Below are 278,304 nucleotides of genomic sequence, written 5' to 3'. Positions count from 1 at the left end.
TGCTTCTGTGAATGCTTCCACGTGAGTTTCGTTTGCTGAAGGAAATGCATATGATTCCTTTGCTGTATCCAGTGCTATTAAAGTGTCTACGTCCTTGGGGTTTTTGGAATTGGAATGGGCCCCCACAAAAGCCCCAATAATCCGACGACCATTGCAAGAATATTCTGTGCCGCCACTTGCTGTGCCTTCCCAGCACCTGGTTGAGTCCTTTTTTGTAGCCTGTATATCCTTTATGGAGGTGAGATTCTCCCATCGGTGGTAAATCCACAATAAAAATATAAATAATAATAAACAACATCATACGTATTTAACTATTTATGTATATTTGTAACAATGTAACAACACCAACCATTGGCATATATGTATGTACTTATTTGCCACCAAAACCTGGTGCGTGTGTGGAGAAATGCCCCTGTCGGTGCACGGTAATTCCGTGGTATGCGGGATAAAAATAGCTGATCTGGTGCAACGGATACTTTGGTATCATGTACTCCATCCGCATGTTCCGCATAATGGCGCAGTTAATGTAGTCGGACCACTCTTTCGTATCGTTGGTGTGGCACATCTCAGACAAGCCAAACGTATAGAGCTCCTTTCTGAGTGGCATAAAGATGGGTCGTTCGCCAAACGACCGATTGCGGACTCGCACCTTTAGCCAGTCGTATACTTTGGGCACGTTGTAGAGGGTGGATTTGCCCCGGCATACCTGACTAACCCCGACACGGTCTGGTATATATTTCCAGTTGGGGTTATCGGTTAGAACGGGATACCACCAATAAATAGTCGAGTAAACGCCCATGTCGCCTGGTGCCCATGTGGGAGCTTTTGTTCTGGACCTTTTTTGTTTTTGTGGGGGGCCTTTTAAAAGGTCCTTGAAATTAAGGCCGCCCCAAGGATTCACTGGCCAACTGTCGGTGGTTTCCTCAATCCTAAAAATTTTTGTGACAGCATCAGGAGCTATTTTAGCGTCAGTTTCTTTCTGACTAATACTAGTTCTCGTAATATTATTGGTACTAGTACTGGTATGACCGTCATTTTTGGGCCCAACTCTTTGGCCAGGTTTCTTAATAGTGTGGGGTTCAGGTAACCTCGTGGTCGGTGATTGATGGTCCGTCTGGAAGGCTGCACGAACTGCAGGCAACTTCGTGCCTGATTGATGGTCCTCCTGGAAAGCTGCAGGAAATAGTCGAATGATCCAATCGTCAGACTCGGTATTATTTGTTTGTCCACCATATCCAGAGATATTGGAGGCCACCACCAGATCTCTGGCTGTCCCCCCCGTGGATTTGGTTGACATCATTTCCAGTTGGATGGCGTTGGAAACCCACGACTGGGTTCGTACGTGTGATCCAGACTTGTCCAGGCTGTTGTTGGTGTTGTTTTTACCACTCAGGAGAGGGGGCATAGCATGCACAATAAAAGGCATCACCTGGAATTATAAACCGTTTTGGATACATGCGAATGGCTTTGAACGGAAAACTTACGCTAATTAGACAGCCGATGCCAGCAACCACTAGATAATTTTTCTTCATCGTGTTGTTGTGTTAGTTGTATAATTAATAAATAAAAAAACCAATTATGTTTTCGTATTTCGTTGTTCGCTCTACGGCAGATTGAACTATACTAAAAGGCATGTTATTGTTATCGAAATCTATATATTGGATGATTGGAAAGGCCTGGAGATCGAGATCCCCTTCCATCTACTGTTAACTAACAGAAAAAACATAAACCCTTCTTTACAGTTTCGTTTCCTTTTTGTCCAACCGGTCAATGGAATCAATGTATCCGCAGAACCAGAGATTAAAGAAGACGTGCATCATCGTGCACACAGTTAGGGTGACTATGCAATTTAATAACATCGAGCGAATCGAAAGACCTAATGAATTAGGATGATTTTACAACAAATACGATATGATATTTAGAAGGCATTGAAAGCAGTTTTGCGGTTGAAACCACTAATGCAAAAGCAAAAGTTTAATTTTGTTGCACAGTGTTTTTAATTAATAGAAGTGCATTGTTGCAGCTGCCGACGTCAGCTGCGCTGCCTCTGCTGCGGGTTGAGGCACGGCACTTTGGCCTGAAAGTCGTCTTTTTGTTGGTGGTTTTCTTTTTTCGTAATGGTATGTAAAATAAATGTTGCATTTTAGTGTTTTTTTTTTCGATTTGTGTGTCTTATTTTTGTTGCCCAAGTGTTGTAATGTTTGTTGTAACAAATGGCAACAGCATCGGCGGCAACAGCAGCGGCGTCAGCAGCGTTAGCGGCAGCGGCAGCGGCAACGGCACCGGCGTTTATTTACGTTGGCTCTGCTCTGCCATTCCGTCCATTCATTCACAGCTCTCGGTGATGGACGAACGTGTGCGCGGTGCTTGGCTGTTCGTAAAATAGTGTTTTTTTTTTGGTTCTTGTTTTTTTCGTGTGTGTCATTCTTGTACTCTACGGATCTCGCACTTATATATGTGCATACAATTTATTGTAGTTTTTGCATATTGCTAAGCATCGCAACTGATTTCTTGCGGGCACCGGTACCTCCCCCTCCGACGCGGCTTAGTATCTCATTTGCACAACAAACAATGTGCAAATATTTGGCCCGCCCGTTGACTACACTAAAATAATCAGAACAGCACATCGCGGAGAACGAACGGATGACGGACGCGACGGGACCTGTGCCTGTGCCTCTGCCCGTGTCTCAGTGAGGAACTATACAGAGATAAAGATGATCTCCTAATGTCAGCGGAGATAACGAAGAGACCATACCATGCATAATCAGCTCGTTCATTCCCGGTTCCGAAAAGAGTGACAAGCTCCCAGTGAAGCCAGCCAGCCAGCCAGCCAGCCAGCCAGGGCCAGTCCGCCAGTTACCTGTCTCGTCTGCTCTGCGCCGGTCGTGGGTTTTCTGTGTGTGTTTTTTTTGTTTGTTTGCTGCTCTGCTGCAGTTACAGAACTCGTAAGCTTGTTTAGAAAGTGTCGGGCTGAAGGCGGTGGCATACCCGTAGAAAGTGCATTAGCTGGAAGCCAAACAACAACCCATGTTAGCCAACTTAAGCGTATCGTTATTCTACATATCGAGCTGTAACAATAAACAATAATTTAATCAACTAAAGCTAATCAAGTTACACACTTGTGCAGATACGTACGAACACAGGTGAGATTTACAGTCATCCCATTCGGATTGCCTTTCCCTTTTCCTTTACCTTTCCAATTGAAAACACCATTCTCCAACCAGATGCACATTACATTTTCAATTCCAAGCTATTTAAAAATCCAATTGACAGTTACACTTTCGCTGGAATTCAACATATGTATGTACAATATATACAATATCCAATACAGTATCCACAACTTGTGCAAGTATTCGAAGCCAATTACAATCAATTGAAAAGGGCGCGCGTGCCATTGCCAGAACAGATCACAACAGAACAGAACAGACCATTATAGAGCCCGAGAAGAAACAGGGCCTTGATACTGTTAGTTATAGGGTGACCTTCTGACACGCCACCTTTGTACTTTTTCCTGGTATTTGCGCATTGTGTCACTGTAACTGTAATAACTGTCATTGTTCTGAAGAGAGTTCTCCTCGCTGTGGGCTCTGGTACCTTCCGTGCTGTTCCATATCGCTTGCATCACAAAATTATGGATTAGATGCAAGGGATTCTCTGGGAAAATAAAGCGAACTCAGATTGTTTCGTAATTAAACCGAATTAATTGCTAATCTCTGGATCGGAGCATGTCAAAACTTCTGCCTTCCCTTATCTAAATTTGCCTTTGATCGGGACTGGGGCTGGCCCATTAGATCTTGAACAAAGTTCTGCCTCGTGCCCAAGACGGCATTGCTATTTCTCCCCCTTTTTTTTTTTTAAGCCATTTCCTAGCAATGATACAATCCCATTGCCGCCAACTGCGATCATATTCAAACATTCATTAAAAATTCGTTACTTACTCCAACAGCAGTAGAGGATTAATTGCACAACGTTGACTCCTCCCCCACCTACCCGCCTAACCCCGTCCCTCTGATACGGAGCTTGCAAATTAACTTAGAATGCATAACAAATTAAACAAGACAAAGTTAGCCCGAAACGATGATCATGATTCATCGCTCGTGGCGTGGATTTATGGACCCGTGAAAAGTGTCTGGCCTTGGTACTCGTACTCGAACCGTACTCGTATCTGTAGACAATTTTGAAGACTTGTGTAAATTGGCTCTGCGCCTGTTTGCCAGCTGTTTGTTACACTTGGACCTTCGTCTGAGTCTTGGCCTCAAGAGAACTGTTGATAAAACCTTTTCTCAGGGGTTTCTCAGTGACGGCAGCAGGTTAAAGTATCAAAGTATCATTACTCGTCCCGCGCAACAGTATCCGCAAGTCGGCACGCTGCCGATGGTGGGGCGGATATCGAGGCAGGTATCAGTGGGTATGCATTTCTCGCATTCTCCGGAGAGGGAGAGACGAAACCCGTAAGCTCGCCTCGGCGAAAGCTGCACTCGCCATGCAATCAGCTGTGGGCAGAGCAGACGCTCGTCGAGCTTCCGCGAGAGCTTTGGCACCGTGGAACGGGTTTAAGAATTTCCCTTGTCTTGCTTGTGTTTACCTGCTGCCCGACTCTTCCGCATGCATCTGTCTGGACCGAAATCGGTCGGGGCGGGAGCCGGGCGGGGTATCAGTAAACAGGGGCAACATCAAAAGTCTCCATTGATTACACAAGTCGTCACCCTGGGCCATAAAGTTTTCCAGGTATCATCTGATCATCCGAATCTCTCGCAGCAATTAGATTAAGAGATCTTATGACCTCAATAGCTTAATGATCGGCAGTTTAAGGGCTGTCCGGAATCAGCGAGCCGTAAAAAGCATTTAATTAACCAAATACGCCGGGAACGTGCAAACAATACCAGAGATGACTTCTTATCGTGCAAGAGAAGCATAAAAAGATACAAAAAACAACAGAAGCAAGTTTAAACGAACATCCCATATCCACTATCTACTATACCTTTTCATAATTACTGTATAAATCCTTTCCTTTCAAAGTCGTCTCTATCTGGCTCCGATCGTGATGATTTTGAGGAAACAGACAGACAATAGCTTCATATAAAATCCCCTTGAAGAAACATGACTAAGAGCATTCGAATTGAAGATAAAACACCTAGACAAATATTAAGGTAAACTTTCCGCGGGCCCCATTGAAGCACATAAGAATACAAATGTTGTGCTGCTCTAATTCTAATATCTGCCATAGCATATTGCCCAGTTTTTTACTTATGCAATATACCCTACAGGTACTGTACAGGTATTGGGTATAGAAATGGGCCCATCAAGTGAGTGCACGAAGGTTTTTCCCCGACGAGCGTGAGACAAAAAGCGAGCGAGGAGAGAGAGGACGACACGGAGCCGGAGCCAGAGCCAGAGCTGGGTTAACCGCAAAGCGCTCTATTCTGTGTGCTTTTAATCAAAAGTTTAATAGATTGGCGTCGTTGACGTGCTTGAGGAAATTGCCGACTGGCCCGCAAAATAATTACAGCAACATGAAATAGAAAGAGAGAGAGAGAGAGTGGTGTGATTGGAGCTCAGGCGAGAGAGAGTGGAGCTCTCTCACCCCCTTCGGTTCTCCCTCTGTCGCACTCCGCTGCGAAAGCTCTGGCTCTGGGCTTCGGTTCGACTGGGCTGGGGCGTTCCGATGGGGAATTGTGATTTCAGTTTCATTTTTGAAGATCACTTTGTGCGAGGCGGACGCGAGATAGAGCGAGCAAGCGAGCGTGCGAGCGATCCACGAATAAACACCACACTACGGAACAGTTGACTGTATATGATTAATTTGTGTACTTAATACATAAATAAATATAATTAAATAAACCAAGCTGTGCAATCACATCGGCAGCCGCCTCCCAGTGGCACAAGGAAGAGAGTGTGTGGAGTGGAGCCAAAGTGCAGTGCAGGAGAAAAACGCATCCCATTCGAATTTCATTTTGAATTCCTACATATATTCGAGCGATCGCATCCATTCCGTTCGATTCCAATATCAATGTCAAGTGGATCGCGATCACTCGGAATCCGGGGTCAGGAGAGCGCTACGACTGATTAACACTCCATCTCCGGCTCTAATGAGCGCAAAGCAAACGCAAACAAATAAATAAGTAAACAACGAAAACGGCAAATTAACAAAAGCGAAATCGGAATCAAGAAGCAGAGGGAAAAAATACGCGGAATATAGAAAAACACGTTTCCACAAAAAGCGCATAAACGGCAACAAATAACACAAATTGTTGTCGATTTTGTGGCTGAACACGCGTACGCATTATACGTTAATCGGAGAATATCAAATCGCAGGGAGACACCAGACGTACAGCTCCAACAGATCAACAGATCAACAGATCGCGGCCCAATCTGTGTGGCTGTTTTGGGACTAACCCTGATTCTGGCTCTTACCAAATATGAGCAGGGGCTGCCTGTCGGACCAGTTGCTGTTGTAACGTAACCTGAGCAGCCGTGACCGAGACACCAAACCGCGTCAAGTGGAGACCAGACCTACATTCACCACACACTCGTACCACCAACATACTCGTACGTAGTGCGGCCATGGAACGCTCTCACAGCTGCAGCAATTTCGAGGCCAGAGTAGGGCCGGGAGCGTCACTGGCTATAGCGGCAGGAGGGGCAGCAATAGCCGGGTCCAAGGAGGTGCCTCAGCCGAAGGCCCACGCCGGCAGCAGCGACAACCTGCCGCTGAGCATCTGTCCCAGCTCCGCGGATCACTTTCCGCCCAACAAGCCGTTGCGCAAGCGCAAAAAGCTGCAGCGCCAACAGTCGGCCGTCGATGTGGACGACCTGGAGTGCGATTGCGCATATGCCGCCGATCTAGAGGAGAATGCCGACCACGACCAAGACATCGAAAACGAGCAGGACAAGACCAGCCTGGACGCCTTGCCACACTTGCCCAGCCACTTCGCGCAACAGCAGAGCCCCGCCCATGTGAGCATGGCCCTGCAGCGCCACATCTCTATTTCCTGCAAGAGCAGCGGCCGAAACGGGGCCAGCCTGCGACGCTGTCGCTGCCTGCGCCACGAGGAGTCCTTCGACTCTTGCAGCACGGCACCGGAGCTGAGTCCGCAGGCCCAGCGCCAGCACCGATTCAGCAGCCTGCTCTTGAGGGACAGCTCTGCCTCCGTGCAGTCGGACTCCAGCCGGTACTCGAGCGTGGACAGCCTGCTGGAGTCTCGCAAGCCGGATCCGGAGGCCATACTCATCAACCTGGGCTTCGGTCCCGTCGGCTCCGAGGACATGCTGTCGCGGATACCGAAGCGCTTCCTGAAACCCTCCCAGGTGCCGGGCATCGACACGGAGGCGTTTGTTCAAAGACTGACCCTGGCCAGTTCCTTGGCAGACTCCAGTGTTCTGGGGTATCGCGGACTCATCGGCAACCCGGACATGCCGCCCTCCTCGATTGTGGCCAAGATCATGGAACGCTTCGAGGTGAACCATCATCGTAAGAAGTCAATGGGTTCCATCGACCATCCAATACGATGATTCGCCTAAGCCAGAAGGACTCACCATTCCAATCTATTCCATTATAATCTTCTACTATTAGTCAGCCAAATAGGGGGCTCTACGTTTAAACTTGCAACCCAGCGGGGGGACATGTGATCATTGTGATGTCTTATCTTGTCCATAGTCCTTAGAAATGCCGCGTACTTAGCTGTGTATTATTGTACCAATCGATGAACCAATGTTTTTGTGAACTATTGTAAACTCTAGTTAAATAAGGATTAAAGAGAATTGTATTTTATTTTATTGTATCTGCAAGTCTTGTACTTCACACAGGTTTTCTTTATTGGAATTATTGTGCATTTCTAGAAGTGTTCTGTGTAAAAATATTTTACAATTTTGACTTTAAAATCATTGATTTGTTTGGTTTGATTCAGAAAACTGTTTCTTGCCGATTCCTGTAGACACCTCTTTTCCATTTCAAATCTCTGAATGGTTCGGATTCAACTCTAACAGAGCTTGGTGTCTCCAGTGGAATCCTAAAATTAGAAATCAGCGTCACTTTCCGTACGCTGTTTGTTCATTTTGTAGTTGAACAAATTCATTTGCGATACGGTTCCATGATCGCATTTCCATACGTACTCGTACAATATATCTCAGCATTTCTGTACGAGTGTATTGTTATCGACAGACAGATTTCTGAGAGAAGCTTTATTAATAGCCGATGACTATGACTTGGCGTCTTTTGGGACCTCAAGGGTCTGGAGCCGAGAGCCGAGACCCAAAAGAACGTGGACCCAGGGCGCAGGGATTATGTACATTCTGTGCAGCGATCGTTTATTGATTTCAATTGCCTCTAATTGTTTACATTCATGGTCTGACGACGAAGCAAACTGCGCCACTGGCACCCGGAATCCAGCACGGGAGCACTGCATGCCTTGGCATTAGCATTGGCATTACCTCATTCCGCACACGTTTGGGGGTTGGGTTGCTTGACTTGACCCCAAACGGCCTTTGCCGTGCGCCAAACAAACAACCGCTTCTCCACTGATAACATAACCGATAGCGTTTGCGCACATTTGTAACGCCTTGAAAGTGCCACAATAACTTATTGAGAATCGTGTGGATGTGTGTGCGAGTGGGGGAATATCCAATAGATAACTGTTCTGGGGCACATGACTCTCTATCTATGTACCTATCTACTCGTATGGGCTGTCGGGTAGGCTGTTTGCCAAATTAATTCTCAGACAAAGCAAAGCAAGGCAAAGAGAGAACACTCAAAGAGGCCGAAACCGCGAAAGCAAATCCATTGCCACCTCTACCACCATGGGGCCCAAGAGCAAACACATGGATATGCGGATGTGCGTGTCTGTAGTACAGTTGTAAAATAACACAAATGCAAGTTCAAGGCGCGCCACCAACCATAAGAAGAGATGCATTTTATTATAAGTATATATTTTGGTATATGTGCAGCAAGAGGGGCACGAAGCTATTGCTGCTGCCACTGCGCCCACACCCGGAATAATGTGAAAGAAAATTTGCAAAGCAAAACACAAGAAACAGCAAATTCGAGAAAAATTGAAATGTGTGTCACAGCTGGCGGGCAGACAGACCAACGGGCAGACGCACAGACAGCCGGACAAACAAGAATGCATTTAAATTGTGTTGAAAAACAATTTAATTAATTTATTTCTGTGTGGGCGTTGATTAATTGCTTTATCGGTCAATAAGATGCAGCCGGTTTTGGCAGAAACAAATTATGGATGGTGTGAGCATTAGAAAGAAAACAAAATGAGCCCTAAGCACTTTCAGTAGTTTAAATGCCTTACAAATCAGATCAACATTGTAGTTCAACGGGTGCTGTGCTCATAAATTAAATTTCCGTTAATTGCGAGCTTTCGCGGGCTGTTTATTGGAGCTTATCGGACAGTGCTGCCATGTGCCGCATTTGTCATAAATATTATAGAGCGCGAGATTTTGCAAATCTTCCCGAAAGAAAAAGCTCAATACTATCGCACGGAAGGACGTTCAAAAATTTGTATTTTCCACAAAATTTTTAAATTGATTTAAAATTGCATTTCAGCGACAGAATTGAGGTGAAAAAAGTCGAGAAAAAAGAGGTGAAAAAACAAGACAAAAAAGATTTGAAAATGGTGTCAAAATTTGACGTTGTATTTAAAATAAATAAAGTATGGTACCAAGAGTCACTGCCAGAAACAGCTGGTTAACGTGACCAGAGCTGCAATTGTTTTTTGTTGGTATTTTCCGGTATTTTTAAAAAATGACAAAAATGACGTCAAAATGAGAGAAAAATGAAGAAGAAGAATAGAAATGACAATGGCGCGCTTCTCAAATTCAAATTTCAATTTTGAAAATTTCAACTGGACGTGTTCCCGACGGTCTGGTGGGCAAGGCATAAAGCATCAAAACAGCTGACAAGTAGATAATAAATACACACAATACACACACCAAAAAAGCACAACAAACAAAATTTCAAAATTGCAAATGTTTAAATTTTTTTGTGATCATTAATCAGAATCCGTAGAATCTTCAGACCAGCTTCTTTAGCTTCCCTCCTTGAGCGAGTACTTCATGGCTTTTGGCTCGTTCTCCAGGAAGAGCTTCAGTATCTTCAGTACAAGGAACGAAAGTTAATGGAAACGCAGCTGTCCGAGATTTGTTCGAAGTTCTTTTGGTGCGTGTCCAGGTCAAAGATAAAAACAAACAACACGATCTGATCAGCCATCATCTCGTCAAGTACACCCTCCCGATGAAGAATCATCTCGTTGTAATCAGGACCATGTCTCTATCATCGACCGTTAGTTCGTCAATGGCATCAAAGTTCATGCCACAGTTCGACAATTCGTTCATGAGCTCCCGGAGTTTGCGGAACTTTAACAGATTTTATTTGTAAACAAACAGTAAACCAATAAAAAGGAGTACTTAAAATTATGTCTTGTAGTGCTGTACGCTGAGCAGGTAGTAATAATAAACCGAATATCAAAATCGAGGGAAATTAATAATTCGTCGTTATATTTACGGTGTATTTTTGTAATGAGACGGTATATTTCGGTATATTTCTGGGGGTCGGGCGGTATGTTTTACCCATAAATCCGTCACACTGTTTATCACGCGCTAGTGTATTTCATGCAACAAAAAAAACAGCAACAAAAAAGCAAAACAAGCCGTACAGTACTTAATTTTCTCGTGTGCATTTTTTGTTTGTTAAGTTGCTCTCTTCAAACCGACCCCCGACCGTCCCATTCGTACTTAATTTAAACATTATATTTTTTTCGTGTGTTTTTCCCGACCGGCCATTGTTACTTGCATCAACTAACATCGATTTCCTTACATTTGATTCATGCAAAATGGATTTCTCTGCGAAGACAATAGCTGAGGCCGCTGGCACTCCGTTTGGCAATATCTGCAACATCTCGACAAGATGTCAGTGTGGACCACATCCAACTCAGGTGGCCTAGAGACCCTGCCCGAGTCGCAGCAGCTGCCCAAGCACCCGGCCCAGGGACCCCAAACTTCAAAGACCTCAGCCAACACGTTTTTGCAGTCCCAGCGCCAGTCCGGCGGTCCCTTGAACTTGAATTCCGCCACGTTCACCACCGCCAACACAGCTCATCACTTCCAGCACGTTGTGGCCGCAGCAGTAGCAGCCGCCACATCCGTAGCCACCGGACACCACCAGCACCAACAGCAGCAGCACCATTACCACCACAATTCCGGCGGTGCCAGTAGTAATCACGGCAGCAGCCCCACCAGCAGCAACGGATTTAAGCGCTCCAGCCTCAGCAACTCGCTGCTGCAGTTCCCCCCACCGCCGCCCCCATCGGGCCAGAGTCATCCAAAGGTAAGTCAATAACAAATCAATCTATCCTTCACTCTCGCCTTTCCCCCATTTACATTCCCCATATTGCTATGGAAGCTATGGCCGATCTCCGACGTACTGGCAATCAATCGCGAAAAAACAGAATCGGTACGAACTGGTGGGGCGACTTGCGGGTGGCGGGTGTCTGTACATGTTTCTAAAATCCGAATCTGGCACTGGATCTCTGGAGGGGTGGGGGGTATGGCCTCTGTTTCAAGTCGAACAAGATCCCACACAAAAACACACTAATATAAACACACACACATACTACCGCGAGTGCGTGCAAACAGCGCTTACCTTTTGCCTACCTGCTGGAAAAATTATTGAACGGTGCTTAGAGCAGCCGCCATGGCGTCACAGCCCCCCCTTCTCACTAATTGACACCGCGAGAGCCGCACTCGTGCACACCCTGCCCTGCCCTTTGTCTTTTGTCATCGCTTATCGGAACTTTGTTTGCCAACGATAAAGAAAAAGCCACAAAAAGTGGGTCTGCTCCTTGGGCGGCGACTGTAAAATGGTAAATGGTGTTTGCATACGTGTTCCGTATGATACCGCATTGAAACCACAAGCGAAATGGAAAACAAAACGAGAATAAGAACAAGAATTAAACACCGAAATATCCACATCAGCATGCCGACATAAAACCTTCCGTTTCGCTGTTTTTATCGAGTTGACTTATTTTTACACGCTTTAAATTTTACATTTTGCTTCGTTTTGTGTTCCTCAGCGGAAGTCAAGTGCTCCCCCGAAACAAGGGAGTGGGCGAAGGTGATAGGAGACAGAGAGAAAGACACTCAGGCAGACAGAGTGCAGATAGAGAGAGAGAGAGGGCAGTCGTCTGCTGATAAAGACAGCATCGAATACGGGGTGACACCTCGTTCAGTTGGAATCGCAAAATATGATTAAAAATACGAACATTTATTTATTTGTGCAATCCACAAAAGGAATCAATTTTCCATCTAAAAAGTTCTCGAACGCGAGCTACGTAGTGTTCCAAGAACATCAACAGTCGAGTCTTTAATAAATTGTCCTCATTCATCAACAGTCGCGTCTAGTACAGATTCTGTTGGTAAGCATCAACAGTTGCGTCTGTGCAAACGTGTCTTGCTTGGTTTCGCGACTGAAATTCTTCTACCAGTTTTCCTTTATCAGCATCACCAGTCGCTTCTGAGAAACATGCCATCGTGTTTGCTATAGATGATCCAATACATTTCTCTTTATCCTTTCCGGAATTGATAAAAACTCTGCTTCTTGCGATTGGAAATCGAAAATGAGGGCAGTCATCCGTGTGCTACTGTCTCTGATGCTATTCGTGCCTGAGTTCTGTGAAATCCGGGTTATAGACAGGACACCATCGGTAGCTTGGCATCAAGATATTCTGGATGATTCCAAGTTCGTAGTGTCGATTCGCACTGCAAAGCCAATTCGGTTTTGGGGCGACAACCACTTTTGCGGCGGGTTCATAATCACGTCCTCTTGGGTTGTAACCACCGCTCGCTGCGTCTCCGTGATGCCTTCCAGCTCCTGCTGCTACCCCACTGAAAGAAGAAATCTGATGGTGGTGCTCGATACCTTAAACCGCCTTGACGAGCCAGTCAGTGAGAAGAAGATTGCCGTGAAGAGGATTGTCCTGCATCCCAAGTACAATGCATATTGCCATGACTTGGCCCTGCTGCAGCTGAAGAGCTTTGTCCCCAGGAACCTGCACTACAGTCAGACGATGCTGCCAGAGCATGAGATGCCAAAGAACGCAACCTGCATAACCTTGGGTTGGGGAAGGATGTACACCGTGAGTGTGCAGATCATCCTGCAAAGAATATCCGTGTGACTGCACCTCCTCCACAGGACGGACCCATTACGAACGAGATGATGATGCTGATGGTGTGGACGAATCCCGAACTTAATTGTCAGAGTAGCTGCGCCTTTCGCAACAAATCCATCTGCGCGATCCGCAGTGATGGATACGGGAACACAAGCCAGGGAGATCTGGGTACTCCGCTCCTCTGCAACCATACGCTGTACGGGGTGTTGGGACTGCGGAAAAAAAGCCAGGAATACGGAGCCATGATCTTCACCAACATATACGATCACATGAACTTTATCGGCAGTACCATAAGCGCCAGCATACCACGTCGTGGCTCTGGCCTCACCCTGACCCTAATCCTGACCTTGTCCAGTGTTGCGAGCCATTGATGAAGATGTGAATAATGATGCTGGAGTGTGGGTTGTGTTGCTGGCTGGTGGTTGGGTTAAGTGGGTGCAATCGATGTGGATTTTAATTGGATCGAATCGAATCGAATCGAATCGCTCTTTGTTCAGGGTTCAGGGTGTCAAGGGACATGTGCCCAGCAGCCCCTTCCAACCCCTTCTAACAGCCATGGAAATCACTCGAATCTATCTCTACTTCCCCCCATTCATCAATCGATCAGGTAGAAAATCGTGTGACCGCTGATGGATCGCCAAGAGAGCAGCAACCCCAGCCACCTCCCCGAGCACCTAGCAGCGCCTCCGTAGTCGTCGAGTTTTGTTTTGTTTTCACATATTATTTTGTTGTTTCTTTCTTTTCCTATTGGTAGTTGTTGCTGCTGTTTCTATAGTCTTTTTCTGTTCTATCTACAACGCTCTCTCTCTGTCCCTCTCTTTCTCTCTCACCATAAATGCTTTCATTCGAATGGCATTAGTAATTTGATTGCCATTATTGTTGTTGTTTTTTGTGTCATCGCAGGCCGCCGTTTGAATTGATTGTCGAATTTGAATACCGCGCCGCCGTCGTCGTCATCATCAGTGTACCCGCTGTCGTCGTCGTCGTCGTCGTCTCTGCTCTGCTCTGCGGCCTGCTGCCTGCTGGTTGCGCTTCGTATCAGTTAGTTAGTAACTTTTGCCGCCGTCGCTGCTGTTGTCAACGTCGTCGCACAAGCCCTGCCCCAGCCCTGCGTCCAAGGAACACGTAAGAAGAAAAGGAGGCACACCCCTGCTAAAGGCAAGCCAAAGAGCGGCCACGAATCCCACCTGAATTAAATGTATCGAAAGCAGAATTACTTTTCGATCTTTTCCCGTCAGTGGTTGCGCACTGCGCGGAAGTGCTGATGCTTCTGCTTCTGCTTGTGCCAGGTGCCATTGCCAGTTGCCCCGTCGCCTGTTGCCATTGCCGTCGCGTCGCGTCGCGTCGCGTCACATCGCCTCTTCTGCGGTGCCCTGCCTGCTGTCTGTCTCTGTGTCAGCGTTGGCCGCCGTTGCAGCTTCCCCAACATCCGTGTTTGCAGTCGGCAGTCGGGATCGGTACTTTGAACGGAAACGTACGCAAAGCAAGCGACTACGCTGCGTGATGACCTTGTCCGTGAATGTGTCTTGAGCTCGGACTCGACTCGGGGTATCCGTAATACACCTCGTACTGAATCAAGTGTCGCCTGACCTGTCAGTGTATGCGTGCCAGCAAAATTCGTTTTATTGACACACGAATTTTACATTTCATAAACCCATGAAACTTTTATAAATAAAAAGTAAATATTTTAACGCACTGCGGAGCAAGATCAGAGGGATAGAGCGAGAGAGAGAGAGCGAGAGAGAGAGAGCGAGAGCGACCGAGCGGCAGAGAGTGAGAGGCGTGAGGAGAGCATTTCGCCAAGTTTAGTGTGCCCCAGACCCCAGTCTCTGTAGGTATTCTGTCAGTGTGTGGGTAATTGCTGATCAATTGTCATGTGCCCCAAAAGATCACACACCAACACAAGCACACTCTGATGTACACTGTCGCGCAAACGAAAAACATTAACAATAGCAAAAGCAAAAGCAATAGCAAAACCAGAAGCAGCAACAACAAAAACACATTAATGGGAAGCGCAAAATCAACCAAGTGAAACGGAAATTTAGAAAATAAACCCAAAAAGATTGAAAACTTGACTGAAACAATTCCGATCCGATCGAATCGAAGCCCCAGTGCCCGTTGCCTGTCCGGAAACGAGTGACCCTCCTCCGATAGAGTCATTAGAGAACCGCCATGAGAGCAGTCTGATCCGGAGACGAACAGAGCACCAGTACGGAGACAACACAGCACATGCCGCCACGGCCCCTCGAGGAATCCTTCCCGCCCAAACCCCCTCGCCGCAAACGACAGATGCGGCCCGAACAGGAGCCGGGCCATCACCCGGAGACCCAGACCCAGGCGGATAACGAGGACGAGCAGCTGCTGCCCTCCACCAGCGTCAGCAATAGCAACAGTACCAGCCAAGCCAACACCAGCGCCAGTATCCGGAGCGACACCTACTCCAGCCTCCGCTATACCCGTTCCAATCTCAGCCGCAGCAGCCTTCTGCTGAGCCACCAGCAGAGCTCCTTCGATGGCAGCGCCGCCACCACCACGGAGCGTACGGAGAGCAGCGAGACTCTGGACATGCTTCCGCTGGGCAGAGGTCGCTCCCAGTTTCATGCAGCAGGCAGGTGTATGGGACAGATGCCGATGAATGCGCCGATGCGGGCGGGCCAGCCCTCGGCCCTGGCCAGTGCACTGCATGCAACGGCGAAGCTGGCGGCCAGCGTAGATGCATATACGGCGGCGGCGACGGCGACGACGGTTCCCTCTGGCCACCTACCGATCACCGGACCCGGCGCCGACTACAGTATGTGCGACTCGTGTCGCCCATTGCGCTTCCACAGCCAGAACCCCGGCCAGAGCTGTCACATCCACAGCAATCTCGGCAGTCGACCCGTCCACTCGGGCCCGAGTAGTTACGTTGGATCGTCGCGATATCTCTACCACAATTTTAATTCGAATTCCCCACACGCGGGCTCGGGACGCTTCAACGCGCAGAGAGACGCCTCTCTCCCACCTGCGGCAGGTCCGCCCCTGCCGTTACCGTTACCACTGCCGTTGCCGTCAGGGCTAGCAGCTTCCATATCACCTCCACCATTTCAGTTTCGCACCTTCCAACAGAATCAGTCTTACCGCTTTCAGCCGCGCCAGCACCGCACCGGCAGCAGCAGCATGTCGCAATCCGGCGAGGATCTCCACTCGCCCACCTACCTCTCCTGGCGCAAGCTCCAGCTGAGCCGCGCCAAATTGAAGGCCTCCAGCAAGACATCGGCCCTACTCTCCGGCTTCGCCATGGTAAGTCAATAATATTTATATTTCTATGATGCATTCAGTACTCGAAAGACAGGATAGTGATATTACAATAGGACTCTTGCAATGAGTTTGTGAATCCACAACATCATATAGAAAAGAAATAGCATTTTTCCCTTGTTCCGTTGTGAGAACACATCACGCGTCTGTACATAAACGTAATTAGATCATAAACCGTATGCACAGCAGGGTCAGAGATTCTGGCAGAAAAACACCAATTTCCTAGACGGTTTCTTGGGTGAAATCCCATCGAGAATAATGGCCACAACGAAGTCTGTATACACTGTGAGCGTTATGAGTATTCCAAATGTGATGAGAAACTGGTTTGCTATGCGAGTGGGAATCTAAGCTGTAATTGGTTCCATTTCAATGGTTTCCTCAAATGATGTGCTCGGCCGAGCTCAGGAATATACAAAATAATAGTAGAGCATTATGATTACATTGATGTTGTAAAGAAATATAATGGTTTTCTGTACATTCATGTGTACCTTCTAAACATAATTAACTTTGACTAGAGAAAAATTAGATCCAATTAAATTTGTGTTAAATTTATATTTGAATTTTTCAAACAATTCTGTCAGCTATAGACCATGCATTTATTTCGGTATGGTTTCGTACCCATTAATCGGGGGTATATAGGGCTACCTACAGTGATCGAAGGTCTTCCAATCGGGCAATAGATCTCGCTGACAGAAGGCGGATTCCCACCATATTCATTGATAGCCAACGTCAAATTCTATTATAAAATCGAAAGATGAACATTATAGAATTAATCTACGTTAACAATCTCTCAATTTATGGAATGTTGTTTTTGCAACAATATATTTTTTACTGTTTTCTTTAAAACATTGGGTATCCTCTGCTCCGCCACTATTTTGACTAGTTTTATTTAGTATATTTTGCATATATTTCACATGTTTGTGCACCTAGGTAGAAGGTGAGAGAGGGGCAGATCAGATAAATTAACCCAATGAGATACTTATTATATAAAAAAATCTGCTCGCGCCAGCAACACTTGCCAAAATGTTGAGAAAGATGGCTAATAATAATAATAGGAGGAGCATTGCCGCCTGAGAGCGGCGATCTTGGCAGAGTAACCCCTAACCCATCCACGACTCTCACTAATCTCCCGACCTCTGCTCTTTTGCGTCCCCCCACAGGTGGCGATGGTGGAGGTGCAGCTGGACCACGACACAAAGGTTCCGCCCGGCATGCTAGTGGCGTTCGCGATCTGCACCACTATGCTGGTGGCCGTGCATATGCTGGCTTTGATGATTAGCACCTGTATCCTGCCGAACATCGAGGTAGTGTGCAACCTGCACAGCATCTCCCTGGTGCACGAGTCGCCGCACGAGCGCCTGCACTGGTACATTGAGACGGCGTGGGCATTTTCGACGCTGCTGGGGTTGATCCTATTCCTGCTGGAGATAGCCATACTGTGCTGGGTAAAGTTCTATGATCTGAGCCCGCCGGCGGCCTGGTCGGCCTGCGTGGTGCTGATACCAGTGATGATTATCTTCCTGGCTTTCGCCATACACTTCTATCGGTCTCTGGTGACGCACAAGTACGAGGTGACGGTCTCCGGCATACGGGAGCTGGAGATCCTCAAGGAGCAGATGGAACAGGATCACCTCGAGCACCATAACAACCATAATCGCAATAACGGCATCCACTACGGTGCCGCCGGCGACATCGTTTAGCAGTATCAATCGCGCGAGGATCCCACGAAGCAATAAACCATCTCGGCGATCCTTCTCTGAAAACTTAACGAAAACGAAAAGAAAAGACACTTACGGCAGTGGGCCAGAGGCCTCGCCGTCAATCCGCAGACTAAATAAGTGAATATTTTGTAAATTTGTAGTTGATGCAAATTGTGATACGCAGAAGGCAGTAGATTTTTATTATACAAAAACAGTATGAGTACGTATATTCTAAAGGATTGTGCCCCGAGCAATGTTTCTTTAAGCTCAAGACCTTTACACATCGTAACCCCTGTGTACTCATCGCATGCAATGATGAAAGACCCAAACTAAAGCAATACTACTTTCAAGTTTAAACCACTGTGTTGACTAAATATTCCTCAATATTAGCTTGTATATTTGTTGTAACTAGTTGGCGCGTCCGCTAATATCTGTATTGTATTTTAGTGGTATGCCATCGCTCGCGATGTCAGACCCAGACCTCATCCATAGCGCAGTCTTCCCTCGCCCACGTAGTGTGTAAGAACCCAATAATTCGAACCGAACCAGATCGTGTTAGCCCAAATTTTGATATTGATAGGCGAATATGTAAGCGAAATTGCGCTGTAATTTATACACGTACGATTAAACGATTTTTTCTACCTATATTTAACCGAAGCAAGCGATTTTCTATTGCCGTTCCCCCCGCCTGACCTCCATCAGGTCGTTAGGCTTGCGTGCCAGGAGCGACTGGAAGAGCGACTAGCTAACGAAAGTTGTTGGATGGGGGCAAACGGAGCCAGGACACATGGTTGGGGTTGATTAGAAAAGGGACACCGCACGCACCCCAGGACACGAAAGAAGAGCACAGATGGCAAACCCAAAGCGGGGCTGGGGCTCAGTTGTCTGCAACATGTCGTGCCATGCTGGTGGCGGCAATGGTGTTCGAAGCCTGCGCTATCCTGCCGGAGGACATGGCCGCTATCAGGGCAAGTGGCTGAGGAACCAACACCACGGCTATGGAGTGAAATCGAGCCGTCGTGGATTGGTGTACGAGGGCCAGTGGCAGCGGGGCCAACGTCATGGCTACGGATCCATGCGGCGGGAGTCCCCTGATGGCCAGGGGCATCGCCTCTATGTGGGTCATTGGCGCCATGACAAGCGCAGCGGGGAGGGAAAACAGTACTACGACGATGGATCCGTCTACTTTGGTCAGTGGCAGATGAACAAGCGGCAAGGACGCGGCATACATTGGTATGCGGACGGACGCGTCTATGTGGGGGAATGGCTCCAGGATGCCATGCACGGACGGGGCGTCCTCTTCTCGGGTGAGTCCTCTAACAAAATGAAAGTTCAGTAGAATCCTCGTCGATCCATATGTTTCGTCTGTGTTCAGCAAACGGAAAGCGCTATGTGGGAGAGTTCCAGGAGGGCTGCAAGTCGGGCGCTGGCTTCTTCGACCACGGACAGAATCGGATTCAGGTTGGTCGGTGGGTCCAGGACATCTGCAAGAGTTCGCTGATGCCCGTGCTCAAGCAATAAGAACATTTTAGACATTCTCTGGAAGGTCGATCTCCTTGCCATAACGTTTATAAATACACAATCAAATGGAATAAGGACAAGCTACAAAAAAATATTAACTATAAACTATTATAAGCCTATGCACGTGTCAGTTCTGATCAGTTCCTTTGCCGCCGCCTAAGGCTGACTGTCTCCTGCTGGGGTGCAGGCTCCGGTACCTTCCGAAGTGGTCGTCCCCGCGCGGTCGCTGGCGTTTCCTCGAGCTGCCTGTTGCGGGCACGAGTGCTCCTTGCATCAGTGGTCGGATACCGCTTCACTGTGGCTGCCGATGAGGTGGAAGGCGTCTCTTCCATGGTATCCTTCAATTCGATGATCTCTGGTACTTTTAGTTGGCTACCAATTCTAGCGGAGCGTGTCTTTGTGGCCTTGGCTGGCACAGATTGGGATCGTTTCAGTTGAGAGGGAGCCGGAGTCGAAGCTGAAACCGAAGAAGCATCGTCATCGCTTATCTCGATCGTCTGGCAGGCATTCAGATACACATGATCCGATTGTGTCGTGTTCTCATTGCCGCTCTGGCTGCTACTGCTGCTGCTGTTGCTGCAGCCGATGGGTGGTCGCAATTCCAGCTCCTTGTATATATTGAACCTGCGCGTCTTTCTGGCAGATGATTTTGCCTTGGTAGTCCCCTCAACAACACCTTTCCTGCGTTTATCGTCTGGCGAAGTGTTGAAAGCGAGGGCTCGCCTAATGGGCTTCGCCCTCGCTTTGCCAACGGGATGCAGCTCAAACTGGGCCGTCTTCAGCTGGACCATGAAGTTGAAGCTATAGTTGATGTCCACCGATGGGTACACTGATTTGAGACCTGCCTCCGCATAGCTGAGAGCCTCCTTGTGCTTCTTTTTGAAGCGAAGATAGTTGACGTGGTAGAGTTCGTGCACGAAGAGCATGGAGCCCAGTGTGGCGGTGCGTACGGGATCCTCCTGCAGCCAATTGCCTGCCCCTACGTAGAAGTCGTCCAGCTGATCGGTCTCCCTTTTCAAGAAGTTGAGGCGGGCATGGAGAGATCCCATGATAAAGTAGATACATTGCAGCTGCATGCTGTCCCGTATATGGGGCGGCGTCCCTTGCTTGCTCACATAGCGCTGCAGCTGATGGCTGGTGGGAATTGGCTCGTGCATGGGCAGAGACTTGAGTGTGGCCACGTCCAGCTGGTTCTGCTTCCTTATCGGCTCCACGAGCTGCATGAGCAGCATGTTGCTGGTCAGCTCGCTCATGGCATTCGCCTTGAGATCTTCCTTGGCGGCTATTGCGGGGATGTATTTGGCCGATGTCTGCTCCACCAGCGTTCGACTAAGCGGCTTGATGGCGAGCAAATGGTCCAGGAGGCGCAGCTTGGACTGCGCCTGGTCCAGGTACTCCATCTGCAGGTTCATCCAGAGCCACGAGATGAGCACCTCAATGGTCCGCAGGGCCATACCCGACTGCAGCACCAGGTTAAGCATGGTGCCGTAAAAGGCGAACCGGTCGGTCAGCCGATTGGCCGCACACTCGGTGCTCTCCCTCACGAGGTCAGCCAGCAGCAGCTGCAGGGCTCCCAGGTCCACGCTGGACACTGTGCAGAAGTTGCGCACGCTGTCGACCAGCGTGTCTAGCTGTCGCAGGGGCGTCGGCCTCCTAGGCAGGCTGCTGCACCGCTTCTTCCGCAGGTAATCTATTCGAAAGCGAACTGTCTGGATTGTGATCAGCACAATGTCGCTCTTGCCAACTCGCTCATCGAACTGGGCGCGCAGGTCCTCGACGTGCAGCAACAGCAGCTGGGCGTGGCACAGACAGTCCTGCCGCGCATAGTAGCTGGCCATGTGGCAGAGGCAGAGCATCACTATAGTATGTTGGCGCTTAAAGAAGCATCCGTTTTGGAGCTGAGGCCACAGATCGTCGAGCAGCTCCTGCGCTCGATCCACCTCCTCGGAGAGTTGGAGCTGCTGGTTAGAATTCAGGTGTTCTTGTCCCAGGAAGTGGGTCAGGGCTCGCAGGTAGGTGAATCTCTCGTCCAGCATTTGCCCAATCCTGAGTATCAGCAGCCAGGCTTCATCGGCCTGCGCCATGTAGCCCATGGTGGACAGAGCCATGGCTGCAGCAACTGCATCGTCGATCAGGGCTTCCCAGTCGATTGGTGTATCGTCGCAGCCGAGGGGCTCTTGGTCTGCACGTTCGAAGAAGGCCGCGAAGCCAGCGATGGCCGATGTGGCCAACTCCACCAGGCGATGCTCCCGCTTAATGTTGAGCTCCAGCAAGTTGTTCTTGACGATTAACTCCTCCAGGCTGTTCTCGGCCGTCTCCTTGATCGAGAACTTGGTCTTCTGTGCCTCCAAAGCCTCCAGCAGCACACTGGTACTGGTATGGCCAATGGCCAGCTGTTGCATGCGGCTGAGCGGTTGCTTGAGGGCCGTGCTTTGCAGCTGGGAGCGCAGTTCCTCGCACTGACGCACCACCTCGCTGTCGGTGCGCATCTTGCGTGCCAGGAGAACCAGGTGGTAGTCATTGTGACGGCAGCGTAGTAGCGACTGCAGCAGGGGTACGGGCCGCGCACTCAGGAAGTGCAGCACGGCCAACAGATCCACATCGTATAGCTGTTTCTTTTGGGCGGGGGTTAGGGGGTTGGGCATAGGACTGGACTCGTGCCACTCGTAGACGCACTTCTCCGTATTATTGGCATTGTGGTAGTGGACGAAGAGCTGTGAACGCAACCGCGAGGGATTCGTTTGGGCCGCAAGGTAGGTGGACTGCAGACGGTTGGCCATGTCGGAGCTCTTGCAGTGGACACTGGCTTTGTAGATTCGCCGGAGCACACTAAGCATATTCTGGCTGGTGATGAGCGGTCGTAGATGTTGCAAGGGCTCCAAGAAGGCCAGCACAAGGGACATTTGTTCGGGACACGCTACCTTTTCGGCCACGAGTGCCAGTAGACGCACCAGCGTGACTAGCTCCATGGCGGAGGGCCCCAGGCACTTCATGCTCTTGGCCACGTCCAAGGTGTAGCCAAGAATGCCCAAGAGCGGCTTATAGGGTGCCTGAAGAGAAAGCTCATTAGGTAAAAGGTTTTCCAGCTGTGGCAGACGTACCTTGTCCGACTTCTGTTCGGTCGTCGGCTGCCAGTTAACGTAAGCTTCCAGGGCGCACATCCCGAAGGAGAGAAGGCAATGCCTGCGAATGCTTTTACAGGCCTCGTTGGAGCAGCTGGTCCCCAGCGGACTCCTCACTACGTTCACCGCCAGCCCAAGGCAGCCATGCAGCAGTTGAAAGTGGGCGGTGTATACCTCGGGACTGTCGTCGCCCTCGAGCTGCTGCCAAAAAATGTCTAAGGGGGGCTTGTTGCTGCTCTGATGAAGCAGCGTCTGCAGGCGCTGGAAGAACACCAGCAGGTCCATGAACCACTGCTCTTTGGCGTGCGTCGCGCCCTTGTGCTTGAAGAAGTAGACGAACTTCTTGCACAGATCGATGTAAGTCCGCTTGAAGTCCGCCGTAGCCTCGCGCACGTACAACAGCTTGACATAGTAGTAGAGGAGCTGGATGGAGTAGTTCTGCGGAGAGACGTCCTTGTACAGGTCGCGACAAATGCGCAGCAACTTCAGTGCCAGTTGTTGTTCGAGCGGCGCTTCTATGGAAAACATGTCGATCTGCATCAGTGCCAGAACCAGGCCCAGATACTCCGTGAATTGAGTAGTCAGCTCAGAGCTGGGTGTGGCCCAGCTGCAGCTCAGGAGCTTCAGAAGCGGGTCGTACATTTTCGTCGTGCTCTCGGGCGGAAGGGAGCTCAGGTACTTAAGAAAGGCTTTGCTTCGCTTGCTGAACAGGGCATCATTCAGCTGGAGCAGGAGAGCCGCATTCTTTGCCACTTTACGCTGGTGCATGGTGTCAAAGAGGACACCCATTGCCTCCAAGGCGTAACATAGTTGATCTGTGGCGGCGAGGGGCAACGTCTCCTTCTGCATTTGCAAGTGAATGCCATTGAAGTGCGTCAGATGGATGTCCAAATAAAACTTGTAGTCAGCCTCCCCTTGCAGGCGGCAGGGCTGCGATCGGATTAGGCCGTACATTTTCTGGCATTCCGTCAGGGATTTCTGCGAAGCACCCGTACAATTTGGATACCAGCTAGCAAGCATTTGGTTCTTCAACTTACCTCCTGACAAAGCCCATGATGTATGTACCGCAGGCTCGTTAGATGAGCTTCCCACAGGCTCGGCTTCTCCTCGTAGGGCTCCACGTGTGGTAGCATGGTGGCCGCAATGCCGCAGTAGAGATCGACATGCTGGTGCAGATTGTCCTTCAGGGCGAGACACAGCTGGCGCAAAACGCTCAACTCATATCTGAGCGGAAAGGAGGCGTCGTTTATCCCGATGCCCTTGCTGAATTCCTTGAATTTCAGCTCAATTGTCGTGGCGGCAGCCTCAACATCGGATCGAGTGCCTTTCAACTGTTTCACTATATCGGCAGACATTTTTTCATTCGTTCGGTTCGGAATTCTTACATTAAAATAAATTGTCACTTTTTTACCAACGCTTCGCTTCGTTTGAGTGTGTTTCAGTGTGACCTGATAAAAATCTTATGGATAAAATCTATGGCAGCCCTCAGAAATATACCAAAAAATACCGTAAGTCTACTGACGATTCTATTGTACATTTCTCGTATTTTAATATTTGGTTTAATATTACTAGCTACGACCCTCAGCTCTGAAAACGTAATTTTATCCGATTGATAAATCAATTTTCTACAACACCACACAATTTTAAATATTCCTTTTATTGGAATTGATTGTAAAATAAGTTTAAACAATTTCCACTAACTTCTCTACCAAATGTTCGCCCTGTTTTCATATAAGCCCCATGGAAGCACCAGTGTAAAAAAACCTCCGTTATTCCTTTTTTACATGCCTTTTTCCGACGTTTAGATTTTGAAGCCAACCGAGCAGGAGTTCGATGCTGATCATGAATTAGTATTCGATGTGTCCTGCGACATGGCTGTAAATGGCATTTCTACACGATTTCTACATTGGTGCATTGGAGAAGAGGGTGAGTCCATAAAGCGTCTTCAAACTACTGGAAAATACTAAAAATACCAATCAGTGTGACCGCGGACGCGTAATGCACCAATTGCAACGCGATGTATTCCCGCGCAACAATCGATCTCATCTCAATTAAACCAGTAACCCCATACAGTATATATTCGTAGATGTGCCAGTTCATACACCGAACATGTTGCAAACGAACTGTCTAGATTAGATCACAGGGTCTTCGGCTACCAGCGCCGCAGCCGAATTTTTTGTTCACGGAAATAACCCCCCCCAATTCATAAGCCGCCGAATCATAATGATTATTTTAAATGATCTCTTCCTTCACTGAGAACTTACGAGTATGTACCCTACGCTTTGCCACAAACCGAGTCGTATTCGATTTCCCCCTACCAGATGTAGGACTCCATCCAGCATTACCAAGCATTACCGAGGCGTAGTCGAGACAGACCGAGTCCTATCCCAGCAGGACAGAAGCGCACCCCTTGCAAGATCCGAACCAAACAAGCCATCGTCATCCTTCGATCCTTCGAAACCACGGGAAACCAATCTAGATAGATATCGTTGTTAGGTTTAAGGATATACATACGCGTCTATTCATTTATATAATAGATAAGATATTTTCCACTTGTTTATTTATTTATGTTAAGCTAAGTTATGATAAATAAAATTATTGGAAAACCATCCTTGCTGTATCCTCTACCGGGGAAACTATCCAGATTACAAAACAACGTGGCGCGCCCACATTGGCTCACAAATAGCGGAGAAAAATAAATATTTTTTATTGGGCAAAATGTCCTTGATCCTTGATAAGGACTCCATTGAATCAGGGATTTTTTTCCGATCAAAGGAAGCCGTCGCACGCCTATATCGGCCCACAAATAGCCTAGAAAACTAAATGTGTAATGTTGGGGTTGCTGGAGTCCTTACCGAAGGATCAAGAAGATTTTTCTGATCCCGGAGGGCCGTGGCACGCCTAGATCGGCTCACAAATAAGCGAGAAAACAAGATATATATATATGGAGCAAATATCCTTGACCCTTGGTCCTTGATACGGAATGCATTAGATTAAGGAAGCAATTCCGGCTACGGGAAGCCGTCGCACGTTTAGATCGGGCCACAAATAACGGCGAAAACAAGATATATATGTCTGTAGCAAATATCCTTGATCCTTGGTCCTTGATAAGGAATGAATTAGTTCAAGGAAGCTATTCCGAGTACGCACGCCTAGATCGGGCCACAAATAACAAAGAAAAAAACAAAAGTTGCTGTAAAAAAATTTTTTTTGTTGTACAACTTTCAACTTGTGACCGCTCAAATAGCCAAAAACGGGAATCTCAAACCTGGGATACCAGGCAAACAGAAATCAGCAGAAAGTCGCTAGTTTTTTTAAAATTTCTTTTTCAGTTTTTTCATATTTTCTTTGGCTGCTCAAAATGGTGGAAAACGAGAATTTCAAATCTGGGATACCAGGCGAACAGAAATCAGCAGAAAGTCGCTAGTTTTTTTTTAAATTTCTTTTAGTTTTATTTTTCAGTTTTTTCATATTTTCTTTGGCTGCTCAAAATGGTGGAAAACGAGAATTTCAAATCTGGGATACCAGGCGAACAGAAATCAGCAGAAAGTCGCTAGTTTTTTTTTAAATTTCTTTTAGTTTTATTTTTCAGTTTTTTCATATTTTCTTTGGCTGCTCAAAATGGTGGAAAACGAGAATTTCAAATCTGGGATACCAGGCGAACAGAAATCAGCAGAAAGTCGCTAGTTTTTTTTTAAATTTCTTTTAGTTTTATTTTTCAGTTTTTTCATATTTTCTTTGGCTGCTCAAAATGGTGGAAAACGAGAATTTCAAATCTGGGATACCAGGCGAACAGAAATCAGCAGAAAGTCGCTAGTTTTTTTTTAAATTTCTTTTAGTTTTATTTTTCAGTTTTTTCATATTTTCTTTGGCTGCTCAAAATGGTGGAAAACGAGAATTTCAAATCTGGGATACCAGGCGAACAGAAATCAGCAGAAAGTCGCTAGTTTTTTTTTAAATTTCTTTTAGTTTTATTTTTCAGTTTTTTCATATTTTCTTTGGCTGCTCAAAATGGTGGAAAACGAGAATTTCAAATCTGGGATACCAGGCGAACAGAAATCAGCAGAAAGTCGCTAGTTTTTTTTTAAATTTCTTTTAGTTTTATTTTTCAGTTTTTTCATATTTTCTTTGGCTGCTCAAAATGGTGGAAAACGAGAATTTCAAATCTGGGATACCAGGCGAACAGAAATCAGCAGAAAGTCGCTAGTTTTTTTTTTAATTTCTTTTAGTTTAATTTTTTAGTTTTTTCATATTTTCTTTGGCTGCTCAAAATGGTGGAAAACGAGAATTTCAAATCTGGGATACCAGGCGAACAGAAATCAGCAGAAAGTCGCTAGTTTTTTTTTAAATTTCTTTTAGTTTTATTTTTCAGTTTTTTCATATTTTCTTTGGCTGCTCAAAATGGTGGAAAACGAGAATTTCAAATCTGGGATACCAGGCGAACAGAAATCAGCAGAAAGTCGCTAGTTTTTTTTTAAATTTCTTTTAGTTTTATTTTTCAGTTTTTTCATATTTTCTTTGGCTGCTCAAAATGGTGGAAAACGAGAATTTCAAATCTGGGATACCAGGCGAACAGAAATCAGCAGAAGGTCGTTGGGTTTTTAAAAATTTCTTTTCCTTGAAATTCTCTCTCCACAATTTCTAGTCCGATCGGGATGTGCGACGGCTTCCTGTGATCGAAATTGCTTTCTTGATCTAATGCATTCCGTATCAAGGACCAAGGGTCAAGGATATTTGCTATAGATATTTGCGTGCCATTGCCCGCCGGGATTAAACAAATCTCCTTGATCCTTCGGTAAGGACTCCAGCAACCCCAACATTACACATTTAGTTTTCTAGGCTATTTGTGGGCCGATATAGGCGTGCGACTGCTTCCTGTGATCGGAAAAATGTCCCTGATTTAATGGAGTCCTTATCAAGGATCAAGGACACTTTCCCCCATCAAAAATATTTAGTTTTCTCCCCCATACAAGGATGATTTTTCAATAGTTTTATTCATCGAAACTTAGCTTAGTATAAAGAAATAAATAAGTGGAAAACATTTGCATATACTATCTAAATATATATATACATATATCCTTAAACCTAACAACAACTATGTATATCTATCTACCTCCTCCCTTGGTTTCCATAGTCAAAGTCCTTGTTATCGATGGCCAGATCGAAGGATGACGATGGCTTGTTGGGTTCGGATCTTGCAAGGGGTGCGCTTGTGTCCTGCTGGGATGGGCCTCGGTCTGTCTCAAATAATGCTTGGATAGGACTCCATCTGGTAGGGGGAAATCGAGTACGGCTCGATTTGGCAAAGCGTAGGGTATATACTCGTAAGTTCTCTGTGAAGGAAGATATATTTAAAAATTATCCACAATTACATATGTATACTGATTAACTTACGCGGCTCGAAGCTGAATCCCAGCGTTTGATTCGGCGGCGTATGAATGGGAGGGTTGCTGACATTATTTCCCGTGGGCGTGAATCGAAAATGGCTATGACCCGCAGCAGGACAACCAGTGGCTGCCACAGTCCAACCAAGAGCACATCCCTTGGACCTCCCGAGAGCGCGAGGAGCTACGGCGGAATCACCGGCGGTGGAGGTACCGACGGCAAGCGGACGGGAAAGGCGGAGAAAACAGCGTGGGCTCACGTCCTGTGTATGAACTGGCAACCTACGAGTATATTCTGTATGGTTAGTAATTAAACCACTAACAATCGAAATAACAAAAATGCAGATTAAAATTCTTTAGTTTATGTATTTCAATTTCAATGGGGGCGGGGGATTGTACAAAACACATCTGAGAAATGTATGTACATTTCGAATGGATTATGGCTAAATAAATGTGGGCCCTTCGTTAATTGTAATTGTTGCATACTCGTATTTGTTTATTAAAAGAAAATTCCGTTCTAAAACACATGCGTTTATGTAGTTTGATGTGCCTCAATCAATGAAAAACATTTCGTTTTACTTAACAGTATGTGTGGCGGGGGTGAAGAATAGAGAGATATATAATAATGGATACATATAGAGGGTAAGGTAAGGCTAGAGAGATGGATAACAATGAAAATGCTGTAAACTGTGGGCCGGACTTGCGTTCGTTTACCCGCGAATCGGGAGGGGAAAGTAGATTTCGCTTAACTTATCTACATTCAAAGAAGGAATGACTTAAGAGTTAGTTAAAAGTTCTTAGCAGTAATTGTGTAGACCGCAAAACATTGAAAAAGCTGAAAATTTTAAAAAAGAACGTAATTTTTTTTCTGATGATACAAGCAATTGGCTTTGTTTTGTGTTGTTTGTTGAAACGCTAGATGGGAGAGGATCGACTCGATCCGACAAATTGTACATAGTTCATAGTTATAGACTTTGTAACTTAATGCTAAGCAATTTTACAACTTTTTCAAGCAATTTTCCATATTGACATTTTTTACTTAATTGGAGTTGGATCCTGGCTTCGGATGAGGCTATAGTAATGTAATGTGTGTGTGTTTGTTGGTTTCTTTTCCTCACTTCTTAGTGTTTGCTTAAACATATCTCTTATTTTGTTTTGTTTTGTTTTTTTTTTTTGATTAGTACGTTCTCCATTTTCTTCTTCTTCTGTGTCTGTTTTCGATCTTGTTAGCTTACATTTTAAAGAAACAAATGTGGGTTCCTAATGGTTTTTAGTCATCTTGTTTCTATCAAAACATGATGTGTGTTGCCGTGTGTATATGTCAGTGTCGGTGTATATTTAAATTTAAAACGTACAAAGACGATACAGCGATAGATCAAGAGCTTAGCCATCGTGCTTTCTCTTTTTGCCCCTGGCTTGCGACTCATCTGTGAAATTCAGAATTTAAGGATAAAGAACCAGTTTGGTGCTAAAGACATTGCAGCAATTCACTCACCCGTCTTCTCGGGTTCCTTCTTGGAGGCATTCAGTGAAGCGCTCGACTCATTTGCTTCACCATCGGCGTCATCAATATCAGAGTCCTCCTCATCGTCATCGCCTCCACCCTCCCCCTCCTCCCAGTCGGAATTGTCCTCCTCCAAATCATCATTATACACCTCCGACAGGGAGACCTCGCCATTGTCGCCATCCTCATCACTGTCATCGCTGTCTCCATCCTCTTCGTCATCATCGCCGGAAACTGCAATGCAATAAGCAATACAAGGAGAATTGTAATTGAAAATAAATATAGGGAGACAATGCTTACAATATGTTGCATTGGCCAGATTTAAAATTGCTAAAAACCAATAGAGTAGGATTGCGAAATTTATGTTTGGGTTTCTATTTGGTCGTTGGATTGTTGCAGGGTCTGCCTCTATCACAGATTGTCGGTCTGTTGCTGCTTTCGATTCTCTCAGCTGCAATTCTTTTAAATATTCATCTAATTCGTCTACTTCAGTGTCCTCTGAGGGCGCAGGTGGTTTTTCCTGCAAACTCTTTTTCGCCTTTACGCGCTGCTCCAGCTCCTCGAGCTCGTCTAAATCGATTTCTAACCCATTCAAACAGAATGCATTGCGCTTATCTGAAAGGCGACAGAAGCTGAGGTTGAGATGCGTTTTGTGAAGACAGATGGAAGAACCGATTTCGAGACTAAGCACCATTTTGTATCATAATAATTTAGCGATAACTAACTGAAGTCGGACAATGAAAACAAATATGTATGACAGATCTTGATGGTAGGTCTGTAATCTCCCCACTTCTTTATCTACATAGCTATATACACACCTTCTTCCTCAGAATCGTTCCCGTTGACCTCTTCATCGTCGTCTCCCTCCGACTGCGCCTCCTCGTCATTACAATCAAAACTGGAATTAAAGTATTGAAGTTGGTTAATTAATTATCTTTGCAAAAAGGAGATGGGCCAATCCGATACTAACCCATCCAGAAAGTTTAACGATGGCAACATCTTGAATATCTTCTCACGATAGTTATCCACTTGAGTGGCATCGTTATTAAACAGATCCAGTACAGCTAGACTTTTGAACTCCTCCAAGGGCTTCAGTGTTTCTAGGTCCTTTATTTTATTCCCAGACAGATTCAGATACTGAAGTTCGGGGCTGGTGGTCAGATAGTTGAGGCCGCTTGAAATCCTATTGTCGGACAGCTCCAGCTTCTTCAGATTGGGCAATTTGGGGAAACCTTTCAGTGTGGTGAGGCCCACGTTGATCAAACTCAGTGATTCTAAGGCGGTGTACTCATCTGTAAGGCCAACAATGCTTGTACTACGGCAGTTATCCAGGTTCAGCTCTGTGATCTGTGGTCGGTCCCGGAAAAAAAATGTACAAATAACAGTTAGAAAGAAACGAATTTCATATTTGTCTATCGATAGTGCGATATACATAGATTACACGACTATTTAAATCCTGAATCGCTCATTGGCTAACGAAAGAAGCATAATACAAAAAAATATGGTTGGATTCGAAAATTCGAAATTGATTTTTACAAAACTTGGTTTGACGTTTCCTCGGGAGAAACATCCAAGTTTTCATTTTCATCGATTCGAATGAATTACAACCCTAGTATCGATAGAAAGTACATCGATAATAAACCAGCGGCACCTCTACATTTCAGTAGCGCCGCCATGTCTGTGTGAACGTGTGCAAACGCAGGAAGAAAAAAAAATGAAGAACAATACATACGCAAAAATCGATCAAACGCAGAGAATTTTTTTTTTTAAATGTAAATCTGCCGTCATTAGCATAATGCACTAAATGGCGTTACTGCGAAAAGATTTGGGAGTGCTGCGTGAATCATTTTGCAACAAATTGCGCATCAGGGCCACAACCCAGAGGCAGAAAAGTGGCAACGCGCGTTTATGTAACATATCTTGCATGCGTGTGTGTGTGTGTGTATGTCTGTACGTGCGAGTGTGTGAGTGCGAGCGTACACGCCGCCAGGCAGAATGCGCAAAGAGCAAACAAAATGCTGATATCATGACAAACAAATGGATTTAAATGTAGGGGAGGCTGGGGTACGAGAAGGCAATAGCAGCCACAACATGTTTGACAGTGACGTAGTATGTAGTTGTTGCGCCTCTGTAAGCGTTTAGTTATTTCTGCCCTATGGCTCTGATTGATAAGCAAAGAATACGCATTGCATCTGCGTACGGGAGAGCATTTGAGGCTGATCCGGTCAATTTAGATTACACAATTATCGCTTGCAACAACAACAACACAGAGGTCTATCTCTTTTATCCGTCTCTTTCCTTCTGCCGGCGAAGCAGTTATGTAGCTAAATGACCTCCCTCGCTTCAAGCCTTAATTTTGCTTCAGATTGCATGTGTGTGCGTATGCGTCGCTGCTGCTTTTTTTCATGATGCTCGTGGTGGTAGCCACTGGGCTGCAGTGTGGGTGGTTGTGGGAGGGCTGTCCACTTATTGAGTAGGCTTGCCAGAGCGCATGTTTATTAATGAGCAGCAAAAAGTCAAACGGACAGACCAGACTTTGTCTTTCTTGTGGTGCAGGCCCGAGCGAGAGAAAGCTATGCGGTATGCAGGTGTAAACAAGGAATAGAGAGCGGCGACAGCCGGATTTGTAAAGTGGACAAGAGAAGGTGGAGGCGGCGTCGAGCATAAAAGTATTATGACTGCGCAGTCAATATGTGTATGCCTCCCTGCCATCCATGTCCAATGCTAGATGTGTCGATTATTTTGTGCATACGTTTCTTGGCGTGTGTATGTACGGGATTGTGTGTCTTTTGTGCGTATTTGTGTACGTGTGTGTGCGTGGTTGATTCTTGCGTATGGATGATGCGCGCTATAATGTTGTTATAGATACATTTTGGTATCAAATAACCTGAAATTACAACATGCAGCACACGTACACACACACAAACACACTCTCCTGTTGAAGTGTTTGTCACAATTGAAGGCCGGCAGAACAATAGCAACAACACGAAAAGCCACAGACAGAGCAACAACAAGCAGCAGTAGCAGCATTGCCAGCTGTCTAGATTACCGAACTTCAGGTGCACACACGATCGGCGGCACTGATTTGCATACATACATATACATATACACATAAACATAGAGTAGATGTAGACACACATGCACACATGCTCTCTAGGTTTTCCTATTACACGAAATAATTGGTAATTGTAAAGGAAAGGTGCAGTTTTGAACAAAAGCAAAGGCGCAAAATTGCGCGCACATGGCAACACTGTCCGGCATCACATACATAAGTACCTACATACGTACGTACACACACGACAATCTCATGTGTGTAGAATTTGCTTATGGCGATCAATTTTTTCGTTCGCCTGCTCGTTGTTGACGATGGATGTCGCTTCTGCTGCTGCTTCTTCTTCCAGCAATCTTTTTTATATGGCGTCGAGTCGGGCGACATCGACACAAATTGAAACTAGATTTACATGATGGCGTAGTTGCTGTAACTGCCCCGCTGCTGCTGCACTGCTGCCATACACACATACACATAGGACAAACACAATCACAGAGACGGACACGGAAAAGGGAATTTGAATGAAAATTTTTGTGTAATCACAAAATGTAAAGGATTTTTGCGCGGTTTTCGGCTGCAAGCATATAACAAACAACTCACCTGGTTCGCCTTCCGTGCTCGCCGCTCCAACTCTATTCTCTTCTCCATTGCAGAGTGCGGCTTGGCTGTTGGGGTTTCCTGCTGGGCTTTCACGCCGCTTTACGCTGAACTTGTTTATTATTTTTTGGTAGAAGCGTACACTTTTCGCTCAGCTCGCGCTCGTGTCACTCCAACCAAGCTCTCAGAAATGCCAAAGGATACACTAATACTCGCACAGGCGTCGGTGTTCTGTGTGTGTCCCTACTAGAGCGCACGCACCAAGGCAAGACACGGTCCTCGACGTCACACAAACACTCACACACACACCTTGCAAATTTTTCTTTTTTGTGTTTCTTCGGTATTTTATTTTTGATGCCGCCACCGCTGCCGCGCGATACTGAGTGTATGTGCTGGTGTAGGTGTTTGGTGCTGCTTGGGCCTAGCGCTGGGAAAATGTATTAAAGAAAATTGGTTACTAACTTGGAATATTATTAGATTTTTCAAACCACTGCAAATTCGACTACATTTTAACGCATTTCACTCGATTTCAGAACATGACGCGCTCTTTCAAGCCGCATTTTTTTCCCGAATTCGGATGAATATTTTATTGAAAACACTTCTTCCGGCTAAAAACCTAGCCGCTAAACTGGACCCTAACTCACCTCGTGTTGTAGAATATCCCAGTAGTTAGAATAAATTTTTAATTATATTTTTCAACCAAAGAAGCAACACACGCTAGCAGTGCAGTGTGACCGTCGCTTATGGATAAGACCATCAAAAATATACCGTATCGTTTTAAAAATATACCGTAAATATACTGACGAAGTCAAGTTCTGTTATACATATTCCTCGTTTTTGATATTCCGTCGAATATTACTAGCTATATAGAACATTTAGCCATGCCATCATAATTTTATACGATTGATGAATCAATTTTCTATTTAACTGGTGTATTCTTATTACTTGCTTTTATTGCATTTTGCGTAAAAAGAGGTTTTAGCGAAATAATTCAAACAAAAAACAAGTAGCGAAATAGGTCAATCAAAACAAACGAAAAAGGAAATTGCTCAATTTTGATATTCCATTGAATAATGCTGACTAACTAAATCTCTCAGCAATGCCCACATAGTTTTGTCCCATTGATGAATAAAATTTCTACAAGATGGGATAGTTTTTAATCCTTGCTTTTATTGTATTTATTGTAAAAAAAGATTTAAACGAAAAAGTTCAACAAAAAAAGAGTCGCTATATTGCGTGTAAGCCGTAATATATGCCTTTGTATACCCTATTTTGTTAATTTTATATAAAAGTATAAATATTGATATGAAGATAAAACGTAACTAATAAACCCCTTTTCTCAAATTGACATTTTTTAGACATATTCATGTATATGATGAGTGATGAGTATATGATCTCGATCCTGATACCTATTCTTGATCTCTGCCAGAAGACAATAAGCTTTAAAACATCGTTGAAATATTGAAAATAATATTAAATAATATTGAATAATATTAAAATATATTGCAAATAAATTGTTTTTGCCTGGGATGACAAACATATTCTCAATTCTATAGCATCCATTCCCCCAGGGTATGTGTGCATGGAATGGGACTCATGGTTGTGAACCGGTTATTACAGATTCTACCCGATTCAAATAAATACCAAAATATACCGTCTCATTTAAAAAATGTACCGTAAATATACTGACGAAGTCAAGTTCTGTTATACATATTCCTCGTTTTTGATATTCCGTCAAATATTACTAGCTAGCTGGGACTCTCAGCTCTGAACTCATAATTTTATCCGATTGATAAATACATTTTCTACAAGACTGAATCATTTTAAGTACTCCCTTTTATTAGATTTTTTTTAAATTAGGGCTTAAACAAAAAAGGTCAACAACAATTTCCACTAAATTAATTTTTTTTGCATGGTAACTACACGTTAACTGCATAGTTAATACTTGCTTGCTACACTTTTATGTAGTTATTAACAGCGACACCTGAAGGTGAAATGTGTAAGCTTGAAAATTGTTGGGCCCCAAGCGCCAGTGTGAAAACCCTCCGTATCCACTTTTTGATGACATTTTTCCGTCACTTTTGAAAAAATTGAGATCAGGAATTCGATGCTGATCACGAATTTGAATTGGATGTGGTCTGGGAAATGGCTCTAAATTCTCTTCTTCTGAAATCGATAAAAGGTTTTCCTTTAGAATGATACACAAATTCAAACTTTTAACGTCTGTGTTTTACTTTGTTCTTGCCTTATTTTGTTCGCTCGCGAAATAGGCTTTAATGTTTACGTTTGGAGCGAAGTAGAAAAGAAACAGGTAATAAATTAATATATGTATTTTTAAAACAAAACAGTTTTCTTTTTTTAACTGAACAGTTATTGTTTCCACCGATTCCGACTTTATACGGCACAATTCACGAACGATCACGAGTAAAGTCCGCCAGCCCGCGAGGTACTTGAACATATCCACTTGCTACATGGGAACTACACAGAGACGTAATTATCAACAGTGCCACCTGACAAAAAGTATATAGCGGTCAGCTGTTTGGCAACTGAAGTCAAATCCAAATGTTTCGTAAATTACAAGTTAAAACCGTCAGATATGCAACAAGTGGTGCATATGGACAGGTCTTTCGTCTTGCCAGCAGCCAAAGCCAAGCTCCACAGCTGGTTCTGGTCAAGGAAGCGAACGGAGTGCGAGAGATAACACTGAATTATCCTCGCACATTGAACTCCCTCTCGATGGACATGATGTGTGCCCTACAGAATGCCCTAGTAAAGGACAAGGATGATGTGAAACTGCGCTGTGTCGTGCTCTCGGCAAATGGCAAAATCTGGTCCGCTGGCCACAATCTCAAGGAACTGCACGGCAACCCGGAGATTCAGAGGAGTGTCTTCCAGAAGCTCACCGACATCATACGCGACATACAGCTGCTTCCGGTGCCGGTGATAGGTAAGGTGAATGGTTATGCGGCTGCAGCTGGCTGTCAGCTTGCAGTCTCGTGCGACATTGTAGTCTGCTCCAAGACCAGCAAATTCTCCACGCCGGGGTAAGCGATTAAGCTATTCAACGTGCATGTAATCATTGCATCTTTGCAGAGCTGGCGTGGGCGTCTTCTGCTCGACTCCTGGTGTGGCCATTGCCCGTGTGATGTCGCGTCCCAAGTCTGCGTACATGCTGATGACTGGCTTGCCCGTTACCGGAGAAGAGGCGTTCATTTCCGGCATGGTGTCCAGGGTGGTCCAGGCGGAGGATCTGGACCGAGAGATCGATGAGATAACCTGTGCCATCAATGCGAAAAGCCGAGCCGTCATTAGCCTCGGCAAAGAGTTCTACTACAAGCAGCTGGCCATGCCCTTGAAAGAGGCCTATCCGGCTGCTGGCCAGAAAATGGAAGAGAACCTGCAATTGAGCGACTGCCAGGAAGGCATCGCTAGCTTCATAGAGAAGCGTGCACCCCACTGGAAGCACGAGTGATACCTGTATATCCTTTGAATCTCTTGTGACCCACTAACCAATTATGCATTTATGTAGTATTTAGGTTTACTTGAAATATATTTTTGAGCCGCTTGTTATGCAGTATGCAGTATGCACTTTGTGTAATGGAAATCGAGTTCCTTTATATGATAGACCGTTTCTTTGTTTATTTATTAGGCCATTGCAAATTAAATTCCCACAAAAGACACTCCTTCACAATGGAATAAAACGAGATCTCGTGCTTTCAAAGTGCTCATTCCTTTTTTTTTGGTGTTTTGTTTATTTAGGTGTTTGGTGAAAATATTTAATATTACAATTACAAAATTGCAAGAGTGCGTGTGCATTCGGTGTGCAAAAAAAAATTGTGGCAGTTGGGTGTCTTTTTACGATCTAATCTTTTAAATTGTTGGACTTGATAAATAATTTTGAGAGTATCCGGTTCTATTTGTTTGAGTCTTTTAACGATTTCATAAAGGGATCTTTACAGGATCAAGACGAAGAAAATTCCTGGGGGCTGACTAAAAGTGTGATGTGTGTACGAAACCAAAATGTTAAAGTGAATGTAACAATCGACGTGCAATTGTAATTGCTCAGCTTTCGCTGTAGTTGGTTAAATATTTTTCAATTGGCCTTGAGCTCTTCGCGTTTTTATAGAATACAATAGAATTGAATAAGTCTAAAAGATTAGTTCACGATATAGATTTAGAAATAGACTTAGAGTAGGCGTTTGTATGGATGCGCATAGAGTGTGTACTAGAAGTAGGCAAAAATATTATAGACTGTGCAATAAATATTATCATTTTCATTATGGTTAAGCGAACGAAAGTCGATCCGAGAGCGGATCCAATTAGATATAGATATAGCGTCATGCAAAGAGAATTATAACAGAAAAAATTAAGCAAATACGAATTATCCGTAGTGCCATGTGCTAAAAGAACTACGGGTCAACGAATCTATAGTCTCGAACGTAACCCCGTGTGAAGTACCGCCAGCTCCGCGGATCCCATTAGATCCCAAGCCAAAAGGAACAAAATGTGTGCAAAAGTGTGTATATGGTGTGTTGTTGTGCAATGTTTTTCCTTCCTCCGAACTTCGTTGGGTTGGGCCGCTTAGACCTCGGTGACGGGACGCTTCTCAATCCAGGCCTTGATAGGCTCCAAGGCATTGATGGCATCGACCACGCCACGCAGAGCCGGATACGGCTCCAGCAGATCGCGCTTCACCATGTAGTTCATGTAGTCGGTGATGCCGGCAAAGTAGACATCGGCCCAAGTCAACTAAACAATGGACATCATATCAAATGGGATATATGGGACATGTACTTCGAATTGCTACGAACCTTGGCCAAGGCCAAGTGGCCGTCGTTGTCCTTGACGGTCTGCTCCAACTTCTCCAGATAGAATGGAATGACCTCGGCATTCAGCGTGACCAGCTTCTTCTCCTTGATCTCGTCCTCCGGCTCGTACGAGACGACTGCAATTTCTATACATTAAAAATTCAAGAGTTAATCAAGGACACTGAACATGAAACTGGGGCACACATTGCTCGCTACTTAGACGGAAGTCGTTGATGGTGTCAACAACAATGTCGATCTGCAGATCCTCCCACGGAGTGGCGCCGCACAAGCCAACGGTCTTGGCCAAAAAGCGGGCCATCGAGATGCTCTGGTGCACACGCTTTCCATCCACCTCCAGCACGGGCATCTGGCCCATGGGCATAGCTGGGAATAGAGCATAGCAGATTAGAGTAGTTTAGATTAAGGATCACTCCTTTCAAACCATCAAATACTTACTCGGCTTCAGGGCTGGCCACTCGTCGCGGGTGACGCGCACATCCTCGTACTCCATGGCGCCATAGGCGAACAGATAGCGGAGTGGTTCTGCCAGGGCCTTCACATTGAAGTAGAACAGGGTATAGCTGTGCTTAATGGGCTCAGCGGGTTCGGCTGGTACCGCCTCGCCCTCGGCCGGTGGTGGGGCATCGCCTTCGGCAGCTGGTGGGGCCTCGCCTTCGGCTGGTGGGGCGGCCTCAGCTGGTGGGGCGCCCTCAGCAGGTGGTGCTTGTGCTTCGTCGGCCATTTCTGCGCTAACTCAATGCAATTTCCTGCAAAAAAACAACAAATGATCCGACTTCAGTTTCACTATATTGTGAAATATTTTCGAATTGAAATTTTTATCTGCAACTTTGTTTTTCTCACAAATGTGTTTGAGGAGGATCCTAATCGGTAGATAAGGGGAATACTACCTGATAAATGTTTGCGCTGCTGCTGACGTTGAAGTGGGTCAGAAATGTGTGAGTGATAAGAAAAGCATGTGATTGTAAAGTTATACGATGCTGTTTAGACAGATAAAGAATACGAGCAGAATAAGATTTTGCGCTGGGTAAATACCTCTACCTGGGGGTAACTTTACTACTGCGAGTATTTTTTATAAATAAAATTCTTATGGTCTGTTTTTGAGGAACGTAACCTGGGTACTTGCCTCCTCCATATATGGCTCTATCTCAAGACCACTGCAATAAATCAAGAAAGCTCGCTCATGGCAACAATTGTCAGAAAAGATAATTACCATAATACGGCAAAAAGTATACGAGTATAGACAGATATGTATGTGTACCAAGTATTTCCCTATAGACGCGCGAGCGGAAATGCATTGATTGTCCCACAGACATGGCAGGCACCAACACACCCACGCACATCAAAGAGACAGGCACCCCAGCCCGATGCTCCTCCCGCCACAAATTGTTGAGGCAAGCTCAAAATCTTTTGGGGCGTTGGCGCTGCTGGAAGAACGTTGCTGGCTTCGGAAGAGGAAGACGCCCCCTTTTTACATTTTAGTCGACAGTTTTTTTGTTCATGTGTCGGATAAATATATAATCAAACGTGGGCAGTCTTGAGGATGGGATGGGATGTGATAGAATGGCATGAGGGTTCCTCCTGTGGATGCCATGTGGAACGTAAACCAGTTTTCGATTGATTCGGTTTAAAGTCCCCCAAAAAGTACCAGATCTCTCTGCCTTTGCCATGCTTCGTTGGCAGATTTTGGCAGGGCGCCCAGTCAGTCACCAAGTTTATTTTCCCCTTCCGTGCGCCCCTCTCAGTAATTAATGCCCGATTGGCCGCCCTCTTCCGCTGCAATTTTCGATTCTCTGTGTCTCAAATTGCAACAATCGATTTGACTTTTCGGCGCTATCTGCGTCCGTCCCCCTCTCGCTTGATCCGTCAGTCTGGTCTGTCTCGCTGGCTCTTTCACACTGGTTGCCATGGCGGCTCTAATTGAATTTAATTTAGTCCCCGTCTATCAGGGGGAGGGGAGAAAGCAGATGAACGTGTTTCGGTGTCATGATTTAATTAAATTTCGGTTTTCTGATCTATTTTGGCTCTTTCATCTGTCACTTTAGCAATAAAATCGACGCAATTCGTGGGAAAAGGTCACAAAATGAAAAGAGAGTGGACAAGAAATTGATTCAGGGATTATCCAATTCTTGGGAAACGCCATCTTTCGGAACTTAATGGGTCAAGGACCTGAAAACCTGAGCGAAATACGTCACGTGCTGACTGAAATCCGGCTGTCCAGATGGACAATTCATTGGGAGACCGATTAGAGATTAGAGAGCACCTTATCACTAGAATGTACAAGTCTGGGACCCCAAAACGTATACATAGTATATAGTATGCATAGATTGGCGATAACGGATGGTCGTCACATTCAATTATCTGTTTAAGTATTTCGGAAATATTGTTTAGAGTTCAGCTTTTTTTTGGCTCGGCAAGGTATCAATTTGGGGTTATATAAGGGTGCACTCCGATAAGCCAGATGTTGATTGAATGAATCGAGTGGAATAGAATGGGATCTGGGGTTCACTATGGTTCAGATTGCTCCGATTCGAGTACCTCACGCTTCGAAATTCGTTCACGCACTCCACAGTCGACGGGGGACAACACTCGGTCGTTTCGATTCTATAATATGCTTTATTATGCAGTTCGAAGAGGGTTCTGGCTCTAGTCGATCTGTCGGTCCACACACGTCGTTGTCCTTCACATATTTGCTTGCGAATGATTCGAGTCGAGTGGCCGGCGAGGACTGTGAGGGTGCGAAACGAGTTCAAAACTGATTCGACTTCGAATCGATTGACCCACAAATCAATCAATCGGAGCCAAAAAGAATATACGCGATGGCATATCCTATATTTAGAACCGATCCAACACGAACACGTTTCGGCTTTCCGATTTCCGATTCGGCGGAGTTCGGAAAATGTTTTCCAATTTTTGGCAAGGGTAAACCTTTTTCGATTGTGCGTAAATTACATCACTTCGCGCATTCGGAGTGCCCGAAAACTGACCTCCTGGGCCAACACACTCTTTGGAATCCTTACCTCAAGATGCAGTCAAAAACTTCTGGCACTGGTCTGCCGTTCTGGGGCTGGCTGGCTATTTGGAAATTGGGCTGGGGTTCGGTTGCGGACTTGCTCTTGCTCTCTCGCTCTCGCTCTCACACGCTCGCTATCTCCCTCTCTCACTGGGATGCCAAGACACTGAACCGATCGATCAACTGCAACGATTGCACGCAACTGAGGGCCAGTAGGTGGCAGCGGTGCTTTTATATACACGCCTCACTGCTTCTTTTTGTCGCTCTCTCTCCCCACTGTAGGCACGCTCATTCTGTCACACGCTTTGACGTCCGCTTTGCGCTCTCTTCCACTGTTCCAGCTTTGGGATCCGATCATTCTGTCGCCTGTTTTGGTGTTCGTTCATTCTTTCGACCGCTATGGGGCTGTGTGGAGAGAGGCTTATTTCAGGTGTTCGTGTGTGTGTAAGCCGGCCGGTTCAGAAGAGAGAGAAAGCGTTCTTGCAGGTAATAGTAATAGTGTGTAAGGGCGTGGACGAGAGAAAGAGCTCGGGAGAGTAAAAAGTCTCTTCCGCGTAACACTTTGCGAGGGCGTTGAAATGCAATGTTCTTGCGAAATTAGTTAACATATTAACTAGTTGTTTAGTTTAGCATTGTATCTACCGCAGCTGGGAAGACAGCCCCCGATTTGGCATTCAATTCAGGCGACTCTCAAAAGTTCACTTAGATTGTTCTCTCTCCATTCTTTCGCTCTTCTGTTCTGGGCTTCTTCTTCTTATGAAAGCTGTGTTTCTTGGACCATCTAAACTTTTTGTTGGCCTTCAATTATGAACCAATTATGAATAGTAACCGAAAAAGGAGGCAAATATTGATTTGGGCTTTTAGTGGATGAAGTTTGCTTAGGTTACGGTTTAAACAATAGTTTAAACAACGAAAATTAAACAATAAATGCACAGAGCACAGCTTTTGAGAAATAATAAAGTACAAATGTGATCCACATCTTTCTCCTCGCACGCAGGTTATCTGCTCTCTTTCTTCCGTTTTGGGGGTCTTTTCGGGAGCCAGCTTTAGCTGTCTCAAAAAACGAATCGCTTTGTGGGCTTCTATTATGAGCCAATTATGAATATTAGCTAAAAATAGATTCCCTATTTGTATTTCACTGAAAATTTTTAGTATAGGTATTCTCTAAGAAGTTCACTTAGTTTGGTGCCTTCCATTCTGTCTCTTGCTCTTAAGATTTTTTATATGCTGGGATTTTGGATCAAAACAAACTCTAGGAAAACAAGGAAGTTCAACAGGATGTCCCACACTCACGCACATGCGATCCCTCACACTTATTGTAGCAGAAGTTTCCACAGTAGGAAAAGCTGCGCCAGCTTTTTATTAATACAAACATTTAATGAGAAATCGAAGCAATCTGATCCATCAGAAAATTTGAAACGCCAGCGGGGGTGCTGGTTGCTGGGTGCTACAGCCAGTCACTGATTGTCGCGAATCGAATGTTGGTTTTCCGACGACGGCGACCGTAAGGCGGGGAAATTCGAGTGGCTCTCAGGCGCCTGATTATGTGGGAGGCTTCTGGTTCGATTCTTGTCAGCCGATCTAGTCTGTGTGCTGCTGTGGGAGGAAAAAATAGAACCGTAAGGGCGCCCTGCAAATGAGTCAAAGTTGCCTTCTTTGCAAATTAAAATTGTTTGGCCCGAAAACAGCCCAGAAAACTTAATATGTATGGCTAAGAATGTTGGAGTCCTTTTCCAAAGATCAAGGATATTTTTCGGATCACAGGAAGCCATGGAAGCCACATGGCCCTCACAAATCTGTCTACAATTAGCACAGAAAGCAAAATTAGGTGCACATTTGAACTTCGCGCCTACAGAGATGAGATGAGATCGATAACATTAAAAGAGGCAGCGGAAACGATAACATAATATCGAACAATATCAAAATGATCGAGTGTTCATATTCGAAAATATCGAATTTAGTATTGACTATTCAAATTGTCACCCTGACACAAGCTGAAATGTCTGAAACATGTAATGTAAAAAAGTAAGTTCCAACTATGTCATCATGGAGCGCCACTGCGCCGCCAAGTAGCAGGTTCTTGTTCGCTGTCAACGTGTGGGTGATACGCCAGCCATGACCGTTTTCATAAAAAAAGACGACCGAATGGATTCAATTGTGCCGTAAGATCTTGAGCACTTTCCGGGCGCCAATGTGGAAGGAGCTGCAATCCAACTCACGCACGCCCGCGGTTTCAGCGGCTCTTAAGGGAAATGCTGCTCAACCTGCTTAAATTATATCGAATCAAATGGATTAAATTACTGAGCTATGCAAGCGGATACCGTTCCTATGGCAGTACCAACTGTTCTACCAACTGCAGCAAGGTACACTAACTTTTTTATCATAATATAACCCAAACTAAAAATGGTGTCGATGGCCAAAAGCCAGAATTTAGAAAGTTTCGTTGATCCAAAAATATTGATTGTCCATAAAAAAGATCACCAGTAAAACCATCACCTAAAATTAAATGATCAATACACAAAGAATGACATTTGGTAGAGGATTAACAGTTCATATTTATTATATATGGCCAAAATAATCTCCTAGGTGTCTCTCTCATACATTTATGTATGTATGTATATTTGGGTTGTACTTTGGGTTCTACCCGAAAATATTTAAGTGTGTGCAATCGCGTGGGACTCCCCCCAACCAAGGCAGTGTCGGGGCGGACTGACTTTTATTTGGGAACTTTTCATTGAAATACGTTCGAAAATGTGCAAAGATAAGCAGAAAATAGTAGTCGCTGAAAACTGAACCAAAAGACCAACAAAGAACCCCCCAGAAAGCGTAGACAGGGCTCAAATCGAGCTAAACTCCATGACAAATGGCCAATTGGTGCGACTTTAGTGCGACTGAGACTGTATACTGCGCCGTGTGTTGGCGTTTTCGATTGGGGTACCTGAGAGCAGCGTGAAAACCCGGCCCGATAAGATACGACAATCATTTCCGATAAGGCAGAAATTTCAAACACGTTGCCAGAGGTGCGAGCGCACAGTCGAGTGAGAAATTAAGAAGAAAGTTGGCGAAACTTAACGGCCAAGCATATGTTCTCTTTGATCGTGAATTATTTTATTGGTATGCCTCGTATTTTACAGCGCAGTGAAAACGATTCCGGGTCGAACCTATAAAGTTATAAACTCTTTCGTTATCAGGAGATAGCTCTTCCTGTCTGATTCCATTTCGATGCAATCTAGACCATCTCAGTTGTAAAGGTATCTGCCTGAAACTATCATTGGGAGTTGTCAGGGTTTGATTCATACTTTTCCTGTAAAATAATTGCAACTACGGGCTATAGGAAATGTCTCCACAGGCGCAAATCCCTTCTTTCCAATTCGGAGAGCTGCTTGGCCTAGACTAATTTGGAATTTGTGCCGCCTGCACTGCACTGACATTGCACAAATGCAGCAACAACAGAAAAGCGTGCTGCAGAGGGGCCAGGCAGTGGAACAAAGTCACATTTTATCACAATAGTTTACTGTGGAAAATGCGACACAGAATGAACGGAAAGACCGCTAGGCCCCACGAGAGGGAGCGAGAGAGCACAGAGTCTGGGCTGCAATCGCAATCTAAATAATAAAAAGCGAGCCATACAAATTATTATAACTAACTCGCAAAAGCAAACAGTTAAAACAGAGAGAGATACAGACAGAAAGAGAGAGAGTGGGGGAGCGAGACCGTGCCAACTGGCAGAGAGAGCAGTCGACGCTGATCAAAAGAGAGTCAGTGCCGCCGCTCGCACACGCTGCTCTGCTGCACTGCGAATGTCGGCGACGCGGCCACTCCACAGTGCGAATTCAAATGCACAGGTGAGCGAACGTTCCCCTGTCTGTCGTTTGTCGTTTGTCTTTTTTTTTGCGTTTACCGTTCATCGTTTATCGCTGCGTCAGAGATCGTCGCCGTCTCTGTCTCTGTCTGTCAACCGCGTCAAGAACTGTTACCAGTCGAGCGTGTCAGAGCAGCACCATTGTAAATATTGCGTATACGCCGCGTCTGCTTCGCCGAGCCCGTGACCTTAAACTAACACAAAGTATCCGAGAGCTCCCCATACATACAAGCCATAAACGGACCATAACCGCTTAGAGCCCCTCATCATGTAAGTGTCAAAAACGATTGAATGCGAATACGAAAATGCGGATCTGAGACTCGAACAACGCTATCGAAATACGGGAGCCATGCACGCGCTTACAAAAACTGTCTCATTAACACGTGCCCACAAATTATGAAATGTGCAAAATATGAAAATCAAACTGGTATACAAATTATAGTGGAAGAGCTCTCCACTTTTCGATATTACCTATTTGTTTCCCATATTTCTACAAAACTCGTATCATTTGAAATACGTTTATTTGTATTTTTCGGTGTATGTACATATATTCTCCCGTGCCATTCCGTATCAGTAGCGAGTTTTTCCCACTTTTAGCTATTATCGTGTTTGCTTTTTGTTCATTATTTGTATCATTGTTATCGGCTGACTCGCACAAAAAAACACCTGGAGAACATTTGCTCTGGTCGTTTGGTTGGCAGAGAGAAATGTACGAGTAATGGTGGGCGAAAGCCCATCATTAAATTGCAGCTCCATTCAAGGTTTCTTTACTCGTACTCTACATTTCCATATCTTTTCAATTGATAAGAATCATTTAGATATCCCACCATTTACGATTATCAAGAAGTGCACCGGATATTCCTGGAAATAGTTCTAAGACTTACGAGTATTCAGAGATTAGGCAAAACGAGATAGAGGTAGAGGTGCGCAGACGTATAGAGCAAAGGCTACTCGACCACCTTGCACTCAAAGCAATCCAATAAACCTTTGTTCAATAAATCATTTTACAGTCAATTAACTGTAGAAATGTTCTTCAAATCGGGTACACTGATATGTACGTGCTACCCCTCAAGCTACCTACCAGTTTATTCCAGTTGCCCAAATAATCAGCAATCCTATACACCTTTCCAATCAGTTGCAGGCGCTGGGTATTCAGACTCAGAACACAATGGAACTTGCATGCGACGACACGAAATGACCAATTAGGCGGCTATAACCAGTTAAGAGATCTATAAATAAGTGTTGAAAAATCCCCTCGACTGAATAAAGAAAAAAGTGAACCGATTATGAATGGGAAATAACTCTTTAACCGACTTTGACCTAGTCCTATCAAACTACGTATCCAGTTCTATAAAGTAGAGCCCTTTAGAGTGAGTCAGTGAAGATAAGAATAGTCACGGCCATAGGGCAACCGGTAGAAGTTGTATTACCTGAGGGGAACACACTCTCTGCCACCACTCTGGCACCTGGAAGTGGTTCAGTTAAACGAGAGACCGCCATGGTATAACCTCTAGATAACTATTTGCCCTCCGATTAGATTGTTGGCAAGGAGCGATAGGACTCTGATGAGCCGACTGTCACTATCTGTTTATCAAAATGGGTCATAAATGATATACATATATGTATGATTGTGGGCCTCAATCACGGCTGAATGTTATATTTAATGCTGGACACGATTACAATAAAGTGCAATAATTTTGTTTGTCCCAAGAGGGTGGAAGCCGAAAGGTCCGGATAGTAGCGGAAGAGAACTCAAGTTCAAGAGTGTGATTGGGTGACGGTTGGGTGGCGTCAACAACTTATTTTAATTTATCATCATCAGAGAAGGATCTTTTAGGCAGTTCGGTGACGAGTCCGTGTTGGTCACTCTGGGTCAAGCCAGGGCGAAGGTCGACGAGGCTACGCACTTGGGGTAATTGGTTGATTGTCAGGTTCTCGTTCTTGGCCAAGACGAGGGTAATGTCGTTACAGGAGCCAGGCCTGCCTAGAGCTTTGAGCTTTTTGTCCTCCATTATGACATATAGAAAATTATTTACTCGATACCAAAATTTTTGGTCAAAAATATCGAGGAAAATTCCGGAAAAACTAGTCTGTCTATTCACTGCGAGTTGTACGAATGGAATGGGAATAGATGGGTAGAACTGACAATTCCCAGGCAACATTGATGGGGAGAAAAGGGCTTATGTGGAGCCCATTCAAATCCGAGTCGATTCCGGAATTGAAAGATGGCATTTTAGTGACTTTCTTTTGTGGAAGGGAACGCCGTACTTCCTCCTATACGCTCGTATCAGCCCGCTCGCTCTTCATTTGCTTTTTGTCGTGCCTCAATTGCGGTTTCAGTCGCTTTGTACTTGTTTTTGCCATTCCATGGCAATAAAGCAACAAAGTCAGCGTCACACATAATTAACTACCAGCCAACAGAATGTGTGACTACGAGTGTGCATATAGCGGTCTACCTGTCTTTCTCTTTCCCACTGTCGCTCTGCCGATCTGTCTGTCCGTCTCTGCCACGAACCTCAGACAACTTGACGTCATTTGTCATCTAAATATAGATATAAGTAAATCGCTTGTATCTTATAGTTAAACTTTGAGCAAACCTATACATATGCACATGCTTAAAGGCGATTATCGTTTGGATTCAGCGGAACAGCTCTTTTTTGTACAGTTTTTTGTATAATCATAAGGTGTATACGCTTCCTGAATGCCTTGTGGGAAAGAAATGCTAGTCATAGGTCTGAAATGACTTGCTTTGAGACTGGTACCAGAAGTTCCCCTTCCTTCAGAATGACGAATGACATTTTTTACGTTTGAATGCACAGGATAATTTACACGTTGTACAACACTAATCGATAAGTCAGCGAAGTGTCGATCGTCTGGTTAACGCCTCGTTAATCCCTTCCCTTCTCATTCTTGATGCGCTCACGTACAGCCCTCGAGTGACTGTTCAGTTTCCCCCCAAGTACATGTACATGTCTAATTGCGAGTACTTCTCTAGACTCAAATTTTGTATTTATTTAAAATAATTGAGCGACAAATGGCTTTAATTACGAATTTCATTTCCCTTTTGCAGCGCAATAAAGCAACGAAATAAGAATCAAAAGCAAAGGCAAAGGCAAAATCGCGAAACAGACACACAGGAGAGATACGAATACGTATTTCAACACGAAAAAAAACAAAAATAAAAAACGCAAAAATAAGATAAAAAAATATATACGACTATATGTACTGTCGTTGCGGTGGAAACGATGACAAAAAACAAAAGTAAATAGCCCGTAATAAATGCTGAATTCCGCTGGAGAGTAGCGGGCGAATTCAAATTCACTCACCAAAAAAAACCCCCCCCCCCAAGGCTATTAAATTGTGATAATTCCAGCTAAGAGAGTAACGGACAAGTAAAGAGAGTACGTACGGAAATAAAGAAATAAAGCAATTACGATAAGTCTTATCAGAGACCCACTGCCGCGCCCGCTCCCACACCCACACCAACTAGGCACCGAAAGAAACCAAAAATGGCCGACCCCGATCTCAGTCCGCTGCCGTTCCGTCGCGAGCGCAATCTCAGCAACCGAAACTTCAACAAGCGCAACTCTCGTCGCCGCATCAGCCAGCAGGCGGCGGAGCAGGAGCGCCACCCCAGTACCAACATGGACGCCGACGGTGCCAGACAACGCGACAGTGCCGTGAGCAGCAGCTCCAGCTCATTCCAGCTCTCCTACTCGGTCAACTCCGATACGGAGAGTGCGTTCCAGCGTCGCTCTCTGCTCAAAATGCGCGAGCCCGAGGTAGAGGTGGGGGGCGAGAGCGCGCCCCAGACACCCATGACACCCACAACGCCAGATCCCGCGTGGCTCGATGTCCGCCAAAAGGTGCAGCGCTTCGAGACGCTGAAGACGACCATTGGATACCTGCGCCAGGAGAGGCATAGCCTGAAGTTGCTCGAGAATCGCCGCCATCCGTCATTCGAGGACCATGCGGGGGAGCACAGGACGCCCCCGGCCACACCACCGCGACGCATCCGCCTTCCTGGTCTGGCCGGCAGTCGGAGCAGCTCCATACCCAGCACTCCAGGCACCACGAGTAGCAGCATTAGCGAGGTGCGCTCCGAGGACGAAGTGGACCAGATATCGGACTTTGAAACGGATCCACATGCAACCAGGGAGTACGTACTCGCCGAGAGCGCCTCCGAGGTCTTGCCCAGCCATGCCGTAGATCCCGAAGATGAGTCGAGTAACCAGCAGGTGCAGCGTTCGATCAGCGTCGATCAACCAGCGGCGAGCCACACATTGCCGCTGCAAATGCGCAATGATCAGGACTTTCCAAGGTGAGTGATAAACAGAACTGCGGGGGGCAGAGATAGTTGCACCAGAGAAAGTTTTCTATGTTTCCTTGGCCCTGCCCGACACTGAGGGCCAACTGGGCAGGGCAGCCTTCCACAGTGTTGATTAAGTAGATTTCGCGGTCGTTGAGCTTCCTTTTTGGTGTCAGAATCCAATTATGCGAGTTTAGCCATATAACCGCAGGCATTCAATGCTTTCGTGCATCGCCGTTGAGGCTTAATTGGCAAAGTGTTAATTAAGTTTTGGAGCACTTTTCGCTAACCGGTTTGCCGCTCGCTGGAAATGCCCGCAAAAGGGGTGCCGCCAACTGGCCTAGCAGCTTGCTGTGGCCGAGAAGTCATTCCAGAGGGTATTTACTTTTGGGAAATGTGTAAAAATTTGTAAAATGTATCTTTGGAAATCGGTTGGCCCAAAGCAGCTGCAGCTAGAACATGAATGGTCCAAAGAAAGAGGAGGCACCACAGGAGCCGGCACGAAGCGAGCCCGACCCCACCGAGGGGCAGCATGCGACGGAGGACGGAAAAGAGGAGGTGCAGAAAGTAGAGCAGGATCAACAGCCGTTGAGGAGGAACGTGTCCATGGCAACGGGGACCAGGGACGATCCATTCCCATCGAGAAGAAAGCACAAAAAGAAAGAAGAGAAGCTGAAGGGGAAGGCGGATGAGTCAGTACCCTTGGCGAAAAGGACCTATCCCAACGCCAACGAGGACGACGAGGACGAGAACGCGAATGAGGAGCTTGTAAAGAAAGATGTGTACGAGCGGAGAAGGAGCGAGAAGGAGCTGCCAAACAGTCGGAGAAATTCGCTTGTGAGAACTTCTCAGAAGAGCAATGTGACTATGGCCGATTCTACGTCCACAGAGGATATGGAACCCACACCGAAGAGAATGACAAGTGATTCGTTTTATCAATGGCAAAGGGCGTCCTCAATCTCGATGCCGGTGATGGAGAGCTGTGCGGAGGGGGTCAGTACTTACCATCGAAAAAGTCGCCTTGAGACTATTTGCCAGCTTTCGAAAGTTTTTCATGTGTTCTAGCTGACGGGCTTCATAGTGACTGCCCTGGCCATGTCCATGCTCATCATGCTCTCGTGGTTCCTCATCATGCAGCTGGACTTCATGCTTCACTGCGTTACGGCCATTTGGCAGGCATTCGAAAGCGCTCTGGAAATCTTTGACTCTAAAAAGACGATCCTGCGGCAGATTTATAAGTCCGACTAGATCCCAGTCTGAGTCATGACTCATGTAAATATGTTCGCGTACTATCATTCGCTTCTTCAGTTGCATAAGGGTGGGAGGCCACGGGGCGCTTATCAGTGGTATCTCTGCCGGTGACTCACATAGAAGCTTTGGGGGGCTTATCTGCGTAGCTACCACACACTGCCGTTGTTGTTTTTGACTGATAAACATATGTACATGGTAGATAACGAGCACTCAAGACACACAATTCTCCACAGAAACTATCGCTCCACGCCGAGACGAAAGACTGAAATCATTGGGACAACCAATCAGCATCTCGTTGGCAAATTTCACTCGCTCTATCAGCCCAAGGACGAGTGAGTATTGATCGCGAGCCTCTCCCGCGATCTGTTCTTTATATAGCTTTCATTCATGTCTTTCAGGGAGGAGGAAGTGGAAATCGAGCTGCGGGATAAGAGCGACAAGTGCGTGCATCCCATTCTGGAGGAGCTGGTCAAGACGGAGGAGGCTTATGTGAACAATCTGTACACGGGCATCGAGAACTATGGCAACATCTTTCAGCGCAAAGATCTGCCGCAGGGTCTCCGTGGCAAGAAGTACGATCTCTTCGGCAATATCGAACAGATTGCGGAGTTCCATCGCGATGAGTTCTTGCCGATGCTGCAGCGCAACAAACGTGATCTGAAGCGGTTGTTCGACGAATTCCTGCAGCTACTGGATGTAGGTTTTGGCCACAGATCTCTCAATCACCGAACTCTCTAACGTTTTTCTGTATTTTGTTTAGCAAAACTGCTTCTACGGGTACGTGATCTTCACCATGAACAAGCAGAATTCATTGAAACTCTGTGATCTCTACAAAAACTATTTCACCGTAAGTTGACCATTACTTTCGGAGTGAGTTCGTCTTACCTAATTACCGCATCCCCCCGTTCTTTGCTTCTGCAGAACATACGCCTGGAACGCGACGATAAGCTGGGCATCAATAGCTTCCTGGTGCAGCCCATCCAGCGTATGGCCCGCTACCCCCTCCTCTTGACGCAGTTCATCAATGTGAGTGGAATTCGTGGCGTCACTCCGTGACCTAGATATATCGTTGAATCCCTCTTTTAGACCTTCTTCAAGAACCGCGACATTGTCATGAAGCCGCTCATTGAGTCCTGCTGTCGCCTGGAGAAGCGACTGCGCACCCTGCTGACCACCACAAACGAATCGGAGATCATTAACGATATTGTGGGCTGCCACGAGGTGAGGGTCGTGCTCTCCCGTTCCGCTGCCCCCATCCAATCATATCTAATTGCCGCTCTTTGATTGCAGTTCAATGTCTTCTACCAGGGCAAGTTTCGCAAGGTGAACGAGTTCCAGATCTTCGATTGCAAACAGAAGCGCAGCTACCGGGCCAAGGTCTTCATATTCGACAAGTGCATCATCTACACGGAGATCAAGGGCAAGCAGCTGCTCTTCCACGGTCGCTATCCCTGCGAGCACATTGGCATCTCGGCCAAGACCAAGTCGTTCACGCTCTATTACGAGCGCCGCAAGCAGCAGGAGTGCGAATTCACCGCGGATCCGGCCCAGATCTCGCACTGGCTGGACCTCATACGGGACATGATCAACAACTACGCCAACGAGGAGCGCCAGAAGCTGCATGAGCTATACGGCCGCGAGAACGATCACCTGCATCGGAAGCCGCCCAGTTTCTCGCTCTACCGCGACTCCAATCGCTTTAGCACCGACAGCGGCATCGGCAACATATGGATAATGCCCAAGCCGGACGAGGAGACGGCCAGCAATCGCAGCACTTGGTATGCCAACTCGTAGACCATGCCCCAAAGCCGCTGTGGGATATGGCAATTAGCAAACCGATCGGATCGATATCGGGTTATGGGAGACCGGCAGTTATAGATCGGTGCTCGTAGAGAGCACCTTCCAGTCCGGAGCTGCCGCGGGCAGGGGCCCACTGGGCAATCAGCCAAGCCAAGTTATCATTGAATGTTCTTTTAAATTCGTGTTCGTTTTTGTTGCAAGCCAAATGGAAAACAAAAATGGAAAACCGAAACAAAAAACATTTCAAGTTGAAAGCTAAATCACCAAATATTTTTTTTTTTTTAGGTTTAGTAGTTTAGTTAAATTCGTAATACTATTGATGTCGCAAGGCGACTGTCAGTTTGTTGTCGTTGTTCTCTGGTGCCTAAATAATGAAGATTTGATTTTTTTTTTTATGTGAATATCGATTATGAATTATGTTTTAGTCAAGTTATAGTGGAAAATTGTATAAATAAAGTGGAACTGAACGAACCAAACTGTGATATTGTAGATGTCGCTAATCGCTAACTAAAAACGACTTCAAAGACACTCTTCCGACTGATTATCTGTCTATCTCTTGATCAGGTACATTGCTCTTAATTGGGGGAAAATAATTTACACAATATTTTACAAAAATATCAGCAGCTTCCTTCCACTTTCTCAGAGCAGAATCACACGCCTCAGAGTCGTCAAAACAAACGAATCCATCATGGAAGGTCGGTCGGTCGGTCGCACGCCATTGGCTTTGTCATGAGAGTCAGACGTGGCACAGCTGTTGGCCCTACCCTTCCACCCCTCCACCCCTCTACCGTCCAGCTGGCACATCGGTCTTAACAAGATTGTTAATGATACGACACGCCACACGGCCAACAACTTGTTTCTGGCTGGCACTTGCACCGCCTTGTGACATCACTACGAAAATGTATATAAATAAACAAATGGCGTATATAAATAAAATAAGAATTATAAACAATTATTAGTATTGTTTGCCCCGGGGCGATCTTCATCATGGGGCATGGGGATTGCTGCTCATCAAAATCTCCCTGAAATGTTCGCCGTTTATTTATAAAATTCCTCGCTTTTTTTTTGCTGTTGCCTCATCACGGAATTCTTTTGATTTTAATTGGATGGGTAGAGAAGGGGAGTGTGTCTGTCTCGCGTATTGTCTAAAAAATCAATTGTGGCTAATAAACAATAAAAACAATATAACGTGAACAAGTTGATTTGTGAAATTCGCAAATGCAAAACGACATCAGTGACGGCAATATAATAGTCGTTTCCGAATGATCTTTGTGAGATCATCGCCACAAAACTCTCACGGGATCACGATGATGATGATATGATGGGAAACGGTCAGTGCCAGAGAGGAATGCGAAGTATAGAAGGGAAAAGCTGCTAAACCTTTGAGATAGGTCCGAAAACTATTCGAGCTTTGATTTATAGACCCACTTGGAATGTCACCAAAACCCAACCAGTTCGCTCTCTCACTCTCTGCATATCACATCGCAGACCAGCCAACAAAGTTCAAGGGGAAATCAAACTTTATGATTATATGGTATGACATGGTACGGTATGGCTGGTGGCAGTAATTACAGTTATTACGGGGCCATTAACCAAAGCTCCCTAATTGGTATGCAAATATCGAATCGCAGTGGATCAAATCGCATTATTGGGGCGGTCATAAATCCATGATGAAAGCAAAAGTGTTGCAGACCCTGATTTATTTCCATCCATTGTTGGCCGCTGAAGCACTTTTCACAGTTTCGAATGGCTTTCGATGTTTACAAACAAATTCGCGTGCAAAAGAGAACCACAAAGAAAGAGAACGATCAGTCGGTGCCAAAGAGGGAGAGTGAGCTTTCGGCCGAAGCTTTTGCCAGCCAGCTTGACGAGCGCTCAGCTTGGCACATTTGATTTTCTCGTGCGATTCGGAACGGACTGGAAACGGCGACTACAGAATCGGAATCGGAATCGGACTACGGTGTCGGTGAATCGGACAATTTTTTTTTAGTTTTTCGCGTTTTCTTATCGAAATGCATCGAATTCGATTCCTTCGAAGTGAAAGCCCATAAAGAACAGTGCCTAAAATTCTCAGTATGGAGTTGTTCAACTGGTTCGATGTGATATCCGTTTCCCTGACATTCCTCGCGATTGTGCTAGTGCAAGTGTTGAATGTCTATTTGCACATACTGGACGATAATACGGGTGCCAAGACAATCGATGTTGTTGACACAGCCGTGGCGAAGGAATGTCGGACTGAAGAGGCGCCCAGTTCACCCGTTAGTTCGATATTGACGACTCCACCCAAACCCAACAAAAATGGCAAGCTGGAGAAGCAAACAAGTTTGCTGGATAGTGATAGGTAGGTCAAAGCTTATGGTCTGTTTCGGTACCACACTTCTTTACTTCTTCAGACAGTTGTTCGTTATTTTCGACTGTCCCTACATCTGATTGTGTACATATGTTTGACCTTTGGCATGTGTCCTACTACGACTCTGTGCTTACGTGATAAGATAACGTATGCGTTATTGGGATTTATGACTTTCGGGTTTTTTTTTAAAGCATTTCATGGTAATCATTGTTCATTGTTGATCCAGACATGACTTGCATGATAAACGTTCATTTGAATCGGTTACTCCACATAGCAATCAATAAAGAATACTATAATTAACGAGGGATGTTGTTTTAAGATTGAACTTTATATCTTTATGGAGGATATGGGTGTGTGGAAAGAGGTTCCCCTAGCTAATCTACAATTCATTATCAGTCCCCATTTGAGTGTTCCCCCATTCACGGCTTCCTGTTCTTGTGCTTCCATTTCTGTTGCAGTGGCATCTCATTGAGCTCCATCTACACCTCAGCAACGACAGCGACCACGGCAGCCGCCAACTCATCTCCAACATACCGAACACACAATGGTTTCCTCTCACACACGCTCAGTTTCGAGACTCTGGGCGATGAGTAGTAAGTACAACCACAACCCTTACCCGGATCCAACCCACTCCCACTCCCACCCACTCCCACTTCCGCTCACAGTCGCCTATAAATAATTCGACCATCCACTCCGAGCAGCCACGAGGACGAGGACACACTGTCGCTGGAGAATCTGTTTCCCTGCGACCAAACCGAAATCTACGCCTCGCGGAAGATCAGCTTCATCATCGACGAGCTCATCCAGACGGAGGTCAACTATGTGAACAATCTGAAGAAGGGTCTGGCCAACTATGGAAAACTGGAGACCGTCGAGGACCTGCCCGAAGGCCTCCGCGGCGAGCAGCGCCAGCAGCTACTCCTGGGCAACGTCTCCGAGATCTTGGAGCTACACGAGAGGGAGATTCTACCGCTAATGTTGCGCAATCAGCGCGATCTGAAGGGTCTCTTTGATGAGTTTGCCGGGCACTTTGAGGTGAGTAGGAACTAAGAAGAGGCATGGGCACGGGCATGGGCACGGCACTCCCCTGCGTGGGTTGGGCTGGGTCCATTAACCATTAGACTCGTGTCGCTAGCCAAGTAGCCGTTGGACAGGTTCCGACACCCCGATTCGGGCAATCGATCAAAAATTCTTTTGTTTTCCGTAGGCCCACGAAAGCTAAAAACTCAATTTCAAATATTTATTCAAGACAAAATGTATTAATGTTTATTTTGTTCGTGCTCTTTGGTGGCGACACCTGCGATTGCCATGCCGCTGAGTGACGGTTTCTCGGCTCTACATATGAGTACCATATACCAAGTTATTTTTTGCACATTGTATTTTTAGAGAGAAACTCGTGAATTAATGCATATTAAGCAGCGTTCAGCGTTCAGCGGCCGTTGGCAGCCGTTTAGTTGTGGGTTATGCAAATTGCGGTTGCATAAACTCTCTGACAATTTCAATTAATGAAATATTTTAGTTATTTTATTCGATAATAGGGCTTTTGATTGACACCTCCGGCGTCAAGAATAGTGTGTCATGAAGTTGTCGGAGGGCCCAGCTCATTCGTATTCCGTGGTCGTGGTAAAAAGTGAATTAATGAAAAAACACAAAAGAAACACTTAAGTATAATTATTTACTGAATGACGAATGGGTGGGCTTAGTGAAGTCCCCTGATAAGATTGAAGTAATCGCAGGCACATGGTAATGATAAAGCCAAATAGTACCCAAGAACATTGTCGTTAACGAAAATCAGTTGGAAATTGTTTAAAAACACAAAACTTTTTTCCCGTCGCTCGGTTCGCCGGCAGCTGACGTCATCGGTTCGCATTCAAAGTGATAGAAAGAGAGGCAACTACACAGCTTTTTAGCGTCTGTCTGGGGCTTGGGCGAAACACATACATACATACATATGCATGTGGCAGAGCTTTAGATACTCTTGCAGAATCGTTGTCCCATCTATAAGTTCTATAACTCAGTTATCTATAGCTTGTTGACACTGATAAAGAATACATATATATAGTATATATATCGTTATTTATGGGGTTTCTATATCTATATAGTCAAAACATGATGTACCCTCTGCGAGAGTATGACAATGCCGAGATATAGCTCAAGAAATCGCAATTGAACCTGAGCTACACTTCTGTAGATCTCGTTAGGCGTATTTCTCTGGTTTTTTTTGGAAAGATTTCTACATGTTCTATGGCCTGGCGGCCATGTGGCGGCGAGGCCGAGTTAAGTGTTGACAACTCAAGCGATCAATTTAAATTGAAATTGTCTGCTGGAATACATGGCAATTCGGACGCAATTCTCTTATGTCATCTGCAAGTTCCGAGAAGCCCCCAAAAAAAAAGAGCTGAGAAAAAGCAACTGAAAATCTGCTCCCAAAGCAGGTAACATTCTTTGAGCCACGACAAGCTCCCCGAGGATTTGGCTTAATGCCGAACAGACATGCTAAGCCCCTGGGAGCTGATTTATGCTAAAGAAGACCCCCCCTTTGCACTCCACTTTGTGTTATTCGTGCCTCTCTTGCCAAACGTTTCTGAGTCACAGGACAAGAGGCAACGAAATCGTTGCTAAATATATCATAAAAATGTACCAAAATTTTGTTTATACTCGGTATAATATTGTGCATACATATTTTCTAAATGTTGCCCCTTCCTCCCGCTCTCCGCTTCCCGCTTCCTGCTTGTCTTGGCAGCATATTGGATAAACAAAAGAAGACGCGAAAGAGCTTGTTGATAAATATAAAATTTCATTTGTGAAAACCAGAAATTCCCCCTCGAGCAAATTAATGAGGCTTTTCACATATGTATAATTGCCGAATCGATTAGTTCTGACCCGATTTGATTGTGTGGCTGAAGAGGCCTTGTCCGGCCAGACCTGTTGACTCGATATTTGGACACGAGTCCCACTGATGCCAGAGGATGCCGGAGATCTCTCCGTAAATAGCTTGGCCTTCATTTATTAATCGGCTTTAAATGGTCAGAACGGAGCACCAAGTGACAAGCGTGTCGATCTGAGCGATTTCTCACCCTCAAATCGAACAAAATCGAATCGAATCCACCACCAACTCAAAATCAATTAAATGTTTTACAACATTCTGATTGCTCTCGAACCGATTTGAGGGGTCTGGCCTGAGACTGATGCAATCGATTTTGAGATCAACATTTGTTGATGTTGTGGCTCTTCTGCCATCTGCTCTATGGGAAATGCTCATCAAATCGCTTAGCATTTGTGTCAGCTTTATTAGCGTTAGTACAATCTATTTATAGTGCAGAAATTGTATATTCACGAGACAAATGACTGTGCTCGAGGGGAATGCAACCACCCATCGAAGGGGAGAGTGTTGATGCAAAGAAAATTTAGTCAAATGCAAAAATAAATTGTCACCTTGCGCCGCCAGACAATTTGTCCGACTAAGCCAGCCGCATTAGACATTCAAAACAGAGCCCCACTCCTGAGGGACGGTGAATGTGATTACCACCACATCATCTGAGCTCTGGAATCACAGCTCTGATTCGGACTGGTAGGGAGGGCGGGGACGAGGGCGAGGGCGAGGCTAATGAAATTAAAATGGAAAGGAAATCGTTGGCCAAGCAATTTTCTTTGCAGTTTGCAGTTTGCTTGCTGGCTTCGGTTTGGGCCACAGCATTTGCATGGCATTGGTCCGAGATACCGACAGGAATGCCAAATTTTGGCTCTAGCTTTGCCACGGTTTTCCCCAGTCCCCCTCCTCTTCTAGGGGTCTCGGGTTACGTGACTTAAATGCTCAAAAAATTATGATTTAGCCAGCAGGCAGGTAGGTACATACATATGTGTACGGCTACACATATACATATCTACATATATCTGAGAAACCCGAGACTCAAGCGAAATGGCAGCGCATGGCCGGCCAAAGCTCAGTAAACACATTTTTTAAAACGATCTGGTGGGGCTGGTACGGCCAAAGGTGGGGATTACTTTAGTTTAAGTTGGTTTCGCTGTTGTAAACCATTCTGTTCTGATGAATTCTTCCAGAAAAACAACTTCTACTGCTACGTGAGCTTCACCATGGGCAAGAGGTCTTCCATGCAGCTGCGTCAGGATCATCGCGAATGGCTGCAGGTAAGCCTTCGGTATAGATTAAATCCACTGACTACTATTTCTAGTATCTGATTACTATCTAGGCCTATCAAACCACGATAAAAGACAAACTGGGCATCGATAGCTTCCTTGTGCAGCCCATACAAAGACTGACCAGATATCCATTGCTGTTGCAGCAATTCATATCGGTAAGAGACTGGAAGTCTTAATCCAGATCATATAATAATGGATCTTCTTCTTTTGCAGGAATTCTACAAGAGTGGAATCAGCTGCAAGCCCGTGCTAACCGCCGTTTGCAAATTGGAGACGCGTATGCGACGTGCTCTGGATGTGGTCAATCAGGCCGAGGAGATACCCAACATAGATGAGCTGAATGAGGTAACTAATGGATTCCATGGATTCAATTGGTCTTCATCTCTAACGTTTATCTATCGTTTCATAGCTGGATCTCCTGCAACTGGGAAACTTCCGACGTGCCACAGAGTTCGATGCCCAGCACTTTCCCACGCGCAAGAAATACCGCGCCAAGATCTTCCTCTTCGACCGGTGCCTGGTGTGCACCGAGGTGCGCAAGAAGCGACTCGCCTACCGCCAGCACTACCACTGGGAGCACGTGGAGCTGCAGCGACCGCTGGAACTGACCGCGTCCAATGCCAACAAGATCATCAATCTGCTGGTCAAGCAGCAGGACAAGGACAAGCCGGGCAGCGGTTCCAGTGGCAGTGGCAAGCGGGAGGAGTACTCCTTTGTGGCCGCCGAGGCGTCTGTGGTGAAGCAGTGGCTGCACGCCACCCACAAGATCATCGAAATTGCCCGCAACGAGCACGCGAAACGGAACACCTTCAGCCTGCCCATGGATCTGGTGCTGGGAGTCGGTCTGGCCATCTGGCTGATATGGCAGTACTTGTAGAGATCATCCTGAATCCTGAATCCTGAATCCCGAATCCTCAATCCTGAATCCTATTCCCCATCCACTCACTACTCTAGATCATAGATAAACGTGTATAGGAATAAAACTAAGTTATTTCGTAGCCAATAGACTCCTTCTTTTGTGGGGGGCCGTGTGTCTTGCGTTGTTTGTCCGAGCATAAAATAAGTGTTTGCTGCAGTTCCTTGACAAATATTCATGATAAATTGCCTTTGCAGTGGCCACTCCCAGGCCCTATCAGAACCCCAGTCCCTTGTCGTGTCGTTGTCCTTGCAGCAGAATGTAAATAGCTTTTCATCTTTTTCGCCACAAAACCACACACAAGGAAGTCCATGCGGTACAAAGTGTGTGTGTGTGTGTGTGTGTGTGTGTGGCAGCCACCGAAAAATGGTTGACAAATCTATTTATTTGGAATTTATGACGGCCCCATGCATGCAAGCTCGTACATGCCAAGTCATTGCTGGGGGGAATCTAATGAACCATAGTCCAGGATCCGACTATGAGCTGCTCAAGATGGTGAAGTGTGTGTGCTAAAAAAGCAACATCATATTGCTGGAAAATTGAGTAAGCTTGCTCGTTCCACACTCAGTACATGCATTCCGGATTGTTCCTATACAAACGCCAGAAAAGCTAACAGAAATGTCAGGGATATATTTGATATGCAAATATATAAGGTATCTTTGGAAAATATTATGATTTTGTAAAGTTGAATATGTTTTTTTAACGCCCTCCTAAGAGTATGCTCTAGAAAAATATCTTTAAAGAAATTGTAGAGAATCTTAAAATTATGTTAACAAACTTTTTGAATGAGAAAGAATTCGTTCTTTCGCATGAAAGAAAAATATTCCTTAAAATATAAAAATTACTCAGGGGAAATTTATGCATCCACCGATTCGCTCGTTTCCAACCACTGTAAGCCGGTTTCCATCAAAAACCAATCATAAACTGTTTCAGGCCGGCCACTGATTATCCGGTCAGATGATTGCCAAAATTCATATTTTTGTATGTGGAAGATGCAGGTCTCAGCCTTCTTCGGAAAAGCTCAAAGGCAAAGTGCAGCAACAAAAATCCACTAATGAAGCTAAGAAGCAGTGGGGTGGTGTGGGGTTGGGTGGCTTGGTGTTGGGCCAGGGGCAGGGGGAGTCTAGCCCCATGTGTTTGTGCTTGAGATGTGACAAAATTTGCACAAAAGCAATTTGTTCCGAGGGCAACGACAAAAAAAAACACGCGACTCTCTTGACATGTGCTGCGGCGAGGGAGAGGGCGAGGGAGCCCAGGATGGGGGGCACACAGAAGAGTAATGAAGCCAAGGCAGTGGTGAAGAAGAGTGGGAGTGTAAGCCAAAATATCACAAGGTTAGGCACTCCCAGAGATCGCTCTCAGGACAGATAGCCGCGACCATGAAAGCAGGAGAGCAGGAGAGCAGGAGAGAGAGCGAGTGGCAAACAAAGAGGCAGAGCAGAGTGGGAGTGGGGAGTGGGGAGTGGGTGGCAGGAGAGTCTATCTCGTCATGATTTGCTGTCTAAGCAAATTTTTGTTGTTCTTTTCCACTTTTTCCACTTCTCCTTCCACATCCGCATCCACGGCTCCTTCTTGAAGGCTTCCTCCCCTTCGCCACGCCTGCCTTTCGCTGTTGCTTTATTATATTATGTCATTTATGCTGGCATGCCGCCATCGCCGTCGTTTGCTCTGGGGCTGACGCGCGCTACAGGGACGCTGGCTAAAGGATAATGCCGTGTTCTTGCCAGGCAGCTTAAGTGTATTAATGTCTGTCAAGTAGTTGTCACAGAAGTGACGTGTATGTAAACGATTTGACATTTTTATGAGCCAAAAAGCGCTGCTCTGAAAAATTGCACAGCTTCAAAGAGGAAAGACCAGACCCATAGCTGGCAGAGTGGGCGACAGAGTGGGTGGGGGCTCCCTCTGGTGAGTAAATATTTCAATATTTCTGGGCCATTGGCTGTCGGGCGATTCCCTCGTTTTAGCTATGCCCCTCACGTAGTTTGTTCCACATGCTCCACATGTTTTCCCCAACTAAATGCATAATTTCGAACTCGACAAAAAATAAGGAGAAAAATAAGCAAAGACAAGGCACAAACACACACACAAAATTGGGAGGAAAAAAAATAAAAAGAATAGAATTGTAAAATGCCTTGAGGCATAATTTATTTGCATTTTTTTCCCCGTTGGTTACGAGGCACGTCGCAGCGGGAGGAGAGTGGCAGAGTGGAAGTGTGGTAGTGGCACATCCCTCCACAACGAGGACGGCACAAATTTGCCAAGTAATTGCACAAATTATTGCACGTAGGCTGGCAACACATGATGGCCGGGCAGCTGGCACCACGAGATAGTCCAACCCCTACCGGCACCGCCACCGCCACCGCCACCACCACCACCGCCACGCACTGTTCATGCAACATTAAATTAACTTGACATATTCGGAAATGGAACTCACACACACACACAGAGAGACACTGGTACAACTGTTGCTAATTCTTGCTTAATATGCCCCACACACAGGGCTCATCTGAGTCCTCCTCATCTTCTCATCTTCCAATCTTCCCATCCTGCCATCCTGCTGCTCCATTGGGTTTGTGCGTATCCAATTCACGCCTCAATGCCAGTTGTTGTGCCCCCCCCCCACTACCCCCATCTCCATTCACCCAACAGCACATCCAAATTGTATTGCCATCGCATGTAAATGCAACACTTAGGCACGCATCGGGCACACATCTCACACATCTCCATCGCCATTGCCATCGCCATCGCCATTCCTATCCCTATTCCTATCCATCCAGCATCTGCAGGGCTCCTCAACGGATTTGCGAATTCGTTTACTTCTTTTCGGTTGCTCAGTGCTTGAAAAAGTTCAAACTTCAGCTGCGAAATGGTACGTGAAACAATGTGCTCTCTTTGGGGACGGTAACGGTAAGGACAAGTATTGTATGCTGTGCTGTGGCACAGTGGAGCGAAAGGCTAGAAAAAAGGTTGGGACTATGGGAAGACAGACGCACTTTATTCGTATGAATTTCACAGATAACCTTAGCGAGCATCAACCACTTCAGCAAACTCAATGGATGTGGAACTCACGTGAGGCGGTGGATCCCGGCTATAAATGTAGTACGAGTATATCACCCACAAGAAGTAGGCGTATAGAACTAAGAGGGTAATCAGATTCGAGGATATGTATAGTCATGTGATAGTCGTCTGATCTCTTACCAAAGTATACGGGCATCGCAATGTAATGGCCGGTCTCCAAGCCCTCAATCGGGGGGGTGGTGCAGGCGAAAATTACACAGTGGATAAGCAAAATTGTTAAGCACACACAAATCGTCATGAAGAAGATGGCCACGAGTGCACGTTTTTCCTGGTGAAGAGCAGGGAAAGAGTACCAACAAGGCCAAAAGTCTTAGACGTAAGGATCCTTACATTTAGGAGCCCATATAACAAGATGATGGAGTTGAAGAGCTTCGTGAAATGCAGAAAGGTCACCAGAACGTAGAGGCCACTGTATTCTGGGGAACAACAACAGCAGTAACTGTGGAACTAACAAAAATCAGGAGCAGTGCTTACCGATCAGCAAGAAGCACTTCCAGGCGAGAGCTAGGGACTCGAGCCAGATGATCCCGGAAATGATATAGCAGCCCCATACTAATTTCACCACGAAACAGCAATGTTTCAACAACAACATCTTAACCATTTCAATTTGTGAGAGTCGCAAAAGGTATTCAATGAAATTTGGCGCCAGGATTGCTCTGATCGGTTACCACTGTGGCCATTTTCTGGCACAAATCAAGCAAAACGACAAATGCCTATGCGAATGTGTGAATTTGCCGACGATGACAACTGATAATAGATCGAATTACGCCCACGCCTACGGCCAGGCCCACGCCCAGGCCCAGGCCCAGGACTATCGGAATCAGACCCGGACTCAGGACACGTTTCACAGACACGGACGCAGCCATAGAGTGGCAGAGAGTAAGAGCAGACCCTTAAGACCCCGGGTTAGGCATAATGCCGCCTGGCGTTAGATAAAAAACAAAGGCATGTAATTTTTGGGGCATGGCCGTAAGCCACAAAACGAGCCGAGCAACGGAAACGGAAACGGCAACGGCAACGCTTGATAATCGCACACAGAATGCAGTGTCATAAGGGAACGAAAGTGGAGAGTGGGTGGGCGAGTGGAGAGGTTAACACGTATGGGATGATGATGCCTGATGGCTGATAATGCGAGGGGTGCGAATCACGTAGGGTTAGGGAAATGCTCTTCCTCTCTCACTCTCCCTCTCCCGTGTGTGTATGTGTATGCGGCTGAGTGCGCGAGGCAGAGCCCATTGATAAATGCTCTCTGTTAAGTGGCATGTTTTGGGTTAAATGCGATGTAAAATGTTCTAACCCCCGGCCCCCCCCCGTATAACCTGTAACCCCTAATGGCATAATAACATTGAAAGGGAGTTGGGTGGCAGCAGCAGCAGCAGCAGCAGCTCCCATCTGAATGACAGTTCAGTTAGCAGTCAAGACAGCAGCAGAAACTCCGGGCACCTTGAAACTGTCAACCTGGCACGCTGACGCATATAAATCGCCCCTCGTTGGCGCACCTGACGCTGTCAACATATGTTCTGCACTGCGGCAAAATCGGGGAGTGGGAGGGGGATGGAGAATGACTCCTGGGCGGAGGCCGGAGCTGGCGTCTTGTACATACATCTTGCTTACAGGGGGCCAGGCGCCAAATTGAAATTTAAAACGAGAAAACCAATAAAAAACAAGTTACAGACGCCACCGTCGTAGCCGCCACCGCCACTGCCACTGCCACCGCCGCCGACAACGACAACGACTACAGCGGCGGGCGGCAATACAAATTGCAGTGACGACAGCTGAAAGGCCATTCCTATAGCCACCCGAAACCCACCCGAAGCCCAACCAATCCCAAATGCAATTCGCGCCCTGGACCAGCATACAAATGCCTTCCAGCCAAAGGATAATATAATGCACGTTGTGGAAGAATAATGGTTCTGCCAGAAGACAACGTCGCAGTCGTCCAAGGGACTAAGCCGGGATGGCAGACATCCCAAAAATGGAGGCAGAAAGGGCCATGGCAGGGCCCGAACAGGAACCAGCCAGGCCAAGGGCGGACAATAACGATGCCAGCAACGGCAATGACAGGCAATTTTAATAGAATATGGAAGGGAAAAGGTCTGGGGGTTCTGAGGCGGCTAAGACTAACGGAGTGCGTGCCTTCTGCCGCATTGTTTTGCTTGTTGTCGCATCCAGGATATCTTCAATTTACACTACCAGTCAGCCTATGAATGGAGTTCTTCGAGAAACTCAAAGCCAAAGAATTAACGAGCAAGCAATGCAGTATGGCCCCTTACCCTCAGGAAAACCCTTTAAGTCCTCTACTGACTATCCAAAAACTGTGTAGACAAGCACCAGAACTTACGCCTCCATGTGGATTTCTTAGAGATGTTTTTGAAGATTAATTTTCCGTACAACCGATGGTAGTTTATAGTCCTTAAGAGTCCATGGATTTTCATATTTCATTATAGTTTCGATATGTTTATGTAGCTCCGGTAGCCTTCTGCAGGGTATTGTCTTATCGCTGAATATGTTCTTGGATAAAGGGGCTCTCAGTCGGGGCTGGCTTCGGTGTTGTTAGTGGTTTGGCACGCTTTTTAGTCGTCATATCACCAAAGTCCCATGGAGGCTTGTGATCGAAGAGATGATAGGCCTCCGCATCCCTTGGAGTCGCCCACAGATCCATAAGGGGGATCTCAGTCGTGGCTGGCTTCGATGTTGTTGAGGGGTTGGAACGCTTCCTTGTCGTCATTTCTTCAAAGACGAATTGGGGCTTGTGATCGAAGTAATCGTAAGCCATCGCATCCCTTGGAGTCGTCCACAGATCCGCATGGTTGCCTGGCTCCATAACTGATCTTGGATCTATTTTTGTAGTCTTATTTCTTCGGTTTTTAAGATGTCTCTGCTGGCGTTGTGTGTTAATTGGTTGGTGCTGGAACTGGATACGTTTGCTCCTTCCTTTGTTGGTCGTTTGCTTGTGTATCTCCATCATGGGATACCTTCCACACTCGCTGGGAAGGACACAGGGCCCCTGGTACTTGTTAACCCGTCTGTATCCACCGATGCAGTTGCAACGGCCATAGCACAAGACGGCCAGAGATAGGGGAATATAGGGGAAGATACAGCCCAACGATCAGTGCCAGCCGGAACATGGCCAACGCCAACGACTGCCGGAGGACCATTGTCGTGGGAGCCCTATCAAATGGCTTTTGTTCTAGCTGTCAGAGCGTCGCTAAAGGTCTTATTTAGTTCAGTTTATTCAGTTCTCTCTCCAGTTGGTATTTCAAACCATGAATTCAGAGTCCATTGAGGTGCTAAGCGAGTCGATCCGCAACTCGGAGTTTCATGCCATCGGCCTGCTCGGCTTTCGCACGGTGGTGCTCCAGAGCCAGCCCGCCCTCAAGCTGGAGGTCACCGTGCGCTCCTCCAACTACGACCAGGTGGCCACTAAATATCCTCGCATTGGATGCAAGTTGCTCTTCACCTACACCGAGATGTATCCCCATCTGTTGCCCAAAATAAGTATAAAGGCGAAGACGAATTTCCCCGATATGTTCGAGATCAAAATGCAGGAGGAGTTCCGTCGCATAAGGCGGTTGAATCGAGGCACCCAGTTTATCCTTTCGATTGTTACCAGGGCCAAGGACATGATGGACCAGATGGTCAGGAAGCTGAAGCGGAAAATGGAAGCGACCATGGCTGCCGAGGAGCTGGGTAAGGCTCCCCCCTGCTAAATCCCCCTAAGTCCCTCTAAATTCCATGTGGATTGAGTGTTCTATAGAGTTCTCTCTCTCTCTCTCTCCCACCTTCACTGCCCACAGATGTGCTCTAACGACTCTCTATGGCAAGCCCCAAACAAAATTATGGTGCAAGTAAAATTGTAGATTAAGCAAATAAAATTATGTTCATTTGTGGTTGGACCAATTCATTCGCTGTGGCTACCGAATATCATTTGATTAGCCCATTGGACGGCCGTATCAGAATCCAGGTCATGTAGACCACATATAAATCCCGGCAAATTCATGCATGACCCATAAAAGCAGGGGCTGGACTCCACTCTGCCGCAGGGGCATAAACACAGACCTCACACTTCTGGAACATATCTTCTATTTATGACTGCAACGTTTTGGTGGGTCGAATGGGGCGAGTGGTATAAAATTTCAACACGCTTACACAAAAATTGCCAATTAAGCGCATTTATGACTGCAACGCAACGGAAATATGTGTGGCATGCAACTAGGCGGTCCCCTCGACTACTTCTGGACTTGGAAACACTGTCTGGGCCCCATAAACATTGTTAATGTGAAGACGTGTGCACTCGGAGGACTCGGTTCGCTCTCTGTCTCTCTCTGGATTATTAAGAAACAATGAAGCCCGGTCCAGGGTCGCAGTCGGAGATGGAGACGGAGACGGAGAAGGACGCCGCTAGAAGCCATAAAAGCGGACACATAATTCCGGGTTTATGGCGGGAACTTAAAACCGGAAACTAAATAGTTGACACCGCGCGGACACTGGCCACAACGGGGATCAGCATTAACATGTACTTTCCATCCATTCCCTGCCCCAGCACATGGCATTCGGGATTTGGGGATGGCGATGGAAATGGGGATGGGTTTCCTCGTAAAGCGCACCAATGACGAAAACATAATTTGTAATTTGAATTTGTTTCGTGTTCGAGCATAAGCAATGAGCTCCAGACAAGAGGGGGGGACGCTGAAGGACAGTCATTCGACCTCTGCCGTGGTCCTGCCATATCAGGAATTCAATTCGCGTCTGCTGTTTTGTCCTGCAAAACACGGGGATTTATGGCGGCCAGCAGTTCCTTGACCCTTGGCCATCTTGTTCCGAAATGAGCAACAATTAATTGAGAAATGAATAAACGTCCCCGTCCAGGAAAGGGGAACATATCGACCGTTATGGGGTGGGGCTTGCCAGGATATCCAGCTTTAAAGCCTTTACCAACGGAATAGAGGTTATGGGATATTGGGTATATGATTTGGGACTTGTTCCATGGCTGATTTATGCGCTTATCACGCAGGCGACGCCGCTTTTATGTCCTTGTCGTTGCTGTCTGTCGCCCATAAATGTCCTGCATGCCCTGCCCTGACTGTGTCCTATCTGTGCGTCCTGCCATTGACAGTGCACACAAATTTGCCATTTTAATGCTCCTTGGGCTCAGGCTCCCCGCTACCGGCTACCGGATAGCGCTTTTCAATTCCTTCCATATACCCGCTCGTACCTGCGATGGCTTAGGCTCATCCTGGTCGTCGCCGTCGTCGTTGTCGTCCTTCGACGTGGTCCTGTGGCGTGACAGTTTTTCATTACGCACAAATCCTTCGGGCATACACAGTCACATTAAAAAGGGATGTGGACTTAAAGTTTGCTTACCCCCCGAAAAAAAAACCGAAAAAAAGCAGAAGAGACTATCGAAAGGAGGAGGAGGACGACTCAGAAACCCTTCTCAGCTTTGGCCTGAAATTAGGAATTTCATAAGAATCCCTATGCTTATCGCACAGCTTTAACATGTCTGCCGCCTGTTCTGTGGGGTCCTGTGAGTGCATGTCCTTTGAACTGCGACACTTTGAAAGTGACATTATGCAAGTTGGAGCAACGGAGCGCCGCTGCAGCTATCTAAATTACCCAGAGACATCCGGCATGGCATGGCAGGACGTTCTTATATGCTTAAGGATCAACAGGAAACGCCCCAAGGAGTCTGACTAGCTTCCCTCCTCCCCCAGCCACTCCTCCCGTCCTCTGGCTGGCTGTTGGCGATGTGTTGCAACGTGTACTATTTTTTTTTTGGCAACAAATTTCATTTGCACTGCTCCGCAGGAAGGAAATGTGAACATGCCAAAGCCGGTATCCCAGAAAATGGCACTGCGAGCGATGGCGAGTGCTTTGGCACGCGCATAAAAGATAAGTTAATGCATCGCAGACGCCTTCTGCCTGACTGCCCAATTAATGATTCCTCTCCTGGCTGTGACTGGGGCACGTGTTAACATTCGGCCAAGTGTTGCACACACACACACACACACACTGAATTTCGGGGCACTTCAGGAGTGCCATCCGTCAGTCAAGGCCAAAAGTCACGTATTGCTGCGTGAGGTGCGAAGGCTCCTTTTATTTTTCGTGCCATTCAGCGCCAGCGGGAGTACAAATATGTTTGTGCACGTAATTGCAGGACGCCCAGAAAGGATGTGAGAGAGAGAGAGCCAGGACCAAGTTCATATATCTATAATCTATAGCCACACAGATCTACTGGCCAAGCCGGGCGTGTCCATTGGCCAGGGATGTGATCCGCCGATACCACCGTCCGTGGCACTAGCACAAAAATCCCACTTATATTTATATATTTTGCCATATGTGTGTATAGTGTGTAGATTTGGTCTTTTCTAGTTTCAATAAACCGCATTTGGATAGCCGTGTGTGTTTGGAGGGGGGCCTTCCACGTTGCACGTTGCAAGCGAACAGAAGGACTTTCTTAATTTTTCCTTTGGCATCGAACTGATTTAGGACATCGTTGCAGGCTGTCCCAATCGCTGGCTGTTGAGCAGATTCTGCAGGCGTATGGTCACCGGTGCTATCATCTGCAGGCCGATATGCTGATCGAGACACTGGACAATCTCCTCGTGCAGCGCCCATTCCAGCGAGATCGACACGTTGCGCTTCTCCACGATCTCCACGAGGGGCCGCTGCATGGGATAGTTGGACGGGCAGGTGAAGAGCAGCTGCATGGCAATGCCCGCCCACCGGCCGATCTCGTAGTTGATGGTGGACAGGGGCACCCTTACCCGGAGCCGGGGTCGCCGGGCCAGGACAACGTACGGCAGGCCCAGGTAGTGCAAGGTCTGCACCTCGTTGTCCTGCAGGTCCCTGCAAAATTTAAAAGCCTTCTCCGGGTTCCAGGTCTCCACATTGGCAGCAGTCGCTGAAGTTCCCACCGCTTCCACAGGCACAATAGCTTCAACATCCTCGACGGGCTCCCCAGGTCGCCGTGACATTCTTTTTTGGCAAATTTCGAATTTTGTTTTTCTAATTTATTTTACTGTTGACTGTTTTCAGGTCTGGTTGGCTTTGCCGCAACCAAATGTGCTCCTGAAATGTTTGTGAAATCTAATGCCAGGGCAAGTAGACACAGAATTTCATAAGCCGAGATTTGCATAGTCCCATCAAAGCAATAACAAATGAAGGCGAGTCTTATCATGTGCCTAGGAATCTCTGGGGCACCCGAGGGACCAAATCGAATGTGTCAGACGACGACTGAATGCTCTTCGATGGCGGTAGGAAACCCCTGTATTAAAATGCAGACTCCAAGACACAGAAGGACGGAAAGGAGGGCTTGAAGGAGCCAAACCCTCTGCCAAGAAAGCAATCAAATAGGGTATACGAATATATATGCAGAAGTACAAGTATTTGCACCCGCAAATTGAGTTTGTTCGTTTTGGCTGATTTGATTAGCCTAGATTTGCTGGTGGTCTCAGTGTTCTATGCAAATTAGTTGTGTGATTATCGCGAAAATTGGCAAACCCCCGACGAAACCCCCACCCCAGACAAGACCCACCCCGAGTAGTTTTTCCGAGTCGGACGTGCGTGATGGGCTTCCCTTTGGCCGCCGTGCACTTGGGAAATCTTCCACGCATATGAGTAACACTTTTATTAGCAGAGAAAAATTTGCATTTTAAAGCAGTTGCCGCCACGTGAACCTCAGCCCGGAAGGGGCAAGGGTGGGAGTGGACTGGGGCTGGGGATTCGAAATGTATATCTCTGATTAGGACGCGTGTGTGTTGCCTTTGAATTTACGCCCTGACGCCTCACCGATGAGTCCGGGGGCTGTTAATGAGGGGAAGGTGTATGACCAAGGTCTCTCCAGGACATCCTTCATGCTGTCAATCAGGTTTCAATGAACCTTCTTCGCACTATCCATCCGGACATTCCATCTTCATTAGGAGTTGTCTTCCATCGAGCAGGATGACGCAAGTGCCGCATCGAACTCACTCAAACATGTTGCATTGCCCCTACAACAGAGCCGAAGCTAGGGGCTCACCACCACCCCACTGCCGCCCACCCGTAGCCGAGAGGACTCGGATGTGGACTCTCGCTGGTTGGCTGGCTGGTCGCGTGGCTCTCTCTCTGAGCCACATTCGTGGCACCTACCCAAGGCCCTGGCAACTGGCAACGCCCCGAAACGTGACCGAATCGCATCGGAGGCGGGCACGCGCCTCAGATGGCGGAAGTTGGCCGTGGAATCAGCCACGCTGCAACGGACTACGACTCGCAGGATTTTCCCTCAATTTATCCTTTCTTTTACTTTGAATCCGTATTGACTTTTTCCCCAAAACTGCGATTGGCTGCCGACCCCTTCCCTGGCGGCGACTCTGTCTGGCGCTGATTCTTGCGGGGGCCTTGTTTTCGGGGGCAGGGATGGGATTCCTGTCGCTTGTGGAAACTTTGAAGCACTTGTTTACGATCTGAAGTGCATTTGCTTGGGCTGTCATAATTTGGGGGCTGCTGTGGCTCTGGCTGTGCCGTGCAGCCAGACCCATCGATAGGGATCTCGTCAAGTGTGAAAAGTTTTCCACTTGACGGTGTCGACGGTACTGCCGGTACTGCCGGTACTGCCGGTACTGCCGGTACGGAATCTCAGCTGTTAAGTTCCTTGGTTATGCTAATGAGGCAAACTTTTCCACTTCGATTCTAGCTCCTGTTGTTCTGTCTTTAATTGAAAGTTCTATGGCTCTTGTGATTGTCTGTTTGCCTCAAGAGTGGGGTCAAAAGTTGAAGTTCTCTGCAGATGAGAATGGCGGAGCGCCAAGGTCAGTCTTCTCCACACGCAATGAAACCCCACCCAGGGGAAAACCACACCCCCACTTCCTCTGTGTCGAACAAGAAAATCATATTTGGAGCCCAAGTCAAGCGATAAGATAGCATCACGCATCTTCTATCAAGGTTATAAGAACGTCGAAGAGCCCCACAGGCGGAGAATTAAGGTGGCTTTCCCAGAATGAAGTGCTCTACTCTCCTCATACTCAGCGTACTGCTGTGCGCTGTCCTGCTCGGCGCTGCCCAGAAGCAGTCCGGAAAGTCCAAGGCCAAGAAGCTGAAGAACAAGCAGAAGGCCCCCGCCGATCTGCCGGAGAAGCTCGTCCTGCCCATGGCGGAGAGCTGCAAGGCCGCCAACTGCAAGCTGCCCGAATGCCGTTGCTCGGACACGGTCCTGCCGCGCTCCAAGTTCCAAGGCAAAGAGAGCGAGATCCCCCAGGTAACCCCTCTAACCAACATCCAAGGTTTTTGGTGACTCTTCTCTAACTATTCGCACAGTTCGTGACGATCACCTTCGACGATGCCGTGAATGCGGTTAACTACGCCCAATACGAGCTGCTCTTCAGCGAGCTGACCAATCCCGATGGCTGTGTGGCCACCGGCACCTTCTTCCTGTCGCACGAGTACACGGACTATGTCCGCGTGAACGCCCTGTATCGCGCTGGTCACGAGATCGCCCTGCACTCGGTCACCCACGGCGACGGAACGGACTACTGGCGGGCTGCGGATGTGGCCACCATTGAGCAGGAGTTCGGCGACCAGCTGAAGATGCTCGAGTCCTTCGCCAAGGTGGACCCCAAGAGAGTGCAGGGCATGCGTCTGCCCTTCCTTCAGATTTCCGGCAACAACAGCTTCGCGGCTGCCAAGCGCCTGGGCCTGAGCTACGACAGCTCCTGGCCGACGCAGCAGTTCAAGGACCCGGCCATGTGGCCCTATACCCTTGATTATCTTTCCAAGCAGGACTGTCAGATTGGCCCCTGTCCGGATGCTTCGATTCCCGGATTCTGGGTCAATCCCATGGTGACCTGGACCGATACCGAGGGCTACAGCTGTTCGATGATCGATGCCTGCGTCTATCCGCCCGAGGACAATGTGGAAGCTCTCTTCGACTGGATGCTGGAGAACTTCAACCGCCACTACGAGGGAAACCGTGCCCCCTTCGGAATGTACCTCCATGCGGCTTGGTTCGCTCGCGGCCGCAACTACTTTGCCGCCTTCAAGAAGTACGTTATGCCTTGCGAATCCTTTTAGGAATATCCCTTTTAAATATCCGCCTCCGTTTTAAAGATTTATTCACCATTTGAACACCTATCCGGACGTCTATCTGACTGGCATTTCGCGCATGCTGGAGTACGTGAAGAAACCCGTGCTCGGAGCCCCTTTCAAAGGCTGCCCCGCCAAGCCAGAGGCCGCCTGCCATGCGGTCCAGTGCCACGTCCAGAAGGTCTCCACCGGCGAGGAGCGCTACATGAATGTCTGCGACAAGTGCCCGGCTGTCTATCCCTGGCTGGGGAATCCTTTAGGGCAGCAGCTGTAGGGAAGCAATCCTTCCGCCCAATAAAGAGCACAAAATAATGAAGCTGCCATGTCCTGGTGGGGTCTGGAGGGGTACACAGAGACAGCACATCCCACACATGATCTCTGAGGCAATTTCCATGTGATGTCATGGCGCCGACCACGGCCATCGCTGATAAATGACTCTAAATTATGTTTCCGGCCGTGAGGCGTCTAATTAACTCATTCAGGGCCCTACCCCTTGCGGTGTCTGCTATTCTCGCCTAAGTGAAGCCATATTTTGTGGCACCATCACGAATTAATACACCACCGCCACCAGCCCCACAGAGGAGCCCTCTCCTTTCGGGTCCCTGCACCTGTTACCTGTAAATGACATCGGCCCTGGGCACGTCTGCACCAGCTCCAGCTCTATTGACATGTGTCTAGCCCCCAGTTCGGTTGCATTTTTGTTAATGGACCTCTAACTAATGACAGCCCTTGGGCTGCATATCAGTCAGAGGGTGCGGTGGTGGGCGGGATGCGGCTCCAATGCCCTGCCCCACCCGGCGGTGACCGCTGGAAATTATGTATGCGGTTGGCCGAGAGCATGCGCCTCTCTGGGGTAATGTTAAATGGGGACACAGGTTAGACTTGTGGCACACCGCAACATATTGGTCGATAGAGGCAGAGTTGGGGCAGACGGCAGCCGAAGGTCCTGGTCCTGCCTTTTACCTTTATCCAGATGGCTATTCAGGGAATACCCGTAGGTAAGGTTACGGACAAGACTTTTGCCACTTTTAGCCGAAAGTTTCACTGGGACTGGCTTGGGGAGAGAGTTCACTTCTGCCCGAATTTAAATATCTCTATAAAACTAAACAATTCTACTATTCCTCATATCTTTAAAATTTATTCACTTGTTCATTCACTTGACACGCTTATGGCAATGTTTATTGGCCAGGACATAGCCGTGCGGACAGTTTGCCTCCAGGATGTTGTACGGCTGCACCTGCATCGTTCCATTTGGACTATGTTCTGGCTGCTCAATGGGGAGCCCTTCATTGAGTTGGGTTGCATTGAAGTCAATCGTTTGGGCCTCGACGACTTCGCTGTCTGTGGTCGCAGTGGTCAGCAGTCGATTATGGGCCAGAAGCAGCAGGAGCAGCAGGGGCAGACCACTGACAATGTTATACGATCCCATTGCGATTGATGGCCACGAATTGGTCTTGACGAGCGTCTAGGTTTAACTGAGGCGAAATCAATGGAACCAGTTGACCATTATGCCTACGCGGCCAAGACAATTGTGAAAGCAGTTAGTGGCTCATCGGGCAGGTGGGTACGAGGGCTCTTGAGATGATGATGAAACCGTTCCATTCGAAGGTTGCCCCGAAAGCGCATAGATCGGAACTGCTTTGATAGATTTCAATGAACATTTCTGCGACTGCCAAGAAAAATAAGTGAAATAATAAGCAAACAATGAGCAGACATCAGCCATCAGACCGCTGCTTTTCCGGATTTTATGCTTTTATGAAAATGAAGAAAATGCTTGAGAAAATCGCAACAAAAAGTGTGCAAATATTTGCTGATTACTTTTCGAAACTTGCACTGATTAACACAGAGCGGCCAGACGGTTGTCCTTTTGCCAGGAGCATCTTCAATTAGGGAGTTTTTCCACCTCTACCTTGCCGCCCAAAATCTCCCCTCACTTGTTTAGCATAAATTTTGCATTCACATCTTGTCGGAGGGGGCGGGGGAGGGGCAAAGGTTTTGTCGTAAATAAATGACTCTACGAGCCTGAGCCCTGCCCCAGCTGTCTGAGGCCCGAAGAGGCATTATTTTAATGTTTTTTTATATACTACACGGAAAGAAAAAGGTTTCCAGTATTTAACCCAAGGTTGCCCCAAAAACCCTCCCCCACACAACAAATGACATTTTTATGTTTCAATTTTCGTTTGCCTCTCTTTTTGCTTCGCGAAAATTATGCCGCCCCGACCCTGTCGCTGTGATGATGATGATGATGCTGCTTATGGGGGCGGGGGAGGTGCTCCTCGTGAGGTTTTGGTGGTTGACAATAGAATTGTCAAAATTATTGGCCCCAAATTGGTGACATTTATTAGCCAGGTTCAGGTTACTTCATAAAAAGCCACTTAGGGGATGAGATACATGCAATATGTCGAACCGGGAAGTACCATACCCTCATCTGACTGGGAAAAGCCTCTAACGAGGCCATCCAATCATAGCTGGGCTCGATTTCACATCTGTAATATATGTGCACAGATATCCACAAAGTATAACCAAGTTATTGATATTCTTTTCACACAAGTTCTCTTCCGACTTCCTTCGCTCTTACCTACATATGTATCCATCGATAATCACAACAGATCGACTGGTTCCATTATCTCATCGCGTCTTCCGCTCTGCTCACCTGAAGCCTTGATATTTATTCGCATTCGCTTTTTGAGTGCAGCTCCGAGCTTGCGGTTAATCGACCGATTCGAGACTGCTCTCCCTGTCGCGCTCATTATTATACATTTCAATTATGCAAGAGTTTTATTTACTTAGTTTCCATGTTCACCTTATCGCCAAACACACTCTTGCCAGCAGCTGTGCTTGCCAGAAGTAGAACTTACAAGCAAACAAAGCTCTCTGGGACTGCGAGTGGGACTGGGGACTGGGGACTGGGACTGAGTCTGGCTTCTCCCTGGGATGGAGACTTGGGGGAGACTCAGTCTCGAGTGCGAAACTGGCTAGCGTGAACGTGTTTGCTGGGATTTGGCAAGCGAGGCAAACTTTTTAACGATGGCAATTATACGGAAGAGGTTTCCCATGCCGCTGTTGTTGTTTGTCTTGTTGTGGCTGGCGCTGGATCCGAGTGAGGCGGCCCGAGTGCCCAGCGATCGCGTGGTGTTTCCCACTGAACGCGGATCAGATGCAACGACGACCAGCCCCAAGCCTTGGGATCTAGGGCCAGTGATGAATCTGAAAGAAATTCGAAATGCAACTAAATCGAATCAAGTGCAACCCGGAAATGAATTGAATAGCCGGGCAGGGCTACCGGTAGTGGAGCCAGTCCGTAGCGATATTAAAAGTGCAATGATTCCTGTTTCCAAGAATGCTACAGCAGAAACCCCTCCAGTATCTGAGAATGCAACTCTTTCCAGGAGTGAGGATAAGATGATAGCGTTCGAGACCGATAAAAAAATCGACGGAAATCGAACCGTACTGACAATGGCACCCAGGGGCAGTGTCTTTATTGGACCAAGGATTACCCTCGAAAGCGTACGCATCTGTCCGGAGGGATTCACCCTGAGCAACGACCACTGCCGCAAGAGTGCCTAAAATCGAGTATTTGTGTGGAATATGAACAGAAAGTTGCTTCTAAATAAAGATATTATGAAATCTAATGCCAAATTCTAAGGTAAAAAAATTATTATATCATTAGAAACACCCCCGATAAGCTAAATATGGGAATAATAAATTATTTAAATACTTTCCACTCACAATGCTTTTAGTTAATTGTTTTCGCTGGTAAAAACATGTTCGTGACCCACTGTATTTGCTGGAAGCTTTGTTGCTTTGTTTACCTTTTTCTCTGAGAGTAAAGCTTCCCTTCTCTCACTGTTGATCTTCATCTCTCTCGCTCTCTCGCCCTCGCTCTCGCAACCAACTCCGATTTCATTGTGTTTTGAGTTTACTCTACCATTCTTATCGCGATAATATATCTATAGCTGTTTCCGTGGGAAGATGATCATCATGGAACAGATTCCACACTCCGTTCAGTCTCGAAAGCTCCGTTGAAGCGACCAAACGCTATCCGCTCTCCGCTATCCTCTATACAGAATACAAAATGATGAAAACTGCAAACAGATCTCCCCTGCGGCTCTGGTATCTGCTGCCTCTGGCGGTGTTGTTGGCCTGCAGCTTGTGTGGCACAGAGGCCAGAACGCGTCCCTGCATCAATGATTCGATTGTGTTTCCGCGTGACAACGACGATTCCGGAGCCGCAAAGGTGCCTGCTTGGATAGTGACAACAGCCAAACCTGCCACAGCCTCCACACCGACACCCAACGATTCCACAGAGCAGACCACGGATCGGTCCGAAGATTCCATCAATGGCACTGCCACGACCATTACCCCCATCATAGTCAATCGGATTCTGGTGGAGACTCTGCCGCGGTGTAAATCGGGCTTTGAGCTGCGGGCGAATCGCTGTCGAAAGTCGGCCTAAAGCCGGTCACAACATAGTATCTAGGGTGTCGTCTTCCATTGTGTAGTCCCTAAGACCGATGTTAGTCAATAAAGTGATATATGAATAGCATTATTTCGCAGCTTTGTCTGACTTTTGAGCGATGAGTTTTCGCTGATTTGGCAACTGTTTTTTTAGGCGATTCCAAAAACTACCTGGAAAATCCCACTGGATGCCGGTCACGTTAGCTTTAATGGGGAGAAACTATGCGAGGGAAACCTTAGATTGTGTGAAGGTAATTACATTGTTTGAAATGCCACATCCCCCTGGCATGACTCAAACCAGCTCTGAGGCCCGACTCTCTCTCTCTCTCTCTCTCGTTCTATCTCAATCGATTAATTCCCTATCTGATGTCATGAACTCGGGGTTGGCAGCCTTCTGCCGCTTATCAGTCGTGCGAGCGGCGATCTATACAAAAATATTTATTCCAGCTTCACTAATCTTCGAGTCTCGGAAAGAGATCAGTCTCACTAGAGTGTTCCGCAGAGAAGGAGGGTACGGGTTTGTTTCGAGAATGTTTTCCAAACTCTTATCGCTGGGCCTGTGTCTGGGTCTGGGGCTCATCGCGCTATGTGCGCAGTTGGCCACCGCCCGTCCCCAGAATCCCTACTACGTGGAGAGCTCGCGCAGCGGCGAGGGCGGCTACGGACAGTCCTCAAGGTAGGTTTCCACTGCCACTCTGATCCAAGTCTAAATTCTGACGTGTTTTCCAGGCATCAGCATCATAGTCATAGGCGAAGCCATGGATCTGGCCCGGGATTCTCTGGCGGACATGGCCCTCCACAGCAGCCAGGTTTTGGTGGGAGGTTCCCACAACCTTCGGCCCACTACGATCCCTATAACCAACAGCCTGGCAGTCCCTTCCGCGGACAGCAGCCTGGGGGCTTCCGTCCCCACCCCGGACAGGGAGGCCGACATCCTGGTGGAGATTTCCACAGAGGACAAAATGGATTTCAACAGCCAGGAGGATACCAGCCAGGACAAGGTCAAGGAGGTTTCCAACGGCCAGGTGAAGGAGGTTTCCAGCAGCCAGGACAAGGTCAGGGAGGATTCCAGCAGCCAGGCCAAGGTCAGGAAGGATTCCAGCAGCCAGGACAAGGTCAAGGAGGATTCCAGCAGCCAGGCCAAGGTCAGGGAGGATTCCAGCAGCCAGGTCAAGGTCAAGGAGGATTCCAGCAGCCAGGACAAGGCCAGGGAGGTTTGCAGGAGCCAGGTCAAGGTCGAGGAGGATTCCAGCGGCCAGGTGAAGGAGGATTCCGTCAGCCGGTGGCAAAACAACCAGACAGTCCTGGAAATTCTCTTTCAGATCAAGATGAGGGCTTTCAGAAGCCGCAGCCAGGCAGTGGAGGGAATCCTATCCAGCCTCGTCCAGGACAGAGCCAGCAGCCGGGTTTCCAGCAGCCAGGAGGCGCTTCAAATCCCATCCAGCCTCGTCCAGGCACTGACGGCGAGGATTTCTCCCAGTTTCACTTCCAGACACCCAACACGGTACAGCCCCGACCAGGTCAAGGCCAAGAGCAGCCCGGGCAAGGGGGCAGCACCATCCAGCCGAGACCAGGAGGTGGCTCTTCCCCGACAGATGATGGCGATGCTTTGAAGGATATTTTCAACACCCACGACTTCCTGTCGCCCAGCCTGAATCAAGGCGGAGGCCACAGGGATCCCAAGTCGGAGACCGAGGAAGCCGTACCGTCATCCGTTAACCAGCGCAATCTCTTCAATACGGATCCCATTTGCACGGACGGAACCGTTCTCATGGCGGGACGTTGTCGCAAAGCGGCCTAGGGCTACGACAACATGGGAGCTATCATGACTGGTCGTTTCGTATGTCAACATCTATTTTCATAAATGCATCATCGTTGTCTTTTATATCAATAAAATTGGCTTAATTCTGAGTAATCGAAATTGAAGATAGACAAAATGAGAGTACACGCGATATGTCATACCCACGATAAGATCGCTATCTAATCAGAGAGAAAAACATCGAAATTTGAAGCGCTTCTGGAAATTGGCGCTTAGCCAACCACACACCAAGTGCGTCATAAGATTAGCAATGTAATCGATTACCAATACCTGGAACTCAATGGAAGCGATACAAGAAGAAAGCAATATCAATACCGTCGACAATTTAACGGGGAACACATTCGAGTGAAGGCACGTTGGCGACCAGTGTCATAATTCCCCCCGAAGATTGCACACAAGTCTTCGCTTTCCGCTGTCCGCTGTTCGCTATCTGCTGTCCGCTAAGTGATGTACTCCAGATAAGAGGTGCACCCTCAGGTCGTCTATTTAACAGAAACTACGCCTCATATGAGCAGCTAGCATTCACCGGATTCGGCCAAAGATGAAGCTGGTCAGTGGGAAATTCCTGCTGATTTCGGTGGTATTCCTGTGGCTTCTCTGCACAGTCAGCGCTGCCGCGGCCAGATGCCCGAAAGGTTATTACATCTTTGTACGGCGGTGCAGGAAGCCAGCCTGAACGGTGGGCAGCTCCCACTCACACTCAATAATTTGTGGATTAAAACTTGAATATAGTATATTTTTAAAACCCAGGAAAAAAAAACAAAGTTTAAGGCACATTATTTTTGGCTAAATAAACATCGGACCCGTATGCAGTTTGTTGCATTCCGTCAAACCTCGAGGCGACATCGCTGATTAGGACCTGTGGCCACATAGCCGGGCTTGCAGTTGGGCGGCAGGTCGAACAGGCTCACCCCACTAATGCCCGAAAAGTTTCCCGGAGTTTGCTCGCTGATAGGTGAGGGCGTAATCTGCACGCTGCTGGGTGTGGTCGTTGTTTGTCCGCGGGTCGATTTCTGCGTAAGACGTCCGAGGATGGTTTTGCGTGTAGTATGCTCGTGGATGTTCTTGGCCGTGGTATGCTCGTGGAGGTGCTTAGCCGTGGTATGCTGGTGGATGTGCCTGGCCGTGGTATGCTGGTGGATGTGCCTGGCCGTGGTATGCTGGTGGATTTGCCTGGCCGTGGTATGCTCGTGGACGGCCTTGTGTGTGGTATGCTCTTGCCTCGGCATGGTATGGCACCACTGCCAGCTCAGCATCAGCAGCCCAAAGATCAGCAGTAATCTTGATAGCATTTTTAAATGACAGCGAGCTATGGAACGAGAGTATTACCTTCCTCGGTGTTGAGATCTGCGGTACTAAACCGAGTTTAAAAAAACAGCACCTAATCAGCTTCTAAGTCTGTGAAGCTTTCCTCAAGATGAGCATGAATAAGCTTTACACGAGATCAATCTAGATCGAAAAACACCTTTTCTTGTTCTCTATTCTCTTCGCTTTATACCCTAGCAGACGGCACTTTGATTTTCCACAGATGTTTGTGGGCTCAGAAAAGACAGCATTTTCGACCTAAACAAAAGGGTTTATCACCAGCTTCCCTGAGTTTTAAAGGTGAAATGTTGATGTAGGTTTAAGATCTGATCGCAATTTTCATTGCATTATAGGAATTTTATATAGAAATGATAGAGCGGCAATAGTCTATCTTTATCACATTATTGTTAGTTTTTACGACACAGCTAAATTCAGTTCAATAGCGACTCGAAGTTGTAATATTTATGTGCACTCGTTTATTTATGAATATTTATTTATAAAACAGAGCTTAGAACACGTCTCCATCTCGCGTACATTCCACAGAGGTGGGAGACTCATACGATTCGTTAAAAGTATTGTCCAGTCCTTAGGCCTGGTGGCGACACCTTTGATGTGGCCCAGTGGCCACCTCGCCGGGCTTGCAGTTGGGCGGCAGGTCAAAGATGCTCTGCAAGACAAACCCTGAGAAGTTCTGGACGTTTTGGGCTGGTTGCTCGGTTGTAGCCGAGCGGCTGTGGCTGGGCATGGTTTGCGCCCACTGCCAGCTCATCAGCAGAAATCCAAAGATCAGAAGTAGTTTCGAAAGCATTTCGAAGTGTCAGAACCCTTTTTGTAAGAAGAATGATTACTGGTCTCGAACTCCAGAGCTGCAGAACTAAACCGAGTTTAGAAAACACACAGAGTTGGCTTTGAAGCCAAAGCTTTGTTTTGCTTTTGTATTCGAAAGCTTTAAGCAAGCATTTCATAGAGATCGAGAGCGGAAAAGCTTCTTGCACTTTGTTGATCTCTCCCTCTCTCTCTCTCTATGTTCCTTCCACACAAATTCATTTCTGTTCCATTTTTCGGTTAATTGTACTTCTTGTTTACTGTTATAGTCACATATCAATTCACATTTATCAAAACTTGCTGGCCATTACGTCACAGGCGGGTCACTTCTGTTCGATGGCCGCCCGCAAGCGTTCATGATGGGCATTGGCTGTGGCCGCCGCATTGCTGGACTCTGCTCCAGGATTCACCGCATTCCATCCCAACCAGCAGACGGTGTGCAGCACCAGGACGGCAATCCCAATGCGAACAAGCGGCTTGTATTTTAAGGTCTTGGGGGGGCCCTTCTTGGCGTTCTCCATGCTGCCAAAATAAAAACTGATCTGGAGCCAGCTGATGGCACATGAGGGAGAGCGGAAAAGCTTGCCAAAGCTTTCTCTCTCTCTCTCTCTCTGTGTCAGGGCTGGGCGAACGCTGAACCAGTGGAACTTGCTTTGAAATCGTTCAGTTCTTGGGATTTCTTTTTGGGTCCCTTTATGCAAATTTCTCTCGACTTTAACCAAGTCATAGCTAGAACAAAAAAAAGTATCTCGATTCGTTCCTGTCCTCACCTCAGACGCATGTCGGCAGCCACAAAACTTTTGCCAGAAAAACAAAAAATCACCTAACACAAAAGCAAGTGGGAGAAAATGGTTGAAGAGCGCAAAGAAAGTCAGTCGAAAGTCGAATACCCTTGCCGACCAGACCAATGGCGTTTTTATGGCATGGTAGGTTACTTATTATAGCTCCGTGCGGAAGCATTTCAAACTTGAGGTACAAAATGATAATACTCTACACTCCAAGGGTAAAACAACTTCGCCAGCAAATGGCACACAATACGCTCATATTACAAGCAGAAGGAGACGATCCAAAGGAGCAGGAGCATGTCGGAGGGTGAGTGGGTCTGGATATGTGTGGCAGGGTGTGAATGCCCCTGGCCAGGTGAAAGATTGAAGCTGCAAGCGTCAGGAATTAGCATGTTATGTTTAACGCATTTTTGCACCTTCGGCATCCCGGGGCTCCTTTCCATGACTTCCGAATGGGTCTGGGGCGTGGGGCAGCCCCCAGCAACACATGTGCAAACAAGACGTTGCCTTTAACCCGTTGTGGCTTATCCTTGCGGACCACAGAGCAGCAGCAGCAGCAGCAGCAGCAACAAACAGGAACAGAAACAGGAATAAGAGCAAGAGTCGAGAATTTTCCACACATTTAATCGCATTTTGTTGTGCTCTCCATGAGACTGTATGTGTGTGGTGTGGAGGGGTGTTGTGGTGGGGTGGGGTGGAAATTGTTGAAAAGCTCACATGAATTTTAAACTGCGGTTACTCCCAGCCGCAAAAGGAGTTTGGGGCTAGGCAGAGGAGGCTTAGCATGCGGGTCTTTGAGCCGCTTACGTGTGAGTGCCATTGAATAATGCAGCCCTGCAGTCAGCTACCGATGCCAACGAGCGAACTGGCAACAAATTAAATTGAATTTCAGCTGCGACATTTAAAAATTTCATGAGCACTTCCCAGCCCATTTCGGGGTGGTGGCCCTCCCTCTGCCGTTTCCTCCATTTGAGGACCCATTCCCGGGGAAAACCTCTTGCAGGGCTCATTAAATAGATGCCCGGTACGTGCTTCCATTTTGGGGCACATTTCATTAAGTGCACGTAAACGGCAGGCTGTCAACTAGCTGTGGGCGTGTTCTGCGCCCCCATCCCCTCTCCATCTCCACCTCCACCTCTCTCTGTTGCTCACACAGACACATGGGTAATTCTCAACGTAAACACTTTGGGAGAACATGTCGCAAAGACATCAATTACAGCATCAGCCGCACTGGCATCAGCATCAGCATCATCATCATCATCGATTGGCCCACATGATGATGATGATGTCAGTTTTTGGCCCCTAGGTGAAACTGCTGTCTCCTGCTGTGCTTGCTCTTCTCGGCCCCACCCTTCCCCGTGCTCCAGCGACCTCACTTAACCGCATTTCAAATGTATTTTTATGTAAGCACTCAAAAAATACGAGAATTGTAGGAGGACTGAGAGGAAATACAGTGCGTGGCAAAGGTATATGTTGCGAAAGAGAAAACCCCCAGTCGATCTAAAGTTTCGTTTCGTTCTGTGGCTCCTATGAAACGCACTGTACCATGGCTGTTACTCTAGTATTTGCTTTGCATTGCTGAAATAAATTTCCACTACGTGTTGTGTTGTGTTTTGTCGTGTTTGACTACAGATAGTCGGTAGCATGAGGAAGCGCCACCGAGTCAGCCCACGTGGGACAGGTGGACAAAACTAGGCACCACTTAATTGCTCTTGCGTGAAGCATTCAAGTTTCTCAAATATTTATGCTGGTGGAACCCACTTTCCCAACTACGAACATGCTAAATGTTTCTTAACGGGCATTACTCTCCTCTTTCAAAGCATTTCCAAGTAGTCATCATCTACTAATTGAGATGGTTCCAACTCTGAATTAAGCCAAAAATCACGCCCTCGCTCAAGGGTCATTCATATGCAGCGTTAAGTAATTAGTGGAAGCACTCCATTTCCTCCGCCCATTAGCAAACATTTTATTACTACATTTTCAGTATTTTTTCGTCGTCTTGAGCACGAAGCGGCCTCGAGAGAGCTGCTGCAAAAAACCAAAATCTCCTTCTCACTAAAATGTTTTATAATGCAGATAGATAGATGGTGTAAAATATGGACCACCCATTAACGCTCTGACGACGACGACGACGGTGGCTGTCAACGTGCAACGAAAACACTTCAACTGGCAACAAACAGCGCAGAAGAGCGCTTTGCCGCTCGAGGGCTCAAGGGTTGTTTTAATTGCTTTACAAAGTAGAACAACAATAACACCGGGAACCGATGTAGCAATTCCACTACTATTTCTCCCTTGGCTGCTTATTATAAGTTTTTCAAATGTATTGTTTAAAAATGGTACACCACTCAGAATTCGTTCTATCCGTTTTACCGAGCGATCATCGAAGCTCTGCGCCCCGAACGACACGGACACCGAAGTGCCGCACCAGATAGGGCGCTGGGCAAAACCTCACGCTGCCGAATAGGACGATTTAACTCATCAACGCGGGTGTGTTTGGCTTTCAATTTGTGCGAAAGTAAGTGAAGACTGACTACAGAAATGATCCTGTGAAGTATAGTCTTAACTTTTACAGCCACGACCTGTGGATCTTCACCCGTCGCGAGCTAGAACCAGTTGGGAATTACAACAGCGCAATCAACGAAAAAGCAACCAACACGTGGGGATTATTGCGCGTATATGCGGAATATGGTGTTGCTATGGGGTGGGATCACTTTTTTCCGACTTGTGCTTGTGTGTTTCTAAGATTCTTCCTTCTTCAATGCCGATCGCCGATCGGATCGCTACGTAGCTGTTGAAACAGATAGAAAATCTGGAAATACAAAAAATCATTTCACTTGGCAGCGGTGGGATTCGAACCCACGCCTCCGAGGAGACTGGTGCCTTAAACCAGCGCCTTAGACCGCTCGGCCACGCTACCATATTCTGCTGCGTTGTCAAATGCGTGGTAAGAGCTTGCGGCGCTGGTTCGTTGAGTAGATGTGAGTTCTTGCCTAGAAACAGATACTTTTGTATCTCTGTTGTGCAACTATTTTTACGAGCGCCGCGAGGCAGCAGCAGCGGCAGTGGCAACACCTTGATTTTATTTTTCCACCCACACCGTGACGCATATAAATGCGCTCATTTGGGAAAAAAGAAAATGTCAATCAATCGAAATCAATTTCTGGCGTAAGCCTTCTGCTCTTGCCTTCTCTGGCTGCTGCATTAAAATGTTTATTATATTTTGCAAAAATGTCAGCATTTTTGCTTAGACAGCGGCGTCAGCTTAGAAATGCGTTTAAAATTCAAATGAAAATGCGAATTTATGCGTGACAGGCGGTTGGACCCCCATTTCCTCCACACATGCAACCGCAGCAACAATTTGCCGACGGACGCCCTGCTGCTGCAAGCCATAAACTGAAGCCGGTGGCAGGGAACCGGAGCCGGAGCTGGCACAGGCACTGGCGCAGGAGCAAGAGTTGGGTATCTAGAAAAAGGAGAAGACTCCGACGGTACAAAACATCCGCAATGAAATTAGAAAATTGCAATAAAAATCTTTGCACGGTACGACAGGGAAAACAAAAACAAAGTCTGCGGTTGGCCAAAGGGTGCTCCAAGGACTGGGAAACCAGTCGGCAACAACAGAGCAGCATTTGCGGTTTCATTAAAATGCCACCGAAAGGGAGCAAAAAGTCAGACGCCGCGTCAGCATAGAAAATATTTGCCACACGTGAATTTATACAAATTTAAGGCGCTCGCTCGGCTCGCTCGGCCTGAAAATACGAGTAATTGTAAAATTGTTCAATCTCCATGCCAGACCGTAGCAGGTAAAAAGCAAAAAATCACGTACAGCCCAGGCGGGCCCTGACAACACCAGGTGCAAACGCTAATGGAGTTAATTGTGGGCATTATCAGGAATGCTGGGAATGGGGCTATGTCTGGCATGGCCATGTCCGAATCAAATTAAACTTCAAACAATTGACAAATTGAAATACCAAGGACTGCTGTTGAACAATAGACACATTCCAAGTGGCTTGGGTCCTAGGTAAAATGTCCACTCAATATGCCAGCCAGCAATGAGGGAAAATCTAAATGAATGTCTCGACAAATAGTTCTGTCGACACCACAAAACTGCAAAATACCTTTGAAAAACTATGCAAGGGATGTATTTAAGCATATGGAACATTGAGATATAAAGTCTCACGCCAAGGTTTTAATTAAACCCAACAGTCAGAACCGAACAAAACTCTGTTTTCTCTTAACAGCCATTTGGCGGCTATTTAGGAAATGGTAGCGTGGCCGAGCGGTCTAAGGCGCTGGTTTAAGGCACCAGTCTCCTCGGAGGCGTGGGTTCGAATCCCACCGCTGCCAAGTGAATTGATTTTTTGTATTTCCAGATTTTCTATCTGTTTCAACAGCTACGTAGCGATCCGATCGGCGATCATCGGCATTGAAGAAGAATCTTAGAACAACACACAAGTCGGAAAACAGTGATCCCACCCCATAGCAACACCATATTCCGCATATACGCGCAATAATCCCCACGTGTCGGTTGCTTTTTCGTTGATTGCGCTGTTGTAATTCCCAACTGGTTCTAGCTCGCGGCGGGTGAAGATCCACAGGTCGTGGCTGTAAAAGTTAAGACTATACTTCACAGGATCATTTCTGTAGTCAGTCTTCACTTACTTTCGCACAAATTGAAAGCCAAACACACCCGCGTTGATGAGTTAAATCGTCCTATTCGGCAGCGTGAGGTTTTGCCCAGCGCCCTATCTGGTGCGGCACCTCGGTGTCCGTGTCGTTCGGGGCGCAGAGCTTCGATGATCGCTCGGTAAAACGGATAGAACGAATTCTGAGTGGTGTACCATTTTTAACAATACATTTGACAAATTAAATCTTACTCATAGTTTCCACCCCCGAACTCTTTAGATTCTGAGTTGAGGGTTGGAATATGCTCCAAAAGTGCATTAAAAGTTTGATGGAGAAAAATGCGCTTTTCTTTGTGCGAACTTTTTCTTTTGGGAACTCAAAGCGCGACACAACATCGCGCGTTATTGGCAATATTTTAAAAGCTTGCCAAGAACCACCCTGTATCTCCCTCGGAGTACCTTTGCCCGATCCCCATGCCCATGCTTTTGAAAAATTGGCAAGTCGTTGCAACTTTTTCCCGAGCGGTATAAGAAAAAATAAAATCTCTTGGCACATAAGTTTTGTGCACTGCACGTTAAGTACTTTTTCATAACCATCCTCTCCTCCCCAGAGTCGTGGCTGTTGTGTCTGGGAGGTACGGTACTGAGGGATGGGATGTACTCCTGTGCCTCCGGGGCATAATATGCATATGCAACAACACAAGGGAGGGGCAGCAAATAATAGAGAATGGCAATAAAAAGTACGATACATATTGGACGGAAAGCAGCCAAAGGGAAACTTTAAATAGTTCCTGCCACTTTTCCGAGAGTTTTGCTCTGGGGAAGGGACAACTGCGCCAAATTACTTTTAGTGCTGGTTTTTTTTTCGCAGAGTTTTTGGCTATTTTTTATTCTGTTTTGTGCAAAAGTTTGTGGCCCTAAATTAAGCGATTACAAATGGGATTTTTTTGATAATAGAAATTATAAATTGATATCAAGAAAAGTTACGAAAAAGTCAGGACATTGTTAAATAGACGGAAAACTGAGGAAAAAAAGAGGAAATACTTTTAATTTATGTTGATCCACGCGGGATTTGAACCGTGGACCTTAAGATTCGGGGTCTGGATGCCTGGACACAAGAGAAAAATCCCCAAAAGTATGGAATGATTTTGTAAAGACTCTTAGGATGACTTTATGGAGCGATTTTTTTTAAACACTCGGTGAATTATCTAATTCTGATAAAGTTTTTGAGGGAAAAGAACTTCTCATGGGCTGAACCTTTGCCCCGACACTCGTCGGTCGGTGCTCTGAGCCAAGCTGATTTGCTTGCTCCGCACGTAGCGTCATTTTTGACATTTAATTATGGTCGGTGCTGTTGCTGCCTGCCACTGTGCCCCACTCTGTCAGAGAGCGAGAGTAAGCTGCATGCTCGATTCTCGCAAAAGGTGATTCCATATTTCGTTTCTTGCGACTCCAGCGGCGCGTGCTACGTGTGCATCTTGTACCTGTCTATTGTAGTTCCATATGCAAGCCACATGACCTGGCCCCTGGCCCCTGGCCTGTGGACCTCGTACCTCTTTGGACTCTTTGGACCTCTTTGGATGGACGTGCGTTGTCAGGACTGCCGCTTCATTTTTTCTCCATAAAAATTGGAGTTTCCTTTTCCTCCTTTTTCGGTAGTTCGGGAGGGGTATTCCGTTGGACAACTTTGTGGGGCAGGGCAATTTATGGAAGAAAAAAAAAAACACAGCAAAACGAGAAGAATGTGGCACGTGACGTGAAATAGCAAAGGATTTGCGAACGCCTGGAGTTGGGGACTGCACTGGACAATGGCGTCTAAATTAATTATCAAGGATAACAGCGTGAAAGGTTCAGCGACGCTGCATTGTCTCCTGGTTCCTAATTCAATTACGACAGCCCTCAGGACCGGGCGCTGGGAATGGGGCAAATTAAAAAAGGCTTAGGCCAGAGTTAATACGGGCTTAAGCGCGGTAATTAAAATCCGGAGCTGCAATTGCAATCAGTCGGTGAATGTCTCAACAACAGCTGCCATTCGGGTGGATACTTTTACAGCCCAATCCGACGCAATGAAGGGGGCAGCACAGCTGCTACTCCTTCCAACAACAGTGCCCGCCAAAATCACGAACTGCAAATCTCTCGAGAATAATTTGAAACATAGAACAAGTCGGAAAGAAAAGCCTGAAGACGACGCCGCCGCCGAATCCCTTCCACATTAAAATATGATGAGCTCGTGAAGGCACCGGCCCAAATGAAAATGAAGTTAATAAAAATGCCGTAAAGGGAGAGTCCCCAGTGCTCAGTTCTCAGTTCTCAGTTCTCAGGTGTCTGCGCGCGAGGCAGTGCGGGCGCGGGGTGGGGGGCTGTCCAAAAAATAATCAACATAAAAAAGAAAATTATTTGCAATATTATCAAGAGCTGCAAAAGCGAAACGGGAGTGGAAGAAAGACAGTGGAAAACAGAGAAACGAAATGAAAATTGTGAAAATAAAAATAAGACAGGAATGAAATGAAACTATGGCTGGGGGAAAGCAGGCAGATCGAAATGGTAATAGCAGCTAAGGAAATGGAGGAAAGCGGAACAGTAGCCACAGGAAATACATTTTCTGAAAAGGGGGAAATAACAGGGGAAAACCCTGACAAGGATACTATGACAGAACCTGAAGAGATCTTAAAGAATCAACTCTTGAAAGATACGCATTCAAGTGAAATATACCCTAAAACTTCATTATTCGCCCCACTGTGCCCATTCCCCTTTCGACCGACCCTTTTTCCCCAGCGGAATAACTCCAGAACTCCAATTGGCGTTCCCGTTCGAGTTTTATAATAGCTGGGGTTAGGACTGGCAATAAACAAACGGCAGAAAACAGAGCCACAAAACCGAGATGCAAATTAAATTTGGTTTTAATCAAGCAGAGCCATGGCTCTCCCACGCGGGGGCCGACCCCAAGGCCGGGCTCAACAAGCAAATCAATTAAAGGGCTGCACCCCGCCACTCCACTCCAGTCGAGTCGAAACAAAAGCCAAATGTCAAAATACAAATTTTGTGAAGCCAAAAAACATGCTCAAACTCAAACTCCAAGTGGAAGCGCATGCGATGACCTCTAGAGACCATCGATGGGCCACTCGAAGACAATGGCACGGGCAATGCGTTAGTTAAACAAAAGCCAGACCGAAACGTGATCATATTTTTGAACCCACGGTCCACGATCCACAGTTTGTGCATCAGAAAAGCTGGGACAACCGGTTCGCACCGACCACATGTGAGTCTTGTCCGGCAACGGACGCATCCATCAATCTTTGACAGAGCGATCGCAGATCAAGTTCAAAGTCATCTTCGGCTAATGGATAATGGTGCTTCCGTTGCCGCTGGCGCAGAGATCGGCCATATAAAAGCCGCTGGAGATCATCGATGCCACAGCACACATCTTCCGTTGATCGTCGCACAAACACAGCCAGCAATCATGGTAGGTCGAGGATCACTCCATTCAGATAGATATATGTTCTTATTCTTTGGTTGGACCACAGAAATTCCTGATCATCGCCGTTGCCTTCCTGGCCTGCGCCTTTGCCGATGTCTCGGAGCTGTCCGGATACGACTACCAGCAGCCGGAGCTGCCCGCCCCCGCTCCAGTGGAGACCTACATCCCCCCCGCACCGCCAGCACCGGCGCCCGTTGAGAGCTACATTCCCCCCGCACCGCCAGCACCCGAGTACATCCCACCCGCACCCGTCCAGGCCGAGCAGTCCGTGATCGAGGAGATCGAGCAGCCCGCCCAGGACGGATACCGCTACAAGACCGTGCGCCGTCGCGTCTTCCGCCACCGCGCCTAAGTCGCCGGGGGATTCTGATTCAGAGACCCTTATTGTTGGTTCTTCCTAAGATTGTTCGTTGACTTGAGTGTCGGATTCGAATGCCATCCACAATCCGCACTTTGATAGTAAAATTCGTAATTGAAAAAATGTTTGTTGTCTTGCATTTACTTTGGTAACCATCAAAGTTTATAGAACAGGAAAATAAAGTAACAATAAGTGAAATTTATGAGTGTAATATGGCTAATGCTCGTAGTTTCCATAAAACAATCGAGATCCCGAGTTAAGTGACAGTTTGCGGATATTTGTGGAGCAGAGTCCCTCTCGGTATCAGGCAGTTTCTCTTTATCAACAGGTTCCCATCGGCCAAGTTCAATTTCCAATGTCAAAGTCGTCGTTTCCACAGCCATCCAACCCTCTTCAACCCACTCTCCAATCCAATCCACTCACTCACACACACACACGGAGAGAGAATCCTAAACAAACCGCCCAAGGCCAAACACATGTCCTGGCCACACAGGCATTCCGACGGTCCCCATCCTTGATGGCAGTAAAAAGGTCAAACCAACGACTAGACCAATTTGACTTGGCCAAAAATTGCTGAAACATTCAATGAGCTTTCCAACTGGGGCCAAAGCAAACAAATCCTCGATTACAAAATCAAACAGCAGGCGGGGTGGGGGTGGGGGGCACGGAAAACAAAAGATGGCGAAATGGAAAAATGTTTGCCCATATTGCAAAATGGGAAAATATGCGAATTCAATAAACCGCACCCCGCTCTACCGCTCTACCGCTCTACTGGATGCCTTTACCCTTACAAGTCATTTGGCCAATTGATGTTGACTCTGCGCTGTAAAGCGAATTTCCGTTGTGCCTCGGAGTGGCGAGGACTCCTCGAGTCCTGGGTGGGGTTCACATATTTTGCACTCACTTTATGCTGATGACATGCAAGTGGCAAAAAGTATGTGTCCCACTCTGGAGCTGGAGCTGGAGCTGGAGCTGGACCTGGACCGGGCCAAAAGGCGAATAATGAGCTGCAAACAAGCTGTGGAAATCAGCCAGCGGGGCCCTGTTCTGCAGCATAGTCCTCTCTGCTTTCTGCTCTCTGCTCTCTCTATTTCTGTCGGGATAAAAGAAAAGGAACAACAAGAACAAAAAAATAGAAGATGTGAAAGAAAATGCCGCCCGACACCCAGACAGCATCTTCTTTGTCGTGGCATACGGGAAATTCCCCATGGAGTCTATCAACAGTTGATAAGGCAAAATGTGCGTGCAGGGGCTGGGATTGGGGATGGCATTCCTTCCTTTTTGGTATGTACATAAGTTTATTATTTTGAAGGTAATTGGATTTGTGTTGCAGCAGTCAAGAAGTCGCCAACGCCAACGCCAACGCCACTGCCACCAGCACTGACACCTCCCCCAGCACCCCATCGCGTGTCCACCACTCGCCGCATATTCTGTGGCGGAATAATAAGAAAATATATAAAGTTTTTTCTCTCCCCCACTCTACTCGACTCTGGGCAGTGGTTGTGGCTCCTTCGGCAGGACAATGAACTGGCAACGCGACAATCTCAACATATGCTCAATGCTTCTGGCTGTGCCTCCGGCCAGGGAGTCCTTCTTTCCATCCCGCGGAGCGGAGCCCGATATAGTGGACGCTGGCCATTGTTTGCACTCGTAATTGTTTTCCTAATGGATAAAGTCTATAAATTTCTGTGCCCGACGCGCAGCCAAATGCGAAATATGTCACGAATGTTAAGCGTTTTATAAACGACTGCGATCTCTGTGGCAAATGTGGAAATGTGTGGAAATTGTACTGCAAAGGAATGCGGAGCGTGTGGAGGAGGATTTATCGATGGTGGCCACTCAGCGGGACTGCACTGCACTGCTCTGCACTGCTCTGGGCTGGTGTGGTGTGGTGTGGTGGCAGATGCACTTGCTGCCAATGAATCGTAAATTAAGATATTGATGGAGCTTCCCCGGCTGATACTCGTATTAGAAATCAGAAGAACGGGCAGAACTAACGGAGCCTTCCCGTGTGGGAAAGGTGAGGCCGTCGCCGCGGCTGCTGTAGACGGGCAGTGGCCATAGGTACCATCTATCGCCGAACACCTCGCACAGGTTGGCGCAGCAGCCCAGGTTGAAGGCTTTCCTGGTGCGGCCACCAATGCAGAACATAGGAGCATGAGCCGACTCCATGGTGGTGCGGTTCAAGAGCAAAAGGTAGATGTGGAGGCCCAGCATAATCACAGTGACGCCGGTGAAAATCATGCCAAGGACGATTGGGATCATGGTCTGCAGCGAGTTCAGGTCCAAGTTGTCAAAGTCAAAATCCCAGGCATGGTGGAGCTCGAGCAGCAGGGTCACTAGGGCGTACAGGCAGTAGAGCGAGGCGTAGATCAGGAACAGCAGGAAGAACTTGTAGTTGTGGAAGTGCACACAGTTGTTCACCCAGGGACAGTGGTGGTCCATCTTGAGGATGCAGCGCTGACAGGTCCGGCAGTGGTGGGCCCGATCCGGCTTGATGATGCGGCAGTGGCCACAGTATCGCACGACACCGTTCTGATCGCACATCGTGATGGGCAATCTGAGAGCTACGTGGCTCAGAATGTGCCTCCTCTCCTCAAGGCCGTTGGCTCTGCTCAGACGCGTCCAGTCCGCGTCGGGTATGCTCCACTCAGCCGGAATTGGCATGACCTTCGCCCACATGCTGCTCCAGTAGCTCCAGAGGAACATCAGCAGCAGCAGGTGATACCAGAAGAGGAACACACCCAAGACGATAGCCGAGTGCTGCTTCATGTTCTGCACACACAAGTGCCACACATATACGTAGTACGAATAGACTATGAGGCAGACTATGAAGAACACCGGAATCCAGTTGAATATTGACTCCAAACAGCCGCAGCAGGTCCTCCTCTGGCGACGGTCATCTCCTCTGTCCTCTGTCAAACATTCTATAGCCAACTGGGCTACTACTGGCACTGTGTCAATCGGAATGGATTGGGAGCGATTGCTGATCATCCTATAGATGGGTAAGTCAATGTGTATTCCATAGCTGAACGTCGTGCTGTATCAGGCGTCGCCTACTTCTTTCAACGAATGGATATGGATTGATGCAAGAACTACCCCCACAAGAGTCCATTTTCGTCTCGCTTTTCATCGTTTATTTCTCAAAAAACATTAACAGATTCCACGGCAAAGGACCCTATGACATTATTTAACAATTGGGGGTTCTTGGGTTCTTTGGGGCCTTAGTTGCGGTGACGGAAGACGCGACGGCGCACGGTCTTGTAACGGTATCCGTCCTGGGCGGGCTGCTCGTACGCCTGGATGGGCTCCTCGGCCTGGATGGGGGCAGGGGGAATGTAGGCGGGTGCGGGGGCTGCGGGGGGAATGTAGGACTCAACGGGCGCCGGTGCTGGGGCTGCCGGGGGAGGAATGTAGGTGTTCTTGGGTGCTGGTGGCGGCGGTGGTGGTGGAGGTGGGATGTAGGCCTTGGCCGGGGCCGCCGGGGGTGGAATATAGGTGTTCTTGGGTGCCGGCGGCGGTGGTGGTGGCGGAGGAGGGACGTAGGACTTCACAGGAGCTGGCTGAGGATAATCGTAGCCAGAGGCACCAAGCTCCGAGACATCGGCGTAGGCGCAGGCCAGAAAGGCAACGGCAATGATCAGGAATTTCTAGAATAGGACACAAAAATGATGATGTATAGAGGATCCTGGCTGCGGTCCTGCGGTTTCTGGTGGACCTACCATCTTCGATTGGAACTTGGCTTGTTGCTGCTTGGATCACAGATTGTTGGTTTGTGCTGCCGAACAACATGCATGTCGCCAGTTTTTATAGCTCATTGTTTTGGCCGTTTCGGGTCAAGCGCGGCAAAATTAATTGCACGATGCCCTCACAATACCCGGGGGTCTTGGTCTTCGTCTTCGTTACCATTTCAGCCGCTCTCAGTGCCCTCAGATGCCATAGTCGGAAGATAACCAACAAATCACCAATGCCAAGGTGGTTTGACGGGTTTTCGGTTTTCGGTTTTCGGTTTTCGGTTTCGGTTTCATTTTCAGTCTCAGTTTTCGGTCTAAGACAATGCATTCCAAAATTGCTTTGACTTTGGGCCAACTCTATTCGTTTTCTTGTATCTAAAAAGACAACAAAAATCTTCTTTAATTAGATCAAACAAACCAATAGATGATTTCCATTTGAATGCTGAAAAATGGTTTTATTTCTATAAGTTTTGCGTTTCGTTTTGTTTTGTTTTCTATCTTTTCAAATTGATTAATGTTCGTGGGTCACACGCACTGTGAGCCGTATCTTTTTGTCTCTGCTTTGCTTTTGTGCTTTATTCTGGTCTCTGCTTCCCCGTCAAATTATAAGCCCGCTCGGTCAGAGCCTATGGCGTTGCGTGGTTTCGCGTCTGGGCCAAAATTAAATTCAATTTGCTCAGATTATATTATGCTGATCTTGGCAGCGTCTTGGGGCCTAATTAATTGCCTGGACCTGGCTCAGACTAGCTTCGGGGAACATCTGGCTTATAAATCAGCATATTTTGTCTGTTGAATATTGATTTTTCGATAGCCAGACACAAAATATTATTCCTGGCCATGATGTAGTCGGTGTCTCGTTGTGATGTAAGGTATTCCGATGTTTAAGAACTATTCGGTAACTATCTCATGTTTATTCATCTAATTAGATCACACAGTGAATGTTATCCATGACAAAACACAGTTTTATAGGACCCTCGAACTGATACCAAGTCTACACTATTCTACACTATCTTCAATACTTCAAAACCGTGATTTAGATTCATATTATTTTCCTAGGGATCCTCCATGCTTTCCCTTCATTCGAGTTCCATAATTCCAGTGTACTTTTGCAGCAGAAATCTTTGGGACTCCCCACAATACCCTGCCAATGCCATAGTCAAATCATTTACATCGTAATTTCTTTTCTTTTATTCAGTATTCATGTCATGGAGCCGCACTCTAGTAACGACGACGGATCACACGACGACGGACTGTCTTGTAGCGGTAGCCATCGTTGGCAATGGGCTCGATCTCCTCGAGAACGGGCTGGGGAGCCAGGACTGGGGCTGGAGCGGCAACGGGAGCGGGGGCAGCCCTGACGGGTGCAGGGGGGATGTACTGGTTGACGGGAGCGGGCACGGACACGGGAACTGGCGCCGGGGCGGGAGTCTCGATCTGGACGGGTGCTGGTGGTGCGGGGGGGATGTACTGGTTGACTGGTGCGGGGGCAACCTTCACGGGTGCCACTGGTGCGGGTGCTGGGGCTGGGGCAGGCACCTCAATCTGGATGGGGGCTGGTGCCGGTGCGGGGGGCAGGTAGGTGCTCACGGGCACCGGGGCGGGTGCAACCTTAACTGGGGCCGGGGCCGGAGCTGGGATGCTCACGGGGGCGTAGTTGTAGCCGGACAGATGGGAGACATCGGCATGGGCAACAGCCAGGACGGCGAGGACGACGGCGAGCAGTTTCTGCACGGAAAAATCACAAAAGTTACGGTCTATTCCCCTTGGCCTTGGACACCCTCCTCTCTCCTCTCTACTCACCATTTTGAGGTGTGTTACTTGGAACGGTGACGCTACTAGTATGCCTTGGACGGGCCGATGGGGCTCTATTTATATGGCGACTGGGCGCGGTGCAGAAGCGACAGCCAGACGTGAAGATAGTACGACCGAAGAAGTGCGGATGGTCTCATGGTCTCTTAATATGCCAGAAACCAGAATTTTACGAGCAAACACTACTATAAGCCCCAATAATGGTTGAAAGAGGTAACCCGGTACCCCGGTACCCTACCCGATCCGTGATGGGTTGCACTGAAGCTCCCAACGATATGACTATATTTTTCCACTGATTTCTATTGGAGATAGATGGAAGTACTTTATGGGATCGTTTTGTGCTTCTCACTTCTTCAACTCAATCCCTCTCTAAAGTACTTTGCACCTTATCTATATATATCTTTGATTATCCACATATCCAACTCGCTGCTCTTCCGCTATAGCGTCTAACAAAGTCTCTGAGACCCAACCGAAACCCAAGCGGGTCCAACGCTCTTTGTACTTGTTGGTTTTGTCATTGCTTTAATTTAAATATCATTTGCATAAAACATTTGTGCCTCAGTGTATCGAATTGAACTAACAAAAATTAAGCAAAAATAAACAAAAATCGAAAACAAACCGAAAAACTGGTCGACTTGAAGCCACTCGCCGCTTTTGGCACAACAGCCTACTGCCCACAGTCCACGGAATGGCATGTCCAAGCGGCTGTCATTAATCTGCTTGATTAGCCATGATAAGGTGGTCGAGACCACGGCCTATTGCTTAATTATATGGGCACCCAGTGGGGGGGACGAGCCACTCGTTCCGATCGGGTCAAAAGTTGAACATGACGCCAGCTAGACGGACGCCATGTGTCACGACGCGGAAAACAAATTTGCCAGACGAACACAGGGGACAGGGGACAGGGGACAGGGACACCAAGAGAGCCAGAGAGGGGTCGTGCTTCGAGTGGGTGGTAGCACAGGCTCCCTCCCAGGCACTGCACAGTGCATGTGAAGGACAACACTTGCGCTGTTCGCTCTTTTAATTACACAATTGGCTAATGGTGCAACTTTTTGGGGTGCTGCCTGGCTGGTGTTCAGCACAAAAATCAACTGGAGACACTTGGGCGTCGCTCGACGTTCGGTGATTTAATTTCTGTTGAATTTCTGTTTTTCGCAAAAGCAAAAACCATGAACAAAAATTCTTGGGATGGGGGGGGGGGGGGGGGGGGGGGGGGGGGGGGGGGGGGGGGGGGGGGGGGGGGAAATGTCAAAAAGCTATGCAAACAAGCACTTAACCTCTTTTATTTTGACAATTCCATTATTTTCGTAGCGCCAATAAACTGAAACTGCAAATGTATTTTTGAGCAAACAAACACACGCCCAAGCGGAGCCGCAAAGCCATTTTGGACATGCAACGCTGCGTATACGTAATTTAGTTGTTTGGCTGTTAATAGTTGACATGCATCCGAGCAGATCCGGGGGGCGAATAGAAATAACGGAAAATAACTGGAAAATGCCACTGCATGCCACAACAAGAATACATATATGTATATATATCCCCCCCTCCCCATGTTGGACAGTACTGACTGATGGAAATGGCTTAAAGCCAAGACTTCAATTTGTTTCAGTCTATTGTTCTCTATATTTTTCATTAAGGAACTAGTTTAGTTCTTCTTGAAACTCTAGGCAAACTCCTTTCACCAATTAGCAAGCATACGGCCGTATCTCTGATCAGCAAAGATTAGCTCAGGTTCAACGACCTCCAGCCAAGGCTGGGAGCTGACCCAGCTTAGGGCGCTGGAGATATTTGTTCAGGTTTGCGGCACACGCTTCGATCGGATCCATTTCGCACCGTCGCATTTGCATAACTATTTTGCATTATTTGTGCAAAAAGTGATTTAATAAATATTCAAAATGCATTCAACTACCCCCGAGCCACAGTCACAGTCACAACCGGAGGAGCATTGTACGATTGTACGATTGTTCGATTGTTTGGGTCGAGTGGTGTCGAGAGTCCCATGGCAGGGAGTGCTTTGACATGACCAACTTCAAGCTGTGGCTGACAAACGCTTAACAATCGATTTTCGACATTTTTCGACGCTCGATGGGCGGCGTGCACGTTCGCCCCAGCTCATAAATTCATTCGCAGCATCCGTATATATCCGAGTGTATATGCATTTCGCCAGATAAATCAACGGGCGACAAATTAATGCTGCAAATGAAGTGCAACTGCTGGCATCCAGCGACGACGAGGACGACGCGTCGGCCCGGACCCACCTGTCCAGGATAACGATTATATTCGCGCCTCTGGCTGCTCCTCCCTCTCCCTCTCGCTCTGCCGCTTGCTCTGGCGTTCGATGTCGCCCAATATGCAGTAACAGTAAAAATAAATGAAGCCAGTCAACGTTTGCATATTTCAGAGGCTGCCACTGCCACTGCCACTGCCACCCCTCTTTGGTTTTACGTTTTTCCCCCATTTCGCGTTTCGTGTTGGTTTTTTTGTTTTTGGTTTCCAACTGGCGATATAATTACGTTGATACTGTCAATTTTCCACCGATCCATGCCCCATATCCATGCGGACACTGCCTGTTTCGCAAAGTCGCTTTAAAGCCGAAAGCCGGCCGCCGAAGGGCCCTTGGTGGACCCATACGCTTTTACATCAGATTTATAGAGTAAGCCCGGCCAGAGGGTAAGATTTTGTTGGGTCTGTGGACGTGTATCTGCAACACGTCCAAAGAAATGGCAAAATATCAACCTCAATCGGCAGGGTATCGCCTAGTCTTAAGAGCAGCACAACAAACGGTCTCCATACGATGTATTTTTTGTTTTTTGCCACAGCAATTTCACTTTTTTTCCGCCTGGTCGTTTCCTTTTGCATACTTTTAGGCCGGCTGCCGGGGTGTCTGCCTCGTGATTATTTTGTAATCCAAGCGCCTAAAGCATCGATTACACATCCGACAGGTGGGCCGACGCCTTCGTTCGATTGGGGCTGGGGCGGACTCATAATGCGTGTTAATCAGGCGTCATTAACTGCTAATTAAGTGCGGTGGGAAATGCAACCAACTGTCAATTGTTCGGGCCCAGCCGAACCTGGTTCGGTGCTCTGGTTTGAGTGTGCAGAGTGTGCAATGAGGCTGATAATTGGCCAATGCAGACCATATTGCAGTTCCCACTAATCGCTGACTGGGATTAGACGAGACGAGTGACAGGATGTGAGTGGATTGCGAGAGCATTAGATGGCAAAATAGTTCCCATAATAACACCCTAATATCCAATTGAAAGATCTGCATTCTTTGACTACAGCATAGGGAAAAATTCATTAACCAAATCGAATAAATCTAATCCCAACCGATTGGCGTGCGGTCTGGGTCTGGGTCTGGGTCTGGCCTTGGGGCTGGATCGTCTGTAAATTGTAATTGCCTGTCAAATAATTTGCTTGCTGTAGGCATGTATATTTGCATTGCGGAATCATCCGTATCAAAGCAAAAATGTATTTTAATTCATTTAATTGAGCTGCCAATATTTGACCAAAATGCAATTAACAATATAAGCCAGGACCAGGACCAGGGCCAGGACCGGGGACAACCGATCCTTTGCGGTCATGGGTCCGAATAGGCTGTGGAAAAATTATTTCGTTTTAATTACGCAATTACTCGTAATTTTAGGAGCCTTGTTGTTTGCTTTTGTTGCACGCTTTTTAATTAGTATGCGCCGTGGCAAGTTTAATATGTGGCTTTGCGGCTGTCCGGGCATCCAGACAGGCAGGGGATGGGGATGGTCCCATTGGGGGCTGCCAGAGTCAGACATTTTCGTAATCAAATCGGAGAGTGGTGTGGTGTGGTGTCCGTAGTCCGTAGTCCGTTGTCGTTGCATTTCCTTGTTAATTTCCTCCACCGTCTATCGTCTATCGCCTGTCGATGTCCTTGTTCTTGTTCGTGGCTACGGTCCTTGTTAGCAGCCACAAGTGGTCACCGCTCTGATGAGGCCAATCCACTCGACTCCCATCTACGTATCCAGTTGCGTCGTCTTCGTCTTGGCCTCATCGATTGTGGGCGGCGGGTGGCTGGTGGCGGGTGGCTTCGTTGAAACTTTGAATCTAACGAGAAAAAATTTCCACATCATCAAAGCTCATTCCAGGCCATAAATTTCGTGATAAATGTGGAGTGGAGTGGAGAGGAGAGGAGTGGAGTGGAGTGGAGAGGAGTGGAGTGGACTGTAGTGGAGTGCATGGCATCGAGTAGCATGGCAGTAGGATGGACGATTCCTTGGGGAGGCTGCCACAACTTGCTTGCAACTCCCCATTATCCCCGCCCCTCTACTGCTATCTGTCTGATGGCAAGTTGATTTCCCGAGTCCTGCCATCTCGTTCGGTTTCATAAATTTGCGAATCAAACGGCCAGAGCCTGTCCAGGACTTTAAGAGTTTGCAGTTCGGTTCTGGCCACAGGAGAAACTTTTTTGTTTCTCATGTGATTTGCAATGATTGGAAAACAATTTGAAGATTCGTTTCTTTTTGTTTAACAAGTTGAAGGAGGAATTCTTTATTGCAACCCCCTGGGGGGTTCGTTAGGAAACAGTTCGATTCGATTCGATTCGATTCGGTTCGGCTTTGGCTTGGGACTGCCACCTAGCACTTAGAAGCGGTGACGGTAGACGCGACGGCGCACGGTCTTGTAGCGGTAGCCATCGGCAGACACGGGCTCGATCTCCTCGAGAACCTGCTGGCTAGTTGGCTGGTAGACGGGAGCGGGAGCTGGAGCGGATTGGTAGACGGGAGCGGGAGCTGGGATCGAGATTGGTGCGGGAGGAATGTAGGACTGCACTGGCGCGGGGGCTGGGATGCGGATGGGTGCGGGGGCCGGGGCTGGCTGGTAGACCGGAGCGGGAGCTGGCTGGTAAACTGGAGCGGGAGCTGGGATGCGGATGGGTGCTGGAGCCGGGGCTGGGATGCGGATGGGTGCTGGAGCTGGGGCTGGCTGGTAGACCGGAGCGGGTGCTGGCTGGTAGACCGGAGCGGGTGCTGGTGCTGCAGGAGGAATGTAGGTGTTCACTGGAGCGGGAGCCTGGATCTCAACGGGAGCCTGGATCTCAACTGGAGCCTGGATCTCAACGGGAGCCTGGATCTGAACTGGAGCTGGGATCGAGACTGGTGCAGGGGGAATGTAGCTCTGCACTGGGGCGGGAGCTGGGATGCGGATGGGTGCTGGGGCCGGGGCTGGCTGGTAGACCGGAGCGGGAGCTGGCTGGTAAACTGGAGCAGGAGCTGGAGCTGGCTGGTAAACTGGAGCAGGAGCTGGAGCTGGCTGGTAAACTGGAGCAGGAGCTGGAGCTGGCTGGTAAACTGGAGCAGGAGCTGGAGCTGGCTGGTAAACTGGAGCAGGTGCTGGCTGGTAAACCTGCACGGGAGCCACTGGCGCCGGGGGAGCGTAGTCGTAGCCCAGATGGGACACATCGCCATAGGCGCAGGCCACGACGGCAAAGAAAACAGTCAGGAATTTCTGCAGAAAGGAGCGGAGTGGAGGGGGGGGGGGGGGAGCGTTAGAGATAATCCTTAGGGTCCTTGACGATCGCGACGAATGCTTACCATGATGTCTACTACACAAGCTTTAGGTCGCTTCTGTCGGACTGGAGGGCGCTGCAAGCTATTTATACGATCGGCAGATCCGATCTCGGGGCATGGGTTCTTCGAGCCAAAACCTGAAGATCGCCGGCGCTGGGGCGCTGGGCAGGCCAAAAACATCTGAATATTCAATGTGGATGATGGCTGGAGATACGTTTCTTTCAGTTTCTTTCTGGTTTGTCTTTGGGGGCCGTCGAAACGAATAATGTAGTGATATTATGTTTGTGTTTAATTGGTTTATTGGCTCGCGTCTGCATATGGCATGTGGACTGAGTACTGATCGATGGCTCAGCCGGGGACACTCGGAGTCTCTATAACAAGGCACTTATCTGATGCATGAGATCGGCTGCCGAGTGCCGAGTGCTAACGGCATAATTCCGAGCAGATTGGATAGATATTTTGGCACATGCGTCAGGTGTAGCCGGAAATTCGCTTGAAACGAATGCAGATGATCGAAACTGGTCGGTTGATGGGACTTTAACGACTCTTTTATTGCCAAAGGTTAGAAGCCATTGTTCTAAAGTATTCAATTTTTTTTGTCAAAAATCTTGGACTTCCCCACCTAGCTGTTCTTGCAGACGGTTTTGTCTTTTGTGGCGCCCACAATATTTACTAATTTATTCCGGTCTATGGTAATCCCATAATTCTGTGATCTAACGAACCCTTGGCCATCAATTAGTTTGGCCAAAACCCGTTCCTTATGATTATGGTCGTATAAATGGGTCTGGCTCTGACGTCTGAACCTGAAAAAAATTGATTCGCTTGACTATTTCAAGGTTTCCTATTTATGTGGTATAACGTTTCCATAAATAAATGATGCCGCCAAGAGAAGACCCGAAAACAGTAATTATTTTATCCACACCTCAAACCTTAGATGCCAAAATTCCAAAAAATTCCAAAAATTCCATATAAAATTTGATTTATAATTATAAATTTGTACTGCTCTGCGGGGGTATAAATTATTTCCTCGTTATCTGGATTCCGGCCTTCATTAATCCTCACCATTTCAGCAGACTGTGATTCAGGGTCTCCCTGACGTCTCCTGTCGGCTCCTGTGGGTCGATATTTCAACTTTTAGCGAATTGTCAGCTTTATCGTCCACACGTGTCGAGGGACACGTCTATCCAGCTAGCCATGAATCATATTCCTACTCAAGTGCAAACAAGTTAATAGCCAAATTCATGGCCCAAACCAAGTCAAACATTAAACAAAAACTTGCTGGTTAATTTGCTGCTGTTTATTTATTTTTTATCGTTTATTTTTCTGCATTTGTTGATCTCTCGTGTATGTAAATGCCAGTTCCCCGGCTCTTGCTGGCTCTTTTGCTTAACATTTGCATGGCAAATGGCTTCCGTTATTGTCTTTGCTTGGCCCGGTTTTTTGTCATCGTGATCAGATATGATTAGGCGCATCGCAATTAAACCATTGTCTCCTCCAGGGCAGGGGGAAAACTATCATAACTGGTTTTCACCACATCTTTTCGGCCTTGACTTTGAAATCTTCTCTGGCCATTTCGGGGGGGTTTTTGTCATTTGTTAATCATCTTTCCTGTAATTATGATGCTCTTGTTAAATACCCTAAACCCTGCTGAGTATCTTGTTGTTCATTAATTAAATTTACATTGTTGAATGCCGTCCGGTTTCGAGATAGTTTGTGGCAAACTAGTTTGACCATCTCTGCAAAGATCTATCGAGTTCTGCTAATGAATTTAACCTTTGGCTGTCGGAAGAAAACGCATCTGCACGCACCTCCATATGTTCGTGTATACAGGGTGTTCTTTGGGGGCTTAAACAATAAATAATGCTTCGAATTTTGGAATTAATTTGCATGATATTATAATGAAATAAATCTTTGGAGTAGAACAGTAGATGGAATACATTATCTTGGTCGGAAATGGATTGATACGAACAGGTTATGAAGCGGCTATCAAGGGGAAATGATTCATTGCTATGACCTGCTCAGAAGTCTCGAATCTCCCCTCGCTGCTGGGCGGAGCCAAGGCAAACAGAGCCAGATTTACAGAGTACTCCAATGGCCAGCCCATCGCACTGGCCACTTACAGTTAGTCACATTTAGTCGCAGCATTGTCTTTTTATGCACTGGCATATTAATTTTTGGGTGCCAGGGGTGGTCGACGAGGGGATGGAAGTGCCAGCCGAGGGTAAGAGGGAGGAGAGGCAGAGGACTCAAGTTACGAGCAGTGCACAAAAGGCAGAAGCGGAAATGAAATCACGTACCAGGGGCGTTGTCATTCACAATGAGTGTGTGTGCCTCGCCAGTTGTGTGTGTGCATGGCTGTGTATGTGTGCTCTGTGGATGTTGTGCAAGTTGTCAGCAGTCGCGGCGACGACAGAAGCTGCCATTTTTATGTACCAGTATGTCTCTGTGTGTCTGTGTGTGTGTGTGTGGAAACGTCTAATGTCCAATTTCAATTTGGACTAGCTGTCGAGGCTGACAGAACCTCCTCGTTGCCGCCGTCCACCGCAAATGGCAAACAATGTGAAAGGTGCCACCAGTCCCCATTGAAGCACTCCCAGCCGAGGCACAGGCAGAGGCAGAGGCAGAGATCGGGGGCTAAGTTTATTTACTTTATCACGAAATAATAAAGTTTACAGAAAGGAAACGTGCCCCGTGCGGTATGCTGCACTTCTTAGTCATTCCCGTTATGCTCGTGCGCGGAGGTAGTGCGGGACTGTACACCACTTTGACAAAAGCCTTTTTTAAGAATTTAAGCGCACAAAGCGAATTTTAAACTTGAATCCAAGAGAGTGAGGAGGGGCTGTCCTGGAAACAACATTTCGGGTAGGGGGAATCGAATCGAAAGGCCTTTAAAATGGCTTAAGCCACAGGCTCAGTATTAACAGGAATTAACAGCTCCTCTGCAGCCCCCCCCCCCTGTACTCCCCGCTCCACCCGAAAATAGAAAAAAGCAACATTTTTTTCCAGCGCATTGCAGTGAAGGAAAACTTTGTGCCCGAAAGAACGAAAGAGGGGGGGGAAAAAAAAGGTAGAAAAATTAGCGACATGCTGTGTGACGTGACTCGACTGCATTACGTCCTGTCCCAGGGCCCGGTCCTTGCCGCCCTACCGTGGCTTTTCTTGCCACATGCACGCCTTTGACAGAGGCAGCTCCTGGACAGCTTTTCGCCAACGACACAACTAAATTATTTAAAAACTCTCTAAGTGCAAAGAGGCTTTGTGCAATTAAATGCGTTCTCAGCTCGCTACGCACACATGTGGCACGCTCTGGCCGAAGAAGGTTCGCCCCAACGTGGTTCCTTCTGTAATGATAATAATTACTTCGACTCTGGTCACATATGCGGAGTGGTTGCTGGATGCCGTGCGTGTGCGGCTAATTACAATAAATTTGGCTAATTATTGTCTGGCATTGTTTTGGCCCTTGCGGCTGTAAACTTTAAGTGGCTCTGGCAGCATCTCCGGAGACCAGACCAAGTTTTCTGCCATCGATAATGGAATGGGGAGAGGGCAGTGTCTGGCTAATTGTCTTCTAAATTATGATAAGGAACTTTCCCCAGCTTGAACCGAGTGGCTTAAAAGGGTCAGACAGGTCAGTTCTCATAGACTCGTAGTGGTACTCGTATGATAAATGTAGTGACAAGTTTTTGGAAGAGAAAAGGGAGTTATTATGGTTATTGAATTTCAAGTGCCTAAAGGAATTAGTGGCGAAAGCTAATGGAATGCATAAGTGCTGCAATTTGGAAGAGTTAAGTGTTAAGGATTGTTGTGGAACCCAACCCAACCCCCATTCTTTCATAGCGAACCCCCAATTCTCCAATATCTTCTCCGCAGACAGCTAATATGGATCCCATATATGTACATGTCTTTTGTGTATCCCAAATGTCTGATGTCAGGTCTCCCTCTGGGCTACGGATATTTTTAACAATCATGGAAAATCAAAACAAATGTCAAACGATTTGCTTTATAGCCTTCGCCTCAGACTCGGAGACTGCAGTGATTTGCCTGGGGAATACGGAGTACACGGGCGGAGAGTCCTTCATTTTTATTATAAGAGTACCCACACCAGCCCATCCTCGGGGGGTGCTTTTTGAAAGGGGTGCAACATATGCGCGCTTCATAAAGTGGCCTTCCCATCGAACCCTTCCCCCCGGCCGTCGTGCCTTCCTGCCCGCCCCTTGGGCGAGGTCTTCTGGTGCATGCCAAATGGCAAGGAAGATGCAGTCAAGTCGTGCGCCAGCTGAGAGCGCAATTTAGGACAACAATACGTATACGCCCTGTTGTTCCGCTCGTTTCTGCGACTGCCTGCCACCATGTCCCGATCTGCACTCTGCGGGCTGCTACTGGCATTTAGGAATGCCATTGTCTTCGCCCTGGGCCTGGGCCTGGGCCTGGGGCCTGCCTTCGTTCCTGCCAAATGCGCCATATATTCTGAAAGTTTATGTCTTCGTTTTCTAGCAAATATTTCCATGGAGTGAGCGAGTGGCGGCAGGACAATAATGCATATGTCGGACGGGGCCCGTTGTCGTTTTGTTTTATTGCATATTTATTTTTTATAGCGAAAGTAGCAAAATATAAATCGTTGTAACGCCGACTGGAGGTGGGGGCCACATTTGTTGGCCCTCCCTCATCTCATCTGTTCTCTTTCTTTGTTTTTTTTTTGGCAAGCACAGACATAAGCTCTGCCAATCGCATATGGTGCTCAGGCACATACACGGCCACACTAGGCTGCGCTCCGAATTAAGTTCTCGATGCGCTTTTTTGCCAGAGCCGGAATCGGTTTGGGGCTGGGGGGCTGGGGGGCTGGCCAACCAGCAGCAGAATTCAATCATAAAAGTTTTTCAGTAATCCGCTTTGCCTCGATTGCATTTCAATTTGCGCAAAAACTTAATTTTCCACCAATTAGTTTTTCGGGGTACATGAGTTTGCATGGAAATTGGTAATTGATGGCTGCAAGTGTGTGTGTGGGGTACTCTACCCCCAGATTCGAAGCTTTAGGGGCTTCGAACAGAGTTAAAAAGTGTGCCCAGAGTGCTAGGGATTCTATGGATTGACCTTCATGTGCCCGCTAACGGCCTTAGCTGTTATGTTAATGGCCAGCCGGCATCATGTGGCGCTCAAAAAGTCATTGAGCATATTTATTGATCCCCCGGCGCACCGATACACAGACACAGACACAGCCATAGACACCTGAAAAGAAACGAAGCGGAATGGCCGCCAAATGGAGCTCTGATAATGCTAATTTTATTCAAAGGTTATGCCATTACAATCCAGTGCAGCCGGGGCCCAGTGCTAGCCAACAGACAGGAGATATAGGGGCGACAGGAGGATGAAGGACTACGGACAGGGGGACGCGGGGACGCGGGTACGATGAAGATGGAATGCAAGTACGTGAAGAAATTCACGAAAAATTACGAGCGACGCAGTGGCAAGGCTGATGCACACAAAATTGCAAATCGTGGCCGGAACGAAGACGGCGACCACGACCACGGCTACGGCCAGCTGAGGGCCCCCCCCCCCCCCCCTAACGAGTCGGAGACGGGGGAGGGTTGACTTGCATCGAAGAGAAACCTCGCCATGCAGCATTTATTGCCAGCGAAGCGTATTTGGCACATTTGATGCGGCGCATAATGGGGAGCGCCATTAAATGTCCATTGACATGGCGGTGCAGGGCCAGGAGCCAGCACAGTGGTTTGAAATTGCCTGCCAGCGGTCCTCGACAGGACCTGGGCCAAGGCTCCGCAGTGATTCCACTGTGCACCGGGTGGACAGTGGTGCATCGTGTGGCTCTGCCAATGGCGCATCGCAAATCGAATGCGAAACGAGCGTAAATCGTGACCAGCCAGGATCTGCTTAGTTTTCTTATTAGCTGCGATTACATTTTATGTTTGTTGTTGGGTCAACATGGCGTATGCTTCACTTCACTTCGCCTCTCCTCCGCACTCCCCTCCCCACCCCTCCCAGCCACGCAGACACAGGGCGTATACGTTATATACAGTTTGTATGCTTAACCAGAGTCGCAGCTGTTGTTGTTGTTGCTTCTGCAGTGGCTGTTAGTAGTTGGTTGTTGGTTTTGCACTTTGCTTTTAGGGGTTTTCTGACACTCCGTACAGAGGAAGTGTATTCGCTTCAAAGTTGGGTAGGGAGCTGCTTGTGGGGGTCCATAAATGGTCCCGACTCAGTCCTCAGGCAGAGGGCATCTTCTAGTCGCCATTGCCCGTCTTTGCCGTTTCCTGCTTGTTTTTCCCATCTTCTTTTTTTCGACTTCGGTACGTGGCCAAGTTGCAAAATGTCGAAAGTCGTCGTCGCATCAAATATGTTGAAAAGCAATTGGCAGGCGTCGCTACCTACCCCCCTGTCCGACCGTGTCCGACCGTGTCCGCTCTGTCTGTCCGTCCCGGCTGGGTTCTGCCAACAGCTGAAGCTTCTTGTCTACTAATGCGCTGCTGTTGGAATTTCTTCATTGAGTACGTGCATTAAATATCAAATCACAAGGAAGAATTCCATCTCAAAGCTCGCCGAAAATTAAATGCATTTTCCGTTGCATACTTGCAGGCGCGCGCGTTCAAGTGTGCAGCAATTTATTGGTAGCTTCCGCCCCATACCGCACCATTGATTGCCACCATGCTGTTGATCGTTGTTGTTTTAATTGCTCGCTTCATTTGCGGTGCCAATACATGCAGTGCAGTGCAGGGCAGGGGCTGTGCTGCGACGCTCCATGATTGTGGAAATCAATTTCCTGAAGCAGCAACCAACCGCAATCGGCAGACAAAACAAAGAGACATTCAGCTGCAGCAATGCATATCAATTGCCGCTGACAATTTCAAATAGAAAACGTCTCAGCATGCCAGTACAACTCTGAATGAATAACAACAACAGAAACAGCAGCAGCAGAGCCAACCACTAACCGAACAAACGCTGCCTGTCAACGACAAGCCGGAAAACAAAGTTCTGGTTAAGAGAGGCAACAACCTAGGCTAGAAGAGGGCTCGAAGCTAGGGCCACCCAGATACCCTTTTAGGCCAACAATCTAACATTGAGTGCCTCAAAGAGAGCTCTATCTCCAGTATATCCCGGCACTCGCCCGAGTACAGGGTATTTGCATTGAAATGTAACTGCAATTGAGTTTTGGCTTCTCGGTCCTCCAACCAGTTGCTGGCGTTTTCGTTTTTCTATTATTTTTTTTCCATTGTCAACTGTCAATGAGTTTTCAATTGCCGCCAACTTGCATGTTTGAAGATGCCGCCACCCCGCCTTGCCAGCCCATTGGATGGGGTTCCACTTTTGCTTTGCTTTTGACAGTCCCTGCAACTGCCAACTCCAATGGCAGCTCCAGTTCCTCCATCCTGTCGCAGTCCCGGCGCCTGTCAACGGCAGGTACCTTGGGAAACCAGCTAATTCGCTTGTTTGCGGTTTCGATGGCAAAAAGAACTGATAAAAGATGGTCCCTGTTTTGACAGTGCGCCTCCGCCTCCCCCCCCCTGCGAGGGAGTGGCCATATTGTGTGAGGATAGACTTCTTTCTGGTTGATATCGCCTTGCCATCCGCAAGTGTCAACGAATGATAAATGGACGCGTGCTGGCAAGAATATCGCGTGATGGCAGCAACTCTTTCTCATCATCACCCAGGAGGTGGCGACACGCCCATTTCAACATTAATATGCACTGGAAACTCCTTCAATATAGTTTGGAATTGGAATTGGAAAAAGTTCCCATTGATTAAGCAGCAAACTATTCACTGAAGGAACCAAAAACGTAGCCCAACAATAAAGGGTGCCACATGAGAACAGATTCATAATTGAAAACCCGAATTTACTTGCCCCATATCGGGGCATATTGCCTAAATTTAGCATAGATATTGGGGGGAAGGCAGCTGTGCAAACTGCGGCGAACATCTGCCCCGCAAATCGAGAGGTACACGGATAGGAGGGAGATAGAAAGATGCCCATTGTAACGGCTTATTGTTTGCCCCACTCGAATTTCCAATTCTCCATTTCTCCACCACCCCCTTCCCCCGTTATTGCGGGGGAGCAAACAAATGGAGAGGAAAACCTACCCCGGGCAGATGGGCCGTGCAAAAGTTTTCAATCGAAAGCATTGATGACTCTGTCCGTCTTTCCTTGCACGTTCGTTTTTTATTTCCCATATGTTAGTGTCAGCGCACTGCCAGCGGGAGGCCTCACAATGCCGCAGGCATGCGGCATGGGGCATGCGGCACAAGGCCGAACGAGCTCCGTGCAAAGGCCTTTGTTGACATTCGCGATGCGCACACCCACGTAGAAGCAATTAATTGGAAAAAAAAACGCGCAAATAGAGTCCCCGGTGCAGGTGGCTCCTCTGTTGGCTTAACCTCCATTCTCGTGCCCAGTCCCATGGCCGGGGCCTCCTCTCCTGCCATTACCATACCAGGCCCATGGCTCAAACTCGGGCTGTGTCGTCTTTCAGCTGCTCTGTCTGACCAAGAACAAAAAAGAATGGAGACTTGTCTTCCTCAAATGTCATTTGTTGCTGCTAATAGTCGAACATTTAGCATGTTTCCCTACTAGCTGGGGGTATAGCCGAGTGTCGGTGATGTTGGAATACTCTGAATGGCAGTTTACCTCCATCTAAGGTCCCTTGTGCTCCACAGTCTAAGCTTATAAAAGTATCTATGCACTTCTAAGGGTATTCCCACTTCCGTGGTCAAATGTTCTTAGCCCTCTTCCCAATGCAGTTTGGCAAACTGGGAGGGGGGCGGACCCAACTTTTCGTCGCTGTCAATGGCTTTTGTCTCGTGGCGCGCCAAAACTTTTCTAATTAAGTGGCAACGCCGGGGCGCAGGAACATGTTGGGGGGGTGGGGGAGGTGCGGAGCGGGCTAGCCACTTGTCCAGTTGGCCTACGAGCGGTCGCATTACAATAAACTGTTATGGGTGGACTTTTAATGACCAGCTTCTGTTGTTGTTCTTCTTTTGCCACTGCCACTGTGGCACTGCATTTACCACGCGGGGGCGTGTTAATGGTTATCGCTGTTGTTGTTGCTGTTGCTGTTGCTGTTGCTGTTGCTGCTGTTGCGGTTGGCCGGCATTAGTTACAAAATGTCGTTAGCCAAATTATTTGCCATGTTGGCGGAAAAATTTTTATGGTTTTTATCAGAGGGACAGGGACAGGGGGGGGGGGGGTGACGGAAAGAGTCTTGCACGACTAATTGCAGTTGAAATTTTGTTTTATGCGCACGCGGCACATTAAGTTTAATACGTTGTCTCGCATTCAACATTCCAGAAGGACACGCAGCAGCAGCAGAGGGCAGAGGGCAAAGGGCAAAGGGCAAAGGGCAAAGAGCAGTTAAGCCTGCTAATTAACTTAAGCCTACTTACGTTCACAGGAAATATGAGATAGTCAAAGGGCTTAAAAGTGGGCGGCATTCCGTCAGACAGAAGCAGTGACCCCCCAAAGCACACATCACGGGCCACAGCCCCAATTAGTGTCACCTTTTGTTGTTTCCAATTGCTAGAAGATCTCAAAGAAAATTAAAACCCTTTCGGCGATCGTCTAGCGCGGTATCATTTAATGAATCGTTGGAGTTTTGCAGGCCGAAAGTCTTAAATATTTAACCGCTCCCTCAGCCGACGCCGAAATGCGGCTTCCCATTTCAGTTTTCTGTTTTCAGCCTGAAGCCTGCAGCCTTTTATTGCCGCCGCTCCTGGCGCAGAGCCCCGGGTCCTGAGGCAGCCAACAAACCGCATGCTGTTGTAGATTAAGCCACAAGACTTTTCCTGGAAATTCACTCCAATAACAGCACACACACACACACACATGGGGCAGAGTGCACAGGACTGCCTGACTGCCTGACTGCCTGCCTGCCTGGGTCTATTTATAGTTTGATGTTGGATTTTATTTGCTCTTCGTTTGTTTTTTTTTTTTTTTGAGTTTTTTCTGCCACTACCTCGATTAAAGCAGGGTAGGTCTGTGCTCTGTGGCTCTGTTGCCTGGAATTTATATTATTGCATGCCTGGGGCTGACTCCCTGGCCCCCACCCCCTTTGCCTTTGGGTCTGAACAAATCGCAACATTTGTAGCTCCATGTTGTATTGGTTTTTTATTGATATTTGTGGTCTGCAATTGTTGCGCTTTGAGTTTTGCTGTTTTTCGAAATTTATATTGCATACTTTTCGGGATACTTTTTTCGGTTTGTTTAAGAGCCGCTATTAATTGAGCCCCTCACCTGTCGTGAGGGCCAACACACATATACCAATTCCATTACCATGCCATGTCCCCAGCCCCCCCACCTTTCCACGTGATTCCATTCGATTTTTGCCAGCTTAAAAACTCATTCATCAATTAAATCGACACATTCATCAAAACAATTTCTCCCCTGTCGATGTCAACATGGCTTCACTGTGGTGACGTCAATCGAGTACGTGAACGTGTGGAGTTTTCCGAGGTCCTGGAGTGGAGGTGTCACGACATGACACTGACATATGTGAAACGGGGGTCTGCCTTTTGGCATTTCATTAGTCTGAATGCTGGATTATGATGGCGAGTGTCGAGGTCATATATTTGACCCATCAAAGAGGGTTCCTTGGCCAAAGAGTTCCATTATCCAGTATCTATTAGCATGCTTGGGATCATTTTTCATTTATTTCCAATGACTTTGAGGAATCGGTAATACGTTCCATCTATACATATATCCAGACAGAGACAAACTTTGTTCGCTTTTCTTGGGCGATCCTAAGGACTTCACACTTAATTGCTTTTTCACGCCTCTCTCACCCGGATGGAATACGTAATGCTCGCTCGCTGGCCGCCCCACTGACAGCTGCTGTCAGCTCTGTTTCTGCTGTTCACGGCGAAGACAGCATCCCCACCCGCACCCCCCACCATGGCCTGCAAATTGCTCATTTCAAGGCTAATTTGTTTGCATATATACTTTCAGAAAGAGACAAAGGAGCAGGAGCAGGAGCAGGACCAGGACCAGCTGGAGGCATAACTTGCCCGGCAAGGTGGCCTTTGGCGACAGGCAACAGATGCACATAGTCCTTCTGGCCCTCCTGCTTGCACTTAATTACGGGGCAATGTCAGCTAAATAAATTTATTTACATAATTTTAATTAAACAAGCAAAACGGATACGGAAACTGTCATCCAAAAGCGAATCCAGGCCCGGCCTGTCGTTCCACATCAGTCGTCCACCCCGCCGTCTGTCAGGGTCAAGAATGTGGCTTTCTGTCTGTCTGCCTGTCTGTCAAGGTGTCAACGCACAGGACTCCCAGAGCCCACACCTGAGGGGTGCTGCGACTCCCTGCGCTAAGGGTGGCTTTGCACCCTGCCAATTTCGGTGTGCTTAACGATATAATTAGATTGTTTTGTGGATGGCATTTTTGTGCGCTTTTTTTTTGTTTGGTATTTGATGCCTTGGCCCCAGCCCCATACCCAGCCCCCACTGGCTGTGATTTTCAATATGCTCTCCTCAGGACTGCTTGCCACCACTGATGTTTCCTTTCTTTCTTCTGTTTGGCTTGGCCGTGTGGTATTGTGTGGCCCGAAGTTGCGGCAAATTGGGGTGACAAACCTCATTAATTACAAATGACTTCATTTCTTTTGTTTAGCGAGCATTTGGGGGATTCCAGTCCAGCAACGAGTCTCTGAGGTGTGAAGAGTGTGTCTCAGAGCATGTTGTGACAGCTGGAGGGCAGAGGGCAGAGGGCACAGGGCACAGGGCAACGAGCCTCATGTTTCCCTGGGAATGCTAGCCCATTATCATGTTGGTAGTAAAGGAAATTGGTTAGAGTACTCCTATGAAAACATGTAGCCGCATATCGATTACTATTTGGGTAGAATAAACTTAGACCTTAAATTAAACCCCGAGAGAGTCGCACACCTCTATATCTATGCTCCTGGGGCCTCTATCTTGGAAAACGCGATATCCTTAAGTTCTCTATTGAATTTTCCTGAATTTTCCCCACAATTTTCGAAGGCTCTTCAACAATTTCAATCCCTTTTGAAAGCGGCTTTTGGTCTACCAAAAACCAAAAGGAAGTCTCTTGCTGTCTGACACTTTTGGCGGAATTTCCCCTGGCCGGGGCAGCTTTTAGCCAGGGTCCCCAGTTGCTTATAAATTGTTCTATGGCCGCCAAACACATTGCAAAATGTGACAAATATGCATTTGGCAACAATAAATTTTATGACCGCAGCCACTGGGGGGCTCCGTGCCGCCGAAAATGTTTCGGGCTCCTGTCTGGAGCTGCAGCTGAAGCCTGAAGGAGCCTGGGGGGTAGGAGCCTGGGGGGTAGGAGCCTGGAATGGGATTTCCTCCTTCTGGGCAGCCCATATTCATATATAAATATAAATTAGCATATTTTGTGGCGCCACCGCGTCGGCAATGGCAATTGCTCATTGCCCCTCCCCCCCCCACCCCTGATAGCCGCGGGCCAATTGTAATTAAATTGTCGCCAGGCCAGAAAAATATATATAATTGCACGTATTATTTATTGTATTTACCAGATTTTATTGCCCGGCATTTTTTTTTATTCAATTTTCCTGATTTATGCCGCGAGCTCAATCACAATTAAAAATGCCAAACAGTCGCTGGGCTCTGATTTGTTGGCCCTGTTTATGGCAATTTATGTTCAGAATAATCCCGATGCTTGATTATGGCCAATTATCCCCACCCATTGAGCCCCCTTGCTGCCCCTTGCTGCCCCTTGCTACCCCTTTCGACGATTATGTGTGTTCATCCCTCGTTCGGGCTACCAAAAAATAGAAGAAAACTAAACATTGAGTGAGTCTTTTTCTCGAATAAAAAAAAGAGCCCAAACAAGGCGCATGCGTTGGCAAAACTATCTCAAATGGAAGGGGCTACCCCCCCTGGATATTTGAGTGCTAAGCAAAGGGGAAAGGACACTCAAGAGCAAGACGCACTCGTTGGTGAGTCAGGATTTTCGTCAGGGATTGTGGTGTCAGGGACCCATCTTTTATTTGGGGGTATTCTGGAGATAGGCATCGAAATACTTGTGTGGCAATAAAAGCGAAAGATCAGCGATCTTTTCCTTGAGGCAGCGCCCAGAATGCCCAACCCAGAGGTTTTCCTTGGCTGCAAATCAGGGGATCTTCGATAGAACTTTTGCCTGCAGCTCTGGCTCCTCCTGGTTCCATTTGGCTGGCCCTTTCTCAGGCATAACGAAATCGTTAGGGCGCCGCGCATGCAATAAAATAAAAAGCAAAACGCAATTAAAATAATTCCAGACGACGACCAAGGCTTCCAGCCACATGCAGTGCGGCAAATGTTTTGCGTAATTGCAGTTTGGGGCTCATTAAAGTTCCTTCCGTTGCCGTTGCCTTCCTTCTGGCCGGACACAGCTGGCGTGCGAAAAGTGCCAAGCGGACTTAACAATGCGTTACATTATTGTCCACCCACTGCAGGGTCCGAGCATCCGCGTCCGCGTCCGCGTCCAAGGAAAAACATTAAAAATCCATTGCACAAAGCTAGACAAATAGACGCCGCGCTCCATTGGAAAGTGTGGGGGGGGCATGATGGAGGGCAGACAGACAGACAGACAGGCAATCGGCTACATATATCAGGCTATCCCGGACCACTCCTGCCCGGCCCGAGTGGCTTGCTTAATTAATAAATTGATTGGATTGTTTTCACAGCACGCGGCCCGGATCCTTCATCGACAATTGCTGTTGTTCGGTATTGTCCTGCCACTGCAGTTGTATGCCCTTTCCAGAGGCTATAGCGAGTCTCCAATACACAATGGGTAGGGTGTCCAAAGAGTCGCCTCTTAGAGCCCGCTTTTCCTTCATGTTGCCACTGTTTGTATTGGTTTGTTGGCCCTGTAGGCGTGAGTGTGGGTGCGCTGGTCCATTTAATCGCATTTTCTTGTTCATATTTTATGCATTTTCCAATGAAACGTTTATTTATTTCACCCCCTCATGAGTCCCTTGAGATTTCGCCAAGCCCAAGAGAGATGGGTCTTAGATTTAAGTTCCAGCGAAACTCTTTTCGAAGAACTTTGAGCTCTAAGTAACCAAATGAATCCTTCCCCTGGCCTTGCACCTTGCAGGGGCATGTTGTTAGCGGCTATTAAGCTGGCCACAAGTTGCTACGCGACTGGCCAACACACACACACACACACACACACACACTCGGCGGACAGAATGGGAAGTCGCCTGCCTTGTTATTAGAGCCAACAATTCAACAGTTATCCTTTTGGCTCCCGCTGCTCCTTGTTTTTACGAGCGCCACTTGAACCCGTTTATTTTGCATGTGTTTTGGGGGGTATGCTCGTTTTTTCTGTCCCTTTGGCGGCAAACACATTTCACATGTCGCCATCGTCCTTCTGCGCACTCATTTCCGCTTCCTGTTTTGTGGCCAAAACTTCACAGCCACAAAAAAGGTTTGTCTGTCCCCCCCTATCCAGAGGGCAGAGCGGGCTCCCTGTGTGGCCATGTTTTTAGCACAATTTTCATTTGTACGCCACGGCCTCGTAAATCATGCGCTGACATGGCTAGCAAAATTGTCGCTGCAGTTCATAATAAAAAGATAAGAAACGAGCGGCAAAAACAGCGCCAAATTCTACGCCATTGGAATTCCAGATGAGAAATGTCTCTGGTACTCGAGAAATAAAATTAATAAACTCAAGTGGGAAGACAACTCGCCAGTTGAAGAGTTATTTGGGGAATTCCATAAGTAATTGAGTGCGGAAAAACATAGGTATAGGCAGTGCATTTATTGGGCTGGAAGGCTACGAAAGGATTCCATCTTCTATGTGGTTCCAAGGACAGTGCCCTGAGGCATCTTTTAGTGGCAATATCCTAGGTTCCACTCCATATGATTCCCTTTATTATGCATCCCCTGTACATTCCACTTGGATGCGTTCCCATTAGCCGAACAATATCTCCTCACTTTTACACGAATCGTCGTTATGCGTTATGCTTTTCGCCTGCAATAACCTTGCCAAACTCTGGAGCAAGTTAGCTTAACTTTAATTATGCATAAGCCAGCCACCGGAGAGGAGCCACATGAGGCGGCCTCCGCTGGTGGAGAAGTCCGCACTAATTAATCCCTTTACGACTGAAACCTATCAAAACACAAGCTTAACTTTTCCAATAAAAATAACGACGACACCGCCACAAAAAATACGGCAAAACCGCAAAAAGCAGAAGGCGGAAGGCATAAGGCATAAGGAGGTCTGCCAGCTTCCAGTGGCAGGACCGCAAACAGGATCTAGAGCCGGGACTGGGACTGGGACTGGGACTGGGACTACGGCTAAGACTGGGTATGCCAACGACAGAGGACCACAAGTGCGGGTCCGCGTGTCCTTTCCTGGCTCAAAATGCAGCAAAAGTTGGCGCACTAATTACCAAGGATTAGTTTCATATTTGTTTGTCAACAGCAGAGCAGCCAACAAGCAGAGCAGTCGCGGGGAGTGAAATCCGAGCAGCTGCTGGCGGCTGGGACCAGCGACAGGAGACCAGAGACCAGCGACCGGAGACCAAGGACCCAGAGAGTGTCCTGTCCGACAAGTTGGAAAGAATATTTATGCGTTCAGCGAAAAAAAAAGCAAGCAGAAATCATGAAAATAAAGGCAAGCGTTTAGCTGTTTTGGTATTCATAATGAAATGAAGTCGATTGAATGCACTGATTATATTCATGACATACCTCTGGCCAACACCCAGAAGTCCTCTGGTGAGTGCTTGAAGGATTCCACAGCGAAACGATTGGCAGATACCCTGTAGACGAAAAAGATCATTATAAAACTGGAAAAGGCTTAAGAGGCTTATCGAGTAAAACAAGGAGCGATGGTAGCAGCAAGGAGTGGCCTTGAAGCCCAAATCTACCCTTTATATGAGAGTAGATTAAAGCACAGCTAAGAAGAAGAATTAACAAACAATTCAGCAAACAACAGCAGCTTAAATTATATAAAACCTAATTGGTTTTGCCTGCCAGGGCCATCGGACAGGCATCATAACCAACACATAATACCTTTGGCATATTTATTGCTAGAGAAAAAACGTATTACCCGACCCTCGGCACATAATCAGATTGCAGAATGCAGGGGCTAACAACAACCCTCTCGGCAGGACTCTACTCGAGTCGACTCGAGTCGCCTTGCATGGCCGCATGGCCGCATGGCAGGGCTCTAATGTGATTGACCCTTCCGCCTTGTTGCTGGCATAATACTTGTGTTATCCCTGCCGGGGTCGAGGACGGGGCCCTTCGCTCCCATGTTGGTCATCGGGGGCTTCAATAAATTATCACGCCATATAAAGCAATTAATTCTACTGCTGCTCGCCATGTCCTGTCCTCCTGCTCGCCATGTCCTGTCCTCCTGCTGCCCCTGTTTCTGGGGTTGTTTGTCTCAACTTTTCTCCATATTTCCATATATATATATACTGGTACTGTGTTTTTTTTTTTGGCCTGGCTAAGTAAGCTTTTAATAGCTTTTCGCTCGTGTTGTTGCTAATTGATATATCCCGGGCTGCCCTCATCGAACGACCGTCACTTTCCCCCATAATTCGATTTTCTATGTAGTGAAAATTTTTCAATTATTTCCATATTGGTTCCACGTTTTTGCAGCACTCCAAAGTTGCTGGCAAATTACTTTCGCCTTCAGTTTGTTTTGTTGTTCCTTGGCTGGGACCGGGTCCTGTCATGTGGGGTCCTGTCCGGTCCGGTCCGATCCGTCCTGTCGTGTAAGCCTGATTGGGTTTCTCCTGCGGTCTCCTGCAGCTGCAGCGCAACAATGTTCTGGTTGGAAATTAAGTTTTATGCTCTAGTTTGCAGAGTATTTTCCATTTTTTCTTATGGTTTCCGGTTGAGCGTGAAAGTGTTTTCTGTGCTCTCAATGTGACCTTTTCTTCTCCTGGGTTACATTTTCCCCCTGTTGTATAACATTTGTGTAACTGTTTCTTCTGGCCCTCCACCATCCCTGCGACCTACTGAGGCCCTCTGTCGCTATCCGGCCTAAGTTCATTGGCATTTGCCAGGCCTTCAATGTCCCCCCCCCCTACCGCTCGACTCTGTCATAATTCAGAAAACGAAGATAGCCGCCTCGCCTCGCCTCGCCTCGCCTCGCCTTTGTTTAAATTTTGGCAAGGCAAAGCGCCACCACCCACTGCTGAACAAATAAAGGCGTGTGCGCCAAATATCCTTGTTTCCCCGTCTTCCTTGAGCAATTTTCGGGAAAGAAGTGGGTCTTCTAGTTCATAAATTACGATGACAAAATGCATTCGATGGGCGTGGGCCCACGCCCCATAATTAGTGCATTAATAAAGCGCCAGTCGAGCGGCAGACGTTCGGCAGATGGATAGACAATAGATTCGGATAGTTTTATTTATGCAGTGTGCCCGGTCTGGAGTGGAGGCGATCCCATAAAGTACTCGAATCCTGGGGAACGACGGTCGTCCATTGTCGCAAACAACGCCATAATAATGTAATGAAATTTATGATGCGCATTTAATGTACTCGCAGCACAACACGGCGCGACAATAAACGCCAGTCGAGAGGACGGGGGCCCTTCGAATGTCCTTCCGAACAAAGCCAACACTTAACTGATTTCAAAATTATATTGCGTGGCGAGTGTGAGTGGATTGTATGGATATATACTACCATAATTTGGCATATAATTTTATTGCTTATTGTTCGCGCTGGTCAAGGCCCCCCCCCCCACCATCCTCGAGACGACAGGGCAAATATTTGCCCTGGACAAATGTTAGTTGCCGCAATCGGGACATACGAGTGGGTCTGCATCAATGTTTGCTTAGTTTTCATATAGTTTTATTGTTTCAACACAATGCATTTATTGGAAAAAACCTAATAGAATGGATATTAGTGGCGGGGCTCATTTCAGTCGGTGATGTGTTTATTACGGATTTAAGTCCATGGACATTTCCCGAATGGGTTTTGCCCATGACTCATCTTAGCCCCCATCCTTGCCATAAAACGACAATCCACGCAAATAGACAAGTTAATTTTGCTAACTAATTTGGCCAGAAGGCTAAGGGCTAAGGGCCGACACACGCCTAAATCGTAAAAGCATATCCAAGGAGTTTCGACTAATTCCAAGACGAGGTTTTTATGTCGCCCGGAAATCGGTTCCTTGGCCAGGAAAGGGAACTGGAACTGGAACTGGAATTGAGTGACATTGACATTTGCCTGACACGTGATATCAATTCTAGGCGATGATTCAGCCGCCCAGCTGATGATGTGGGCCGCATCGATGGGATATGCGTCAGAGAGCCCACCTCCTGTTGCTCTTTTTCCTCGCCTTGCGCACTTCCGCAATAATTTTTATCGCATTTATTTCTCTTTCTCTCTAGCTCTCCCGGTGCGTCTGTGTGTGTGCTTTTGGCCACATTTCACTTTGACGGCTCTGGCGGTGGTCGGTGGAAAACCACTCTGTGGGGCTGGCTTGGAGCGCCTGCCTAGGCGCCACTTGAACTATGAAAATTTGTCCCGCCTTGCTGGCGCCGTGCTTATCGATCGCGCATGGAAAACACTTTTGCCATTTGCTTTATCTGCCAGCAAACATTGCCCAACACGAAACACAAGGAGGTGGAGGGGCAGACAGGACTGGGCTTTGGACTTGGTTCGCTGGTTCGTTGGTTCGCTGGCTCGTTGGTCTTGGTTTCAGTCCCTGACTTGGACTCCTGCCCTGCCTCTGCCTCTGCCCTGCCTCTGCCCTGCCTCTGCCCTGCCCTGCCTCTGCCATGCCTCTGCCCTGCCTCTGCCCTGCCTTTGCCTCCCCACAACCTCGTTTGGCGCATTTTCGCTTTCCCTCGTCGCGTGGTGCGTTCATAAATATTCCGTTTTTGCGTTCTTGCTTTGCTTTCGACTCACTCACACTTTTCCGGGAATACATGGATATGTACATGTATTTTAAGTGTATTTCTGTTTTTGCAGCAATTTCAGTTTTTATTCCCGTAATTTATATGCCCCACACTTATTGGGCTAGGTTTTGGGTAAACGTTTTCGTGGAAGCGAGGCCCAAGTTGCGCCCGGACCCCAAACTTCATTCGGTGGCAATTATCTAGGCAACAGTGAAGTCAATTGCTGTAGGTGCAGGTTAAAGGTTAACCCTCGGTTCATCCGAGGGTCCTGTTTCAGGACACTCGGTCGAGTTTAGGTCCACCTTTTCACTGATTGATGCGGAGCAGTCCAGTGCCAGGACTGGTCCCATTATTCATCCGCTGAAACGACATAATCTCGAGTTACATTCAACAACCTCTCAGCAGCAGCCACCCTCATTATTTACAGGAACATTTTCATTTAAAAAAATTATGTTCCAGCATTGCCCCCAAATGGAAAATTTATTTTAATTGATGAGCGAGAACCCTTTTCTAATGGGCGGGACAGTTGTTGTGGGCAAGTGTTAACAAGGACACCCAACAAGCACACCCCCAAACCCCCCCCCCCCCCCTCTCCCTCTCTCAAAGATGATCTGCTGCTAATCAAGTGGAAGCACAGAAGGATGGAGGGATGACTGGGTGAAGGGATTGCGGGGACGCTGAGGAACTTTGTTTTTATTTCTTGGCCTTTTGGGACTTTTTTGTTTTCCTACTCTTAAATATTTAAGTGGATTTATCTGGGCAAGGGGTAGGGCAGGGCAGGGGGATATCTCTGTGCACTTCCTCTTCCATTTAGAAAATTTGCATGCAACTTTTTGTTGGCTGCTTTTTTGCGAGTGTTTGTCGCTTTCTGCGGCTTTTGGTGCTTTTATTTTTCCACCTGTCGCGTAAAATTTCACACAGCAGCATAAATTTTCCCCGACGGCAACCGCACTGTGCGGGTGTGTCGGTCCCCACCCACATCTTTGCCTCTGCAACACCCACACCACGGCCGACGCGCCACATTTGACGCCACATAATTTTCCTGTCGCTGAAACTTTTTGTTAGCCGCCTGTTGTTTTTCCCCCCTTTTGTTTATTTGTAGGTGCAGCAACGACCACACCCCCATACCTGTTCAACCGCCCCGCCCCCGCCCCCCCGCAACCGCTGCGCCCTGGCAATGGAATTGGTGAAATTTATTTGGCGACAATAACCAAAGTTTTACATACTTTCGGGCGTCATTTCATTTAGGTTTTCCTTTCATTTTGTTTGCTAATTAAAAGTAAGTGCTACTTGTCTGCCCCGGCCAGAGCTCCCCCCTCCCCCCCCACAGGATCTGCCCCACCCACTGAGACATCAGCTTAAAAAATTACCATCACTGGCTAAAAGTAATCGCAGAAAATGTGGGCAAACTTAAAGAAATATTTTGGAAAACTGCACACGTGTTCCGCACCGTGGGAGCCCACCTCCACCTCCCCCCCCCCCCCCCCCCCCCCCCGCGCTTGGGACGCCATTTTGCACGCGAACTTTGGCCGCAGTTTGACATTTTGCCGCAAGGAAGAAAAGCGCCACAAAAGGAAAAACTTGAAAATAAAAAGAACGAACGAGGCGAACATTTAAAACTTTCGCAGTTTTAAATTGTCGCCGCAAAAGAACGAAAGGAAAGGCTGCAGTTGACTTACACAATCCCACATCCCCCACCCACTCCCCCACCCACTCCCCCACTCGACCTCAGCAGTCGCCTCGATGCGACTGTCAATTGCAAGTGTCACACGGGGGAAGGCTCCAAAGGAAAAACTGCAACTAAATGTGGAGCTGGTCTTTCCGCTCGGCTGTCACTAATTCCCGGAGCTCGATTTGCATTTTTCGGTTTAGGTTTTTGCCACCCCCCACCACCCCCTACCGCCCATTGTTTTTCATGGGCCGCGGCGGTTTTTCTAAATAAATTGAACATTTTGCTAATATCTTGATCAAATGTCGCTGCTGTACGCTGCTTGATAAATGGAAATTTCTGTTGTTTAAAGTCCTTCGGGGGTTTCTTTTTTTTGCAGTTCACAGTTTTTTCGGTTTCGGTTGGCCTGATGGAGTGGGTCTTGGTCTAAAGCTTTAACTTGGAAATATTCTTAAGGGCATGGCCATGATTTCGCCTCGTAGAAGTTTTCCGGCAACATTTTTATATGGCTTCTGTGGGTAAAACAGTCTCCAACGTATATCCTGGTTGTTTCTTACCAAAAAGTTTCTGTTTTTTTCCCCGCCACCCCCCCAAAAATTTTACATGCGAAAGCAAACTAATAAGAAAGTACGTGCGAATAATTTTACAAATTAGATGTAGACGAGGACGAGGACGAGGACGAGGACGAGGAGGACAGGGACATGAGTAAGATACGGCCATGGGGAAAAGTTTGAGCCGAGGCGACACCCGCATGTTGAGGCATGTAACTAAATATGCTTGCCACACTCGCTGTTGCCTAGTTGGAAGCCCCGGCAAACACGATAGCAGCCAGACACTCATGTGGCAACCAGACACGGCTCAACCGGCAACAGGAGAGCACTCCCTGGCCCGCTGGCTGGTGGATTTTTGCTTGTGACAAGTTCTCAAAGCCAGCCGGCGAACACGTCGGCTACTTGATGTTGAAGAAGACGACCAGGCGACAAGAAATTGCAGCAATTACGAGCCAAAGAAAAAGTTTTACGGCACATGCAGATCCAATTTTTGGTCAACTATTTACACAAGGTGGAAGCTGGAATTGGATGGGAATTGTTGGGGCTCGTAAGAAAAACAAAATCGAACCGAAGTGGCTGCGCAAACAAAAAAGCAATTAGCCGGCACAAATCCAGGGGGAAAAACCAACACGGAATCAAGACGGAAAGAGGAATAGTCCAATAATAAATAAATAAAACTTAAAGCAACTCACATTAATGAGTACAGCCCGCGTGGCGCCACTTGGCATGACAAACATGTGGCGCACGTGGTCGGACTTCGGGTGGAATTTCCCTGGTTGTGTGCGAAGAACGACTCCTTTACAAATTCCCTAACATGTCACGAATCATATTGAACATGCCGCTGGCCGTGCCAAATGATGATGAGCGCAGGAGGCAGGCCAAAGACGAGAGCAAGCCACAACAACAGACAGACAGACAGACAGACAGACGGCATAGAAATTAAGCCGAGTGTTGCCAGGGCAGAGGGGCAACTCATTTTCTACATGTGCCGCATATTAAGAGTGCCCCTCGTGCCACCTCCTTTCGAGCTGCTCATTTCGGATCGCTGGCAATTTTTCACGAATTTTTATGCATCACTCCGCTCTGGCTCTGGCCCATTAATTATTATTTTGCTAGCACATTTCGCTGATTTATTGAGTGTCGGCTGTTGCAATCAGTGCAACGGCGGCCTACAAATCTCTGCACAAAAATTAAATGAAAATTAAATGCACTTCCACTTGAGAAGAGCAGACGAAAAAGTAACCAGGGAATGGAAATTATTAAACAATCAACAGCTCAAACAGAAGTAACGCACCATACCCTGGAATATATATGACCTCCCCCTGCCCCTGCCACTGCCACCCTGCCTGCCACATTAAAAGCCTGCCAAATTCCGACCGCCATTAAGTCAAATGGATGAGCTTCTGTGTAATAAAATTTTTTATTATCATCTGTCGCTTGCGCTTGAAGCATCCGAATGAAAACACAAATGAAAAACACGAAAGAAAGGCCTGGCTTTGGGTTTGGCTTGTGGAACTTTTGGATACCCTTGCAGATCAGGATATATATATATACCTGTGTGCTTTCCCCATTTAAATTTCTCTTCTGTGGGGGACCGGCGCCAAATCAATGAGCCAGCCAATGGAGCCCTTGGCTGGGCAGATCATGGTCTTGGGCTTGGTAAATTCACACAAAATGGGAAACAGGCACTGACAGACAGGCGCAGGCATTCAGGAATTATGGTCAAAAACAACAACAATTGGCCGAACATCCGCCACAAACTTTCGAAAAACAATTTTTTCACTTTGTCTGCCGCCTGGAAATATACATATATATTTTTTTGTTTTTTTTTTTAGTTTTATGGCATTTTAAAAGTAGTCAAAGGCATCCAGCGTGCACCATTTCCCCATCCCCTACCATTCGTCAGCGTCCCTGCTGCAGCGATTCCGGCATTTCACACTCCAGTGGCGTGAAAATTCATTAAAAAATTGTGTTTAACACGGGGAAAAGAAAAACAAAAACACCAACGGACATTTTTTCATTGCTGGGATGGGGGCTCGCGGATCTTTTGCGTAATGGCAGCAATTTTGGGGCATACTTTTTGACATTTATTTGACGCATGGCAATGGATGTTCATAAATTTGAACAGACGAAATGCAATTTTCAAGCCACCCCCACTTGGAGCCCGAGCTCTGGCTGTGTCTTGAGTAGGCATCACTCGGTGGGACTGGGAGGCGGCCTGTCATCGCCAGTCGTGATGCCAATCAGCATACAATGGGGGCGCCCCCAGCTCTGGGGCCCCTCAGCTATATGTGGAAAAACAATTTAGACCGAAGACCAAACGGGGGGCGGGGTGAAGGAACAAAAGGCCTTGGTGACTTGTCAGAAAGGAGCAGTCTCATTTGTTATGCAAGCTACATTTCCGTTTCCGGTTAACACAGTTAACATACATACAGTCGAGGCTACAAACGATGGAACGTCAAGTCGAGGGAAGCGATTTGCATTTGTCGACTGATTAATTACAGGAGCCCGCCCGAGGAACTGCAAGGAAAAAACAAGATGTACGAGGCCAACAGCACGACAAAGCATTTCCCTTTGGGAAATGTAAGTGCCTTTAGTACTCTCCGAGATCCAGGACTCCACGAGCTTCCCGTCAAACACACAACTTGATTCGAAGATATTTCGAGCGATACGTAAGGAAGTCCAAATCCAATATCGCATTGAATTCTGATCGTCTTTTAGGGCAAAAGTAAACGACAATGGCCGATGGCTCACAATTCACGATACCGCCGTTCCCCTCGAACGAGACGATAAATCCCCAGGCCTACCATTCGAGGAATGTGAGCAAATCTTCGTGCCCGGGCCTGAGTTCGAGCATCTGGATGGTCCTCGGTGGCATGTTTCTGGCGGCTCGTATGTTGTGGTTGACCCTGCGGCCTGCAAGGCCCGAACAGATCGACGAGCTGGGCCTGCGTACGGGCGTTGGCGAGCGGGCAGAGGAGGATCGCCGGATACACCACTTGAGGTCGAATCGGCGGCACCGGAACCGGCACTTTCTAAGGTTCAAACGACGTTTCCATATGGATTATAGACAGCCGCGATATCTGCCCAGATAACTGGCACATCAATTGGGGGGAAATTACCACAAATCCTTACACTTATGACTTGAAATAAATTCTCCTTGGAAATAGCTTGTGCAATAGGTTTTACCCCTTTTTGTGGAATTCTGGGCTAACCGCTGCGTATACGTAATGGGGGGAAAAATATGCAAATATTTCGAAAGCGAAAAATACTTGTATTTGCGGCTTATTTGCATTTTTGCAACGAGCGTCGCATTGCGGTCGGAAGAGTCGCTTAAAATGCATTTAGGTCCCATTTAGGCCCTTCCATAGGCATATCAGGGGGGCGTGGTGGGTGGGTGTCCAACACGTACCGCCAATAAATCGTCCCTGCACAAATACGTTGAGTATCTGTTTGGCAGTTTATCATTATTTTCCAGCTTGAGGCACACATTAATAATTATCGCCGGTGCTGGGCGAATGACAATGGCCGAAAGGGGGGTGGTGCAGAAAGGGTTTGGGTGGCGGGGGGGTGTGTGATGGCTTCTGTTGACTGCCTCAATGTTGCATAATTGCGATAGGGGAGCCTGTTGTAAAGAAGACAAGTGCTGCAGGGCCACATCACGGACTCTCCATCATCACAAGCATCACGGCTACCCTCACCAGAGTCGTGGCAGACAAAACGGTATACTGCAGTGACTGTCAAGTCAAGTTGGCCGCAACACGTTGCCCCTAATGATTTATCATCGTTCATGCTTGTGCTTATGAGTGCTGCAAGATGATGATGATGATGATGATGATGATGATGATGAGTGCGAGAGTCTGCCTGATGCTCCTCAAGTGGTGCATCCTCTGGCAGAGCGTTAATGCACTACGCCCGGTGCTTCAGGCATCCTCCAGCTGCATTTAAGCCAACACCAATTTGTGCCGAGTGTTTGTCTAGCTTTTGGCTCTTGTGTGTGTCAATTTGGCTTCATCTTCCAATTGAATTTGGATTTGGATTAGCATTGCTTGGCCTTCAGTTGTGGAGCAGCAAACGAAACGATATGCTTTTGCTGGGAATGGCTAATCAATTGATTAATTGGCCAATTGTTTACATCTATGCAGGTGCTTGTGGCACTCGAAGCTCTGAAGCACAGAAGATAGTAACCTATTTCCGATAACAGAAACAGTATCGATACCTTCCACTTAAATGGCTCCTAGAATTAAAAGTCCAAGGCGAGGCCCAAAGTAGTTCCTTCTTCAAATTAAAGGCAATCAAGCAGAGTCCTGTTCCCATCCCCCCCCTTTCCTGATGGGTCCGGTGGCATCTTCTGTCCGGCAATGAAGACATTTTGAATAGCACAAAAACAAACAAGCGGCAAGGCAACCAAATGCCATAGCACTTGCCACTGCCACAGGCACTGGAACTTGCCACTGCCACCGCCTTTGGTCTTGCCTTCGGTCTGTACTTCTTTGGGTCTTAGCTCAGGTAAAAATAAATTGTAAATAATTCCGTTTATGCGGCATGCGAAGACAAAACACATAAAACTGCCAACCAACCAGCCAGCCAGCCAGCCAGCCAGCCAGCCAGCCATTCTAGCCAGGCCAAGACAAGGCGAGGGCCCCAACCGGAGAAGCCAGGGCGGGTGGAAGGTAAGGCGAACCCCAAGTGCTGTTAGAATTTACTACTGCTGTGTTGGAAGGGGTATGGGGCGTGTCGGGTGGGGCACGACGACGCTGCAGGTCATTTTCATGGCTGCCGTGGCATACGTAATTGAATAGCAGACAGCAGGAATAAGGAACAGGAACAGGAACCAGGTACTGGGATCGAATGGGGTTGACGATGCGGGGTGGAATGGATGGGAATGGAAATGGGAATGGGACGGACCAAATATACCTCGCACTCGTTGGATTAATTTTTAATGAATTCTCTCTCTCCTTTTGGCCCTGTCTGCTCTACGTAAAACTGTTTGCCTCTTCTCTGACTGGCTTCTTCTTCGAGTTCTTTTCCCAATCCCACTGCTGCGACGTCTTGCATTTAGACCGTCTTTATTTGCGGCAGCCAAGACAAATACACAATAAAGAGACGTCAGAGACATGTGTGTGTTGAGTGTTTGTGTGTGAGTGTGTGTGGGGGGGATATAAAAACTTAAGTGAGCTTGAGCACTGCCAGGAGGCAGGATCGCATGGCGCACTTTAACCACTTCCGTCAGTCTGCCGCAAACTCATATGCAAATGGCAGAGCGCCAGAGCTGGCACAGGAATTATGAAGAATATGCCACGAAATGAAGGCGAACGCTGCTGCATGAAAACGCAAACAGATTAACATTTAAATTAAAAAAGCATAGGTCGCAAAAAGCAAAGACAAACAAACAAGCGACGGGCAAGAGGAGTTCAACAGAGGGAGAGAGAGAGAGAGAGTCGACGGGTAGATACCCTGCTTGCCAGCTGGTACTGTGTAAAGTGTATTGGTAGCGGGTTAATTTCAAGGGCTTTCAAGTGAAAGGCGATGGAGGTAATCATCAGGCATGAACGTCTCATGGTTCATGCAATTTGATTACCTCCATATACCATGTATTTACGTAAATTTTGCTAGCTTTTTGCTTAGCCTCACATACCCGCTCTCCGAGGGCATGCAAACTGCAGCGAACATAAGCGCCGAACAAAAAGCTCATTCTCTCTCTTGTGCTGCTGGGCCTCCTGCCCACACACTCTCTCTCTTCTGCTGCTGAGCCTCCTTCCCTCACACTCTCTCACTTCTTCTACTGGGCCTACTTCCTACACTCTCTCGCTTCTGCTGCGGCTCTTCCTTCCCACACACTCTCTCGCTTCTGCTGCTGAACCACCGTCCCACACACCCTCCCTTTTCCGCTGCTGGGCCTCCTTCCCACACACTCCCTCTCTTCAACTGCTGGTCTTCCTTCCCACACTCTCTCTCTCCCTCTCTCTCTCTCTACGCGCTGGACTCTCAGTTGCGAAACAGCTGCTCGGCCCGCGGCATATTTTCGATTTTGTTGTGCCGCCTCACAATATTATTGTTGTGGCCGCTGCCACGTTTCGGTTTATTCCAAGATTTCTGTCATGCCATTTCCCTGTTTTGATTCCCTCTAAATTCTCGGGCCCGTGCCAGGTAAAGTAAACAACAATCAATATTTTCTATTCAATTTACCATTTCATTAATTTTTTGTTCTTATTGAAACCCGAAAAAAAAGCCGCAAAGCTGCAGTCGGCCCAAAGCTTTCGCCATGCATTCGAGGAAGCTTTCGGCCGTAAGCTCTGTCGGGCCGTGCAGTTATGCGCGCAAAAGTTACGAAAATTGAAAGTCAGGCTCGTGTAAATTAAAACATCGACAATAATGTGAACGAAATGTATGTGATAGAAACTCGACAAGTCGACCAGGACATTCCGAATAAATAGAGTTCCGCCGGGGCAAACAGAAAACACTAACCGGAAGCGTGCTCTAGTCCTGTTTCCCAGGGATTAAAGACGCCATAGAAAGCGGCAAAGTCCGAGAAATGTTTGCTAATGATTGGGTAAACAATTTTAATGAAGTTTCAGCCAGTCGGAGATTATTGAAAGCCAAAAGGTTCCATTAGACCATTAATCATATATACATTAGCCCTTTTCTCGAAGGCCAGGGAAGCTGGAAGCAATCAAAATATGGCAGCATTTACAGTTTCAGCTGAAACTCCAATAAGGAGGAAAATACCGCTTTCCCGACTCCCTCCCTACCTCCCTCCCTCCCTCCCACACTGCTTCTCAGCAAACACATTCTCAGATATTGCATAAATTATTTATGTAGTTATTTTTGTCTTTTGCCCTTGCCCCCTGCCGCCCCCCCTCCATCCGCAAATAGTTTCTCGAGTGCGGATTCAATTTTCCGGGAGGGCAGGACCCGTCTTGCATATTCAAATCAAATAAAATTCTTTGCTCAAAATTAAATGTTTAAAAATTTAAAAACTTGCTTTCACCGATGCTCTCCGCTCTCCCATGGGAATCGTTAATTTTTATCACTTCTCTTCTCTCCTGTCTCTGTCTCTGTCTCTGTTTTTGGCTGCATTCTGATGCTGAGAACTGCATTGGGGGCCAGCCATGGGGCAGGTGTTTGGCCATTTCCTTGAGACGGAATTTCTTATTAAAGCCCAGCAGGGGGGCCAGGACCAAACCGGACCGGACAGGCAGGAAGGAAGCCCCTGCGACCGCAAATGGGTGAGAAATGCAGTGGAAATTTGGTGCAGAGAAGAGAACGGTGCAGGGGATGCCTTTCGTGAAGACTCTGCATTGGGACGCGACATGCATACCTAATGACCGAAACTCTCTGCCAGAAAAGTAATAAAGCGTAACCAGCCGGGCAGAGGGTCAGGTCAAAGCGGAATTCGTCAGCAAAAGTAATGGGAATTGAAGGGAAGGCAGACAGGACAGACAGGACAGACCCCCCAAACGAGAGAGAAACGGAATCCAATGAAAGAATGACACAAACCGCTGCCTGCTTTTAGGCATCTCCATCTCCATCTCCATCTCGAGCTTCGTCTCCGGCTGATTATGAATACGGAATGGTGACCGCAGGCTGCAGTCGGAGTCCCAGCCCAGAGGTCGTCGCTCGGCGGTCGCTCGTGTCGCATACGTAAACAGCGTGCCACACGTTGCAGTTCTTTGTTGTAAATTGGGAAATATGCAAATCAGCCTCAGACGATCAACAGGATGGAGCGGAGACAGCGGAGTCATCCTCAGTCCTCATCAGCATCATCATCAGCTTGCATTCATTCCGGGTTCTGGTCTGGTCCAAGGGCTCCTCTCCCACTCTCTCTCTCTCTTTCTCCCATTTTCGGGTTAGATTTGTGGCCAATTCTGGCGGCGCGCGTGACCCGGACCCCGAGGCGCTACCGAACGACCTCCTTGGCTCGCTTTAAGCCATGGAAACCGACGGCCACTTGAAGGCCACAACTTGACCATAAGCTGTCTTTCCCTCTCCGGCCGCAGGTCCCTCGGTAATCGGCAATCGGCAGGGGCCTTTGGCAAGTGGCAAAAGTCTCTGTCATAATCCTAATTGGACAAGACCGAAAAAGTTTCTAGTTGGCATATTTTTAATGATTGCAAATCTGCTTCCAGAGTGCAATAAATATGGCCCTGAGTCCTTGATTGCCTTCTACTACAGGGTTCTAGTTTATGGAGTATCAATAAAATTAGAGCTAGCCCAATCCCTGCTGTTCAGTGTAATCTTAAAAGGATAAATTAAGTCCAAACACAGGCCGCTGAAAAGTTGTAAAAAAAAATATATAAAAATTAAAAACTTTTAGCCTACAAAATTTCAGCGTCCATTGCCAGGAAACGCAGGGGGTCACCGGAGGAGCCGGAGGAGCCCAAATGAGAGCCAGAAAAGGCGAAAGGCGAAAGAGAACGAGAAACGAAACCAATAAAGCAAAACAAATCCACTTAAATGGGCCAAGTGACGATGGCCACAGCCAAATGGGATGGTCGAGAGCGACGGCAGTGGTGGCAAAAGTGACAAAGTTAAATTCGAAACTCATAAATTGGCTTATCCACTTAACTGTTAACGGGTTCTCTCTGGCCAGGACCAAGTTTCGTTGCCAAAAAAAAAAAAAAACGACATGAGAAAAAACAGCACTCTCTCGCATACACAGGAAAATGGGTATAAACCGTTGGCTAATAATGGCGACGGGCCCAAAAACTGGCGCCTGCATCGATCAGGATATGGGCAGGACAGTCTCTGGCTCTCTGGCTCTCTGAATCGTCTCCTGCCCTTTCATTTGGCAGAAAAACTTTGCTCGTGCCTCCACCTCCGTCCAGGGGCTATCTGAACTTTTCGCATCATACTTCAATCAGCGTCAGTCAGTGCCGCCGCCGCATGTCCTTCAACTCTGCTGCACCCGGCCACGAGTCCCTGCAGGAGCCGCAAGTCTGATGGCTTTCTTACGCCCCGTGAGTCATGTTGTCCTCAATTTGTTGTGTGTCTTTTGGCCAGGAGTTTTCAACACAAAGCAGTGAAGGCACCCTTTCAGAGTATTTCCAGCTTGAATCACAGATGGATGGCTTCCAGAGCTGCAGGATTTATGAATGGTTAAGGATGGAGTCGCCACCTTTTTGGTTCGCTGCGACACATGCCACACTCTTCGTGCCCGGCTGCCATTTGCAACAAATTGCAGCTCATTAGTTCGAAATATGGCAGGGCAAAATGTAGAATAAATGCCGAGACAAAAGCATAAAACAGAAATTCAACGCGGACTTGGAAAATTGCAGGGAAATTTCCAGTTTTACATTGCAAATGTCTTGCAGCGGCACTGTGGGCCGGCTAGAGCAAGCCCCAGGCATAATCCAGCCCCAAAGCCAAGGCCATTTTTGGCCACCTGCCGGCCGCATGGCTGCCACTGTGGCAAGCAGCTGCAACTGATGCGAATTTCTTGCAAAAATTCCAGCCAAACGGAAAAGAGTTGAGCCAAAAGTTGCCATAAAAATAAAATACACCTGACGCCTTTCCCAAGACATGGCTTTAATGTGGCTTCAAGGGTGGGGCGTGGGGCGTGCAATCCTGGGGGGATCCTGGCCATACAAATATTTAGATGCAAATGCAAGTGAAATGTGTGCCGCATACAGAGAGAGAGAGAGAGACTCATTTATGGCATAATTAATTCGAAATTATACGCGTTCTGCTTATGTAATTTGCATATTAGTCGGCCAGCAGGCGGCCAGCAGAGGGGGTGGTGGGGGAGGGCATGCCACAAGCTGACGCTTCATTGCTGCCACACAGAACACATCCACATCCGGTCTCCAGGGCTTCCGCCGCCCTCCTGTCGGACTTTTTTTTTAGACAATGGCCATCATCGGGTGTGGGGCTCACTTCTTGGGGCTCCACAGATGATCCAAGTAATTGCAGGAGCATCAATACATCGCCGTTTGGGGTTGGGCCTGCCCTTGGGGGCCTGTCCCGTGCAGCAGCCAATGGGAGGAAAATCCGAAATGCAATTTTCCACTTGTTCGCTCCTTCAGACCAATTCGATCTGTCGTTTCTCGCTCGACTTTAATGCCATTAAATGTTTTCGCTGATTTTGCAGAAATGCTTTCTATTATTCATAGATTACCTCCCCCTGCCCTGTGCCCCCCTCCCCACCGCAACCATTAGCCCCCAGGCAAGACTTTTGTCTTTGTTTGACAAAAAAATTGTTGTATTTGGAATCGCGAATCCCCGAACTCCCACCCGATGGAAAGGCGTAGAGGTGTGGCCGGAGCTGTTGCTTGAGTAAAGTTTATTTGATAGGCGCGTGACACCCTTGGGGACTCCTCCGCTCATCATTTATTTAAACGAAATTCCCAGAAATAACATTTGTGCCTGGCATAACCAATGGCTTTAAAGCGACCCCGGAAAGGGGTCCAACACAGATCCAAGTTACCAAAAAAAAACAACTTGTTAATGGCCTGTGGTTACAGGCCTGTCACGTCACGTAGTTGAGAACTGAAAAAGTTTGCTCTTTGAACAGCTAATAAATAGCTCTCACCTATAAATAATTAACAAATTATCATAAATTACCCTCAAAGGCAAAAGGGGGGCAAACAAATATTTGTGACAAATTTCGTAATTAAATGAAATGGAAAAAAGAAACCCGGGGAAATATTATATATTTCCCCCTGAAAACTGAATAACTTCGAGCTGTGCTAGTGATGATAAAGTGTGCCACATCCGGCTGCCAGACAAAGTTTCGAGTTATCAAAACGCGAAAACCCGCAAAAATGTATTAGCTTTGTGGGGGCGAGGGGGGGCGAGGGGGAGAGCGGTGTGTCTAGACTGCTTACTTAATAATAATTTGCCAAAGAACAAGCAAACAAATGGGAGCCGAAAGGCATCTCATTTGAAGAGTCGAATCCCGGTGTCTGCGGAAAATAATCGTACGTAATATTTGCTGAAATTTACACCAGCCAAAGGAGAGAGCAAAATAAACCAACAAACATTGTCTGCCACTGTGTGTGTGTGTGTGATCAAATGGACACCGGATGTAGATGTAGAAGAGGCGACGAGACAACCGGAAGGAAGCCACCGATACTTGGCCAGCTTTTGTCACATTTTCAGCAGATTCTCAGCACAAGCCAGATTACCAACCGGCCTTCCTTCGCCGAAACTTTAAAAGACGGATACAGCCCCCACCCCCACCCCCCACCCCCGGGCCGGTGTGTGCGTGTGTCGGCGGGACACGCTCCGGGCCAAAGCCAAGACCGGAAAAGATGATTAATTCAAAGTTATTAGAAACCTGACTGAAATTTATAATGCCCCCAGCATTGGGAGGTGCGCGGGGGGGTGCCCCCAGGGAAAGAAGTGGAAATGACACTCCGTCAAGGCTGTGGCAATGCCTTTGCAGCCATCTCTGTCATCTGTGCGAGTGCATCTATTTCTATGGCCTGTGCTGCTGCTGCCCCCAGAGGTATGCAACACTTTCCGACCGGCTTAAGGCACCTGCCAGTCCCCCCCCCCCCCCCCCCCCTCATCCTTTCGCAAGCAAGGGGTTAATCAACACGACGCTCAATTATCTTTTCCGTTCTTTTGTGAGCCACGTGGCCGCTCTTCATTATGAATATTTGTTGGGGGCTAAGAGCATTGCATTTTTCAGCTCTACACAGAAACAAATTGCTTATCAACACAAGAAGAATAAGAAGCAGCAGCAGCCACAGCATTGGAGAGAAGGAGAGACAGAGAGACAGAGAGAGAGAGAGAGGTGGAGACTCAACCGCAAAATGCGGTTGAGCTGCAGGACCATTAATTTGTTTGTTGCCCCATCCACACACCGGACCTATGCGGTGGTTCAGGAAGGGGGGGAGTGGAAATCCTTAGACAATTTGAAATTAATATTTAAATGGCTATGCAAATTCAGTGGCAGCTGAAAATGAACAAGTGCCTGTGGAAAATGCTGCGGTCGCAGCGGAAGGAAACTATTTTCAACTTCACTGAACAGCAGATACTTTCCAACCTCCCCCCCTCTCGCCATATCTGGTTTTTTCTATGAGAAGCCAAAGAAAAGAAGCCTAAAAAGCCAAAAAAGTGCAAAGGATATAAAATTAAGAAGAAAATCCTTAAAAGTTTAACTTAAAGGCAAGCTTTTCTCTGGGAAAATTCCCTTAATTAGATGATGTCTAGTTAAACATCCAATGTTTATAATAAATGTTCGTACTAAGAGAATTTCCACTCGCGTAAAAGGGCAAATGGCAGAAATACTCAACATGAGAAGAAATACTGGGAACACTGGCAGCTCTTCACGACTCAAACGACTTTCACTCAGCTCTTAACAGAGAGCAGTTCTTAACAGAGAGTAGCTCTTAACAGAGAGCAGCTCATACAGAGAGCAGCTCTTAACATAGAGCAGCTCTAAGCATACAGCAGCTCTTAACATACAGCAGCTCTTAACAGAGAGCCCCTCTTAACAGACAGAAGCTCTTAACATAGCGTCTATTTCCCTTCTAAGAGAGCGCTTTCAATGGAGAGCTTTGCCGGTGGCGAGTGGTTTCATAAGAGCTGGCTTTGAGTGCCTTGTCGTGGCTGCTTCGCCGAGGTAAACAACATATGGTAACAACATACGGCCATATCTACAGCCGGAATCGGTCAATATTGGATAAAAGCAAACAATGGAAACTATTAAAACCGTGTTAAATGTGTTGACTCTTGCAATGACACCAAAATATTGCATAAAATGTAAACGAAAGAAAGACAAAGGGAAATTAAGAGGTGGGGGCCTCCCACTCGATCTCCTGCATTCAAGAGAGCGCCTTACCACATATAAATACAACTTGAAATTGGCAGCTGAACGGCTCTAAATTCTCACTCACTAGAGCCTAGCATGCGGCTACCGCAAGAGAGCTATGTGGCATTGCCTCTCACCATAGCATTTCACTTTCAATTGCCTTTCTCATGCACCGTTTCTATCGCACTTTGAGCGCTTCTCTTTGGCTCTGGCGCTGACTGTTAACATGATCTGCTGCAGCGGCAGTTAACAGCGGCTGCTAACATTCTGGCCATAGAATGGCTTTTGTTTGTGCTCTTGTTGTCGTTCTCTTTTTACTCTGGCTGCTTTCGGGCTTTGTCTGTTCCTTTTCGCCTCATTAACTGCAGGCGAGGCCGAAGCCGATTCGGCTGCTGCAGCTTCGTGCGGTGGTGGCCGATGCAGCTTCGGCTTCTTGAGCCAGAACAAAGCGGCCCACTCGGCTCCAGCCGCCTTTGAGTGCAACTGCAGTGGCAGCGGCGGCAGCAGCGCTGCCAGCGTCGAGTGCAACTATTCCTGGCGCTGGCGCTGGCGCTGCCGCTTCCGTTCTAGGCCGTGGCAGCCTTATGCCGCAATACGCATTCGCCTTCCGCCCAAGAAGCGCACCTACTGCAACCGACTGCAAGTGCCGCAAGTGCCTCACGCCTGCCAGCCAGCGCTGCTTCTGCCGCCTGCTCCTTCAGTCACCAGCCGACTGCGTTTCCGTGCGGTTCTAGTCGTTGTCCAGCCACAACAACACGGGTCTGCCCCTAGTTTGCCGTTAGTTCTCGCCTCTGCTCGGCTTCCTGCTGCCGCCGTTATCCTTGCTCGCGTTTCAGTTGCGCGCGCGTGCCTCTCCAGCCAGTGCGATCAGTGGAAGCACCGCAGAACCTCAATCGATCCCAAAACAGTTTGTGAAAAATCCGTGAATCCAATAGCGGAAAAACTGACCTTTCCCCGTGTTGAACTTTGCTTTTTTTGTGTGCAGCGAACTCTGTGAGGCCAAAGAAAAAGCCAGAAGTGCAGAACAGAAAATAAAAAAAAACTTAACTCAAATACAAGCCAACAGAAAAAGGTATTGCCAGCATCTTGGAATGGGAGATTGAGTTTAATTTTTGTTCATTTTATTAATTAATTTATTTTATTTTCTATAAATATTTGTATTCAAAAGTCCAAACGAAATAAAGATTTTTGCGTTATTATTTGTAGATTTATTCAAGAGTTTTTTGCATTCAAAAATATTTATCAAAGTGATTGATTTGAAATGTGTTTGCCTCGAAAACCCAGTCACAGGCAGAACCCCAGAGAACTCATTAGTTTGGAGAATAAATTTGCATTGTGCCCCATCCCTCCCATTGGAAGGCCGACAGGAAAGTTCCCGTTGCGAAACAAAACTCAAAACTAAGTTGCAGGACACCCAGAAACCTCTGCCACCCAGCATCATCTTCATTGTGAGGGATTGCTGGTGGTATTTTGGTACCAAATATCCTAACCGTAACCACAACATTCGACGTCAATCAGCAAAGCAGATTGTTGCAGATTGTTGCCGCTTGTTGCCGCTTGTTGCTGCTGTTGCAGGTTGTTGTTGAACAACATTTGCAGTGCCTCCGGGCAGCAGAGCCGCCCGCATAGATCCCCAACGATGCTGCAGCCAACAGAGTTTTCCCTGCCAGATGTGCGCCCCGCAATGTTTCCGTTCACTGCCCCAATACCCTCCCCTGAAAAGAGGGTTTCGCTTTAACAATCAACACTTTCCAAGTCTTTAATTGATGGAAGTCCCTCTCTCTTTCTAATCGAAAATATATATAAATTAGTAGCAGGTTTGATAAATATCCAAGCGGTTTTTTGTGGCACTCATTGCCTGGGAAATGGCTCTGTGCCCCGCTATTTAAATTCGCACTCAAATTGCCAATTACTTTATCTTATATAAATCTAGCCTCTTTACCGATTTGTTTTTTACGGCCTTAACTCGTAAATAAAGCCAGGCAGTCGATTGGGAGACCAACCCCCCCCCCGCCTCTCGACGGCGCTGCTCGGGGGGGGGGCCCTCTGCTCGAAGAAGGAAGTGCAATGCGATCCCTACTGTTTGTTTGAAGGAAGTGAAATGTGAAGAGTGAAATGTGAAATACGATCGGGCCCACGCCTGATCTTTTCCCCTCATCTGCATAGCCAGCTTTGCAGGTTATTGCCATTAATAGGAAAACAGTTTGGGGGACTGGGGGGACTTGGGGGGACTTGGGGGGACTGAGGCGTTAACCAATACACCATTTAGGCTGAATGTATAACTGCCAATCTGTCATCGAGTGTAGACCGGCAGCATGCAACGGCTCTGGCGGTGGCAACCGCAAAATCGATGCTTCAACTAATAGGGAAATAATTAATTTCCACTTTCGGTTTGTGTCGGGCATTTTGAGTTGGTAATTAATTCGGCAGTTGCCTGACGGCTTTCTCCTCCTGCCGCAATCTTGTGTCCCGAATGTGTCCCGCTTTTAATTTGTGTCTCATTGCCGTGTTGTTCCTTTTTTCTTGCAGCTTTTCCTGGCCTTGCCTCGTCGCTCCTTCAATCTAGCAGGTAAGTTGCAGAATTGGGAGGGGGGGGGGGGGGGGGGGGGGACATTCAGTGAGCTGCCACGAAGAGTGCAGATCAAAATGGAGCAAATGGCAACGATGATGCGCTTTTATGATAAATGATTTGCGATTTGTGTGCATTCGTTTGAGTTTTATGGACGTTTCAGCTCCCCTTCTGCCCCCCCATCGTAAAAAAAAAAACCCTTCGAGAGGCAGTTGCAGAATCAAATGAAACTGCACGGAAAATTGCCATTCAATGGGGTAAGGGCAAGGGGGGGGGGGGGGGCAGCAAAGGGGGCGCCATGGCTGGGATTTGCATCGAACGATTTTGCATTTAATGCCCCGCCAAAGAACTATTCGGTTGCAATGTTGCAAGCGTAAAATCGTGCAACTTTGCAGCACGGAACTCCAAACGAAATTTCCTCAGCCATTTTGTAGTGTTTTTAAGCCCATTTTAAGCCCAATAATAAAATCAATCATCATCAATAAAACAATCAATCAATGAATCAATGAAGCACAAAATCCCCTACAAAATGGACCTTGCACTCAAATTCAAAATAAAAGTAAGTAAAACTAGATATAAAACTAAGAAAAGATAAACTTTGTAAAGTTTTTCTTGGAATCAATCCGTGAAAGCGCCTGGTGGGGTGATCGAAGGCCCCCCCGACTCGGTGTTTGAGTGCCACAACGTGCCACAACGTGCCACAACGAGCTCTAAGTACTCAAAGGTCTTTTCCACTTATTTCTTGTTGGGCACAAAACGTATACAAAGGGTTCAAAAGGTCGCACCATTCGCGTGACAAAGAAGTCACAGCAAGTATCATGTTATCCCCTTTTTGAAAGGACATGTCTGCACGGCGGGGCGCCCCAGTGTCCTTTCAATTGCTTTAAAATGCAGCAATTAAACCGCAATTTCTATAAAATACGCCTGGCAGTCCCCAAGAGAAAACAATTGAGGAGGAGTGGGAGGCGGGTGGCAGTAGACAGGAGCAATGACAGCGTCTGTGAGGCCATGACAACAATTACGAGATCCATTTAACTTTGGCAGGAAGCAAAGAATGCGACACATGTCGCCAAAACGCAGAGGAGGACACAGTCACAGTCGCAGTCGCAGTCGCATTTATGTCCTGGCCCTGTTGAAAAGTCAGCTAGCAGAAGAATTTCCCAAGAATACTCCATCGCTAAAAGCGCACAAATCTTTGGCGGAGGACAGGATGTTTTTGCGCTCATTATGCGCCAGCTGCAGGACCCTGTACATGTGTGCAGCCCTTTGTTGCACCAGCAACGGAGCCTCGAGACCCTCACCGAATGCGGGTTACCCTCACAGGCCCTGGCAGGCCCTTCGCAGCGTTATGAGCCAGGCAAAGACCAGGCCACCCACAATAAGGGTATACCCTTTGCCACCTTGCAAAGGCCAGAAATGTATACTTTATGTTTTGTTTGTGAATAAATAAAAGTGATTCAGGGCCCTCTCTTGCCGCCTGCCGCCGTCTGGCATTGACTTTATTCAGAGAAGACAAGGAGGTGCCAGGAGGGGGTTCCTTAATGCACTCAAGAATGATTTGAGGCATGACAGAGAAAGGGCAAAGGCAAAGGCAAAGGCAAAGGTCTGCTGCTTAAAGCTGAGGCAGAATCGAAACGGGTTCAGGCCATTCTTTGGCGGGGATTTGACATAAATCTGTACACTCATATTCCGTATTTGCCGCAAATGTGACTGGATTAAAACCATAAAAGGAAATTCTTGCATAATTGTCAAGTTTTGCCGAGCCCGGAAAAGTGCCACAAAATCCCACACAATACCAAACACCATGCGGCGGGGGCTGCAATCATGAAACATCGGCATTTTCAGCAACGGCAAAACACTGAATAAGTGATTCAATGAAGTGAATCGATGATTGAATGCGAACGTGAGCCACAGGAGGGGCAGGCGATTTGAGTGCGATTATGGGTGTGTTGAGCCCCCTGCTTAGCGCTCTTCGATGTATTCCCTTTGTTGGCGTTGCCCCAGGGGATGCACTGGGCGTGCAGGCACCAGACTCCTCGGGGGGGCACATAGGTACCCCCAAGACTTGAAGGCCCTTTTTGGGTATCCGCCAGTCGATCACGACTCTTTTGTCTGGTGTTTTTGCGTGTTTCGGCATTTGGGATTACTCTATTTTTGGGGTGTCGCCTGTGCCTAATTTTTGGAAAGGATTGCGCATCGCTAATGCTCCTGCCACCAGGCACATCAGTTCGCGTCAGTTGGCAACAGCAACGGCAGCAGCAGCAGCTTGGCCAACATGCCAGACCGCTATCCGTAGCCCTCTGTCCCCCCCCCCCCCCGTCCCCCGTCCCCCGTCCCCGTTCTCGGCCGGCGAGCATGAGGCTCCTTTTGCTGTCATGTAGCTGCATTCAGTCGTGCATGCATGAAAGTCAATTAAGCGTATTAAGTGTGTATGTGTGTGTGTGTGTGTGTGTGTGTGTGTGCCCCTTCGGCTCCTTGTTCCTGGTGCCACGTTGTATCGGCGCTTATCGTGACATTTCTTGGCATCGCCATCAAACAGCCAACGTTGTATGTGTGTGTGTAAGCCCCACCCCCTCGACCACCCCAATATCCCTTATCTCGCCTGCACAATCCCCTTCCTTCAGATCCAGTTGCAACCCTTTTGTGGCAGGACTCTACGCCCAGATTCCCGTCGCTTCGATTTCGGTTTCTGTGTGAATTGTTTGCGGCTGATTGCGGTTCTTAATTTGCTTAAAGATAATCCCAGGCGGGAGGGGGCTAAAAAGTAATAGATCTGTTGTTGGGATAACCGCCAACAAAGATCCTTCCACTCCTGCGATCAAGTCTTTAGCCTCCTTCTCCTTGAATGCGATGCACAAATATTTACAGATTCTCATTAGGTTGGATTGCTGCTCAAACAGCAACTCCATTAACATATCTCTCTATCCCTTTCCCCCTCTCCCTCCCCCTCCCCCTGCCTCTACTGGCTCTGCCCTCTCACATTTCAGTCTTGAACAGAAGATGGCATTACGCATACGCCACGTTGTGCCGAGGGGATGACGGCGTCTGTTGCATTTCGTGAACTGCTGCCGAGGACACATGTGAGGCAGGACCGTCTCTGCCTTTGGAGTGTTAATTGTCGTATGCAAATTTTTGCGCATGCACAAAATGTAACAAAACACGATTTTGAAAGATGCAAATTGGGTGCTGCACAGAGTTTGTGTTGCCCGGTGTGTTGCCACCCCCCCAGGGGGGGAGGCGGGGCGGCGGTGTGGAGTGTCAAAATAAGCTTTAAATTACGACACCCCCGACTGCTGCCACTGCAGACGTGCAGTGTAATTTGCAACTGACAAGAGTGAAAGTTATGCGAAGGGCAGCACAAAAAGTGTCAGAGCCAGCCGGGGGCTGGGGGCAGGGGCAAGGACAGGGGCAAGAGCAGGGGCAAGGACAGGGGCAGGACATGCAGGCGCTCCGGGTTAGGGTTCGGTCTGGTCCTGGGCCTGGTCTCCTGCCAAGGACAGCCCCATGCGTGATTGTGACATTTGATTAGGTTGCCTTTGTCGAAATGTTAATTTGTCCATTGAAGGTGAGTCGTTGGAGTCCTGCCACAGCCGCTACCAGCAGCCACCAGCCACCAGACAGCAGGACGTTTATCAAGCCAGCTGCCTCTAAATTGCGGCATATTGTTAGTGGCCGAAGGACGGGACATGCCTGTACTTGACTGCCACTTGGACAATTATCGATTCAGATCCCCCCCCCCCCCCCCCCCCCCCCCCCCCCCCCCCCCACAAAAACGACATAACTTTCCCCGTAACGGGCGGTGGAGTAAAGATTGGACCTATGAAATTTACTCAAGGCCCAGTCACTTAATCCAAATTTAACAAAAGACTGAGAGACGCATAATTGCCATATAATAATCATAATCCGCACAAAGCAAACAGAAGACCCACCGAAGGACACAAACACACACACAGAGGGCCAGAGCCAGAGCCAGGACTCAAGGAGCAAAAGCACTCGACTTCAAACTTGTCCACTAATTAAGAAGACAAACTCCGGCCGGGCTCTGTGTGCATTTTACAAGTGAACTATTTGCTCAAGAGGAGGCAACCATCCATCGCACTTCCTAATGGAGCATTTAATAATTTAATCTTCAATTACCTGATGGATTAGATTTGCCTACTTTTTTGGAGAGCAATTTAGATGGCAGCTTAATTCCATTTAAGGGTCTTGAATCTCACTTTCTTTTGGGAGCGGCTATTAAAAAACTATAAACAGCCGCGTTGCTCGGCAATTCCCCAGTTTCCCTTGGCCTTTTCTCTGTCTTGGTCTTCATCTCTTGGGCTCCTTGGCATTGGCCTGACTCCAGGCTCTAGGGGAAGGCCCTGGAATACCCTTATTCCTGCGGATAGACACTCACACCGCCCCCACCCCCACCCCTATCCCCACCCATATTCACTCGTGCGGTGGGGCACTCACATTCATATTCACACTCGCTGATGTGGTGGAGGAGAGAACTGCACTTTTCCAGCTCAATTGCGCGCCCAATGAATAATTTAGTGGAAAATTTCAGTGTACTTTTTTTGTTGTCATCAAAATTTATGCCTTTTCTTCTCGCGCCTCGTGCAACAGTTGAAAGTGGTCTGGCCTCGTCCTGCCCATTCTGCCCTTTATGCTTTTATGCTTTATTTCTACGATTGCGCCGAGTTTGTGGATGATACCTCGGTTGAAATATCATGGCCATTGCTCAGGTATGAAATGGCCAAGATCCAAGAGGGGATGGCAGTCACTGCAAGGACATGTCTCTTACCAAATGGTGGGCAGAACCCTCATGGGGGGAGAAGGGGGGGTTAAACTCACCGAACCACACGACAAAGAACCAGAGGGGCCAACAAAAGCGCAGGAAATCGTACCAAACGATCACCGAGCAGCAGATCAGCAGCAAAAGGATGGTCAGACACGAGAAGAACAGCGGCCAGGCGATTATGTAAGCCCACATCAGAGCCCTTTTGCGCTGCAAGAAACCACATATGACACTCGGGGAAACTGGCTCTGATCGAGGACTCACCTTGAAGACGCCCAAAATGAGGGGAATATGGATGAACATCCATATGACGAAGAGAATGGCATTCAGCTTGCCTCCCGGCTTAGATCTATCTGTGAAATGGACACTTTGCTAAGATCTGTTGGGTTCTTTGCGGTATTTTGTAGTTGAAACCTGCCAGGACACACAGCAGCAACAGGACGAATGCCGTCAGCATGTTGAACGCCGACGACAAGTACAGAATGCAGGCTATCATTCGGGGGCAACACATTTCACCGATAACATTTGATGGGAATCTCCAAGGTCCTGAGACACAATCAATATCGATTATGAGACCGATGTCGGATTAATTAGCCTTCGCAATGACTGATGGTGGGAAGGATTCCATTCGTCTCAGAGAAAAGCGGAAAACTCATTTATCACCCCCGGGTGGGGCCTCGGAATTGCAACAAGAGGCGAGCCGGGTAGCCACAAAAAATGCAACAAATTTTTGGTGAGTATCCAAGGCAAAAAAAAAAAGGAAGGCAGGAAGGATGAAGAAAAGTTCCGCAGGCGCAGGGCCAGGCGCCCATAAATCATAAAAATTCCATGCCCGTCGTCATCTCTATAATCTTGGCCGGCTCTTGGCTCTTGGCAGGGGCAGGGGCAGTGGCAGTGGCAGTGGCAGTGGCAGGGGCAGAGGTATCCGGGACTACTATGATGCTGCAATTTGTAGCTGGCAAAGTGTGAAATTGCGTTGGCAACGCGAATTGTTTTTCCCTTTCAAAGGGGGTCCCGTTTACAGGCTCGTCGAATGATTGCCACCTTTTGCAAATAAATCAATTAACCTGGCTGGCACTCATTTAAAAGCTGTATCCCAGATTCTGCAGCCGACAGACCCTTTGGCTAATTGATATTAACGACTGTCTCTCCTACGGTTCGTAATGTAAAATAAACAGAAACAGAAACAGAACAATGCCGGACGGAGAGAGAGAAAAATAAAATAAAATAAAACACACACACACACACCAAGGAAACGAAGGACTCGCACAGCTTTCACTGACTTTTCTGCTGTTCTTTATATTAAAATTTATGCCCGATGGCGCTTGGTTGAAAGTTGCACGCTTTTTTAGGAGTTAAGTCCTTCCTCCAGTAAGTGTTTTGCAAAAGGAATACAGGGAGCAGAAGCCTAATGCAATTCCGCACATTTATTCGCACCTCGTCGCAGGGAGCCGTGCAACGTACCAACTATGAAAACCTCTGACATGCAACAGAATTTATAATCGCATAGGACTCCCCCACCTCCACACAGCTGATGCCAGGTCTGGCGGTGGCACGAAAGGCTGTGTCGAAGTCCTCCATACCCTGGAGCACAGATTTTGTAGGGGAAGCCTCCGCGCTGACAAACACTCACTGAAATTTTGCGTGCCCCAGTTGTAGGCGGCGGGTTGTCGCTAAGTGGGCGTGTCGTGGCGCTTGGCCCGGGGCATCGTTTAATGGCGTTGGCTGCAAAAGTGCGTGTCTCGATTTCTACATAATTAAACTTTGCCAGCACTTGCCACACACCGATGGGGCTGGAGCTGGGGCTGGGGCAGGACCACCAACACCACTTCCGGTGTGCACCGGTTCAAGCGCAGCTTTGGACACGGCCACTGCTGCTGGACAACTTTGCCGCCAAAGTTTGTAGTCCACGTGCAGTCGGGGGGTGGCAGATAGAGGGTGGGCCAGGTCGGCCGCCAGGCGACAAAAGTGTCGGAGAGTTACACCGCCATGAGTTAGGATCGTAGGCAAACTTTCCACACATACTTATAATAGATGCTTCTGCTGGCACAAAACTTTTTGGCCGGGTGCACAGTTCTTAGATTAGAGTTTTGGGCTTTTGTTGCTGCCGCCTCGTTTGCACGAAAATTTGTTGGAATTATTTCGAGCAGTTCTAAATTTGGCAATAACGAGCCGCACTTGAAGGCCATACAAATTGCATTTGCCCAGAAGGAGCACAGTGGCAGGGCGGAGGGCGGAGGGCGGAGGGCTGACTGCGGCACACAAGTTGTTTCCGTTCGAGCCGCCTGCAGGCCGCAGGATGCAGGCTAAAGTTCGGCACAACTTGAGGGATACTGCCACATAATTAAATAGCCAGAGCATGTGGCCCGAACACAGCCAGATTACAGCACAGTTTAAGGCACAGATTGGGCCAGCTTGAGTGCCAAAATATTTGCCCAAAGTTTGAGCTTTCTTTTTGGTTGGCTCTTGCCTTCTTTCTTTTCGTTTTTTTTTTGATTTAGCTGCAGAGCCATTAACACGGATTGATTGCCCCAAAGGACAAAAGATGGCAAGTGGCTTAAAGGAGAAGCGACAAAGCGTTGCCCCGGGGCAAGGACACCACCAACAAAGCGGATGTGGCACGAACTGGGTGGCGAGATGGATGGTGTGCGTGCAAAGAAATTGAAAAGTTGCTGCTTGTCTACGTCTCTCTCACGCACTTGCCGCCTGCCGCCTGCCGCCTGCCTCTTGCCCCATGGCTTTTGGCGATTGATTCGAGTTTGATTTCTCCTTTCCAGCCCGGCAGTCAATAAAGATTAATCCGCGTAATCGATGCAGAGAGCGGCAAGAGTGCCGCGAATCCCCCTAAGAATAGATCGTGAATCGGTCAACAAGGAATTCCTGACAGCAGGCTGTCAAATCGTGTTGCATGTCCTGAAGGTTATCGATTAAACAGGGGGGTGGGGGGGAGGCCCAAAAAACAGGAGGAGAACTGCAAACTTGATGGCCCCAAAAACGGTCCTACAGTGCCTGCCAAATGTGCGTGCCCTGTCCACATAATTCAGCGGCTGATTGAACATAGACCGCCCCCCGCCCCCGTCCCCGCCCCCCGACTAATCCGGGGGGGCTCCTCTTTTGCTAGTTTTAAAATCAAATGCCTCATTTGTGGGGCTGCCGGAGGGAGGCGAGCCGGTGGCAGGCCGCAAAGATTAATTTGTTAGGGCTCCTGCCGAGGATATCCTGCCAGCTTGTCCTGTGTCGGCTGTGGAATTTTTAGCGCAGCACTAAAGGTGCAAAGGAATTTAATTAAATGCTCTCCTCCGTTCTGGCATTGCGAAAGTTTTACAGCATTGCAGCCGGCTACGAGGCCCGGCTCGGAGGCTTCGGTCCTTCGGCGGAGGACAATGCCGACTGTTTGTCAGGCAGGCATTTCGAACGGCCTGGCCTGGCCTGCCCCACGAGTGCAGCTCAATAAACTAAACAAAATTTGCATAGTTCCGGGCCACTAACAAGGCATGAAAAGGTCCTTGAAAAGAAGGGCCCTGCCCTGCCCTGCCCTGCCACAGAAGCAGCATTGAGAACATAATAACTTCCCCGACCTGAAGGGTATGCCGATTATCCCTTTAACAGTGGAGCAGCCCCAAACGCTTTGCCCTCGAAGAGCATCCATCATAATCGAATGGAAACCGAAACTCTTTCCATCACTGCCGCATCGATTGCCGTGCCACATCTTCCAGCCAGAGCGGAACGTTTTAAAGAGTTCATAATCCGAAATGTACACAAGCCCAGACGACGAACGAGAGCTGGGAAAGCTAGTAAAACAAACTGATCAATGGGCTATAATACGACGGACGGTGGGGCGGGGGGCGGTTGGCGGGAGGGTGACACACACGGAGGACAGATGGCATGAAAAATTATTTACTGCAAGAAAAATCGCATGCAACATGCAGACGAGATGACAGCATTGGGGCTTTTTCACCCAGTGCTGTTCGCGTGAGTGCCCGGGCTGCCCATTGCCAGTCCCCAATCCCGAAGCAACAGCTGCTGATCGTGTCACGCGGCCACCACCCACCACAGACACGGACAGAGCGGCAGGTCCTCGGGGCCAGCACGATGACCAGCCGCAGGACCCAAAGAAGACCGAAGGCCCATTCCGTTGATGTTGATGATGATGATGATGATGGTGCCTCTGCCCCTGCCCCTGCCGATGACGATGAGGATGTGGATGACTGTGCAGGCGACACAATAATGCCGCCATTAATCTTCTGGCACGACTGATTTGTTTGACTTACGGCTCACGGCGACAGGCAGCAGGAGGAGGCGGAGGAGGAAGAGCGGAGATGGAAGAGCGGAGACTGGGACCTGTATAGCAGACGGATGGGTGATGGCCGAGACAGCTTTTGGCCAGCTTAAAGCAGCCATTGGCCAACGCACATTGCAAAATAATTTGTGTAAATCATTTGTCCCCACTGTGAGTGCGTTATATAAGGCATCGCCGCTTCGGGGCCATCAACACTCAGACAGTCCGTCGGCGGTCGCCAGGCCTGTTTTGACAGTTGTCGCCAGAGTTGCCAGAGTTGCCAGAGTCGTCGGAGCGTGAGGCATTCATAATTTTGGTCTTGTTAATGAAAGGTTTTTACAAAGTCTACGGCGCTGAAAGACCAGCCTGCTGGATCATTATATCACATGTGCATTGCCTACCGCCCCTCCGCCCCTCCGCCACCCGTTGAACTATCACTCAGTGCCCACAATCATTCAGTTTCTTTTGGTCTCCGAAATGGACTTGTTCCAACTATCCGATTGGCTCCCTCCAGCAAAAGCAAAAGCAAAAGCAAAATGCGAATTGCGAAAAGTGAAGCCAAAAGCCGTAATCCCCAGTCCCCAGTCCTCAGTCCCCAGTCCTCAGTCCCCAGTCCTCAGTCCCCCCAGTTCTGTTACCAAAGACGACCGCAAATTACTCTCCACTTGAGTGCGAAAATTGCACTGGAAAAGTGCAGTCAAGTGAAAAGCATTTCTCCCTGACAGCTCTCTCCTTGGTTTCAAATGGAAATGCTAATGAGAACAAGTTAATCGTCTCGAAATCGGGTTTCAAGATGGGTCTTTGAAGAACAGAGACTACGAGTGGGTCAAGCCATTACACAAAAGAGTGATAATATTTCCTGGGTATTGTGCAAGGAGCTTTGATTGGAAAAACGCCCCCTTATTTATGGCCATAAAACAATGAAACCTGGATTGATGGTACTGACAATTTTGAGGGTAATTTTGTTAATATTTTTATTGCTTAGCGGCTTAGCTGATTGTCTTTGACCAGGAAGCAAATGTTAAAGGCCCGCGCCTCGCCTTTGGCATTTTATCAAGCCAAAAATCATACAAAATTTGACAGAAAATTACACGACTTAAGGCCGCCCACTTTCCAGAGAAGGAAATGCGAAAAGCGAAATGCGAAAAGCGAAAAGCAAGCTTCAATCCCGGGCTCGAAATTAGTCAAAATTTGACTCGGGCTTAGACAAATGGCCGGCGCGAAAGACTAGTCTCTGGCGATAATTATGAGTAATTTATTTAATGATGATTTGCATTGCGAACTGAAAAACTGAAAAACTACAAAACTGGAAAGTGTTTTCCACTTGTTGGCATCTGCTGTGGGCTGCTGGCCTGGTGGCCGCTCCTTGATAATTGCAGTTCATTTGCAGTTTTGTGGGTCGCTTGATATATGACCAAAAAATGTGTTTTTTTTTCCAACCTCCTGGCTATGTATATGTTTGTTTATGGCATTCATCAATTAAGGGTAATGCCCGACCGTAAATGACTGTAAAACATAAAACTTTTAACGATCGGAAAGTCAAAAGACCAAAAGTGCCAAGACAAGACACGCGTAGACAAAGCGCCACAGATTGTGGCACAGGGCAGGAGGAGGCAGGAGGAGGCAGGCGCTGGGGCTTGGGTAAGGGTTAATTGGCTGTTGCCAGTGCCCATAACTTGGTTAAATACCAAAACAGAGAATTGCGCAATCAATTCCCGATGGAAGGAACCCCCTAATCCGGGCACCGCCCCCAAACACACAATTGCAATCCCAAAAAAAATAGGAATATCGAAAAATGTTGGAATAAAGAATTGTTGCAATCAGCCAAGTGCAACATCGGATGTGCCTTTGTGGCAGAGAACAGATTTTCGGCCTTAACTTTTGGTTTCTGGCCATTTCGGGGGGGGGGGGGGGGGGGGGGGGGGGGGGGGGGGGGGGGGGGGGGGGGGGGGGGGGGGGGGGGGGGGGGGGGGGGGGCGTTGCTTCTTTGTTTGCAACAAATTGAACATTTTCATTCGATTTTCATCGGGGACCAGGGGGCGGGGCAACGCACACGCACATGTCTGGTGGGGCAAGGAGGACGAGGAGGCCTCGGCCTCGGCCTGTTCCTGGGCACATTCAATTGTAATGCCCAGGAGAGTGATTCAATTGAATTTGTTTGTTTTAGTGTACGGTTCATTTATTTGCCAAAGCCGAATGAATAACAGCCGTTGCCATGCCTCGGACCCGTGCCACAGATATGTGCACGTAACCCCAGCTCCAAGGATTTCTGTGTGTCATTTGAACTTTGTCGAACTTCCGGTCAAATGGCGAGGGCCTCCCACTACCCCACCTCCCCCTTTCCTGGCATCTGCCGTGTGTTGTTCAGGTGTGTGCCCCCTCCCCCCCCCCCACTCCCCTCCCTTGAATGTGCGCAGAAAGTTTTCTGCTCGCGCCACCTCCCTGGGGAACTCTTAAGATTTCATTGTGTAAATTTACTGCGGCATTCCTTGGGTCCTGAAATGCCAAAGAAATAACCTCAAGAAAGAAACCTTTGGTTACCCCCTACTAAGCGAAGCAAAAAAGGGCCAACATACCCGTACAATCAGCGATTACAGGGTATACGAAGAGCTTTGAATTCAAATCGCGAACTGCTTAAAAATTGAACAACAAATGAAATTCCCATAGGTGCCAGAAGTTTTCACTGTCTGCTGCAGGCATTTAAATGGTCCTTCGTCCTTCGTCCTTCCAACGCAACGAGGAAAATCTCTTCTTGGGAAAGTTTTCCGCGCTTTTGTGTCTGCATCTGCGAGCGGGCTACATTTAATGTCATGTTTGTAAGTTTCTAGACGATGCCAACATGTTACTGCCGCCCCCCCGCCCTGCCCCGCCCCACCTGTCTAGCCGTTGCCAGCTTTTGAGAGCCAGCTTCGAGCTGCTTTAAGACGAATTCCTGATTTAATTGTGGCTAAACACATTTCCATAGCCACTAATTAATTATAGAGAGAGATTCATAAACAATTCCACCGCACAGACACATGAGCTCCAAGGGCTCCACATGGGGCAGGAAGCTTATGACAATGACAATCGGATTAAAGTCAGGGCTGGGGAGAGGCAAAAAGGATTGCAATTGTCTTGTTATCTCCGCTAATAATGTTGATCTGATTAGCCAATCCCAGCCCGGGGACTCTACTTAACAAATCATAGAACAGCCAACCCCCCACCACTCCCCCCCACCCCACACAATGTGTGTCAAAAGTTGGCATTGGAAGTAATTAAATTCAAATTGAATTCAGAGAGAGACAAGGAGAAAGAGTGAGGGGCAGGGGGTAGGGGGAGGCACGAAACTTTTTTAATCCAACGCTCATTTGTTGTTGTTTTTTCAGCGACTGTATTGTTGGTTTTTTGTGCGTGGAGCACTGCGTGGTGGGGGGCCCCAGGGGGAGGGGGGGGGGGGAGGGGCCATTAAAACTTTAAGCGAAAAACTTTGCTGCGTAAGAGATTTTAATTTTAATTTTAATCAAACGAAATATGCTGCACGGAAACAATCCATCAGAAAAACTATTTAATTAAATAATTTACAAAAAAAATTAACTGTACACCTGTAAAGCTATGCCACCTCGTCCATAGATGGATGGATATGTAGATGTGTATCTTTGCAAATTGCTCTGCGCTATCGATGAAATACCAGAGCGGCAAATGAAGCCATAGAATGGGGTGGGGGGGGGGACAACTTTTGCCATCTCCAAACCAGATCCAGCTCTAATCGTCCGGTGCCCGTCCTCTGGCTTGCTGCACGTTGGCTTTCATGTTGCGCCCCTCGCCAAATGAGTCACAATTAAAACCAAACCGCCGCGAGGGGCGGCAGGGTGCGTGCATACCCGCGGCAGGCAATGACTAAGGGGTATGGCGGCAGCGAAAGCGAAAGCGAAAGCGAAATTGTTATTGCAACATGCAACCGCAACAACAGCAGCAACAGCCACGATGTGGCTGCCTCGTCTCGCAATAATTGTGAGCAAATATTACATGAAAGCGCACAGCGAAAGAGAGGGGGAGACAGAGAGTGGGGGAGGGGAGTTTGGGGCTCTGGCAAACGGCATATTATCGTGGCAGGCGATGACGATAACCACAACGACAACGGCAACAGCAAAAACAACACTGCAACATCATAATTATCGAGTGACTCCACAGCCCCCCCCCAGACCACAGCCGCACCCGCCCCCGCCCCCCGCCGCCACTGCAGCAATTATGCCAAAAGCGCGTTTATTATGTGAAAAGAAACCAAAGATAAAATATTGAATTCAACTCGAGCTGAAGCGAAAATCACTTGAGGAAAAGCCGTCAAGGAAATCGCTCGATACGACAGCAAAAAAAAAAGACAAGTAGAGCCGCAGCGTCTGATACCCTACGACAGGTGAAAGGTACAGACTTGAAATATATATATGCCATGGAGTACCATGGCTGCAGGCTCCAAAGGTGGGTATATCCTTGGTACTGGACTCAGTGGACTCTCTTCTAGGGTAGAGACCACAAAACAGCAGGCAGCAAAAAGTCTGGCCATACATATAACAAAGTTGTTGGGTGAATTTTACTGATTTAGAGCGCTCGTCGGCGGCACGGAGCCATGGAGGCACGTCTGGTGGCGTGTTACGACATCGATGTGGAGCTGCATTCAGCTGCAAATCATCAACATCCAACCGCATTAGTGGCAGTGGCAGCTATAGCAATACCAATTACAAAAGCCCGGCCATAATTTGTGCCGCAATTTTCATTGATTATTAAATAAGTAATACGAGAGAGAAATTTCCTTAATGGCTTTGATTTGTATCGAAAAAAATATGGAACATAGCAGGCCTGTCTTAGAATTTCATTAATTTTTTTTGGGCCGAATATTGATTTAATTATATTTTTCTTTCACTTTTTCCATGAGCCATGCCCCAACAGATCCCCGCCTGATCCTTCATCGGCAGAGGAAGGGGTCTGTGGCGGTCTGTGGGGGTCTGTGGGGGTCTGTGGCGGTCTGTGGCGCTCTGTGGACAGGATGGTGATGGCGAGTGCAAGCTTGGGGCGCGCTTGGGGCGCGCTTTGTTGCATGTGCTCCGGTTTCCGTGTGACATAATGGGGCGTCGCCAATCGAGAGTTGATTGATCGATCAACTGGCCATACCAATAAATCCAATACCACTGCTCCCCCTCCACCCTCCCCCCCTCCACCAATAATATCGCTCTTTGCTTTTCTTTCAATAAATGGTTTATATGCATTGATGCAGATTTATGTGTGATACATCTTGTCATTCGAGGAGGCTTTAACATCATCGTGTTTGATTCACAATTAATTTCGATTGCCAGAATTATGACTACTAACAATTTGTGCTGGCCTTGAGGGTGTCGATGTGTGTGTCCTCCTGCTTATCCATCCCCTTTGGAACGCGCAAGCATTACAACAATTATCTTTCGTGTGTGCGTGTGGGTTCTCAAGTGTTCGTTTGTGTTCGTTTGTGTTCGTTTGTGTTCGTTTGTGTTCATTTGTGTCCCTTTTTGTGTGTGTGTGTGTGTGAGTGGGGTGAGTGGGTAACTTAACCATTAAGTGTGCGTGTGTGTGTGTGTGTGTGGGTGTCCTCCTGTGGCCACCCATTTAGAAGCCAATGGGCGACATCTCTAGTGGTCGAGCGGGTCCCAGACCCTCTTCACGCTGCTGCAGTTCCTGATCCTGCAGTAGCAAGCCATCGATGGCAGTTCCATCCTGGAACAGCTTTACCACCTCATCGGTTGTCTGCGAGGCGTCACCAGCGGCGTTGGCATCGGCGGCATCCTTGTCGTCGGCTGCGGCTGCGGCAGCGGCGGCGGCATCCTCGTCGTCGGCTGCGGCAGCGGCGGCAGCGGCGGCGGCGGCGGCAGACTTGCGACCCCGCAAACTCTTGAATATGCCCATCTCACGTAGCTTGGCCCACATGGCGGTTGTGGTGTAGGCGGTGGCAGCGGCCACCGTCAGCCAAGGGCTGGCCATCATCAGGCCGGCTCCAGCCGTGGTTGTGCCCTTGGCCGATCCAGATCCAGCTCCATCGCCTCCCTCGCCTCCAGCGGGTGATTCGTCAGAAGACATGTCAAACTAAAGAAAGGAACCAAAAAATAATAATTATTAAATATTTTTTTTTTTTTTTTTTTTTTTTTTTTTTTTTACTTACAAGTTTAGTTCCTTTTGCTTAGACCTTAAATCCTTCTATTATTCTGTTGTTCACAGTTCGGCTGCTTTCAGTTGAATGAAAATTCTGGGCTGGGGACCCGATGGGGCGTTGGGATTTGATTTAAAGGCCTACTATATTCGCCCCAAAAACTGTGAAAGCAGTCAAGTACGATGGGGCAAATCGGGTTTCGAGCAAACCCAGACACCAGGCTTCATTTCTGGCCCACTGTGCAACTCAGTTTCAGAAAATTATTGAAATTTAGTAAAGATGAAGGCAAAGGCAAGGCACACACAGTCGGAATGTGATCTATGTCTGTCCCGCCGTCCGTCTGTCTGTCTCGTGTGTGTGATTTATATTTCATAAGTTGATGAATTTTGTAACAAGTTGTCACATTTGCCATCTGCAAGAGTGCTCGTCTGTGGCAACCACAGCAGCAAACCAAAGACCCCTGCCCCTGCCCCTGCCCCTGCCTCGTGCGACAAATGACACAAAGCAAACAAATGCAATTTGCATTTGCATTTGGATTTGCATTTCAAGCCAAGTGTGTGTGTGTGTGTATCTTGGCTTGAACAAATGTGTACCCCTGACGGACAGTGTTAATTTACTGCGCACACATTTCAACAGCTCTGGGAGTAGATATCCAGATATCAGCCAAAGAGCCCATAGATCGCCGCTGTTCGGGTTAGCAGGGCTGTAACAGGGCAACAACAGGGCTCTGTTAGCAGCCCAAGCTAACAGCCTGTTAACAGCTCTGCTCTCGCTCTCGCTCTGGCTCTCTGGGTTCTGCACGCTCTTACGATCCACACGCCGCTCACCGTTGCGTGGCTCGTGAGCTAGTTTGAGTTGCGATCCACCGTTAGACACCAATAACATACGAAAATATAACCCTAAAGTTTCTTTTTCCTCCTTCGAAGCCACATAGCACCGTTTCGATCTGCCTCCTACTGACTAAAGCCCCTGTCCATAAGCTCCAGCATGTTTCCCCATCGGTTGGTTCCGCCTGTCAGAACTTGCGGCTCCACTGTGCCTCGTGATTTCGATGTCACAGACATTTCATTTGCGACGTGCAACATACGAGCAGAGTCCCTCTTGCAACCTGCCAGAGCTGGATATTTTGATCGATGTGCCTGCCCCATCATACGATTGAAAAAAGGCTTTCAATTATGGTTTTGCCTGTCAGTGACGTCAGAGGCTAGCCGAACATTTGACAGAATAGTTTTTGCAAGCTTTTTTTTTCCCAGCGAAATTCCTTGGCCATGGATAGGTACTTGCTGATGAATAAAGCACTATATTTATGATAAATCCTCTAGTTTTAGAATTTAATATTTTGAGGCAAACAATGTGGGATACTCGGGGATGACTGCTTGCGGAAGTCGCCGCGGATGTCGAGAGTTTAAATGGGGGGGTACGCCCCTCACCCCTTGGCCAAAAGTAGGCTACACCAGTCAACACGCGCTTTGTTTTATTTCTGCCTCCATTTTGCCTGCACTTTTTTTTTGGAAGCATTTTATTGTTGCATAAAGTTTTCGATTGCACAATGAAAGTAGGCCCCCCCCCCCCTCCCCGCGCCCCTGCCACAGGCCCAGTAAAAGTTTGTGGCCACGCCCCGAAAGTTTTCAGTTTCCAGTTGCAAAATGAATTAAAACCTGGCAACCGAAAGGGAAGCCCCAACCCCACACCCCCCCTTGGGGCTCTTCGAGCACGGTTTGTCCACCTCCCAACTTATAGACACTACGATTTATGCCAGTGCCCATGTTTCTGGTGATTTTTGTAGCTATCTAATGCCACTAGTATATCATCAAATATTTGTTTTATTTTATTTGCTTCCCAGCACGCACCTTGCCCCCTCCCTACCCATCGGAATGGATACTCTCTGTGGTAGACTGTTGCCTTGAAGGCCCCATAAATCTTTTTATGATTTTCGCTGCTACACCAGAAATGACTTGATTCGTCCTTTGGCCTGTGACTGCGACTCCAATGATTGTGACGCATACAAATTTCAATGTGTTTGCCACTAATACACCCACTGATATACCCATTGATTTTCGCCTGGCACTTCGTTGGGTTTTGCATTTTTTCCCGGGGTATCTTTGGGCTTGGCTTTCACAGAAATTTTCGACAAACATTTCGCGGCGGCACGCAACGCCATTTTGGCGACGAATGCCATGAAAATGGAAAATGGCCCAAGCCCAAGCACGCGACGCGACGTCCCCGACTGGCGAAAAAAAAAACAAAAGCCATGATTGTAGGGCAAAGCCTGTGCCCCACCATGGCGCCAACAAACAACTGGCAGCCGACTGGGGGGCGGTGGGTGGTGCGCCACAGTTGGTTTGGGTACGGCATAAGCCAGGCGCCAGCAAAGTTGTAAAATCGGCAAATGGCATATAAAAATCGTTGGGTTTTGTTGTCCTCGAAGCATCCAAGAGAGTCGCCAGCCAGACTCGGAGTCGGTTTTGCTGGCTTCCTCGTCCTGGCAGGGCCCAGCATTTTGGTTGATTACTTGAGAACATCAACCAAATCATAGCTCGAGGCAGTGCTTAATGAGCGAACAGAACAACAGGAAGTTCCTGGGAGAAAAATCCCATATAAATCGGATAAATTTGATTGTTATATTGGGGCATAGGAATATAGTAGTAGTGCCAGCGATTACCGGGTTATCGGGGGGTAACGATGAGTAACGGCCATACATTTCAATGGCAGGCAGACGATCTGGCTTTTGAAATGCCAAAAGAGAGCTTGGTCCTGGGTCCTCAGAAAGATCTTGATGTCTTTGCTTCCCTCTAATCGAACGTCTTTGGTAATCACGCTTCTATAAATACCTCTTTCCTCCTTTGTCCCTCGTTTATCAGGGCTTTAATGAGGTCCTTTTAAAGTATTACCTTAATGGGGTGCCATTAAAGAGTCCTTTAATTAAGGTCAACGTGTGACAAAATGTTTTCATTTCCGCCTCTCTCTAATTTGTTGGTATTTTCCCGTTTTTTTTTTGGCTAAAAAGTTGTATGACATCAGGCAGAAATCATTACACAAGAGTGGGGAGGGGAGGGGCGGAGGGAGCACACACAATGCCAATTAACGCGTCATTGATGTCCGTGCCGGCCAGGTCCTTGCATGAGGGAGAGCATTAGTGTCATCAGTCAACACCAAAGGACGCGCGGGGCCAACGCCAACGCCAATGGTGGCCCTTGTTTTAATTGAAATGAGCTGGTTAGAGAGGGGTGATGTGCAATGACGAATGTCCGCCTCCATTCGCAGTCAGAGATGTATGGCACATACCTGGAAACTCGAGCACATCGAGAGCCCGAGGGCCCCCAACGACACAAGATATTGAAAAATGTAAAAGGAAGGAATGCTTGGCACACGCTTGGCTCTGAGCTGTGGCAAGCCATCATCTACCCAAAGCCTCAACTTAATCCCAGAGCTTTGGCATTGCTTTGGATCACAGGCACTACACATGCAACAACAGCCACAGCCAGAGCTCCAGCTCCAGCTTTGAGCTCCAGCAGATGCAGAGGTGGATGCAGAGGTGGATGTGGATGATGATGATGATGATGGCGGTGAAGAACGTTGACAATGACGCCATTGAAAGCACTTTTCAAGGCATTATGTGGCTGAAGAAGGACCTGAATCTATGGCTGAGATTGAGGCAGGGTCCTGGGACTGCGACTGCGAGTCGGGTTGCCGCTGAAGGCGGACAAGAGTTTTCGGTTTTGGCAATCAAAAAGTCATCAAATATGAATTTTACGCTATAATTTTTCACCTGCAAGAGGGGGGGTGATGCTTCTCAGCCATTTTTATGGCTTTTTCCTTGGCCTGTGCTCGGGTTTCCGCCCTTTTGGCACGTCTTTCAACTCAATTGCACTTTTGTGCAGCCCCCCCTTCGCCCCTCTGGCGACCGTTTTGTGTGCCTCATGTGGCAGACACATTTGAATTGATGGAAGCGTGTGTCTCCCGTGTCGCAAGAAGCTCGGCAAATACTGATTGAATGCGATTCAGACGCCACAGAAAATAGTGCACAAAATCTCATGGACTGCACAGATACATAGATTCTTAAGTGCTTTAGGTTCGCAGGAAGGTTGGACGCTTTCTTGCTTTAATTTCTGTTGGGCACTCGATGGATGGCTGCTTTGCTGTTTTGGCCAGAAATTAAATTAAAGTTTATGCAAGCGTAACGGCAGCCGGCAAAAATCATTTGCCACAAAATCCACTAAAAACCGAATTTTGTGCCAACAAAATAAAATGAAACACGCACAAGCGGCAGCCAGGAGCCATGAGGCATGAGGCATGAGGCATGAGGCATGAAGTGGCAACAAAGCCATGGCCAGAGTCCCAAAGAATTCTGTGCTGGCATGTGTAGAGCGATGCACCAAGCCAAGACGCAAGAACAACGTGAAACTGCCTCAAGACGATGGATGGATGGGTGGGTGGTGCAGCATGTGGCATGGGGGCTTCTTGTGGCTGCAACGTAGATAAGCAAAAGTTTCGCTCAGTTCCCGAGTTGCTGCCGGGCGCGGGGGGGGGAGTGGAATCAGGACCGAGAGAAATCATGTCATTTGGCAGGCAGCACCGCAACATTTTGCCGCTTTCAATGTTAGCCAAACTGTCAGACGATGTTGTCAGCCGCTCCTTCCACGTCTGTCCCTGCGTCATCCCGTCATCCCCACACGCTCTCTGACAGCAGGCGAGGCAGGAGTCAATTCAAATTCGCTCGATTTGACCGGGGAAACGATCTGTCACGCTGATCCCTCGCTGGAACAATGGATAAGTCACCCTTTAATCAAGATTCGATGCACAACCCTGGAGTGGGATGGCCTGGCCAGTGACGAGCGGACCGATGGCATCTCTGGAGCTGTTCGGCATGTCCGGTGGGATCTTGTGGCCCGATCAGGTGCTGCCCGAGGTGATCGATTCGCCGCCCCTGTGGCGCGCCCGGAGGCCCGTCAAGTGCCCCTTGGGCTACAGCTGGACGAGCTGGGAGAAGTTCAAGTGTTCGCGCAGGAAGTACCATGCCGTGCAGGAGCCGGAAATCTTAAGAAAAGTCTTTGGATGGTTCATACGCACCACGACGAAGAAACCAATCACCCCCTGGATGCCGTGGGAGGATTCGGTGGAAAAATCTACAACATCAAAGTGGTCAAAGGCCAAGTGGACGACCCCAAGCCCGGCGGAGGAGATGGCAGCCCAAAAACCGGCGGTCAGACAAGCTCAAAACTACGAAGTAGACGAGCTACAACAACCGGAAATGCCCAGCGGAGGTGGAGGCGTAGACGAACAACCGGCAATGCCTGGCGGAGGGCAAGAAGACTTTAGAAAAAGAGATGCACCCGTGAAGAGCGGTACAAGCAGCCGTAGACTGGTCAAAGCTCCGCCTTTGAAGGAGAGTCAACCAGAGAGCGACGACGAAAGCGACGAGAAGAGTAGGAGAAGAAAACGAGGCAAGAAGGTTGGCTAGGGATTGATCGGCCCTGGGACAGGGCCTTCTGCTGGTAGATGACCCTGGTAGGGGATTAAAACTGTAGCCAATGGATTACCAAATGGTTTACTGGCAAAAAAGTTGCTCAAATTGGAATAAAACGTGTATTTCCAAGGGTTTTTCTGAGAGGTATATGCTATCGAATGCCCTGACAATCGTTGCATCACACTTTCACTACATTTCGCTACCAAATCCGATTTCCCTCCACCCACACCTCCCTCCCTTGGACGAAGCATCGGATGACGGATGCCCCCTCATCGCCACCCCCCCACCCCACTCGGTAATGCGAGATGCCTGTGTGCGCATTTTTTCAAATAATTAAATGCTAAAAAGAGCAGACCAGAGAGAAAGTAGCCAACTATAAAGATACACTGAGATGACCAAAGGGCAAACTCTGGCCATGGAGGCGAAAGATATAGATCCAAGGGTGCCTAAACTTCGGTTTCGAGGAAATTGTAAATGGAGCTGACGAGACGGGAGACGGCTGATGAAAGTCACTCAATTCGGTGGCAACTTGAAGCCAAAAAAAAAAGAAAAAGGTAAAAGATAAAAAGATAAAAAAAGGCAGCCCGGCACAGATAAACCATTATCAAAAGTTGCACCCCGTCTGATTATCTTTCCAAGTCTGGAGTTGCTGCAAGGCGACACTTTTAGTGCACTCAGTTTCCGGGCGACAGACTGTGGCACCCGCCAGCAGTGGCACACAACAAACAAACGGCAAAAGGCACAAGGCACAAGGCACAGAGAAAGATACAACACAAGCAAACAAAAAGGAAGGTGAAACGAGATGAAAGCTCTCTGGGTCTGGGGTCCTCTTGCCAGTCCTTCAGGTGTCAGACTCCTCCTCGGCTTTTGATCTCTGTCTCTGTCGTTTTGGGGGCAAGTTTCAAAACTTGCCACCGACTTGGCCCACCCACCGGGCCGGAAATGGGCAAAGTTTTTACAGCGTACTGTATCTGTATCTGTATCTGTATCTGTATCTGCATTAGCTGCTTAATTGGTCACACTTTAATCGAGACCAGATCGGAGACCAGAACGGACCTGCAGCTGCAATGTCTGCCAGGTGGCCGAAGCGACATGATCGGGACATTGGGCTTTCCGTTGGTATCTCTTGTGGGTTGCCTTGTGGGCATCTTCGGGCCCGAGATGGTGGGGCCGGCGCGGCGGCACGAATGCCCCTGGGGCTTCCACTGGCTCAATCCGTACCAGAGGGACCAGTGCGTGCGAATGGCGTACAAGCCGCGACAGCATCCGGACACAATCCGCAAGGAGTTTGGTTGGTTTATGCCGGACAAAACGAGCGCTCCCAAGGCCACGACTACGCCCCGGTATCCAGGCGGCCAAATGCCGTGGGAAGACGCGTTGGGACCGGTGGGACCGACACCTTTTCCACTTGCACCAACCTTTAAGCCCGATCCCGAACCCCGTCCCGATTTCGATACCCCTGATGAGGAGGTAACCTCAGAACCGGATGCGAATGCGACAAAAGCAACAGATGGACCAGGCTCAGCAACGGGCACGACCGCACCACCACCAGGTGTGACCACACTGCCTCCAGAGGGAGGAGGCAAGCCTCCAGAGGGAGGAGACAAGCCTGCAGAGGGAGGAGACAAGCCTGCAGAGGGAGGAGACAAGCCAGCAGAGGGAGGAGACAAGCCAGCAGAGGGAGGAGACAAGCCAGCAGAGGGAGGAGACAAGCCAGCAGAGGGAGGAGACAAGCCTGCAGAGGGAGGAGACAAGCCTGCAGAGGGCGAAGAAACACCAGGAGAAGGCGGAGACGCACCTGCAGAGGGCGAAGAAACACCAGGAGAAGGCGGAGACGCACCTGCAGAGGGCGGAGACGCACCTGCAGAAGGTGGAGACGCACCTGCAGAGGGTGGAGACGCACCAGCAGAGGGCGGAGACGCACCTGCAGAGGGTGGAGACGCACCTGCAGAAGGTGGAGACGCACCTGCAGAGGGTGAAGACGCACCAGCAGAAGGCGCCGGAGAAGGAAGAACCGCCCCCAAAAACTCGCAGTCCCCCCGAAAGTCCGATCAGCGTCAAGCAAACCCCGTGCCGGCTGTGGAATGGCACCCCTGGAGCTGGTCGAAGCCAAAGATCGGCAAAAAGGCCCCATCGAAAGTGGCGACCAAAGGAAAAATCAAAAAACCTAAGAAACCGAGGACCCCCCAAAAGGCTCCTGGCCCAAAGAAACCAAAGACCGCCCCCAAGGCCACCACCAAGGTCGTGTCCTCGAGCCCAAAGAAACCCAGGAACGCGCCCAAGGCTCCAAGCAAGGCCAAGCCGAAACGCGAGAGCCTCAAGATCGCCGAAGAATTTCCGCTTTGGAGCTGGAATTCGTAGGCGAAGGTCGTGCTGGATCGGAATTAGATTAGAGCATGGCTAATGCCTTGATAGCCGAAACTGTAGATAAGAGCCCCATGAAAACTGTAGTAAAGTGGCTTTCATTTCCTCCGAAATCCGTGAAAATTAGTTGCATTCGAATGGAGTCGTTGTCGGACGTGTCCTACTCGATGGTGGAGTCCACAACGCCCATGATCCACTCGCCTGTTGAGTCCACCACGGCCATGATCCACTGGCCTGTGGAGTCCACCACGCCCATGATCCACTCGCCTGTGGAATCCGAATGGGACGGGTCTTACTCCTTTGTGGACACATCCGAGTGGATACCCTGCGAAGAGGGATTCGCCTGGAGTGTGGAAATGGGCGAGTGCCAGCCGGTGGTGGAGCCACGCAGCTATCGGTCCTGCCCCTGGGGCTACAAGATGAATGCACGGTACAAGCAGTGCATGCGCGTCAAGTACCACGGCAAGCAGCAGTGGGGCACCATCCGCAAGTGGTGGCACGGTCTCTTCTATCCGCCGGTGCCGAGGAAGCCGCCACGAAAGATACCGCCCACCAAGGCCACCACCGCGTACACCGGCGAGTGGTGGGGCTACAATAGGGGCTATGGCAAGGATGTCCCACGCCCCTGATGGGAAGAAGAACTAATAAAGAATGGACGCTCTGGACCGCCTTCTTGGTCTGAAGATTTCGTCTTTTATTTCATATCCCCCTTCTCTACCCTCCCCTGTAGGCGACGCGCACGCATTGGGTGTACTTGTTGTACTTGTAGCCCACGGGGCAGCTCGTCTCCTTCGTCCAGGCCTGGGCTATCATTCCGAAGAGGCACAGAACGATAATTAGGGGTATATTCTGGAACATGTCTTCAAGTGAACTGTGATCCGCAGAAGGTGGCACAAGCGGAACCAAAAGGTCTACAAAAATCGATTTCAGGGTTTATCTTTATAGTCGGAACTGGGGGGGGCCTTACTTTACTTCCCTGCCTTGTAGGCCACGCGTTCGCACTGGGAGAACCTGTTGTATTTGAAGCCAGGCGGGCAGTTTGCTTGCTTCACCCGTTTCATGGACACGCAGCTCATGGTTGCATCGTTGTAGACCATATTCTTGCCACACTCCAGATAGAAGGAGTCCTGCCCCAACGCCAGAGGGCAAAGCATACCGAGGGCGCACAGTAAGATGGTCAGATTCATGGCCTCGAGCAAGCTCTATCTGGGGTCTTTGGGAATCAAAACTAGCTCTTTAAGCTCTTTAAATATACAATCTGTAGACGTATCCAACTAATTCTCCAACCCCACCAAATTTTCTTCGTTTCAGGTACGTTCGCTTCGCTGATTTGTCGTTAAATGAGGAGAGGAGGACCCTGGCCAAAACAAATGTCACGTGAGCCACACACACACACACACACACACACACACACACACACACACACATAGAATACTGTTTTTCTTTTGCTGATTTGGCAAGCATTCTTTTGTTTTGTTTGCGCCATGAAGAAGGCGCAAGGAAAGGGTATCCAGAGCGTGGCTTCTTCCTTCTTGGTTACTTTTTTTTTTTGCTGGACCCAAACCGTGATTTTAAAGGCCGAAATCACGTAAGCCCAGCGTCGGGGACACCGGACCTGCTCTGTCATGTGTCTGCCGTGCCGTCTATGCTTTGCTCTGATTACAAAAACCCAACAACAGCAGCAACATCGCATGCCAACATCCTGTCGCCAACTTTGTTTTAAGTGAAAATTGAGCCACTGTCCAAAGGCTTTTTATTTGTTGATTGCTGGCAAAGCCCTCCCTCAAAGCAAACCAAGAGTCTACGTGACACCAAGTGAATGGAAGAGCGGAAAAACAGTGGGCTTCCTGCTCGCCTCCGAAAGGCCACGCCCTAAAACACGCTGTTTATTGAGCAGATCTCACGAGTAGACACTTTACGGTTGTGGAGATGTCCAGAAGAGACCTTCAATGGGCTTAATCCTTGCTGGTCAGATCACCACTGGAACTGGAACTGGAACTGGAACTGGAACTGGAAGTGCAGACCTCCTCCGTTTGGACTTCCTGCTGAACTTTCACCGGAGCCTGCTCGTCGGATCCTCGTGGCGGATGCACCTCGCGGCACACGCTGCAAACGGAGCCAGCCTCGAAGGACTTTCTGAACTGAGGATTGAGGTACCAGACCTTCGCCTTCATATAGACCCGTTTTCCTTTGGGCGGTATGCGACAAATGCGTCGAAGGAGGCTTGAACTGAGGACATGCACTGGCTTCCTGCCTTGGATCCTCTTGCTCAACCTTCGCGATGGGGTGGCGGGGGCATCCACCTGGATATCTCTAGTCCGTCAGTATGCCCATCGATTGTTGCATGCTACTCACCCGTTTCTTAGTGCCGTTTCTGGTCATGAGTTTCTTTTTCAAAGCCCCAACAAATTTTGAAAATTAAAAAAAAAAACAACTTAAATTTTCTTCGGTACTTTTTAGGGAAAGATCTACAATAAATAGATTTTCACGAGGCTCAAAAGATACTGTGGAATAAATCGAAAATCTCAAGGCCTAGTCGATCTAAAAATTTCAGGTTTCTTGATTCTTAAATTGTAAAAAATAGTCCCGTTACACTATAAAGCCCGGTACACCGAGAGAAAAAAAACACTGAGATTCGATTGGTTTTAGGGCAGAAAATTTATACCAATATTTTTGCAACGAGAGTGGAACTTTTTTTATGAACTTTGAAAATAATATGCAAATATTTTATTTACAAATTTGCCATATTTAAAATAAATAAATTTTGTATTTAATTTAAATATTTTTATATTATGGTTATAAATATTTATTTTTATTTTTAAATATTTTATATTCAGGTTATTAAAAAGAGGAGATATTTTATACCAATATTTTTGCAACGAGAGTGGCACTTTTTTTATGAACTTTAAAAATAATATGCAAATATTTTATTTACAAATTTGCCATATTTAAAATAAATTCATTTTATATTTAATTTAAATATTTTTATATTTGGATTATAAATATTTCTATTTATTTTTAAATGTTTTATATTTTGATTATTAAAAAGGGGATATAATTTATAGCAACGAAAGTGGAAATTTTTCAAGGTACTTTAAAAATAATATGCAAATATTTTATTTAAAAGTTTTCCCTATTTCAAATAAATTAATTTCATATTTAAATTTTTTTTTTGTGTATATATTTTGATTATAAATATTTACTGCAAATTGAACATATTCTATTTATTTTTAAGGGTTTTATATTTTGATTATAAAAAAAGATTTCTCAATACATTTACATATGTTTTTATTTATTTTTTTATATATTTATGTATTGATTTATTTTTTATTTATTTATTTTTTTATGTGATTATTTATGGTTTGTTTATTTATTTTTTTGTAATCTATTTATTTTGTTGTTTATTTATTTATTTGTTACTTATTTATTTTGTTATGTATTTATTAATGTTTTCTTTTTTTAATGTATTTATTTATCTATTTAATTTCTCTATGGTTTTATTCAAAAACCGAGTATTTATTGTAAAATATGGGCGTATTTCTTGTTGCTGTGCCATTTTTCTCTGAGTGTAGGCATTCAACATTCGATTGCAATATCTCTTCACACAAAAGTAGATCCAATCCATCTTGATTGATTCTGCATTCTGCAGTTGATCGTATCTTTGTGATGGCGGATGACACGGAGTATCCCGACCTGAGACTCCCGACCTGAGGCTGTTGACAACACTTTTTGGGGGGGCCAAAGGCGTAGTCTTAAGTGGTATCTCAGTTGCATCTCCCCTCCACTCCTCCCCCTGCCCCCTCTGACCCCCCACCCTACTCTTATTGACTTTGAAGCTGTTTACTTTTTGCCAGGCGCTGTTTGACTTTGAGCTTGCAGCAGTCCTGGCCCGTACAGGGGTGTGGCATCAGCTGGGAAGGACTAAAGAGGGGGGGAGGGGGGGGAAATGTTTTATGCTGTGCACGGTGGAAATTCACATAATTGCAGTTGAAACTCGACAAACAACAGTAGCGGAGCAGAGCAGAGCGGAGCGTAAATAGAAATCGCAGAGTCAACAGAAAAATCGGTAGAGGGAAAAATGGAAAGGAATCCTCCTGGCAGAAAAGGAAAATAAAAATAAAAATAAAACCTATGAAGGAAGGAGTGCAATCCGACGGCGAACGATGGAATGGAGTCGCCACAACAACGAAAACAAACAAACAAACTAACCTTTGACCCAGCATGGCCATCGCCATCGCCATCGCCATCGCCATCGCTATCGTTGCTGTTGCTGTCGTCCACTTCAGGTGCGCCAAGTAATTGCAACTGAAACTGAAACTTGGCCAAGTTGCCAGCAAAACGGATTGCAACTAAAATTGGAGCCGAAGCTGGCAGCAGGAAGGAGCAGGGGGGAAGCAGGAAGGAGCAGGGCGGAGCAGCATGCAGGACATGTAGCGAGTGCGACACAAAAGCGTTTCAATGCAGGTCGTTGCGGCTAAATTAAAAGAAATCAACGCAGGTTGATCGGCGGCAGGGGCAGCGGCTGCCAGGGGCTACCAGGGTTGCCAACGTTAAGCAAAGATAATGAGCAGGACAAAGCCATAGCGTGCAACGGAAAGACACACCAGCAGCAGCCGCGTTCAGTCTGCTGTTGATTTTAATTAAAATCTTTAAGCTTCTGTTGATTATTAATTATAATGCCACGAGGGGCAGGTCAAGGAAAGTGTCTATTTCTGTAACTGAAAGTCGTCAAATGGCCTTCAAAAGTGTACAAAGAACGGACTCCAACGAATCATTAAGCCATTTAAAATTTGTGTGGAAACACTAGCCATTAATCGATTGCGTTTTGGCCAAGTTGAGGGCAAAGGAATGGACTGGCCTACAAAACGTGGTTTCTGAAACAAACAAAAACCTTTTTTTAGACATATTTTGATCCAGAAATGAAATATTTGACCCCCAGAGATGTTTCTTTACCCTTCCCCCCCAAATGGGTGTCTCACAAGAAATTCGCCCGAGAAACAGGTTAATATTAAGCCGCTTGTAAAAGGGTATCAATTGGTGAGTTTTTATCTAAAAGTTTGTGTTTTTTTGGACTTAAATTTGCAGCATTTTTCGATAATGGAATTTCACGCAATTTGAAAAGATTTTTGTATATTTTAGGCCCGAAAGAACCTGTTGGCCAACTAATTTCATCAATTTGTCAAAAGAAACGGAAATACAGGGGCAGAGAGGCCAGCAAATCCAAACATAAATAAATCGCAAAGTGTCCGCCGGATAGGCAAACAAACAAACAAGCAAACAAACACACAGACGGACAGACGGACGGACGGACAGGCAAACAAACAAACAAACAAACAGTGGGACAACACCTGCCCCAGACTGTGCCCCCTGGCTGCTGGCTGCTGGCTGCTGGCTGCCTCTGCTGCTACTCTCTTAAGCTGCCAAATCCGACAATTAAATTATTGCATGACAAAACAGGCACCGCAAAATATTCAAAACTCGCCGAAAACAGGATGTAAACGGCAACGAGGACAACCACAAAAAGAAGTAGGAAAAACAAAGGCGGGGGGGGCGGGGAGAAGTGGTGAAAAACCTCAAAATACACAAACACAAACACCCCCCACCCATACGCGAGGGGGTGCGGGGTAACAACAGCAACAACAACTAATCAAACAACAACAGGGGGGAAAAAAAAACACAACACAAATTCATCTTTCAGTGTGGAAAAAAAGTCACCCAATACGCCCACCCACACACCCACATCCAAAAAAAAAAATGAGAGAGGAAAAACTTTTGGCATAGCAAAAAGGAAAACTAAGGGAGCGCCCCCCCCCCCCCCCCCTTCGACCATCCATCCGCTGATAGAGCAGACAGTGCATATAGCTGGTGGCAATAATTTGAAATTCGATTACCATAACCAAGTACTCGGAAAACACAAACAGAGATCGCAGGCAGGACACAAACACACACACACACACACACGGCAGCAGGAGTACCCTTAACCAGCAGAAAAAACACAGGAAAGGAGACACTGAGAGGGGGAGAGAGAGAAGAGTGAGAGATGGCCTGTCCGCTGCCAGAGGCGAAAAACTGCAAATGGCGAAAACGTTCGCTAAAAGGTCGCCCACATCAGACTGGAAAACGGGGGAAAAAAAAAACCCAAAAAAATGTTAAAAATATAGCTTAGATATGGCGACATTAGGACACCCTATAGACAGGGTCAGGACCCCAAAAAAAAGGGGGGAAACCAGGGAAAAATGATCCTAGTCGAGGCAGGAGGCAGGAGGGGATGTGCCCAGCCTCTGAAAAGAAAACGTTAATGAATCGGACATTCTATCTATCCCGTGGCCCTATACCCTTGCTATACAGGGTATAAACACGAGTGAAAAGATACTGCCAACACACACACACACGGGGGAAAAACAAAAAAAAAAGCGTGTGGCCAAAAAGCCAAAACGTGAATATATCAGAATTTTGAGCAAACAAGTTGGACCGACCACACCGGCTACAACAACAAGAAAATCCTTTGTGGATGGAGTGTGTGTGTGTGTGTGTGCAAGAAGAGGCAGATACCCTTGCCAGAGAAGACAGAGAAAGAGTGACTGAGTCCTCAAGACAAAAAAAAACTGTCCATGGTCCATGGAGTATCTAGTCGTGCCCGTCACAGGTTTGATACAAAAAAAAAAACAAGGGGGTAGCCCTTTCTTCTACCACAAATATTAAGGAATATGTAGTTGAAATGGATCCTGATTCTGGAACCAGGCAGTGAGGCTTTTCCTCAAGGAAGCATCTCTAAAGCAAGACTTTATCGGCCTCTTTCTTTCATGAAAATGGTACCATTAGATGTGGAGATACTTTTGCTGGTGGGGGACTGAGAGCTGGGACTGTGGTAGTCTCAGGAGGAGCTCAACTTTCGAGCGATTCTTAAATTTTGTGGGATCCAAGGCAAAAAACATACCAATCCCACGATGTATCCTTGCAAATCCTGGCCAGACTGGAGGGCTAGAAAAGCCTATTTTTTTGGTCGGAAATGATTTCAGAAGGAAGCAAAGCAGAACTTTCCACTTGGGTGAAGTCTTGACTTGTGGAAAGGCTAGTTAAAACATTCATTGATTCACTGGCAACAGTAATAGCCTTTGAGTGTCTCTGGTTATGATTCTACACACAGGATAATCGTCGTATTAAGTACTATACATGCCCCCTTTCGTGAAGTCCTGGGCACGCCCTTGTAGGAAACATTTACTGTAGCCAAATCATGTATTAAGAATCGATTTCCCGATCGCACCTGCCACATGCCACTGCCATTCGCGGCGCCCCACCGTCAGACCAATTTCAATTACAGCCAATTAGGCGAGAAAGCGGCTTCAGACAAAGAAAGAACTTCACTTCACGAATTGCAACAAAAAGCCATAAGATGCCACACACCCACACACACACACACACACACACACACACACATGGAAGACTGAGTTGCACCTTAAGGAGGGAAAACTTTTCGACTTGCGAGTCGAGTCTACGGTCTCCTCTTGCTCCTCCTCCGCCATCGAATGCGCCGAAAATGTTAAAACAAACAAACAAATAAATTAGTGTTCAATCAGCGTAATTTCTTCGACTCTGCAGTCAGACTGCCATGCCTCGTGCCTCGTGCCTCGTCCCTCGTGCCGCTTGCCTCCTGGCAGCCCTTTGTCTCTGGGGTTTCGTTGTGCGGCTTGCAGCAGGGGTTTCAATTGCATTGGGCTGTTGTGGGTGGGAAAACTTTAAGCAGGGGGGGGGGGGGGGGGGTGAGAGGTGAGAAGGAATAAAGTATTAGGTGGAGGCCGGGGGCCGGGGGCCGGGGGCGGTAGGAGGTGCAAACAATCGAAATTATCGGTAATTTGCTTAATTTAAATTCGAAAGACAACGAAATGGATGATGCAAGTCAGGGTCTAGAGAGACCCACGTACATAGGGGTAGGTAAAAGGTGAAAGGGATTACCATGAATAGTACTTCAATTAGTTCTGTCTTATTTCACCATAATTTTCCTTGTTTAATGCTCTTGATAAATTTCCCAACTTCTTATTCGTTGAAACTGGGAACACTTTGGCCTGAGACCAGTCCAGGCGCTCTCTTCCACTCAAGAGAAACCCCGCAAGCAAACCGCTCAACGTTTGAGAGGGGGAGGGGGAGGGGGCCCACCAGCACCCACGCATTGCCACTCTCTCTCTCTCTCTCTCTCTCTATTGGGGATCCCAGCTGTTGGCGCTCTTTGCAAAGAGAGCAGACGCCGCCGCTGACTCAGAAGATGGCGACGTCATCGTCGCTGTCGCTGTCGCCGTCGCCGCCGCTGGATGGATGATCTGATCTGGAATTCTGATCTTTCCCCCTCTCCCAGCACTCCCACTCTCTTGGCCTGGGCTGTAACTGGAAACTGGTTTCTCTGCCGCTGCTTTTTGGCCACGGATCTACGTGACTTTTGCTTTATTTATGCCAATTTACGAGCAAATGCATTAGCCGGTCTCTTGCGGATCGCGTGCTCCCGATACGATGCTCTTGTTCTTGGCATTCGCCGTTATTTCTAATTAGATTAGGGTGGGACTTCCCTGCTTCTCTACCTCTCTCTCTCTCTCTCTCTCACATCTCACTCTCGCTCGCGTAGCCAAGTTCTTTGGATACGAGCCAATCCCCAGGCCTGGCTTTTGTTTTCCCAAGATCTCTTTGTCTGAATGCGACCTCCTTTTCCTTTTCTTTCAATGCTGCTTGCTGGCCACAAACACACCCTGCCGCAGCCCATGCCCCTGCCCCTGCCCCTGCCACTGCTGAAAGCCTTGAAACACGTTCTCTCTCTCTCTCTCGAATCGGATTGAAACGGAACGAAACCCTGGAGGAACAGGCGCAAAAGGTGTAGCAGAAACGAGAAGCAAACCCGTTTCCATGAGCCGGCTGGCTCCCCCAAAACGAGGGGTCCCCCAGCATCCAGCGATCACACACCCCCCCCCCACCCCCCTCTACACCACACCACAGCATCCAAATCTCACTTCCAGTTCCAGTTCCAATTCCAATTCCAATTCCCAAACTTCTGCTTTGGTCAGCAGCAGCTGAGACGACGGCGTCTGCGCAACTTTTGATTTTGCCTGGAACCGGTTTCGGCCCGCCAGATCGACAGATCGACAGACCGCCAAACCGTCGCTTTGTACGCCAGTACGAGTGCGAGTATCTTTCGGTTTGCATTTGTATCTGTATCTGAAGCAGACGCAAGCTGCCCACAAGGCTGAGGCAGGCCTCTATAAATGTGTTGTTAAAGATGTTTCAGTGGGCGTCTTTGGTACAGAGAGAAAGATGTCATTCGGCGATAGCAGACATCCCAGGCAGCCATCCATCCATCCAGCCAGTCGTAGATATTTTTTATCAGAGTACTTACAGCACACAGCAGCTCTTCGTTTGGATAATGACCTCTAGAAGGTCACTTTTGAGGGCCTGAGGGCCCCCAACAGTAGAGTTTCCTGGCCAGGGCCTTGGGAAACATCCCCAATAAGAAATATATTACTCGGAATACTTATTCCAAAATGTTTTTTTATTGCAAAAATTACAATGTAAACCTCCTAAAAGGTTTTCAATAAGATTACATTCATCAAGTCCACAAAATATTGCTCGTAATCCCATTTTTTTTTTGTGTTTAATGGATTGCCCCCACTCTTGAGGGGCACCTATCATTACAAACCTTTCACTTGCCCCAGAGGCAAGCACCGCACAGTGCCCCCCCCGCCGGTTGAATGTGGTCTCGGATCACTCACGAAAACTCCGTTTTCGAAACGTTTATAAATAGTGCACACAAAAACAAACACACAGCGACTTCTAATATCTAATAATAGAGGGGGGTGGGGGACTGGACTGGAGTGGGATGGAGTGGAATAGATATAGAAACATTGCGGGGGCGTTTCTCGATCTCGTTTGATTGCTCTCTCTGTCTCTCTCTCTTTCTTTCTCTGGACTGCTTTCACAGGTCTGTTGGCACTGCCTTCTGGTTCTCCTTCAGCTATCGTTGTTTTCCCTTCACTTTTCATTCCGATTAACCCACACAGGAGTGTACAAACGATAGAAATTCCACCCCACCCCCTTATGCGTACGACTTTCAGGGCCTCTGGTGCCTGTGTGGGGGGGGACGCTGCCAAAAATCCAAAAAGAACGAAGCGTCAACAAATTTATGACACAGAAATGTCATGATGTATGCAGTATGCTCTCTATAAGCGACGGAGCGACACTTTAAAATGTCTATTTTGGTACGTTTTGGGCTGTGCAGTGCCAGCCCCTCGAGCATTCGGTTATACTATGCAGATATAGATATGGATGAGATGCATTTACGTAAACGATTTGGGACATATTGAACACATTTGAAGGTGACTTTGACAAAGTTCCAATTCATAAATGTGCAAGTTTATTTTTGGGACTTGGGGAGCCTTGGGTTTTATTTACACAAATACCAGAAATCCTTAGAAAGTATTGAAAAATACTTGAACTTTTCTTCAGTGTTGCTAAAGCCCTAAACGTTCATTACCCAGCACTGGAGAGTGTCATTTACTGTCATTGTGTTACCAAGTCCGCATCAAATTCCAATAAAATTGATTTGCTTAAATTTGCACTAAAACAAGTCTCAGTTTTGGGCACGTTCCGCAACCTACGCCAAAAAGCCGTCCCGTCTCCGGAGCCAGTTAACCTTTTGGTACGCGTCATAGCCGGCGGCAGCAGCAGAAATCACTCAAAAAGACCAAGTGAGTGCTCTCTTAACACACCACCGCTCTTAAGCTCTTGCTCTTCGTGGTTCACTTTCTCTCTTCGTGGCGCAAACACGAGGGCCAAACTCCAGCGAACGAACACAGTGGTAATAATCCAATAAGAGACCCCGCAGCGGCACAGTGGCACAGCGGCAGAGCGACAGAGAGGGGAAATTTCTAGCATGAGTCAGGTATTTTTCTGAGAGAGAGAGAGAGAGAGAGAGCCAAAGCACGCGCTCGCTTGCTCGTTTGCTCGTTTGCTCGTTGGCTCTCTTCGTTTTCGTGTCGTTTTCCTGCCGCTGCTTGTCGTTGCCTGTCGCTGAGGCCGTTGGTTGCGAGGAATTTACAGTTTGTCTGTTCCGAAGCGTCGAAGAGTGCAGTGTGCCGCAGCCAGAGTTCAAGATACAAGACACCAAAAAACCAGACAGCAAGCAGCAAGCAGCGCGCATAGCCTATCGAACAATTTGTGCAAACGCCGCATTAAAACAGTCAACAAGAAAAAAAAAGGCAGCAGAAACAATATTTAAAAAAAAAAAAATTACAACAAAAATTATAACAATTTCGAAAGCTGCAAAATCCGGCAATTGTGCAACATTCAAGAAAGCGCGCGCGTTTACCACCAAAAGGCAACGAAAAGAAGTCGATTGAAGTGCAAATTGAGTGCTGGAATATTTTTTTTTTTCTTAAACGAATCCTAAATACAAATACAACGACACGACGCGTGTGTGTTTGTCCCACCGCCGTCTCTACGCGTGTCGGTGTTTTGTGTGTGCGTGTGTGCCACTGTCAGATCCTGAGCCAGTGTGTGTGTGACAGCAAATAGAGAGAAGGAATAGGAAAGAAGGCACGGAAGGAACAAGGAAAGTCCCACGCAAAAAGCCTGCCTGCCCCATTGTTGTACCGGCATTTTAATGACGTCATGTCCAGCAGCTGCTTGCAACACTAAAAGCCACAACTTCAGCCACATCACATCTTCCAACTCGCGCGTGTTTCGTACAGCAGCAAACTAAATAAATTAACAAATACAATTTAACATACAACAACCAAAAGAAGAAGAAAGAAAACGAAAACGCAAAGAAACAACAAAAAGCCAACAACAATTCAAATACAGCAGCACAGCAGCAACAACAACAACAACAACGACTCTCGTCGCATCATCAGCTGGAACTACCGAAAGGTGTTTATATACTAAAGATCTTCTCTGTCTTGTTTCTTCTCCGTTTTTTTTTTTTCTGTTTTTTACTGTTTTGTTTTGTTTTGTTTGGTTTGGTTTTCTCTCTGTTTCTTCTCTCCAAATTCGGACATCGAGACTTGAGTCTTTCTTCCTACTTTTGTGGATTGTTTGTGTTTCCTGGTGTTTTGTGGGTTTTTATCGGGTTTTTTTTTTCACGGAAATTCTGTTTTATAATGCCAAGAAAACGCACACTCAGAGAAAGTCAATTTAGTGTTGTGTAAAGAAAAAATTGTTAGGGTGTTTATAAAAAAATTGCAAATAAAGTTTTTAGAAATATAAAACAATGCAGAATTTTTGGAAAATATTACAGAATTGCAGCACAAATTTTAGGGGTTTTTTTTTATAAATTTTTTTAAGTAAATAAAATTAAATTCAGGATTTTGTGGACTTACCCAAGTATTAAAGGAGATTTTCCATCCAAAACCTGAAAGTGAAAGAATAGGTAAATTTTTAATTGTCACAAATTCATCAATCAATCTTGAAATCAATCATATTTTCCGCAAATAGCTCAAATTAATAATTTAAACACCTCAATTTTCAACAAAAACCCGTTTTTGTCCCGAGTTTTATTTCTTAACTACAAAAAAAATCCATTCCCTGAGTCATTAGGCACATAAATCTCAACGAATTTGTCATAAAAATTACTTTAAACTAAACATCAAAATACTTTCAAATAATTTTTGAGAGTGCCAAATAAATCGTTGATAGGATTTAATGCTAGGAAATTTGTGAAATAAAATGTTTGTTCAATTAACTGTTTTATGCACAGAAACGCAATGAACCAAAAATCAATTAAAGCTTCGGGTCTAATGAACTGTTAAATAATAATGGAAAAATCAACCAAAATAATGTTCAATGAAAACGGAAAACCCAACAAAATTGTGTAAAATAATTTTGGGGTAAAAAGGGGATTAAGACTTCCACAAATCGTGTTTAAAATTAATGCAAATTAAGCCTTTTTTTTCCGTTCTAATGCAAGGTCTAGGCCACATGCCCCGTGCTGGTGCCATACAGTGCGGATCATCACTGTACGCACAGTGGCTGCCATTTGATATCTGGAGCTGCTAATGGATCTGATTGGCATTCAATCGAATCAAACACGCAATCACATAATTAAATCGCGTTTTATTCGATTAAAACATGAACATACTGTACAGCGTACACTGTATTCATCAGACATACAATAACATAGATTTTTGTTGCTGATTTTATGAAAAAGTCACGTTTTTTATGCGGTTCTGTTGTGTCTGGCCGCCCGTCCAGCCTCTAGACCCTTCCGCCCCAACGTTTTTACGAGTCTGCCATTAAATTTATGTGTATTTCTGGCTGTGCCCCCACCATATGATTTCTGTTTCAGTTTCAGAACAGATTGTTATTATAGTTTTCGCGATTCGTTTCGTTTTCCTTTGGCTTCGAGATATGCAAATTGAATTAGCTTTGCCTTTGGGCCAGAGCAAAAAAACAACGGCAGCGAAAACATCAGCTTGGGCAAAAGTGGCAAAAGTGTCTTAAATTCGAGTCAAAGAAATCGCATTGGAAAATGCCAAATGAATTGTGATTTGTGTCCATTTGTGCTCCACAAGTCATTCACTTTTTCAAACAAAAACCACTCAAAAACTTCGACTGAAAATACGCCACGAAAGGCAATGGGACTTGAGGACTTGGCATGACTAATCGATTCGATTTTTCGCCAAAAGTCATGCCGAAAACACAAAGCGCCAACACTGACAAATATGAGTGTAGTTTTTTTTTGTACTTTAAGCTCTCTTCAATGTACCTCAATAGGTCGTAAATATCGCACGACGATCGATTGTCTTTGGTTTGAAAGTCTGTTGGCTCAGACAGTCGCAATTTGACGCGAGATGACAGCCTCAAAAAGTGTCAGAGTTCAGGCAAAAAGGTCTTCAAAGAGCAAGCGCAAACAAAACGAGAGTGAATGGTGCGGCTTTGGGGCCTACAGAGAGGGGGAATAACTACTCGAAAATGGCATTTGGATACAAAAACGAAACACTAAATAGTGGCAATCGTTTCTCTACACTGAAAATACCATTTTCCAGGAAAAGGCTTCTGGTTTATTTCTCACTTTTTTTCGATAAACATTTCGTTTCCTTTAGTTTTTCCTTTCTGCTTCTTCTAGTTTTCATCTTTTTTGATATTTTCAAACATGTGCGCTTGGTGGATTTTCTTCTCGTCTTTTTTTTTCCGTTTCTTTGTCTAAAAATACCAAAAAGTTTTCTTCGTTTTTGGGGTTTTTTTTTTGTTTTTGTTTTTATTTTTGTGTTTTCAATAAGCAAAACGGCAGCTGCGGCGCAGCGTCGACTGCAAACAAAGTCGAAAAGAAAGAGCAAAGAAAATACATAACAAATATCTCTTTGTGCTTTTTTTCGGGTTAGGGTGATTCAGGGGAGCTGGAGAGATGCAAAAGATACACCCAGACAGATCCCAGATAGATCCCAGATAGAGGCGTTGAAATGGGAAAGACTTTCCCGTGAGGTCTAGCATTTTCCAGGCCATCACGAGTGCAGAGTTTTTCCATCATTCATGGCCTGTTGACACACCCTAAGCATAATTCTCCTGGCAGTCGTCGACATGCCGAAAAAGAATTTCTCGAACGTGTTCGGTCTGTTTTTGGGGCTGCCTGCTGGCGGGTTCCTTTAGCCCCAGCGACAGCTGCTGTACGCTTTCGGTCGGACGTATGTATCTGCAGCTGTGCAGCGGCACCCCCCCCCCCCCCCCCCCCCCCCCCACACACTTGGCCACATTTTGGAAGCGCTGCTGCAATCCAGAAATAACTTTTTCGTGCATCGAAAGACAGACACAACAGCCAGGTCTTTTGCATAATGCTGGGGCATCTTTAACCCTTGCCTGACCCCGGTCCAGGCTCCCCCTCTCTCTCCCTCTCCCCCTCTCTCTCTGGTGCCACGCACAATTGAGATCAATTGAAAGCGAAATTGATTGTTTAACCTTTTGGGGAAAGAGCAGAGCGGCTAGAGAGGGCCGCACGATTATAAAAATTAGTTCAAAGATTAATTTAATTATGAAATTGGGCAAATATTTCGTTTATATATTTTCTATAATTATTCTCCCTGTTTTGCGCTCTTTTGATTTCTATTTTGGGATTTTTAAGGCAAATTATAGTTTTTCCCTCATCTGTTTTCTGTCTTTTCTTCAGCCGAATATTATTCGTATACATATTCGTATATTTTGAATCGTTCGCTGCTCGTATTTGTATTTTAAGATAAGCAAAAGTTTATGAAATATGCCAAAAAAAAAAAATATACAAAAAAAAATAGTATATGAGAGAGTGAAAGATTGTTAAACGGAAAGACAGAGAGAGAGTGAGGGAAGGAGGGTTAGATAGAGCTAGTAAAAGTGTGAAACAGAGAGAGGAAGAGGGCGGAAGAGGGCGGAAGAGTGCGGAAGAGAGGAAGTGCTTGCTGCTCCCAAGATTTCTCTCTCTCTCCCTCTCGCTCTTTATGAATTTTGTTTTTGATTTCTTTCATTCGGTTTTTTTTTGGGGCTTTTTTGTGTGTGTTTCCTCTCTTTTTTTTCGTTAGCGTTAGATTTGCCGACCTCTGACGTAATTTACGGAATAATGATCGCGTTTTACGTCCAAAGAAATTGATTTGTTGATTTCGAATGAAAAATTTAAATATTGTACTGCCCCGAGAGAAACGTGACAAAAAAAAAAAGAGACTGGGGCAAGGTTTTCGAATGAAATTGAAATTTTTAAGATCAGATTAATTCAAAAAGGGAAAAGCCACAATCTTTATAGCAAAAAGTACTCCCCAAAGACGTACAGAGTGAATTTCTGTTTCAAAAGCCTCGATAAAGTCCCTTAGTTACCAGATTTCCTTTGGGTTCTCAACCACTCCCCGAAGATTTCAATGAAATGAAGTCCCCGACGAATCCATTTCATGTTCGTCACCCCATATAATACCATATTGGGAGAAGCGACTGAATGCAATCGCTACTTTCGAAAGAGAGATTTTGGGCAAAAAGCCCCGGCTAATAGATGTCAAATGAAATCTGTCAATGGTCGAGCAGCAGGCTCCAGATTAATTATCCCCATCAAATGGCTCACAAAGAGAATTAATTGGCCAAGTCGAACTCTATCTTTGGGGCAGGCTTCAGGGGGGGGCCACCCACCTGCATGACATAAGCATTTATGATCATCATCTTTAGCATTTTGCCATTTAAGGCAGGGGCCACATCTCTGTCTTGTAGCTCTCTCCCTGCCCCACTCCCCCCCGTTCCCCCATTCCGTGTGTGTGTGTGTGTGTGTGTGTGTGTGTGTGTCATGGCATATGGCACGGCACCCATGCTTGGAGCTTCGTGCAATTTCAATCGCTTTTCGGAGCGAGACCTGGACGGTTTTTGAGTGTAGTTCTTTTATCTAATCGGCTTTATTGATAGCAGCCGTCGAACTGTGTGTGCTCCCCCCCCCCCCCCACGCAGTACCCCTTGCACTCAGGGGTAGTATGTTTTTTTTTGCTTCCTCGTTTCTCAGGGTGTCTGGGGCTTCGACCCCACCCTTCTGCTTTTCTTGTTACCATTTTCTTTCACTTTTATTTTTTATGGGCGCATCGTTAAATATGTGTGTCATGCCCCTAAGGTGGGTCTCTGCTCTGCTCTGAGGGGTGCGGATGGGCTGCCTGTTGGCGTTGTATAATGTTGCAAAAGTCTGAAAGCGGCTACTGACCGATGTTTTTATTTTGTTTTTCCTACGGCTTCGGGTTGCGTGGTTGGTTATTTCTTTAAATGCATTAACTTGTCGCCTGGCCGACCCCACAAAAGGTATTCAGAGCGGCTTATGTGGGGCTTTATGGCCACAAAACGGGGGGCCCGCATGGGTTAACTCTGGCAAAACTTGATGCACAAATTCTGCTATGAGTAGTCGCGTATCTAAATAACGATAGAAAGAGAGGGCCGCCCTATCCCACTCCCCTCTCTCACTCTCACTCTCTGGGGCTGTGTTATCAGCGCACAGTCCGCTCTCGCACTGGAATTCCACGTTGGATAATTTATTGTAAATGGAAATGGAAACTTTTATGGCGGGATATCCCTCTAAATGTCAGCGATATCGGTGGTAATCCTCTATAACCGATCTATAGGAAAATTCTCGTGTGTTTGGCACCATTTTCTTATCGAAAATAAGTAAATAAAAGTAAAATTATTTATTTTATGAGCAACCCAGTTCCAGATGCAGATTCGTGCCGCTTCTCACAGTGCCCCCCCCGTGCCCCGTGCCCCGTGCCCCGTGCCACCGCCTGGTATTGATTCAGCTTGCATAAACACTCGAGTTTTCGTATGGAACGCGAATGTGAACAAATATTTAGTGGGAATGCGTTAAGAGCTACAGAAATTAACAGTTTTCAATCTACAAAGAGTCACTCCACTCTCTCTGCCGCTCTCCCTCCCCCCGCCCTCTCTCTTTCCCTTTCTGGTTTCGGCGAGTCTAACCTTCAAAAAAAAAAACAAAAAAAAAAAAAAACATACACTCTTTTTGAGACCGAAAAAACCAGTCAAAAAACTTGTTGAACTTGTTTTTGTGGACCGTGGGGGGGGCATCAGCATCTTTTTTGTCTCTTAATGATATTTTAATAACCGAAAAAAAAAGCGCAGAAGGAGGACCTTAGGCGCTCTCAAGGTGGCCTGTAGGTCGGCGGATGCAACAATCTTTCGATATTCGATATTTCTTTGGCCCAATTTTCGTCAGACTTTACGGAAGTTTATTTTCGTAAAGCGCTTTTCCACACACACGCTTCTGGTCATAAATTTTCCTGCTTTTCCTACTGCGTCAATGACACGGCTGCTAATTTCTACATCTCTCTATCTGTATCTGTATCTGAGGCTATAGTCTATATAGATAGATTCTGATGCCCATCCACGTCCGCTTGCGTGGGTTGCGTGTTCTTCTCTGGTTTTTGGCCGAACAAAACTTTTCAAGAATTCTCCTAGCCCCCACGTAGATGATGAGTCTAACATTTCTCAGCTCATAAATTGAGTTAAAAATTTATAGAATATACTCGTATCGTTTGGAAATCAAGCAGAAATACGGAAAAGCAATTTGCGGCTGACATCATAGGCAAACCTCGATACCAACTGACTAAAGTCTAGTCAAATGTCTTAGATACCCACACAAACACACATAACATAGATACAAGTGCGTGTATCTTTTCGTGTGTGCATAAGGTTTATTAATTGTCGTTTCATATGGAGTTGTCGGTGATAATTTACGGGCAGTGGCGGCAGATACGAGGGCTTTTTGGTGGCTGTCAAAAGGAATTGACAAAAGCAGGGGACATATATGGCAGGAGGAGGAAGGTTCTTGGGGGGAGAAAGTCTCCCTTTAAAGGGGTTTCCTTGAGGAAGAGTATTCAAAGGGAAGCATCTAAAAGTATCAACCCCTTAGCCCTTCCCTTTTTCGAAGACTTTGATTCATTTGCCGCAAAAGATAAGATAAGATTAAAACACACACAAAAACAAAAGCCAAGAAAAGGAAAACAAAAAGCAAATGCGATAAATATTAATTTGTGTGGCGTCATCGATGATTAAATCCGTGCTTGCAGCATTTCTCTCTCTCTCTCTTTCTCACTCTCTACTATATATAAACAATGTATATTTTTTTTACAGTATTTTTTTTTTAATAACAAATACATTTCTCTCCTCGAACCGAGCGGTAAGTGCGTTGAACAATTTATTTCTTTGCTTTAAGAAACGGAAAACAGCAACGAAAAAGGGCCGCTCCCCCTCTCTCTATCTCTCTCTCTCTCTCACTCCCACTCTCTCTTAAATGTTGCTTAAGCACCCGCTGGCCATGGATATACATATTTCTATCTTCAGGAACATTTAGTGCACTTTAGTTGATTATTTTTTTTTTGATTTTTTGTTTTTGTAGTTTTTTTTTTTTCTTGCGTTCCCTGCGCCGCCAAACGCTCCAGAAACCGCTGCTGCCAACTGGATGCTGCTCATCAGATACATATGTATCTGTATATATGCGAGTATATGTGAAACTATTTTTAGTAAATTATATCATAAGTTGTGTATTTCATTTTGCAAACACACACACACACACAAATTTGCCTCATACGATCTCATATGTGTACGTGATCGGTTTTTTTTTTTTATATTTTAAGTAAGCATTGCATTCGGCATAAGAACTTAATACCAACCACTTTGCGCATTACTAACCCAAAGAAAAACAGAGATTTGAATCAGTTTAAACCATTCATACATTTAGTCTTAGAATCGCTCTCACACTCACTCTCTCTCTCTCTCTCTCTCTCTCTGTCTCTCTCTCTGTCTCTTTCTGTCGACCTATCTATCTGCCCCCGAAAGCAAATGGCACAATCCTAAAGATATGTTTTCTCTCTTTTATTCTCATTTCAGATAATGTAAAATCAGCTTGAACAGAAAAAAAAAACAAAAACAAAAACAAATCTTAACAGCTGCGTCTATCCATAGATTTATACGCACACAGACACATACGAGTGCCCAGCCCCACCCGCTGCCCCAGAAAAATCAGCTATCAGCTACATCCTCCCACACCCCCCGTCCCGCCCCCCGCCCGCTACGCAGAAACGTGTAAAACGCTAAGACAAAAAAAAACAAAAAAAAAGCCATCTTCTATATGCTATACATATATATACACAAGTGCTGATCAGATCCGTTATTTAGTGCTGTTTGTTTCTTGCGCGTGTGTGTGTAAAATCGAACTTCAGACTGCAACGAAAAAACCAGAAGAAAAACCAACGCGTTCTAGTCGCCAGCTAAAGTCTAAGCTAAAGTCTATTTGAAAGCTATCCTAGAGCCGTAGACACACACACACACACACACAAATCTCTATCCATATATATATACATACAATATCTGTATCTGTATCTGTCGAATACAACGATCAAATGGCCAACGTTGTCAATATGAACAGCCTGTTCAACGCCAAGGACTCGCGCTGGCTCCAGCTGGAGGTCTGCCGGGAGTTTCAGCGCAACAAGTGCTCGCGCCAGGACACCGAATGCAAGTTCGCCCATCCGCCGGCCAATGTGGAGGTGCAGAACGGCAAGGTCACCGCCTGCTACGACAGCATCAAGGTCAGTATATGCCCCGACCATCAACAATGACCCCCAACCCCCAGTCCATCTCCCCCCCCCCCCCCCCCCCCCCCCCCCCCGACTTTTGCTTATTGTGGATTGTAGATTGTAAGCTTTATGATTTTTCACCTCAAAATAAAATATAACCCCCCCCCCCCCCAGAATCCGTTTAGGGCCCCCTCCCCCTTAAAAAAGAAAACTGATCTTGTCTCGCTTTTGTTGTTTGTGCTTTTGTGCTTTTACTCCATTTTGTTTTTATGGTATCTCTGTGCTTCCATATACATATATATATCTACTATAAACACTACTATATCTAGTTGAAGCTTTAGTCCGGCTCTCTCTGTCTGTCTCTCTCTCTCTGTCTGTCTCTGTTAATGCCTGCGAGCGCGATCAAAGCAAGCTTTTGAGGCTTTCGTGTGTGCTTGAGTCCCGAGTAGCGAGCTTTAGCTTTTTATTAGCCCTAAAAACCTAGAACCTAGAATTAAGGGTGTGTTCCAGCAATAAACCAAATAATTCGAGTGATTTTTAGGCCGCGCCACACTTAGACATGGACAATCTGCAGGTAAAGCTCATTTGATTCTAAATTTAAGAACTTATTTAAGAACCTACCATCTAAGTCCCATCTGAAAAAAAAAGCCCCGAAAAGGGTTGCAAAGAGCTCCTGTTACACAGGACACAGGACAATGGCCGCAGAGCAGAACCCCGGAACAATGTACATAGTTGTTTTCTTTATTAAGCTTTTTGTTTTAGGGAACAAAAAATGGCCACCTAAAGTAAAGTATTTTATGTATACACTACATAAATGCTGACAAAATGCCCTGGCCATAATCATAATCATCATTATCGCGCTCCTCGACGGGTACTCAAATTTTTGTGACAGCATAAAAAATTAGGTTTTTTGTAAATTTTTTGTGCTGCCGCCTTTTAGGCCGCCTTTTGTTGTTTCAAGCCTTAAAGTTGGGGGGGGGGCCACCCACGCCACCCACGCCCCTCGCTGCCCCCACTCGAGTCGAGTGTGCAAACAATAGTTAAAACTGCTGTTTGGTAAGTAGCTCCTTGCTGTCGAGTGCAGGGTGGGGCGGGGCCCAGCGACAGAGGCCACAGTCGTTAATTGAGCCACTGCCTCGGTCCGGGCATGCAGGTCCTTTGTTTGCCCATGAATGAATGTATTAGAGTTCCAGGGACCCCCAGTTCCATCAATCATTTCCCATTTTTCGCACATATTCCAATCTGTTTGTGGCAACAGCTGGGCCTGTACTGGGAACAGGGCCTGTACAGGGTGCAAATAAAGCTCAGACATTCATTGCCCACAAATTAATTGTGTTATCCTATTAATTAACTATGCAGTAAAGTTGCCGGGCAATTTCCCTCGCTTTCTTTTCTCTCTCTCCTTCGCTCTTTTTGCCTTTGAGTGTTGTAATTGTTGGCGAGAGTGTGTTTGCATTCATTTTCACCTCTTTTTGTCGTCCCCTGTGTGTGCGTGCTGAGGGTTTAAATGCATAACGAACTTAAACGTAACCAGAGGCAAGTAACCACCAGCACACACACACACACACACACACACACACACACACACCACGACTATATACTGTACACATAATGGCGGCTGAGGAGGAGGAGGCAAGGCCTATATGCCATAGGCTCCTGTGGCTCCTTTTCGTCCTGACAACCTCTTTTTTTTTTTTTTTTTTTTTTTTTTACTGTGCGGCCACGACACTAATTTATAGCCACGTTGCCGCATTGTAGACTTTCCAACTGGCAGCTCAACTTAAAGTAGAATTTCAAGTGGAAATTGGGTCAATGGCGGTGGCAAGTGTGTTATCCGAGGCTGAACGTGTGCCTTATATTGAGTTTAGAATGGGTTAAGCTGTTCATAAGGCACCGGAGTGTATGGTTTAACGTTATCCGGGCTTATCCGTGCACAGAAAATGTAACCCAACAGGTTTTAGGCGGTGGAATATCGTTATCCGAGATTGTCCTGGCATAGAAATAGCTTTTAAAATGTAGAATATCATTATCCGAGTTTATCCGAGCTTATCCGGTTGGTTATAAAATCATTTGAAAACCATCTATGTGGCAAAGATATCTATCCGTAGTGGATAAGGTATATCCGTGCACAGAAAATGTAACCCAAGAGGTTTTAGGAGGTGGAATATCGTTATCCGAAATTGTTCTGGCATAGAAATAGCTTTTAAAATGTAGGATATCATTATCCGAGTTTATCCGAGCTTATCCGGTTGTGGCAAAGATATTTATCCGTAGTGGATAAGGTATTTCCGGACGATTCCGTGCAGGTTTTAGGAGGTGGAATATGGTTATCCGAGATTGTCCTGGCTTATCCGATTGCGAAAATTTGGCAATATTTATCCGAACTTATCCGTAGAGGTATGCCACACTTTTCTTCAAAGCGAATGCATAGAAATTGCTTTTAAAATGTAGTACGTTATTATCCGAGTTTATCCGAGCTTATCCGGTTGGTTATAAAATCACTTAAAAGCCATCTATGTGGCAAAGATCTCTATCCGTAGTGGATAAGTTATATCCGGACTTATCCGTTTCGATATGCGGGGTTTCTCGTTCAACGGACAATCAGTACGGATTAGCCTCCATCCCAAAGCGCGAATTGCTTTTAGCTCGGCCAAGCGTTGCCTTTTGCCTGACGACCTCCTGACCCTTTCGTAAAATTGGCATCATTTCATTGGCAATTTCCCCTCAATTTAATTCTGCCACAATGAGCCGTCCTGAAACTTTAAAAGGCACTCGAGAGCCCAGGGACCCCCCAGCGCAAGGGGGAAAAGAGTGAAAGTGTGTGTGGCAAGGGGGAAAAAGGAGATGAAGACTGAGAAAAATCGCATAGCCACAACATAAAACATTTTCCGGTTTATAATTTTCTTGTCAACACAATTTTCACGCCATGCTCTGGCGCTGTGCGCCCAAGCCCCACAGCCTACAATGCCACGGGCAACCGCCTTGCCCCCCACCCCCCCCCCTGGCTGGTGCTTACGCCACTTTATCCGGCGCTTTTCCTGCGCGTCCTTTCGCCGCTGCGCGCTTTTGCTACTTAACCAACTGTAAAGCTCTCGGCCATATTGTGTGGCACCTTATTTTTCTATTATATTTTCCCAGCAGTGGCGCTGCAACATATTTTCCGCGCTGCCACCGCACTCGGCGGCACTCTGTGCCCCCCCTGTCACCCGTTGTTCCGCTTTCCTTTTCTCTTTCTCTGGGCAACAAAAGTCAAGTTCCCGTGCCATGCAAATTATGAGAAAGAATGAAAATGCCGCCCCACAAAGGAAAAAAACGAAAATGGCAACTCTTCCGCTTCCCTCTCCCTCCCTCTCTCTTTGGGATTCCAATTCTTGTAGTTGACGCTTGAAATATCCTGTATCGGATATACTTTCGGATAATTACATTTGAAAGACAACAAGGGGACAACGAGGATGGACCTCCTCTGTCCATAAAGTATTCAATGTCATCCAATTATTTTTAATTCTATTTGTTGTACGAGTATCTTCCTCCTCTGGCATTGAAATCGATAATAATAATAAGCAGCAGTGAATGGCGACAAAAGCAAACCAAAGAAGAAAAAAAGACCCAAAGAAATTTCAAATAAAAATTCCAAATTATATTCATATTCGTTTGGGGGAAATAGAGCGGACACAAGGGGCGGGCCAAGGGCGGGGGGGGAGAAGAGAAAACTTTACGACTGTCAATGGAAATTGCAATGAATAATATTCGTAATTGAGGAGAAGGATCAGAGAAAATCAGACAAAGATCGCTGCAGATACAGATTTCGTATCTTTTGTGAGCTCCAGGCAGTGGGGGGTGTGGGGCTGTGGGGGGTTGGGGTGTTGGGGGGTCCCCGCCTAATTTGTTATGCCTTACACGCGTTGCACTTGGAAATTCCGCAACAAACTTCAAGTCAATAACTCAGCAGAGAGCGACGGCTCCTCGACTGCCAGGACTCCCCAGCACTTAATGCATTATGCAACAGCAAGTTGTGGCATGTCCTTGCACACACACACACGCACGCACACACGCACACGTGCAGCCATTTCGCAGTTGCTGAAACACAATTCATTCGGTGCTCCCGTCTCCGACTCTGCCAGGCCATGGACGTGACTGCAAATCGAGCGACGGCGGGCATGCCTTAAATAAAATAAATGACACATTATCAATATAAACAAGAGGAGGACGACTGCCTTGCCGAAGGAGTACGCGAGCTGCAAGCGTAAAGTTGTTAAGTTACTTAAGCCAACAAATGAAGCGGGCCAAGATGGAGGGAGGGCGAGCCCAATGGCTCTCTCTCTCTCGCCCTGGAGAAGCAGTCACGAGCCTGACAAATTGCACTCGGGCGCCAGACTTTCGCCTCCACCCGGACCTCCATCCTTCGGGTGCCACAAAACAAAAGGACGAGGCAGGGGGTGGCCAGCAGGGGTGGCGGCAAAGTTAGCGACAAGAAATATACCCGTTAATGCAGTGCCGGGAAAATTGCATATGGAAATGCGCCAAAAGAACGATCCAAGGATTATATATTCATACGAGTGTCAATCAGCTGCCAGACGGCCCAGACCGAAGCAGATATTTACTCTTTTGGGGCAATAATTCGGCAGCTCGAGCGACTTTGATTGACTGGCAGAGTGTTTGTTGATTGAAATTGGATTAGCGCGTCGTCCTGGAGAATGGGAAATGTATGGCAATGGGATTACAATCCAGCGAAAACAAAGTACATTTCGCGATTAAATCAAAGACGAAAGGATGCCGGCTTAAAGCTAGTCGAAAAACCGTCAACAACTTGAGCGTTTTTGCCACCACAGTGCCTGCCACGCCTGTCTAAGAGGCGACACGTTGCCGCAACGAAAATCGAGATCAATAAAAACGTCATTCAATGGGGAAATGGGGGAAAAAAACCCAATAAATTCAAGAAAGAAAAGCGTAAGAACTGCAGCACAAAGGAGGGGCACGTATGCCGGGGCTATAGATACAGATACAGCCCTGCCACGCCCACTGTTTGGGCATATCAAATAACTCTGACTTTACACATTATTAAACTGCAATGTTGTCGCTGTTGTGGCTGTGCAAGGACTATTCGTCCTGTTGCTCCTCCACATAGCTCCTCGGATCCTCTTTGTCTTGGACTGTTGCATTTTTGAAGGGAAATTGATTAAAGAACTTGCGGCTGCACAGCAAATTGTTTGCCCGAGTCAAACTCTTAAAGGTCCTGCCGGCTTCTAGTCCTGTCTCGGTCTCCTTCTTTACCATTTGGCGCATTCTCCTTGTGCCGCCGGCGTTGCGGCAAAGTCAATGAGTGGCAATATGCCACCAATAATTCAGGTCACGCGAGATGTCCTCGTCGCGTTCCTTCTTGCCGGCTGCTGCCGGGAGGTCCTTCGCGTCTTGGCCTGGCTGACAGTGACAGTGGGCCGAAAGGCCTCATTTCCCAGGCAAATATTGCCATATATTTCACGGCTTTTTGGGGGATTTTGGACTCCTCTACAGATCACCTATCGATTAGCTATCGATTGCCCTTTCGATGGGCGTTCAATGAGCGGTTTTTTCCCACTGTTCGAACCCCCGCAATGCGGCTCCACCGTGTGGAATGTTCTATGGCCATTTGTTGTTGTTGTCGTCGTCCTTACACATCCGCTTTGTTCGCTCCATTGTGCGCTGACGGTCGTTAGGCCATCTTGGGAGGCACTTCGTTTGCCAACGTCTCCACGTCCGCCACTGCCACAGCCACTGCCACTGCCACAGTGCCTCCTTTCATCCTTTTCTTTCGTTTCTGCTGCAATTTTAATGAAGCTGCGGCATGCGGCAAGCGCGCGCCTTCAAGTTGCACGCGCCATGGCACAACTTGCGCTTTTTATGCTTTTGCCGTTCCACATTCTACGGTCCTGCCTCTGCCACTGCCACTGCCTCTGCGATGTAGTGTGGGGGCACGTTGTTGAAGCCTTGCCTGCCATTGTTAAATGAGCTTTACATGACAGCTGCTGCAGCGGCAGTTAACCCGACTACCCCCTCCACCCCTCCACCCCCCAATCCCAATCCCAGAGCGAAATTCAATTTCTCTATGCCTTTTGCCTGGCGGTCAAATTTCGAGTCTGTCTGTCAATTGGGATTCAAGTTTTTCGGGGGCTAATAAATGAAAGGATGAACTAGAGGGAGGGGTGGGGGGAGGATAATACTCCCCTTGGACTTCCGGCTGGCTCTCGGAGTCATAGGAGGATTTGCCTTTTGAATAAATGCCATAATTTATGGTCAAAAGTTTGCTTGTGCACACATTTTGTGGCCAACACTTGAAGCGCAGCTATTTAGACCAGTCTCCATAGCCCTCCCCCCCCCCGTAGACCCCCCCCCCCCTAGCCCCTTAGCCCTTCCATCCATGACCAGGCTCATGACGACGATGATGATGATGATGATGATGACTACATGGGGTATCCATCTCTATTTTCCATCTGCATTTCCATACTCCCCCCGCTCCCCCTCCCCTGTCTCTGTCGACTGCAGATTTTGCAGTTCATCTGAAAAGTTTGCTTTCGGTTACATTTGGGTGTCCATTAGTGTAATTTAGAGCTGAAGTCCTTTTGGTCCTGTCTCTGCTTTTGGATTGGACTACCGTTTGGTTTTCGGTTTGGGTTTGGGTTTGGGTTTGGGTTTCTCCCTAAGAAAATAAACCAAATATAGAAAGATATTCAATTTACTTAATAGTTTTTGGGATAGCGGGACTTCAGGCTCATCAAATTACACAGAGGTGCCAGAGGGGCAGGGGCAGGGGGCAGGGCAGGGGCAGGGACATGGACAGGTGCTTATCATATTCCAGGGGTTGACGAAACCTTATCGGATCTGGCCTCTTTCCTCTGCTTTGTTTGTTCGCCTTCCTCTTGGGGCAAAATCAAATGAAGCGAAAGGACACTATTTGGAATGGCACGAAATGCTAATCAACAATGGAATCGATAAATGTTTGAATTGAGGGAACAAAGAACGCCACTGCCAGGGTGCCCGGCCCCAAAAAATTTGCATATTTAAAGATGAGGAATGGGCCACTGGGTGGGGAGCAGTTCATGGGGGAATTTCTTGGCCAAAAGGAAATTAAGTATTTTCATTGAAACCAAGAAATTTTTGAAAATATCCTGTTTAAGGATCTCCTAGATCCAGGAGAAAAATTCCTTATACGAATGAAAAATAGTCGGTAGCAATCAATGGATTACTTCCGTCAATTTGGCTTCGTTTTGAGGCACTTGCGTGTGGGCGAAATCAATATCGAGGGGCCATGGCTATCCCCCCCCCAACCTCTGGCCTGACAGCACAATTTAAGCTAAAATCAACAAATATCTTGCCATCGCATAGATACACAGATACGCGTTTGCTACTATATATAAATTCCCATTTATTTCCCTCGTTTTTTTTTTTTTTATTTTTTATTTTTTTCTTCGTGTGGAGAGCGACTAAAAATTGAAAATGCGCAAAGCGCCTGTTTAAGCATTTCAATTGATATCCATCAGCAAAGTGGCGCAGCAACAATGGCAAGAGGAGTGGTGGGCGGGGGTGGGGCAAAGCCAGGGAGAAAAATAGAAAATCAATTCAATCACGCTCATCAGAGATAGCGGGAAGAGGAACTCATCGACAAACGTCATTGGCAGCAGCAGGAGCAGAGCAGGAGGACCACCAGATCCAGAGATGTCAGGCGAAGTGGCGAGAAAATAAGCAAACAAGATTGAACACGAGCGAATCGACGTGTTTGATACCCTACCCTGGTAGAGGCTAGGAAGCAGCATATGATTATGTTACTGGAATTAACATTTACTCTTGGGCAGAACGGCTTTGCTTTCTGTTAAATTTAGCATTTGCTTAGAAGGGTAACAGTCTGTAAGCCTTAACAGTGATCTGATCTCCGCTATGTTCTGCCTTTACCATTGCCAGTGCATGGTAACAGCCTGTAAGCCTTAACATTGCTCTTTTATGGGCAAGTTTCTGCCTTTAACATTTGCCAGTGCCGACGGGCAGCAGCCTGTTAGCTTTAACAGTGATCTGATCTGTGGGAGCTCTAGTCTTTTTTTGACGCAGTTTTCATGATTAAATTTTTGGGTTTCAGGCCTGGGGTTGAGTAGTTCTTATCTTAAGCCTTGCTAAAAGCAAGAAAACCCCCCATTCCAAATGAATAACTACTCTGTTATCGTACTGTTAAAGGAAGAGGAAGGCTAACACACACGCCGCTGTATTTATTTGATTTTTCTGTGCATTCCTCCAAAATTCCCTTATACCCTCCTCGCAATGGGTACAAGAATTACAATTCAAAAAGCATTTCGGTATGTTTACTGTCGCAGCACAAAGTAGGCAAAAGTCCCAGTCCTCCCTCCTCCCCAGAGGGCCAGTGGCAGTGGCTGTGGCTGTGGCTGGGGGGGCAGGGCCGTAGAGAGAGATATGGCGACAACAATAAAAAAATCTAAATGGAACTAGTCTTTCCTCTTCTGCCGTCACTCTTGGCACAATCCCATTCGGCATTCGGCTGCTGAGAATGATTTACTGTCGTTTGTTTGTTGTGGGCGGCACAAAGGGGTGGGGGGGGGGTACGTGGGGGTAGAGATTTTTATCCCTAGGATTGGCAAACGTTTTAGACATTTTTACTGTTTATAACTATCCTTGCAGCCCTTCCCTCCCTCCCCCCCCATCTATCTATCTGGCGCCGCACTGTCCTCGTCCTCCATTTCGAAATGGTCGCATATTTATATCACTCAGTGTTGGTTCAACGCTTGCTTTGGGCGGGGGGGGGGATAGGAAAAAGCATTAGCCTGGCTATTGTTGTGCCGCACAGAGAGAGGCTGCTGCTGGCTTATTGATTGCTCAAGTGTTGCATCAACAAGCTTTTCTCATCGCTGAGCGACTATTAGCTGGCTGCCATGAGACGGACGAATCTCTGCTCAAATATTATCCAATTCTGTCCGATTAATGGATGTCCAAAGATGTTTCGAGACCCAAAAGATTGCATTCCTTTAAAAGTAGTCCCACTTTTTGTCCTTGCAACTTTGTCGATAAACAGTCTTCCGCTTGAGCCCTAATCCCATTATCGCTTTGTGGCATATGGAAATATTAACTGTGCCACACTCGAATGGCTTTCCACTTGCCACATCCACCCCAGCCCAGCCCAGCCCAGCCCAGCCCAGCCCAGCCCAGCCAGTGGGTGACCAACTTTTCCATCACTTTCCAAGCGATTAAACAATCGGCGGGCATTATAATCTCTGCACAAAGTCATGTATCATAGATTGCCGGGGGTCTTGGGGGCTTTCCCCCCCCCCATTCCCCACATCCACCCATTTTCCATGTCTGTCAAACATGATTTGCATATGCTTGGCTTTTCTGGCTTATGGATTAACGCTGTCTCTGGCTATTCCTCTTCCTCGAAGCGAAATGAATCGCGAATCGAGCCCGAGCCCGAGCCCGAGCCCGAGCCGCCTCCTGTTATGGCCATGTTAATACGCGTGTAAGCGTGTAAGCGTGTAAGCTTTGGAGCCCAATTAAAAACAGGCTGGCCGGGCAGTTTTCCATTTTCCAATCACAAACGTTGATTAATCGTAAAGCCAAACAAAACGATTTCCTGCTCTCTATATCACTCGTTTCTGCCACATGCCACAGAGGGGGGGGGGGGGGGGCTATAATGAATTCATTCCAATGACATTTATGGACGCACAGGTGTCTGGGGGGGGACGACAGACTTCCGGAGTGTTGGAAAATAGGCTTAAAAAGCCATTATTGTCAACATTTATAATAGTTTCAAGAGGCAGGCACAAAGCCAAGGAAATGTGTCCTTGAGTCCCACCTTACTCCCACCTCTGTGTGTGTTTTCTGTTTACCTTACACTCGAGAGGGACACACAGCCACATCCTTAGACAGCCCCAAGTGGTTGAGTAAGGACGATGAAAGGCAGGCAGACGAATGGCAGGATGGCAGGATGGCAGGATGGTGTCTCTGCCACCCCCTCGTTTAAGTAGTTCTCATTACCATTTGGGGGGCGACCTCCTCCCCGCCTCCTCCACTCCACAGAACTTGTGACAATCTGTCTCTCACTCATAATTATTATTATTATCATTATTTCTGGCTTAAATCCTTTCGCTGACAGCCAGTCAGCCCTTCTGTGCGGCTCTTCGCCTTTAAGCTTAATGGAAAGCGTCAACAAAATTTCTCCGGCTATCGTTTTAATTTTACACTTCTTTTCCATCATTTTTGGGGGGTGGTGTGGAGGGGGGTATGGAGGGGGTGTTGTAGCTGTTTTCTTTCGCACTTTTTAATTACTTTCCTTTCATTTTTCGGTGGGGGCGGCCACAATTTCTGTGCTTTCATTCCCTTCTTCGTCGTTGTAATTATTTCTACAGTTTATTTGATAATTTCTCATTGCCAACAAAGGGGGGAAGGGGGAAAGGAGGGAATTTATCATTTTCCACTGTCACAAATTCTCGCAAGTGTCAAACGGTTGCTGCCGCACTGGCAGAGTGGCAGGAGTCTGTGTGTCTGTTTGCGCTTGAGGTGGCTGTATGTGTCACGTTGGGAAATGATTAGAAATGTGCTTATTGAGGAGGAAAACTAAGAGAAAATGCGAGCTTAACGAACATTAAGACGAATAGACATTTGTTTGCCTTAAGTTTCAGAGAAGTGGCATCCTTTCGAGCTGTCTACCGATGCTATTTGGCCAAGAAAGTGGATTTCATTCACTTTTGGTCGACTTTAATCGATAATCGAAGAGCGTCTATAGCGTTTCACAGTTGCCTGTGCAGGGCCTGTTAATAGCCTGTTAGCGTTAACATTGGTTTGATCTGTGGTAGCTTCGGTCTGTAACATTTGAAAGTGGAAGCTTACAGCCTGTTAACTTTAACATTGGTTTGATATATGCAAGTTTCAGCCTTTAACAGTGCAAGGTAACAGCTTAGAGTTAGAGTTGAAATCGGTCTGATCTGAGCGAGTTCGGTCTGTAACATTTGAGAGTGCATGCTTACAGCCTGTTAGCGTTAACATTGGTTCGATCTGTGGGAGCTTCGGTGTGTAACATTTGCAAGTAAAAGCTTCTGCCTCTAACAGTTCAGGGTAACAGCCTGTTAGGATTAACATTGCTTTGATCTGCGGCAGCGTTAACATTGCTTTGATCTGTGGAAGCTTCGGTCTGTAAGCTTCAGCCTTTAACAGTTTAGGCTAACAGCCTGGTAACTTTAACATTGGTTTGATCTCTGGGAGTTTCGTTGTGTAATATTTTCCCTTGCAGGGTAACAGCCTGTTATCTTTAACATTGCTCTGATCTGTTCTTTGTTCAGCCTTTAACATTTGCCTCAAACTTTGCCACTTCTCCACTCCCCTCCCCCGCCCCCACCACTCCTTGTCTTTTTACACACCTAACTAAATAATTTTCATGGGAGATTTTTCCGCCAGGTCCCGCAGGGATTTCTACAGATATTTTATTCAAAATGAAATTTAATTGTCACATTAAATGCAATGTCGGAATTAGAAGGAGGCCCCAAAATCCCCAAAGATCCGCCGCACACACACACACACACAAGAAAGAGTCCCAGAAGCAGTTGTCGTTGTTGTTGTTGTTTTTGTTGGGCCCCAGGCAGGCATTTCCCAAGGAAAATGAAGAGGCAGAAGTGGCAGAAGTGGCAGAAGTGGCGGAGTGGCAGCTCCCCAGAGAAATTGAGGCGGGAATCTAACCTATTTACACAGTAATTTATTTGCTTATAAACATAAAACCACTTTTTCCCCGAGAACGATGAGAGTGCTGCCACATATGTTCGGTGGGTGGCAGGAGGGGGGATGGGGGGGGAGTGGGGAAGGGCACTCACTTAATTTAATAATTTTCACATTTATTGAAACAAAATGAACAAATGTGAGCAATGGTAGGAAATTACGAAAGGCGGCGGCGGGATGGGGCCTGGAACGGAGGGGGGTGGGGGGTGGGGGGGACTCTTGCATCTTTTCTGCTTCATTTGTTTCGGTTTTTAATTTTGCTTGCCTCAGCCCTGTGTGTGTGTGTGTGTGTGTGTGTGTGTGTGTGGGGCAAACACACTTAAAACTCAAATATTTGCATACACTCGAGCAGGAGAAAGCAAGAGAGAAAGAGAAGGAGCTTTGTTTGCATACAAAAAAAAAAAAGAAAACCCCCCAAAGAAATGAAGAGAAAAAAAAGGTAAAGAAAAAGGAAAGGAGCAGCAAAATGGCTAAAGGAGACCCCGACCATGGGCAAATTTATTATCACACACAAAGGGAGAAAGGGAGAAAGGGAGAAAGGGAAAGGCACACAGAGAGAATCTATAGAAAGCCCAGGACAGGCACGAAATCAAACGAAATGAGGCACACACACACACACACACACACACACACAAGGACATGGATCCTGACGCGCGCTTTGTGCAAATAAAGGAGGCAGGAGGGGGGAGGGGGGGGGGGGGTTGGGGGGGTATACGTATTCCTAGTATATTGTTACATTTACTAGACGATGGAGGTAATGTAATGTATGCCAATGCACACGAGGACCAGGACGAGGACGAGGACCAGGACCAGGACGAGGACCGGCAGGTGTACCGCCCCTTGTGCCTCAATTTGCATAGCTTTGTCTGTGCCGTGGCACGAGGGGGGGGGTGGGGGGCAAACAAAAACAAGCCACGCCAGCAGAATAACAGCAAACAGCGGGGGAGGAGCTGCCCCAAAATGGAAAAGGGAGAGCCCCAAGCAAAAGCCGAAAGGCCTGAAGGCAAAGAAAAGCCGAAAGGCCTGAAAGGCAAAGAAAAGCGTTAAGTTTAGCGCAAAATTAAACAATCTTATTGCCAGGATTAGTGACAAAATTATGTAGCAGGCGACAGGGGGTGGCAGAGGGAGGATATTTGGCAAGGTAAGCAAAAGAGCGGAGAGCTGAATTATCGCCGATTCTTGATGAAAAACCGATTTCTTAGGGAGGGAGCCCATCTCTAGCTTTTCCCGCACTAATTAACTTTCCCTCAAATATTGAGGCAGCAAATAAAACGCTCAATTTACCAAGAAGTTCCCTGCGAATGAAGTAAAAGAAAACACAGAACTCCTGGGCGAAAAAAAAAGAGAAACATAATTATGCAAATGAGGGGGTTTGGGGGAGAGGGGGGGGGGGGGCGAAGCACTGCCACTGCCACTGGCAATCCTCGATAGCTGCCGAGTAAAGTCCTGTCGCCAGTCGGAAAAGCGCATAAGCTGCACGTTAAAGATTGCACAACCCCCGCCCCGTGCGGCTGCCCCCCCCCTACCCCTACCCCTCCACCGGAACCGACAAGAGAAGTGGCTGCCAGAACAGTGTCATCCACTGTCGTCGTCGTCGTCGTCGTCGTCGTCGTCGTCGTCGTCGTCGTCGCCGTCAGCCGCCTGCGGGTTTCATTTCCTGAGCCAAAAAGAAGCCAGAGTTTTCCTGGTTTTTCCCTTTTTCCCTGCTGATTTAGTGGAAAACATTTTTCTTGATTATTTTAGTATAGGAATCCCTCTCTCTCCCCCCTCTCTCCTCCTCTCCCTCTCTTGGCGGCAGCTCTCCTTTGCTCTCCTGCTGCGTGAGAAGTCATAAAGCGATTTGTCATATTTATACAAGTTGATAAAATTATAAGCAGCATCTCGTCTCGGGTGCCTCCTGCAAGTCCTTGCTTTCCTCTGTGTATCTGTATCTGTATCTTTATCTGTATCTCTGTGTATCTTCTCTCTAATTGAATGGGCGGCGGCATTTGCTTTATGCAATTTGTAAAGTTTATCCATGAAATTGAGCTTCAGACGTCTGGTTCTGGATAGTTGACAGATATTTTGTGGCCAGCCACAAGCAATGCGAAAACTTTTGCGAAATACACAAATATTTCTGTAGTTCCCAAATCAATTTTGACACCCCCTCCCCTCCCCCACCCTCGCCAGCCATTGACACCCACTTCTTTTTGCTGCCTCCGCCTTTGGCCTCTGGCCTGTGGCGTCTCCTGCCTCTCCTGCCTCTCTGACAACATTCAAATTACATGTTCAAATTACTGTCAGTCGGCTTAAAGTATTTCCCAAACGATGCTCGCCTTTATTTTAATATTTATTGTTTTCCACGGCAGAGCACAGCCGTAGATTGGACAGCTGCTGCCGCGCTCGGAGAAAATTGAAAACGAAAGCAATGCCAAAGCCAAAGCAGCCCCGGCCTTCAGCCCAGGAGGCAGGCGGCAAACGACATTGTCAGCATTGTCGTGGCATTATGTGCCTTCGAATTGGAGTTAACCTGGCGGCAGGAGGCGGCAGGAGGTGGCAGGAGGCCGTGGCAGGGACAGACTCTTTGCATTCTGTTGTCTCACTCAAAGCGTAATCATTGTCGTTTGTCGCACGTTTGCGAGGCGCCTCAGAGACTCACAGACACCCAGCCTGTGGATGTGGATGCATCCACATGGAACTTATTACTTTCATTTGGCTGTGAGGCCGTCGTGAATATAAATTCATGAGAAATTCATTGCGCGCAGCGAGGCATTTAAGAGGCTGCCCCCCCCCCCCCCCCCCCCCCTCTGGCCGGCCCCCTCTTCTAATTTCGTATTTGCTTAGTCCTTCTTTTTGGCCTAATCCGCCTGATGTTGCCGCATATTTATGGGGCATGGCCCCCAGAAAACTTTATTAGGCCGCATTGAAAACTTCTTCCCTCTGGCCGAGAATCGATGGCCATTATTTGATTTTATTTACATAATGACATTTAATGATGATGATAATGTCTGGGGCATGACACAGGCATGCACAGAAGGGGGGGGGAGGTCTCATGATATTCCAGAAGTTCCTGGGGGCGGGCCTGCTTGGGGCAGGAGGCTCCAAACGGCAACGAAATCGTCGAAATCTTTTCAAGATTCTCCCTTTTTTTTTGCCGCTAACCAACACTTCATTTGCGAGCTCTTCAGCACCCTTTTTGGCATTAGCCAACACTCAACTGGGGGCCACACTTTTTGGGGCCATTACTTGCAGCTTTAAAACCGGACGGAAAATTCATTAAAACTCCCGAAAAGGAAACGAAAGCAAAAATGCTTAACGCACATTTTGTAAATGGCCAACAAATGGGCGCCCCCCCAGCCCCCCCCCCCCCTCCCCCCCATTCTCCGCCCCCTGCCGACGTCGCCTGCTGTTGTTTATGATTATCTCTCCTCTGGGTTTACCCCTGGACCGCCCTTCGAGTCCTTCGTTTTTAGCGCTAATTTCAAATTACAAAATATTCCATTTAGAATTTTTGAAAAATGATTGCAAGCTATTTCATTTCCGTTTCCGTTACACCCCCTCCGTTACGCCCCCGTTGCGAAAAACTAATTACAAACACATAAAACTCAATGGGTGGAGGGGGTGGGGGGGAACAATTGAGGGGCGGCGCGGCATGCAACATGTGACGAGCGCCACGCCCATCCAACTAGATTACCAAAAAAAGTAAATGTCCGCCCCCCAGTGGAGATTTTCCTGCTTTGCCGTTAAGACAACACCCTGTCGGTGGGGCACAGGGGGGGGGCACGGGGGGGGCAGACACTGCCACACTTTGTGGCCTCTGTAAGATGGTGCTTTAAAGTTTTTCCCCAGCTGGGAAATGTGTTTTCAACTGCAGACCAATTTGTGTTGGACATTTCCTTTTATGACACTTGGACTCGAGTTTCCTTTTTGCGGGGAGTGAGGGGGGAGGGGCAGGGGCAGAAGGTTGGGGCAAATCAATCGCCAACGAAGAAGGGAAATCTGAGAAGTCAGTGAAGAGATTGAGCTTTGAGCCCCCCGCCTTTTCCTTTCCGTGCCGCCTCTGGGCGGAGGATGTGGCTGGCCTGTGAGGTCCAGGAAAGCAGCAATTACCCATTTTCTAGTAGGCCACCGAGAGCCAGGAGAGGGCCTTAGCTGCGTGGCACTTGAGGCATGCGGCGGTGAGCCAGGTGCCCCCCAAAAGTGATGACAATCAAGTGCATAATCTGCCTTGTCTGGGAGGCACAAGACCCGCCCCAGAAAAGCAAACAGAAGCTCTTGGCTTTACCCCCCCCCCCGAGAGAAAGTGCTGCAGGGGCCCCTAAGCACCCCCCTCCCTGTCTCAGTTTTCCCTCAAAAATCTTCGATTTCGTAACAAAAACTAAATACATTTCTTTCGTTTCTATTTTCAGGTATGTTTAAGCCGCTTTATCGCAGACTTTTCGTAAGTAAAATCACACTTGGGGATGGGACCAGAGATGCTTCATTAAAATAATCAGCTACAAGGCACAGGAAGAGTGGGTTGTGGGTGGGGTGGGGCGGGGAGGGGGTGGGCTGGAAAAGCTTGACAGCAACAAGAGTGATGGGGCAAAGGAAGAAAGGGGCAGGGACAGGGGCTGTGGCAGGGGCAGGGACAGCGGCTGTGGCAGGGGCAGGGACAGGGGCTGTGGCAGGGACTGATGCGTTGAATGTGTGAGTCCCTTTTATGCCTTTGCCGTGGAATGTAAACAGAATGTTGCTGCTGCAACACTTTCCCTCTGCCAATTGGGGGTGGGGGTGTGGCGTAGGGGGAAGTCCCGACTTGACACTCGTCAAGTCTCCAAGTTTGTCGTCGTCCTTCATCCCCTGCTCTCCCATTTTTATTTCACCAATTAATTATGCAGCAACAGCAAACAACTGCAAATGTAAGAAGATTAAAGCGACTTAAAAGGCATTTATGCAATGTCTGGCAACAACAACAAACAAACAGAACAGAACAGAACAGAGCCGAGGCAAGCACAGACAAGTGTCAGTTGGCTCCTTGCCCCCCGCCCCCCCCTTGCCCCAAGACAAGCCAAGGCATGCATGCGTGCGTGTGTGTGTGTGTGTGTGTGTGTGTCATGTTTACAAGGCTGAATGAGGCATGCCCCCCCCACACCCCCTTGCCAGCCCCTACTCTCTGAAAATTGTACATTAAATTAACTAAAAATAAACTATTGCCCAACGAAGGCCTAAAATTTATTCAAATTGAAAAGTAATTGAAAAATATTCCATTTTAATTGAAAGTTAAACACATTTTGAGATTTTATGACTGGAATTGTGAGATTGAGAGATCTGAATAATTGGAATACCCAAAGCAATCGATTATCCTTTCTCAATGACTGTTGAAGAATCCTCTTTCGTTGCGCCTCAGACCCAGAAAACCAAAACCAAACCCCGAATATGGAACACCTTCCTTCTCTGCCTTCGATTTTCTCATACCCCTTGATTTTCACTTAAAAGTCGACACTTTTTGACAGCCAAAGGCCTGTGCAGGGGGGGGGAGCTTTTTGTTGTTGTTGTTTCTTTATGAAAAATGCTTAATTAAGTTACAAAATGAAAATTATAGACAGCAAAAAGTGGGATGTGTGGGGTGAAACGACGGCAGTGCCCCGCCCCCCCTCCACCAACGCCACCTGAAGCCTCATTTTTACACAGAGATGTAGGTTTTTTTCTATATAGGGTAGTGAGGGGTATGCTCTACATATATGTATGCTCCTTGGGGGCTCTGGGGGTAACCACTAGTCGGCAGGGCCACAATCCACTCGGGTTTGTCCACAAAGTTACTCCTCATGCGGGCGGTGAGTGTTTCACAAACACTTGCACACCTGTCCACACACACACACACACACACACACACACACACACACACGTTAGCCCGACTGTGCGCCACCCCACCCCTCTTTTTGATAGAATTTTAAATATAACAATGGAATGAAAAAAGCCAAGGCAGCGGGAGACACATAAAGTTGAAAGAAACTGAGTGACACTTATGGTACCGCCCCCCCCCCCCTCCCCCCTTTCGAAATCATCTTCAGGAATTTTGTTGGCCTTCCATTAGCCAACACTGGCCAGCTGAAACTCAATTGCAAGCCACACCACGCCCTCACTCATTGTGCTCTTGGTCTGCTCTGTTCTTCTCGAATTTTCCCGCCCTTTATTGCCTGATTGACCGAATGAATGAATGAATGAATGAATGGAAGGGCAGAATAAGTGCGTTAACCAACCCTGGCTGCTGGCTGCTGGCCGTCCAACTCCGCGCTTCTCAATTAAATTTCATATAAATATTTAAATTATTTAAACACAATCACCGCTTGGCCCTGGCGCTGTCAATGTTTTTTAAAGCGTGTGGCATGCCCCTCCCTGGGAAATATGCAACAATTTAAAGCTCTTTTGCGGTGGCTGCTTTGGCCACAGTAGTGCCACCGTGCCACCGTGCCACTGTGCCACCCTGCCACCGTCTGTGTGCGTTTTTCATGCGTTTTTCCCCATGTGGTTTATTACAAATTGATTTCATTATTGTTCGCCCGGCCACCATTTTGGGCCTTCGATGCTGTGGGCGATTTGAAAACTGATTGCAAACACATGATTATACGTAGGTCCCCGCAGCACTTCGTTTGAGTGCGCGCCATCGATTGTTTAATTAATTTTATAATGAGTTAATTTTACGCTGCCCAGAAAGTTCAAACATTTTTCCACCAAAGGAATCGGAATCGGAATCGGAATCGCCATCGAATGGTATTGCATGGGAAAATTCAATTAGAAATCTGCTTAAGGGGCACCACATATAAACGAATAAATTCGTGTCAAATTATGTTATTTCGAGTCAAATTCTTTTGGCCCACGGCCAGCAAGAGAGAGAGAGAGAGAGAGAGGGAGAGGGAGAGAGGGAGGGAGAATGTTTTATAAATAAAATCCCCAACCAGAATAAAGACTCAACAAATATGCCTGCCTGCACGATTCTTCTGCATAATTAAGCACTTGAAAGATACAAAAAAGAGTAAAAACTTTGGTTTTTCGGTGCCATATTTTGTGAGTGGATTCCCTGGCGCTTTTCTTGGGCCAGACCCCCACAAATGTTGTTAAAATAACTCCTTAAACGAATTCCAATTGTCACCGCAATTGCAGGACGCCTCCTGGTCGTGGTCCTGGTCCTCGTCCTCCTCCTGGTCCTCGTCCTGGTCCTCGTCCTCGTCCTGCTCCTGTCGATGTCCCCCCATTTTGTTTCTTGCTGGAATTTTTGTGCGATTTTTCATTTAGAGAGTTTTCTTGTAAGGGCGCGGGGGAAAAACTTGGTCCTTTTCGCACGACAACGATTAATGCGAAAACAGAACTGCTGCCAAATTCCCAAGAATTCCCCCCCCCCTCGAGACTTGGGAAGGGATGAGTCGCTCAAAGAAAAGGAGGGAAGAAAAAGTCCTGGCTTGTTCTGTGAAATGCCACAAGGTGTAAAATTGAATAATTGAAATGAAGCGAGTGGCAGGAGCAGCAGCGGCAGGACAATGAAGAGCGGAAAGAAAATGGTAGAGGGGGGAGGCAGGAAAAGGGAAGCCAGCGGCTGAAGCGAGCAACAAAGTTTTTACTTAATTGTGGTTAATTCTGATGGATTTGTGCATAATTAGTGAGTAATTAAATTTCGAGAGTTACTAAGGCGAAGGGGGGGGCGGTTGCAGGGATTAGAAGGATGTTGGATCGAAAAATGGGGGAAAATTTCGAGGTAAGGATCGCAAGGATTCGCCTCTTGGCTTTTTACAATTGAAAAAATCTTGAGAATTTCATTCGAGCAAAAGAATTTTTGCGTTTTTCGCCTTGCTGCATTCTCTCTCTGTCTCTCTGTCTCTCTGGCTGTCTCTCGTTTTCCTTTGGCCACAAGGTATGCAACATATTTCCTTTATTAGCCGCAAAGCAACACTTGAAAGCATTCGGCCCCCGCGGGGCACTTGTGGGTGGTGGCCTAATGAAATGTGACATTAAGTGCTGATGCTGACACGCCCCCCGCCATGGCCCTGGCCCTGGCCGCCAATGGCCGCAGCAGAAGTGGCGCTCAGTGGCGCAATTTTAATTGTTGCCACTGCCACTGCCACTGCCACAGCAACAAATCGAGTTTTCTGTTTCTGTTGCTTTTCCAGTGGCTGTTGCGGTGGCAAAACCCGCCCCCTCCCATCCCCCCAAGGCTTTCGGTTTGCGCTCAGACAAATTCAAAAAAAAAGTGTCGAAAAAAATTGTGAAAAATTCAACGAACAAGACGAACAAAACGAAGGGTAAAAAAAAAAAACAATAACAAAAAGTTTTTAATTAAAAACTTTTTTCTGTTTAAATCTGGTGGGGTGGACAGGGGGGGGTGGGGTGGGGTGGTTGGGGGCTGTATCGAATAATTAGACCAAGATTAGCAATTGATGGAAGGTGCAAGGTGGCAGGTGGCAGGTGGCAGGGTCCTGGACGCAGCATAAACAACCCGTTAAGCACTTCCGGGGGGGGGAGGGGGCCAACTTTCGAATTGCAGCCACTTATTTATGGGGCGCGCAGAACTTTGCGGCAAGTAGGGTCTGTGTCTGTGTCTGTGTCTGTGTGGCAAGAGTCAAACAGCCAGGCATGCAATTTAAATGGAATCGTACAATGCGGCGTATGCGCAATGTGCAAGAAGGTGGTGCCACCACGCCACACCACGCCACACATAAATTGCCACACACAGCGGCAGCAGCGGCAGCAACAAGGCACAAAGCTCGACTCTCCTGCACGCACTAATAAATTATTAAATGCCTGCAATAAATTTCAAATTAATCGCTGATATTTATCTCCCCACTGCAACACGCCATTGTCCGCGCCACACACACACGCACACCCTATAATTATGCTTGCAACCAAAATTAACCACTCATGCCCCCCCCCCCCCCTTTTGCTGCAATTAAATTTTTTATAATTTTCATATTTGTTTTACGTTTAATTTTTCGCCATTTTTCGCCATTTTTCCAACTTAATTTCGCCATCATTTGCCATTGTTTCTCCTGATTGCCGGCCGCCGTGTACGAATTGTTAATTAAATTATATTGTGTCTATTTATTTAATTGCATTTCTGTTTGTTTGTTTGTTTGTTTGTTTGTTTGCAATGGAAATTTCGAGTAGCCCCCCAAAGACCCCAATAATGAACGTAATTAAGTGGCAACCAAAGAGAGGCTTGAGGTTTTCAGGCGCATAAGGTGATATTTGGCCCAAAAAGAAGTTGCACCTTTCTCTCTCTCCCCCCCCCCCCCCCCCCCACCTCCCCTCGACCACCTGGGAGACTCTGGGCCGTAATCATGGCCATTATCAGTGGCGACAAATATTCCACATTGTTTTTGCCAGCCGTACAAAACTTTTTGCCATTTACCATATTGTCCCTTTTCGGGCACATATGTACGGCCCTGCCACTGCCCCTCCCCCTGCCCCTCTTCCTGCCCTGCCCCTCCTCCTGCCCCTGGCTCTGTTTCTGTGCTTTTTTGCCTGCATTTCAAACTGAAAATTAACACAATAATGGCATTCAGAGACAAAAGGGGCACAACAGAGACTGGGAAAAATATGCAAATGTCATAGGAATGTGGTGGCCAGAGAGGGAGAACATTTGACCATTTATAATGGCGAGGCGCCACATGGTGGGGTGTGGGGGGAGGGGGGCATATAAATTATAACACCGGAGTGTCTATTAAAATGATTGTATCCGCTCGATTATGCACACATCCCCCCTTTGCCGCTGGGCAAACTTTTTGACTTCATCACAAAGCAAATACAGATACAGATACAGATACATTTGTATCTATAAATTGAGGCCAGGAGTCTGTGGCAGTATTTTGGCTGGAAATAAATACGAAATTTCAAAGAGCCGGGCGCCTGAATATTTATTCAGCATTTAGTCTGCCACTCGTCTGTTGCAAGTTGATATAAAACCATTTTGACAGCTAATTAGTTGCGTATCCATGTGGCAAGCATGTGTCTGTCTCTCTCTGTCTCTCCGTGTGTGTGTGTGTGTGTGTCTATTTTGGACACTCTTTTGGTTGGACAACTCTATAAACCAAATAGAGACATCATTAATCTCTCAGAGGCAAAGATGCAGGTGCAACCGCAGCCAAAGGGGTGGGGGGGGGGAGGGTAAAAAGATAGATAGATACGTGGTAGATGCTGCAACTGCAGCTAATAAATTTTGACTTGCAACCGCATGCACTCCTGTGCGTCCAGGACACCCCCACACTCTCCTCTTTGGACCGCAATTGCATCAACTGCCATTCAAAATAGATGAGCTAAAATAAGCAGGCAGCTGACAGGCAGACAGCCAGACAGGCAGACAGCCAGACAGGCTTGAGGCCCACTTGAAGGCATTCATAAACAAGGAAAGTGCCAAGTTTTCGCCAGAGACAGAGGGGAGGCAGGGATAATGCAGTTTGTTCTGTGTTTGTTTTAACTATCAATTAAAGTGACTAGATTCCAATTATGTTCACGTCTCCCCCCCCCCCCCCCACACTCCTCCTTGGTCTCTCTTTTTCCCACTCTCTGCCATTGTCTCGTATCGCATTGTGTTTGGCTCTCTCGTATCTTTGAAATTAGTCAAATATTTGTTTGCTGCCATTGTGCTGTGCGTGTCTCCTTGCTCTCCTTAGTCCCTGATTTATGCCCGTTGTTTTGGCCATGTTATTGATGCGCATAAATCAGACAAAAGAGGCAACCGGAGAGAGGAAGAGAGGAAGAGAGAGGGAGGAAGCTGTGGCTCGGAGGATACATATGTCCGAGTCCCAAACAATGACAAGGACTACAGGCCAACGAGAGGATAGGCCTGCTCTAGACAGGCCTTGTCCATCGATAATCGATAATAAAACCTATCTATTGCCGTCCAATCATCGTTTATTGTCCAAAATGTTCCAAACGTTTCCATTTCCATTGCTGAATTTTGCAATTTTCAACTTTAATTTCCCACCACGGGGGTCTTCTTCTTTATTATCCCCACCAATATCCAAGCTGAAAACCATAACAATTACAATAATGGGGGAACAGCAACAAAATGCCACCAACAATTATGTGGAAAACAAAGTTTTACCGTGCAAAAACATGCGTAAATTTATGCTAAGCCAAATTGTTATATAAAATACTAATACTACGAAATTACTCCATGGCCTGGTGGCAGGGTATGGGGGGAGGGGGGGTGGGTCACGGGATTGCCATAGGTTGCCAGAGGCAGGGCAACAGTGCGTGCAACGCATGTGTCCGTGTCTCCGCACAGCCTGTACGTGTCTGTGTGTGTGTGTGTGTGAAATATTAATGCACAACATTTAAATGATTGCAGCAAACAGACGACGTTTGGGGATTGAGGGGGCGGGGGGGGGCACAAAGTGCGGTTTCCCGGCCCGTGGGGCAGAGACTGATGGACTGGCCTCTGCGACAGATGCTGGCGGCAGGAGGCAAGCGGCAGACACGCAATGATCTGATTAAACATGGTAATGAAGTAGTCAAAATGTGGTGCAACGTGGCGTATGCGTAATTTCAGTCGAACGGACCGAGAGCCCCATCTCTGTGTGCGTGTGTGTGCGTGTGCGTGTTGGGGTGTTTGTTTGTGTGCCTGGTGTTGCTGCTAATTTAAATTTACGCGCATCGCTATACGGCGTGGCAACGGGGACGGGGAGGGGGGGGGGCACACGAAAAGTAAATCCCAGTGGAGGCGGCAACAGCAGGAGCAAGCCCATGGACACACACACACACTGGGCTCTGACTTTGACGCTGCCTGCAGCTTTCACACACACACTTGCATGAAGTCATGACGTAAATGCAAGCACTCCCCCCACTCGCTCTCTCTCTCTGCCGCTCGCTCTTCCGCTCGCTCTGCCGCTCGCTCTGCCGCTCGCTCTGCCGCTCGCTCTGCCGCTCTTGCTGCTCATTTCGGTCGATCGGTCTGCGTTTCGGTTCGGCTCGGTTCGGCTCGCATCAACCAAGCGTGCTTTTATTTTCAGCGGCCGCCGACACGATCGAACATGCTTTTAATCCAGCAAGCAAACATGTTCGATGGCTCGAATTAAAGTTGCATTTCCATGCGGACTAAATGCGAATGCCTGCCGTTGCGTTATTTTCCTTGTTTTCACACCGATGCATTTTTAATGCACTCCTCGCGTTGATTTATCCTGCCCGACTGTTTTTCTACTGTGATTTTGCAGCATTTTTTTGTGTACCGATTTGCTTTAAACCACTTTCAATATTTATTAGCTCGACTGCATTCTGTTTGCACTTTGCACAGCTCCCTCCCTCCCCTCCCCCCCTTGGCCGCCCGGCGACACACATTCCACACCCATTTTCGTATGGGCGAATACGGCACGTTATGCCATTATTTGTTTTCGCTGATTGCATTTGATTTTTGGCAAACGCCAGACGACGGCACAAAAAAAAAAAAATGGGGATCCGACTGGGTTTGTTAGCTAAACAAATACCACATTGTTCGGAATGCACTGAATGCACTGAATGCACTGGATGGATGGCAGTCGTATGCCATTTAGCCTTGCAGAAAATTGGATCAACCATAAGCATAATTTACTTAGAACCTGCCACACTGCCACACTCTCTCTCTCTCGCTCGCTTGCTTGCCACAGAAACCCACTAATTAGGCGCAGGTGGAGTACTCCAACTCGATGTTGACCCAAGAAGGACGCACGGCCACTAAATGCACAAAATTTGGTGCCATGAATTAGCCCTAGTCTTGGCCTTGGTTGGCCCTTAATTAAGTTAATAGCAGGTACAGCTCCTCCACATGATTCGATTACAAACTTATGCACTGCCTTCAACATTTTCCGTCGGTGATTTCTCTGTGTGTGTGGAAGAGATTTCTCATAAAAAGTATTTAATGCATTTTTCTGGCAAACTCCTTATATATTTTTGTTCTTGAAGAGGTTACCAAAGAGGTTTTTCATGGACGTCAGGCATAAACGACTTCACGAAAACCGCTTAAAGCAGCAAAACGACAAGAGTAATGATATTTGGCACAAAAAAAAAAAAAAAAAAGGGAAAGAAGACCCTGGAAAAGAGGGAGAAATCCTGCACCCCAAGGGAAAACTTTGACTGCACACACACACACAAAGGGGGAGAGAAAGGACACACGCATATTGGTTTCGGAAGAACTTTACTCAGATTTTGCGAGAAGTAAAAAATGAAGTCGAAAAATGGGGGAAAACTTTAAACGACGACGACGATGATGATGGCAGTCCAGCATTAAGTTCCACACAGACACACACACACACACACACACACACACACACACACAGCAGCAGTCGCGTCGCACACTTTGAGACAAAAAAAAAAAAAGTTCATAAGCAAAAACGTTAGCAGCAAAAAAAAAAAAAACAAAAAAATGACAGTTGAACTTTTCCTCTAACTGCAGTTCTGCTTTACGTTTGCACTTTTGGCTTTTTAATAAAACAAAGTCTCTCGGCCACATTTGTATAATGTCTTACAGACAGCCCCTCCCCTCTGGAGCCCACCCCTCGCCTATCACTCATCAATGGAGGCAGAGCCCCGTCCCACGCTGCAGCGGCAACATTTTAATACATTAAGTAAACACATCCGAATGCGAAAAGTTTTTCAAATATTTTCTGCATGATTTTTCCCGTCACTGTGGGGGGCCCGGAGCCCCACCCAAACGAAGTTTCCTTCGATGGCTCTCCACTTCGCTGTCCAAAAAAAAAAAAAAGTGTGCAAAAGTTTCTTCATTTCAAAAATGCACTTGTTGATTTATTGGAATTAATATTGGCAGACGACTGGCTGCTTCCGTGTGCCCCAAAGACCACTCGACTGCAGGTGAAACCAACTCCAAAACGGCACAAACCTAATCAAGTAAAGTGTTGTGCAAAGGGGCACATGCCAGAGAGAGAGAGAGAGAGGGAGAGGGAGAGAGAGAGAGAGGTGCAGGCACTGGCTGCAAGGACCTGCCACAAATCTGAGCTCTGGCCAGGACTAGGCCTGGCTATCAATCCGCTTATGGTTGAAAAAGAATTCGTATTATAATTTTGACGCAATGAGAGAAGGAGATCCTCGGACCGAGAGAAGAGGCAAGGCAATTCAAAGTGGCAAAGGCAGGGAGAAGGAAAAGCAAATAATGAATGAAAGACAGAACAGGCAAGGCCTAAGGAGAGATGGAAAACGCATTGTGGGAAAAAAAAAATTGAAGAAAACTGAAAAAAACTTTGAAAATACCATTAGGAAAAATATAATTAATTAAACTAAAAATGCTAAGAAAAAATACCACAAAATACTAAAACTACCACTATTTATTCATCGAATATGGACTAATGAGAGATGCATAGAAGAGAACTGAAGAATACTTTGAAAATACCATAAGGAAAAATATACCTAAAAAAAATACTAAAATTTCTAAGCATTCTATATCGCTTAAATGAACTAAAAATGCTTTAAAAAAAATACCAAAAAATACTAAAAATACTACTATTTGTGCTTTGAATATGGACTAATGAAAGCTGTATAGAAAACTGAAGAATACTTTGAAAATACCATAAGGAAAAATATACCTAAAAAATACTAAAATTTCTAAGCATTCTATTTCGCTTAAATGAACTAAAAATGCTATAAAAAAAAAACCAAAAAATACTAAAAATACTACTATTTCTTCCTTGAATATGGACTAATGAGAGATGCATAGAAGAGAATTGAAGAATATTTTGAAAATAGCATAAAGAAAAATAGACCTAAAATAATACTGAAATTTTTAAAAATTCTATATCGCTTAAAAGAACTTAAAATTAACAAAAAATACCTAAAAATACTAAAACTACTACAATTTCTTCTTTGAATATGGACTAATGAAAGCTGTATAGAAGCAAACTGAAGAATACTTTGAAAATACCATAGAAAAATAGACCTAAAAAAATACTAAAATCTTTAAAAATTCTATATCGCTTAAGTGACTTAAAAATGCTAACAAAAAATACCAAAAAATACTAAAACTGCAACTATTTATTCTTTGAATGTGGACTAAATTTGTAATAATTTTCGTGCCACTTTTGTGTGTCTTTAACATGACCTTAGGTCCAAACAAATTTACTGCTCTCCCAAGCGGACCTGGCGCTTGTAAAGTTGTCACTCGCAGGACCCCTGGTAGCCCCCCTTGTAAGCCAATAAAGCTTGACAGGCCCCCATCCTGAGAAGACAACAAATCTGAAATGCATGACAAACTGAAAATATCACAGCAGCAGCAGAGCCAACAGATTCATTCTTTGAGTAGCGTAAAAAATTATGGTAAATTTTTGATTAATTGCTCTGTCAGGCACGCGTCTGGGCGGAGGGGGTGTGGGGAGAAGGACACGAATTTGAAAATATTAAAAAAGTTTTCACTTGACATGTTATTGACTTGTTAAAATGCTTGTCTCGCTCGCTCTTTCTCTCTCTCTGCCGCAATATCATTTCTCTATCGAGAGGGTAGTTTCGTTGGCAATTCTTTTTCCTAGCTTCTTTCTTTCATTCTTTGTCCTTGCCGTCGTGCCTCGTTGGCTGACTGGGCTCTGGCTTCTGGGGTTCTCGAGCTGCTTATTTATTTATAATGTGGGACTTACTTGGCTATTCAGGCCACGTTCCTGCTTCATGCACGAAAATTGCATTGGCGTCCGTCCCTTATCCTGGGGTTGTCGCGCCCCGAAACTCAACTCCAGTGCTGAACGGCACGGAATGGATCAAACTTGTGTATAATTCGCTGAGGGTTGCTTTCGAAATAATGTCGACTAGACTTTTATTAGACAAGCTTCTCTTCTGTGTGCTCCTGCTCCAGCTCCAACTCCAACTCCAACTCCGTGGCATCTCTGTGTCTCTTCCGAAAATTGGCAAGAAAAAGCGTTGGTAAAACTTTGTCCTGGGGTAAAAATGTAACCCAGGCACGAATTTTCATCGTCTAGCCGTTTGAAAAAATGTCTCCAGAGTGGGTGGGGTGTGGTGTGTGCTCTATATGTAGATGCTGTTTATTTGACAAAGCATGAAAAATGCATGTGGATTTTGTGATCAGCGGCTGGGGCTCAATAGGTACAAGGGGGCTGTGGGATGTAGCGGCGGTGGCTTTTTCCATCAAGTGTGGTGTGAGGGGCGGGGGGGGGCTTTACAGCTGAAGTATTAAATCCTTTGTTTGGCATATGGAATGTAGGGAGATCCACTTGCACTCGAAGGCTGAAGGCAGTTTAAAGGTTTTCGTAAAATAAAGTCCATCTTCCTCAGGGAATCCCCTTTCCCCTTTGGGTTGTAGTGCCCACATACGATCCACACACGATCCCCATACAAATATCCATGTTTTAGCCAACAAAGCGGTAAATTTTTTGTTTCTACCAAATGGTTATGAGTTTTTCATCCCCCCAAAAACGCATAACTTGTCACAGAAATGGAAATCTGAGCCCCAAAAACTCCTCCTCCTGCCCCCCCCCTGCAGCAGCCTTACGCTTGTCAACATATTTTCTAAGCTCTGTCGACAAAATGGCGCCACAGCAGCAGCCAACAAAGGGCGATGCCATAACTGTTATCTAAAGCTTTTTCTGCTCTTTATTTTTACTTATTTTTTGTGTTGTTGTTGTTTGTTGCACAACTGAAAAAGGGGCGACGGGGACGCGGTGGCACAAAGTAGAAAAAATGCGCAGAAAAGTAGTAAATTTTACGCGCATTATTTAAATTTACTTGACTCTAATGTAAATTTACATTTTTCTCTTTGCGCTGAAGCAAAAAGAAAAGAGGCAAATCCCCTAGAGCATCACCAGAGAGCTCCAGAGCTCCAGAGCTCCAGAGCTGGAAAGTAAGTAAGCTTTTTCCGAGCAGCATGTGTGGTGTGGTGTGGTGTGGTGTGGCACGGCCCTAGCCCGGAGGCAGCACTCTGGCATTGTGGATGCCACTGCCACTGCCACTGCCACTGCCACTTTCCTCTCGATTCTCTGCACAAAAGACGCAGTAAACAAGTGCACGAAAACAAAACAAATCTCTGGAGAAGGACGACACAACACAACCCCCCAAAGAGTGGGGGAAAAAACTCGGTCCGAAATTGCGGATTGGAAAGTTTTGTATGGGGCCTGCTTATCGGGAAATATTGCCAGGCAAAACCCAACGAAAATGGCAATACTCCAAGAGAAATTCCTCCTCTGTTCGACTGTCCGACTCTCCGACTGTCAGTTAGTCAGTCATGGCGCTGTCATTGTCTGCAATGATGTCCTGTTCGGTCCCCACCAATCGCGGGGGGGAATCGGTTGACTGATTTTTTGTACTCATTTGTCGTCTGTCAGTTTTTGGCGCGTTGATTTGCCGCTGTCATTGTTCGGAAAGTCGCTGTTTTCCACCATTTTTCAAAGGTATGCAGGTGTCCTGTATTTTTTTCTACATTTCCTATAAATTCTACATTTCATTTGTCTTCGCCACAGCCCCCCCCCCCCCAAAACATGGCGATGTTTCAATTACCTTCCACAGACCTGGCCAAGCGGAGAGTTGATTGCTTTTTCGTGTATTTATTTGGCATATACAATATTGCATTTTCGGAAGAGGCCAAGTGGAAAGGGGGGCGGGCCAAAAGAGCTTAAAGTAGGAGAATATATGTTTTTGTGGATCGCATTGGTGCCATTAGCATTTCACGCGCCGTTTGCTTGCCATAAATTCTAATAACTCACGAGTTTAACATAAATTACCAGAGCGCATAATTAAAATGACCAAAAGTGGGCGAAAAAAAAACCCTCCTCCCCCACTCCTCCCTCTCACCCACTCTGTGTGGAGCTGTGCAAATAATTGAAATTAAATGACAGAAACATAAACTTTAAACCGAGTCCAGGGCCGAGTCTCGGTGCGAGTGAAGAAGCCACAGAAACCCCAAACGCAGTGCAGTGCGGAATGCGATCCACAGACATCCGGCATGACGCCATGACAAAATAAAAGTAAATTAAACTGTCATATGTTCTGAAGCAGACTCTGTCGTCCTGTTTCGTCCTGCCGCTGTCCTGCCGCTGTCCAACTTGCCTGCTGTTGGCTCATCTGTCAGTGTGCGAATATATGTCTGTGGAAATACGCCGCGTGTCATGATAAAGCACGTCGAGAGTCGAGAGTGTGTTGTGGCAGTGAGCAGGGGGCAGGGGGGGGGCAACAAGCAACACAGTGTGACCAGATAGATTTCTAGGTGGGACGTGGAGGAGGAGGTGAAGGCGGGTACAACTTTTCTGTTGATAATTAAGAATAAATGCGAGAGAAAAAAAGAATCTATTTTGGCTTTCAAATTGTTTGTTAAACAAAAATTAAAGCCACGTATTTTTGGACAGCATTTTCTGGACTTGTCGTTGTTTCCACTCTTGTCTGCTGGCCAAATGCCAAAAAAAAAAAAAAAAAACGAGGCGCTGCAGCAAAATAAAAAAGAGAGAAAAAAAAATCAATCTTTTGTGGCATTTGCCAGGAACTAGATTTACGACAACGACAACAGGAAAGTAGCCGGAAAAAAACAACAGACAAAATAAAATGAGGTCTTAGCCAAATAGAAGCAGGCCATGTGAAGTATTGCGGACTTTTGCTGCACGGCTGGGGAATATTTAAGTGCAACCATCTGATAATTTCTTCATTTCAGTATCATTCGGGATATTTCAATATATTTTGATAACAAGCAAAGTTTCTTTTGGCATCTTTCGAGTTGTATTCAGATCGTACATTCTTGGGTTTCCAAAGCCCGTAGCCTGGCTTGTTGCTAGGTTTTAACCGCAGCAAAAACCATTCAAATGTAAAGAGTCTCGTCGCCCCCTTGAGAAGAAGCACAGGGGGGGGGGCGCTCATCTCCCATCCGTTCGTAAGCCAAAAAGTATACTTGACATTTTTTTTTTGTATGCTGCTCAAAGCGAGAAAATATTTCAAATACCAAGGCCCCTGACCGCAGAAAGTACGTTGAAGTACTTCAGAGTGGGTGGGGGGTGGCGGGTGGGGAAAGAACTTTTGAAGAACTTCTCTGGGAAGTTCGTTCCGGCGCTCTAATAACAGGAATAGAGGAATACATAATAATAAAGCAAAGCGTTTGTGCAAATAAATATGCAGGCCCTTGAAATTACTTGCGATGAACTGACGATGGGCGATGGGCGACATCTAAATGTCGTTGGGGGATGGTGGTGGGGGGGATTGCTGGATGGCAGCCCAAACACAAACTCAATTTCCAGCAGCCCGCAACTCAATTGTCAATGAATAAATTTCTTTTCGCTCAACTGGAGAGATGACTGTCGGGCAGCCGCCAGGCCTGCGAATGGAGTCCAAATCCATTATCCTTATCAGGGCACGGCCATCGGCGCTCGACGCTCGGTCGCGAAACTTTTGCTCTGTTCCATTATTTCTGCTTGCGTTCCGTTTCGTTTTCATTTCCCACACCCCCCTGCCAACTCCCACTCCCACACCCACTGCCATCTGTGCCCCCTCTCTGGCTTTGGCTTTTTTCCTTTTGGTTTCTGCTCGCCTTCCTTCCTTCCTTCTTCTTCTTGTTTTCCTTTTTTTTTTGGAAATTAATGACGCAAACGGCCGGAAAATTTAGTAACTTTTAGTCATGGCGTGTGGATGATTCGCAGGCGATACGTTGGAAGGACCTCTCGCGGCTCATCAGCCGGAATAACCATGGAATGAAATCGATATTTATGAGCCTTTGTCTGGGCTCCATGCGAGTGTGGATGGCGCGGACGTGGACGTGGACGGAGTGCTGGGGTTCTGTTCGTGTGGAGTGCGTTGTCGGGGGTCATTGGGGGATCTCTGAATCTCGGGAGCTTAATAAATTAAGTAAGAGAAAAGTTTGATGCTTTTATTAAAAAGTTTAGCATGGCTATGGATTTGGTATTCCTCTCATATTTGTACTGCAAATAAAGTCCACAAATCAAGAAACTGTCAAAGTGTAGGCAATAACTATAAATTCTGGGAGAAATGAAGTCCAACTTTGTTTCGGAGCAATCAATAACAAGTTCCACATGGGTTCCACAAAACCCGCAACTTGCATTTCACTAAAAATTTACAAATTCCAAAAACCAAAGCAAAAAACTCAAAAAACAAGTTCCACATGGGATCCACTTACAGTCCACACATTTAAATTTCATCCCCATCGTCTGTCAGGCCAGAAACAAGCTGTAACTTGCAAATTCCTTATATTTCGCATAATCCACTTACGAATATGTCCCACTTCATTGGATAATGGGGATGGCGATGCCACTCAATGCTGGGAGCCAGCCACTGCATTTTGCGACCACAGAACGTTGTCAAAACACGTCCCTGCCATTCTTTTCTCTCCGCATCGCTTTGGCACTTATTACGCCACCAGTTTTCCACCCCACGACAATATCAAAAGCCAATTAGCATACATTTTCAGGCTGCATCCATCCACAGGAGGGACGGGCACAGAAATCAAACTAGTCCAAGCGGAGAGTCTGGCGGGGCAGCAACCGAAAAATGTTCGACCCACCATCCCTCCGTGCCGCACTTTAAGCGTATTCATGGTGTGTCCCCCGCACAGCCCCTCCCCCTCCCCCCGCACGTCATTGAGTTCTTCAGGAAGCAGAAGCAGAGCCACAGCCCGAACATGAGCCAGCAGCAGCCATTCGGCATTCAGCATCCATGATGGCATGTCAACAAGAGAATTTCCCATTTTGTTTGCTCACTCACATTTTGGGGGAGGGGCGGGGGAGAGGCGGGTGGGTGCCATTGGGGGTCCTTATGTGTACGAGTGGAGTGGACCAGTCCTCTCTGCCCTAGGATCCTATATCAAATTAACAAAACAAACGGACCAGCAAGCCGAAGAAGATACCCGGCACAAACTTAGAAACTACTTCAAGCAGCAAAAATAAACTAATAAGCAAACTGAATGCCAGAGCAGAAAGAACAGAGAAGAGAACTAAAGCCGATGGCACTGATGATGCCACTGGGGCATCAACAATGGGGCAGGAGTAGGAAGCCATCCCAGAACAAGCTGCTCGGCCTCGTCTTAATAAGATAAATAGGCACTTGAGTGCAACTTCTGGGCTGTTGTTGGGCGAAAAACTTCAAATGGGTTTCGTTCCTGAATCAGCTCTTGGTCGAGGGCCAGAGCCTTTTGCTCCTGTGTTCAATATTTTGTTTGTTAATGATGGGCAAAGTTTGTGGCCCGCTTTGTGCCGATCTACGCAAATTTCGGGCAGGCTTTTCCCACACTGATTTATGTGGCAATAACAGGCGGAGAGACGTTTGCTTTTGCGGCTACGGTGGGGCAGATAAATCCGTAAATTTACTTAAACTTGGGCGGTATTTCCAGGCCCAAAACTAGCTCTGAGACCTGGCTTTCTGCAAGTACTTTCTGGCCCCTGCCCGCCTGTCTTTCTTGGCCTGGCCAACGGTGAATATCAATTTCCACATTAACACTCTTTTCCACTCCATCACCATCGTTGTGTACTCCAATTACGGGGGGCTGCAGGAAAATTGTCATTACTTTTTCCCAGTGATTTACACTTCAAAAGCCGACCAGCAAATCCTTTGAGGGCATTTCCTCTTGCACTCCTTTTACGCTGTCTTTCGTTTTTGGTCCTGCCTTGCCTCTGCATATTCGTCAATTGCAATTTTTCAATTTATATGCCACGGATAGGACGGCGGACGGCGGGGGGGCAAGCGAATTTGCTCGTTTCTGTTGTCTTGTCCTGGCCCTTCCCTGCCCTTGTGCGCTCGCTCTCTCGCCCTGGCAATTGCTTTTGATTTGACTGTACCATAGAGTGAGGGGGGGGTGGTGCGGAATGCCACTTGTAAAAATATTGGCATAAATTATAAAGAGGCCACCAGCCACCAGCCACCAGCCACAGGCTCCTCCGATGGCATGCAGTGCACGAAGCCAAAAGGCGAAATGTTTCCGCTTAATAAGGCTTTCCGTTTCCGCTTCTGGCCGCTGCCTGCTGGCTGCCTGCTGCTTCCTTCCTTCCTGCCACACACTTCAAGTATCCCCCCCCCCCCCCCCTCTCTCTCCACTTCCGCTGCTCCACCATGGACCTACTTGGTATGCATCGCAGGCAGCAGTTTTGTGGTCGCCTCCATTTATCTGCTCCATTGTTAAGCTCGTTGTCAGCGCTCGGCAATTGATAATGATTATAATGGTCGCTGTACCACCACCCCACCACCCCCCCACTCTTCCTCCCACAACTACTTACATTACAATGCACTCACCCGCTGCGTGTCTTCCAGTCCCCCCCGCCCGCCCCCCGCCCCCACAATCGTTCAATGAATGGATGGCAATTTCTTTCAAAGCTCATGCAAATGACTTTGGATTTTAATTAAAAAGCAAGTGGACCCCGTCCTGGGAGTGCATTTGATGAGCCTTGATGTTGGCGTAGAAGATGGGCACGATGGGCAGGGGGGGTGGTGGGGGGACGGCGGGTACGGCGGGGGTGTGGAGTGCCAGAAGGATATTCTGTGTCAGTGATTCCTTTGTGCTTTTTTGAGGACAGGCCTAAAATGCTTTCAAAAATAAAGTCAATGATTTCCCCATCCCTCCCTTTCCCTCCTTTCCTCCTCCATGGTTTTTTTTTTATGAATTATGCTGGCAATTATGTAGGAAAAGGCAACAATAACACACACACACACACACACACACACAGAAAGAAACGAGAACAAAGAAGAAGCTGCAAAAAAAAAAAAAAAAAAGGGTTGCCGCTTCCGCATCCGCTTTTGGGACAGAGATCCCTGGTGCCTGCCACAGTTTGCTTTCGGTTTATTGAACCTGTTTAATTAAGCGGAAAATGTCCCGTTATTTGTCATCTGGCTTACAAAATCACTTCCCCCCCTCCCCGCTCGTTTACTGTTTTGTTTTGAGTGTTGCATAATTGGCAACAGATGGAAGATGCCACAAGCAAAGAAAAACCGAAAACAAGGAACAAAGATTTTTCCCCGATTGTAAGTTCCTGAAGAAAGCGTAGATACGAATGGTTTGCCGTACAATTTCATGATTGATTTAAGATTTCTTAGTCGATCGATTTGTATGAATATATATCGATTGGTTCAATCATATGCTATCGATCCGTTCAATTTAATTGATTATAATTATCAGTCGAAAGATTTTTTTGATATATGTATCGATTGGTCATCGATACGATTATAATTATCAGTCGATTCCTTTTTATATGTATGTATATATTTATCGATTGGTCCCATTATATGTTATCGATCCATTCAATTTAATCGATTATAAGTGACAGTCGATAGATTTGTATAGATATGTATCGATTGGTCATAGATCCGATCAATGAAATCGATTATAATTATCAGTCGATAGATTTTTATATATGTACATATATTTATCGATTGGTCATCGATCTGTTTAATTTAATATGTATATTTATCGATTGGTCATCGATCTGTTTAATTTAATCGATTATAATTTGCAGTCGAAATATTTTTATAGATATGTATCGATTGGTCCCATGATATGTTATCGATCCGTTCAATTTAATCGATTATAATTATCAGTCGATACCTTTTTATATATACTTATCATCCATCCGTTGTCAGTCGCTAGCTGCTTATATATTTTTATCGATAATTTAAACTAAATTTCATCGATAGTCCATAAAAGTGGTCAATCCACAGATGTATCCGATAATTATCGATTATTCGAATGTCATTTTAGCCATTGTTTGTGCTTTCTTGTCTATCGGTATTGCAATCGATTAAAATTACGTTTTCAAAACTGATTCCCAACCAAAAAACCGCAATCTAACAATCGACTTTTCGCTTCTTCTCTCTCGTTGCAGGTATGTTTACGTTCCCCCAAAGAATTCCCCCACTTCAACAGAGGATTGATTGTGCCCATCCACCCCCCCCAGTAAGTGCAGGGTGTAGCCTCAGGCAGCAGGGGGAAGGGGGGGCAGGCACACGCCATGCAGGCGACTCGAGAGTTGTGTGGAAATAAATAAAATTAAAGGCCTCCACGCGACTCCTTTCGCGCCTGATGCACGGCGGCACCTGCCTCCTGCCCCGGCCCCTGCCTCCTGCAACCTGCCTCCTGCCGCGGCCCCTGCCTCCTGCCCCTGCCCCACTGGCAGAATGTAATTAGAATTGTACAGTGCGGTTAATATTTCCGCCCACTTGGGCTACGCCTGTATGGGTGTGCGAAACAATGCGGCTCCTGTTGTTGCCCCCCATGCCCCCCATGCCACCATGCCTGCTGCGTGTAAAATTCAAACGCGTCGCGTGTCAAGCCCTCGTTTTAAGCGCCTGGCCACCACACACCACACACACCACTTGAGGCCAGACATTTGCAGCATTTCTTTGGGGGCTTGTTTTACAATAATCAAGGCCCACCCTGCCCCCTCAAGAAGCTGTATAAAATTAATTTTATTTACTTTTTTGATGTCCCTGCAGAGGGTATTACGAGGGGGATTACAAGCCAGTTTTAAAACCAAGCCAAGGCTCAACCACAGGGTATTCAAGGCTTCGCCACGCCTTATCCTGGACTCCCCGACACTCGACTCCCCTACAGCCCTTCAAGTGGCTACTTTTATTTTTCTTGGATTTTTTATGTTCTCCTTTCTCTGTTGTTGTAACGTGCGCGCCATGTAATTAGTGCCATTTCTCGCAGTCTAATTTGAAAATTAACATATCAAGTGTTTGTTTTTGTTTTTCTGTGTGTGTTTGCCACCAGAAACGAGAGGCTTAAAATGGAGCTTGAACTTGGCTAAGAAAAGCCTTCAAAAAGAGGAGATTTTCTAGTAAAAATTAAAGGTTTAAGAGGCGGAAAAAAACTAAAACCAACCAGCCAGTCCCCCCAAGCGCTGAGCGACAGACAGACAGACAGACAGACAAGTTGTAAAATATATAAAAATTTCATAATACTCTTAGTGAAAAAATGTGCCACAACATCTTCCTGTGTCCTGCTCTCTCTCTGTCTCTCTCTCGTCTTGCCTCCTTTGTTGTCGCCTCGGACTCTTGTCTGCAGATTGTATCTGCTGCCACTGTGTTTATGTGTGCGTTGGAGTATCTGTATCTTCTCTCTGTGTGTGCTCTGTTGTTTGTGTTGTTGCGGTTATCATACTTGTTGGCATTTTGGGAGTAGGGTATTGTTATGCCACTGCCACACCCGCTGCTCTCTTGTTGCGGCTTCTGCTTCCTCCCCCCCACCCCCCTCCTCTTGTGTGTGTGTGTGTGTATAAGCATATAAAGCAAATTTTTATGAAGAGTCGAGTCTGCAACATATTCCGAAATTCTTGCAATTTTCTTCTTTTTTTTTATGCATCGTTGCTTGAAATTTAATAAGATGTAGAGCCATGGAGAAACGGTAGGAAATGTTGCGGCCAGGTCATAAAATTAGAGGCTAGAGGTGAAAGGGCAGGCAGGCCGGCAGCCTAGGTATTTTAGGTATTTATTGGTCTACTAAGTGGGCTCTAAATTTGACTTATGCGCTCGCTGGCCTCCGTTTTATTTCGAGAAAATGCATAAATTATGCACAAAACCCCAGAGTCAGAGGCCATAAAAACGGGCGCCTTTCCCCCCCCCCCCCCCCTTGGTCCTTCCTGTTGCCGTAAAATCAAATCAACGTGACGACATTACAGTTTACATCTCCAGCGAGTGGGCGATGATAATGGGGGATCAGGACTGTAATAAAACGCCCAGAATTTAAATTAAAAATCAATTGGTACAGTGGCACAGGAAATGGCCGAAAATTCAAGCTTAAGGAAGGACCTTCTAGTAAACGTAAAAACGGGGAGTGGAGAAAGCCCATATAAGGTGAAGAACAACGAGGGGGAACGTTGTGGCGCTGATAGGGACGGAAAGGGGGACAGGTGGACAGCCGGACGGACAGACCTGGCTCAATCGACTCGTCTATTGATGCTGATCTAGAATATATATACTTTATGGGGTCGGAAACGATTCCTTCTGGGTGTTACACACACATCCACCTTTCACCACAAATCTAATATAACCCAATATTCATTTTGAAATTACTTTTAAAAAATCAAGAATCAAGAAAAATATTCATTATTTTTTTGGATTATCCCAAAAAGCATCTACGATGTCCATGTGTGTGTGTGTGTGTTTGGGTGGGTGAAAGTTCTTCCTTCCTTGTGGGGGATATTCCCAGTGATTTACACTCCACTTGACTGTTGGCCAGTGCTCTCTCTTTTTCCTGTCAACTGACCCATGTCCCCCCTTCCGCCACCCCCCTTTGGCGTGTCACATAAAATCCCAAATTACTGTGTTTGACCGCCCCCACCTCCCCCCCCCCTCTTTTGGCCGTTTCAACGTTTGCCCTTCTTCTAACTTTTGCCATTTGCCATTATTTTTGCTTTTGCTTTGTCAGTTGTTAACCGTTATTTAATGCACATTTAATTTAGTCGTAAATAGAGAGACGGAGATAGAGAGAGACAGAGATAGAGAGAGACAGAGAGAGACAGATATGCAGCAGGCGGATGAGAAGACAAAGCAAAAGCGTACAAAAGGGATGGATAGAAGGATACGATAGATGGTCTGCCTCCAGTGAGAAAGTAAACACATTTCATTGTCTCTCTATCCCCCCCCTCTCTCTCCCCCTCTCTCTCCCCCTCTCTCTCCCCCTCTCTCCCTCCCTGTCTCTGCCTTCAAACGACACTCGAGGGAGTCGCTTGTCCGCGAGAGACATAAAATTTCAAAAGTCGCAAACCCGCATTTCAATCGCCTTCGACTTTCATTTATTGCTTCTGCTTCTGTTGTTGTTTTTGGCAGAGTAATTAACTAAAAGACTGCTTTGTTGGGGGGCGTGGGGGGAGGGGGGAGGTGGCACGCACATGTGCGGAATAAATCACAGTTGTCCGTGGGCTCCCCCGTTGATTTTTGCAATTAGACCAGAATCGAAAAAGGGGTGGCGGGGGGGCTCCCCAGTGGAGAGTTCATTAGATGGCTTATTCCTGACCAAAAAGAGACAGCGATGGGGAGAGGGGTAGAGGGGGGGACTGCTGCAATCGATGCGTGCAATTAAATGCTGGCGGCCAATGGCAAACAACATCCTGCCTGCAGCCAGATTGAAGATTCGCTCGCTGCTGGCTAATTGCTAATTGATAACACTGCCAATTAGGGGGATTTTTCATGTGAATCCACAACCCCCCTCCCCCCCTACCCACCCCCCACCACAAATCAGAGAGATTATCCCCAGTGATGAACCTCTGACGAAGGCAGTTTTCGGATCATTTTGGGAATTCTTAAAGTTGCCGCCCCTTAAGATGGCCTTAAGCCGGCTGGCAACTGTTGGAAACGCCGGAAACGCCGGCGGATGTCCTTGTTAAACCGAAGGGCTTCGCTGTCGTCGCAGGTAAGCCCCCGTCGCGGTGGAAACGGCAGATCCTTGTTAATTCTTCCTTTTTTTTTTCATCTTTTTTTTTTGATGGTTTGGAAATCAAAAAGGATTATTAGCTGAAAAGCTTTGTCGCTCCACAAATTTAATATCGTCTCCAAGCGGTTGGGGGGGCGTTAGGTGGGTGGTGGTGGGGTGGTGGGGCGCCACCGGATGAGTGGGAACTCACACAAGTGACGGAAATTGCTGCATAAAGCGCGCTTGATTGAGTTGACAAGTTGTAATTTCATTGCCTCTGCCACTGCCACTGCCACACAGCCTTTGCCAGTGGCTCTGCCGCACAGCCTCTGCCTCTTGCGGTGAGGGTATGAGAACGCGGCCAACAGGAGAGGGGGGAGGTGGCAGAGTGGCAGAGTGGGTGAGTGGCATGAAATTGACGCAACATCTGCGATGCCGCCAGGCAAAAGTGCTTTTAGCCGAGAGTCGCTTACAATATGGTGCATTATTGGGTTAACGGCGGATATATGTACCTAACAGCAAACAGGGATATCCAACTATCAAGCAGATGGATACCAAATCCGAGAGCGAGGCTGGCCAAAGACACAAAGACGCCTGTCGCTGATCCACTCACAAAAGACACAAGACGTTGCCCCACTTCAAGGCGAAGTTATCCCCACTTCAAGGCACTTTTCTACCTGCCTTTTCAAAGAACAAGAACCAAGGACGAATACCTGGTACCTACCTACCAGGTAGACAGACAGGATGCACCTGTTTCGCCTCAAGTTACGCACAAATCAACACTTTCGCTTTTGCCAGAGCTTCAACAGAGCCTCGAATGGCAGGCAAAAACAAATTTCTCAAGGACTGCCGACCCCTTCTTTTGTTATCCGTCCGACAATAGACAAAAAAAAAAAGGGTCCTGGCAATTAGCGAAAAGAAATCGAATCCCAAAAAGAAAAAAAACCTCGATTCAGAGCCACTTGTCTGCCACACGCAGGAAGCTGCGGCAAGCGCTTCCGCCACCAGGAAGTGTCCTTTCCCTCCTTTGAGGCGGCTTATTAATGATGTGGCCCGCCAAGAATAATTTAATTGGAGGCTAGGCTTTCACTTTTTCGTCCCTCAAAATGTTTTGAATTTCAAATTTATGTGAATTTTTGCTTGCAACATATGGCATGTGGCATCCGAATTCGAGTCAAAGTTTATGCCAGCTTTACGCATGATTTATGTGACCTTAAACCCCGCTCCCGCCCCCGCCCCCAAACAAGTTTACAACAAAAATTTGGAGAAAAAAAGAGCACGAAAAAACCTTCAGAAGACTTGGGAAAACTTGTAACATTTTTGCCATATTTTTGTGTTCTTTTCTCCCCCCACATATCGCCGTATCCTGGAAACTTATTAAATTAAACTTCTACACATGTTCTTTGCGAGGGGGGGGGAGGGTCCTTGGAGCATGCCGGATATGCCCAATCTATTGTGTAAAATTGTGTATCCCCCCCCCCCCCCTCGACTGCGTTTCAAGTTTCGCCGCCCCATTTTGCTGCCTTCGCGCTTATCGACTTGGCAAATAAATCATCTCTGCCTTTTGCGTCCTTTTTCCTTATTGAAATCTCAAATGTTTTTGCAAGGACTAGGAGTAGCCTTTGATTTCTTCTATCTTTTGTGAAACCAAAAAAGAAAAACAGAAAAAATAAGTGGAATTATGGTGGGCAAAGGAGACTCTATCGCTACATTAACGGCAAATCAGAGAGAGAGAGAGAGAGAGAGAGCTAGAAATAAAGCCAGAAAAAACAACAGAAAAACACACAGAAAAAAGGATACACACAAAAAGGGGGTGGGGGGGGGGGGGGGTCTGGGGGAGCACAATAAAAATCGCATTGGCTGAGGAAGTGGTAGAGGCGTTCACACACACACACACACACACACACATGTGGCACAGGGCGGCGACACTATGGCGCCAGTCGGCGAGGAATGAAAATGAACTGTGTCGGTGGCGGGGGGTGGCGGGGGGAAACAGTTGGCTTTGTTCTGTGGCTCCTGGGGTCAAAAAGGGTGGCTCTTTGACTTTCTGGGGTGGTCGGTTGGGGGTCTGAGAGGTAAGAACTTATCGAACGGCAGAGGTTTCGCTTGAATATTTGCCAGAAAGGATCGACCAGGAAGCGCGATCGATAGCCTGCAAGACTAGAGCCCCCTGGAACCCCCTGAAAGCCCCTAGAATTCCCTGAAAACCCCCTAGAACCCCCTGGAAACCCCCTGGAAACCCCCTGACAACCTCCTGGAAACCCCTGGAAACCCCTAGAACCCCCTGAAAACCCTCTGAAAACCCCTACAACCACCTGGAAACCCCTAGAGCCCCCTGAAACCCTCTGAAAACCCCTTGGAAACTCCTAAAACCCTCTTACAACCTCCTGAAAACCCCCTAGAACCCCTGGAAACCCCTACAACCCCCTGAAAACACCCTAGAACCCCCTGAAAACCCCCTAGAACCCCCTGAAAACACCCTAGAACCCCTTGGAAACACCCTAGAACCCCCTGACAAACCCCTGGAAACCCCTAGAACCCCCTGAAAACCCCCTAGAAAACCCTGGAAACCCCCTAGAACCCCCTGGAAACCCCCTAGAACCCCGTGGAAACCCCCTGACAACCTCCTGGAAACCCCTGGAAACCCCCTGACAACCTCCTAAACCCCTGGAAACCCCTAGAACCCCTTAGAACCCCCTAGAACCCCCTGGAACCCTCTGAAAACCCCTTGGAAACCCCTAGAACCCCCCTGGAAACCCCCTGAGAACCCCCCTGGAAACCCCCTGAGAACCCCCTAGAACTCCCTGAAAACCCCCTAGACCACCCCCCCCTGGAACCTGCATCAGCTCTTCTGTTCCATTGGACTGCTTTCCGTTTTGAGCCCCACAATTTGCTGAATTTTTAGCGCCCTGGGTTTCTGCTTTTCCACATTTGTATTGCCACAGTTAGGGCCCAGTCCGACAGGGGGTGGGGGGGGGAGGGGACTGGCTGTATTCGGGGGATGGCAGTGCCTGTCGCGGAAATGTACCGCAGACATGCAAACAAAACTTTTGCCCAACTGGAAAGAGCCTCTGTTCCTGCTTTTTGCTGCTACTTTGGCACGCGAACTTCTGACGGGACGGTGGCAAGGTGGCACGGTGGCACGGCTGCATTGGTCCTGGCCATATGGCTGGGAACCCCCCCCCCCGCCCCCCCTGTTTGCTCTGCTTTTTGTTATTACTCCACGGCGTAATGCAAACTTGTTTATGTGCCTCGTGTGTGGCGTCGCGTTGTCCTTCTGCAATGCCCCCCCCCCCTCCCACCTTCCCCTCCCCCTCCGCCCCTTTTCCCTTGGCCATTTCTTTGTTCCGTAAATTATAGTTTCATAAATTCATATATTTATTTGGGGAATAAAGAGACGAAACAAAGTGTTTGGGCGTAAGCAAGCGTACCTGCCTTCAGGCGTATCCTGGCCAACCGAAAAAGGATGCACAGTTAATTGCATTTTCCAGCTGTATCTGTGCTATAAATAAAATTATATAATTACCATGCATTGTGCCACAAAAAAAAAAGGGGGGTGGGCTTAGACACACACACACACGGACACACACACACACACACACACGGACACACGGACAAATCCACTTAACGTATTCGTTGTTGTTATTTAACGCGGTGTGTTGCCATGGCAACAACAAAACAAAAACAAACAAAAAAGTGGCCAAAACAAAAGGCAACTAAAATGCGCAAAACAGCAAATGGCAAAAGAACGAAAGACCGAGACGGGGAGAGAGAGAGAGAGAGAGAGCGATAGAGAGAGTGGATGATTCAATGGCTGGCACAGGGCCTTTTCCAGATCCTTATCCTTGTGGGCCACGGCGCCAAAGTAGAATTCTTGGTTCGTTTTTGCTGGCCGCAATCGGAATCGCCGGGCAGGTATCCTTCAGGCCCCACAAAAATTACCGCCTCAGATATGGAGCACTCTTTAGTTCTATTTTCTAGCTGGTGTCTGTTGTTGATTTCCATGGGGAATCGAAGACATGTGCATAGGACACGGGAAGGACCTCCCACTCTGCCCTGCCCTGCCCTGCCCTGCCCTGCCCTGCCCCTCCCTGCACTGCTGTGTTTCTCTCTTTTGGGGCTGTTCCGCTGTTTTCTGTTTGCTAAATTATTTATTGCAACTTGCACGACTCTCCCTCTCTCTCCCTCTCTCTCTCTCTCTCTCTCTATGGCTCTAAATTTGTATGAGGGCTTTAAGTAATTGCAAATTGATTGAAAAGGGGGGGCTGCTCTATGGAATGGACTGCCATTTCAGGCAAATTACAACCTTTATAAATTGTTTACGTTTAATGCTTTCAATTAATTTAATGCATCGTTCATTGCATTCCTGCCCCTGCCCCTGCCCCTGCCCCCCGCTCATTTGGGTATGTGTGTGTGTGTGTTGGCCATATTTAATTGCTTGTAATTTGCACTAATGATGACGAGAACAACAGCAAAAACAAAAAAAAGTCCTTGTTCCTTGTTCTTTGTTCTTTTTTTTTTTCTGTGTGTGTTTTGCAGTGGATTAATCCGCTTCTTTGGCTGTCATTAAAAGTGAATTTGATTGGCATTAAAAGTTAAAATCAATAGTTTTTTTTCCCGTGCTGTCAAGGACTTTCATAATTCAATTAAGAATCACAACACAATTACAGGAATAAAAGTTTGTTACGGGTTAGTCATAATGTTATCGATTTGTTTTTCGTTCTATACTCATTCAAATCAATTGGGTTTTAATGCTACAGAATGTATTTTCAACGCGATCGAAGCGCGCCTTCAAGGGGAATTTCTGGGTTTTCAACTGTCTGCTGCTTGGCTTTCCATTGCCGCTCTGCTTTCGTTAGCTGCTCTGCTCTCAACTGCTGCTCTGCTTTCGATGGCTGCTCGCCTCTCTACTGCTGTTCGTCTCTCCACTGCTGTTCGTCTTTCTATTGCTGCTCTGCTCTCAACTGATGCTCGTCAATCCATAGCTGTTCGTCTCTCCACTGCTGTCGTCTCTCCACTGCTGCTCGCCTCTCCACTGCTGTTCGTCAATCCATAGCTGCTCTGCTCTCAACTGCTGTTCGTCTCTCCACTGCTGCTCGTCTCTGCATAGCTGCTCTGCTCTCAACTGCTGTTCGTCTCTCCACTGCTGCTCGTCTCTGCATAGCTGCTCTGCTCTCAACTGCTGCTCTGCTCACAACTGCTGCTCGTCTCTGCATAGCTGCTCTGCTTTCGATTGCTGCTCTGCTCTCAGATGCTGCTAGCGTCTCGGCACCTCTTCGGCTTTGCATTCGTTTCCTCTAGTAGCCGCAAGCGAATCGAAAGCAGACATGTTCGATCAACTGCTGCCCTTCTGCTGCTCGGCACCTCTTCGGCTCTGCATTCGTTTGCTCTGGCACATGGACATGTTCTATCACGTTCAATCGTCGTTTCTGGTCAGAGCTTCGATCTGCGGGGTCGCCTGTGCGGCGGCGCTCCTAATGCATTTCTCTCGTTTTTCGTATCTTGGGAATCTACAGTTAATGCTACGCCCTGCAATTAAACGCCCTACAAAAGTGCAGCGGCAGTATGCTTGTATCTCTTTCTCACACACTCATAGCTCGCACAGTTTTGGCCTGTAGCTATTTACGCCATTTTTAATTGCAGCATGAAAAAGTAATTACAATTTTGTGCCCTTTGTGGCCCAAGAGCGGGGGCTACTATTCCCAGTTGGGGGGTGGCTGAGGCGTGGCAGTGCAACTCAAACAAAATTATAAGCAAACACGCAAAACTGCCACAAAACTTGAAAACTGAGAGTTAACCCTCTCGCCCCCACCCCCACCCCCACCCCCACCCTCTAACCCCAAAACGAAAACGAAAAGAAAAGGGTGAAAAAGCCCGCAAAAAAAGAGAAATACTTTTCAGTCGTTTAGGATTCGAGTTGAGTTGGGATACGAAAGTTGAGTTTGGGGTTTGGTTTGGTTTTCGTTGGGGTTTCGGTGGTTTTTTCCCTTTTTTTTCTTCCTTTTTTTTTTGGCGCTCTACAGTCCAGACAGGAGACGCATTTGTCGCTGCCCGGCGGGCGTTTGGCCCAGACGGCGGGGGCACTGCTTTCCAGTGTTGAACAAATTAATAAAAAAGGAAATGCAAAACATCGCAACATCAGATTTGGGGTTCGTCCTGCTGTGCGGATGAATTTCATTTCGTGAATCAAAAAGAAAATGCAATTATGGTTGCAGCAGAAGGGCTTTTAGCTTTAAGATACTTCGATATGATCCCCAAGATGCCAATACCTAGTGCAATACGTATCGATTTACAGCTACCTCCCCCGCCCCCCAGTGGTGGAGCTCTCGATAACACATGTTGCCCCTCGAAGCCCACTCAAAGTCCACACTCACCATTTGTTTTGTTGATTCTGCTGTTGATTTGCTGCAGTCCTGGCATCCGCTATCCATGGCTTTTCTTTTTATATATAAATAGAGGATGCACCCTCTGGGTGTCCTATCTCCGTTTCGAGTTTAATTTTGCTAATTGAAAAACGTAATAAACCCAGGGGCTAAGCGCTGGACACACGTGAAAAGTTGACCCCCCCCAGGGGTCAGTGCAGGGCTTTCGTATCTGTCGCTCTCCTGCTCTTTCCTTTAATTGCGAAATTTTAGTTGAAATGAAATTAAAATAAGCACTAAACAACAGTTAGCCCCCCCCCCCCTTGGCTGATCTCTTTGAACCCTACACTGGCCAACATTTTAGTTAATTGCGAAAAACGTTCAGAAAAATGGCGGAATGCAGGGCCATCATATGAGTGTCTTCACGGTTTGTTTCCTCCTTTCGACATGGCCCGGACTCGACTCTCGACTCTCCTCTGTATGTCCTGTATGTCCTGTATGTCCTGGGTGCATTTGTTGATTGTATCTCTCAGGCTAATGAAGATGGCTGAGAGCTTCGCTAAACACGGTCTAGTGCAGAGCATCAGTGCACGGTGAGTGAGTGAATGAGTGAGTGAATGAGTGAGTGATGGCTAATGGCTGGCGGCCAGCAGCAGGGGGCCGTCATAAAGAACCAATTTGGGCCAATGAACAGCACAAAAGCCATTTTAATAACTTGTGCAAGTCGAAAAGGGAGTTGCCACTGTGTGGCAGGGCGGGGGGGGGGGGGGGGGGGGGGGGGGGGGGGGGGGATATGGTAGGGATTATAAAAGTTGTATTATTGAAATGAGGAGTGGAGCAGTGCGAGTATGCTTTGACGCTGACCAAAGTCATCCTTTTGTCCTTGCTAATTAACTTGTTGCGTCGTTTAATTAGCCAAGAGCCAGGAGCCACCAGTAGCCAGCAGCCACCAGTAGCCAGTAGCCAGGACAAAGGGCGTGGGGCGTGGGGGGGGGGGGTAAACTTTTCGCCCAAGTGAACTCCGGTATATATCTCTCATTTTTTTTATATTTTATCTTCTACCATTTTCCGCTCTCTATTTTTTCTAGTCGTGTTTTTTTTTTTTTTGTGGAATTTTCCGCCGCCGCATTGTAAATTATGAAAATTAAACAAATGCCTGAAAGTTTTTTAATTAACCAAACGGTTAGGGGGGGGGGGGGGTTCTCTCTCCCTCTCTCCCACTATCTAATGGCCAACAAGCGACTGAAAATGTTTGCCAAAAAATGTCACAAAAGCCAAAAACCCAAATGCAAATAAATTATTTAGGATAAATATTTATGAAGACGAAGAAACGAAAATTATGAGCAGCCGCCGCGACATGCATCGCATAAATTTCTGCATATTTCGGCAAATTGCATTATTAAATTGCCCAAAAAGTGGAGCGAGTGACGGTGACGTCAGCCGGCAACATTCATTCATTCATTCAAGCACTCATTCATTGATGGGGGGGGGGGGGGGACAGGGGACTGCAAGTCAAGTTGTCGTCTCGTTCGTCTCTATAAATAATTGCATGCGAATTTCTCAAGCGTGTCAAGGCAGAAGGAATGCTGCTGTCGAGCAGCCGTGTCTCTCTCTGTGTCTGTGTGTGTGTGAGTGTGTGTGTGTGCGGTAAAGAATCTTGAAGATGCGACAAATTTGCTATGTCTTCGGCATGCAAAGTGCGGCAGCCAGCTCGAGTGCAAAAGTCGCATCATTATGCCACATGGGAAGTGCGAATATCTGCCACACAGATACTCGCCCGTGTGTGAGTGTGTGGCGGCCAATTAAATGTAGTCAATTTTCAACAACGATAATCTTTCTAGGGCATAATTTTGGGGAAACCATATAACGAACGATTCGTACAATCGAATTAGATTCTTTGTTGGCTTCCCAAGATCGTATTAGAAGTTTTTTGCCTCCATCTTCTGCAGAGGGGAGGAGGGGAGCCCCACGGAGGGGCCAAACTTGCGTCTGTTGCCGAAATTTTTGACATGCAGGTGTCTGGGTTTTTGGCCTAAAGTTTTTGAGGCGGTAAACAAGCAGAAAATGTCGCGTCTGTCAAAAGTTTGTGAAGAAGGGCTTAGTGTCTGTCCCCCCCCACCCCCCCCCCCCTGTGTGTGTGTGGGGGGGTGCTGCAGTTAATAAATGCAATACAATCTGTAGGCATATCCTCCACCACCTCCTCCTCCTCCTCCTCCTCCTGCGTTCAAATTAAATTAGAATTTCCCTCTCTTTGTGTGTAATTTAAAACTATTTCTGTACGCCAAGTGCTTCCACTAGCCCTGTGGCTCGGCTCTCAATGCTCTTTTGCTTTTTGCGAGCTTCAACCGAGTGAAAACTTGTTAAGCTTTGGGGAATTTCTAGCCGGGGCAGGAACAAAAAAAAACCAAAAAAAAAAATAGAGAGAAGAGGTTACAATATTTAAAACTCAACTTGATATGCGCCTGGGAGCTTACTATGTCTTCCCCTACCCTCCATCCCACCGACCTGCCGACTGTCTGTCTCTCTCTATGTGTGTGTGTGTGTGTGTGTGTGTGTGATTTATAGTGAGCTGGGATTAAACTGTCTTTGTGCTCTACAAGAATGCTCCAGGAAATGTTCAGCATAATGCACAGGAGCAAACCGACAGACAGACAGAGACAGAGACAGAGACACATAGAGACAGCCACAAAGAGAGAGAGAGAGGGGGAGAGAGAGAGGGGGGGAGAGGAAGAGCGAGAGTTCCTTTTTGGCCTAACAGAAAATCTGCAGATACGTGTATCTAAGCGGAAGGCAGAGTCTTTTCTTTGGGGAGCAGATGTCAAGGTAGATTCGCAGATACCCAGGCACATCAAGGCGCCGGCTGAGTGGCAGATATGGATAGAGTGGAGCTTTCCTTTAGCCCGGAATAAATTGAAACGAGTGGAACTTCAATTGTGGGATAATTTGCCAAGCTTTAAGCCATACTTATTGAAAATAATTAATTATGTATATTGTATAAATCCACAAGAAATACTCCATAATTTGTGTGTTTGAACGGAAGCCCTATAGCATGCATCGATGGTTCGAGCAGTTCAATGCACTTTAAATCTAATTAGCCCTCCTCAGAGCTTAAAAAAAAAAAGAAACAAAAAGAAACCAATAAAAATCAATACGAAAACAACAGAATGGAAAAAAACATATGAAAAATGGCGTCGCATAACGGTTCGTACATGTGTGTGCGTGTGTGTATGTGTGCGTGTGTGCGTGTGTGCGTGTGTGCGTGTGCGTGTGTATAGGCAATGCTGTTGACGCAAACGCGGTCTCTGAGGAGGACAACAAAGTCGCCATTGTTAATAGGATTACGAAGCACAACGGCGAACAACTGGCACAGAAGCAACAACAACAAAGGGGCAAAGCTAACGGCATTAGCAATGGCAGAATACCATACCAAACCGTACCCGTGCCCCCAAAAGCAGTGCCACAAAGAACACACGAAACAGCAACGGAAACCACATAGAAGAATAAGGAACAAGTAGGTTCTGGAAAGCCGAAGCCATTGATACACTCGAAGATTATAGAAATGCCGATTATACACATGCCGAACCACAGCGCTGGGCCTCTCACTGTTAACAGCAGGCGATCTTACTGTTAGTATTAGCTGCCACTGTTAGTAGCCATCGTACTGTTAACATTCGCTCTGAATGCTCTGTGGCTCAACGTTCATTCTCACCTTTAACATGTTCTCGTACTGGTAAACTGTAACTCACTGTTAACATCTGCTCTCACTGCTAAGACGTGGATTGTGGCTCAGCGCTCATTATCAGTGTTAACATATTCTCGTTCTGCTAATTGGCGCTGGTAAGCTGTTTTCTTGCTCTCGCACTGGTAACATCCACTCTCACTGCTAAGACGTGGATTGTGGCTCAGCGCTCATTATCACCTATAACATATGCACGTACTGTTAATTGGCGCTGGTAAGCTCTTCACGCTCTCACTGTTAAAATCCACTCTCACTGCTAACACGTGGACTGTGGACTCATTATCACCTTAGACATATGCTCGTACTGTTAACTGGCGCTGGTAAGCTGTTTTCTTGCTCTCGCACTGTTAACATCGGCTCTGACTGTTAACGTGGACAGTGGCTCAGCGCTCATTAGCACTGTTAACATATTCTCGTACTGTTAATTGGCGCTGGTTAGCTGTTTTCTTACTCTCGCACTGTTAACATCCGCTCTCACGTTAACGTGGACAGTGGCTCAGCGCTCATTAGCACTGTTAACATATTCTCGTACTGTTAATTGGCGCTAGTACACCGTCTTCTCTCACTGTTAACGTATGCTGTACAGCCGAGGCTGCAGGTTTCCGTCGGCAAAAGTGTGGTGGGGTCCTTCGACTGCTTCCTTCTCTGTGCGTCTCAAAGCTCTGCTCAAAATCACTATACCCTCCGCTAACAGAGGGCATACAAAACAAAGGCAAAACCCAAAAACATGCATAGCAAAATCATTTATTGTGAAAACACAACAAAACGCAATGAAAACGAGAAGCCAAAACAGAAATAATGAGCAGGCCAGGGGTGTGGATAGCGGATAGAGAGGAAAACAAACAAAAGTAAATTAGATTGTGTGGCCCATTAAGGCATTAAGATTTCATTGCCCTTCCTACCAACCGCCCCATACCCCATTTTGGTTTGTGTCCCATAGGTGGAGGGGGGGGAGGGGGTCCCCCCCTCCTCACATGTGCGCCACTTAAAGCGTTGCCGTCGCACTTTAAGGGTTTCCTTCTGTCCCTCTCCCTCCCCCCATCTCTCTCTCTTCTACACCGCTTCATTTTCATTTTTTCGCACTTGAGCATTTTTCTGTTGACTCTCGGAAGGCAGCAACGTCCCGGCGACTCATCCTTCCTTCCATTCTCGGGCAAATCTCGGGCTACGTGACTTTTTGCGGTTTGCTTGGATTTTGCCAGCGAAAAGTGCTCAAAACAGGAACCCAACCCCCCCCCCCCCCCCCCCCCCCCCCCCCCCCACCGCACCGCACTTCCACCATTTTGTTTAATGACCTTGAAGCCGAGCAGCGGCGTCAGTGGAAATGTATCTCGAAGTCCGAATTTAATGGCCCGAATGGCCACTGCCACCGACAGGGCAGGCACTCTTTTGTCATTCGTTTGTTTGCCGACGTTTTAGGCGCTTTCATTCCCTTCATTGTTTGGCATTTGCCGGAGTGATGGCTAAGTGAAATTGGCCATAAAGGGGGGCGGGTCTAAGGAGGGCCAGGAGGGAAACTCAAATCCATACAAATATCTCCCCCAGCCCCACGGCTAACCGCAACTATTTTTCTTTCTCGTTACAGGTAAGACCCCTCCCCCTCCCCCCCCCCCTTAGAAATAGAGGCCCCTGTAAGTAATTTAAGACATTTCCCTGGCTTTCAATTAAACAAGAAACTCCTCCCCTTGCTCCCTTTTGTGCCGTCGTTTAACCGGAATTTCTTCATAATCATTTGCATACATAATAATAAAAAAAAATTCCCCAAGCACGTCCAGGGAGGGAGACCTTGAGGAAACTATTTATGCCCGATCATCATTAACGGACCTTTCCACAAGAAAATCTAAAGTCCAGCGAACAAGAAAATTAATTTATGTGCCGAAAAGGGTTGCGAACTCTGGTTCTACGATTTTTGTTCTTTTTTGAGGGAAAACTAAACTCCTTGAGGGTTGCTGACCGGCCGCCCTCCTGCATTTCACAAAAGAACGAGAAACAAACAATGCATTATAATGTGCTTATAAATATATTGAAAGATGCCTTGGGTCCAGATCCAGGTCCAGGTCCAGAGAGAGGCTGAGCGAAGGTCCAGTTATGTATCTCAAGGGTTGGGTGTTGCCGCTTCCCAGGCCCCTGGCCCCGGGCCCCGGGCCCAAAAAACGTGTTTAGATCTGCACATATTTCGGTTGTTTGTTTGATTTCTATGAGCCAGAGGGCTGGGGAGGGGATAGGGGAGAGGAAGGTCAGACGAAGGTCGTTCACACGTTTCACACACAAATCACAATTAGCAGCTGGCCGCTGGTCGGGCCTCTTTCTGGGTCTCTAAAGGAGGATCCATTCCGATATGGGACACGCGTTGGCCACGAGATCCTCGTCCACTTCTGGGACAGGTTTAAGCACTTCCTGTGGGACATTTCAACCTGCTTTTCCCCTTCATTTTGATGACGTCATTGCGGGGTTTTGAATAAAACAATAAAAACAAATGTTCCAATAACCAAACGGCAAAAAGGGGAGGACATAAAAATTTGTTTTTAGCGGCTAAAAGCGAGGGTTTAAGGACTCGAAGGAAATCGATAAATGTTAAGGGAATTGCCGGCAGGGGAACAGGGGAATTTATGACATACAGAAAGATGTTTTGGCCCTTCGAAAAAAGTACTTTTCTTGGGCACATTCAACAGCCTTTCAAGAGTCTTCTTTCATATACATTTACGTTCCATTTCCTTCCACAATTTCATTATTAATTGATTAGATATTTTGACAGTAAACACGCGTCGAAGAGGCAAAAGAAATGCCTGCCAAAGCGCACAGATAAAGAAGCAATAAATTTGCATAAATTACCCGCATGAATGCCAAAGGAGGAGCAGCAACAGGAGGGGGGGGAGAGAGCGGGGAGAGAGTGTCCCAAATGGGAAGCAGCAAGCGGCAAACCTGAAATACATGCGGCACGTTCCTTTTTGTCCGGGATGTCCCGTTAGCGACGAAGGGCCATGCAATTAGCATTCCAAGAGGCCAGGCACACGCTCACCGTTAGAGGTGGCACATAACCCTTCCCCAGGCCGCAGGACAATGGGTGCCTTCGGTGAAAGGTTAAGGTGTCATCATCCTTTATCCCGTTTGACGATGCCGATGCCTCGGTGTCAACAATAAACAAATTTGTTTTACATTCCAAGCGACCCTTTTTTTTTTGTATTCGATGCCACGCTTATGGCCAACCCTTGACGATTGGAAGGAGCGGGGGGGGGCCATTCTTTGGCCCGCTTTCCCGCTTTCCCGTTAATAATGTAAAAGTTTTTCCCACTTTTCCCGCTGCCGTCGCGTTGTCAATCGTTTGGAGACTCTCGGCTTGTGTTGCACAAAGTTTTTCCTGCTGTTAATTAAACTTCAATGTGTGTGTGGAAATCGGTGGTTTCTACGGGTAATCGAGAGCCCCCCAAAAAGAGCAAAGAGTGCGGGATTGGGCGGGGGGCTTCTAATAGACTTTTTGGCAAAGTTAAAGTTGAAGAAAAGTTTGCTTTAGACCTGATTCGTATAAGAATTCGTGGCTCTCTTCCTCGCTGCCTCTCTTCCACTCTTCCACTCGTGCTCTTGAGCACAATTGCTCTTTCACTCAAGAGAAAACCAGTCGCAACCCCTGGACTCGGGCTCTTGCCCCTCGGTGGTTGTCAGGGCTGACGTCATCGGGCCGTGGATGAGTCACTGGCGTCGCTGGGGGGTTGTGCCACTATATCCGATTTCAGGGTTCCGGCCCCGCCCACGTAATTGCTTCCTGCAGATTTCTTTCGGACCCTGTTTTGCATAATTAAGGCGGCTGTCCTGCAGGACTACCCGAGGCAAAACACCTGTCAGCCTTCGGCGCCTCTGGCAGGCCTCTGAGGCGTCTCCTTTTGGGGCGATCTCTGCGTGTGACAACTCTTTGGGTTCCCCCCTCAACAATCGATAAGCCCAAAGCATTTATTGGCATTATATTTATAATGGCACCCCCCCTGCGCCCCCACCTCCACCGCCCAGCAGACAAGTGGCTCGCTCTCTCTGTGTCCTCATGACAAATTCATTTGACTTCCACATGACTGAAGCCGCCTGCTGTGGCCAGCCACAACACAAGCCTGTGGGGAGCCTTGGGGCCCGGCTCTCGACCTTGGGGATGCTCGGGGATAAGTGGATTATCCTGTGGATGCCCTGGAATCGATAAGTATTTATCGTTGGGCCTCCCTTAACCGCTTTTTATGCCACTATAACTAGCATTTGCGGCCACAAAACAGGACTCAAAATATAACTAAAAATAGGACACTTTCAGACACAGTCGGCAGGAGTTTTTTAATCAACTTTCGGGAGGGTCCAGAACCCATCGAGCAGATGTTGCAACTACCCTGCGGGCAGGGCCGTTGCCTCATTAGGCCCAGGCCCAGGCCCAGGTCAGATGTGTGCAAATTATGCAGATTAGAGCGAGGGTCAAGTCCGAGCGAGAGTCGAGTGGCCACAGCTGCCGGGCGCCTGGCGTTTTCCAAGGAGTTTCGATTTACATAAGAATCGAATTTCGATCTTTGGCTGCTGTTGCCTCTAATTTGATTGTGTTTTTGGGTCACCCCCTCCCCCTCCCCCCCCCCCCGCACATAACTGGTTAACTTTTCTGCTGGCGCCCGAAAGTATGCCATGGAAATTTTCAACAACCTTTGCCAGATATCCCGCGGTATGCCCCACCCCCTTTCCGCCCCTCGTTTCACTTTCATTGTTTGGCAAATGTTTGCATTAGTTTGTTCGTTTTTTTGGGGTCGCCTTATCGGATGCTTAATTTTAATTGAGTTTTGACGGGTTTTTGGCAGAGGCCCTCCAACCCCCCCACCCCCTCTCAAACGAGTGACAGAAAAGCCAATTTTGCTGGGCAGCCTTTTTTGTGTGTTTTTTGCGATTCAGTGGCAGCCCTGGTGGCTGTGGCATGCAACGCATGCAATCCTGACTGACGATTCTAGATAAATATGAGACGCCACGCCGACGTGTAAAAGGGGTGACAGGAGGGGGACGGGGCGGGGGGCGGGGCACGTGTTAAGCATATGAAATTTGATGGCAACTCTATTTGTAAATTTCGCTGCGGGTGGAAGCCCCATTCCCCCCCCCCCCCCCCATCTCTCTCTACTTCGCTGGTTTTTGTTTGTGCGCTGACTCGGAAAATACTTTTTGTGATAACATTTGATGGCTCGACAAGAGAGAAGCAGCCCGAGGAGCACTTGAAGACTGTCTTGCAGCGAAGGAAGAGGGGGGGTAGGGGGGGTAGGGAAGGCTAATGGCTCGAGTGCACGGGTGCATCAATTTGCGGAATATGACGGTTGCCCCCCCCCCCCCCCCTCACAAGCTGCCACAATTAGAGTTTGCGCCACAGAACATGTCCAATTTTTGTGTGTGTAGAGAGAGGGGGGGTGGGGCGGGGGCGGAGCGGGGGGGGGGCGGACCAAAAAAATAAACACGCATGCTTATGAGGTCATTCAACAGTCGTAAAATGCTTCGCTTTGTGGCGCCACACGAGAGACGCCCCAAAACAGACAGTTGTCGGCCCCACCCACCCCTCCCCCTCCCCTCACCCCTCTCTGTGTGTGTGTTTGTGTGTCGTCCTTTGCATTTGTGTTTGTCATTGCCACTTAGCCTTATTAGTATGTGCAGCACACGGGGGCAAGGGGCAAGGGGCATGCGGCGACTCTCTGTCTGCCCCGCCCCCCCCCCCCTTTTTGTTGGCCAAAGTGGCAATGAAGCTTGCCAAAAAGAGTACACGCTGCGGTGCACACACACACACACACACACACACACACACACACACACATGCCACACATGCCACACACACACACATGCCACACATTGCAGCGTCATGTAAGCGCACCGAGCGCCAGAAAGTATGCAATATTAAAATATATTTTGTATATGGAAAGGTGGCAAGGACGGGGGGGGGGGGAGGGGGCGGCGGCTTCCCTGCTGCCACATCAGACAGACAGCGCAATAACTGTACATTAAAAGTCATTGCATTCATGATATTATTTTTTATGTGTTTTTTTTTCTACCCCTCTCCAGCACTCTTTATTTTTTTATATTTTTTTTTTCTCCCCCTCCACATTTTTTTTTCAATATTTTTCCCTGTTTTTTTTTCTACGTTTTTTCGCCATTTGTTTGTCTGCCGCTCATCATTGCTGTCTGCCCCTGGAACCCCCTCCCCCCCCCTCCCCCCCCCCTTGTTTGTTTGTGTTTGCCCTGTCCTCTGGGGGGGCAGGGGGTGGCCAGGGGTGGTCCCTAAGCGGCCAGGAGGCTAATGCTTTGTTGAACACCGAAAAAAAAAGCCCTGGGAAAATGCCAGAAAAATAGAGAAATGTGTAAATATTCATAATATATCAACAGTTGGGCGGGGACGGGGACGGGGGCGGGGGCGGTGGGGTATTTAAATTTAAAGTCTTAAATTTTTAGAGACAAAATCCGGGTTTTGGTCTGAGCCTTTGGAGCCTTTGTTTTCAATTGAAGTCCAATTAAAAGACAAAATATCACAATTTTTTTGCGGAAAATATAGCCATAAATTCCTGCATTTCCGGAGATTCCTGCATTTTGAGTGGTTAAAAGTTTTGACCATAATTTATTCCGACACCTGAAAGAAAAATATTACTGAAATGCGGCAAGCCAATAAGCTGCCACAGAACGAGGCAGCTGCAGCTGCAGCAGCAGCAAATAAAATGCAATTCAATTTCAAAATCAAATACCTTAAGGTACAAGATGTGTAGCCGTGTATCTGTGTATCCGTGTATCCGTGTATCTGTGTATCTTTGGGCATATTGCAGGGCGGAAAACACATGTTGGAGGGACACAAAAATAAAAGAAAAGGGAAGCCCTGAAACAAGTTAACCGCAAAGCGGACACAACGGACACAACAGCACAACCGAAGGGACAATTTTCCACTTCAGCCGGCCCCACCCCTTTCCCCCCTTTTCCCCCCCCTATCGATGGTTTCCGCAAACACGGCAAAACGATGTGTTATCCCTTATTTCTCTTTTTTTTTTATTTTATTTTATTTTCTGCGCAAAAATTCAATATTTTTCAAACAAACAAACAACAACAACAGCCAAAGGACTCACATCGAAGGATAACATATTAAATTTGCCAGCAGCTTTCGTCCTTTGCCTGCTTTCGAAGGATCTCTCCGGCTGGCTGGCAAAAAAGGGACAATGCCGTAAAGACAAGAAATCAATTCCCCCCCCTCGCCGTTCCATGCGTTTCGTGCGGAGAAAACAATTTTCTAACAATAAAAAATTGCCCCAGCAATGTCGAAGGACGATGGTCCTTTAAAACGGAAATGTGGCAAGCGAAACAAATCATAAAAAAAGGCAAAGGGGCAGCTGCCTGCGACTTGCGACTGGCAGATACCCTACAGAAAACCTATGGCTGCGGGGTAGAGAGGCCCAGACAAAGCCCAGATCTGTGGCAAGCCATAAAACAAGGCCTGGTAGCCCAAGGGGGACGGGGAGGGGGAGGGGGGAAGACTCCGGATTAGTCAGTTGAGCGCAAAGCCTTGGCTTTAATTGAGATGAAAAAGTCCTTCTTTTGGGGGCAGGGCTGTCATTGATAACTGTCGCTCACAGGATGGACCCCCCCCTTGCCACACATGCTCCTTGCAACTAATAACGAGCCTCATTTCGTGTAAATCGATAAAGTTGCAAAAAGAGAAGAAAACTTTACTTTTGTTGCCATAAAAGTTGTCCTTTCTCCCGTGTGTGTGTGTGTGTGTGTGTGTGTGTGTGTGTGTGTGTGTGTGGCAACATTATCGCATGTTGCATTGCTTGGGAGTCGTGTTGACAATTGAATTATTTATGGGCTTCACTCAAAAGGGGTCCTTTTTGGTCCTTTTTTGTTTGCGAATTTATTGAATTCCTTCGGCATCTCCCGCTGCCCGCTTTATGCAGTTTATTGGCGATTACATTCACTCCAAAGGCGGGACAGCCACGTCTAAGGGTCCTGCAGTCACCCACCCCCCCTGACGCCCCCTGACGCCCCCCTGCCACTCCCTGCTGCTCCACTGCACCCCTTGATTGTCATCGTTTGTGGAAATTTGATAAGCGCCTTTTTGTGTTCCCCTGTCAGCTCTCTATCCTTCTTCCTGCTGCTCTTTCTCTGTCTCCAGACATGTGCTTGTCCTCTCTGTGTCCTGCGTCCTGCGTCCTGTGTCCTGCGTCCTGAGTCCTCTGTTTGTTTGCCAGCGCAAACTTTTGCTTGGTCGTGTCAGGACTTGGATCTTTTTAATAATGCGGGTTATGTGATGGATTTATTAAAAGCGTGTCCTCGTGTCCCCCCCTCCCCCACTCCCCCTCTCTCTTTGTTTGCCCTAAACTTTCTCTCTATGGAGCTTCCCTTTTCAATTAGTTGGCATTGGAAAATGTGCTGTGGCATGCAACTATTGAATGCTAAGTGCCTCTGCCTTTGTACGCCAAAAGTTTTAGAAGCACAGGAGAACACACTCCCCCCCCCCCCCCCCCCCCCCCCCAAAAGGGGTCATGGGGTGGGAGGGGGGGGGGCGAAAACATATGTTTCAGGGCAAACCGAAATCAATTTGCTTACATCACGACCTTGGGGGCATGCCACAGTCGCCTCTGCGGCCTGTTATTATGGCCCTGCGACTACTAAATTATTATGAAGCGGCCGCTGGTCGTTAATTTGCGGACAAGAAATCGCAAATAATCGCATTAAATGGGGCCACCCACCCCATAAAGAGGGGCGACAAAATCGATTAATTCTACCACCTCCCACCCTGCCCCTTCGTTGGCCCCCCTCGTTGGCCCCCCTCGTTGGCCCCCTTTTTTCCGTATAACATTATGATGATTATTTTTTATCGCCGCGTCACGCGATATTTTGTCGCTGATGTCGCCGCGAACCTCCGTGAAGGAAACGGAAACGCCGCCATGTCGTGTGTGCCAGATGTGTGTGCCAGATGTGTGTGTGTGTGTGTGTGTGTGTGTGTGTGTCCTAGGCAAACATTTGCCTACACATTTTGCAAATGACTGCAGTTAAAAAGCCATCAAAAAGCGAGAGAAAAAAAAACATATACAAAAAACTAGCCATTTAATGTTGCCACCAATCCCTGCCGCAGTGTGTCGATTGCCACAGATAATGGCAAAGTCATGTCCCAGGTCATAGGCCATCAAAAAGTTTAAAGAAAAGGCATGAAAATGCTTTTAAACAAAAATTAAGATTAAGAAAATTCAATATTTTCCTACCTCAAGGATATTCAGTAATTTTTCTTGCGATTGAATAAATGGAAAACTGTATTTCGCATGGAAAATGAATCTCTTTGAATGCCATTGAAAGCCCGCCATCGGTTGGATAATCAAGAGCCGACTAAGCAGATCCTTTCCTGCTCCTGGAATGGCAATTTGTAAGGCGGCTGCAGGGCAAGGCAGGGGCAGGGGGGGGCAATGTGCCGCAGGGCTGGTACAGGCGCCATGGCGTGCATTATGTGGCCACATGCAGGAGGGAGAGAGAGCCAGAGCCAAAGCCAGAGAGAGGGAGTGTATATCCCTGGAAGGGGGAGGGGGGGTGGGGGAGGGGGGAGGGGGGGGTGTATCCGTGTGTGTACAAATAAACAAGGTAGTGACCAGCAGGGGAGACGGCCACCTGACCACAGCAGTGCCACCCGGTGGCAGGCAGGCAGGTAGGCAGGAGGCAGGCAGGAGGCAGGCTGCAGGCGGCAGGCAGGCTGCAGTCGGTTTACGTTTAATGCCCATATATTGTTGCCTACTTTCGGGCGCAGTGGCCCCACAGGACTCCATCCGTTTGCCACTTTTTTAAAGCTCTTTAAAAGTGAGCAAACTTTTGCCGCACGTGTGTGGCACGGACCAGGGCCACTGCCACTGCCACTGGACGTTAGTTAAACGTATGCCCCTCTAGGCCCCTCCCCCCCCCCCCCCCCCCCCCCTCTCTCTCTCTCTATATGGTTTGTGTATTGAAAATTGGATTTTCAATTGGTTTGCAAAACGGAAATTAATTCGGGGGCGCAACGGAGCCGAAGCACCGGGCAACCGGGCAACCGGGAGGCGAAAATGAAGCCATGACGTCGTTCGCTCTCCCTCTCTCGCTCTCCCTCTCTCTCACTCGTCCTGGACGTCATCGTCCTCGTGTTGATGATGATGGCGGCGGAATGACCAGTGGCATTGCATACTTTCTGGCGGCTCCTTTCCGGCTCCTCTTTCGCGCCGTGCACTTTAATTAAATTAAGTGAATTTCGGTGCTGATAAGCGGACAAATGGAGGTGCCAAAGAAAGACAGAGAAGAGAGCAGAGAGCGGAGAGCAGAGAGCGAGGAGCTTAAATGAGCAAATGAAACGCAAACATGGCATTCGATACAACGCCCTGCCCCTGCCCCTGCCCCTGCCCCTGCCCCTGCTCCCACCCCCCTTTAAAAGTTAATCCACTTAGCCCCCAAAAATTCTATGCAACATTTTTTTCAATTAATTCGCAAAAGTTCCTCTAGGGTTTTTTCAAGCTTCAAAGATTTAAAGCCCAAACGAGGGGCGGCGGGGGGGCCCTGGGATTCAGTTGCAAATCCCAAAAGTATGCGGAGGCTCCATTGAATGCAACGGCCGCTCGAGCGGATGCATGATTGAAAAAAAAAAAAAAACCCATGGCGTGCCATGGAGGCTCGTCCTTTGTTTCACCAGGGAGATAAAGGGGGTGGGGGTGGGGGGGGGTGGTGTAGCCTGCCATATGCATTGGCTAGTTGAAGGCGAGTTCAGTGACTGTTGCACGGCCTCCCCCTGCCATTGTCTGCGCTCCCCCCCTCCCCCTCCCCCATTGGGCTATTGTTTTGTCATGGGGCTATCTCTGTCTCCATCTCCATCTCTATCTCCATCTCCATACCGGTCTCTCTCTCTCTCTCTCTCTGTTCTAACAAATATTGACCATTTGCCTTTTTGCCAATTTGCATTTTTACAAAAATATTCTCCATCGGCTGGAAATCAAAAAATTTCCCTTATTGGTGGAATTTTTTCTTCTTCATTTTTAATACAATAAATATGGTCCTTAAAGCCGCTCTTTGCCCTCCCTCCGTCCCTCTCTCCCTCTCTTTGGGTATCATTTGCTGGCTGCAATTGCTTTTTGATTATCTCGATTTGTTGTTTGCCTTATTGGTAGTGGTGTGTATCTGTGTGGCAAATAGTTTTCAACTCTCTGCCGTTTCTGGCCGTCGCTGCCCGCATGTGTGTGTGTCCCTGTGTGTGCCCCTGTGTGTGTCCCTGTGTGTGAGTTCTAAAGTGCCAAAGCTTGTACTGCCGTTAGTTTGTATTACCATCCTTCCATTTTTTTTTTTTTGGGCATTGGACTTGTTCAAGACCGGGCAACAACAGTTGCTGCTTATGTTTTATGTAAAGCCTTAAATGGCGTTGCCTCCGTTGCAATTCCGGCCAAGGGGGACACATGGCATGCGATGGCAAAGTGGCTTAACATGAATTGTGCACAGAGCCGGTCTACCGATCGGCAGCAAGTTGGCACCTACAAATCGTCCTGGAACTGCCTTAAAGTTGGATCCATTTCTCATCGAAAGAAAGCAAAGACAAGCCTTTGTCTATCCCCCCCCCAGGACTCCTTTTTAATGCATACCAAAGTCGAACCACTAAACAGTTTTAAATTTGCATAAAAATCCGTTTTATTAACATTCAAAGACGATTCGTATCGCGGCTAAATTGAAGAAAAGTAGCTATCACGCCCCCTCCTAACCCCTCTCCACCCTTCAGGGGGGGGGCCTGAGCAAACTTTGAGTCAAGATTGAGTCAAGCGAGGGGTTAGGGGGTGGAAAATGCCATGTAAATGCTCTTAGGAATGGAAAAAAAAAAAAGAAGCGTAAGAAAAATTCCTTTTGCACTCAACAAAGAAGAAATAAATAACTTTCGAGTCAGATTAGCCAACTTGTCACGAAATGCAAAATGACATTTAATACCCAGGACCTAGGGCCGGCGTAAGGACATCGTCCTGAGTGCTCCGTCCGTGGCGCCGAAGGATCCAAGACGCATGTCGGCCAAATGGCAATGCGATACGCGACGATATACATGACTGGACCTGACTTGCACTTGGCAGGAGAAAACATGAGAAATTCCTTAGCCCAAGCGAAGGACAGGAACGTGCCACCCCCCTCACCCCCCTCAGCACTCGTGGAGCCAAGGCGACATTGTTTCGAGACGGCGAAGAAAAATGGCTCTGAAATGCCATCACTATAAAGCCCCATCCGCAGCCCCAAAAAAAATAGCAAAAGGGGAAAAGTAATCATTGCAATTTAAAGCGGATAATCTGCAGCGGAGGAGGCCATGACTACGGCCACGGCTACGGCCACGGCAGGATGCCAGTTTCAGAGTCCTGCAATGCAAATATGCTGTCTGTCTTTCTGTCTCTCTCTCTGTCTGTCTCTCTGTCTGTCTCTGTCTGCTGGCTCCTTCTCTCCGCGTGCGTGAGTGGACACCATTTGCAATTTTCACACTCGCTTTTCCGTTTTTTTTTCGCACCAGACGGCGAACGGCGAGGCAGCCATGCAGATTACAATCGAAATGACATGAAAATGTTTAGTGTGGCGTGTGGCAAGCAAAGAAAAAAAAGAGACAGAGACAGAGAGAGAAAGCGAAACGGAAGAAAAGTGTCCACCGGGCGAGGCTTCTGGCTTCCAAAAGATAATGTCTGCCAGAAATGCAGAAAAATAATGTCTTGTTCGATTGTGGGGGTCCCTTTAAAGGGTCCTTTAAGGCCATACCTCGTCCTGCCATAATTCATTTATCAAACAAGGCAATTAGCCCACTTTCGATGGACAACAAGTGTGAAATGCTCTCTAAAAAATTGCATTACTATTTGATTGAAGCGAGCCAGAGGCAGACAGCTGCACAGATACAGAGCACAGATACAGATACAGATACAAATACTGCCACAGCTAGAGATACAGTCAATCTGTGGCTGTTGTTGGCTGTTAAATAAACTCAATCGAAGCATTAAATGACAACAAATAAACCAAAAATTGCCTTGCCTCTTCATGTGGCATGCCTGATTGCCAGCGTGTGTGTAAATATTTTCTGAATTCCAATCATTTTCCTTGTGTGCTCCACAAATATAAATATTTGGCGCCTATATTAGTACATAAATTTTGATAATTAATTAAGTTAATGGTGGCTCACTTTTGAGTAGTTTATCAAATAAATATATTCGTTGGGAACAAAAAAAAACCCCCAATATTGAAATGCAAATTGTTCCGACAACAATTATTTGTAAGTTAGCGTCCGGTTTTTGTGGGGGAGTCCATAAATCTTGTGCAGCTTTCATTGCGTCATAAATTTGAAATGCCATCAACAGCAGTGGCAGCCCCACCACTGGGTGCGGGGGGGTTGGGAAAAAAAACCGAGTTGCTACTGTTGCCAGCTCTGTTTGCTCAACGCCCCAATTGTTGGGGTCGCCAGGTCCTCATCCTCGTCCTCCTTCTGGTCCTCATCCTCGTCCTCCTTCTGGTCCTCATCCTCGTCCTCGTCCAAGGCAAACAATCAATTTATGCACACACACACACACACACACACACACACACACACACACTCCTGAATTTTTACATATAAATTTGTGTATGTTTTTTTTTTGTGCCGCTCCACATTCGTGGAGTCGCCTCTTGGGTGCAAATATTTGTTAACTTCATTTGCTCTGAATTAAATATAATTTACATGCCTGCCTGCCTGCATGTTGCATGCCCCCAGGCCGCATTAGCTCTCACTCTCAGACTTTTGGTCATTATAATTATTGTTGACATTTGGGCTTAACCTCCCCCACCCCTCCCCTCCCCCCTCGCACGTGCAAATGAAGTGAATTTTTGTGCAATTAAAAATGAATTTCCAAAAAAAAAATGTTTGCCAGCTCAAAGGGAAATTGCAAACGCATTTGCATGCAGTTAATTGGTTGCAGTGTGGCACGAACCCTGCCCCATGAGTCACCTGTCGAAGGGGAGGAAGCCAGAGACTGCCCCCTGATGGGGGGCATCGCCACACAGATTCAGGTTAAGCGCCACAACAGCCGGTCTAAATATTAACATAAATTAGTTGCTTGTAATTTATTTAGTGCCACAAAAGGCGCTTCCCCCCTCGAAATCGAGGTCTGTCTTTGGCCTCTTTTTTTCCCTGTTTTGGCCAACAATTTACTAACCATTTTTGTTCTTTTGTGTGTTCTTTTGCAGGGCCGCTGTAATCGTGAGAAACCGCCGTGCAAGTACTTTCATCCACCACAGCATCTGAAGGATCAGCTATTGATAAATGGACGCAATCATTTGGCCCTCAAGAATGCATTGATGCAACAGATGGGCATAGCGCCTGGCCAGCCGGTCATATCGGGCCAAGTGCCAGCTGTGGTGAGTGTCCCCCCTCCCCCTACCCCCCCCCCCCCCCCTGAAAAGGGTGAAAATTCGTTCCCAAATAATTTGCCAAATGATATTTTTTTAAGTATTTTTGGGTGCCGCCCCCCCTCCTTAAATGTTCTCCTTCTTGTTCTCTCCCCCCCTTTTTGTGCAGGCCACAAATCCATACTTGTCCGGGATACCGGCCAATTCGTACAGTCCGTACTACACAACAGGACATCTGGTGCCCACCTTGCTGGGGCCCGATCCGTCGGCCGTGTCCGCCCAGCTGGGGCCTGTGGTGCCCCAGGCGGTGCAGGTGCAACAACAGAAAATACCACGTTCCGACAGGCTAGAGGTGAGTTTTGTTTTGCCACAAGGAGTGTGCTGCCGCTGCCGCTGCCGCTGCCGCCGTTTATATGTATCCATTACGCTTACGTTACGTTACGTTACGTTTTACGTTTTACGTTTTAATTACAATTTTACTTACGAAATGCCAATGAATGCCCAAATGTATTACCATTTCGTTACGTTTTGTGTTTTGTTTGTTTGTTTTCTTTTTTTTTGTGTATTTTAATTATAATTAGTATTAATAAAAAAACAAAAAAAATATGTGCTATACAAAAGAACAAATTGCGAGCTAAAACAATGGATATTGTACAGTGTTTTGAGTTCTAATTCGCACAACAACAACAACAAAATCTGACAACGTTCTATAACCCAGAATTGATTTGACAATTGACACACACACACACACACACACACGCACACACAGATACGCGTCTAACAAACCCACAAAAAAAAAAAGTACGCCAAATTTTTGAAGCAACCCCAACTTGATGTTTTTTTTTCCTCTAATAATTCGCTTTTCGATTTTTTTTGTTTGGTTTTTATTTTTTAAGCTCGTCTCTCTGTCTTTCTTTTGGATCTAGTGATCTGTTTTGCCCCGCCCCCCCTCCCTTCAGAATTCTCAATTTGGTTTCCATTTTGCTTTTTTTTTTCCTGTTAAATTCTGATTGAGGGATAGATCTTACAGGCCCCCCAGCAGACACTCCCTCTCTCTCTCTCTACAAAAACAGTCCCCCCCCCCCCTCCCCCACCGAGCTCGTTATGGTTTTTTGTTTGATGTTTTTGTTTGTGTATGATTTCCCTTAATCCTTGCATTCTCGTTGTTCTCTCTATCTATCTTTGTGCCACGTGTTTCTCTTGTGTTCTCCCAAAAAAGGAAACAAAACTAATCGGCATGAAGCAAAAAACTAACAAAAATTAAACCAAATATTGGCTCTAACCACAACAAAAGCAACAGCAACTAAAAAAAAAAAAAAAAAAAAACACTTGCCTGCAAAATAAAAAATATCAACAAATAAAAATAAAAATAAAATATATATTTATATAAAACCAAAAAGAAATGAACTTGTTACTGAATATCCTTCCATTATTTCCAAAAACAACAACAAAAAACACACACCTTCTCCGCCTAAAAACACACCACAACACACCAACACACCAACCACCACACCACCAACCACCACCACCAACAACCACCACCAACAACCGAAACCACAACTGCTGCCACTTTTGCTATCCGCTGCCAACGCCCGCAACCAACCAATCAACCAACCAACCAATCTGCAATCAACTCTACTCCGAACTCCGATCGATCCAATGGCGAATTTCAACAACAATCAACAACAACCAATCAACAACCAACAACAACAATGATAATGTGTGTGCGTGTGCGTGGGTGTGCGTGTGTGTGTGTGTGGCTCGGCCCCCCCCAAACTACCCCACCCCGTCGCCCGTCGCCCGTCGCCCGCCCCCACCACGATCACGATCACAATCCAGGTGTGTCGCGAATTCCTACGCGGCGCCTGCAAGCGCGCCGAATCCGAATGCCGGTTCGCCCACCCGCAGGAGAGTGTCGCCCGCCACGACGATGGCTCGATCACGGTATGCATGGACGCCGTTAAGGGACGGTGTGCCCGTGAACCCTGCCGCTACTTTCATCCCCCCCTGCACCTACAGGCACAATTAAAAGCGGCCCAAACACGCGCCACCGCTGTCGCTGCTGCAGCTGCGGTATGGCTATATACTATATATTTTCTCAATACTTTAACCCACCCCTACCCCCACCCCCACCACCCCCCACACACCTGTTTTGTGTTACCCCCCCCTTGGCCCTTTTTTGTTTAAGCCGCCTAACGTTTTGTTTTTCCAATGTTTGCTGCCTTTCACTAGCGCTGTTTCCGTTTATCTTTTAACTTCAAACAGAAAAATACAACAACAACACACACACAACTTTACTCCTGCACTAACACACACCCCCCCCCACAGCCCCCACCACCAGAAACTCTACCCCTCTCCATAGTATGTTGTTTGTTGTTTAAGGACTCGCCTTAGGCCGTCCGCTAGTTCGAAAATAGTTGATTGAATTTGCTTTAACTTCCAGTGTCCGACGCCCTTTGACCCCCTTTGACCCCCCCTTTGTAATTTAAAGCAAATTTAATTACAATTTCCACGCTGCATGCCCAACAATTTCATTAACTTTAACACAAACCACACACACATATTAAATCTGTCCATCGATTAAAAATAGTTATAAATACCCGTAGTAGTAGAAAATAGAGATTATTCTTCCTTGAGGGGCAATTCTGATCGATATAATGCTGGGGAATATATAGTCTTTAAGAGAGTTATATTCAGGTTTTAACCGAGGAAATATCTGTAGAAAAATCTCCTAGAAATATGGGCTATTATGGGGCTATAATGGGGCTATGTGGGGGGGCTCTCCTCTGCCTGCCAGCTACAGAATTATGCCAGATTTATCTTCCATTAGGGGCATCCACACAATTATGCTCGATATAATGCTGGGGAATATATATAGTCTTTAAGAGAATTATATTCAGGTTCTAAGAGAGGAAATATCTGTGTATTTTGGGGGGCACATCCTGGGCAGAAATTATTTTAGACAAATCTCCTAGAAATATGCAGATAAATATCATAGTTTATGGGGCTATTATGGGGTTATAATGGTGCTATTAGGGGGCTCTCCTCTGCCTGCCAGCTACAGATTTATGCCAGATTTATATAGATATAATGCTGGGAAATATATAGTCTTTAAGAGAGTTATATTCAGGTTCTAAGAGAGGAAATATTTGTAGAAAAATCTCCTAGAAATAAGCAAACAAATATCATAGTTTATGGGGCATTTGGGGGGCTATGAGGGGGCACACCACTCTAGTACCGAGTGCCTTTGGGTATATACGGCTCCTCCAGGGCTCTAAAGGGGGGACTGAGGGGACTCTAAAGACTACAACCCCAGAGGGCAGGCCACAGTCGTGCTGTCAATCGAGTGCCCTGGAAAAGTACGCATTTAGATATTCCTTTTTGTTTTGTCTAGTAATAAATAATTAAATGCTGATAAATTATAATTTTTGGGCAACAAAAAATACAAGCTGGCAAGCGGTATACAATAATCCCCAACGTGGAGTGGCAGGGGGGAGAGGGGGGGAAGCGGGGAAAATATGTTGAGGCTCGCATAAAACACGCCATAAATGTTGATTTTCGTTCGGGCCAAAATTAACATTTATTATAACGCGTTAAAACTTTGAGCACGCAGCCAGCCGGCGAAGAGAGAGAGAGTGAAAGAGAGGCACACAAGCACACGTACGTGATTGCCACGTGTGTGCCGGAGCCAGGTCCTGGCTGGTATCCGTATCAGTGTACGTGTACGTGTCCCTGTCCGTGTCCTGGCTGCCAATGCCGCGTTGTACTTAATTCGCGACTTAATTGCTTTCTGCTGGAAATTTATTTGACGCAACAACGTTGTTGCAGGGCAGCAGGGGATTCAGGGGAGGCAGAGGAGGCAGGGTGGCGGGGTGGCAGCGGGGGGTAGCCAGGTAGATGGCACACATAATTGCAGCATAATATCGTATAAAGTGAAAAATTGTTGCAGCATTTTAGGCGTAATTCAATCGAGGCTTTTCCGGAAGGAAGCCCATCCCCTCCCCCCCCTCCCCACGTGTATATTGTATGAAAATTGTCCTTTGACACACACACACACACACACACACACACACGAGCATAATTGTATTTATGGGTCGTCGTCGTTTAATGCGATTATAGCCCTGAAAAATGAAAGAAATTAAACGCTTACCTCCCTACCACCTCCCTACCACCTCCCTACCACCTCCCTACCACCTCCCTCCCACCTTTCTCCATGTTTGTATTTTATTTTGTAAAATGATTTACCCCGCCTTCATGCTTCCCCCGTAGCTTGTTGATAACCCCACTCTAGTACTCTAGCTTTTCCCATCATAAAAAACCCCACAAAACGTGTATCTTAAGTGATTAGAGACTAGAGATGATCATAGTTATAGTATGGGGCAGATTTAGACGGGGTTTTAGAGCCTTAACGACCGATGCAGCGTTGATGCAGTTTGATTTCTCATTTGGGGTATTCCCTTGCATGACAAAAAAGTCTATATTTATTGTACCCAAAAACTATTCAATGTTGTTATCCACTCATCCAGCCAATATAACCATGTATATATATCTATAGATATCCCAACAACAACAAAAAACAGACCCCGACACACACGAAACTGTATTCCGTATTTATGATTTACACCCCCCTATCCACCCCCTCTCCACCATTCACCCACCACCCCCCAAAAGTTTTCTTTGTCAATCGACGGGCCCACCTGCCAAGCAACAAAAAAAAAAAGGGGGGGTGAAAAACTGCGGAAACAGCCGCCTGCTGTTTTTCTTTTTTGCCCAAAAATGTAAATGTCAACCTGTACTGTGGCCCCCCCATTCACACAGGACAGAGGACACAGGACAGAGGACACCGAACACAGGACATGGACACGAACGACATGGATTAGTCTGGCAGGATAACGTTTGAACCGGAAAATTAACTAAAAGCAGAGATTTCCATGCCAATGAATTGTTCAGCAGAGAGAGAGGCCGAGCCAGAGGCGGCCAGTCGGCTGTTGTCGGTTGTTTTTTTATAGACTCGACCCCAATATCCACACACACACACACACACACACACACACACACATATACACCCATGCCCCAGCGAAGTTGTCGCGCCCAAGCGAATTAATCCATTTGTAGCATTCATTGCCAGAGACAGGACAAGCAGCGACAGCAGCGGCCCAAAAACAGAAAAACAAAAAAACAAAAAAAAAGCTTCATGTCTCTCTCTCTCTCACTCTCTCTATCCCTATCTGCCTCTCTCTTCGTGCGAGTCCATTTAAATGCAAATTTTTGTGCAGTGCCCCCAAATGTATGCTAAGGTTTTTTGCCCTTTCGTTTTTATTTCTGTTTCGTTTTGGGTTTTAGTTATTAGACACACACACAGAGAGAGATCCCCAATTGCGGTGTTAAACGCATTAGCTTGGGCTCTACACCAAAAAAAATGTATGGCCCTGGCTTACAGGCGGGGAAAATCAGGTCAAATCTTGCTCTTAAACATATGTTTATTCCAGCAACGCTGCATCGGTAGGTATAAAGCCCCCCCCCCCCCCACACCACCCCCTCAATACGAGTGTGTGTCAAAAGTCAAATCGATTGTTGGTTTTTATTGCGAACAACTAAGTTAGTTCTAAGCTAAGATCTAGAGTTTAAGACAGAAAGAATGCCCTCTCTCACTCTCACTCTCACTCACTCTCTATCTATCTATCTATCTATCTAACGCGTTCTTTGGCCGGCTTTGCAAGGCTTAATTATATTTGAAATATTTTTCTAACAACACTGGCTTTGAGTTACGCTTTCCACGAGATTAATTTCCATGACATTTTTCAGGCCTAAAAAAATATTTAGTTTTATTTAAGGTCCAACGATAATTCAAGCGGAAATCAGATTTTATTTTATTGTTGATTTCTGCTTGATTTATCAATGAATAATACGGCCATATTATTGTACGAATATATGTATATTTAAACAATTTGATTTGTTTCTATTATTTTACTTATCCGAATATCAAAACACTTTTCCGTACTCTTCTACTATTATGTATTTTTCATCTGTTTGCACAAAACAAAAACGCACACACACCCACGACCACACACACACACACACACACACACACACACATACTGTAAACGCTTCAACGATGGATGGCACACAAAAACAAAAATGTGAAAAAATTCGAAAATTGGACACAAAATTAAATAATTGATGGGAAATGGAAAAATATGAAAACAAAAAAACAATTAAATTGTGACGACACCCGATATAACGGAACCATTTATAATTCATAATGGAATTTGGAAAACTCTCTTTTAATGCACATAAAATCACACACACACGAACACACACACACACACACAGACCTCACCTGTTACGGCACACCACCACCCACACCACCATCACCACCAGCAACAACTACAACAACAACAGCAACAACAACAACAACAACAGCAGTTGCAACAACAGCTGAACAACATCAACAACAACAACAACAACAACCACTGCAGTGCCGCAACCACATCAACAACAACAACAACCACAAACAACGCTGCCGCCGCCGCCGCTGCCGCCGCTGCTGCCGCCGCCGCCGCCGCCGCCGTCATGGGCCATCACCATACAGCAGCACTGGAAGTGGGCAAGAAGCGGGCAGCGGACACAGATCTGTTTCCACTGGTATTTTTTTGTTTTTTTTTTCCTTATCCTTTTTTCACTTTGTGTTTTCTGTTTCGTTTGATTTCCGTTTTTTTTTACATTTTGTGGTTGATTTTTGCCTTTCATTTGATATTCTCTGATTTTAATGCTTCGTTTTTTTTTTTCTGTTTGTTGATTGTTGAAAATAGTTTTCCATTTGCGTTGCATGCTTTTAGGCGGGTGAAGAATATATTTCACTTAAGCTAACTATCTGTTAGCCCCCCCCCCCCCCCCCCCCCAACAATACGGGTTTGGTTTTTTTGTTGTTTTTTTTAACATCCGTTGGAATGCTTTCGAAGCACCAAACCAGCCCCCCCCACTACACATTCAGTCATTCATTTAGTCATTTATTCAGTCACTTACCTGCACATCAAAGTGCCCTCAATTAACGTTGATTATCAGCATACCCCACCCCCGCCACCCACCACACACTCACACTAATCAGCATACACACAGGCATTCCACAGCGAGGGGCATGAGGGGGCATGAGGGGGCATGAGGGGCATGATATCAATCACACAGCACAAGCACCATTCACGTGGCACAAAAGTGTTAATTAAAATGATTTAACCGATAAATGCGCCAAGGCTGGGGCGTGTCTTCTTTCTTTTGGGCCTTTCCATCTGCCACTGCCTCTTGCCACTGCCACTTGCCACTGCCAGCTGCAACTGCCACAGCTATCGCTATTCAGTCGCTCAGTCGCTGCCGTTGGCTGTTGCTTAATTGTTTAAGTGCTTTTGCTGGTTAATTAGTTGCAACATGCATATATCCTTGATTATCCTTTCGCCATCATGCTCTACACACACACACACACACACCCACCCACCCACCACACTCACGCACACTATTTAGGACTAAGTATATATATATACCAATACCAATACCAATACCAATACCAATACCTATACCTATACCTATGAATATAATTGATTGAACTGTGCGAAGGATATATCCACTAATTTCATTTGTGTTCTCTTCTCTCTCTCTCTCTCTCCCTCCCTTCCTCTTCATTTTTGCTCTTCCACACAACAACACACTCTTCCGTTCGATTATTCTCTCTCTCTCTCTCTCTCTTCCACTCTCTCTCTCTCTCAATCAATCAATCTGCAATCAATGTGTGTGTGCGCCTAACCCTCTGATCATCAATCAACCAATCAACAAATACCGTTATAACCCCAACAACTACAACTACAACAACAAATCAAAAAATTATATCATCCACTAACTGAATAATCAACCAAAAACCAAAAACCAAAAACCAAAAACCAAAAAACCAATCCGATAAATGCCACAAAAAGATGGATGTTAAAACGGTTGGTTCATTTTACTATGAAAACTTCGTAAGTACTCCAACAAACAACAACAACAACAACAACAAATTACAACAACCAAATAAAACACCATAAAATATGTATATCCTGCATAAAATACGAAACTTTTGAATGCAAAATCGATCAAAAAAGAGCCTGACAAAAATTGGAGAAAAAAAAGATCAACGGAGAAAGGCTTTTCCATTTTCCTTCACTGAAATACAGCTTTTAGCGCCCTTTCGCTACCTTTCGCATGGAAATTTTTGCTTCGAATTCGCTTTCATTCATTATTTTTTTGTTTTGTTTTTTATATACAATAGAGTTTATTTTTTTTACGTACGTTTTCTGTCTTTCTCTCTCTCCCTCATCGAAAATTGGCATTAGAAAAGAGAAGAATTGTAGTAGAAAGAAAGAAAAATCAAAATCAAGCTCGTTTTTAAGCAATTTGTTGTTAAAGTATCAATACACATATATATATATATACGAATGTAGAAAAAACTAAAAGAAGAAGGCCCAAAGAGAAAACTAATATCTCTTTGTATTGCTCTCTCTCTCTCTCTCTCTCGCTTTAGCAATTCTCTGGAATGGTACCATTCAAACGTCCAGCTGGAGAGAAGTCTGGCATTCCAGTGTATCAACCCGGTGCGACTACGTATCAGCAGCTAATGCAGCCCTATGTTCCAGTCTCATGTGAGTATCCCCAACAACAACAACAACTACAACAACAACTACAACAACATCAACAACAACAACCACAACAACAACAACAACAACAAGTACTACTACTACAACAACAACAACAATTAGCGTTAAGTAGCGCCATAACAACAACAACTACAACAGCAACAACAACAGCCAGTAATAATATTATTAACAACAACAACAACAACAACAGCAGCAATAACAATAACGCCATTCACGTAAATGCTGTAATTGCTACTGCCATCAATCCATCAATCACAACCGCATCAATCGATCAATCAGCTGCTGCAGCAGATAAACCCACTAATAAACCCAGTGACGATGGTCACGATAACGATACCGATAACGATAACGATAAAGCTGACGGTGATGCTGCTGACGAAAAAGAGAATGATATTCCAAAAGACACTGACGATCACAATGAAACATCGAAGCCAAACCCAAGTCCCCCTTCAATCGATTGTAATGCAACACAAACAATTGCAACAGCAGCAGCAGCTACAGCTGCCACAGACTCTGACCCAGACGCACAGGAGACACAGACAGCAGCAGTGGCCACCTCATCCAGTGATAGCTCTCCCGCCTCCTGTCCAAGCCCACCCACTGACAGCAGCCTGCTGCCCCTGCCGGTGCCCCAGCCACCCAATGGCGACAATAACAATTACCTGTCCTATATCAATAACAATTTAACCAACGGCCAACGGATCAAGTCCGCCAGTCCGCCCGAAGAGCCACTCAATGAGGAGACAGACCAGGCCCCAACAGCAGCTGGGGCCACCCTGACCTCGCCTCCGCGTGGCTATAGCAAATATAACGGCGATGCCTACCAGAGGGCCAGCAATGCCGCGTACTCCATGAATGGCCACAGCACTGGGATACTGCCCACGCCCACCAGCACCTCGCCCACAGTGACGTATCAGTCCCAGGCTCAGGCCCAGGCTCAGGCCCAGGCACAGGCACAGGCCCAGGCCCTGGCACAGGCACAGGCCAATATGCAGCGCATCAACTATGCCATGCCCGCCTACAGCTATGCCAATTTGTACTCGCCCTACAACAGCGGCACCTCCTCCATCGTGAGCATCGCCGGCAACACGCCCTCCTATGTCCAGGCCCAAATGCAGCAGCAGCAGCAGCAGCAGCAGGCCCAAGCCCAGGCCCAGGCCCAGGCTCAGGCCCAGGCTCAGGCACAGGCGGCCTATGCTCAGCAGGCTTATGCCGCATATGCGGCCGCTGCAGGACTCACGCACACACAGCCAACGGCAGCCGCTGGCGGCTACTATGCCGATCCCGCTGCCCTGGCCAAGGAGGTGGCCCAAAAGAACTACGCCCTCAAGGTGGCCAGTGCCGCATCGGCGGCGGCGGCGGCGGGCAAGTCGGGATCCCATTCGGCGGCCGCCTACACAGGCATGACCCTCAACAAGGGATTTGTGTCAGCTGCAGCTGCCCCGCAGCCCGTTCAGTCGCCACAGCCGCAGGCCGTCTCCATGGCCACCCTGCTGCAGATGCAGGCCCAGGCCCAGGCCCAGGCTCATGCCCAGGCCCATGCCCAGATGCGCCAGATGGGATCCTTGCCCAATTCGGGCATGTCCACGCCCATGGCGCCTGGCACGCCCCTCCGCTCGGGCAGCGCTGGCGGTGGCCAGGCGCCGCAGTACGTGTCGGGAGCTGCGGCCGCCTCTGGCGCCCTGATGCGTGCCCCCTCCCCCATGCAGTATGCCGGAGCCCAGGGCTACTTTTATCCGGGCGTAATGTCCGCTCCGGCCGCAGCCGCCGCCGCCGCCGGATATGCGGCCTATGCCATGCCCTCGAGTCAGGCGGCAGCGGCGCAGCAGTATGCAGCAGCAGCAGCAGCAGCTGCCGCCGCTGCGGCCGCCCAGGGGGCAGCCCCAGGTCAGAATCCCTACAAGAAGATGAAGACGTCCTAAAAAGGGACCCCCATTACCCCCCCCCCCCCCCCCCCCACACACACACACAAGCAAAAACTGTACTTAAAAGCTCTCCCGTCACACATCGAAGACGTGAGAAATATGTGCCTCAGAAGTAGAACGATTAGACTTTAGTTGTTAGACACCACCACCCCCCCCCCCCCCCACACGATCGCGCACAAGAAGGCTTTGAAAAAGCTCTCCTCACTAACACACGCGCGCATGCTGCCCTGCCCCCCGGCCCCCGCCCCCTGACTTACTAACACAAATGCCGCGCAGCTTGCAACGAACGAAAACTCTTTTGCCATTAAGTTATTAACGAAAGGAAACACAAACCTCACTGTGGACTTGTAAGGTATTGCCATTACTCTCAAATGCAAGACAACGAAGAAGAGAAGCTTTCGAAAAGCTTTCAGAGAGCAGAGACACACGACAAGAAGAAGAAGAAGAAAAAGAAGAAGAAGAAGAAGAAGATGATAGATTTACTTAAGTTCCTTCTCTGGTTAGAAATTAGTCAAACACTAAACAGAAACAAAAGAAGATAAGAATAGGGAGATCGGCAAAGGCAATGTGATAGCACACCCCCCCTCCCCCTCGCCCTCCCCCACCCAGCACACCAAACAAATACGAAAAAATCAATCCCAGCTGCTGCTGCTGCTGTTGCTGTTGCAGTCGCACTCACTCACGCCAGAATGAGCGCTCTCTCTCTCTCGATGAGCTGGCTCTCTGAAAGCTCTATACAGATCCGCCTGCTGCTGCTGTTACTGTTACTGTTGCTGTTGCAGTCGCACCCGCATAAATGCAGTAACCGTTCCTCTATTGCTCTTCACCCGTCATCTGTTGAGCGCGCTCTCGCTATCGCTGTCTCTCCTTAAATGTTTACATAGATAGCGGCCATAAATATCGTGAATGCTGTTGTAATTGTTTTAATTAAATTGTTGAGCAACGAGAGAATTGTGCATAACGTAACGGAATATTGTCTAGTTATATAGAAATACTACTACTTATACGATATACATACATCATAGCTGTACGTGCTGTATGCTGCTACTATCTACTATATTTATACACACCCCCACAGCCCACACCCCACACACTCTGTACTCTTCTAACACACACACACACGCTCATTCGCTCATACACCCATACACCCATACAGACTCTGTAAGAGAAGAAAGAACGATCTGTAATCGTATATTTAAAGCCTTACTAAACACAGATATCATTCTCTAACACACACACACACACGCACACTCTGACACCTGTTAAGCCACCCATCAAAATTAATTAATTCATTAATCAACATTATGTTTGTCAAAAATTTAAACCCAAAAAAAGAAGTATGTAAAACTTTTCTTTTTCATTTTCGTTCACACACACCCACACACCCACACACACTTTATCGCTATCTTTCAATGTATTTGTAAATGTTTGTTCTTTCTGTAATCAAATGTTAAAAAGAATAAAATCATTGGCAAACAGAATTAAGTTTTTTTTTTAAGTTAGATCTCTCGTGTGATTATCAGTTTATCAGTTTCTCTCTCGCTCTCTCTCTCTATTCTACATATGTAATTTTTTTTTTATTTATATATATTTTATGTAAAAGAAACCAGTTTTTAATGTAGTTATTACATAAATAATTTATTAAGAAATCAAAAAAAAAAAATAGAAAATTAATTTTTTGCCACTGACTTGCGCGCACTCACCTAAGTCTTAGACACAACACGCCCCACCAGCACACAACAGCCCAGACCATCCCCTACATTTTGAGTAAAAAAAAAAAAAAAATAAAATAAAAAAATAAACATCCTTACATTATGTTATGATAAATACTATAATCTCTGTCTCTCTCTCTCTCTGTAAAATTGTTCTTAATTGAAGTAATTCTAATGTCGTTACAACAAACAGATTTTTGATGTGTTTTTGCCACTAATTCTTATCCTAATTCTAAATCTAATTCTAATTTATAGTTTCGATAGTTTTTATTAATGTTTTATTTGAAATATATATCGTGTTTTTATCTATCAAACAACAAACAACAACAAATATATATCCTATTCTGTGTGTTGGTATTCGACTTTATTCGATTTTATTTAGTTTTTCCGTTGTGCCGCTTTTCTCATTCATTCCAACCCTTTAAGTATCCGGAATAAAACCAAGAAAAACCACCCCCCCACACACACACACACCTACACACACATACACTTGCGCTTAACGGCAGAGCAGCACTCGTATACACCCCACGCCCCCTAGAGCTTTCCTCCCCGTCCTGAACCTTTTTCATCATCTTCTTACATCTGTATATGTTTTAGCTCTTAGTATAATGGCAATGGCAAGCAAAATGAGTACGCTAACGGTAGAGAGATCTATATATCTACATATATCTACATATATAATAGTTGTAAACCTCTGAGCAATATATATCGTACCATATTTATCTGTATCTGAATGTATGCCTATATGGGCCAGCTAATTGCTTGGCTTATTCAAACAATACTCGATAAGAACGATGCTTAAACATGCAGCGAGACTGTACTCCTACTATATCTATGTCTTATATCCTCTTTATGTCTTGCCTAACATTTACTATATATATATATATATATATATACATATGTATGTGTGTTGTATGGTTACACCCGCGCAAAGTGTCTAGAACCCAACAGAAAACTAACAGCAAGAACACAATCTCCACTGCATGGCGCAAAGATAATACAAATAACAAATGACATGCATTCCAGAATCTAAGACATATTTTACTCCGCTTAAGCACACTCCGCCCCCCACACAAGAACTGCTTCAATTACAAAATACAATATAGAAGTGCCGTTAAAACAAGATTACAAATACAAAGACTAGGGATAAGCGAGGCATTTTGCTGAATTACAGAAACCACATTTAGAGGCTTCTTTTTTTTTTAGATCTTGTTTTCTCTCGTTAGACAGAAGTACAGTACCGTCCAAAACGTAGCAAAACGTAGTTTATTGGCGCACTCTCTCTCTCCATTTATATATTTTTTTTTTTGTAGCACACATACACTGAGAGAAACACTATACGATTTAGAGTAATTTCTGCTTTCATCATCGACCACAAATGTGAGAAAAAAAAAAAAGAGAAAAAATATATATATGTGGCAGATATAAAAATGCATGTTGCATAAGATGAAGAAGAAGAACAAAACGATGTTTATCGAACAAATTGAATTCATGACATATTTAACCAGACATGCATACATATATAATGTATACACACGCCTATAAACAAGCAATAAACACACACACACACACAACCAAACACAAACACACACACACACACACACACACACACACACCTATGAATATATGTTATATGTATGTGCTAACATTAGTCGTACGATTATAAAAGGAAAACAAACCAAAAAAAAACAAATTATATTGAAATTATATTATATACGTTTTATTGTAAAAACCGTAAAAAACAACTTGTTGGCTTCTTTTACTTGAACATCGAACCTCGAACCTTGAACCTTGGAAAGTGATCGAAAAAACAAAAACCGAAACTAACATTCTCCGTTTCTCTCTCTCTCTCTCTCTGTCTCACCCACTACTAATCCATAAAAAACAAACAACTGTTTTGCCGTGTGTTGTCTCTCTCTCTCTCTCTTTCTCTCTATTTATTGGCTGTTTAATATATATAGTTTATTATTTATTCCTAAGTTGGTATTACTCATTTTGCTCACGTGCGAGGCCGCCAAAAATACTTGTACTTTTCTTACGCTTCTTTTACATTTAACAATCCTCAGCTCTCAATGTGTGCTCTCTGCTCGACCATACAATCCTCACACACCACTTTAGCCACCTCTTTTATCCTTTTGGTAGAAAGTCCCAGCAAAACACACACACATTTTTTGCCAGAGAAATATTACTGTATGGCTTAATAAACCAGAAGATACTCTCTAGAGTTAAGCGCTTTTTGTAATGTTTTCAAAGAAAATGCTTCGAATAATTTATGTATAATTTCTGCGTGCCTATTAAATAATCTGATTTTGGTTTCAAGGCCCCTAAAATACGCGAAGTTCGGAACATTTTCTATGTTCAAAGAGGAGGGAATTTAGAGACTGTCCATTCCTAGCCTCTAGCCTATTCGGTTCTGCCTTTAAAACTTTAAGAACAACCAGTTCTTCCTCACTCTTTTCACTGGATTTACCACAATAACAGAAGTGGAATTTCCAATAATCACGGAAAGAGTTTAAAGTGCTCTCCGCCCAGATTTGGGCCCCTTTTCGGCACGTTTCCAGGACCTCCAAAGGTCTCAAAATATACCCAATGATCCAAGTTTACCTCGAAGCCTTTTCTTTGGCCTCATTGCAAAGCTCAAGTACAGTAGTAGCTCTGTCTCCCTTTCTGTCTCTCTCTCTCTCTCTCTCTGCTGTCGATCGCTGGATGATGTTTTGCGGCGAGAAGTATTTATTTTTATTTTTTGATAAGTTTCGATTCGATTTTCTTGGATATTTTACTTAAATTTTGATTCGTTTGTTGTGTAATTTTTCAGCATGTGCTCAATGAAAAAACCAGAACTTTTTTGTAGCAAGTATTCTACCGATTTGAACATGAGTATGATGTGTATTGAAACCAGTGGCTGTATCTTTCCGTCCTCTATATATACGCATTTTTCTCTCTGTATCGCTCGCTCTCGCTCTCGTACTCGCTCTCTGCCTCGCTCTCACCCACGCGAGGGAGATCGATATATCTATAGATGTAATACATACATTCCGTTTTGCTCACACACATAAGTATATAACTCTCGAGTATGGCTTCTGCTCAAGTGGCATGTGGTATGGTAAGCGCACTCCTAAGGTAAGCTGGTGCACCTGCCCCACCCCCCCCTCCACCCTGATACCCGCTATATATAGTATATATATATATATAGTGCAATCATATATACATAGATGCTAAGTATGTCTAATAACCTTTTGTTTTTCGTAGATTCTCGTTTGTCGTTTAACAGCTTCGATCGGAGATTGATGTACGATTTTCCTAGCCCAAAAACACACACAAACAAACACACACACACACACACACATAAGAAATATGTTATTAACATGTGTCCTCTTTTTTTTTTTGTGTTTGTTTTGTATTTTTTAACTGACTTTTTCTTTCTTTTTTTTCGTAACAGCAGGATGTGAGAAAAATGTAACACACACACACACACACACACACACACACATAAAACACACATATTTAGATTATATTTGTAGTGCCAAAAAGTGCTTTCTAGGTTGAAGTTTTGCTTTGTGGAAGCGACACACGTGCGAGAAAAATGCTTGAGAACGACCAACATCTAATATATATCGTATCGTACAACTGCTTCAACTTTTGCCCGTGCTGGAAGATCAAGAATATATATAGTCCCATAATACTCACACACACACACACAAACAGAGTGGTAAACCTCCCTCCACCGAAGAATTTATCAAAGTTTTCTCTTTTCAATATCGTATATCTATCTATCTATGAGATTTTATTGACTTTTGCAGGCTTGTTTGTATTGTATTTAGTAAGTATTTGCCTTATTTTTCTCTGTGTGTGATGTCCCCGCCCCCTTTTGGCTTTTTTTTTTCCTCTCTCTCATTTACAGTGCTTTTGGCTACAGTTTGAAATGCGCTTCGAATTGCTGCTGGCGCATACATATATATTTATTTAAATACTTTTAATTGCCTTGTTTTTATTTCAGAGTTTTGCTGCTTGCAACCGGCTTTAGTCTCCTGCTTCATTGCTGTTTAGTTTTTTTCGTTGTTTGTACTGTGTTTTTTTTTCTTTCTAATTACCTTTTTATTTGCAGCGTGAACCTAACTCTGCCGCTAACTTGGCTTTTACATACATATTTCCTGCCATTGCCACCCCTCCCCGCCCCCGCCAAAGAGTATGCTACTGTTTTATAATTTGCCTGCTGCTTACCCACTCCGCGGACTGTCCATAATCCTCGATAGTTTTAAGTGCCACCTGCCGCCTTTGTTGCAACAGCAAACAACAAGCCGCACGAACCGAAAGCAAACTTTTCCGTCAGCAAACAGTTAATTACGTAACAGGCCAAGGATGGCATGTTAACATTTATTAATTCGTGTCCTTCGGTACCCCACGATATTATTTGTTCTTGCCCCCCGTGTCGTGTGGCTTGTTGTTTCGCCAGCCTAATTTTAAGACTTTAAATAATGCAAGTAATAAAAAAAAAATCAACTAATTTATTTTCATTTCTTCAATGGATTTTATACACACAGAATATTCATTTTTCAATCATTTTTCTACCTCTTTTTTACATGCTAACACACACATGCGCCAAAAATATAAACAAATATAAACAATTCTTTCACATTTTTTGCATGAAACAAAATATTGACATATATTTAATTTATCAATAACTACAATCACGCACGGAATTTTGGATTGAAATGCTGCATGGAAAACCAAATAAAAACTAAAAACCAAAAAAAAAAAAAAAACAAAAAAAAACCCCCCAAATTAAAACCGATTATGTGTTTTGTTCTCTTGCACACACACACACACACACACAAATACGCATTTTTTGTGTGTGTGCTACCATATACCATATATAAATATTTATCATTGCGTTTTGCGGCATGTTTTTCGGCTTTATGATACAATAATACAATCATGGCTGAATAGCAAATCAGAAAATACCCCTTAACGCCTCCTGTGTCATCTACACGGATGCCAGTGGACAGGTACAGCCTAGCCCGCCCCCCCCACCCCCCACATTCCTGCCTGCCGATTGTTAATCTTAAGAACTATAAACCCCCCCACCGTCAAGGAAATAAAACACAAACTGGGAGCAGCAGCAAGTAGAAGCTAAGAAAGTGTAGCTGTATGTCCATCCTTCGTGTTAATCAAATTAAAAGCTCGGCGGCCGCTCCCTCAGACAAAAGCGCCCGGCGGCAGAGTGGGCCACGAAGAGCGAAGCCACTGCCAAAGGCGTTGCCCAGTGACGTTGGACGTTGGATGTTGAGGATGATGTCAGGAGGCACACCTCTGTGTCATAGCTGTTAGCGCAGTTGCTTGTTAAACAAACAAACAAACACACACCTGACACCCGACACACACACACACGCTGACACACGCTGACACACACTCTTCATCGACAGAGCTCTACTCCTTTACTGTATATGTATATATGTATTGTATGTATATGTATCTGTGTATTCTCTCCATAGCCCAACCGGAACGGGGCGTCTTGTACACTCAGAGTCCGATGCTAATGAACGGCACCTTTTACATAATTAGGTATGAAAGAGGTCGAGTCCGAACCCAACCACTCCCCTCCCCCCACCACCCCAGCCCATCTGCTCGTCTCTGTGCGTGCTGCTGCTTCGGCTTGGCGCGAGCTTTTAAGCTTTAGCTTTAGCTTTTCGTGTGCATCGATCGTCCTCTCTTCGATTTTGATTTTTGCCTGCTCCTCTCTCTCTCTCTCGCAAACTCTTTTGCTCTGCCTTCCGAGCGAATTTCGACTTTCGAATTTCGACTTCTCGACTTACAGTTTTTCGGCTTTCGGCAGCTTTCGTTATTGTTTTCCCTCTCTTTCTCTCTTTGTGAGGCTTGAAATTTCTTTTTGGCTTTCGGCAGCTTTGGTTTTTGTTTCCTCTCTGTCTCTGTCGCACTCGCAGCCCTGACATAATGATGGTAAAGAAAAATTAACCCAACGTATGTAATACGTTCTCTCTCTTTCTTTTTTCTCTCTCTTCTCTCTCTCTCTTTTCTCTTATATTTCTAGTGCCGCCTATTAGGATATGTAATTGTTACAGCCTTCTAGTATCGCCCCCAAGTAGAACCTAAGATTCAGATCACATTTCTTGTATTTCCCCCCTCCATTACCGAGTGAGTGAGCAGAACAGAATATAACAAAAAACAACAACAACAAAAACGAGGTTTCTTATAGGCTTTTTATGGGCTTTTTCCAGCTTTGTCCGGCTTTTCTTGGCTCAGTTTTACATACAAAAAAAAAAAAAAAACAAAAAAAAATACTTGCTGCTTCCCCGAATGTGTTTTATTTCGTGGCAAACTTTATTTCTAAGCTCTGCGTTTAAGTTTCCTTTAAGATCCAAACACACACACAAACACCCCCCCCCCCCCCCACGCCCCACATTAAACGCCCCTTACGCGAAATCACAAAACCCGTCCAGAGACATTTTTTTTTTCGATTCATTTGCAATGCCATTTTTATGATTTATTTCTACCTTACGCATTTCCTCCTAGAGAACTACAATTTCTACAGTATTTAAGTCGAACAGAAAACTAGCTTAACATTAAATATATACCCATGTGAAATACCGAAAAAAACGAACCAATTACAATTTATATATAGTACCATAAATAGTTAGTTAGTGATATTTAACAACGACTAACATCCGGAACATCCACCAACCCAAAAAACCATCAAAGCGATTGTAAACCCGAAAAACCAAAAAAAAAAAAAAAAAAAAAAAAAAGTATTTATTATAAAAAAAAAAAAAAAACCATTAACCATTTTCAAATATTATAACAATATAACTAATTTGTGCTCTTTTTCTTTTCTTTTTTCTGCTCTTCTCTTTTTTTCGAAACTGAAAAAACCGATGAAATATAAAAAAATTACCTATTCCCCGAAAACCCCCAAAAACCAACAAAACAACACAAAAATTATGTTTGAAAAATAAAAAAAAAACCTTTATGATTTTCCTCTCAATTCGGTTACCGTTTGCATCCTGCCATACATATTCCCCGACACGAAACAAAAACCAACCTCATGTCCTCAAAAATCGATAATCTAGTTACTGGACACCCTCCCGGTGTGCCAAGATTTTAATAGATCTATGTGCAGTCGGTTAAATTGTAGATTCGTTCATTTAACTGAAGGTAAGTGCATGTGCCTTATGTTCTGTACCTTCTGTACCCCCTATATCCACTTTCTCCTTACTTTCCCTTACTTTTATATGCTTTTAGTGCTTTCTTATTCTAGAGATTTGTTGAGAAGACTTTTCCGACTTCCGACTTTTATTCTGATTTGTAGTTAGGAAAACACGAACATTCATTTTTTTACCGCTGCAATTGGCTGACGTTTTTTTTTTTTTTTTTTTTTTATTGAATTTTTGGGAAAATCAATTTCTGTTTCCTGTTATCTGTTATTTTTTGGTTTTATTTCGATTTTCGTTTTGGCTTAATCGAAGATATATCTATTACAAACACACACAAAGAAATACACCAGAGAAAATGATAAAAAAAAAAATGTAGAGATCGAAGATCGGATGACTTTCACAAGGGTTTTGTTACGATAGTATGTCGCCGTGTCCCACTCCTCGTCCCCTCATGCTCTCATACGATCATGAAACGATATTTTTTGAAAGACCTTTCACCGTTTTCTAGTCAATCCAAAAAACCGCCTTTACTCTGTATGTGGTGTGTGCCTTACTAATTTGTGTCCCGTTCTCTTTCCACGCACGCCGCGCAGATGACAAGGTCGAGGTGATTGATCAACGTGTTGCTGTCTGCCGCGATCATGCCAACAGCCAGTGCCGCCGCAAGCAGTGTAAATACTATCACATACCCATTGTCCTGCCGCCGGCCAACATCATGGCTGCCATGATCACAAATCCAAACGAACAGCAACAGCAGGCCAATGCTGCTGCAGCTGCAGCTGCTGTCGCTCCCAATTCTGGCTTTAATGGCGCTGGAAATTTGATCATCATTGAGCCGCAACAACAGCCACAGCAGCAGCAACAACAACAACAACAGCAGCAGCAGCAGCAGCAGCAGCAGCCGCTACAGCAGCAGTACAGCTACCACAGCAACGGCAACTACTACCAGAACAAAAGCATCTATCAGCCGCAGCAGCAGCAGCAACAGCAACAGCAACAGCCACATCCACATCCACATCAACAGCCACACATCACCTACCACTGCAGCTCGCCCTATTCCCCCTCGTCGGCTTCGTCGTCGTCCTCCTGCTCGATAGCCACCTCGCCCACCCTCTCGTCGGCTACGACTCTGTCCACCACATCGACAGCCACCATGCCCACGGCCCAGCAGCAGTATGCCGCCGCCCCCACAACGACCACCTACTTGAAGGCGGCCCCGGCCTACTACACCGATGCCACGCCCACTCTGGTGCTGAGCAGCGACTACAACTCGAACTGCATCCCCATTCAGGCGGCGCCGTTCATCTCGCTGCAGGCGGCCCCCCAGCAGCACCACCTGCTGAAGTACACCGCCCAGCAGCCGCACGCCACCTATGTGGGGCACCATCACTATCAGCCCCAGTTGGGGGCAGTGGTGGCCACCACAGTGACGGCCATGCCGGCCACCACGATCAGTGTGGCGCCGGCAGCAGCAGGACCCACAGTCGTGGCGCCATCGACATGCATCTAACTGGCAGGCGGCAGAGAAGCGGCTGGGGGTTGGGGGTTTTTTTTGTATTGTACCAATCTCTCACGTAATTAATTCCTTTTGAATCCTTTGAATACAAAAGTCTCCACACATCACATCACAGCTATAGATACTTTTCTAGAATATTCCACATGCCACACGCCACACAATCATTGAAAACGAATCAAAACCAAAACTTTGGAATTACAGTCTCCACACACACACACACACACACACACACACGCACACACGCACACACGCACACCACAAAGGTTGAAAAGTGAAACTATTTACAAATCCAAAAGATCTTTTTTTTTTTTTCAAGCAAAGCCTCTAACGTGTGTGTGTGTGTGTGTGTGCGTGCGTGTGTGGCATGCATCAAGTGGGGAAAATACTGAGTGAAGACTCTAAAAAATTAAATTAAAACAGAAATTAAACAAAAACAAAATATATAAAAAAAAAACAGTGTTTAGTGTTGTTAAATGAAAAAAATAAATATAAAAAAAACAAAAAAAGATTAGCAATTAAAAATTGAAATAAAAATAAAAATAAAAAGTAAATAAAAACCGAAGCGAAAATTGAAACGCAGTTGAAATAAAATTAGTTACAAACTATTTTAAAACTCTAGTGTTCCATATTTCAAGGCAAACAAAAACAAAAACAAAAACAAAATAGTAATCGAAAGTCTATAATCAAGAGGAAGAATGCTAGAGGAGTGTTAATATTAGCCTAACGTTAAGCCTGACAGACACTTCACAGGGGGGAAAAAATAGTCAAAATTAATCAAAAAACAAAACAAAAACAAACAACAACAGAATACGAATAAACCATGGATAACTAATATATATATATACCAATAATCATAACGATTACCATAAAGATGGAAATAAAGTACAGTCACGTCCTATTTTTGCAACAACGATTTACTACAACAACAACAACAACAACAAAACGAGAGGCAAACGATCCAGAGATGTGTGTGTATTAGAAGCCAGAAACCAGATAAACAGATAAAAACAAAAAAACCATAATCCTTTTTTTACATTTTGTAATAACAAACAGCAAAAGAGAACTCATATTTTTTATATACAACCAAAAATGGAGCCATCGGAGAACCGAAAAAGGGAAAATTTAATCAAATCTGCAACGATAGGCGGTTTTTTTTTTTTTTTTTTTTGGTAAAGTTTAAGTCTCTAGAAAATTATAAACAGATTCCCCAGAAACCTACACTACATATATACATACATATATCTTCCTATGCGAAACTATCTGTATCTATAGATTTTATTTCAGAATATCGGATCAAGCATGTTTGATCCCGTTTGTATGTTTCTGTGGGAGTTTTCTCGAGTTACAATAAATTGCAGAATAGAAACTACTTATTATACATATACAAGAAAACAAAAAAAAACATACATACATGCATGCATATACACATAGTACATATATTTGCATATATTTATGAATCAAGAATATATTGATTGATACATATATATATATATTTACTAATGGCAACTAAAACATGAAATGTGATCTTTTAAAGAACAAAAAAAAGGAGAGAATAATAATATTAATAATAATAATAATAATTGAAAGAAAATGGGAAATCAAATAAAGAACCGAAACACAGAACACACAGATAAATGCACCAGCAGGCGTTGCATAGATGAAAGATGAAAGATGAAAGATAAAAGATAATTTTTAATTGCAATTCCATGCTCGGAAGACACATAATATAATAATCGACATTTAGCTAAGGATTGTTCAACAATAACAATAACAAGATTTATGTACATGTACGTTTAAGGGCTGGTTATAATATACGGAAATTTGTTTTCTCTCATCCATCCCCATACCAAACCATGACTTTCTCCATCTCTCTGTCTCTCTCCGACTCTCACACGTAGTTACGTAGTCCACTTTCAGCTCTCTCGCTGTCGCTCTCGCTCTCTCTCTTCGAAGCCTAAGCCTATAGTTAATGGAACGATCCTTTCCTGCTGATCTTTCCTCGTACTTTCCTACTTATGAAAAAAAAATGCCTAATAAGTTTCCGTCCATTATAAGCAGACCTTAAATCTATGTGCAACACCCAACAACAACCAAACCCAACAGCAACAGCAAGTGGAGGAGTTGTAAGCAAATAAAAAATAACAAAAATAACAAAAATAAAATTAAATAAACTAAAACTATAACACACACACACACACAAACAAACACATATATATATATTAGTAGATTTTCAACAACTAAAAGAAAACTTGTCGACATTTTAAACAGTTACTAACATTTATTGTATTAACAAACAAATGAGGAAAACAATAAGCTGCAAAATGGCAAACCAAAAACAGAAAACAGAAAACAAAAACAAACAAAAAATGTTCTTAAATATGAAAATAAACTAAGAAAACAAAAACAAAAAAAACATAAGAATAAACGAAAAATGGAAATCCTAGTTACTAAGATAAACATGCATACAGACACCTATAGGATCGATCATTGTACCATAAAGGGACTTCTTTCGAGGTCTAAGAACCGAGTACTTAACGGGTGTACGAGTAGATCGCGTGGCAGGTAGCATAGCACGAGTTTGTAAACTAGAAACGAAACTTTTATTTGCCTTAATCGAATCATATAACACAACACTACACAACACTACAAGACACACACCACACACACACACACTTGACATGGCTTGTACATGGCGCAGTCTCGTATAGAATATATATCTGACTATCTCTCTCGCTCTCAAGAGAGGGAAGGTCGAAAATATTGAACGTAGTTACATGTGCAGATGTGCAGAGTCTCTCCTCTCACTGTAAGTCATAGTTATTATTGTTAACTTTAGTTTATACTATATTAGATCATTATGATTATTAATTGTGAATATGATGTGATGTGTTTATTGAAAAGTAAAAACAAAAACTGAAACTACAATACGAAAAATGCAAAAAAAAACAAAACAAAACAAAACTAAATGTTGCAACATAATGAAAACATGAAAATTGATTACTCCTACGTGGATCCAGAGGGAAATGGCAGCTCCGGTTCCGGTTCCGGTTCCGCCTCCGCTCTGGTTCTGGTTTGGTGTAGAGTAAAACCGTAATTTAAGATTACACTAAATGGATAAAGCACGGGCCGTGTATACGCCGTATACTGTGTGTCCAGCAAAGTAGTTCTCTTTCATTTTTGTCAGGTGATATCAACGAATTTTCGCTATGTTCTTGGCAGGGGTATACGCCCCCTACCCCCCTCCCGTAAACCCGTACCCCCCAACTCCGTCATGTTTTTTTTTTTTTTTAATTTAGTCAAGTTTTTATCGGTGTATGATTTTCAAGTCCTTTGTCGTTCTTTGTTTTGTTTTGTGATATTCGCGAAAAGAGAAGGAGAAAGGAGCAGTAAAACATTGTTTGTTGTTTAGTTTTTGTGTTCATAAAATATATTTTTGTAGTTTTGTTTTACTTTTTTTATATACTACATATATACATATATATATATATAGTATATATACATTGTATTAAACAAATATATTATATTATATTATATTATATTATATTATACATTAATGAACTAGTATATACAATTACCTATACACATATACAACTACAAAAAAAAAACAAAAAAAATAAAGATGAATTAAAATAATAGATATTTAAGCGAACAAACAAAAAAAAAAATTAAGGAAAATCCAGAATAAAGAAAGTGCGGGCCTGATTGTGGTCGAGGATATTGATAAAGATAGCGATGATACTTATACTCCTATAAAAATAAAAAAAAAAACAAAATCACAAACAAAAAAAAAACGAAAATTTTTTTTGAATATTTAATAAACAAAATCATTATTAACTACTATTATTATGATTATTATATTTATTATTATAAAAGAACAAATTTAGTTATTATACATGTAAGGAAAGGCAAAGTAAAGCGAGGTCTTGCAACTGCAACTGCAACAACAACAGCGACATAGAAGGGGGACGATAGAGTAGAAGAGTGAAATGCAGGCAAGCGAAAGTTTTGGGTCAAAAAGAACAACTACAAAACTGGTATATGAATGAAATTATATTGATATTGATATTGATAATGATAATGAAACAAAATACAACATTTAAAGTTATTTAGCAGTAAAATGAAATGAAAACCATGAACAAAAAACCCAACAACAACAACAAACATCAATGAACAACATCAGCAAACAAAAAACAATGAAATACAATAAAACACAACAAATAAATTACAAAAACAAAAAAAAGAAGAGTTTATTTTTTATTCGAAAGGAGGCTAAATGGTGGATGAACCTGGGATGTCGTCACCAGCAGCTGGGCGGAAATGCTTGGGAATGCAAATTGTAGGATGTACGACCCGGCCCGGCCCGGCCGGGCCCGGCCCACATGCATAATGTCCGACCTAACCGCAGGGACCGCAAACTGCAAAGAAAGCCCGACAAAGGGAACACACGCTCCCCAGGGCAGGGGCAGGGGGCGGTGGGGAAAGAGGTGAATGCCACACGTAAAATTCCCTAAGTGCCAGTGTTGAAAAACCTGCAAGCTGGGAAAAGCAGAAGAGAAAAAAAAACCCCCTGAAATAGTGAGCGCCAGAGACATGAACCTGCCATGTGGCAGTGAAAAATGTGCAAAAAACGAGTCGAAACGAAACTCCACCCTCACACACACACTCCCATGCACACATACATATACATAGAGTGGCACGTAAGTTGTCTATTTCACACACCAACGCTTGCTGTCTCCGTTTCGGTCTCCATCTTCGGACTCCTGGCGCCATATTGCAGCACGCAGTCCATCGTAACAGTTGCAATTAGTTGCCGCAGCAGTTCCAGTGGTCGCAAAAAATAGATCTATTGAGTAATGGGGTGGGAACAATGCACCAACCATGGATAACCTCTATGCGGCATATGGGACGGACACTTTTACTTAATCCTTAACCCTTCAGCGGTTATCCCTCATATCCCTGACATTAATTGGCCGCACCATAAAACGTAGTGAGAGCAGCCACTGGGGGGTTGCACGGTCAGGGCATTAAAAATTAACACTGAAATTGCTTTATTACACATCCCCTTTATACCCCCACTGAAGTCAGACAGAAATTGACAAAGTATACGGATACTCGTAGCACGATATGTAGGGACAGTCACTTTCCCCATGATGCTGTTAATGATACTGTGTGCCCCAAGCCCTCACTCTGTCTCTTTCGCTGGCGTGTGTCGGGCGGAGAGAGAGAGATAGAGAGAGAGAGAGAGGGACATTGACGTTGATGAGACATGTGGTGCGTCTGTTGCTGTGGCATCGTAAGAATCATTTCCCGTTGTACATAACACGTAACGTGGCGTTTATGTTTACGTCTCGTTGTCGCTGCCGTTGTCCCTTTTGGCGCACGGAAAAAATTAAAATTTAATTGTCACTTAAAGGGAGTTTAAAAAAAAACCCCGAAGCAAAGTGCGGCAGAGAACGGTGTGAGAGGGTGAAAGGTAATTAAATTATTTTAATCACATTAATTAAAAATACACCCACACCCACTCACTGGGAGGTAGCGAGGTCAAAGGAGAATTGTTTTGGTTAATTTAAATAGTGTAAAGCCAAATATTTACACAGCACGCCGACATGCCACACCTGGGGGCATGGGCAGTCATCCCTTTACCATTCCCGACCTGGCCAAGAAGAAGGGATACAACGCCTGGAATTGGGGTTGTTGTTGCTCAATTTGCGTGTCAATAAATGTCCTAAGGATGTTTGTAATCCCACAAAAAGGTTGAGAAGTGGGACATTAGGGTTCAGTAGTGGGTCCGGCCTGACCCTGACCATAAATCTAGTCAAAAACGCATCTACGGCGATGACTCTTCATTTATACCCGAAACTCGCTCATTTGTCAAATCGAGAGATTGCTGATCTCCTTATTATTATTTTTTGTTATGGGTATGGGTTTATGTAGGACATGGGACTACAAATTTAATGCAAGAATCAGTTGTTTCCCCGTAAAAATATTTTTTTGGTATCAAATCGCAAGCAGAGAGTCGACTACGCTATACGCTATATAATGATGCATTCAAAAAATATATGTATTCTCTTTTCCCACTTACCCAAATTCTTGCTCCGATTCGTACGATTCTGATGAAGAGAGTTACCGCACCGAAACCGCAAGCGAAACGCACAAAATGACTTCCAATAAGAGCAACAATTTTTGGCATTCATTTATTAATATAAGGTGAGGCACAAGAAGGCGGTAGTTCGTGGGGACACACGAACGCCTGCGAATGCCTCACCCGATTATGAACTTCACTTGGAGCGAGAGCACTCATTCCTTTTCGATTCTCTTCTTCACTGCTTTATCCCATCGTGGAGTGGGAGAGGGACAAAACTTGACGAATTTTCAAGCACGCGCACACACACACATAGCTGGAACTCAATATGAGGTGATCAAACGAAAAAAGAGCGGGAAAACGAAACAATTACACATTTTAGATTTGCACATAAAAAAAAGAAATTATGAAAAAACAATATGTTTTTCTACACATACGTATGCATGTATATAAAATATATGAAACACATATACATTTATCACAAATTGCCGCACTTTTCCTTCGTCGAGCTGCATGCCGCCATTTTTTCTCTTTTGCGCCCCCGTCCTTTATTCCACACTTTTTTGCAATAAAACACACTTTTTTGTACATAATTACTAGATCACTACACTAAACTTCAATTCACAGACCTGTGCGACATTTTTCCCGATGGATTTTCCGCCATTTTCCGAATTTTCACCGATTGAAACGCGGAGCTGACTTGCGAACGCCCGCTTCGACCGGGTGAAAAAATTTGAGTGAGAGTGGCGTTCATTCTTTGATCTCCTGTTCCTCTTCCAATTTGCTCTCTCTCTCCCACACGCTATTCGGGTACTTTTGCGAAAACGAAACGAAAGAAGATACAAAACAACGGAGTAGTAAACCATTTTAGATTTTACCACATGAAAAAAAATAATTTAGGCAAAAATAATATGTTTGTCTACATATGTATATGTATATTAAATATATACATATTGATATATCACAAATTGCCGCACTTTTTCTTGGTCGAGCTGCATGCCGCCATTTTGCCTCTTTTGCGCTCCCGCCTTTACACTTTATTGCACTAAAACAAAATTTTTTGTACATAATTACTAGATCACTACACTAAACTTCAATTCACAGACCTGTGCGACATTTTTCCCGATGGATTTTCCGCCATTTTCCGAATTTTCACCGATTGAAACGCGGAGCTGACTAAAGAACGCACGCTTGGCCCGGGTGAAAAAATTTGAGTGAGAGTGGCTCAAGTGCGTTCATTCTTTGATCTCCTGCTCCTCTTCCTATTTGCTCTCTCTCCCACGCTCGCTTCGCGGAGCTTCATCGTGCTTCTTGTCTAATTCCTCGGCTACTGAAAAGAGAGACCAAAACCGTGTGGTTGTGGGAGTGAGATGGAGAGACTGGTGGGTGAATTGCAGTGCGCGGTGTAGGTGCAGCGCTTGGCGAAATTACTTAATTTATTCAAAGTAATTGATCTCTCTGTAAAATTACTTAAATAATCTTATTTAATTAATTGATCTCGCTTTGCATTAGCAGAGAATGAAGACAAGGAGTAGAGATGAGCATAAACAAAAGTACCCCAAAGAGCGTGGGAGAAAGAGCAAATAGAAAGCGGAGTAGGAGATCAGAGAATGTACTCATTTGCTCTCATTCGCTCTCACTCAAATTTTTTCAACCGCGCCCAGCGTGCGTTTGCAAGTCGGCTCCGCGCTTGAATCTGTGAAAGTGCGGAAAATGACGGAAAATCCAACGGGGAAAATGTCGCGCAGTTCTGTAGTGAAGTTTGGTGTGCAAAAAAAGTGTTTTAGTGGAAGAAAATGTGCGTTTAAAGCAAAATAATGCGCTTGATAAAGGGCGGGGGCGCAGAAAAGCAGCTCGTCGAAGGAAAAGTGCATCAATGTGTGATATATGTATTTAGATGTGTTTTATATATTTTATACAAATATGTGAAGAAAAAATTATTATTTGGCATAAATTCTTTTTTTCATGTGTTGATATTTAAAATAGGTAATTTTTTCGTTGTTTCGCTTTTTTCGTTTGTGTGTGTGTTTTTGCTTGCTTGAAAATTCGTCAAGTTTTGTCCCTTTCCCACTCCACGATGGGATAGTGCAGTGAAGAAGAGAATCGAAAAGGAATGAGTGCTCTCGCTCCAAGGGAAGTTCATAATAGGGTGAGGCATTCCCAATAGTGCTGATCTGACTCTCTCTTGGTGCGTGTTTCCCCACAAACTTCCGCCCCCTTGTGCCTCACCTTATTTTAATAAATTAATGGCTAAAATTTGTGTTCTTATTGGAAATCATTTTGTGCGTTTCGCTGGCGGTTTCGGTGCGGTCTTGTGGTAGCACGGCGACTCTTTTCATCAGACGGGAGAAATTAGATTGTCCATTGATACTTTTATTTTCTTTGATGCTGATCAAATATGTATATTTATAGTTATTCTTTGCCTGCTGTTTTTGTAACTTTTACGCTTGTCATTGTTCTGTGGCTGAAACTTTTTCCCAATTGATCAGCACAAAAATGTGCGCCTAATTGAAATGTTGCCCAGCCTCCCCCTGCCGCAAGCCCACAGTTTTCCTTCACCTATTAAGTTTTCCCAAGTGGAATAAGTACATAAATGGCCTACCGATGAGCCTCTTGAAGGCTTTTAGGAATCGTAATCCTCAATCAATTTCCTTGAATACTCGTCCTGTTAGGCGCCCCCAAAAACTCTGATAAAAAAGAACCGACGTCTGCATTACCATTCCGCCTTGCAGATTCTTGCAGAAAATAAATTTAATCATTTTCATGCTACACCTTGGGGCACTTTTACTTTTGCCATGATGCCATGATGCCACCTAGCCCCTCGGGTCACCTTGCCCTATCCCTGGTGGCACGCTCTGCAATATATAATTGCTGCCACCTTTTGCGACGTCTACACAACTTTGTCTGACCATAAATTTGCATTCTTCTTTCCTTTTGGATCGTTTTTTTCCCCCTCCCCTCTTTTTGTCGAGGAAAAGTAGAAATATGGCCACTTCGAGCACGAGGCGGTGGGGTGTGGAGGAGGGGTCTGGAAAATGCGGAAAATGTACAAGTGGACATAAAGTTAGCTTAGCAAAATTGCACAGCCCTGAACGTGGGCGGAGTACATAGTCCTGGAGATATACATATGTATGTGTGTGTGTGTGTGTGTGTGCAACAAAATTGCATTGAAAATAAACAAACGAAGGGCCAGAGGGAAGGGCCCCCACCCGTAAACCTGTGAATAATGTTGTGCGATATGAAAATTGCACTGATTTAGTGCCCGAAATTTGCCAGCCCATTTATTTCCGGCAACCACCGAGCGTCCCCCCCCCAAAAAACCAAACAAAAACCAACCCACCCACCCAGCGGTACCCAGCCGATGATACCGTTGCTTGGGCCACCGGATATCCGGCTAATTGCCGAAACTTCAAGCTAAAGGATCTGGCTGGCCACATATCACATATCCCCCGCTATCCAAGGACCAAAGCCAAGGCTACGTCCCCCCCAAAATTGTAACTCCACACCAATTATCTGTGTGTGTGTGTGTGAGCCCCAGCCTCCCGCATTAAACTTTAATCAGAGATCCCGAACACCGCCCCCGCCCCCGCCCCCCCCTCACAAAAAGTTGAGTCAAATTTACTTTTGATTTTGTGAAACTATTCGCACGGCGAATCCGCTAAAATGCAGCTCATACAAATTTCAGCATCTGAATCAAATGAAACGTAATGCTCGCGGAATGCACTCCCAGTAGCCCCCCCCCCCCCCCCCCCCCCCCCCCCCCCCCCGCTGGCGGTGGGGCCAGCGGTGGAGCTGAATTGACTAAATTAACTGGCGCTGGCAAAAAGTTTGTTTGCCCTTCAGACGTTTGCTTGGCTGCTTTTCGCTGGAAAAAGAAGGGAAAAAGGTGAGGGGCCCAAAAGGAAAACCGTCTGGTAGTTGCACAAAAGATTCGCGTTTAAATATTTGATGCTGGAATTATGCAACGCTGCATTAGGCAGCCGCACAGAGAAAATGGAAGTGGCCTTTCGGCAACACTGAACAATGCTTGGAAAAACCGGAAAATTGCAGCTAATCAAAGCGCGAAAAGCCATCCAACTATTCTTAAAGTTTCGAAATGGCCAAATGCCAATGCAAAACGCCGATCCATGGCCTGTCCCATGTTGGGGTGGAGACAAAGGCGGTTAGTATTTAGCATAAAATATTGCGATTCCATGTCCAAGTTCGAATTTGTTTAAGACTAAATTAAAGAAATAGAAGGAAGAAGGAGGGACCAAATTGAATTCGTATCTTTGTACTGATATTGGATATCCTTGGACTTGGTTTTCTGCTTTGATTTCTGCTGTGGGTCAACAGTCCAACTGACCTCCGGACAGGACATGGCAGATGGCAGATGGCAGATGGCAGGGGTAGGCAGGTAGCAGGTCAAGAGTCAAAATGAAAACAAGAACTCTTGCCTCTCGAACGGTTTCATGTGCAACACACAGACGATGCATCTGGTGCAACTGCATTCTGCTGCTGGGTTTCAGGTCCTACATCTATTCCTGGTCCTGGTCCTGGTCCCCCCCGTCCTCTTCCTGCTGCTGATGCCAAAATCTGATCCTGTTCAGCGGCTGTGGCAAATGTGTTTGCATTTCAGGTGTCAACTGCAAAAACACATTCAGCTTTGCTGCAATAACAAACAACACAGAAATAACCAATCCTTGGCCCCATTTTCCCAGCCCTGCCCTGCCCCTGCCCCTCCCCACCCCCCCCACCCGCTGCCGCTCCTTTCGCTTGGCAGCATTTCAGATACAACGAAAACATTTTACTTAACAGCAGAACGGCAGACGTTTTTGGGGAAAACGAGCAAAATTTTTTGGACACAAAACAATGGAAATGAAACGAGACGAAGGGAAAGGCCGGGCCAGGCCAGTCAAAGAATTTTCCCCGAGTATTTGTGCCATTAGGAAAATCAATGCGGTTTGTTCTCCAAAAATTTCGATGCGAAAAGCTGAAAGGATTGCAGATTGATGAAAGATAACGGATGGGGATATGATAATGGTATTGTATGGCTATTTTCTGGAAGCAGCTGTAAAATTAATTACCTCGGCCTCAAGGCGAAGGCAGGACACGGCGTATCCAGCCTTTCACGGGAAGTCAACTCAAGCGGAAAACAAAGTAAAAGCCAACTTCAAAATGGCGACAAAATTGCAATGGGGGAGAAATAAATTTTCGGTTCTGGCGGCAGCGCCTTGAAGTATGCCATGAATTTTGGCATTAAGCCACCACCCACCGGGCACCGGGCCCCTCAGACCATTTGAGGCAATCATGCACTCGTTAATCTTGCTCAGGGGCCGAAAATTAATAGTTAACCTGGCCTCAGGCACCAGGCCCCCCACTGAAGAGAGAAAAATGTGCTGGCGAGCAAATTAAACTCGTTCTAAATACATTACGGATAAGGCAGGGACGAGAGGGCAATCCAAGGAACTGCTGCTGGCCTCCGAAAAGACAAACAAACAGGAGCCCAGGGTGACGAGACAGGCAGACAGAGAGAGAGAGAGACAGAGAGAGAGGCAACAACAAGAGCTAAACAAGATTAATTATACCTGAAAAGCCAAAAACTCAGTTTAGACCAAGTCGACGTCGACGTCGACGTCCTTATAGCCTTTTGACTTTTGACGCTGCTAGCGTCTACGCCGAGGTCCTTGTCGTTGCCCTCGAGCGTCATTTAGTGGGGAGCTGTCACTCCCCCGACTCCGACTCCGACTCCGACTCGGACTCGGACTCCCACTCGGACTTTTGTTTATCCGAGCAGCGTGTCCTTTCGCTTGTTGTTGTTGCTTAAGCACTTGGAAAATCGAGTCCTAGATAAAACGCAGCTGTGCAGCCAAAGAAGTGTCGTCTGTGTTTGCGCAGAGAACAAGTAGCAAGCGCCACTTGAGTCAGGTGCTAGAATCACGGACAAACTCGTAGATACTCGTGGGGCAGAGGGGTGGAGTGGAGCGGAGTGGGTGGGTGGGTGTTGCAGTTGCACTTGATTTGATTGCTGCTGAAGACACAATACTGTTGGATTGATAACATGTTAATTGCATTGATTTTTGATCGATAATTCGATTAAAGTATACCCTGGAGAACCGATGAACGTGGAGGAGGAGAAGTGCAAGCGATTTATTTCTGTTAAAACGATAGTTTAGCGATTATTGGTCGTCGAAAATTCCTAAATCACGTTTAAAAGTAGCCTATCGATAGAAGATCGATAACTTATCGATAACTGGCCGCAAACAAAAGGGAAATATTCGTCTTATCATAGGAAAAACTAGTTCAATGGCCATCGATACCGCTTTGAAACGACTTCCGTGATCGATAGTTGATTTATATTGATGCATTTGAAAGTTTGTGCTTAAAACGGCCCCCCCCACACACACACACACATGCCACCCCCTGGCGCCCATTTACCGATGTACCACTTAACCCCAGACAATGTGAAACGCAAAGTCAGCCAACGGCAATGAAACATTCCCCAAGAGACAGAGACAGAGAGAGAGAAAGAGAAAGAGAGAGACGTTCACCTGGTGCTGACGCGACCCGGACCCGGACCCCGATCAGGACCAGGCCAAAGTG

General features: G+C 46.5%; 29 protein-coding genes, 1 long non-coding RNA gene and 4 other non-coding genes across 67 annotated transcripts; 18 read left to right on the top strand and 16 right to left on the bottom strand.

Annotated features, from left to right (window-relative positions):
* Positions 1-302: 302 nt before the first annotated feature.
* On the bottom strand, positions 303-1,635 carry LOC108158208. The gene is made up of 2 exons (XM_017290430.2): positions 1,485-1,635; positions 303-1,429 (listed from the first exon to the last, which is right to left on the bottom strand). Exons 1-2 carry the CDS (start codon positions 1,530-1,532, stop codon positions 371-373), a joined length of 1,107 nt encoding a protein of 368 aa, XP_017145919.1. The 5' UTR covers positions 1,533-1,635; the 3' UTR covers positions 303-370.
* A 1,263-nt stretch (positions 1,636-2,898) lies between these two features.
* Positions 2,899-18,813, top strand: LOC108159063 (calcium release-activated calcium channel protein 1). Of its 4 annotated transcripts, XM_017292006.2 has the most exons (4): positions 2,899-3,143; positions 10,857-11,332; positions 16,284-16,451; positions 17,627-18,813. In XM_017292006.2, exons 2-4 carry the CDS (start codon positions 10,913-10,915, stop codon positions 18,164-18,166), a joined length of 1,128 nt encoding a protein of 375 aa, XP_017147495.1. In that variant the 5' UTR covers positions 2,899-3,143; positions 10,857-10,912; the 3' UTR covers positions 18,167-18,813. The 4 variants fall into 4 exon arrangements, with proteins under 4 accessions (XP_017147495.1, XP_017147494.1, XP_017147496.1 ...); XM_017292005.2 differs by lacking the exon at positions 2,899-3,143 and having other exon boundaries at positions 10,613-11,332; XM_017292007.2 differs by lacking the exon at positions 2,899-3,143 and having other exon boundaries at positions 10,614-11,332; positions 16,299-16,451.
* LOC108159064 lies at positions 5,676-7,781 on the top strand. Its single transcript, XM_017292009.2, has one exon. It carries the CDS (start codon positions 6,565-6,567, stop codon positions 7,510-7,512), a length of 948 nt encoding a protein of 315 aa, XP_017147498.1. The 5' UTR covers positions 5,676-6,564; the 3' UTR covers positions 7,513-7,781.
* Positions 11,601-14,069, top strand: LOC108159065 (trypsin I-P1). Of its 2 annotated transcripts, none has more exons than XM_017292011.2 (3): positions 11,601-12,419; positions 12,631-13,139; positions 13,196-14,069. In XM_017292011.2, exons 2-3 carry the CDS (start codon positions 12,654-12,656, stop codon positions 13,541-13,543), a joined length of 834 nt encoding a protein of 277 aa, XP_017147500.1. In that variant the 5' UTR covers positions 11,601-12,419; positions 12,631-12,653; the 3' UTR covers positions 13,544-14,069. The 2 variants fall into 2 exon arrangements, with proteins under 2 accessions (XP_017147500.1, XP_033246665.1); XM_033390774.1 differs by having other exon boundaries at positions 12,489-13,139.
* Positions 18,814-18,883: 70 nt separating the features above from the next.
* On the top strand, positions 18,884-19,700 carry LOC117187879 (MORN repeat-containing protein 3-like). The gene is made up of 2 exons (XM_033390775.1): positions 18,884-19,473; positions 19,542-19,700. The coding sequence occupies exons 1-2, from the start codon at positions 19,017-19,019 to the stop codon at positions 19,685-19,687; spliced, it is 603 nt and encodes a 200-aa protein (XP_033246666.1). The 5' UTR covers positions 18,884-19,016; the 3' UTR covers positions 19,688-19,700.
* A 1-nt stretch (position 19,701) lies between these two features.
* On the bottom strand, positions 19,702-24,253 carry LOC108159062 (protein three rows). Of its 2 annotated transcripts, XM_033390771.1 has the most exons (4): positions 23,847-24,253; positions 22,789-23,787; positions 22,060-22,737; positions 19,702-21,903 (listed from the first exon to the last, which is right to left on the bottom strand). In XM_033390771.1, exons 1-4 carry the CDS (start codon positions 24,162-24,164, stop codon positions 19,825-19,827), a joined length of 4,074 nt encoding a protein of 1,357 aa, XP_033246662.1. In that variant the 5' UTR covers positions 24,165-24,253; the 3' UTR covers positions 19,702-19,824. The 2 variants fall into 2 exon arrangements, with proteins under 2 accessions (XP_033246662.1, XP_017147491.1); XM_017292002.2 differs by having other exon boundaries at positions 19,702-22,737.
* Positions 24,254-28,658: 4,405 nt separating this feature from the next.
* Positions 28,659-34,089, bottom strand: LOC108160152 (acidic leucine-rich nuclear phosphoprotein 32 family member A). Of its 2 annotated transcripts, XM_017293968.2 has the most exons (7): positions 33,988-34,089; positions 33,347-33,770; positions 30,668-31,044; positions 30,516-30,595; positions 29,998-30,312; positions 29,689-29,931; positions 28,659-29,620 (listed from the first exon to the last, which is right to left on the bottom strand). In XM_017293968.2, exons 2-7 carry the CDS (start codon positions 33,392-33,394, stop codon positions 29,577-29,579), a joined length of 1,107 nt encoding a protein of 368 aa, XP_017149457.1. In that variant the 5' UTR covers positions 33,395-33,770; positions 33,988-34,089; the 3' UTR covers positions 28,659-29,576. The 2 variants fall into 2 exon arrangements, with proteins under 2 accessions (XP_017149457.1, XP_017149458.1); XM_017293969.2 differs by lacking the exon at positions 29,998-30,312.
* Positions 34,090-35,851: 1,762 nt separating this feature from the next.
* On the top strand, positions 35,852-37,064 carry LOC108160356 (enoyl-CoA hydratase domain-containing protein 3, mitochondrial). Its single transcript, XM_017294323.2, has 2 exons — positions 35,852-36,387; positions 36,437-37,064. The coding sequence occupies exons 1-2, from the start codon at positions 35,906-35,908 to the stop codon at positions 36,813-36,815; spliced, it is 861 nt and encodes a 286-aa protein (XP_017149812.1). The 5' UTR covers positions 35,852-35,905; the 3' UTR covers positions 36,816-37,064.
* LOC117185807 (glutathione S-transferase S1) lies at positions 37,056-41,389 on the bottom strand. Of its 2 annotated transcripts, none has more exons than XM_033390696.1 (5): positions 41,190-41,389; positions 38,608-38,918; positions 38,368-38,535; positions 38,155-38,297; positions 37,056-38,092 (listed from the first exon to the last, which is right to left on the bottom strand). In XM_033390696.1, the coding sequence occupies exons 2-5, from the start codon at positions 38,891-38,893 to the stop codon at positions 37,925-37,927; spliced, it is 765 nt and encodes a 254-aa protein (XP_033246587.1). In that variant the 5' UTR covers positions 38,894-38,918; positions 41,190-41,389; the 3' UTR covers positions 37,056-37,924. The 2 variants fall into 2 exon arrangements, with proteins under 2 accessions (XP_033246587.1, XP_033246588.1); XM_033390697.1 differs by lacking the exon at positions 41,190-41,389 and adding an exon at positions 40,708-40,896.
* A 3,609-nt stretch (positions 41,390-44,998) lies between these two features.
* On the top strand, positions 44,999-52,875 carry LOC108160690 (triple functional domain protein). Its single transcript, XM_017294842.2, has 8 exons — positions 44,999-45,314; positions 48,115-49,365; positions 50,838-50,936; positions 51,003-51,300; positions 51,365-51,451; positions 51,526-51,630; positions 51,691-51,825; positions 51,895-52,875. The coding sequence occupies exons 2-8, from the start codon at positions 48,554-48,556 to the stop codon at positions 52,396-52,398; spliced, it is 2,040 nt and encodes a 679-aa protein (XP_017150331.1). The 5' UTR covers positions 44,999-45,314; positions 48,115-48,553; the 3' UTR covers positions 52,399-52,875.
* A 1,420-nt stretch (positions 52,876-54,295) lies between these two features.
* Positions 54,296-59,913, top strand: LOC108160874 (kalirin). Of its 2 annotated transcripts, XM_017295136.2 has the most exons (7): positions 54,296-54,745; positions 55,213-55,347; positions 55,456-55,789; positions 58,817-58,903; positions 58,966-59,070; positions 59,129-59,260; positions 59,325-59,913. In XM_017295136.2, exons 1-7 carry the CDS (start codon positions 54,480-54,482, stop codon positions 59,790-59,792), a joined length of 1,527 nt encoding a protein of 508 aa, XP_017150625.1. In that variant the 5' UTR covers positions 54,296-54,479; the 3' UTR covers positions 59,793-59,913. The 2 variants fall into 2 exon arrangements, with proteins under 2 accessions (XP_017150625.1, XP_017150627.1); XM_017295138.2 differs by lacking the exon at positions 55,213-55,347.
* Positions 59,914-62,755: 2,842 nt separating this feature from the next.
* On the bottom strand, positions 62,756-63,642 carry LOC108158326. The gene is made up of 4 exons (XM_017290567.2): positions 63,384-63,642; positions 63,240-63,325; positions 63,030-63,177; positions 62,756-62,968 (listed from the first exon to the last, which is right to left on the bottom strand). The coding sequence occupies exons 1-4, from the start codon at positions 63,508-63,510 to the stop codon at positions 62,853-62,855; spliced, it is 477 nt and encodes a 158-aa protein (XP_017146056.1). The 5' UTR covers positions 63,511-63,642; the 3' UTR covers positions 62,756-62,852.
* A 2,454-nt stretch (positions 63,643-66,096) lies between these two features.
* Positions 66,097-66,812, top strand: LOC108158284 (eIF-2-alpha kinase GCN2-like). The gene is made up of 2 exons (XM_017290521.2): positions 66,097-66,599; positions 66,707-66,812. Exons 1-2 carry the CDS (start codon positions 66,176-66,178, stop codon positions 66,715-66,717), a joined length of 435 nt encoding a protein of 144 aa, XP_017146010.1. The 5' UTR covers positions 66,097-66,175; the 3' UTR covers positions 66,718-66,812.
* Positions 66,813-68,981: 2,169 nt separating this feature from the next.
* LOC108158244 lies at positions 68,982-69,994 on the bottom strand. The gene has a single exon (XM_017290477.2). The coding sequence runs from the start codon at positions 69,884-69,886 to the stop codon at positions 69,395-69,397; it is 492 nt and encodes a 163-aa protein (XP_017145966.1). The 5' UTR covers positions 69,887-69,994; the 3' UTR covers positions 68,982-69,394.
* A 1,863-nt stretch (positions 69,995-71,857) lies between these two features.
* Positions 71,858-73,284, top strand: LOC108158274. Its single transcript, XM_017290510.2, has 3 exons — positions 71,858-72,144; positions 72,204-72,928; positions 72,993-73,284. The coding sequence occupies exons 1-3, from the start codon at positions 71,887-71,889 to the stop codon at positions 73,240-73,242; spliced, it is 1,233 nt and encodes a 410-aa protein (XP_017145999.1). The 5' UTR covers positions 71,858-71,886; the 3' UTR covers positions 73,243-73,284.
* A 2,628-nt stretch (positions 73,285-75,912) lies between these two features.
* On the top strand, positions 75,913-76,692 carry LOC108158241. The gene has a single exon (XM_017290474.2). It carries the CDS (start codon positions 75,996-75,998, stop codon positions 76,533-76,535), a length of 540 nt encoding a protein of 179 aa, XP_017145963.1. The 5' UTR covers positions 75,913-75,995; the 3' UTR covers positions 76,536-76,692.
* Positions 76,693-76,971: 279 nt separating this feature from the next.
* Positions 76,972-77,517, top strand: LOC108158248. Its single transcript, XM_017290484.2, has one exon. It carries the CDS (start codon positions 77,044-77,046, stop codon positions 77,422-77,424), a length of 381 nt encoding a protein of 126 aa, XP_017145973.1. The 5' UTR covers positions 76,972-77,043; the 3' UTR covers positions 77,425-77,517.
* A 386-nt stretch (positions 77,518-77,903) lies between these two features.
* LOC108160742 (glutenin, high molecular weight subunit DX5) lies at positions 77,904-79,352 on the top strand. 2 transcript variants are annotated; one of them, XM_017294935.2, is made up of 3 exons: positions 77,904-78,102; positions 78,156-78,685; positions 78,749-79,352. In XM_017294935.2, the coding sequence occupies exons 1-3, from the start codon at positions 77,957-77,959 to the stop codon at positions 79,225-79,227; spliced, it is 1,155 nt and encodes a 384-aa protein (XP_017150424.1). In that variant the 5' UTR covers positions 77,904-77,956; the 3' UTR covers positions 79,228-79,352. The 2 variants fall into 2 exon arrangements, with proteins under 2 accessions (XP_017150424.1, XP_017150423.1); XM_017294934.2 differs by having other exon boundaries at positions 78,156-79,352.
* A 1,657-nt stretch (positions 79,353-81,009) lies between these two features.
* Positions 81,010-81,920, bottom strand: LOC117188078. Its single transcript, XM_033391386.1, has one exon. The coding sequence runs from the start codon at positions 81,894-81,896 to the stop codon at positions 81,699-81,701; it is 198 nt and encodes a 65-aa protein (XP_033247277.1). The 5' UTR covers positions 81,897-81,920; the 3' UTR covers positions 81,010-81,698.
* Positions 81,921-84,500: 2,580 nt separating this feature from the next.
* On the bottom strand, positions 84,501-84,721 carry LOC117188533. Its single transcript, XR_004472627.1, has one exon. It is a non-coding gene; the product is annotated as a small nucleolar RNA U3 (small nucleolar RNA).
* Positions 84,722-84,995: 274 nt separating this feature from the next.
* Trnal-aag lies at positions 84,996-85,077 on the bottom strand. The gene has a single exon. It is a non-coding gene; the product is annotated as a tRNA-Leu (tRNA).
* Positions 85,078-86,425: 1,348 nt separating this feature from the next.
* Trnal-aag lies at positions 86,426-86,507 on the top strand. The gene has a single exon. It is a non-coding gene; the product is annotated as a tRNA-Leu (tRNA).
* A 269-nt stretch (positions 86,508-86,776) lies between these two features.
* On the top strand, positions 86,777-86,997 carry LOC117188544. The gene has a single exon (XR_004472638.1). It is a non-coding gene; the product is annotated as a small nucleolar RNA U3 (small nucleolar RNA).
* A 2,230-nt stretch (positions 86,998-89,227) lies between these two features.
* On the top strand, positions 89,228-90,798 carry LOC117188402. The gene is made up of 2 exons (XM_033392236.1): positions 89,228-90,248; positions 90,310-90,798. Exons 1-2 carry the CDS (start codon positions 90,126-90,128, stop codon positions 90,613-90,615), a joined length of 429 nt encoding a protein of 142 aa, XP_033248127.1. The 5' UTR covers positions 89,228-90,125; the 3' UTR covers positions 90,616-90,798.
* A 1,069-nt stretch (positions 90,799-91,867) lies between these two features.
* On the bottom strand, positions 91,868-93,673 carry LOC117188485 (palmitoyltransferase ZDHHC20). Its single transcript, XM_033392420.1, has one exon. The coding sequence runs from the start codon at positions 93,613-93,615 to the stop codon at positions 92,590-92,592; it is 1,026 nt and encodes a 341-aa protein (XP_033248311.1). The 5' UTR covers positions 93,616-93,673; the 3' UTR covers positions 91,868-92,589.
* An 18-nt stretch (positions 93,674-93,691) lies between these two features.
* Positions 93,692-94,422, bottom strand: LOC108158445 (leucine-rich repeat extensin-like protein 3). Its single transcript, XM_017290727.2, has 2 exons — positions 94,344-94,422; positions 93,692-94,271 (listed from the first exon to the last, which is right to left on the bottom strand). The coding sequence occupies exons 1-2, from the start codon at positions 94,344-94,346 to the stop codon at positions 93,846-93,848; spliced, it is 429 nt and encodes a 142-aa protein (XP_017146216.1). The 5' UTR covers positions 94,347-94,422; the 3' UTR covers positions 93,692-93,845.
* A 1,111-nt stretch (positions 94,423-95,533) lies between these two features.
* On the bottom strand, positions 95,534-96,181 carry LOC108158431 (skin secretory protein xP2). The gene is made up of 2 exons (XM_017290714.2): positions 96,156-96,181; positions 95,534-96,080 (listed from the first exon to the last, which is right to left on the bottom strand). The coding sequence occupies exons 1-2, from the start codon at positions 96,156-96,158 to the stop codon at positions 95,574-95,576; spliced, it is 510 nt and encodes a 169-aa protein (XP_017146203.1). The 5' UTR covers positions 96,159-96,181; the 3' UTR covers positions 95,534-95,573.
* A 4,482-nt stretch (positions 96,182-100,663) lies between these two features.
* LOC108158437 (skin secretory protein xP2) lies at positions 100,664-101,758 on the bottom strand. Its single transcript, XM_017290720.2, has 2 exons — positions 101,732-101,758; positions 100,664-101,645 (listed from the first exon to the last, which is right to left on the bottom strand). Exons 1-2 carry the CDS (start codon positions 101,732-101,734, stop codon positions 100,782-100,784), a joined length of 867 nt encoding a protein of 288 aa, XP_017146209.2. The 5' UTR covers positions 101,735-101,758; the 3' UTR covers positions 100,664-100,781.
* A 23,623-nt stretch (positions 101,759-125,381) lies between these two features.
* LOC108159342 lies at positions 125,382-125,936 on the top strand. Its single transcript, XM_017292541.2, has 2 exons — positions 125,382-125,443; positions 125,493-125,936. Exon 2 carries the CDS (start codon positions 125,510-125,512, stop codon positions 125,864-125,866), a length of 357 nt encoding a protein of 118 aa, XP_017148030.1. The 5' UTR covers positions 125,382-125,443; positions 125,493-125,509; the 3' UTR covers positions 125,867-125,936.
* Positions 125,937-136,159: 10,223 nt separating this feature from the next.
* On the top strand, positions 136,160-266,052 carry LOC108158029 (protein muscleblind). Of its 25 annotated transcripts, none has more exons than XM_033392215.1 (9): positions 181,007-181,195; positions 244,479-244,649; positions 244,810-244,992; positions 246,480-246,713; positions 250,974-251,285; positions 253,186-253,303; positions 261,903-261,961; positions 264,041-264,125; positions 264,718-266,052. In XM_033392215.1, exons 1-9 carry the CDS (start codon positions 181,007-181,009, stop codon positions 265,632-265,634), a joined length of 2,268 nt encoding a protein of 755 aa, XP_033248106.1. In that variant the 3' UTR covers positions 265,635-266,052. The 25 variants fall into 25 exon arrangements, 24 of the variants coding, with proteins under 24 accessions (XP_033248093.1, XP_033248104.1, XP_033248101.1 ...); XM_033392221.1 differs by lacking the exon at positions 261,903-261,961 and adding an exon at positions 262,448-262,517 and having other exon boundaries at positions 264,718-264,807; XM_033392202.1 differs by lacking the exons at positions 246,480-246,713; positions 261,903-261,961; positions 264,041-264,125; positions 264,718-266,052 and adding exons at positions 136,160-136,603; positions 138,061-138,100; positions 252,602-252,643 and having other exon boundaries at positions 180,495-181,195; positions 253,186-255,289.
* LOC108159340 lies at positions 142,628-143,402 on the bottom strand. Its single transcript, XM_017292538.2, has 4 exons — positions 143,295-143,402; positions 143,145-143,233; positions 142,937-143,090; positions 142,628-142,865 (listed from the first exon to the last, which is right to left on the bottom strand). Exons 1-4 carry the CDS (start codon positions 143,389-143,391, stop codon positions 142,768-142,770), a joined length of 438 nt encoding a protein of 145 aa, XP_017148027.2. The 5' UTR covers positions 143,392-143,402; the 3' UTR covers positions 142,628-142,767.
* Positions 152,366-153,433, bottom strand: LOC117188392. Its single transcript, XM_033392225.1, has 2 exons — positions 153,323-153,433; positions 152,366-153,246 (listed from the first exon to the last, which is right to left on the bottom strand). The coding sequence occupies exon 2, from the start codon at positions 153,238-153,240 to the stop codon at positions 152,773-152,775; it is 468 nt and encodes a 155-aa protein (XP_033248116.1). The 5' UTR covers positions 153,241-153,246; positions 153,323-153,433; the 3' UTR covers positions 152,366-152,772.
* On the bottom strand, positions 162,951-163,637 carry LOC117185808. The gene is made up of 2 exons (XM_033392226.1): positions 163,497-163,637; positions 162,951-163,444 (listed from the first exon to the last, which is right to left on the bottom strand). Exons 1-2 carry the CDS (start codon positions 163,521-163,523, stop codon positions 163,097-163,099), a joined length of 375 nt encoding a protein of 124 aa, XP_033248117.1. The 5' UTR covers positions 163,524-163,637; the 3' UTR covers positions 162,951-163,096.
* On the top strand, positions 246,734-250,167 carry LOC117188394. Its single transcript, XR_004472564.1, has 2 exons — positions 246,734-247,337; positions 247,771-250,167. It is a non-coding gene; the product is annotated as an uncharacterized LOC117188394 (long non-coding RNA).
* Positions 266,053-278,304: the final 12,252 nt, after the last annotated feature.

This window comes from Drosophila miranda, chromosome 3, assembly GCF_003369915.1.
Source record: "Drosophila miranda strain MSH22 chromosome 3, D.miranda_PacBio2.1, whole genome shotgun sequence".
Lineage (NCBI taxonomy): Eukaryota > Metazoa > Arthropoda > Insecta > Diptera > Drosophilidae > Drosophila > Drosophila miranda.
Note: the sequence above shows the minus strand (reverse complement) of the source record. Positions and strands in the feature narration are given on the sequence as shown.

What these genes read in the sequence shown, in the direction of transcription:
- LOC117188392 (XM_033392225.1), bottom strand. Translation starts at nt 153,240, where the DNA reads ATGTCTTCTGACGAATCACCCGCTGGAGGCGAGGGAGGCGATGGAGCT.
- LOC108159064 (XM_017292009.2), top strand. Translation starts at nt 6,565, where the DNA reads ATGGAACGCTCTCACAGCTGCAGCAATTTCGAGGCCAGAGTAGGGCCG.
- LOC117187879 (XM_033390775.1), top strand. Translation starts at nt 19,017, where the DNA reads ATGGCAAACCCAAAGCGGGGCTGGGGCTCAGTTGTCTGCAACATGTCG. An exon ending in ACGGGGCGTCCTCTTCTCGG is followed by an intron (nt 19,474 to 19,541) that starts GTGAGTCCTCTA and finishes GTCTGTGTTCAG; the next exon opens with CAAACGGAAAGCGCTATGTG.
- LOC108159342 (XM_017292541.2), top strand. Translation starts at nt 125,510, where the DNA reads ATGGCCGATGGCTCACAATTCACGATACCGCCGTTCCCCTCGAACGAG.
- LOC108158326 (XM_017290567.2), bottom strand. Translation starts at nt 63,510, where the DNA reads ATGGTTAAGATGTTGTTGTTGAAACATTGCTGTTTCGTGGTGAAATTA. An exon ending in GAAGTGCTTCTTGCTGATCG is followed by an intron (nt 63,326 to 63,383) that starts GTAAGCACTGCT and finishes GTTGTTCCCCAG; the next exon opens with AATACAGTGGCCTCTACGTT. An exon ending in TGCGATGCCCGTATACTTTG is followed by an intron (nt 62,969 to 63,029) that starts GTAAGAGATCAG and finishes TTACCCTCTTAG; the next exon opens with TTCTATACGCCTACTTCTTG.
- LOC117185807 (XM_033390696.1), bottom strand. Translation starts at nt 38,893, where the DNA reads ATGGCCGACGAAGCACAAGCACCACCTGCTGAGGGCGCCCCACCAGCT. An exon ending in GTGGCCAGCCCTGAAGCCGA is followed by an intron (nt 38,536 to 38,607) that starts GTAAGTATTTGA and finishes CTCTATTCCCAG; the next exon opens with CTATGCCCATGGGCCAGATG. An exon ending in CATCAACGACTTCCGTCTAA is followed by an intron (nt 38,298 to 38,367) that starts GTAGCGAGCAAT and finishes TTTAATGTATAG; the next exon opens with AAATTGCAGTCGTCTCGTAC.
- LOC108160356 (XM_017294323.2), top strand. Translation starts at nt 35,906, where the DNA reads ATGTTTCGTAAATTACAAGTTAAAACCGTCAGATATGCAACAAGTGGT. An exon ending in AGCAAATTCTCCACGCCGGG is followed by an intron (nt 36,388 to 36,436) that starts GTAAGCGATTAA and finishes GCATCTTTGCAG; the next exon opens with AGCTGGCGTGGGCGTCTTCT.
- LOC108159340 (XM_017292538.2), bottom strand. Translation starts at nt 143,391, where the DNA reads ATGTGTTGCCCCCGAATGATAGCCTGCATTCTGTACTTGTCGTCGGCG. An exon ending in TCATTTTGGGCGTCTTCAAG is followed by an intron (nt 143,091 to 143,144) that starts GTGAGTCCTCGA and finishes GGTTTCTTGCAG; the next exon opens with CGCAAAAGGGCTCTGATGTG. An exon ending in GTTCTTTGTCGTGTGGTTCG is followed by an intron (nt 142,866 to 142,936) that starts GTGAGTTTAACC and finishes ATGTCCTTGCAG; the next exon opens with TGACTGCCATCCCCTCTTGG.
- LOC108158244 (XM_017290477.2), bottom strand. Translation starts at nt 69,886, where the DNA reads ATGTCACGGCGACCTGGGGAGCCCGTCGAGGATGTTGAAGCTATTGTG.
- LOC117188485 (XM_033392420.1), bottom strand. Translation starts at nt 93,615, where the DNA reads ATGATCAGCAATCGCTCCCAATCCATTCCGATTGACACAGTGCCAGTA.
- LOC108158029 (XM_033392202.1), top strand. Translation starts at nt 181,007, where the DNA reads ATGGCCAACGTTGTCAATATGAACAGCCTGTTCAACGCCAAGGACTCG. An exon ending in CACGTTCCGACAGGCTAGAG is followed by an intron (nt 244,993 to 250,973) that starts GTGAGTTTTGTT and finishes ACACACACACAG; the next exon opens with ACCTCACCTGTTACGGCACA. An exon ending in ACACAGATCTGTTTCCACTG is followed by an intron (nt 251,286 to 252,601) that starts GTATTTTTTTGT and finishes TGCCACAAAAAG; the next exon opens with ATGGATGTTAAAACGGTTGG.
- LOC108159065 (XM_033390774.1), top strand. Translation starts at nt 12,621, where the DNA reads ATGAGGGCAGTCATCCGTGTGCTACTGTCTCTGATGCTATTCGTGCCT. An exon ending in GTTGGGGAAGGATGTACACC is followed by an intron (nt 13,140 to 13,195) that starts GTGAGTGTGCAG and finishes CCTCCTCCACAG; the next exon opens with GACGGACCCATTACGAACGA.
- LOC108160690 (XM_017294842.2), top strand. Translation starts at nt 48,554, where the DNA reads ATGGCCGACCCCGATCTCAGTCCGCTGCCGTTCCGTCGCGAGCGCAAT. An exon ending in CTCTATCAGCCCAAGGACGA is followed by an intron (nt 50,937 to 51,002) that starts GTGAGTATTGAT and finishes CATGTCTTTCAG; the next exon opens with GGAGGAGGAAGTGGAAATCG. An exon ending in ATATTGTGGGCTGCCACGAG is followed by an intron (nt 51,826 to 51,894) that starts GTGAGGGTCGTG and finishes CTTTGATTGCAG; the next exon opens with TTCAATGTCTTCTACCAGGG.
- LOC108158248 (XM_017290484.2), top strand. Translation starts at nt 77,044, where the DNA reads ATGATGAAAACTGCAAACAGATCTCCCCTGCGGCTCTGGTATCTGCTG.
- LOC117188078 (XM_033391386.1), bottom strand. Translation starts at nt 81,896, where the DNA reads ATGGAGAACGCCAAGAAGGGCCCCCCCAAGACCTTAAAATACAAGCCG.
- LOC108158241 (XM_017290474.2), top strand. Translation starts at nt 75,996, where the DNA reads ATGGCAATTATACGGAAGAGGTTTCCCATGCCGCTGTTGTTGTTTGTC.
- LOC108158284 (XM_017290521.2), top strand. Translation starts at nt 66,176, where the DNA reads ATGAATTCAGAGTCCATTGAGGTGCTAAGCGAGTCGATCCGCAACTCG.
- LOC117188402 (XM_033392236.1), top strand. Translation starts at nt 90,126, where the DNA reads ATGGATAATGGTGCTTCCGTTGCCGCTGGCGCAGAGATCGGCCATATA. An exon ending in AAACACAGCCAGCAATCATG is followed by an intron (nt 90,249 to 90,309) that starts GTAGGTCGAGGA and finishes GTTGGACCACAG; the next exon opens with AAATTCCTGATCATCGCCGT.
- LOC117185808 (XM_033392226.1), bottom strand. Translation starts at nt 163,523, where the DNA reads ATGACCAGAAACGGCACTAAGAAACGG. An exon ending in GAAACGGCACTAAGAAACGG is followed by an intron (nt 163,445 to 163,496) that starts GTGAGTAGCATG and finishes AGAGATATCCAG; the next exon opens with GTGGATGCCCCCGCCACCCC.
- LOC108160152 (XM_017293968.2), bottom strand. Translation starts at nt 33,394, where the DNA reads ATGGAGAAGAGAATAGAGTTGGAGCGGCGAGCACGGAAGGCGAACCAG. An exon ending in TCTGGCCAATGCAACATATT is followed by an intron (nt 29,932 to 29,997) that starts GTAAGCATTGTC and finishes ATTGCATTGCAG; the next exon opens with TTTCCGGCGATGATGACGAA. An exon ending in GAAGGAACCCGAGAAGACGG is followed by an intron (nt 29,621 to 29,688) that starts GTGAGTGAATTG and finishes TGAATTTCACAG; the next exon opens with ATGAGTCGCAAGCCAGGGGC.
- LOC108159063 (XM_017292004.2), top strand. Translation starts at nt 15,402, where the DNA reads ATGCCGCCACGGCCCCTCGAGGAATCCTTCCCGCCCAAACCCCCTCGC. An exon ending in TACTCTCCGGCTTCGCCATG is followed by an intron (nt 16,452 to 17,626) that starts GTAAGTCAATAA and finishes GTCCCCCCACAG; the next exon opens with GTGGCGATGGTGGAGGTGCA.
- LOC108160874 (XM_017295136.2), top strand. Translation starts at nt 54,480, where the DNA reads ATGGAGTTGTTCAACTGGTTCGATGTGATATCCGTTTCCCTGACATTC. An exon ending in AGTTTGCCGGGCACTTTGAG is followed by an intron (nt 55,790 to 58,816) that starts GTGAGTAGGAAC and finishes GAATTCTTCCAG; the next exon opens with AAAAACAACTTCTACTGCTA. An exon ending in ATCATCGCGAATGGCTGCAG is followed by an intron (nt 58,904 to 58,965) that starts GTAAGCCTTCGG and finishes ATTACTATCTAG; the next exon opens with GCCTATCAAACCACGATAAA.
- LOC108160742 (XM_017294934.2), top strand. Translation starts at nt 77,957, where the DNA reads ATGTTTTCCAAACTCTTATCGCTGGGCCTGTGTCTGGGTCTGGGGCTC. An exon ending in GGCTACGGACAGTCCTCAAG is followed by an intron (nt 78,103 to 78,155) that starts GTAGGTTTCCAC and finishes CGTGTTTTCCAG; the next exon opens with GCATCAGCATCATAGTCATA.
- LOC108159062 (XM_017292002.2), bottom strand. Translation starts at nt 24,164, where the DNA reads ATGTCTGCCGATATAGTGAAACAGTTGAAAGGCACTCGATCCGATGTT. An exon ending in ATCATGGGCTTTGTCAGGAG is followed by an intron (nt 23,788 to 23,846) that starts GTAAGTTGAAGA and finishes GGTGCTTCGCAG; the next exon opens with AAATCCCTGACGGAATGCCA. An exon ending in CCGAACAGAAGTCGGACAAG is followed by an intron (nt 22,738 to 22,788) that starts GTACGTCTGCCA and finishes CTTTCTCTTCAG; the next exon opens with GCACCCTATAAGCCGCTCTT.
- LOC108158274 (XM_017290510.2), top strand. Translation starts at nt 71,887, where the DNA reads ATGAAGTGCTCTACTCTCCTCATACTCAGCGTACTGCTGTGCGCTGTC. An exon ending in AAGAGAGCGAGATCCCCCAG is followed by an intron (nt 72,145 to 72,203) that starts GTAACCCCTCTA and finishes CTATTCGCACAG; the next exon opens with TTCGTGACGATCACCTTCGA. An exon ending in TACTTTGCCGCCTTCAAGAA is followed by an intron (nt 72,929 to 72,992) that starts GTACGTTATGCC and finishes TCCGTTTTAAAG; the next exon opens with ATTTATTCACCATTTGAACA.
- LOC108158208 (XM_017290430.2), bottom strand. Translation starts at nt 1,532, where the DNA reads ATGAAGAAAAATTATCTAGTGGTTGCTGGCATCGGCTGTCTAATTAGC. An exon ending in GCATCGGCTGTCTAATTAGC is followed by an intron (nt 1,430 to 1,484) that starts GTAAGTTTTCCG and finishes TTATAATTCCAG; the next exon opens with GTGATGCCTTTTATTGTGCA.